Source organism: Periplaneta americana, chromosome 3, assembly GCF_040183065.1.
Source record: "Periplaneta americana isolate PAMFEO1 chromosome 3, P.americana_PAMFEO1_priV1, whole genome shotgun sequence".
NCBI classification, from domain to species: Eukaryota; Metazoa; Arthropoda; class Insecta; order Blattodea; family Blattidae; genus Periplaneta; species Periplaneta americana.
Genome location: NC_091119.1, coordinates 117751961 through 117976960, shown reverse-complemented (window position 1 = coordinate 117976960; position 225000 = coordinate 117751961). Strand labels below are relative to the sequence as shown.

The 225000-nt window shown below is 36.1% G+C and overlaps 1 protein-coding gene and 1 long non-coding RNA gene across 3 annotated transcripts; both read left to right on the top strand.

Moving 5' to 3' along the window:
• The first annotated feature begins 22859 nt into the window (after positions 1–22859).
• LOC138696427 (uncharacterized) lies at positions 22860–179493 on the top strand. 2 transcript variants are annotated; one of them, XM_069821394.1, is made up of 27 exons: positions 22860–23220; positions 34697–34901; positions 38861–39057; positions 45842–46076; positions 48665–48863; positions 57200–57354; positions 60115–60202; positions 66300–66397; positions 82303–82390; positions 90541–90626; positions 94022–94109; positions 98509–98846; positions 108511–108661; positions 115639–116046; positions 130525–130721; positions 136189–136340; positions 141456–141960; positions 142596–142741; positions 143201–143573; positions 153259–153410; positions 154092–154837; positions 155190–155365; positions 158312–158431; positions 161076–161197; positions 169868–170027; positions 170199–170308; positions 179072–179493. In XM_069821394.1, the coding sequence occupies exons 1-27, from the start codon at positions 23081–23083 to the stop codon at positions 179256–179258; spliced, it is 5622 nt and encodes a 1873-aa protein (XP_069677495.1). In that variant the 5' UTR covers positions 22860–23080; the 3' UTR covers positions 179259–179493. The 2 variants fall into 2 exon arrangements, with proteins under 2 accessions (XP_069677495.1, XP_069677494.1); XM_069821393.1 differs by having other exon boundaries at positions 98506–98846.
• Positions 179494–196959: 17466 nt separating this feature from the next.
• On the top strand, positions 196960–202295 carry LOC138696426 (uncharacterized). The gene is made up of 4 exons (XR_011331378.1): positions 196960–197741; positions 198178–198279; positions 198735–198864; positions 199953–202295. It is a non-coding gene; the product is annotated as an uncharacterized lncRNA (long non-coding RNA).
• The last annotated feature ends 22705 nt before the right edge of the window (positions 202296–225000 follow it).

The window sequence follows — 225000 nt, the reverse complement described above, 5'->3', positions numbered from 1 at the left end:
CCGCGCTATCTCGTGGACCGGTTGAACACTACGTAATGACGTTATTATAACTAGTTTCTTTTGCAGAAGTTACATCCAGACGAAAGTAACAGTGTAACAGCGCCTAACTAGTTATTTCCTATCCAAGTTATTTTTGTAACCGTTACAATTAAGTAACTGTTACAAAGTAACTGCTACGTTATTTTTCGCCCATCCCTATAATTATATAGTCGCGAGCTTGGGGTGATTTTTTGCATTTCACGCGATAGTTGCTAGCCGCTTGGAGCGCTGTGTGTACTAGGAACAATAGACTCGTGACAGGGGCCCGTTTCACAATCCTTACAAATTACAAATTAACAATTTACAAATAACAAGTAAAAGATTACAAATGCTTGTAAATTGTGTTTCACAATGCTATTTTATTAGTTTGTAAAGTCTGACGAACTTTACAAAATCAGCTAAAGGAATTTACAAACACGCATTATTGGTTACACAATATCGCCAACGACAGTTTACTAAAATCGCTAAGGAGCAGAGCTAAAATCGCTGTATTTTTACTACTGTCGATACATATGTTTATATTTTGTACTAAAATAGATTATTCTAATAACTACTGAAACTTTCCTGGCGATGTGATAATTCGAAATTTTCTCGGGCTTCCAGCCAGGTCATAACTTGGTGATCCACCGACGTTTCGAGGATGTTCATCTTCCTCATCTTCAGGGTTAAGTGATATCTGAGGGAAATCGAAAAATCGAAAGAGAATTTGGAGGAAAATTTTTAAAAGGTACGCAAAATGCGTCCTTGCAAGGGGTTGGGGGCTGTACAAAACTAAATATGTGAGCTCCAAGCCTGTTGGCCACTAGTCTCACTCCGGGTTACGCTGCTCCACTGAAGGAACTCTGGAAAATTTTGAAGGGGAAGCCGAAATTGGACGTAACCTCTTAGGTACCATATACGAGAGGGGGACTGAGATTTGATCAAGTGATCACGGAACGGGAAGAGGAAGAGCTGGCTGGTGTTTGCCGTTAAGATGGCAAGACGCTGTCATCTGTTGTTCGATGACAAAGAATGTGAAGGCCGTCGGAAGAAGCGCCGTGAAATCTAAATCTGCAATTTGAGAGGTCCCTGTCCTTTCAATTTGCGACTCATTGAGTGACCTCGTATATTTAATAGACAATTTATATGTTCTGAACTAGGGCATACGTCGTTTATAATAAAGGGGAATATATATGGGGAAGGGCATATAGGTCCGTGGCCCATTTCTTATAGGGCTCATCCCGACATTTGTCTTACGCCTGAGGAAAACCACGGAATACCTTAGGCAGGATGAGTTGTCTCATATAAGAGACTAGCCAATTTGGGTATTATGTAGGAAGTGATTGTTGTCATGAGCCTTGTTGATTTGTCTCAATTTCGAGACCAGCCATTTGGTTATATGATGGCTCAATTGCGAAGAGGGGGGAGAGATGTAATTGTTAATTAATTTAGAGTTAATTAGGGAGATTCATGGGGATATGAGTGCAGGTCCGTGGTCCATTTCTTTTAGGGCTCATCCCGACATTTGTCTTAGCGCCTTAGGAAGACCACGGAAAAACCTAGGCAAAATGAGTTGTCTCAATATCAGAGACTAGTCAGTTGGCTCTTAGGTTGAATGACTCTATGAATCGATGGATATATACTAGCCAATTGGCTCTATGATAGTTCCATCGAACTACAAAAGTAGATATTGTTAGGGAGGGATTTTGTTTAGTCCAGTTAAACCAAAGGTCATTTTAAAGCGGTTGCACTATCCAAAGAGTCTCATGGAGTTGAGTCGTTGCTACCAAAACCTGGGAGTAACGCCAGCCTCCCTGTCCTCCTGTCTCAATAGTATTGCTAATGGACCTGTCTGGTGTCAACGCCGTAACCTAGGATCATACTGGCCGAGGCCAGATATGAGCGGGTTGGGGTTAGCACGAGCTTTCGCATACAGGTTCCTAGCCAGTCGAGCAATGAACTCGTCAGTGGTTGCAACTCTAGTTCATCATGGTATTTAATTCTCGAGGCGACTCGGGGGAGATGGGTAATGAGTCGAATAAAATGGTTTTGGATAACTTGGAGTTTACGGAGATGGGACACTGCAGCAAACCCCCATGCGGGTGCGGCATAGGTAATGACAGAGCAAATGAGGGCCTTATACATAGTAAGTCTTACCCTCAGGTAGTCAGGAGTTAAGGCCGCCAGAATGGGATAGTGTCTAACTATCAGCCCGTTGGCCTTACGAAGAAGGGATTGGATGTGATCTCAGAAGGTGAAATGAGAGTCCATAATGATCCCTAAATATTTAATTTGGTTCATCCACGCCATTTCTCGTCCGAAAAGTGTGGGTGGTGGTGGTATGTCTTCGAGCCTCGCTCTTAGTGAAAAAGTATGGCCTGACATTTCTCTACATTGAATTTGATTCGCCAGTCGTGGAACCACGGCTGGAGGTGATCTAAGATCGACTGCAATCTACGGGACGCTAATCTATTGGTTTTGCCCATCGCCAAGAGGGCAGTGTCGTCTGCATAGATATACAGATGACTACTTCTGCCGTGGATATAGCGAAACGGGAGGTCATTAATGAATATATTGAAAAGTATTGGACCGATAATGGAACCCTGTGGGACTCCTGCGTGAATTTCACGGGGGGTGGAGAAAATAGTGCCTACACGGGTTTTGAATGTACGGCCTCGGAAGTAGTTAGAAATGAGGCGTATCATTCCATCTGGGACTCCCATGCCCAGTAACTTAACGAGGAGCCCCTCATGCCAAACCTTGTCGAATGCTCGCTCGATGTCCAGGTAAGCTGCAGCTACTACATGCTTCGTGCTCATAGCCCAGGTAATGTCCTCCGTCATGCGGAGTGCCTGGAGTGTAGTGGAACGACCAGGGTGAAAACCGAATTGCTCGTTCCTGATTTGGGCAATACCACTTCAGTGAGGCGTCTATGTATGACCCGCTCCGCCAGTTTGCTGAGACAATTGAGGAGACTAATAGGCCTATAGTTGCTTGGATTAGTCTTATCCTTTCCGGGCTTTGGAAAGAGAACTACGTGAGCTTCCTTCAAGGGAATGGGATAGTGACCGGAAGCCAAGATGTTATTAATTATCTCTGCTATGCGCTTCATAGCTGACCTTGGGAGATGCTGCAATATAATTCCTTGGATACCGTCGGCTCCTGCGGCCTTATGAGGGCCGAGGCGACGAATGAAATGGGCGACCTCGTGGGTGTTCGTAGGCCGTATCCCATTTTCCGGCTCCCTGCTAAGGAGGTCTCGAACCGATTCCTCAACAGCTCTGATATGGGGCAATTTTAAATTTTGTTCCACGGGTTGAAAAGTGGTCTCTAGAACGTCTGCCAGTGCGGTAGCCTTCTCCTCAGGAGTAAAGGTCGTGACATCTGGACCGACTACTAATGGGTGAATAGATTGAGACGGATAGGACAGAGCTCGAGATACACGCCAGACATCTGACATGTTTCTGCTGTCCATCGCTTAAACCTTGGATTTCCAAGCATCCACGACCGTTTCGTGGACCGCCTCACTGATCCGCCTGCGCAAGCGGTTCATTTCTAATCTATGTTGATTTAACCTAGTACGCTTCCACAATGTTCTTGCTCTATTGCGGGCGATCTTTAAGTCTCAAATATAGTCTGGGAGCTGCATCCGTCCCGGTTGTGAAGACCGTCTCGGTATTGCAGCAACCATTGCCTTCTTTATGCACTCCGTCAGGTCGCTAACTGACGTATCTATCCCTGCCGGAGTGACTTCAGGCGGGAGTGGTGGAAGCGTAGCGGCTACCTGGTCTTGAAAGAACACCCAGTCTGCCGCCTTGTAGTTGAATTTCTCAGCGGTTGGGGAGAGTTCGACTGGGTGCATGATCTCCATTATCACCGGTAGGTGGTCGGACGGAAGATCATCCAGGGTTGTTAGTCTCGCTCTAGTTGTGAGACCTTTCACCAGAGCGATGTCTAATATGTCAGGCAGTTGATTTGCAGCATCCGGTACGTGTGTGGGTTCCCTAGGGGCCATCACGACGTATCCGTTTCCTGTAGAATTAAGAAAAAGCCTATCGCCCTGCCGATAGGGGCGTTGACAGTTCCAGCTAGCGTGCTTCGCATTGAGGTCGCCGGCGACTACGAATCTATCGGATAGACTTGTCACTATATCTAAATCGCGTTCATTTAGTATGCCCGGAGGACTATAGGCAGCCATAAGCAGAAAGGGGAGTCTGCCTATGTAGGCTCTAATAGCCACTGCCTCTAATGCCGCTAGCTGGGGAAGGAGATACTCACAGTGCGCGATCGTAGAACGAACGAACACCGCTATACCTCCGCCTCTTCTACCCGCTCTATCTTGTCTATAGACTTTAAACCCCGCGCATCTTAAATTTACTTGGGGTGTCAGGAACGTTTCTGTTATAAATGCTACGTCTATATTATTAGCGTCTTGGAAAGGCCTGAACTCATGTCTATCATGTCTAAGACCCCTGGCGTTCCATATACACATTATAGCAACTCCGTGACTTCGTCTGGCCATTGAGAGAAACGAGGGAGGTTAGGAGCTTGAATATCTCCGGGAGGGCAGACATAGGATTCTCCATAAGGAGAACTATCACTCTGGTTAATCCTTCTAGGATAGGGGCGAGCGGGAGGTTAGGGTTTGCTAATTGCAACGCCTCGGCAAAGTGCTGAACTTGGTCCAAGGTCGCGCCTTGACCGGTCGGGCCTTTCGAGGTGCTTGCAATAGCTTCCTGCTTGGCCTGTGGGACAGGGGCGGAGATGGACTCTACAGTGGTAGCCTTGGTGGCTTTTCTGCTGCCCCTGTTGCGCTTAGGGCGCTGAGAAAGGGGTCCTACATTATTGGCAGCAGTTTGGGGGGCTGTCGCTGCCACGGTGGACCACAGAGGCGCGTCAACGGGCACCTCCAACAGCGAAGGGATGTCCGCCTGGTGCTGCTGCTGCGTCTGCTGCTGCTGTTGGCGGACCGGCCCGAGTTCCGTGCGTCGCTCCGCACGGGCCCCCTGCACAGGGGCGCGAAACTGTGGCTGCGGCTGCTGTTCTCGGAACAGCTGCTGCTGCCTCGCAGCCCGCTCCACCCGCTGCTGCCGGAGCCACTCGTATTGGAGCGTCCGCTGTTCCTCGAGCTCTGCCCTCCTCCGTCGGGCAGCCCTGCTCGTTCCTTCCGTGGCATCTCTAACCTGTAGTGCTACGGGACACCCTCCGTAATTGGCGGTGTGAGCGCTAGTACAGAGTGCGCATGTAGCGGGGACATCGTGCGGCTTGTGACAATCTTTAGTCTTATGGGGGCGTGCACAAGCTCGACACATAGGCTGCTCTTTGCAGCTAGCCTGCGTGTGGTAGTACCACTGGCAGTTGCTGCACTGAGGCAGGTGTTTCTGGGGACGTAGGTCTCAACTGTTACCCTCATCAGGCAGCACTGACGCAAGCCTCTCATTCTATCCCGGGTTTCGGGGGAATTCTCCACATCGACAATGACCATTGGGAGTTTGGCCTTTGTCCTTGATGAGTGCATCCTCGTCACTCGCCGGACGATTATGCTTTGGAATTCCAGGTCGCCCTGGATGTCCTCCTCATCTGTGTGAATATCTATTCCTCTTAGAAGGAATCGCAGAGGCTTGTCGTTCTTGGAGCGCAGCAAGTTGTACGCTACTCCCCGTTCGGCTAGGAACCTGCAAAGATTTGCGTAGTCCCTTTCGCAAACAGTTTTCACGGCCGTTCCGCCGCGCGCCCTGTACGAGCATAAGCCCAACGGTTCGTATTCGGCCTTGAACTCTAAGTTCAAACTAAATATGTGAGCTCCAAGACTGTTGGCCAGTAGTCTCACTCCGGGTTACGCTGCTCCCCTGAAGGAGCTCTAGAAAATTTTGAAGGGGAAGCCGAAATTGGACGTAACCTCTTAGGTACCACATACGCGAGGGGGGCTGAGATTGATCAATTGATCACGGAACGGGGCGAGGAGGATTGGGCTGGTGTTTGCCGTTAGGATGGCAAGACGCCGTCATCTGTTGTTCGATGACAAAGCAGGTGAAGGCCGTCGGAAGAGGCGCCATGAAATCTAATCTGCAGTTTCAGAGGTTCCTTGTCCTTTCAATTTGCGACTAATTCAGTGACCTCGTATATTTAATAGACTATTAATATTATCTGAACTAGGGCATACATAATTTATAATAAAGGTGGAATATATATGGGGAAGGGCATATAGGTCCGTGGCCCATTTCTAATAGGGCTCATCCCGACATTTGTCTTACGCCTGAGAAAAACCACGGAATACCTGAGGCGAGATGAGTTGTCTCAAGTATAGGAGACTAGTCAATTTGGCTATTATGTAGGAGGTTATTGTTATCATGAGCCTTGTTGACCGTCTCAATTTTGAGACAAGCCATTTGGCTATATGATGGCTCAATTACGAAGAGAGGGGACAAATGTGATTAGTTAATTAATTTAAGTAATTAGGAAGATTGATGGGGATATGTGTGCAGGTCCGTGGCCAATTTCTTTTAGGGCTCATCCCGACATTTGTCTTAGCGCCTTAGGAAAACCACGGAAAACCTTAGGCAGGATGAGTTGTCTCAATATCAGAGACTAGCCAGTTGGCTCTTAGGTTGAATGACTCTATGAATCGATGGATATATAGTAGCCAATTGGCTCTATTATAGTTCCATCGATCAACAAAAGTAGATAATGTTAGGGAGGGATTTTGTTTAGCCCAGTTAAGACAAGGTTATTTAACAGCGGTTGCACTATCCAAGGTGTCTCATGGAGTTGAGTCGTGGCTACCAAAACCTGGGAGTAACGCCAGCCTCCCTGTCCTCCTGTCTCAATAGTATAGCTAATGGACCTGTCTGGTGTCTACGCCGTAACCTAGGATCTTACTGGCCGAGGCCAGATATGAGCGGGCTGGGGTTAGCACGAGCTTCCGCATACATGTTCCTAGCCAGTCGAGCAATGAACTCGTCTATGGTTGGCAACTCTAGTTCATCATGGAACTTTCTTCTCGAGGCGACTCGGGGGAGATGGGTAATGAGTCGAATCACCTGGTTTTGGACAACTTGGAGTTTACGGAGATGGGACACTGCCGCAAACCCCCATGCGGGTGCGGCATAGGTAATGACAGAGCGAATGAGGGCCTTATACATGGTAAGTCCTACCCTCAGGTTGTCAGGAGTTAAGGCCGCCAGAATGGGATAGTGTCTAACTATCAGCCCGTTGGCCTTACGAAGAAAGGATTGGATGTGATCTCGGAAGTTGAGATGAGAGTCCATAATGATCCCTAAATATTTAATTTGGTTCATCCACGCCATTTCTCGTCCGAAAAGTGTGGGTGGTGGTGGTATGTCTTCGAGCCTCGCTCTTAGTGAAAAGAGTATGGCCTGACATTTCTCTACATTGACCTTGATTCTCCAGTCGTGGTACCACGGCTGGAGGTGATCTAAGATCGACTGCAATCTACGGGACGCTAATCTATAGGTTTTGCCCATCGCCAAGAGGGCAGTGTCGTCTGCATAGAGATACAGATTACTACTTCTGCCGTGGATATAGCGAAACGGGAGGTCATTAATGAATATATTGAAAAGTATGGGCCCGATAATGGAACCCTGTGGGACTCCTGCGTGAATTTCACGGGGGATGGAGAAACTAGTGCCTACACGGGTTTTGAATGTACGGCCTCGGAGGTAGTTAGAAATGAGGCGTATCATTCCATCTGGGACTCCCATGCCCAGTAACTTAACGAGGAATCCCTCATGCCAATACTTGTCGAATGCTCGCTCGATGTCCAGGTAAGCTGCAGCTACTACACGCTTCGTGCTCATAGCCCAGGTAATGTTCTCCGTCATGCGGAGTGCCTGGAGTGTAGTGGAACGACCAGGGTGAAAACCGAATTGCTCGTTCCTGATTTGGGGCAATACTACTTCAGTGAGGCGTCTATGTATGACCCGCTCCGCCAGTTTGCTGAGACAATTGAGGAGATTAATAGGCCTATAGTTGTTTGGATTAGTCTTATCCTTTCCGGGCTTTGGAAAGAGAACTACGTGAGCTTCTTTCCAGGGAATGGGATAGTGACCGGAAGCCAAGATGTTATTAATTATCTCTGCTATGCGCTTCATAGCTGACCTTGGGAGATGCTGCAATATAATTCCTTGGATACCGTCGGCTCCTGCGGCCTTATGAGGGCCGAGGCGACGAATGAAATGGGCGACCTCGTGGGTGTTCGTAGGCCGTATCCCATTTTCCGGCTCCCTGCTAAGGAGGTCTCGAACCGATTCCTCAACAGCTCTGATATGGGGCAAGTTTAAATTTTGCTCCACGGGTTGAAAAGTGGTCTCTAGAACGTCTGCCAGTGCGGTAGCCTTCTCCTCAGGAGTAAAGGCCGTGACATCTGGACCGACTACTAATGGGTGAATAGATTGAGACGGATTGGACAGAGCTCGAGATACACGCCAGACATCTGACATGTTTCTGCTGTCCATCGCTTAAACCTTGGATTTCCAAGCATCCACGACCGTTTCGTGGACCGCCTCACTGATCCGCCTGCGCAAGCGGTTCATTTCTATTCTATTTTGATCTAACCTAGTACGCTTCCACAATGTTCTTGCTCTATTGCGGGCGATCTTTAGGTCTCTAATATAGGCTGGCAGCTGCAACCGTCCCGGTTGTGAAGACCGTTTCGGTATTGCAGCAACCATTGCCTTCTTTATGCACTCCGTCAGGTCGCTAACTGACCTATCTATCCCTGCCGGAGTGACTTCAGGCGGGAGTGGTGGAAGCGTAGCGGCTACCTGGTCTTGAAAGAACACCCAGTCTGCCGCCTTGTAGTTGAATTTCTCAGCGGTTGGGGAGAGTTCGACTGGGTGCATGATCTCCATTATCACAGAGGGAAAAAAATCGAAAAATCGAAGGAGAATTGCTAGGAAGATTTAAAAGGTACGCAAAACGCGTCCTTGCAAGGGGTTGGGGGCTGTACAAAACTAAATATGTGAGTTCCAAGCCTGTTGGCTACTAGTCTCACTCCGGGTTACGCTGCTCCCCTGAAGGAGCTCTAGAAAATTTTGAAGGGGAAGCCGAAATTGGACGTAACCTCTTAGGTACGATAAAAAAGTAATTATTTTACCGTACCAGGAGGCGAACTCACAACCTCTGGTACAATTGTCAGACTTCTTACCACTGGGCTACACACTGCTCGTATCACTGAGGGAAAAAAATCGAAAAATCGAAGGAGAATTGGGAGGAAAATTTAAAAGGTACGCAAAACGCGTCCTTGAAAGGGGTTGGGGCTGTACAAAACTAAATATGTGAGCTCCAAGCCTGTTGGCCACTAGTCTCACTCCGGGTTACGCTGCTCCCCTGAAGGAGCTCTAGAAAATTTTGAAGGGGTAGCCGAAATTGGACGTAACCTCTTAGGTACCACATACGCGAGGGGGGCTGAGACTGATCAATTGAACACGGAACGGGGCGAGGAGGAGTTGGCTGGTGTGTGCCGTTAGGATGGCAAGACGCCGTCATCTGTTGTTCGATGACAAAGCAGGTGAAGGCCGTCGGAAAAAGCGCCGTGAAATCTAAACTGCGATTTGAGAGGTCCCTGTCCTTTCAATTTGCGACTTATTGAGTGACCTCGTATGTTTAATATACTATTAATACTATCTGAAATAGGGCATACATAATTTATAAGAAAGGTGGAATATATATGGGGAAGGGCATATAGGTCCGTGGCCCATTTCTTATAGGGCTCATCCCGACATTTGTCTTACGCCTGAGGAAAACCACGGAATACCTTAGGCAGGATGAGTTGTCTCATATAAGAGACTAGCCAATTTGGCTATTATGTTGGAGGTCATGAGCCTTGTTGATTTGTCTCAATTTCGAGACCAGCCATTTGGCTATATGATGGCTCAATTGCGAAGAGGGGGGAGAGATGTGATTGTTAATTAGGGGGATTCATGGGGATATGAGTGCAGGTCCGTGGCCCATTTCTTTTAGGGCTCATCCCGACATTTGTCTTAGCGCCTTAGGAAAACCACGGAAAAACCTTAGGCAGGATGAGTTGTCTCAATATCAGAGACTAGCCAGTTGGCTCTTAGGTTGAATGACTCTATGAATCGATGGATATATACTAGCCAATTGGCTCTATTAGATTTCCATCGATCATCAAAAGTAGATAAGGTTATGGAGGGATTTTGTTTAGCCCAGTTAAGACAAGGTCATTTTACAGCGGTTGCACTATCCAAGGAGTCTCATGGAGTTGAGTCGTAGCTACCAAAACCTGGGAGTAGCGCCAGCCTCCCTGTCCTCCTGTCTCAATAGTATAGCTAATGGACCTGTCTGGTGTCTACGCCGTAACCTAGGATCATACTGGCCGAGGCCAGATATGAGCGGGTTGGGGTTAGCACGAGCTTCCGCATACAGGTTCCTAGCCAGTCGAGCAATGAACTCGTCTATGGTTGGCAACTCTAGTTCATCATGGAACTTTCTTCTCGAGGCGACTCGGGGGAGATGGGTAATGAGTCGAATCACCTGGTTTTGGACAACTTGGAGTTTACGGAGATGGGACACTGCCGCAAACCCCCATGCGGGTGCGGCATAGGTAATGACAGAGCGAATGAGGGCCTTATACATGGTAAGTCCTACCCTCAGGTTGTCAGGAGTTAAGGCCGCCAGAATGGGATAGTGTCTAACTATCAGCCCGTTGGCCTTACGAAAAAGGGATTGGATGTGATCTCGGAAGTTGAGATGAGAGTCCATAATGATCCCTAAATATTTAATTTGGTTCATCCACGCCATTTCTCGTCCGAAAAGTGTGGGTGGTGGTGGTATGTCTTCGAGCCTCGCTCTTAGTGAAAAGAGTATGGCCTGACATTTCTCTACATTGACCTTGATTCTCCAGTCGTGGTACCACGGCTGGAGGTGATCTAAGATCGACTGCAATCTACGGGACGCTAATCTATAGGTTTTGCCCATCGCCAAGAGGGCAGTGTCGTCTGCATAGAGATACAGATTACTACTTCTGCCGTGGATATAGCGAAACGGGAGGTCATTAATGAATATATTGAAAAGTATGGGCCCGATAATGGAACCCTGTGGGACTCCTGCGTGAATTTCACGGGGGATGGAGAAACTAGTGCCTACACGGGTTTTGAATGTACGGCCTCGGAGGTAGTTAGAAATGAGGCGTATCATTCCATCTGGGACTCCCATGCCCAGTAACTTAACGAGGAATCCCTCATGCCAATACTTGTCGAATGCTCGCTCGATGTCCAGGTAAGCTGCAGCTACTACACGCTTCGTGCTCATAGCCCAGGTAATGTTCTCCGTCATGCGGAGTGCCTGGAGTGTAGTGGAACGACCAGGGTGAAAACCGAATTGCTCGTTCCTGATTTGGGGCAATACTACTTCAGTGAGGCGTCTATGTATGACCCGCTCCGCCAGTTTGCTGAGACAATTGAGGAGATTAATAGGCCTATAGTTGTTTGGATTAGTCTTATCCTTTCCGGGCTTTGGAAAGAGAACTACGTGAGCTTCTTTCCAGGGAATGGGATAGTGACCGGAAGCCAAGATGTTATTAATTATCTCTGCTATGCGCTTCATAGCTGACCTTGGGAGATGCTGCAATATAATTCCTTGGATACCGTCGGCTCCTGCGGCCTTATGAGGGCCGAGGCGACGAATGAAATGGGCGACCTCGTGGGTGTTCGTAGGCCGTATCCCATTTTCCGGCTCCCTGCTAAGGAGGTCTCGAACCGATTCCTCAACAGCTCTGATATGGGGCAAGTTTAAATTTTGTTCCACGGGTTGAAAAGTGGTCTCTAGAACGTCTGCCAGTGCGGTAGCCTTCTCCTCAGGAGTAAAGGCCGTGACATCTGGACCGACTACTAATGGGTGAATAGATTGAGACGGATTGGACAGAGCTCGAGATACACGCCAGACATCTGACATGTTTCTGCTGTCCATCGTCTCAACCTTGGATTTCCAAGCATCCACGACCGTCTCGTGGACCGCCTCACTGATCCGCCTGCGCAAGCGGTTCATTTCTATTCTATGTTGATCTAACCTAGTACGCTTCCACAATGTTCTTGCTCTATTGCGGGCGATCTTTAGGTCTCTAATATAGGCTGGGAGCTGCATCCGTCCCGGTTGTGAAGACCGTTTCGGTATTGCAGCAACCATTGCCTTCTTTATGCACTCCGTCAGTTCGCTAACTGACCTATCTATCCCTGCCGGAGTGACTTCAGGGGGGAGTGGTGGAAGCGTAGCGGCTACCTGGTCTTGAAAGAACACCCAGTCTGCCGCCTTGTAGTTGAATTTCTCAGCGGTTGGGGAGAGTTCGACTGGGTGCATGATCTCCATTATCACCGGTAGGTGGTCGGACGGAAGATCATCCAGGGTTGTTAGTCTCGCTCTAGTTGTGAGACCTTTCACCAGAGCGATGTCTAATATGTCAGGCAGTTGATTTGCAGCATCCGGTACGTGTGTGGGTTCCCTAGGGGCCATCACGACGTATCCGTTTCCTGTAGAATTAAGAAAAAGCCTATCGCCCTGCCGATAGGGGCGTTGACAGTTCCAGCTAGCGTGCTTCGCATTGAGGTCGCCGGCGACTACGAATCTATCGGATAGACTTGTCACTATATCTATCACTGAGGGTACCTAGCTCCTTAATATATAGTGTCAGAGGGAGTCAGCCTAGGATCTGTGCGCCGATTAGTGCGGACCGCGGCGAGAACGTTGCCGACGTGTCGTCTTGCTTTGTGCTTTCCGGCTGAATGACCTTGGGTCTCACGGTGGGCTCGGCGGACGAGGTCTCCGCTGATGACGGCCCGTCGTTCGGGCGGTGAGAAAGTTAATAGCCGGTGACCATGCCGCGCTTAGTTGGATACCCGAGTCCCGGTACAGGTTGCCGCGTTCCGCCGCTATGGCCAGGGTTTCTTTTACTCTTCTATCCCAATAGCCCGCACACTTTACCAGGACCTCGGTGTTATTGAAATTAGCCCTATGGCTTTTTTTCAATGCAATGTTCAGCCAATCCGGATTTTTCGGGCTGCATTAATCTGATGCTTCTTTGATGTTCCGAAAGACGCGTGGCCATTGTGCGTCCAGTCTGTCCAATGTAAGCCGCATCACATTCACACGGGATGCGGTAGATCTCTGGTACTCTGAGGCCTAGATCGTCTTTTACTGATCTGACCTTGTTCCTGATTTTTGGCGGAGGTTTGTGGATTGTTTTTATTCCATGCTTGTGGAGCAGTCTGCTTATCTTTCCCGACAACTTCCCTGTGAATGGTAGACAGGCTGTGGCTGGTTTTTCCGCTTCTAGTGAGTCCGTGATGGGCTGCTGCTGCTTCTTGTGTCTTGCTCTATTCAAAGAGGCCGTGATGTCTTTAGCCAAATATCCATTCTGCTGGAGGGTGAGCTTATTCTAAGCTTACTGATTCATATTTCACCAAGAGAAAATATAAAGTATTGTTAAAAAAATGTAAAGTATTTAGATTTTTATATATTAGCGACAATGGAGTTTCATTTAATGTGATTTGTTGAGTATACCAATAATTCTATTACTTAAATGACCAAAGTTAGCATAAAATTCAGTTAAATAAGTAAATAATAGATTTGGTCCACGTACAAATATGCAATAGATAAAATAATTACGATGTCTAAACACAAAATCAGGTTAATTTTAGGTGTAGATCCATCAGTATTTAATAATGTTGCATTCCTAACCTCTCAAACATTAGTGATCCCATCAGCAGGATAATAATTCTGTGCTAAAGTAAATAACATTTTGGTGATCAAAAACCTGCCCCGATTTTAATTCTTTTAACAACGTCAACTACCCTGTGGGCACTTTTGCACACTGATATCTTAGAAATTCCGTGCTTATCTGCTAACCCACGGAACTGACAGCTAGTATGCATCCAATGCAAATAAATACAGTTCTCGCTTTGAGGTTAGGTAGGAGAGATTCCAGCGAAACGGGACTCGAAACGACTTCAGAATACCGCGTAAGTAGTGTCGCTATTGCATTATTGAATTATTTGTTTTTGGTGCAGGGAACTTCTTTATTAAATTCGAGTATTTATTAAATACAATCTTCGTATATAAAAACTTACACGGTATTCTGAAGTATAGCGCGAGACTCATTCGAAACCTTTCATTTAACTTATACAATGATACGAACGTGTTATTAATTCTTGCCGGAGAATTTTAAATATACGTCGTCGTTTGATTAGGCCTAAATTCAATATCTTCGTCTGAGTCATTAGAACTCCTTAATGACATCAAAACCGCTTTAGTTTAATTCTTAATATTATCCACTTACTCAAAAATCAATTTAATATGTATTTGTTTATTGTATTTATTATCAAAAACATGTCTCGAATTTAACTCTTTTAACAACATCAATTACCATATGGGCACTTTTGCACACATAACTTAGAAATTCCGTGCTTATCTACTAACGCACGGAACTGACAGTACTGACAGCTAGTATATATTATTATATATATAATTATATTATTATATATTAAACCAATGCAAAACAATACAGTTCTCGCTTTGAGGTTAGGGCACCACTTTTCCATGTTGGATGTGATGTCCCATAACTTGGAGGAGAGATTCCAGCGAAACGGGACTCGAAACGACTTCAGTGTCGTTATTGTATTATTGAATTAATTTATTTTTGGTGCAGGGAACTTCTTTTTTAAGTGCGATTATTTATTAAATACCTTCGTATATAAATACCAAGAGGATAAATACTCATGCGGTATTCTGAAGTATAGCGCAGGACTCATTCGAAACCTTTCATTAAAATCATTCAATGATACGAACGTATTATTAATTCTTGGCCGGAAAATTTTACGTATACGTCTTTGTTTTATTAGGCCTAAATTCAATATCTTCGTCTGAGTGATAAGAACTACTTAATAACATCAAAACTGCTCTAGTTTAATTCTTAATATTACCCAGTGACTCAAAAATTAATTTAATAAACATACCTTTATTGTATTTATTCAGAATTTGTTGAAATATCAAACTTTACACCTCTCAGAGCTATTGTAGAAAAATGTGCTAACTTTCCAAGTAAAGTTGACACGTTTGTAAAATTGCCCTTCATTGTGAAACAGAATGCTTGTAAAGTGAGCAAAATTTAATTTGTAAAGATTTGATTTCCTTTGTAAAGTTCAACATTACAAACAAAGATTGTGAAACAGAAGTTTACAATCTACAAGCAAAGTTTACAAATTACAAAGCTTGTAAACATTGTGAAACAGGCCCAGGACGTAAGGCAGACCATGTGACTCGGTTAACCCGATCACGAAGGCCGGCGTTTCAACATATGAATTAATTGGAATGCATAAAAAGTAACATATATTTCTCTAAAATGAAGTTTAATTGCATTAATAAAATTTAAAACAATGATTAGACATAATTCTTTGCGAGTTCAGGTGTAATATTATTTTTGGTGTGAAAATTACGTTGTTCGTATATGTAATAGACTTATATGCCTTTATTTCGATTAAATATTGCGAAATTCTTGTACCTTCATTTATGCACGATTCAATAATTTTGAGTTGGACCGCACAAATATTTAGATATGTTGAAATTATAGGTTATGTTTACTGTCCCAGTTGCCCCTTTGTGTCTAATTTTAGTGGTCTCCAATGCCCTGCCATTCATATGGAAATATTATAGGTTATGTTTACTATATCTTATATTCCTAAATTCACAATTATACATTATAATTAAGCATAATATCATGTATGATACTCCGCACATTCAATTTGTCTGTATTTTAATACTACAATTGAGTATTGAATTATTGTATTTATCTACCAGTGGTATGATAAATTTTCTGTCTTTATCAAGGAAGGTAGATGTGCTATATTAAAATCACAATATAAATTCGTTTTCATTAAACCTCAAAATAGCTTCCATTCCAAACTTAAAATCTTGATGCGAAAAGATTGTTAACATGTAAAATTCTCTTCACATTAAAATAACACAGTTTTGTAATTATTTCTGCAACAAGAAGTAAAGGGAACTTCTGGACACATTACACTAAATAAAACTTAGCTATGATAGGCAATAAAGTTATAATTTAATAATTCACTGAGCTCCATACACTGAAATAGAAAACCCGAACATATATTGTGCCGTATTTCGCATTGTTGTGAAAAATTGTGTAAACTGTGAAATGTTCGTTATCGGTTGTAATAACTGTAAATGGCTAAAATACAATAATTTGAGTAATAATATGGGACAAGGAGACGTTTGTTGCACTATAAATTCTAAGAAAAAGAGGTCAGAGTTATCCTTCCGAAAGATCCAGGAAGGTGAGTTTATAAAATATAATATATAAACCTTATGTATTTCGTATTTCAATAGTGGAAGGAAGGTGTTAATTTTTCAAAAGAACACGATATCAAAAGTACAATAAATTTTATCGACTGCTGGGGAAAGTGTCTGTGATGAGGCGATAGTAGCGATCCTGGTGGCTAGCAACTGTCTATGTTTGCATATTTAGTAAGTATTGAGCTTCGCAACTGTATATAATACAAACTGTGGTACTAAATCAAAAGTCACTGAAAAAGGAAACGTAAGAAAGAACACACATCAAAGAATCCGAAAGCTAAAAAAAGTAATGCATTAGAATCAATAAAGTGAAGAAGAATTTCCTTCAAAACGATTTCCCTCCTACATTTAAGGTAAATACTTACTTACTGGCTTTTAAGGAACCCGGAGGTTCATTGCCGCCCTCACATAAGCCCGTCATTGGTCCCTATCCTGAGCAAGATTAATCCAGTCTCTACCATCATATAGCACCTCCCTCAAATCCATTTTAATATTATCTTCCTATCTACGTCTTGGCCTCCCCAAAGATCGTTCGGCCTCCGGCCTCCCAACTAACACTCTATGTGCATTTCTGGATTCGCCCATACGTGCTACATGTCCTGCCCATCTCAAACGTCTGGATTTTATGGTCCTAATTATGTCAGGTGAAGTATACAATGCGTGCAGCTCTGTGTTGTGTAACTTTCTCCATTCTCCTGTAACTTCATCCCTTTTAGCCCCAAATATTTTCCTAAGAACCTTATTCTCAAACACCCTTAACCTATGTTCCTCTCTCAAAGTGAGAGTCCAAGTTTCACAGCCATACAGAACAACCGGTGATATAACTGTTTTATAAATTCTAACTTTCAGATTTTTTGACAGAAGACTAGATGACAAAAGCTTCTCAATCGAATAATAACAGGCATTCTCCATATTTATTCTGCGTTTAATTTCCTCCCGAGTGTCATTTATGTTTGTTACTGTTGCTCCAATATATTTGAATTTTTCGACCTCTTCGAAAGATAAATCTCCAATTATTATAGTTCCATTTCGTACTATATTCTGGTCACGAGACATAATCATATATTTAGTCTTTTCGGGATTTACTTCCAACCCAATCGCTTTAGGCCCGTAACACACTTGCAATGTTTTCGCCAGCGAGAAAGAGGCGAAGAGCCTCCTCCACACACTTGGCGAGTTCTCGCCATCACATATCACATCTCGCTATGATCGTCTAAGCACTGCCTTCATGCAGAAAGCAGTTTTCTGATTATAGTAATGCACTACCGTCTGTATCTTTAAAGATACAGACGGTAGTGTCACAGTCTACTATATACAGTCGCGAAGCTTGAGATTTTTTTTGCAAATCTCGTGATAAAGCGCTCCAAGCGGTTAGCAACTAGAAACAAAAGACTGTCCATGGTCGACTTTGGACTGTGTCGTATTTCTATCGAGTGCTAGCTCATTGCGTATTTCACATTGAGTCTTGTGAAATATTCGTTATTGGTTATAATGAAAATGTTAATGGCTAAAATATAATAATTGGAATAATAATATGGGACAAGGTGGAGACGTTTGTAGTGCTATAAATTGTAGCAACAGTAAGATAAAGAGGCCAGAGTTATCCGATTTCCGAAAGATTCAGAAACTGTGCAGAAACAAAACTGTTAATTTGAAGTTCTTTGTGACTGTTAGAATACATTATATCCTTAAATTTCACAATGAAATGTTTCAGTCTAACCGAAAGGACATTAGATACCGGTTAAAGTTCTGTCACTTAGGCTGCTAAATTTCCAGAGAAATAAAGGTTAGGTATACTTTTTTTTTCAGAGGATATATTTTTAATTGTAACTATTAATTTTGTTATTATTTTTATGTGTTATTTTACTAAAGACGTAGAAAAATTAAGTTTGTTTTAATGAAATTTATTGATCACGTTTTATTTTCAATTCTGGTGGGATTATTATTGCTTAGGCCTACTTTTTTCTTCAAAGGACATGTTTTTAATTATAGCTGTTAATTTTGTTGTTATTTTTATTTGTTGCTTTACTAGAGACGTAGAAATAGTCTTTTACAATAAAATTTATTGATCACGTTTTATTTCCAATTCTGGTGTGATTATTATGGCTTAACCTCATCCCACTTTAACTACGTAAGCATACACTACAAGTACCGGTACACGTAAGTTACTCCATTAATTCATATTTCCATTATTATTGTTGTAAAGAGAAATGCAAATTAATATTTATTGGTTTCATAGTTAATTATCGCTATCGCTATAATCTTGAATGAGTGAAGCTATTATAGTAAATTTCAGTTCGTTTTGCACAAACAAAAATTATATTAACTTATTTCTTGCAGGTATCTTCGAGTTTATGGTGGAATTTAATATGCATTCATTAAAATAATAAATTAACTTCATGCATTTAATATTTCAATACTGGGAGGAAGGTGTTAATTTTTTCCAAAAGAACACGACAGCAAAAGTGTAACATATTTTGTCGGCTGCTAGGAGAGAGCAAGCCCCTACAGTCTCGGCTGCGCGAAACGAGGAAACCGGGGCAAATTGAACGCTGCGCTTGCCGCCGTATTGTTGGAGAGCAGACGCATAATAGTAGTACGTAAATCACGCAATTTAACGCTGTGATGATCTAAAATTGACAGATTATGGCCATTTGCGACATTTAACGTAAAATTAGGACGAAATAAACATATTCAAAGTTTCATTGATATGCGTTAGAACATTAAAGAAAAGAAAATACGTACGCAGCAATTTATAAAAAACATACTCATACATCCATAAATAGGCCTACACAATACACATTATATATAGATTGTATAATTTTACGATAATCAGCAAATTGTTAGGTTTCAGAGACTCTAATATTATATTAACATACATTACTCTTAGATCACAAGACATACATATATGCACCTTGATTACACAAGTTCTTATTACAATCAAATTCTTAAGTGAAATAAATATGTGATAATCAGTATAGACCTGTTGTTAAGTTTTAGAGAATCGAAAATTATATTACCGATACTTCTAGACCACAGGACATTAGGTAATCTGGCAAAATGTAATGTGCGAAGTTAGCCAAATTACATTGAATTCATTCTTCAATTAATAAAGGGAATGCTATCAATTATAAAAAGTATCGGTACCGATACCTAATAAATTGCAAACACTAGGTAATGTGAAGACCTAAAAACTAAACAATCACTTTATGCAAGATAAAAAAACCACATACTTTTCATGTGTGGATTTTTTACATACCGGTATTGTATTTTTATTTTAAATAAATAAAATAGATATATTATCATTGATTGGGGAGTGATGGTACATAATTTTTATGCATATATGTAATATCAATAAAATGCCATTCCTTGCTTTTGTTAATAAAATATATGTCCGGCAAAATGTAAAAGAGTTATTTATAGGTGAACTCTGAATCATAAGTTCACAAAGACGGCTTAGCTATTATAGCTACTTATTTATTTATTATCTGTATATTTATTTATCCATTTATGGATCTTGAATGAAAGTTTATAATCTTGCAGATAAATTCATTTACATAATAAAAACAAAAATTTATCTTTCCACTAAAGTTTTAACATCTGATGTGTTAGTCTAAATAATTCACTCAGTGGGATTTCTCTACAGTCTGATAAGTATTCTTTATTGTCGTAAACTACTGATTGATTTTTAATGATATTGATATTGTAACAACAGAGATAATATTATATCGTACCTTTTGCAAATGGCTTGGAAAATTAAACAGGGATGGTATTATCGCCGCGCTCTCGTGGTTAACATTCGGCAGGTCTTTGAAATTTAATTGCATTATTGTTTTCAATTTCTTGTGTCGCCGCTCCAATCACTCGCCTCAATTTCAATATTGCAACCAATAAGCTGCTTCCATCATTAAATGACATTTACTTGTCTAATCCACGTGGACTAAAACCGAGGTTGCAATGTCTTGTGCTGAGGACGAACATTAAGGTATGTGATTAAAAATTATTATTAAAGAGTTATTATTAAGAGTTAAGAAAGCCAGCGTGCTCGTATATGATATAATAATAATTATATTAATAATAGCCATTTAACAATATAACAAACTAGTGCTTATTCTTATCGAGGAAGTAGACGTGACGCTTAGAGTGAAACCTACAGAGCAACAATCGGTCGGCAAAATTATGTTTTAAAGCACACCGCACGTTATTGTATGATGCCGACATGTTAAGCATGAGTCCGCGGCGATAATATTTATCATCTTTCAAAATTCTATTGCCATTACTTTCAAACTGTTCACTAAAAACACCAGAGACAAAACGAACAATTGCTTTTACCGCTCTATTTCTACCAGTAGCATGGCGGCGTAAACATTCGCAGACTGGTTTCAATTTTGGACAGCACACCAGCGCTCTGTGTGAGTCTAGTATACTATATCGTCTTTGGGAGAGAGTTCTGCGATGATGAGGCGATAGTAGCGATCCTAGTGGTGGGCAACCATGTTTGCATTTTTACTACATATTGAGCTTCGCGACTGTATATAGTAGACTGTGGTAGTGTCACAGTCTACTTTTTACAGTCAGGAAGCTTGGGGTGATTCTTTGCAAATCTCGCGATAGTTGCTAGCCGCTTGGAGGGCTGTGAGTACTAGGAACAGCCACAGCCATCGTGATCTAATACAGGCAGTAAGGCAGACCATGTAACTGGCTTAACCCGATCACGAAGGGCGGCGTTTCAACCATATAAATTAGTTGGAATACATAAACAGTAACATATGTTTCTCTAAAATGCAGTGTAATTACATTAATAAAATTTAAAACAATGATTATGAGACACTTCAGACATAATTTACTCTCGAGTTAAGATGTAATATTATTTATGGTGTGAAAATTACGTTGTTCGTATGTGTAATACCTGCCTTTATTTCGATTAAATATTGCGAAATTCTTGTACATTCATTTATGCACGATTCTATAATTTTCAATTGGACTGCACCGATATTTAGATATGTTGAAATTGTAGGTTATGTTTACTGTACCAGTTGCCCCTTTCTGTCTAAATTTAGTGATCTCCAATGCCTTGCCATTCATATGAAAATTTAAGGAAGGTAGATGAGCTAAATTGAAATCCCAATATAAATTCTTTTTTATTAAACCTCAAAATAGCTTCCATTCTAAACTTGAAATGTTGACGCGAACAGATTATGTTAAGATGTATAATTCTCTTCACATTAAAATAACACAGTTTTGTAATTATTTCTGCAACATATTATGCAGCAAGAAGTAAACGGAACTTATAACACACATTACACTAAATAAAGCTTAGCAATGATAAGCAATAAAGTTATAATATTTCACTGAGCTCCATACACTGAAATAGAAAACCCGAACAAACATTACGGCGTGGTCTAGATCGAAAAAGCATTGACAGTGCCGTATTTCGCATTTTTGTGAAAAGTTCATTATCGGTTGTAATAACTCTAAATAGCTAAAATACAATAATTTGAATAATAACATGGGGCAAGGAGACGTTTGTAGTACTATAAATTGTAAGAAAAATAGGTTAGAGTTATCCTTCCGAAAGATCCAGGAAGATGCGTTTTTAGAATATAATATATTTTTATGAAAATAATATATAAACGTTATGTATTTCACATTTAAATAGTGGAAGGAAGGTGTTAATTTTTTCAAAAGGACACGATATCGAAAGTACAATACATTTTATGGTCTGCTAGGGAAAGAGTCTGTGATGAGGCGATAGTAGCGATCCTGGTGGTGAGCAACTTTCTATGGATACATATTTCAACTGTTTACGTTTGCATATTTAGTAAGTATTAAGCTTCGTGACTGTATATAGTAGACTGTGGTTTTTTCCTCGAGCGAGAATCTCTTCCAGTGTGTGGACGTCCATTTGAATCCATGTTATCAATTTTTTAATTTTCTCGCAACACATTTCTCGCTGGCGAAAACTCTGCAAGTGTGTAAGGGGCTTACTTGCTTCAACTAGAATTTCCGCATTTCCCCTAATCGTTTGTGGATTTTCTCCTAACATATTCACGTCATACGCATAGACAAGAAGCTGATGTAACCCGTTCAATTCCAAACCTTCTGTGTTATCCTGAACTTTCCTAATGGCATATTCTAGAGCGAAGTTAAAAAATGAAGGTGATAGTGCATCTCCCTGCTTTAGCCCGCAGTACATTTAAGCTAAATACCGAACAAAATATGCATCTTACGAACTCTAATTTCCTCATCCAGTCCCGTAAATTAAATGAAGATTTTGAATTTCCGCCAGATTTGAGAGGTCCGGCCGCTAGGAGCGCTACATGCAAAAGTCGTAAGGTGAAATCCATGTACGACATTTTGATAGAACGGGTAGAACATATCATTAAAAGCACCCTTTTCGCGCTTTGTGATTTTAAATTTCATTGGTTACTACGTAACCATTGGTTCCTTGTGATTGGTTACGAGTCTTGCTAACGCATAATGGGAGAGAATGGATGGGATTTCGGATGGCGGTTTGAATAGTTCAAATGTGTACTGGAGTTTTTTTTTCCCCAAAAGTTGTGTTTCAGGTTCAATTGAGTTCTAAACATAATATGATTGGTCATATATGGGTGTGGTAATTTCAGTTTTAGTATTTTTTTTTTAGATTTCCAGTAATTTAGTAGTTTAATTACATCCAGAACAACAAAGATAGGCCTGTGTGTTAACATTTTGAAAGATGAATCCAGCTGAGGAATTGGACTTGTCTAAAGAAAACGTCCAACCACTGAAAAAAGGACGAATGATTTCTCAGTTAGGAAACGCACTACTAGCACAGGTTGATGTGGAAGCACATCACGAACTTCTCAGACAAAGAGAGTGAGTATTAATTAGTTCATTTGTTCCCAGTATTTTGAATGTCAAGAGTCCTTTGAGGCTCTTATTTCATTTTAGTGGGCCCCAAAATTTGTACAATTTAGACTGTTAATCATATTCCACTTATTAAATATGTTTAGTAAATTGGCAGCGTTGTTAAATTTCAGCTTTGACGTTTGAATAGATTGTTGTTTAGTCAAATGTCCGAAGACAGGTTTCATCCTCGTGACAATGAGACCACTCATGAGGCAACTAAGCGAGGAGTTAATGGATTAGAGAGGCCAGTTGTTTTCCTCGTTCATTGCATACATCGCTGACTAGTAACATATTACAATAGGCAGACTTAAGATATATAAATATATGTTATATATCTATGCCTATATTGATATTGATATTGATATATTTATTTCTACAACTCTTATTTGGTAATGGGTCGCCACCACATCTCTGTATTCGTGCTCCCCATTACCTTCTGATTACAATAAACTTTCATTGACATGTGCAGTCATCTTGTTTTACCTTTGTTACCTCTATTACTATAATACATACTCACAATTTGCTTTCTAACCTCTCCCCTTAAAATTTTCCCTTCTTTCTAATGAACACCTCACCACTTTTATTGTTTACTTATATTTGAAGTACTTCCTATCGTCTAAAATTTCCATAATTTTGAACTAACTTTTACTAACACTATTTAATCATACTCATTCACTTTCCTCTCTAACTTACAATCAGCTCTACCTCTCCTCACTTCTGTCATCACTCTTATCCCCTATTTCTCCATTAAACACTGAATCACATGTTTATTTTGTTAAACTGTTCCCTTTCACCCCGATAAATTTTCCGTTTGCCACTATTTTTGTAAGTCAACTCAACCTTCATTCGTAAACTTACATTAAAATACTTGCTGTCTTCATAACATTTCAATTTCTCTGATTGTACGCTAACTTAGTCGACACTCCAATATTAGTAACATTTCACTACCAATTACTATTAACAAACACTTCTAATTTTCTCTAGTCACTTCTTTTATCAACTATTGTTTCTCTGGACACTAATTCACTTATTCGTTCATATATTCTCCCTCCGATTATTTTGCTAGTTACTCTTACTCCTTGAACACTCACTTTATTGTTTCTATGTCTTTTGACACACTTTTATCACTCCACCCCCTTAAGCACCAACTTCGTAGACTGTAGTTCTGCGGTTCCTTATTTCCTTCCTTTCCCTCACAAGTAGATGGACTACCCAAATCTTCTTTACTTCCCCTCTTTGTCGGCTCCGGATGTCTTGCTAGTTTCTTCTTAACCACCTTCTTGACCTGTTTTCTATGACCTACTCCTCCCGCTGTCAGCTGATTCGTCATCTTATCCCTTCCGCTATTGTCAGCAGTCTTCTGTGACTGTTGCTTGCATGGTGACGGACTTATTTGCGACCACACGTCTCTCCTTTCAGTGACGTCATACGTGTCTGCTTCCATTCTTCCTGAATTTGCTGTTTCAAACATTCCTTGTGTGGTTACTGCTCTCGCTTCGGATTGCCCTGAGCTAATTGAATTCCTTCTTGAAACTTCTGCCACACTTCCTTGGCTACTAATCTCACTTCTTCCGCCCATTTGCTTGTTTATAATCTTCCTCATTTTCATTTTCAAGTCCCTCCTGTTTCCTTCTATAACATCGGACTCCAATTCCTTTTGATTCAAATTTTCGAAACAAAATTCTAGATCGAAAATCTCATTATTGATATTCAATTTATCTCCATACAGTCTGGCAAAATGTCCGTTCTTCCTAGCCGCCCACATAAACGGTAGCAACAATCTTCTTCTATATCTCGTCTCATAATCATAGTCCAACTCGAGTCGAATGTTTGAGTTTTTTAAGCACTTTCTTCTATACAGAATTTTCTCCTTTGTTAACAAGTTTTTTAATTTGACCACGATAGGTCGATTCAACCCTCTTCCGACCCTGTAGGCTTCTTCAATTTGTCCGTCGCTCACGTCCATGTTGAAAACCTCCCAGCACACTTTGAATACAGTGTCGTACGTTGTCTCGTTCTTTTCCTGTTCCATTTCTTCTACGCCGAAAAATACTAAGTTCTTCTTCCTCTGCTTATCCTCCCAGAATTTTAATTTCCTCTTTATGTGTATGTTTTCTAGCTGCATTTCTTCCATCTTCCTGCTGAAATCCTCGACTTTTTCTTTCAACTCCTTCATTATAACCTCCATTTTTTCTGTTCGGAATTCGCTACACTCCGGTCTATGACCTCACTATATACCCTTCTAACTAACAGAGCTTCTCGCACACGTCTGTCCTGAGCGCTGACTGCTGTAGAACTGTCTATGCCTATATAAACAATTATTGTTTTTTCTGTTATACATATTGTCAAGTGAGATGGGGAATCCGTGAGATGTACTGCCTGATAACTTATATGTACATATCAGCCAGAATCGGAGTCAGATGTATTTGGAAACATAGGCTATAATTGAGGGGTTTGCCGGAAAAAGAGCGTATACGTCAATATGGCGAATTGAGATACATGCAGTCTAAGATTTTAAAACGCACTTGAATAAAATCTATACACGCACGCAGCCCTGTCCTGCAGGTATGTACAGTACAATCAAAACAAAATTTCGCTACTATAATTATTCACTACATTTTAAACCGTTTCCCAAAGAAGAGCGTATAAGTCTATCCGCCTTTCTTCCGGCAAAGCCCTCAATTAATCTTTCTTTTTTTTTTCTTGTTAGGAGAGAGGGAGGGAACATCCCACGCACTACGATCTGAGGTCTATTGTACACCCCCCTGTATGGGATGAGTTGCGTGCCCACCTATCCTCTATGCGCACCGACCTAACCACTTGACCCCCTTAACGACCAGTCCCTACAGCCAACAGAGTCCATGCACCACTCTTGCTTTGGCAACCCCTCCCAAGGATCCCTTAACGGTCCGAGGTGGAAGTCCTCCCCCGAGAAGGTCTGCCCCGGGTTCCATTGCAGATGCTATCCATCATCACATGAATATAATCCACGGAGGCTGGTCGAGAGAGCCAGCAGCTTCGGAGGGCTACCTGTAGAGCAATCTGAAAACCAGAAGAAGTAACGGGATGATGAATGGAAGGATGATAGGGGAGGAAAGAAAGTGGCGAAGATGAGTGGGGTTCCAATCGCCTAATAAAGTTACCTGATATTCATCCATAGGAGTGAGGGGAAAAAACCCCAAAGAAACCTCACCCAGGCAACTCGTCCTGACCAGGGATCGAACGCGGGCCTGCTGGGTTCGGAATTAGACTCGCTAACCCCTCAGCCACAACGGTGGACTAATATTTCTTGTGCTTGCATTTATAAGTTCTGGTGAATGAATCGTAACTTTGTCATTAACTTTATAAACAAGTCTTATCTTCTTTGCTCTGAGCCAGTACCAATTCTTGTCAAACTTTACCATAACAGGTACTTAGCTGTTATGCGAATTACATTTGTGTTAATTCACCTGGTTGTTGTTTCCTATTATAGGCTTTGATATAAGCATTGTCTGATATTTTTTCATGATGAATTTCAGTAGTATTTTGGAGCTTAGCAGAAATAATTCCAGATTACCATATGCAGCAGTTTTCAACACATATTCTTCCTTAATTCCATTTAGAGCTTTTCTCTTACTCCAATCATGCTGTGAAATGGCAGTAGTTAGAATGTAGAAAATTGTGGTATTTGGAAGTAGCTGTCTTGGAAGATTATAAAAGTCCTGAAACAAATGGCTTACCTGAGTCGCCAGCTTTTCATATATGCCAGTTATGCATTAACTCATGTCTTACGCGATTGTGGAACTAAAGAGGTAGGGAATAAAAACTCTTCACTCTTTTCTTTTCTTTTCTCTCATATCTACACTTTTCCTTTCTTTTTCTCCGTCTTTTCTCTCATTCTAGTACCTTCACTGCAGTTTTATAAAAAAAAAAAGACGCGCGCGCGCACACACACACACACACACACACACATACACGCATACATACACATGTTTGCTCTTTTAGTAAACATTACTTCTTTAGTTCTTACTACTTTAGTAAGTTACTCTTTTAGTAAAGTACTCTTTTAGTTAGTAACTGTTGGAGAGCTTATTTACAATTTACTTTTTTAGTTGTAACTAAAGTAGGAAACGATTTTTACGAAAGTAAGTAAGTGTAATGAGCAAGGCGTATCCATTGTTGAGTCAGGTTCATTGCAGTTTTCAGTTTCAAAATGGACCCCTTTCTTCCTCGGTACTAGGAGAGATGGTGCACAACTTCTAATTACTAGATTGTGCACCAGTATGCCTGGGTTAAATTCCGAATCTCTCTGCAGTGCATATGAAGAGAAGGTGTATGCCACTGTTGATAGTGATTCGTCCAGTGGAGAGGGATATTAAGCCTGGCGGCTCCTTGGTGCTATTCAACAGGAGTAGGCTATGTGCTGGTACTGGTTTCCCCTTTTCCATTCCTTGTTTTTATCATCATCATCCTCACTCATTCCCTACACTACACTTACACATACATTCATCCAAATACACGACATAACTCTCCACAGATACACATCATGCATGGCATGGCCCACTGAAGTGGCGTGCAACTTAAAACTGAGTCATAATCCTGCCATCTATCCTCAATATGCAGAATCCAAATCACGAAGATGAAATAGGTAGCCATTGGATGCATACGTATACACACTTTCTTTGGAAACATATTAATTAAACATGCGTAAATCATCCTATCTTCAATCATAAAGAGTCATCCTATCTCCAATCATAAAGAGTGTACACTAGGTGACTGACACTCCTTGTTTACATCAGAAACAAGGTTGTTTGGGATGTAGAATGCAGTAGAACATATAACCAACAGTGATTTTGTTAAATGTACCTAAACTTTCTGCTGTTTTTTTTATGTAATTTCATCTGTTGATTCCAAAAATGAAGTCAGAATTTTTCTACCATCCACCATTTTTTTGTAATGTTAGAAAAATTGATTTATTTTTATTGTTATATGCAGTTCTGAACATGCTAATGGACAGAAAATATTTAAAATATTTCATTTTATTGCTTTAAAAATTGACCTATAACTTTAGAACATTGTTGCCTGTGAAGTCAGATTTCATAAAAATAAATTTTATTCCTCATAAGACTGCGAGAGTTAGTATTAACTGATTGGTGAAAAGGATCCTGTCTTATGCCTTTTCCTGTTTCAATGCTATGCCAGGAACCTAAGGATCGTTCAACAGACTGTTACTTTCTAGGAACCACAGATCAGGTGATTACAGAGAAACTGTTAGCGAGCTGATTCAGAACTATAACATGATGGGGTGTAATATATCTCTCAAAATAACTTCTTGGATTCTCACCTATTTTTCTTTCCTAAAAACCTTTGAGTAGTGAGCGATGAACATGAGGAGCATTTTTCATCAGGATTTTTCTGAAATGGAAAGGTGCTACCAGGGAAAATGGAGTCCAAATTTTCTGGCAGACTGCTGCTGGACATTCAAAAGAGATGTTTCCCAAGCCAAGTGCAGCCAAAAATCTATTTCACACACATTTTAGGTTAATAAATATGATTTTAGGTAAAATGTTGCAAGGTATAAATACTATAAAAATTTGAATTACATTTCATATAATTACTCAAAAACCCTACGTGATAGAAACATTTTGAAAAATACTTGAAATCAGCACGAAAAATGCTATAAGAATCACCCATTATTTGTCTTTTAACAGAAAAAAAAAAAATGTTTAATTTTGTTGACCAGTATTATTAATGATAATGGAGGGAGTGGACTGAATGGTTAATCGGAAGTCCATAAGCCTATCATAAAATATTTTAATAAATGAAGTGCATAATATAGTTTCGTAATTTCCTATGTGATGTTGTGTTTAACATGCTAGATAGTCGATCAGAAGTTCACTAATTCTCCAGTCACAGCGCCGTTTATGTAGGCAACTTTGCATTACAATGCTCTTGCCTGACGTCACACGAAATGAAGGATGCGCTCTTCCTCCACAAACTTCATACTGTCTGAAACTGTCTTCTGCTGAGCTACAGAGTGTTGTAGCTTTCTTGTTGAAGCAGCTGTAAACCAAACATGCCACACACATCAAGGAAGTCTGTCTGTCTTGTTTCTGGATATGTTTATGTTGAAATTGCTGGTGAGCATGATAGGCATGTTGTGGCAACTTTTTGTGGCTAGAATGTGATTGATGTAGCCAGTGTTAGGGCTGTGGTTAGGTGGTGGGATTGGAAATACTCGATTTTGCGAAGAGACTCACCCAGGTTGATATAAGTGGTGATGAGGAGACACTATCGTGTACAGATGATCACCTCTGCCACACAGATGTCTCTGCATCACTGTTGGTTCTGACTTCGTTGCCTCCATTGTCTTGGATACTCACGAGGATGTGCAGAGTCATAGTGCTTTGTGACATATAGTGCAGCTGCTGCTTCACTTGCCTGCTGAAGTAGGATGACTTATGCACCAAATGCTTCTTGATGCTCATGTTGACACATTAAGTGCTGGTTATCTGTTGCAACTAACGAATCTTCATGAACAGCAGTCACAATGTGATCTCATTGTTTGTTGATGGGAACCAGTGGTGGAAAATACAATTATTTTGGAATTGGAATATTAACTCCGTACGAATATTACTTTCCAAATACTTAACATTAAAGGTTCGTTGGGTTCCAGTAAAGGTGCGGTAAGGCCAATAGATATTGTTGGATTGAAACTGTATTTAACACACATTCATTAAAAACGAAAAAAACTTGCAGCCCTCACATTAATACTTTAAAATTATTAGTGAAATGTTGAAATGTCAGTCTTTATAGTTATCTAATGTAATCAGAACACCTGGAATAACATGTAATGTATTTTCGGACCATCGGATCTGTGCACCTTCAGCGCTGTCGTCGTTTTTGGAAAAGTTAATGCCATTACTCACTCCATTCCAGCAGCTTTCCTCCCACCACGTCAAACAGCAGACCACGAACCTTGCCGAATAGGGAGAATAGAGATAATTATTTCAATGAAAGACAGGAAGCAAGTTGTACACTTAGGAATAAAAAGAGAGATTACTTGAAGGAAAAACTGAATGAGATAGAAACAAATAGTAAGAATAAAAACATTCGAGATTTATATAAGGGTATAAAGGAATTTAAAAACAGATACCAGGCAAGGGTAAACGTAATTAAGGATGAGAATGGTGACTTGCTTGCAGACTCTCATCCAATCTTGAACAGATGGAAAAACTATTTTGGGCAACTACTAAATATACATAGGCCAAATAGAAATGATCAGGACGAAATTCAAATACAAACTGCTGAGCCATTTATACCGGAACCCACACTTTCTGAAGTCGAAATTGCAATAGAAAATCTGAAAAAGTACAAGTCTCCAGGTATTGATCAATTCCAGCAGAATTAATACAAGAGGGTGGAAGCACATTATCTAGCGAAATTATAAATTTGTACTTGCAATTTGGGAAAAAGAAATTGTACCAGAACAATGGAAGGAGTCCATAATCGTACCTACTGTATTTTTAAGAAGGGGGACAAGACTAACTGTAGTAACTTTCGAGGAATATCACTTTTGTTGACGTCGTATAAAATTTTGTCGAATATCCTTTTGAGAAGATTAACTCCATATGTAGATGAAATTATTGAGGATCATCAGTGTGGTTTTAGGTGTAATAGATCGACTATTGATCAGATTTTTTGTATTCGACAGATATTGGAGAAAAAATGGGAGTATAAGGGTACAATACATCAGTTATTCATAGATTTCAAAAAGGCATATGACTCGGTTAAGAGAGAAGTTTTATATGATATTCTTATTGAATTTGGTATCCCCAAAAAACTAGTTCGATTAATTAAAATGTGTCTTAGTGAAACTTACAGCAGATCCGTATAGCCCAGTTTCTATCTGATGCTTTTCCAATTCACTGCGGACTAAAGCAGGGAGATGCATTGTCACCTCTACTTTTTAACTTTGCTTTAGAATATGCCATTAGGAAAGTTCAGGATAACACAGAGGGTTTGGAATTGAATGGGTTACATCAGCTTCTTGTCTATGCGGATGATGTGAATGTGTTAGGAGAAAATGCACAAACGATTAGGGAAAACACGGAAATTCTACTTGAAGCAAGTAAAGCGATAGGGTTGGAAGTAAATCCCGAAAAGACTAAGTATATGATTATGTCTCGTGACCAGAATATTGTACGAAATGAAAATATAAAAATTGGAGATTTATCCTTCGAAGAGCTGGAAAAATTCAAATATCTTGGAGCAACAGTAACAAATATAAATGATACTCAGTAGGAAATTAAACACAGAATAAATATGGGAAATGCCTGTTATTATTCGGTTGAGAAGCTTTTGTCATCTAGTCTGCTGTCAAGAGATCTGAAAGTTAGAATTTATGAAACAGTTATATTACCGGTTGTTCTATATGGTTGTGAAGCTTGGACTCTCACTTTGAGAGAGGAACAGAGATTAATGGTGTTTGAGAATAAGGTTCTTAGGAAAATATTTGGGGCTAAGAGAGATGAAGTTACAGGAGAATGGAGAAAGTTACACAACGCAAAGCTGCACGCATTGTATTCTTCACCTGACATAATTAGGAACATTAAATCCAGATGCTTGAGATGGGCAGGGCATGTAGCATGTATGGGCGAATCCAGAAATGCATATAGAGTGTTAGTTGGGAGGCCGGCGGGGAAAAGACCTTTAGGAAGGCCGAGACGTAGATGGGAAGATAATATTAAAATGGATTTGAGGGAGGTGGGATATGATGGTAGAGACTGGATTAATCTTGCTTAGGATAGGGATCAATGGTGGGCTCATGTGAGGGCGGCAATGAACCTCCGGGTTCCTTAAAAGCCAATAAGTAAGTAAGCAAGGTCTAATGACGCTGATTGACTTCTACGATTATTTAGAAATAATTATATGATTACAGTGGATATTTGTTGGTTAAATGGAAATTACGTGAAGGGAATCTACAGTATTTCGTTTTTAAAGAGAAATGTTTTCGTTATAAATACTTCTCCTTCACCTCATTATCGTATTTTGTTAAGTTTGGAACGTGATCTTGAAGTCTTAATAAAATTATAAAATTGTAGGAATGAATGAACACATAGTTATGTACCCTCTTTCTTTCTCATGCGGGCTAGGGACTGGCTATGGCGAAGTTACTATAAGCTACGATCTTATTATTTACATACTACATAACATAACATACTGATAATTGCAGGAGTTCTAATTTATGCTTATGAAAATAATTTACATATTTACGAAAGACCAAGACTTGTATTATGCATGAAATTACAGAGGGCATATCCCGCACATATCTGAATCTGAGTCACTACTATTGCTGCTGCTGCTACTGTCTTCACCCAAGTTGATAACAAATCTAGCTACTTCCTCTTCTGTTAATCCTTAATATTTCTCTCCCATCTTGGAAATTTATTGGTTCTCGCGCAACCTTCAATAATTTCTTCAAAGTTGGAACTTCTTTCTGCATGGTATAAAATTCTTGTATCTTTCTTCTTAAAATATATCTGTCCATATCATCTACAAGAATTAAAGGTTTCCTTGGTTTGTTCTTCCCTGGTGATTCTAGCTTTTCATCTCGTGCACAGACTCCTTCTCTCCTGATTTTCTTTATTAGGTGCTCTGACCTGCCTATATAAATTATAAATTACATAAAAATGTTGTCTTATATTAGTATTAGTTAAGTAAGTAATTTTAATACGTAATCAATTGAAATAAAATAAGCCTAACCTGTGATCGCAGCTGCTCTTTTCATTGCCTGATTTACAGGAAACATGTATTGATCTGTTTGTTTCTCTTCATCGAAAAATGCCATTACTTGCTTAATAATATTTTTTTCACCACTCCGTGCTACAGTATTCATGTTGAGTTGACAACACTAGACTGCAAGTACAAATAAACTGTCCCGCAAGAAGACTCAAAATTGTGAGTAGTGGGGGAGAGAAAGGGAGAGAGATAGGACTGCAGGGAGAGAAATGAATTACCGAGGCTGTGAGAAGGAATTAGGGTTCATTTCGCATATCTTACGGAGGGCACAAATCTGATGGGCCGACAATAGCTTACTTGGATATGTAACAAATTCAAGTAAAAAAAAAAATCCGAAAAAAAAAAGCCTCAAAACTCAATATGAAATTCGCTATAAAACGACGTAATAGTAATAATTCGCAAATGTGCTCATAGTTCGCTATTAGAACTCTATTTGGCGATTTGTCGCGATTGTTTTATCCGCATATTATTAATCAGAATCACTTAATTCGTAAAAGATTAGTAAAATCTATTGTAGGTATATCAATTATGTCGTGATTTTCGCGATCTCCCTAAATACCTGCCCTGCTGATATTCCTACTTGTCTATGGTATAATAATCATGATGAAGAACTGGAACACATTCTTCTATACTGTCCATCCATAAACCACAAAAGAAGTCAATTAAAATCATCAGTACCAGTTTCAGAAAACATAGCTCTGCAGTATATATCGACTACACCAACTCTGGCTACTAGCAGCAGGCATCTATATTGAACACTGATCAAAATACCCCTCATTTCTCATGAAAAACAAGAACTGAAAAGATTCTAGTGGACCTTATGTTGTCAGCAAACAGCTGGATACATTAAGAAGATTGATTGATTGAAGTGTCAGTGGGTATATGAACTGAAAGAAAATAATACTCATTTGAAGAGGTGTATTTCCTCAATTTTCTGTGTTTATGTGAGAGTTGGTTATATATTTTCCATAAAACTATAAAATGCTTAAAAAAAACAGCTATTCCATGATCATAAAAGATTTACCCATTGTGGAAACCTAAAAATCTAGTCCCCATAATATACTATAATCTGTGCAGTTCGAACTGGCGGATCGAAGTCATGTACAAAAGTACAAACCATGCATGAGTCACTGAACTGTAAACTGAAGCACTGGTAATTCCGGCTGTCCCAGCTGACTTTAGTTGAGGAGTATGGTTCAAAATTGGGCTAAGCACACGTGGCAAATGCAGTCCATTGCTTGACCTTGAGTCGCCAGTTTGAAATGCATGAACAATAGCACTGTTTGATTTGATATGGAATAACTAAGAATGAGAAGTACCTAACAAACAATTTTCTTTCCTGATTGGATCTGTATGGATGAACATTTCACTTGAGATTTTAATAGCAATATGTATTTTTTAGTGTTATGTATTTGTATCACTGCTGATACTTTGAGAAAAATGTTTTACATATTTGTATTTAAAATTCTATTGAAACTCTATTGGGCACATTTATTTTAGATTTTATTGTGATGACCTCGTAAATTTCACCAAAACACTTGGTGCAACTGGATGGTATGAGTTCTACCACATTTTTGTGCTGTTACTAATGTAGTATATAATTTTAATGTAATCGAGAATGTCTTGACATAATAAAATATGTGAATTTTTTTCCCTGTTGCAGGAAGTATGAGACTTTACTCAGGACTTACGAAGGTGATGATCCTTTAGAATTGTGGTATGAATATATTTTATGGGTGGAGCAAAGTTTCTTGAGAGATTGTCGAGAAGGGAAATTATATCTGTTGCTGGAGAGATGCCTCACACAATTCAAAGATGATGAACGATACTTACAGGACAAACGTTACATGGAACTATGGATTAGATATGTAAGATTTTGGCTATTTTGTTTTCATTATTTGTGTCTGTTATTTAAATCGGATATTCTATATGCCAATGCAAGTGGGGTCATTCCATAGTGACACACGTAACATTTTTTTAAGTACCTAACTATGATCTTCACAGGATATTTAATTAAATACTTAGTAATTCATGAAAAAGACATTACTGTCTTTTAACATAAGTATTCCTAAATATAAACAAAAATTCTTAATGAAAAGGAATAATTAATAATGCAAAAAATATTAAATATTGTATGGTGACACATACGAACATTTTCTTGCCACTAGATTTATTACCAAAATGGAAAATGTTCATATTGTGCCAAATGACATAAATGCATTCAGTTATTTTCCAAACAATTAAGACACTTGTGTAGTACATGTAACTGCTAAATCTCGAACTTTAAAAAAAATTAACAGTGCCATTAAGAAACAAAATATTCCAAATGTGTTGTGACACACGAACGTGACATACGAACATTTCTGTCATGTTGGTTGCTAATTGTTTTAAATGCACTATAAATACATCACTTCTTGTGGAAGACTTATACAGTATGCCTACAGTTCTTATTATACAAAACAACACTAGATTGCACTAAAATACACTTTTAAATTTAAAATATCCATGGTTGTTTACAACCATATGTGGTGATATTTCCTGTGTAATGTCATGTGACAAATATACCAATATGTCAACCATTTGTAGTACTTCCCTTCCTTAGACATCACAGACACTTTAAATTCTTCGCCACCACAAGAGTTTGTAACTTCATATGTAGCCTATATTTGACGTCTTTTTTTTTACTTGGTCATTTAACGACACTGTATCAACCACTAGGTTATTTAGTGTCAATGGGATTGGTGATAGCAAAATGGTATTTGGCGAGATGAAGCCGAGAATTCGCCATAGATTACCTGACATTCGCCTTATGGTTGGAGAAAACCTCGGAAAAAACGCAACCAAGTAATCAGGCCAACTTAAATTCCTGAAAATACTATCAAAAAATGTTCAAATGTATTAATATTTATATCAATAGAAAAACTAATAAAGATTTAAAAAGGCCTAACTTTTAGAATTGCTAAATGATACCTGGGGTAAATTAATTAATGTTATTAAATAAAACGATTTTAAATTAATATCAGAAATTTAGTACCATTTACCTAATGTGCAAATAATTACACCAGTTTCTTTATACACAGGCTTAGTATGGTGGCTACCTATTTACGATATAAATGTACTGCATAAGCTTGTTTTTAATATGAAATAAATTAACATAAATCAGTTTAAGTTTTTAATTCAAGGAATTAAAAAAAATAATAAATATTTTATACCAACTTTAGGCATAAATTGCCTACACACTATATTTTTACAACAGTTGTTTAGTCTGTCCAAAGACAGGTGTGAACCTCGCAAGTGATATCAAGAAGGCACCACTTATGAGGCAACTAGGCCAGGAGATAATGGGATAGTGTGGCCAGTTCCTTTTCCCCTTACAACAGTTATGGAACATACATTTTCAAGAGTGTTTAACTTACAGTTTATGTACTTTGAAAAAAAAAAAACGCACAGGTGCGTGTGCACGCACACACAATTATCTAAATTAATAATAAATATTTGAAATTCCACTGCTAATTATGTTTAGACGTAAAGACTTCCAATAACAACAAAAATTGTAACTGGATTTTAAGATAAACCTTAGTGATACACGAACATAACATTTTTGTTCGTGTGTCACAGTCATTGTGTTACGTGTGTCACGTGTTTTTCTTGTAGAATACGTACATAAATCAAAATGTTGTCCATATAAGAAGTTGATTGTTATGTGATACGTCTCACTTTTACATTTATGAAACATGAAAAAATGAAATGGTTTTGAAGAAATATAAACAAATGTCCATTTGAGCGTGACACACGAACTCTCAACATTTCTTCGTAATAATTGCAATCAAGCACGAAATAATCATTGTATTACGGTTTCTATGCATTGTAATTATTAACAAAGATCCGCACTTCATTATTAATTGCATTTAAATACCGAAGTAATGATTTATTTGCCTTAAATGTGCATTCAAATATGTGATTTCTAGTAGATCATTTCGCTCTTAAACCACAGACTTCTTGGCGCTTTTTCTCCCACATACGTGTTGTTACACAATGAGTGTTATCAGATTCAAAAAATTCGGATCATAACGAAAAAAATGACATATAACAAGCAGAGATTCGTGAGATTTTTATTTTTCGTGAAAATGTCGCATTTTCGTGGAATGACCCAGTGCTTAAATCCTTTAGCAACTTGAAATTTTTCTGTTATTTTATAAATTACCCTTACAGCACATGAATCAATCATATTTTATAAAAAGAACAATATAGATATGTATCTTGTATTTATTAGTTTTCTTTATTAATTTTATTATTACCATGTATTTGTGTACAAAGAGTAATACAGGGAAATATATGTGGAGGAGAACAATATGTTCTGTATTAATATATTGCAATACAAGCATGGTAAGTGCATTATAACAGAATCGAGGAAAAGTTAGAGTTGTCTTGTCTTCTCTATTTCCAAGATTCTGTTATACACTTAACACAAGTATTGCATACAATTTTTTGGCCAATATTAATAAAGAAATAAATTATTATTAATCATTTTAATTTAAATAAATAGTTTGTTTTTGGACGCTAAAATTTTTGTGTGTAATTGCTGTTTATTTGTCGATAGGTGTCATTCATTTGTTAATATTCGTACTTGTCGATAGGTGTTATTCATTTGTTATTTATTTACCGCACATGTGTTATAATAAGTTTAACGTATAAGACCTACCAACAACATTGGTAAGGTTGTTAAAAAATATGGTCGGCCAAAAATATCTTTCACACTATCTTATATCAAAGAGAAAGGCAGCTGTTAATTATACTTACTCAGTATTAACAATGAAAACGTTCATCTTACAGTGATTTAGCTAAGTAAAACCTATTGTAAACACAACATTTTTTTATATCCAATAATGAGTATTCGACTTTGACTAGGATGACTTACTGTAACTAGAACTTTCTGCTGCCATGATGTCCTTAGTATACCTTGGTAGACAATCTATATAGCACCACATCACAAGGATAGAATACTGGTAGGTGAAATGGGAGTACCCCATGAAAACCTACCACGAAACACAATCTTTATCCATCACAATTTCCATTTGGGACTGCTGAGATTCAAACTTGGGTTACCTGAATGGGAAGCTGTTTGACTAACAGTGCACTCCTAAACACAAAGTAATAAATTTATGAAGATTATATTAACTATATAAAATCTTATAAATACTGTAAAGCTTTAAAGCTACAATGTAAATTACATTAGACATCCACATAATCATCATTGTTCAGAAGAAAAATCCACAAGATGCTAAGACAAGTGACAGGTGCGAAAAGGTTTGTTCGCAGTTTTATATCTCTTATTTTTCTTTGGCCCATTAGTGGATGTTGATTGCAGTGATTATGACATCTTTACAGCCTTCTATCCTCTTGTAATCTTTTTACTTATTTCTGTTTTTGAAGTCCTCTTGAAAAGTGGGTCATTTTGTGAATTGTGAATTATATCAGATTAGTAACTTGAATTTTGACTACATATTCTCAAACAAATGGCAGATGGGAGGGAAAAGTGCTTTAACCTCAATTTTTCACAGCATCTTCTTACATTTAAACTCATTTACATTCTTAAATTCAAATTGACTTTCAAATATGTTTAAGAAAGGTTATCAATATTCCAGCAAATGCTAGAAGAGAACCACGAAGTAAAAATACTGAGGATTTTGGGGAACTACTTAAACTTTAAAAATCATTTTTCTTGAAAACAACTTTCATGCAGTTAACATATTTTTCTCATCCACCCACCAAATATGCCTCCGAAATTGCTCTTTCTTTTGTAATCAACTAATTTCATTTAATTTAGATCGAGATGTCTACCAATCCTTTGGAGGTCTATAAAAAGTGTCATGCACATGGGATTGGTAAATATTATGCTTACTTTTATATGGCTTGGGCATATGAGCTGGAGAAAATGGGAGACAATAAACGAGCAAACCACGTCTTCTTAGAAGGATGCAAGAATAATGCTCAACCGAGAGAAGATCTGGAGGAAGCTCACAAGTAAGTAGTGCTGTGATATGAAATTCAGAAAATGCTTGCTTAATCTTGGGGTTACATTTTGCGACATTTTATTGTTTAATATTGTCATCAAATATCCTGTAAGTTTTTGTATGAGTCTATAAAACTAATCATAAAAGGAGAGTCCTCTGTAATTAATTACCATTTGAAATTAATCCGTGGAAATAATTCTAATTGGAGGAAAATTCTGAAGGACACTGAATTGATATCTCCTATATTGTTAGGAAATAGAATTTAGTTTAGTCAACAGTTTGAAGATTGGTCCGAACCTCATAGGCAGCGTACACTCTACTCTAGCGGCAACGACTGGTATGGAACTTGGGGAAGTGCAGTAGCATTCAATTATAACTTACTAGTGGAGGAATTTAAAATCATGTATGATATTGAAATTACATATGAATTTTTCTCTGTAAATCACACAAGTTTAAATGCCAGTACAATTGCGAAAGGACAAAACATTCATGAAAGTGAATATGTCAATAATGTCCGAGAAATGAGAAGAAACTACGAAAGTATTGTGGTGATGGAAGTAATAATTAAGACAAACATCTTACACTTCCACCCTATCGAATATCACTTTAGGTGAGTGTGTTATAATTTGTAATAATATTAATGTTCATTATGAAAAAAATCTTTACCTCGTAAAAACTAGAATGATTAATGATTTTTTCTTTAATGTTTTGTAGATAGACAGTGAATACAATGTTGGAAGCAGCAACTGTCTTTGCCCTGCGGGAGAAGGAGACGCATGTAAATACAATTCTACTGTTGTATATTTTATCAGCAGTGAACGGACATTTTTCAAAATAGACTTGCTTCAAAATTTGTGGAAAACCTACTTCAACCAGTTCGGATAAACTTAAATACTCTAAAAAGAAGAGAATTGAAGATCTTTTTGCGAAAAAATAACTAAATTATTCTGCACTGATTATGCGTTTAGAAGCCGCGAATGTAATGCATATATCTTGTGCTTTAAGCAGAATATTGTAAGTGGAAAACATAATAGAAGTGGATCGTGCATTTAAAAAGTAATGTAATTTTTGCTAGATTCTAAGATGGATATTTCGATTGTTATGGAATGCCAAAATATAACTATTCAGCTATTGGAAAATAAAAAAACATAGGATGTGATAGGTAGGATAAGTGGTTTTCGTGTCTTTAAATGAAATGGAACAATATTATCTTGAGGACAAAATACTGTAGGCCTATTAACTGAAAAATAAGACCTTCCTGATAGTATTATAATTAAGATGTAACAAAAATATCCGGACAAGATAAATGTATCCATTTGTATACTTATTGAAAGAATGCAATTTTTCTTTTTTATTATTATGTAATGCCTTGATAATGTTTTTCAGTCGGTTATTTAATGATTTTGTATTAACTACTCTATTATCTTGCATTGGAATTGGTCATAGAAAAATGGTTTTTGGCGATGTGAGTGTTATGATTCGCCCTAAGGATGTCTGATATTTATTATATTCATTATTCATGTTGAGAAAAATCTCGGACAAGTAAAAAAAAAGAAAAAAAAAACCAGTCAAAGTGTAGCCTTGGATCACAAATCCTGCTTGCTACTCAGATTACACCAGTGATTTGTTCGTATTATCAGTTTGTTTTGATATGACAGATCATGCATTCTTTCTGACTGAAACATTAAAAAGCAAACTATCGAGAGAGGGTCATAAGAAGGGTAAGGGGGAAAAAAAACAAAGTAAGTTCATTTTCTTCAGAATCGAGAAAAACGAAATTATAGTTTCAAAACCTTACTTAGCAAGTAAATTAACAGTCAAAAGAATAAATGCATTGCATAAATGAAGTTTCAAATGTAGCCTAGTACATGAAATAAAGTCTGATCTGAAGTCTGGCATTTCATAAACATCGAAGGAATGCTGAAAAACCGTTAAGACTACCAATTGTCCTGGAAAAAAACCAAGTAAGTGATCTGAAAGAGACTAGAAACAGATATCAGCTAACAGAACTTCATATGTAGATTTTATCACGATTATATTTATAATATAATAATTATAATTAATTATTGTTTTAATTGTTATGATAAACTCCTAGTTTACAGCGTGTTCGGCCTAATGGTATACATAAATAACAGCTGTAATGCGAGGAATTTGTACATTATAATTTTGTAACATAAATCGTAATCGATAGAAAATCTCTCAGAGATTTGTTCTTTCACACTTGCAAAATCATTGTTAAATCACCTGTCACCCAAAGTGCTGAAATGGAATGAGGACAGCTTATGCAACAGTTGTTTCCTTGTCAGTCGAGATGTGGACACTTTCAGTCAAGTAGAAGCTTCAAAAGTAGTGTGAGACGTAACATTCTTATCACTTCAGTGTGCTTCAAAGTACAGAAAAGCGTAGCTAAGCTTGCAAGAAATACAGTAACCACAAATATCTTGTGACGAAGCTCTTTCTGTGATAATAGAAGCAAAATTAACAAGACATCAATATAATGTAGTACTAACCAAAGACAGAAAAGATTCCCATGTCATTCCAAAATATAGAATTAAAAAAGTCATTGCTATCTGGAACAAGGAATCTAGTTCCATTACTTCGTGTGCTGAGGTGAAATTGCAGGCTCTTCTGGACCATACTGTTACTGGACTGATGAAGACTCAAGAAGTAACAGAATTTTTGGATGAAGGATCTTTCAACAATACGTCACTAATAACAATGTGAGGAATTGATGGTACAGGCACCACCGAGTACACAAGCAGAAGTTGGAGGAAGATGACAATACCGATGCCTCCATATTTATGACTTCTTTAGTGCCATTACAATTACGAGGTGGAAATTCCAGAGAAGCGGATTTAAAAATCAATTTGGCAGAATCCTTGTCCTTCATCAACTCAGTACTGCAGGCCATCGCAATTTGTTTTTTCAATGACAGAATGTAGGTGAAAAGAAGCGAGCTAAGAAAATACAAAAACTCTAAAACTAACAGATACTGAATTTAAAAACACAAGTGTGTTGTTTAACACCACTTACTATTTGCAATGATAGATGGAAAAGTATGCAATGCGTTAACCAAAATTACATACAACAATGTTACATGTATCTGCAAACTAACCACCAAGGATATTAATGATTTGGAGAAGTATATGTTCAGGCCAGTTAAGAGAGAAAACCTGGAATTTGGCTTTTTCATTTACATGGGTGGATTAGATTTGTAGAGTGTCTCCTTCAATTAGCATACAAGCTGTCACTGAAAAAATGACTAGTTTAGAAGGAAGAAAAACATATTGTAGAAAAAAGAAAAAAAAAAATTGAAAAAAAGTCTGAAGATAAACTGGGTTTCGTGATAAACTAAAACAAGGGATTGAAAACACCAATGATGGCACTATGGCAAGGTGTTTCTTTAAGAATTCAAATATTTCTGCCTGAATAACTGAAATTGATGATGTAATTATAACAAGATTTGACAGAATGCTAAAAATTATTTCATGTGGTCTAGTGATAGCAATAAATCAGTTGACTTACCTGGTTCTTTCACTGTTTCGCTTGACTTACCTGGTTTTTTCTCAGTACATCAAAACTTTGGAAGCAAATAACACTTGACCAAACTGCTTCTTTCCCCATTTCATACCTCTGATAGAAGCCTCTTTTCATCATGGGTCGAGTGACACCACTAACTCGATTTCGAAAAAAAATTAACTTAGCTGATCTTTTCCCCTTACCCTTCATATATCATTTACATATTCAGAACAGGAAAACTCGTTTGCAAAGGCAAAACAATAGTAGTGAAATATTTCAAAGAGAATTGAAAATGTTTAAGAAAATATCACTCCAGAAACAAAATTTAATAATACTGTATGTGTATAAATTCCGAAATTGCTCAAAAAATGCAAAACACCAGGAGCAGATGTTAACTCAGATCATGTCCTGTTAAGCGAAGTAGATATTCGTCTGAAGAAGATAAGAGAAAGACAGGTGACAAAGAAATTGAACATGAAAAAAACTGAATAATGAAGAGAAAAGAAGAAAATTAGAAAAGAAAAAGCCGCTGCATTAGAATCCACACCTGAGAATAGTAATAAATACTGGACTCATCGAAAAAGCTGTATACAGACAATAGCAGAAGAAACAGTAGGATACAGGGAAGGTGTGAGAATTAAGAAACTTTGGGTCACGGGGAAAATATTGGAGAAGATGGAAGAAAGAAGAAATTGGAAAAACGTCAACACAGAAGAAGGTAGAAGAAACTACAAGAAATTAAAGAACTAAGAAGAGAAACTCATAAGGCAAAGGAAGACTGGATGAAAGAGACATATAAAGATAAAGAGGATCTGGAGAGAAAAGGAAGGTATGATTTAATGTCCAGTGAAATAAAATGTTTTGATTTTACAAATAAAAACAGAAAATCCAATTGGTTGATAGAGGATGAAATCGGAAATGAAATAACAGACAAACAAGGAATATTGAACACATGGACGAAATGTATAGAAGAGTTATGTTAGATAGGGAATTGTTCAGATGACTTAGCTATAGAAGACAAAACAGCCGTATCAGAAGAAGGAAAAGAATTTTCAATTTTAAGAGAAGTTTAATCAGCACTTAGGGAAATGAAGAATGGGAAAGCAACAGAAGTTGATGGAAATCCCTATTGAATTAGTGAAATGCTTGGGAGGAGACAAGAAGGAAATTCTATCATTATACAACGAAATATATGAGAAAGGCAAATGGCCTGAAGACTTTACAGAGACTGTGTTGCTTCCAGTACCGAAGAAAAGTAATGCCAAGAAATGTAACGAGTTTAGCACTATCAGCCTGATAGCACAATCTGTGAAGATTCTCCTACGAATACTGAATGAATGATTATATTCTAAGATGGAAGAGCAGTTTGGTTTCAGGAAGGGAAAAGGTACGAGAGATGCAATTGGACTGCTATGAACAATCGGTGAAAGATACGGTACCTAGAGAAGAATAAAGAACTGTATGTGGTGTTTATTGACCTAGAAAAGACTTTCGACAAAGTAGATTGGAACAAACTGATGGGGATCTTCAAGAAAATTGATGTGGATTGAAACGAGAGAAGACTGTTCGGTAATCTTTATATGAAACGAGTCAAAGTCAGGATAGAAGAAATGTCAGAAGGAAGTGAAATAGGGAGAGGAGTACGCCAAGGATGCCTTTTATCACCTACCCTGTTTAACATTTACTTGTGGAATTTAGTGAAGAACTATTTTCAGTACATGGAAGGAGTGATAGTAGGAGGAAGAGGAATACAGTGCATAAGATTTGCTGATGATATGGCGTTGTTAGCAGAAGAGGAGTTGATACTAATGGGTATGCTACTGAAACTAAACGACAGGTATGAGCAATATAGGATGAAGATAAATGCAAGTAAAACGAAGACCATGGTCATAGGAAGAAAAATAAAGAAAGTAAACGAGCGAATTCTAAATGAAGTAGTACAAGTGTACAACTTCAAGTACTATCTTGGGATGTACTATAAGCAGTAACATGAGCTGCTGCCAGGAAGTCAAAAGGGGGATATCACTAGCCAAGGAAGCTTTTAATAGAAAAAGGAGCATCTTCTGTGGACCTCTGAAAAAAGAACTAAGGAAGATACTAGTGAAGTGCTTTGTGTGGAGTGTGGCATTATATGGGGCACAAACATGGACATTATGATGAGGTGACAAGAGGCGAATAGAAGCATTTGAAATGTGGATGTAGAGAAGAATGGAACATGTGAAATGGACAGACAGAATAAGAAGAGAAGCTGTGTTAGAAAAAGTGGGTGAAAAAAGAATGATGCCGAAACTGATCAGGAAGAGAAAAATAAATTGTTTGGGTTACTGACTGAGGAGAAACTGCCTACTGAAGGATACACTGGAAGAAATGGTGAACCGGAGAAGAGTTTGGGACAGAAGAAGATATATCCGATGATAGACGACATTAAATTTTATGTGTCATATGCGAAGACAATGAGGAAGGCACAAAATAGGAAAGATTGGAGAATGCTGGGTTTGCAGTGAAAGACCTGCCTTTGTGTAGAACACTATGAATGCATGTGTGTGTTTGCCTGTGTGGAGAGAGGCAGATAAATGTATTTTATGTAGATTGTACATTTGGTCTCATCACAACTTCTAAGAAGTAGAGGTAAGACGAGTAAATGATCCTAAGGGCAGCTTTCAACCCAGAGATAATAGACAGCTCAGGCAGGAGGAAATGTTAAGAAATGCAAGACTGATTGACTTGATGATAATATCTGAATTAACTCTTACTAATGTAGAGTTTTCCTTGGTCATCTGGTTGTTACTATGCTTGTAATGAAATCCTTAGCTTGACTTCCTCTAGGAGGGAAGTAAAGCTATTGTTTCCATCTCTTAAATCTATGGAAAGTAAAAGAACCTTGTCCCTAGTGGAGGTTTTAAAACAAAATTTATTGACCATTTCTTATCCACACTGAATTTCTACGTTGAATAACTTCTGTAGTTGAAAACATTGCTAAGTAAAATACTACTGTTGCTACTGCTTCTACTGCAGACAAATGTAAGAGATGGGGGTGAAGAAGAAGAACATTTGAGAGAAATGTCCGTGAGGTGCAACAGTCCTTATGGCTGACGTTGACAGTGATTATGTTTTGACATGTTATAGTGACTCTGTATCTCTCTTTCTCTCTCTCTCTCTACATATGTTACTATTTGATTTTGCATACAATTTTGGGCTTCAGCAATCAAGGATGTGTTGTTGATTTCAAAGCACTGTACACATCTTTCTCATTCTCAATTGTTGATCTTTTACAGAAATTTTCAACTTCGAATAGCAAGACATGTGTTGAGTGGACAGTTGGACATAGACACTGTGAATGCTGAACAAAGGATAGCATTGGACAAATTGAAAGCTCATGGCAGAAAAAAGAATCTTGTTCGGAATGTCCGTGTTGGTGACAACATTCAGCATCGACTTCCTGGAATTCTTCAACCTTTAACTCAACATGGCCAACAAAATGCTGTGAATGCTCCTGTTAAAGTATTCAATGTATGTACCTAATTTTACAGACAAATTATTATAACTTAAATATTAGGCTGTAGCCACTATCAACTACAATTTGTGCAGCGAATTAATGATTTGTCCTGCTAAAATATGTTACTTAATTTTACCATTTTTTATCACCACAGAATTCCTGTTGCTTTAGTTAATCTGTGACAAAGTCATGCTGGAGTTACTAATAATTATATGTGGCATGTCATATCTACTGCATTTTGGGTCTCAGTCATTGCAGTGCAGTAGTTGTTTCAGTAAACTGTTACAGAACAATCAAGAACCAGTTTTTAAAGACATGATCAATCATTTTCTCATGAAAATTGCAAGTTTTAATTGGAGCTGAAAGTCTTCTATATGTTTGAAAGGGAAGAGAATTACACAACAACCAACCAATGAACACTAATATTAAGGAAATATTACCACTTCATGCATAGAGAGTGCCTACTCCTTTTCTGTTACTCCCTCTGATTGGACATCTGTCATGAGACTCTCAAGACAAATTGCTCATCATTTGAAAAGTGCAATAAATAGGCTATTACATTATTTTATAATATAATGTATTATATATAAAACAAAAATTATTATTACAGCTAGTTTATAACTGAGAAATAAGGAAAAGCTGTTAACTTGAATTTATTGGAAGCAAAGCCGTTACTGGATTATGCAACAAGGTAAGTGATGTTTGGATCCTGCATCTCAACTTTATATTCAGTTTTATTATCGAGGAACTCTTGAGTGTCCTCAATTACACTAACTTCTGTCACTTGAAAGTGGAACTAAACCTAGACAGAGCTCATGAACACAGAAAAACAGGCCAGGAAAATTTGCTCAGTGTCCATTCTATGTAATCCCTATTTGCTGGATGCATCTTTATTTGGACAGAAATGGCACATTAGTGCTGGAATGTATTGCAGTTTGTTTAATTTCTGTTTCAGCTTAGGACCATTTCATACTAATTTTGATGGTGAACTAGAAGCCATTAATACAGCCTTGAAGCAATTAAAAAGTTGCTTAAATTGTTTTCGTAATGTTGTAATACTTAGTGATTCCACTTCAGTAATACAAGCGTTGACATCATTTGTCACCTAACAGCTAAAATTAGTCGTTCATAAGTTCCTTAAATCAACAGGGAAGATAATGATATTTCAGTGTATACCCTCACACTGTGGAATAAATGGGAATGAAAAAGTGGATTTCCCAGCTAAAAAGGGAATTTCAATAACACGAACATAACATCTGAAATTCCATTTCATTCCATTAAACTTACCATCAACAAAATATTAAAAGAAGAAATTTATGAGGAATTCAGACAGCAGGTTTCATTTAAGAAATGGTCCACACTCCTGTACGAGAACCACTAGACACCAGAACATCCAAGAAGAGGTACTGTCGCAACTATAAGGATAACTACTTGTCAGGAGTGTCTTGCAGATCACCTGCATAAACTGTCCATTTTTCCAACCTCTGAATGGAGAGGCAGGATCATCATGGATTGGGATCACATCAATAAATGCAGAACTTTGAAGAATTTCAGGGACACTAGCAGTATTCCTAGTAATCTTTATTGGGAAGCTAGAAGACTAGTGTCTTCTTGGCGTATATAGGGGATATGTGTACCTTTTACAATTGATATAGAATTTAATACATGGTGCCATTTGTTGACAAAATGGTTGAATTAAATGTGCCATCGAAAAAAGAAAGACTGAAATTATGAAAATATTGCTGGAATTCGTTTATAAACTTAATTATTTTTATGCGTTATATGAATTCATTTTATTTCACGTTTCAAAAGTGCGTTTTTGGGGTTATTGCAAGAAGTATAAAGAAATGGTGCAAAATATTCGCAAAATGAGAACAATTCGTGTCATCACATCTCGTGAATTTCACGAATTGGTAAATTAAAAATTCGTGTATACATTGATTACTTCCAGTAAAAAGAAACGTGATCTTACTCGTTAAATGAAACCATGCACTTCCTGAGGCAGTACAAACCTACACTCATAGTTCTGATACCAAAAATTCCATCAATGCTCGTCATAGTGTACTCTATATAACAGAAATTACGTCTTAAATGCACTAGGATAATTCTGTAGTGCGCTGTAGAAAGGACATGTCAAAAAGTGGTGGTTTTGTAGTTATGACATTCATGTGAATTCAGAAAATGTACTTCAGATGGTTTAAAGGGTATGCGTCTATCCTCTTCTGTAATGATGTGTGTCAGATTTCCAGCCCATCATAATACTATTGGTCTTAATTTCAAACTTTGCTTTTGCTCTACCATTTTATGACTTACACTCTTTTTACTGCTCACCATACAATTTCCTGCTAGATTTAAAAATACAAGTCTTTATGTTTCATGTTTAGTTTTTAAACATTTGGCATATGGTCAAAGATTTGCACTCTATGCGAAACAAAATGGGAAAATTCTTTGTTATGAGTAAAACTCTACATCCAGTAAGACTATTATATATTCATGTCATGATGGATATGTGCATGTGTTGCATATAGCAAAATTTTGGTATGTAGTGAATCTGAGTGAAAATTTTTTTCTTCTGTTCAAAAGTGATTTTATTGATTTTCAGGATGAAGAAGACAATACAGAAAATTCTGAATTTGAAGTGGTTGGTAGAAATCACATGCCCACCGTTCCACGAAGAGATGTAATCAATAAGGAGAACACTTTAGAACCTGGACCTTGGAACAAAAAGTTTCGGAAGCTTCATACTTCCACTACTGCTACAGCTGCCACACATTTTCGACCCCAGCATCCATCATTTGAATGTAAGGTCACTCTTTTAACTTAGAAGAGAAAACTTTCTTTCTTCTCCCTTGCCTCTCCTCTTTTCTAAAATATATTACCGAATCAGCATCATGTTTCAGGCATCCTAGTTCAGTATTTTTACATATTAGGTTTTACACACATAATTACGTTCAAACCTTATCAACTAGTAGTAAATATATTTCCCTCCTCTATCAGGAAATACAGTAACTCTGTTCACAAAAATCTGACATAATGTTGCTAATTAGATAATTTCACTATTGCTGATTATTTCTCTGACTTGGAGATAGATATAGGTCTCTTTCTTTTATAGCATTGGTTTTCAAACGGGGAGTCGTGTAAAGAGCTGAGTCATTCCACGTCAAATCGCACAAATTTAACCTCGAATTGACTTTCATGTCTCTGATTTAGATAAAACAAATTTTGCACATTCTATGGATTGAAAAAATAAATACGTGTTTTATTATTGTCTATATCGATTATTGTAGTAGATATGTGTTATCAAAGATTCTGAAACAGTTTGCGCATCATTATTGTTAAACGTGATTATCTCCATTAATAATCACAGAGATTTGCTCTTTGTCTCAATTTGAAGGTGACAGTACATACTTTGTTCTTCGCATTATAATATAAAAATATAAGTTAACTTTGTTTTAAAAAACATTTAAACACATAAAGATATGTTTTAATGGCAGCGACTTACTTTAAAATTACAGAAAGAATTCCTTAAATCCTTGAAATTATTTTAACCACCCTTAAAAAAATCAGAATGCTACTCTGAGCCATTGAAGAATAATTAAATGATTCACCAAGCTGCGCGTCTTGAGTTTGCGGGCTGCATAAGTACTGTTGCAAGATGATGTGCAAGTGCAGCTCTGAATGAGAGTCATGTGACCACTTTACACTATTCTACGGTCAGAATATCACTCTTTCACGTAATTTATGTAATATAGTACGGTATTTAAATACTGTTTTTGTGAAATATACACTTGTAAGAATGATAACTACAGTTTACACACACTGCACTTTTAAAACTAATCACCTACAACCAATTCTATTTAATGTCCACCACTTTACTCTCACTTTGAAGTGAATAGTTCTTTATTATGGCCTGAGATTGTGTCAGTGGAACAAAAGAATGAAGTAAGATACCTCGTACCACTTTTGCTTGTTGGTACCTTGAGTAGAAAATATAGCTAAGTTATTTGTATTCGCTAATGGTAAATATTTAAAAGGAATATTAAAAATAATATTAATTCCATCAAGCATTAATTTAACATTTTCATGATGAACATAGACACAAACTGAGTGCGTGCCACTTGTTCCAGGGAGTACACATTCCTTTGGTCTGAGTTTGAAAATTTTTTAAAATCCTATTTTGATATATGGATATTGCTCTTTGAAAGACTGGTAAGTTTTCTTAAGATTACATAGTACTGTATTAATTTTTTCTGTTTGTGAACTGTCTTTCCATCTTCTTTAACTAAAACACAATTCTTTTTGCCAGCCATAAACCTCCTCACATCATCAGAATTATAAAATTGAACAACCTTCTCTATTATAAATGTTCCCAAACTTTTTCCCGATTTAGGATTAGGAGTAGCCAAAATCCCCTTTTCTGCTCCTACTTGTTTAGAAATTCATATCATGTGAGTGGTGACATTAAAATGTTGTTGAATTTTACTGTAGTACCAAGTTAAAAAAATTGTTAATATATGTATTTTGAGATTTCTGTCGTCTGTTTCATGAAAGAAGTTTATCAATTTCTGTATTATATCGGAATTATTTGAATTTTCAACTGAAGTTGTGTCTTCTGTGATATGAAATATTTTATGTTTAAGTGTATCTGTAACTTTCTACATTTTTTTGTTTTGGATATTTTTTTAGATAATTTTGTCTTCTTTATTGGCGATTCTCAATCATCACTAAGCTCTCACACATCTTCAATATATTATTTTTAAAGTTATTTCTTACTTGAAAGCAACCTGAAATCAGCGTAGTTCTATGTAAAATATAATAGATTATACATTCTTTTTGCATTTTTAAAGTACCGATAAGCTGTTATAAAAATGATTGTTTAAAAAGTGGCCCTCTAAAACAACCCCATCAATAAATCGATTAATATAATATTCCATTTGTTCCCATTTCAAATGACACCAACACTCGTCTATGATGCATAGAATCTTAACAATGAGCATTTTCATACTGTGTCATGCATGAATTTGTCATATAATCAAAAGAGTATAAATAGTAAAATATTAAAGTATGATTCCAGAAAAAATTATAGACCTCTTATTTTGATCTGCAGAACATATTTTAGAAGCTTTAAGCAAATACTAAATGGTCACGTTTCGTATACAAGTGTTTGATTTGACATGCACACAACACAACACAACACGATACCTACTCCGAAAGACTTAGGAATTATTGTTAGATAAATTAAAGGGAAACTGTTAAGTGTTGAAGAGACATTACGTGCTTTTAGAACTAGAGGTTATCGTTTATTTACGTAAAGTAACACCGCACCACTGATAATGTATTACTCATTCCCGCTGTGGCTATCGCAGCTGCATGCTCCGGCACGCGGTCTCACTCAATCCGACCCGAACACACCATCAGTAAATTATTTGCACAGCGACTTCTTATTCGAATAGCATTCTAAAACCAACGCAGTTCTACATAAAACATTTCAAAGAATATAATGATATTTTTTCCCCTTTTTAGAATTAAGTCCCTGATACATAAAAATATGTTTTAAAAATATAACCCCCTAAAAGGGGGCCCATTTTATATTTTGATTGAACACTAAAAATTAATATATAATACTGCAATTATTGCACTTTAAAATGATATAAATACGAAATTTCTATGGTTTATAGAATCTTCAGTATAACCATATTCATAATACATTGCAGTCTAATTTACGGAAAAAGTAACATTTAATAAATGACTAAATAATTGTGTCAGCCCGAAAAAAATATACATGGGTTATTTAATTTAATCAATAGAATATATATAAAAAAATTGGAGCAAATACTAAGTTGTCATGTTTCGTAGGTGTTCGATTTGACATGGAATGACTCAGCTGCAAGAGATCGTGAGAGGATTTACAAAATAGAACAAAAAACGTCATATTAACATACACTGACTGTTTGTTCAGAAACAAACAACATTCAACATAATAAAGTTTCAGTAATTATACACTGAAGTAAAAATAATTTTATTATTAAGACAAATGTGCCTGTTTTTCAGAAAGTATTCTCAAATCTGGACTCTATACTCGATACACATATAGTGATATCACTTTCAAGTTCAATGAGATCTTTCGTCCTTGTTTTGACGACATTCATAGATGAGAAGCTTATTTTGCATAAATATGAGGTTGCAAAATGATATTAAAAAATTTAAGAGCTTCTTTTGCAACCTCGAGGTCACACGCATTCTTTTGATCCACAACTGGTCTACACTCTGCAAAGAAGCTTAGTTTCAACATTCCATCAGTAGGTACACTTCTCGCCTGGGATCTGCAAGCATGAGTGACGTCATGCGGTGGGTAGAAGCAGTACTGTAGTATATGCTCTGCACACTCCCTGTTTTACAGACAAAGCTAATGGCCGCTGTGCATTCAGATTCCAGGCGACTAGTGTACATACATATTTGTATTAATTTTTCCTTTTTTACGAGTTCTTTAATGCAGTGGAATACATCACATTCCTTTTTTGTCAAGTTATGTATGCCAAAAAGCAAGTTTCTTTATAAATCCTTTGATTTTATTGCTTGCTGTTGTTATGTTAACATCTTGGCCTTGCAAACTGCTATTCAAAGTGTTTAAGTGTTCAAATATATCAGCAAAGTAGCTACTAAAAATGATCTTCATGTAATATTTTACATCAGTGTTGCATTATATTTTTCTGTTTTGGTCGTTCTTTGAGAGATTTCTACTACTTTTGAGTAAAATTATCGTTGTTTTTCGATTTTACAGGGATGTGTATTTTTCAAATGAGTTTTAAGTACTCTACCAGCTCTGGAGGGGGGGGGGGGATCGCATACAGAAGTGTCGTCCAAAAGTGGGTCACTCCCACAAAAAGTTTGGGAACCACTGTTTTGTAATGTACAGCCTCGATTATCTTTTTCAATGAAAGGGACATAGTGATTGGTTAATTGAAAAAAAAAACGGCTAATCCTTATTATGAATTTTTATGAACATAAATCCATCTGAGCCACTGGCGTGGCTCAGTCGACTAAGGCACTTGCCTGCCGGTCTGAAGTTGCGCTCGGGCGTGGGTTCGATTCCCGCTTTGTCTGAGTACCTGATTGGGGTTTTTCCGAGGTTTTCCCCAACCATAAGGTGAATACCAGGTAATCTATGGCGAATCCTCAGCCTCATCTCGCTATCATCAATCTCATCGACTCTAAATAACCTTGTAGTTGATACAGCGTTGTTAAATAACCAAATAAAAAAATAAATCCATCTGATGCCATTTAAAGGCCCTGTCTGGTTAGAAAACTTATTTATTTTATTAATTACTAAGAAAGTTGACACTAAGAGGAGAACAATAATGTAAGAGCACCCCAAACTGATGGCTGATGTGTGTAGTGAGCAAACACTAAGGAGTATTAAATAGCTGTGCTTGTTATAGCCTTCGTACTAGGCAATATCCAGAATTAAACTATACCCAGAACCCCAGAAGGAAAGTATTGTAGAAGTACCAAAAGTCAGTTCACTTGCGAACAGAAATAGACCCTAACAACACAGAGTGGTGTAATTGCGGTGGATGTAAGGTAATGCAAACAAGAGAAAAATGTTTTTGTTGCTACGAAAATATTAACATAATATTAAAGTTGTAGTGCAGAGTATATAACTTTTCACTTTTTTTTCTAAGGCATTGTTCTAAATATACCTAGATACACTAAATACAGTAAGGCATTTAATTATGGTTAGAGCAGAGCCCTTTAGATAAGATACGAGTCAGCAGTGTTTTATATGCTGGTTTTTCCAGGTTACCTTTATTATAGTACCCTTCTGCAACACCACAAAATCTAAAAATATTGGTTGTCTGTCATTATATTCATTGCTATACAGTATATGTTATATATTTGCCAGGGTTGTGATATTGGCATCACCAGCTATCCAAACTCTGTTTTAATTTTCCATAATTTATAACTGATCTTCCCCCCTTTTTTTTTGTCCCACACTCTCCTAATTCTAGGACTGATATGTTTTTATTAATATGTACGGTAATACATATTATCATGTCCCAAGTTTCACAAAAACATTTGAAAATTGAAAACCCGTACCATTGATATAATGATATAGCTAAACTCTCATGGTGAAGAATATCTACTCAAGTTTTTCTTTTAATACGACACATTTCTGTGACCTTATACTTCGTTTCAACATGTAATCGTGGTTCTCTGCTTGATGGTTTCACAATCATAACCAGTTCATCACATATACAAAAAGCAAAAAGAAACATAAGACATTGCCATATTACAAAGAAGATTTTTCACTTCGACAAACACATTATTTTACATTTTTTTCTTCAGTTCCAGAAGTGTCCTACAATTTGCTTCATTATAATTCTCACTTTCATTTTGAACATTTCTATATATTGCATGTCCCATTTCACACTGTGCACTGATTTCTGACAAATTGGTATAAAGATGTATTTTTTTCGTTGTTTGATTATTCCTCATATTCATCTGGCTGAATGTCTTTTACGAAATTTTTCTAACTACACAACACTGAAAACTGGTACTTTCGATTTCAATATTGCTTCACTACTTTTTTTTTTTTGATAAGCACTGTCGTCTTTCTTCCTCTTTAATCACAAAGCTAATAAATTGCTTCTTTTCCCTTAAATTAACACAAGGGATAGAATTCTTTTTTTTAAATTCTACGTTCTTTTAGTTTGAAGTAAACTGGATTTTATGAGCAGGATTGTTCGTAGTTGTCATCAGTGAAATTAAGAGCATATATGAGCACATTTGCTTGGAATGAAGATTTTGGGAGTAATTCTATTCAGCCACTCATTGTAGCATTTCAAAGACTTGTTAAAACTTATAATAGTTACTCTTTGGTATCAGGTATTTTCTAATCAAAATATGTTTGTCAGTACATAGACAAACTGAAGGACAGATTTGGTCATCACCAAAAAATTCCGGGGACTAGAAAATTTCACAGTGTTTATGAAAACCCTATCAGATGTTGCCTGACAGTAAAATCAGAAGAATTTTAAGATCATCCTAACAGCAAGATTGTACCTCTGAGTTTACAGCCACGTGACAATGTTGCATTCATCAGTGATGGACAGTGTTGAATCACGGAAATTGACAGCAGTTTAGAAAACAAGGATGTTTATGTGTTTTGTTAACCAGCAGGTTCAAGAACCTCTTTCAAAATGTCAGCTGCTGACAAGAAATATCTGCTTTGGAACTTACAACAGTAATGGGCCGCTCATATGTTACTTCTGACAAATTGAAGCTTTGCCCCGAATAGGGATCTAAGCACCACAATCGTCGCAAACGAGTTATTAGAGGAATAGGAATCTATGATAGTTTCTCTATCATATGGGGGCATCTGTTGGTAGCTATGGCAACTACATCAGGTTGAAATTCCAAAGCTGAAGTTCGTTCGTTGTGGAAAATGGATCTAGCTTCAATTGGTTTTTCTTAAATTTCTCAAAAGAATAGAATTGGAGCTTAGATCCCTATTTGGGGCAAGGTTTCAATTGTCTGAAGAAATATCTCAACTGCATAATCAATGCCTATCTTAACAAGTTGTTGGTACTGGACTTTTTACACAAAAATCTAATTATTAAGCATAATAATTGTATTTATATAATAGTTTCTTAAACATGGCAATATTTAATCGTACAAACATTATTCCAGTATAATCCAGTTTTTCACTAATTTCTCTCTGTTGTAACTTTGGTCCTCATGGAATATCAAACTCCAATTTTGTTTTACAGTTACCTCTCATAGAGTAATCTTTGTATTAAAAACTTGAAATTTTTATTAGGTCCCCTAACAAAGATATTAGGGTTCAAATTCAGAGAACACTGAAAAGCGAACATCTTCAAGCTGTTCTAAATAAATAAGTGGATGAGTAAGATAACTCTAATATTTTTTACTAAAGATTTGAGTGTACAGCTGTCCTCTGGTATTTCATTCCTTCACACTGCAAAAAAAATTTAATCTAATTTTTAAAAAATACGAGAATCAACTTTGGCCTTAATTTTCAAAGAGAATAGAGTAAAAAAGGTACAAGATATAAAATGTAGCTTGGAAGGTGCTGAACATAATGGTGTTTTCCTACTATTCTGTCATTTTCTGAGCTGAGCTATCACATTTACCGCAACTGTCTGCAAAAACCTAATATGTTGAACACCATAATAAAAAAGGCTGCCATTTTTATCATCATCATCATCATCGTCATCATCATCATCATCATCATCAGGAGACGTTTCCACTCAATTGTGGGTCGTCTCAGAACATAGCCTCCTCCACAAAATCCTGTCTTGTCACAATTCTGCCTCTTGAATTCTTCCCCAATCATAGCCGCTCTCTTTTAAATGTATGTGTACTAGATCTAACCACCTAGTCCGGGGTTTTTATAATGTTCTTACTCCTTTGACTTTCATTTGCAATGCCCTTCTTGATATTCTTCTTTAATTCAAGTTTTTCAAATGACCGAACCATTTTAATCTATTGATCTTTTAATTTTTGAACTCCTAATGTCTGTTTAATAACTTCATTTCTGATTTTGTCCTTTCTGGTTTTCTTTTCTATGCTTTTAAAGACAAAAATAATCTAACACTAATTTCTGTCTTCTTGTAGAGGTCATCAGTCACTATTAAAAAATAAACGTTTTAAAAAATAGTTGAGCATCAATTAATTTATTCCTGGGCTATTTCGTATGGATTGTCCCAGCACTGTTATCCTGGAGATGTGTGTTGAGAAGTCCTCCACTATATGTTCCTCGTCAGTGATCACTTGAGTCTGCATAAAGTGACTGTATTTATAGCAGAATTTATGTTGGTAGTCGCAATTTTTGTTCAATTTTTCACATGGACATCATCTTCTTTCTCCATCTGGTGGGAAGAACGTAAATTGCGGGAGATTTAAAATTACGATAGTGTAAATACAAAGGAAAAAATATAATAGGAAAATTGAAGGGACAAAGATAAAATGTTGTAATTGACGGGAAAATGTTAATTGAGGGAATATAAAAACACGGATTGACTGTATTTTAATTTAATTTGCTGAAGTTATGTTATCTTTGTTTTGTTTTGAATCATTGTCTTTTTCCATTCTTAATTGTACTTTGTCATTTCAGTGCATGAAGATGAAGAGGTTCAAGTTAAAAGTGTTCCTGTTAAAGTTTGCAATGCTCTGAAGCCAAGAAAATTAGATGATAGTGAATTTAACATCCCTATGGCTGTGTTTGAGCCTGAAGATCCTACTAAGTGCCCTATGTATTGCAAAAATAAGGTATTGTCAGGTCATCTTACGATTTTTTATGCCACATTCATAATTGCCTTTACACACATTTTTGAGCTGTTGATAACTTGTTTAAACACACTGACAGTTTCGAGTACTGTGTATCTAAACGAAAATTGTCCAAAATAAAAATATACCTTAGAAAATGTTTATTAATCACTCATTGCACCATCTCAAAGGAAACCAATCCAAGTTTTATCTACAATCCAGGCTGCTTATTGTAATCACAGCTAATGTTAACACTTTTATGAAATCCCGAATGGAGAGAGACTAAAACATTGTAAAAAATTTGTGTATTGTAATCAATGATTTGATTTATGTTACCACTTTTTTGCCAATTAATGGATTTCATCCCTGAATACGCATTGTAAGTACTGTACTGTAAGACATGTCTCTGGCAAATGTTACAATCTGTCAAGGACATCCACCAGTTGAATAGGTGGTTTTCCCTCTCAAGCAATAAAATACACATTGCCTGGGCTGCACAAACTTTCATGAAAAGAACGGGGGATAGAGGTGATTGAAACATAATGCAGTCACATTCTCCCTGTCTCTCTAACACCCTAGAAGAACTTAACAGGGTCTGTGGTAGCTTTCCCTTTCTCAAACTGCGTGCTAACAACTGTAAAAACAAACATACCAATAGTATGGCTTCAGTTTTTGATTTGTGATGGTGCAGTGAAACTATAGTTAATGTGGAAAATAAATGTAAAGACTTGAACATTAAAGATAAACTTTCAATTATTAAATGCTGTGATATATTACCGAAAATGAGTCAACACAATGCAGCAGTGCAGTTACAAATCTCACAGGCTCTTTTGTGGAAGCTGTTAAAAAACTGAGACAGTATCTTAGGAGTGGCGAAGGAAAATGGAAACTTAAAATTTAAACAGAATATGTAATAGGAAGGACAGTCAGCTTTAAAAGTATGATTTATCAATGTTCGTGAAAAAGATGCTCATGTTGATTGACCCCTCATGCGACTAGATAAGAAAATGGAAAAAAGACGATTTTGTAGCAACAAAAATATGGTTTCACTTACTTACGAATGGCTTTTAAGGAACCCGCATTTTCATTGCCACCCTCACATAAGCCCGCCATCGGTCCCTATCTTGTGCAAGATTAATTCAGTCTCTGTCATCATCCCACTTCCCTCAAATCCATATGGTTTCACTGATGGAAGAAATTGGAAAATACTGTGTACAAATCAACGCATGCAGGGATACCATCTGTTACCACACCTCGAGCTTGGTTAAGCTGAGATCAAAATGCTGGAACATTTTCTCGATGACTTCAGGAATATATCAGTGATTTCGTTATTTTCTTTATAGATACGGGTGCTAGCAGTTATTCTATCAACTTGAATAGTTGATCAATGCCATGGATAAAGATAGCCAGTTGTATTGTATTCTCCACATCTCTACTCTCATCTAAAGCAAGTGAATATGACATAAATTCGGATGATCTTTTTCTTTAAAGTTCCTTCAATGTAATTGACAAGTTTTTGGACACATCGTGCTACAGTACTCCAGACAGACTCAGTTTTTCTTTACTATTTCCTTATTGTTTGGGCATTGAATTTTCTCAGCAGCAGCGATGAGACACTCTTTCATAAACTCTCCATCCAAGAAGGCTTTTGATTATGTAGCAATTTTTTTATCTGTTACATAACTTTGACACATGTTTCACCTTCTTCTCTCTGCCTTTTAAACATACCTTGCTGGTGTTTAAGTCAATTTGGAGACAGGTCACTTTGTCCACACGAAGCTGCTCTTGAAGATGATTGAAATTGGATGCATGTTTTGTCTCATAGTGTTTTATATTACATTATTTTGATACTGACACTGACTCATGAGTTCATGACAAATTATACAAAGTGACTTATCGAAAAGCACCAAAAAGTATAAGTTGGTCCATTTTTCTTTAAAAATCTAGCAAGAATCACTTGATTTACACTTCTTACTCGACGTTATAGTGATGAAAAGTGAATCGAAAAATGATACTGAATGACCATGTCACTGTTATTATCCATTGAATATTGTCTTACACTAAAAAAAGTGTGGCAATATAATTACACAATAGGCTATGGCTGATACGACAAACCTGCATGTGCTTACATAGGAATATCACACTGTGCACAACAGATTGACTGACTGTGGATGAGATCCTCTCATATTTGTATGAAAATAATGAAGTAGTGATTACCTTTGGAATGTATTGGGAAGGTACTGGACAGCGCACTCAAATTACTGCTTCAGCCATCTATATATTGGTACTAGTACGCCACTTATCACACTGCACTCTGACGAACTACTGCTTAAGCCATGTATCTGCGATATCAATTCTACTTAAGTACTGCTTGTCACTGCTAGATGATTTAAGAAACATACCTATTTAATATGAGTTTATAGGATTTGATGTAAAATATGAAACGCGCAGTGTTCCTTGTGAATCTCGAAAGCATATTACATTTCCAAATACTGCAGTATAGCTTAATTGCCCATGGACTTCATCAAAGTTTCTAATGGAGCCCACACTGTCTGTATGGTTTAAGACCTCTGCCCTAAATGCTTGATAAAAGGGAATATATTACCAAATTCAAGGTAAAAGAGAATGCAAATTACAAGTTATGTACTATATAGTCAACTGGAAATTTTATAGAAACTGTTTTCACTGCATTTATTTTGTATATACTGTGACATTTTACATATTCAGCATTCACTAATCTTTCATTGTACTTGACTCCCACAGGTGTATGCTGGAGGAATTGAATTCACCTTCGAAGAGTTGCGTGCTATTGAGTACAGTAAAGGGAATATACCTAAACGACAGAAACAAGGTGAATACAAATTGGAAGTGTTTATTGTTTTTTTGGTACTTGAACAAGATTTCGACATGTCTTTACAGTTCTGTTGCAATAGTCTCTTTCCCTCTACCTTTCCCTTTGCCTTAAAATTCGAGATTAACAAGTAAGACTTTTCAAGTTAGAATAACGTTTATTTTATTTTGTTATGGGGTATTACATTTATCTAAGTGTGTAAGAATTGTCTTGTGCCATAATGTCTCGTGATCTTACAGGACTTGCATTACAGAATACGTGCTGGTTTGAGTTCTCATGGGGAAGGAATTTTCTCATAAAATTTTTAGCAGTGTATGGAACTGGTGCCAACCCAGCATCGTGTTGAATTTGGGGAGCTACAATAAGTAGTGAAATTCTGTTTCGAAAATCAGCTATAAAGGTTGGGGAATCATAGTGCTTGATCACATATCTCTGTTCTGGTTGGATCATAATTTCTTCTGCTGAGACGTGGACATCAGCCCAACAATGGCTGGTTGGCCTTGGCATTTCATGGGCTGTTCACACCACGGATAGCAGTTTTTTAATTTTGTGTGAGAAATAATTCCTAATATTCATTTCATAGAATATTGAATAAGTATTATGTGAAAGGAGTGTTTGCTTTTTAGTAGTTTTACATTGTATTTATTTTAAATTTCAGTATGTTGTATTATTTACTTGAAAACAGCTACCGATAAAACTGTTAGTCATTTTGTAATAACTTTGTATACTCATCTGCATGCATACATGCTATATTTTTAAAAATACTTGGAAGGATTTCTTAAATGTTGTGTCATCTCTCTAACAAGACACAACAAAAATGTTTCAGTATGTTTTTGTTTAAGAAATTGAAATGTAATTAAAAAATGTTTTATAATATGAAACAAACGGAAGTCATAAATCACTAACTGATCTTCCCTAGATCTGTATGAGCCAGCCGGTGGCTCTCAGTCGATTAAGGCGCTTGCCTGCCGGTCTGAAGTTGCGTTCGGGCGCAGGTTTGATCCTCACTTGGGCTGATTATCTGGTTGGGTTTTTTCCGAGGTTTTCCCCAACTGTAATGTGAATGCAAGGTAATCGGTGGCGAATCTTCAGCCTCATCTCGCTATCACCAATCTCATTGATGCTAAATAACCTAGTAGTTGATACAACGTCGTTAAATAACCAACTAAAATAAAATAAAAAATAGATCTGTATGGGTCTCATTCAGTAATGTTTTAAGTTTTTCTTTTGGACCGTAATCTTTTACTATATAATCTATTATGCTAGGTACAAAGTTTCTATTTTTTCCAAAACATTCAAAATAGTAACCTAAAATTAATTCCATTGAACACCTTTAATTACTCTGTAATGAAAGTTATATGACTATTGCAGTGGCCCAACTTTTCATTCGACTTCCCTCCATCTCTCCTGCTCTTCATTGCCATAAGAAGATTCTTGCAATATTATTACTTCAAAATAGCTGCTGATAAAACTAAGCTTAAAAGATAGTAAGATGAGGAAATTGGGGCAGTATTAGAGATGTAGGCCTATTGTAAATAAGATAACTTAGTTATTATCGTTGCTCTCTAAAAATTAACATTCGGCATTCCTTTGATTGCTAGCCACAGAGAGAAAGTTACCTTTATCGAGCTGTGCCAATCAGAATGTCATTGTCGCCACTCAGATTCAGTTATTCTATAGCGGCTGCTATTAGTCCATGTAGAGTTATTTTCATGTTGCCAGATTGTGTCTTAAGTACATAATTATATAATTGATCAGTTACCTTCTCGAGTTCGTAGGTGCTAGTGGTGCTCTGTGTATATATCAGGGTTTAAGCCACAGTCACATTTGTCTACTTGGCTTCTAAAAATGCAACAAACTTTCAATGTAAATGTGCAAAAATGTGACAACCTCATTGGACTTCAGAAACGAAGATGGTAATGTATAAAATGAAATCAGAAATGTGTGTGAACTAATCTGAATTTAAATGAAATATTAATGGCATGGACAATGTTCGAAAAGGTATTGAGCAATAGATGTCCAGAAATTAATTTCAAAGAGTTGGTGCAATTCATGTAAGTTAAGTGAACAATTTCTTCTAATTGATTTGCATAATTCCATCACACACTGTAAATTGTGAGTGAGAATTTAGTTGCATGAATCTTGTAAAAACTGGAATTAGAAACCGCCCTTCAGTAAAAAGAATTAGCACTCTGCTAACAATAAATCTTGAAGGGCCTAGTCGTAAAGAATTTCAATGTTTAGAGTGCTCATAAAATAACATACTTCAATGTTATGTAAATTCAGCAGTAATTGATTCTAAACATACCTACGTGTAACTATTTACTTACATAAGTTTATCTAGAGTGTGATAAGATGGATTGAAAGTAATGAAACTCCAAGAAAAAATTACATAACTTTTTGTTTCTGCATACTTTATTAATTTTATCTTTCTGTGGAATTATTTATAATATTGCACAAGCTTTTTGCAAGTTGCACAAATATAATATTATGTTTGTGCATTTTTGCGTCAATTATTTATTTTCTACCTTAAACCTTGGTATATATGTATAATTTAAGACACAATTCTGTTGTTTAACATTGTATGATTGTGAATGAAGACCACTTGAAGACCTGTGAAGCATTAAGATGAGAAGAAATTACAGTTCCAAAGTATTGGAAAGCACGACTGCTAATGGCTTCATTGCCAAATGCAAGGCACTAGACAACAACAACAACAACATTGTATGATTAAAGGCGCATACAATCTATTGTTTAACAGTGAGGGAGAAAGACATGACAACAGTGCATAGCTAAAAACTCTCATCCCAGCAGCTAGTGTTAATTACTGAAAGAAACCCCGTTTTCCTTTCAAGGCCAACATTAAACTTTAAAATAATTATCTGGTTTGTTTATAGTGCTTTACAACGAAATGATTTTCTTGATTTGTTAGAGGTTTTTAGTAGTGGTTCTTTTTGTTTCCGCCAGTTATGCACATTACACTCCGACACAGTAAATTCTCGACCAGCGGCTCTGTTACCGTGTTCTTCTGCGAATTTGATAACTTTCAGCTTAAAACTCGCTGTATAATTGAATATTTCGGTCTGTGCTAATCCATTGTTGAAACACAATTTTATCAACACAACTGGTTACTGCAGATGTCCTAAGAACACTGCGTTATTAATGAGAGTAACTTACCTATATTTTGTGTGCATAAGAAAATAACCAATCATGATTGCAGTAGTACCATGCATTGTTGTTTAAAATCTTGAATTTAAACATACTAAGTAGTGCATGCAATCTTATGACTTTCGATATTATTAAAATGATCTTTGTTTAAAATGAGATGCGTCTGTTATGCAGGGATTTTTTTTTTTTTTTTTTAATTCTAACGCGAAAAATTGGGATGAGTTCATTATGCGGGTAAATACGGTAATTTGATGACTCTAAGGTTGATAATACAGTGAGGTTTATGATAATTAATTTTGTAGTGAAGATGTCTATGACTGTTCATGAGAGTCGAAAGTGATCTTCAATTCGTGTAGTCAGATACTTGTGAAGGGACTATAAAATTGATTATGGTGTAATTTGATGAGATCAATTTGCAGAATGAATAGTGGTAAGTCTTAGAGTGTGTTAATACAGGGTTCACAGTGAACTGGAATGTCAGGGTAATAAATAATTACCAGGGAAATTGTTTTAAATATGTCAAAAATCAGGGAATTAGCTAGTTTTCAGAAAAATGTCAGGGAAATTTTCACAGGGATTCTCTTATTGTGGGTTTTGCAAAAAGGAGAAAGACACAGATGCAGATTCATTGGAAGTGTTGATTTTTTTCATTATCTTGTGACATCAGCTGGATTGGAATACTAATATGTAAGCATTTTATAACATGGTACTATTGTAATGTGTATTGATACAATTTTGGATCAAAGAATAAAATAAGATAATCCTAATGGGAAATTACTGATAAATGTGGAGTTTGTGGGCTGCATGTTGTTAATGGTGCAATAAAAACTGGCCTGTGGGCTGTCAAGTGGGATGTGGATAGTTACCTACGTGATGTTTACTATTTTCATGATTCTCCAGCCTGTTGTGCACAATTCACTTCTCTTACTGAACAGACTTTGTTTCCTCTAAAACATTGTATGACCAGGTGGCTTGAGAATCTTTGCTCTATTGGTAGAGTTTTAACCATTTTTGATGATATTAAGAAATACATTGATATATTGATAACCAGAAGTCACTTCATACTAAGCCTTTGAAAAACATTTCAACTCAAACAAAAGATGAGTTTTTGAAATGTAAATTGGCTTTTTTAAGGCAATTTCGCAAGAATGTGAGCCATTTTTAAGAAAATTCCAAACCTCTTACTCTCTTGCTCCCTTCTATATGCAGATCTCCAAAATCTTTTGCAAAATTTGATGGAAAGATTCGTAAAGTCCAGTAAAATACCTACATCAATGAGCAAACTTTTTCGCTTAATCTGAATAACAAAGAAAATTTACGTGAAGTAAAAAACATTGATATAGGCTTCCAAACAAAAAAATTTCTTAAAGGAGTTACTGCAAATGAAACTCGGATCCTAAGATTTAAAATGGAATGTCAAATTGTCTTAATTAAAATGACAGAGAAAGTTTTGGAAAGATATCCTCTAAAATATAAAATTGTCCAGGGATTATCATCTTCGGATCCTGATCTTATTTATTATCAACCACAACAGGGCAAAATAAGATTCACATTACTGCTAGATGAATTTTATATTCACAATAAAATTGCAGATGTTGCAGAGAGGGCCAAAGGGCAATTACTCTTCTTTTATGGGGAAGTCCATTCTGGTCTTGAGCTTAACTTCAAAAATTTTTTTGAAAGTAGAACAAGTGTAAGACTTGATGATTTCTTTTCATCAATACTGTTAGGAAACCAACATTACTTAAGAGTTGTGGAGTATTGTGAAGCTTGGTCTAATTTTTTCACACGGAAATGCACCAGTGGAAAGTGGGTTTTCCATCTATAAAAGCTTATTAATAGAAAACTTAACTGAATCCAGTCTCATTGCTCAAAGAATGGTTGAAAATGCAGTAAAGTTCTATGAAATCATCAAAAAGATTCCTATCACCCATACAATGCTAACACATGTAAGGGCTGCTCATAGAGGATTTGAAGAGTATCTCAAGGAATCAAAACAAAACCAGAAAGAAGAAGAAAAGAAACAGCTTGAAAAAAGTAAACTCTCCATAGAAATAAAAATAACTTGAACAGAGAAAGATACTAAAACTTCAGACAGCTAAAGAAGAAGATGCCATAAAAACAAAGATTGAGATGCTGGAGAAGAAGAAATTGAATTAGTTTTACTGACTTGTTTGGATTTTGAGTTCACATAAGTTTTACATAGGTAGGACACAATGAAAACAGTTGTCTTTGTATTGTTCTTAATTTGTAATGTTCATATGTAATGCTTTGTCAAATATGACATAAATAATAAAACAACAAGGAGAGCATTGAACGGCTATGAGGATGGTGGAGGCCAATTAAAAAGAATCAATGGAACAAAATTGCATAGTATCAATTACTTATTTCCTTTGATCTTAAGAAATTATCACCTTTTGATTTCAATAAGCACACAGCGAGGATGTCACGGGAATGCCTCTGCAACGTTGTCACACTTCCATGGCCTGCACGATTGCCAGAGTTGTCACCAATCGAACATGTCTGGGATCACCTGGGACGCCAACTTCAGCGACCTAGGCGACCTAGGAGTTTACAAGATATAGAGAACCAGTTGTGGCAAATATGGACAGATATGCCGCAGGATACCATACGAAATCTGTATGTCTCCATACCCGCCCGTATTACAGCTTGCATCCAAACTAGAGGTGGACAAACAGGGTACTAGAGCCTCAATTCAGGTGGTCAGTTTTCAGCAATAAAATTATTATTTTGCTTTAATATTGTAATCATTTACATACATCAATGTTACGATCATCCACATCAGGTTTCATGCAATTCCCACAACTCCTTCTTGGTGCGTGATTTTTTTTGTCAGTCAGTGTATTTTGTTTGCAGGAATTGTATTGCTTACTATGGAGCTTCCTAACTTAACTTTTTTCTTTTTTAGCTGAAACTGTGGATCCTGAAATAGATGTTTCCAATTGTCCTGTAGCATATTTCGAACCTCCTGACCCCAGTAAGCAGCCGAAGTACTGTAAAGCTAAGGTGAGCTAGTTTGGTGCTTGTCATGCAGAAGTCAGTGAGGAACAATGGCTTACAATTCATCACATGTTCTGAAAATCATTGATATAACTTGATGGTGTTTGAAGAAGTTTTAGGGTACCTATAATTAATATTGTGGTTAAATGTAAATCTTTAAGCTTCAGTCTTAATTTTGAATATGCCAATATTTAAATACTGTAGATTCTTGCTAATCCAACCATTCCTTGCACAGAGGAGTGCCATATTAGCGAGAGTGATGGATTACTGGGAATGAATAGAAATCTTATATAATTCTTCATTAAATTTAATGTTATCAGCTGCACCAACTGCCACACTTGCACCTGTAAATCAAAACTGGAACATTCCACACATGGCCAGCACACAATATCTCACAATTCGTCTTGTCACAAGGACAAGTAACTCTGCCCCTTCTATGCCATTATGTATTAATTAATATCAATTGCAGTAACGATTAATATAAACTCAGACTTGTATACTGTCATAATTTTATTGCTTAAAAGTTGAAGGCTTTCCAGCAAATTTTTTAGTTTTCTGAAGAAGTATAGTGTATAAGTAATTCTTTGTAACACATAGCATCGGTGCATATTCCCCAGAAATCTATTACATTAGAAATGATGGCAGTACACTAGATGGAGTTGAATAATTGAAAGGTTAGATTATTGGTGGCCAGATTAGCAAGAGTCTATGTATTTATTACTAAATTAGACTTCATATTCATTACATTGTCTTAGAAATTGTAAAAACTTTTAGCATGTTGGATCCTTGTGATCAGCCTTGTTAGAGGGCTTCATGAAGTACTAATATTTTCATATACGTAATTTAAAAAATAATCTGTGTTGAAACATTTTTATATATCTATATAATTAATGGGGTTGTTAGTTGCTGCAGCTTATATCCCACTTCAGTACAATTTTATAACAATTTGAATTTTACTTTTATCAGTATTTATTTGTATTAGAACTTGACTTGTGACACAAACTATTTTTATAATTTATAGTGATCTCATTTTCCACAGGTATCAATGTGCTTAGAATTACAATCTGTATCTGTTGTCGTTATTGATGTATAATCTGGTATTTTCGTTACTTTAAAATGGATATTACGACATTTTAACATTTGTATGGTGGATAAATCATCATCCCTTCAAGTGTTAGGCCATGTGGCCCCTTTACGGTCTCAAAGAAGCCCCTCCAGCATTTCTTGAGACGTTTCAGTGATCTCTTTCCTTGTGGGAGATAATGAAGCATAGCTCTTGGGATTCTGTGCGATGACATCTGTTGTAGATGATCCATCCAGTTTTCTTGGTAATTTTGTATATAGTGGAGAATTGGATTTAGTCCCAGTTCTTCCATTACTTCCTCATTTCGTTTATGGTCCCATCTTGTATATCCTGCTGTATATTACATAAATAATTATGTTATTAATTACCAGGTATTTATGCTATGTTCAGTCATTGTTTCACAGCTCATTATAGCTTTCATTTTCAAATAGAAGTGATTCAAGTGATCACACTGGTTTTGAGAAAAGGTAACTTCATTTGAGTTGTATGTCACACTGTTATTGGAAATTCGATAATTGTTAGAGCCTCTTGCATTAATATCAGAGAGAATAGTAGTAGTTAATTGTGTCATTTATTGAAATCTTCAAAATAAAATAAGCTGTATACCTTTACATATTTTCACAATATAAATTTCACTCAATGCGTTGACTTTCAAAAACAATATTATAAACGTGTCAAGTCCCAGTCAATTAATATCTGATTGCTAAGGTTAGCTTGATGTAATATACATATTTTCAGAAACTAAACAGTGATCACAATATTGCAAAATCTTGGTTTCACATGGCTGCAACTCACACATATTCGTTTCTGGTTGCCCTCAATTTCTTTTCAGTTTCCTTCTCCTATATTGAGAGCGTATTAAGACATGCAGTTTCTTTTAACTAAACACCAATTTTTTTAACTGTGTGTGTGTGTGTGTATACATATGTGTGCATGTGAGCGTATGTGTGTGTCAAACTGTATTTTGCTCATATGTAATTTTCGTATATCAAGGTCATACATAATTTGTGACATTTTCAGCTGAATTGTTTCCATGTTACTCTATTTAAAACACACTGTTAATAAGTTTGAATTTATTATTGTAATTTTTACACTTCAATTAAATTCATGAAATTCACCTGTGTTTGATTTTTTCTCTTTAATATTCTGAAAGCTTCTAATTGCCTTTTTATTGAATTCTTTACATGACCATTTTACGAGGTTCATCCAGGAAGTATATTCCAATGGCTGATAAAGAAAACAAAAAACATCTATAAGTAAGAAATATTTATTGCAATATTTGTAGAGATTCACTGGCTACTTCTCAACATAGTTACCACCATTATTGAGACATTTGTCATACTGGTACACCAACGTTTATATGCCTGGGTCCTAGGAGTCTGAAGCCATGAAGTCACTGTCGTTTGTGCCTCAGCATTGTTGTGAAAACGTTTTCCTACCAGAAAGTGCTTCATGAGATGGAAGAGATGAAAGTCACTTGGCGCGAGGTCGGGGCTGAAGGGTGGATGGTCGAAGATCTCCCATCCAAACTGAAACAACAGATTCCATGTGGCTTTGGTTGTATGTAGTCGTGCATTGTGTAAAAGTGTAATGCCTCTTGTCAGCACTCCAAGTCTCTTGTTCTGGATTGCCCTCTTCAGAATTTGCAATGTCTGACAATACTGCTCAGCATTAACAGTCTTCCCTCGCGGTAAAAACTCGCACATGAGGACACCATGTCTATCCCAGAAGACAGATTTTTTTGACAGAGATTGTCTGCTTGAATTTGATCCACACAGGTGAACCACTATACCGCCAATGCATGGATTGTTGTTTTGTTTCTGGTGTGGCATGCAACATCCATGTTTCATCCCCAATGACAACATTATCGAAAAACTCGTCACCTTTCTCTGTGTACCGCTGGAGGAATGTCAATGCTGCGGCCAAATGTTTCGTTTTATGTTCATCTGTCATTTACTTTGTCATCTTTCTTGTACACTCTTTCCGAAAACCAAGCCACCAGGAGACGATTTCGTGTATAGTGAGGATCACGTAAGAGTAGTTCCTAAAAGATTAATTTGGCCGTCTCTTCAGTGTTGCCAACTAATACTAGATATCACCAAAGAGGGTAAAATCACAATGCTACGTACTATAATAATAATAATAATAATAATAATAATAATAATAATAATAATATTATCATTATTATTATTATTATTATTATTATTATTATTATTATAGTGTTAACAATAACAATGTCTTGTTTATTTACCACATCTCATCTTCATGTTGCAAGGTGTTTCCTAATGGTTCAATAATTTATTTATGAAATATTATATTTTTCTCCTGGACTTCTAGCATATTATGTTGGTAATTAGGAGGAATTAATATGATCTAATAATACAATTTATTTTGTCAGGCAACATGAAATTTATTGCTTTCACTAAAGAGTTTACGATTCATGAGACCTAACCTAAAAATGTATTTACTTACTTGCATTTTCATCAGCTTGCTTTACTATAAACTGAAATCATTGCTGCCAACATAACAGTTACAAAATAACTGCCAGTTGTAGTATTTGTCAGTACCCGAAATTCGAAACGAAGTTGGTAAAAGAAAATTCAACCTGAGAGCTAGAAAATCACTATAATTCACTATCATATTTAGTAATAGTGGAAAAATGACTAGGTTTCACCCTTAGGGTATTAAGTAAGCTGATCCGGACTATAGCAGTGAGCGAGACATCTGGGGGAATTGACCGGAGAGTTTCGAAATTGTGAAGTGCCTGTTCTGCAAAACTGCTTGCCGCACACTTTCCATCAGTTCTGGCATCACCAGTGACATTCGGCCACTACGGTCTTCATCGTGCACATTGGTTCGGCTTTCAGTGAATTGCCTTCACCATTGTTTGACTATACTGTCTCTCATAATGTCGGGTCCATACACATTGCACAATTGGTGGTGGATCTTTGCTGGAGAGTGCTTCTGAGCATGCAGAAATCGGATAACTGCACGAATCTCGCAGTTGGCGGGAGACAATATCAGTGCAACCATTTTCTCCTAGTGCTGTGCAGTAACTACTGCTGTCACAAGACTGAAACTGCACTGCATTATTCCCACATATCCCATCTCTACTGCTACCATGCAAATTCCCTTCCAACTAGTCATGGCATCTCTGGACGTGATTGGAACTTACTTCCTGAATGAATCTCGTACATGTTCCTTCATTTTTATAATACACTTACCAATCTTCTAATTTCCTTATTCCATTAGACATAACGTAGTGTAATTCGTAAAATAGTTCTTTTATTGACGCAGATCTTCTTTATCTCAGTTTATCTTAAAGTGTTGCGAGGTCTTGTATAAAATAACATGTATGGTGAACTCGACTATTTTATAATGCTCTTTTGTTCTTGTACAGGAACAAATATAGGTTTTTCCCTACTTCAGATAGTTAAAAAATTATGTACAAAATTTTGGTTGGTTTTTTTAATTAACTGTGATGCAATACAGTTCAAGAAAAACAGTAATAGTGAATGTGAAGGTCTGTTGAAAATGCTTGTAATTTATTTAGTATATGAAATTATAATCTTCACATCTGTCTGCTTTGTTAAATACTACTGAAAGATTTTATTAAAATATTTACAGTATGAATACCTGTCAGTGAAACGAATGTGCTGTTAATGTGTGGTTAAAATTGTTTGTTTCTAAAGGATGATGCGCTTTTTGCTTCTAAAGAATAATGCACTTGTATCTGCAAAGTTTATGAAATTTTTTACACAGGGAAATGCAATGCTCTAATCTTGATCTTGTGAATATTTCAAGTCTAGTTCTCTTATCTGTTTCCAAAGCTGCAATCCAAGCAGTTAGTACAACTACTTTTGCTAAATCAGAAAAAATTAAGGAAATCCATTGTATGTTAAGGCAGATTCAAAATTTAATTAAGACCTTAGTTCTCCAATGGATCCCAGCCCGTTGTAGAATATATGGTAATGAGAAAGCTGATATGTTGGTCAAGAAAGGAACTAGAATAAACGTAAAGAAGAACTACAATTTTTCATATGAGTCCATAAAACGAATTATCAAAAGGAAATTAACAGCAATTACCACATTAATTCTCGAAGTGAACTTCAAAATTCATGATGGAACAATTTACTACAAGATTTAAAATCCATTCCTCATCTACCACAAAAATCTGCTGTGGCTATGTTCAGACTGATTATTACTGGTCATGACTGTCTTATAAAACATCTACATTGAATCGGCTTATTGGACTCTGCTAAATGTTTATTGTGCAATAAAGAAGATGCCATGGACGCGGAACCAAATTCTGTAGATACTAATACCGGAAAGCTGGCTCTCATATGTGCGACATCGACTAATAGCGCTCCAAGCGGAAAGGTTTGAATAAGTTGACGAGAGGGTCGGCTGTGCGAGAGGAGATCGAAACATTTCTTGTGTTGCCTGCAGCGAGCTAGAAGCACAGTCTACATAGACTGTGACAAAATAAGATACAGTACTACCTGTTCTAATATAACCTATGCATTCTACAAAGTCACAAACTTTTAAGTAAGCCCTGATTGTTGTATTTTTATTTTCCTGGCCCTAATATCGTAGTTGTTATTTACTAGCAAATATGATTACAATATAAAATGTTTCGAAATATAATATTGTAAGCCTTATAAAGCACAAAATTTATCTTGTTACAGATAACTTGGAGAATGTTAGAACTCCTAAAAGAGAAAAAATTTCGTCTGAGAAAAAAATACAATTTCTTACTAACAAACTAAGGAATGCGCAGAAAATTATGTCAAAACAAAGGAAACTCATTCAAACCCTAAGAGCTGACGTACAAAAATTGAAAAAATCTCATTCATCTTTAGAATGTGATCAATCGCTGGTAGAAGATTCATTTCTTAAATCTCAGTTGAAGCTAAGAAAAAGAAAACCTATGGGAAGGCGATATACCGAGTATGAAAAAAATTTTGCACTGGCATTGCATTATGCTTCACCGAATGCATATCGATACTTGAGGAAGACTTTCTGTCTGCCAACAATTCGCTCCTTACGTAATTGGCTGCAACAATTGGGTGTTGGTCCAGGTTTCAATGGGACAATAATGCAACTGCTTAAGATAAAATCGAGAAGTCTGACACCAGGTCAGAGAGTTGTTTCCATTGTACTTGACGAGATATCTTTGAAACAAAGTTTCTTGTATGATGCAAAATCAGATTTATTCGATGGCTTTGTAGAATTTGGACCGTACGAGAGTCAAAATCAAACAGAAGGTGAAGAATTGAAACCCGCAAATCAGGCTTTAGTATTTATGATTAGGGGCTTCCAAACCAACTACAAGCAGATAATAGGATATTTCCTATCTAATAATTCCACGCCCGGTGATGTTCTAAAGGATCTTCTTTCCGAAGCCATCCGTGAGGTTAGGAAATGTGGCTAATTTCCTAAAGTAGTCGTTAGCGACCAGCCAGCCAGTAATATTAGAATGAGGAATTTATTGGGATGTGAGGTTGATAAACCATTTATTGAAATAGATAGAGAAATTATGTACTTCTTCCATGACACACCACATCTCCTAAAGTCAGTACGAAACAACTTTAAGCGGCACGACCTTTCGTACAAAGATAAAGTATACAAGTGGCAACATGTCGTTGAACTGTATAATAAGGATAAAGATATGAATCCTCGATTATGCCCAAATTTGAGACAAAAACATATAGAACTTCCACCTTTCTCGCCCATGAGGGTTTGTCTGGCTGCACAGGTGCTGAGTCATTCAGTCAGCAAGGCCATAAAAACTCATGTGTCGTTTCAGTCACTACCTGAAGAAGCTCTTCAAACAACTGAGTTTTTAGAGCTAGTGGATCGTGGATTTGACTGTTTTAATTCATCGACCATGAACGATGCTAAATCCTCATGCAGGGCTTTACAAACTACTTCTTGTCATTGAACGACTCTACAAAAACTGGAAAGTCTGTTTTCAAAATTAAAAATTCTTAGCGAAAAAAAGACAAAGCCACCTTGCTTTAAGGGTTGGATACAAAATATAATAGCGCTACGTCACTTGTGGAAAGATCTGGAACAAAATTTTAACTTTCGGTTCCTGCTTACAAGACGTATAACACAAGACTGTATTGAAAATATTTTCTCTGTCGTGCGTTCTAAGGGTAGTAATAACATTATCCCTGACAGCTGTAAATTCAAGTCTGCCGTCAGAGGAATTATGAGCTGCCAGCTCTTAACACCTTCAGAGAAAGGCAACTGTGAAATTGAAGTCAGTGATTTTTTAGTTACGAAGAAGGAGATTGAAGAAAATTCATTTAGAATCTGCAGTGATTATCCAGCAACAGAAAACAGTTTTGTAGAAATTGCTGAACTTGAAGAGGACAATCATGATCAGTGTATGATTCCAGATAATGCATTAACATTTGTGACAGGGTGGGCTTGTAGCAGAATACCATATGAGATTTGCAAACTGGAACTAGCTAGTTTCAAATCTGAAAACTTGACAGGCATTTATCAGCATATTGCAAATAAAAAGTATGACAGTGCTAATTTTCTAATTCCCACAAGTTATTCAGTTTCTTTATCTAAAATTATTTGATCAACATTTCACACGCACTTTAGAAAAATTCTTTCATCAAGCAGACAAGGTGTAAAAACCAAGTTAATGGCCCTTATTTTTAAACAAATAGATCAAACTAATTCAGTGTGTAAAGATTGTAAACATGTTTTCGTTAATAAGTTCCTTAATGTAATGATCAATTGTTTTGTAAAAAATGAGTGTGACAGAGTAAGTTGTAGAACAGTGACTGGAAAAAAGAACAGAAAGGCTAAAATAGTAATGCATCAGTAACCTGGAGAATAGAGAGTTAATGGGACAATTAAGAAGTATGTACAGTAGCTATACTGTAGCTTTAATGTTGTTTTCCACCAATGTGATATCTCTTTTAAAACATCTTATAATATTATTAGCATCATAATGTTCGTTCAATAGTTATGACAATTAAATTAACGAGAATGTAAATCTGACCGTTCTGTACTGATTTCTTTAGCTCTCATGTAATATTATATAGGCCTACCACAATTCCTCCCAACCCCTCCTAGACATGTACGCAATCAAATACAGTAGAGAACTTTGTACGGTATTTGAAGCAATACATATTGGAAGCATTGTTCAAATCAAGCCGCTAGACAGCGCTAGTGTTCTCGTGTCGCTGCCCGACACCATGTTAATCGCGTTGCTTTTCGGTATTAGCTCTCTACAGTATTTGGCGGAACATCTAAAAATCTGTGAATCTCTGGAAAATTTTATGGACCTTGTACCTAAATGTTGGTAAGCAAGAAGGAGAATGACTTCACTGTTAAATATTGAGCATTAGACACACACACACACACACACACACACACACATATTTCAAGTCTGGGTATGAATGTTGTGTTATTTGGTTGTTTTCTGTTGGTCCCCATCCCCATTATTTAGGTTACATTATTGATTGAAAATTGTTACACAATGTAAAAGTACTACATATAAACATGTATTTCTTCCTATTTCGATTTAGGTACAGTTTTGATTTCCTGTCTAATTTCTAAGCTTCACAAGAACTGATTCATTACTACATACATAGTGTCCTGTCCAAGAGCAGGTCCTTCGCTGCAAACCTAGCATTCTCCAATCTTTCCTATTTTCTGCCTTTCACTTTGTCTCCACATATCTTAATGTCATATTATATCATCTGATTTCTTCTGCCCCAAACTCTTCTCTCATTCACCATTTCTTCCAGTGCATCCTTCAGTAGGCAGTTTGTTCTCAGCCAGTGACCCAACCAATTCTTTTTTCTCTTCCTGATCAGATTCATCAACATTTTTCTTCACCCACTCTTTCCAACACAGCTTTGTTTCTTATTCTGTCTGTCCATTTCACATGCTTCGTTCTTCTCCATATCCACATTTCAAATGCTTCTAGTTGCTTCTCTTCACTCCGTCGTAATGTCCATATTTCTGCCCCATACAATACCACACTCCACACAAAGCACTTCACTAGTCTCTTCCTTAGTTCATTTTTCAGAGGTCCACAGAAGATGCTCCTTTTTCTGTTAAAAGCTTCCTTTGCCATTGCTGTCCTCCTTTTGACTTCCTGGCAGCAGCTCTTGTTGCTACTTATTGTACACCCCAAATAATTGAGGCTGTCCCCTTGCTTTACTGCCTCATTTAGAATTTGCACGTTTACTTCCTCATTTTCCTTTCTTCGTCTTGTTTGCATTTATCTTGATCCCATACTGTTCACAGCTGTCATTTAGCTCCAGTAGCATATCCCTTAGTATCGTCTCCTTTTTTGCTAGCAATGCTGTATCATCAGCAAATCTTATGTACTTTATTCTTCTTCCTTCTATCACTCCTACCATATTCTTAAAACTTCTTCACTAAGTCCTCCAAGTAGGCATTGGATCATCATCATCCTAACAGGTGATAGTCCTAGAAGGACTGTTCCGGTCTACAAAAGTTTTCTTGCTATCTCTTCACAGGGCGACCCAATGATCTTTTCCCTGTTGGTCTGTAGTTCTAGATCGTTCAAGGAATCTTTGTTCTAGGCCAGACATGGACACAATTTTCTGTTACATAAGGCACTCAATTTGAAATAGTTTGTTTACTAGGAGAGCAGACTGCAGAGTGGGATAGGAATTATAAACTGCTGTGATCTGCGTCACCTTACTATAATCTAAGGTGGTCAGTGGCGAATTATTAGGAAAGCGCCTGGTTAATGAGAGACTCTTGAAAACTTTATTCAATTTGGGAAAATTAATTCGACAGCTTTAATCATAAAGCTCTTTACTGTTTCTCAGTCACTGAATAGATTCAAATCACAGGCGAGAAATTGCGTAACTAGCCAATAATAATTCCATCACGTTGTCTACATTTATTTTCTTGAATATTCTGGCGTTTCTCGAGATCACTTAATAGATTTGCACATTCTCGACCTAAATAATTTCAGAAAAATTTATTTCGTTTTCTACGCACATTTGATTTTTATAAATTTCCTTGGGAAATAGGACGTACAAACAACATTTAATTTCTCGTACCTTTTAATGCGGCGTGTTTAAGGAGTAATGTCGTATAACATTTATTAGTGCGTTTTAGGCAGACATTGGAAGTTGCGTGTAAAATTAATTTCTAACGATGCGTAAAATGTGTAATTTGTTTTAAATGTAAAAAAGAACTGTAATAATATCACAACTTCCTCTAACAAATTAAATGAACAAAGTGTTAAATAATTGTTAACTCGAGTTTCCAGGCTATCAACGTGCGTTACTTGTGGTAATTCATACGTGTTCTTCATATCAAGTGTTATAATTAGGGACTGGATTTTTATGTAATATCAAGGTGTGAAATATGTACATATTTATGTAAGAAAAATAAGTTGAATATGTGCCAAAATATGTAAAATCATGAAAATATTTAATGTCAATATCTGGCAGGTATAGGATAAGTAAGACTATCCAGTTGTGATTTCATAGAGCACCCACTTTTTTTTACCGCATACTTGACACACTACTATTTTTCCATCTGTAGTGAAAGCTTCGTCTATCACAATCCATGATTTTATTTTTGTCGTTAGGGTTGAAGATACAGGGGCCATTGTAGTTAGTTAAAAGCAGTAGATAAACTCACTTGCACTTTATACTGTAAGTACTAAAACTAGAGAACTGAGTGAAATGAATGACACAACAGTACTGCAAGCACTGTTTTGCTTCACTGGATTAGGAGAAAATAAGAGGAGATTTGGAGATGCATTTTAGCTGCTCCCTGTAAGAAACAAAGTACCTTAATAAAACCTCAAACTATAGGCATTTACAAACTGTTGTTTGAAAAGTGACATTCCTGTCTCATTCAGAAGAGTAGGATTATTCCAGCCAAGAACTATACTTTCTAATTGCTCGGAAAATCCCATTTCCGTATAGGTCTACTAAATTTAAAGTAAAGATGTCAAGCAATAACCTGAAAAGCTATTTATTTTAATCTTTCAACATCTTTCCAGTTTGTTCTTTTACTCCAGCTTCTTTTCAAAAGTCGGCATCTTTATTGCGGCTCATGTCAGACTTGACACGGGTTTTCCCTGGAAGGATTAGGAAGAGGGTGGGTAAGGTTGCAAATTGCATGGGAAGGGCTTGGTAAGACGTGTGCAGAACAATTATATCCTTTCTTGGGTAGGTAAAAAGGCTTTTCAAATCTGTATATTTCAAATTGTAAACTTTCCCAGCAGAATTTTTTTTTTTCCTTTTAGAGAAGTAAAAATGAATCAAACCCCTAAATATGTAGATTTATGTAATACCAAGCCATAATATGTAATGTGGGGTAAATATGTAGTATCAAATTTTAATATATTAAAGATAATTACAAGATTCGCAAAGATTTGTTATTTATATACAGTTAGGTTGAAAGGAATATAATATGTAATTACATAAAAATCCGGTCTCTAGTTATGTCTTCTATCATACGAAACGATTTGCCGACACCGCACAGTGTTCCACATTTTGCTTAGCTAATCGCCACGCTGATACATATACCAGAGTTTACTCGTATTAGTCATCAAAGCTGTCAGCGATTTTTTTTTTAATTGGTTATTTTACGACGCTTTTTCAACTGCTATGGTATATAGCATCTAAATGATATGAAGGTGATAATGTTGGCGAAATGAATCCAGGGTCCAATGCCGAAAGTTACCCAGCATTTGCTCTTAATGTGTTGAGGGAAAATCCCTGACAAACCTCAACTAGGTAACTTGTTCCAACCACTGTCATCATAGGGCCAATATTAAAAGAGAGAAAAAAAAAACAATCTATTGTCCTTTTGAGAACTCTCTGTGCACATTTTCCCAGAGGCGACACCTTTGACTTTTACTATACACTTCTAGATTGTTCATGATCATATTGTAGTCTGATAGTCTAGTCATGCAGGGTGTTGGGGAAAAAAGGGTATAATATTTTGAGAGGAGGTAGAATTCTTACAAACAAGATAAAAAGTATAATAAATATGCGTCCAAAAATTTATATCTTTGAAGAAACAAGGACTGTTAAGTTGGTAGGTAAGCCTACTGTAAGCATATCTTTTCATGCGAGCTCTTTGCTGGTTTCTCTTTGGGTATATCACATCTATTTACTCAGTGTACTGTAATCGAATAGGAAACAAGCAAAATGCTTACATTAGAAGATAAATATGGTGGTGTTAAAATACCAATTTCACAGTCCTCCTTTCTTCAAATAAATTCATGTTAGATGTTGTTACAGTACGAAGTTCACAGTCCCTGTTTCTTCAAAAATATTAGACTTTTTTCTTATTTTTATGGATAGGCCTACTACCATTTTTCAAAATATTATAATCTTTTTCTTAACATCTCATATGTACATTACATTTCACTACCTAAATTATTATTTTCCTTTCTGTGATTAATGAAATTATTTAAAATAAATGCCAATTATATTGTGATATCATTTTATTAAAATGGAAATAATTTATTATGCCTCATATAAAATCGTGTAAAAATTAGTTTTTTGATGCAACGTAAATTACGTTTCACATATACGTAAAATATGTAACATGTAATTTATGCGGTCAAACCTGATACTACGATTTTCGAGCTTAATAGACAATGTATGTTCGCCCCCTCTAAACAACTAAAAGAACTTTTTCCATTCCACATGAGAATCATTTTCAGCTCGTACATACTACTTTGATAAGCCATGACTCCGTCACTGTTAACTGAACATATAATCTGCCCACACCAACGAGCTATGAGTAGAGGGGAAAGGGGAGTAAGACGCTTATGTCATACAGAGCGATAAGCCTTGGCAAAGCTGGTGAGACACCAATACTCAAATGAAGCACCTTTGCCAGTCTATGTTCTAGGCATACGCTTGACATGAAGCCAGTTGTCTTAATTTTGATAAATATACTGCAGTACAGGTTCCATTTCTAGTTCTTGTAGGATGTTTTCATTTCTTTTATGATCCCATTTAGTGTATCCTGCTATTCGGCACCTAAACTTAATTTCATTGGTAATAATTCTGGCATTTTCTTCACTTTTTTGTAAGGTCCAAGCTTCACTGCCATAACAGAGGACAGGTCTTGTACAGACGAGTGCTGGTATGTTTCTGGACTAATGAAGATTTAATTATACTGTTGATAATGCCTGCAGATTTATTTAATTTAAAATTTTTTTGTGAGATATCTAGATGAGGTAGAAAAGAAAGCTTGAAACCAAGATAATTGAATTCATTAACTCTTTCTAAAATGTTACCATTTATACAAATTTTTCTTTATACAGGTTCTTTGCTGCAGAATGCCATTATTTTTGTTTTTTCTGTGGATATTTCCATGTGATATTTATCAGCTATTAATTTTAAATTATAGACTAATCGTAAATCATCTTCTGAAGTGGCTAGCAAAACCAAATCATCTGCATAAGTCAGTATGTCCAGACACAAATTTTGATTTATAGTTATATGACCATGTCCTGAGTTTCTAAATTCCTGTACTATTGCATTCATATAAAATGATGAATAAGAGGGGTGAGAGAGGACATACTTGTTTGACACCGGTAAAAATTTCCAACCAATTAGACATTTTCTTATCAATTTTGACAGGAATGAAAGTTTCTTTGTATAGATTAAAAATATTTTCAATTATTTGTTGTGGAATATTATCATATACTAGTATCTTTATAAGTTTGTTGCAGTTTTTCATTGTGAAGTATCCATCACAGCATGATCTCCCGTTCCTAAATTCATATATTTCGTTGCATAATGATAGAATTTCATTCTTGTCTTTACCCAAGAATTTCACTAATTTAATGGGGATACTATCAACTCCTGTTGCTTTCCCATTTTTCAGTTTCTTAAGCACTAGTTCAGCTTCTCTTAAAATAGAAAATCCTTTTTTGTCTTGATACAGTTGCTTCATCCTCTCTAGCCAACTCATTTGGACGATTCCCTGTCTTATATAACTTGTACACTTAACGGCAAAAAGAATTGGTCGACTCTTGGTTGATAGAAATGCTAAGTTCTATCGCACGTTTCACTCGTGTAAACGTAACACACTGCAAGTCATTGCTGCGGTGTCTCTTCGTTGAAAGTCGTCCATCTATAATGTAGTAAACCTTACGAGCAGTGTGTGGCCCAGTGGTAAGATGTCTGACATCCGTACCAGAGGTTGTGAGTTCGCCTCCCGGTATGGTAAAATTATTATTTTTTAATTTTAATTTTTAATTAATTTATTAGTTTAAATGTGAAATGGCATTTGTTAACAAACTTCGTTATGCCTGCCTTGTAAAAATATTATTGCTCATCACCTGTGGGCTATTAATAGGCGAAACCTGGCCTGTATAAACAAAAATACTTGTTTCACATCCTAAAAAACCTGACTCATATCAAACACAAATAATTAAATAAACAAAAACAAACAATTTGTTAATATATTAACAAAAAGGCCTGTGGTGGAGACTAGTATCTCGTCCACAAACCACCTGCGTCAACATCTGCCCTCATTCTGCGCGGCATGGAGTCCACAAGATTATGGAACAGGTCTAAATTCTTGGCCACTTCCTCCCACGCATCTAGAACTCTGTCCCACAATTTCTCAGGTGTCCGAACGGGTGGTTGTTCTGCCCAATTAGAGCCTAGGATCCTTTTGACTGCAGCCCACAAATTTTGAATCGGATTCATATCTGGTGATTCTGGAGGCCAGTTGACTGGGTCGACATCACGCCTCCTCGTAAACCATCTTTGAATCCGGTTGGCGGTGTGTATAGGATGATTATCCTGCTGGAAGAAAAGTGTTCCTTCTGGATATCATTTTCGGGCGGAAGGGATCATTACATTTGCCAAAATGTGTTCGTAGAATTCTGCCGTAAACCGACCGTGGATGTGTTCCAGAAGTCCTGCCCCATCGTATGACATCCACCCCCCAACACGCAACCTGACCTGTTAAGTTATCTCACGAAGCATTCATCATATTGATGGCCATCCATATGATAAACTAGGGCAGGACTATTGTTGCTACTGGAGACAATTACCTCATCGAAAAAAAATTACATTTCTCCAATCGAAGTCCTGTCAGAGAGTAGTATACATACAATAACCTATGCGAACCAGGGCAATGAGTTATTGTCTCTGTGCCATCTTCGAGCGTAATGAAGTTACAGAACGTTTTATTAACAGATAGGAGTATTGCTTGAAAGAGAGAGGGAAGTTTATTATTTATTAGAGTTTGGGCATATTCTAAGAGATATCACCACATAATTATAGCTTTGCGAGACATATATGATGGTAAATTTGTAATTAAAAAAATAAGATTGTGGGAGATTCGAACCTTGAGCTACTACTATCAACTCGTTCAATAGACCAATGCCATAAAGACTTATGCTACTGTGACTGTTAATATCATTTTGGCATAATATGTGGTGTTTCTCTTCATATTCGCTTCGGTTGATTTTGTATTTATCAATTTTATTATTATTTCACTCTTCAGAGGCACTGATGTATGTAGAATCAACCCTACATTCGATTTTATAACATATTTTAGACTCTTAAACAAAATACAGCAAATTTAAATGGTTTCATTATGTGTTACCTGGTGAACTACAGCTTTGACAAGACGAGCATGCGCAATGTTATGTGTCTGGAACTTAGGAAATTGTCGCTGGCTCATTCTTTTTGCTGTTAAGTGTACATATTTCGTCCATGTGTTCATTATTTCTTGTTTGTGATTCATTACTTTTAAGAAATAATTAATATTAATTGTGAATTCTAATTGTTCTTAATTATTTTAATTTCTTAAGGTATATAGAGATGGCACAGAATATAGCTTTGAAGAACTACGTGCTATTGATTACATGATGGGTAACAAACTTCATAGGAAATGTGAAGGTAAGTACATAACCATGTTATTTATAGACAGTACTCTTCAGGGAACATTGGTTAAGAAACTGAGACTTATGCATGGATTTTGAATTGTTTCATTGGTATAACGATACTGATCTAACACAATTCCCATAGATGAGTTTGCCACTTTGTTGTTATGCCTGTATGATTCAGAATAGAGAATTAATTAGTCGCTTCACAACTCCAATGAACTTTGCTTTGTTGCACACTGAGTATGACAGACTGAAGTAAATTAAGAATATTTACACTTGAAAATGCGTACAGAATAAAAATTCTATTTTATGACTGCAAATGTTGTTAATTTTAAATAACATGTTTAACATGTTGAATTTGTGATATATATATATATATATATTTATTTATTTATTTATTTATTTATTTATTTATTTAATTCAGCTTAGAACTTGACCAGTGATATGCTCTTAAAACATACATTGTGTACACGAACAAAGATTTAAAATAATAATAGTAATAAGCAATAAAAAAAGGAAAAGCATTAGGAAGAGAGTGGAATTTGTAATATAGGAGACAAAATTTATCTCAAAGATAATGGCCAGCATGTTATTTTACTTGATAATAGGCCCAATTTATAAATGGAAAAAAATGTGGAAGCTTGTAAGTTTCATGTTTCCATTGTTGTTTCATTCTAGAAAATGAAAAAATAGCATTAACGAGTTACTGAAAGTGTTAGGTGTTCTTTAGTACAGAGCCATTATCATCAATGGTCCCAGAAAACAGTGGCCGGCCAGCTGTGCCCTGCGTGGTTTCCGGCACGTGCATAACCGTTTCTCCTGCACAATCGACTTCCAGTAGCTTAGAAGTCGTGTTATGAAAGTCTCAATTCTTCAAGTGTACAACATTAGTGTATAAAGTTTAGTGATTATTGTGTGTTTTAAGTAATGCCGAGCAACAAATTCTCATTGCATGAACGTGTGTATATGTACAATATGTACATAAAAGGCAGAAAGTCGTATGCAAAAACAAGACTAAAATTTAGAATAAAGTTTCCAAACAGACCTGTTTCTTCTGCCAAAACAGTCAGATGCCTCACTAAAAGATTTAAGGAAACAGGCTCAGTGAAGAATCGAAATCAAGCAGAAAACTTAGTGTTCTTATAGAAGAAAATTAGATGAGATTAGTGAAAGATTAGAACATACCTCTCAAAAATCTCTAAACCATTTAGCACAGGAAACTGGAATAAACGAAACTAAACTAAAAAAAAAAACTCCAAAAGGAAATATTTCAATGGATACCTAGTCATTGTGGTATACCTGGAGACGAGAAAGTCGATAACATTGCAAAACAGGCAATATATTTGCAACCAAGACCTCTTCAAGTGATATCTCTATCCAGTGCCTTTGCTTCAGTAAACTCTCATTTTACAAACCTATGGATCAATAATTGGCTCTCTTTTGACGAAGGAAACATTTTACAATCCGTATAAAAGAAACCAAATGACCTGAAAATGTACAAAAACTTGCCCAGACATGAATAAATTGAAGGGAAAAATTGTTCTGGGGCTGGGTATCGGGCCTTTGGCTTAATGCGTCTGCTTCACAGGGAGCTTTACCTGAAAGCTAGATTTGCCCAGACATGTTCAAACATTTTTAACAGTGCGTCTGTGGCTAACCATGACAATATCTTTGAAAAATATTGGAGTGCAAGAGGTCAAATGACTTTGTCAAATGCCTGGCATTAGAAAACAACAACAACATTTTTAACAAGAGCCAGAACAGGTCATATTGTCACACAAGTGTACCTACACCGATTTCACCTTTCTGATACTCCTACTTGTCTGTGGTGTAATAATCATGATGAAGATCTGGAACACATTCTTCTATACTGTCCATCCATAAACCACAAAAGAAGTAAATTAAAATCATCAGTACCAGTTGCAGAAGACACAGCTCTGCAGTATACTTGTATATTGACTACACCCCAACTCTGGCTACTAGCAACAGTCATTTGTAATAAACACCAATCAAAATATCCTTCATTTCTCATGAAAAACAAGAACTGAAAAAATTATAGTGTACTTTATGTTGTCAGCAAACAGCTGGATACATTAAGAAGATTGATTGAAAGCTTAGAAATTCAATGTGAATTAATTATGTTGTGAACTTCTTAGAAACCATTCTGACTTTCCATCTCTAGGAATGGCTGACAATCGGAAATGCTTTCTGATCGAAGAAAAAAATTAATGATACCCTGTACTACCTAAGTTCAGACATTGACAATATCACTGACAGTGAAGATGATGCCCCCAAAAGTGAAACCGAACGTTGCATGACTACTACTTTGTGGCATTGATTAGCTTGCTATTGCTGTTTCAAATTTGCCATGCATGCAGCGGAAAGTGAAAGAAATAAAACATTATACAAGAGGCACAAAGTTGTGTGTGCGAACAGCAAGTGATTGTGGTGATGGTTTTTCTTGGACATGTCAACCTACCTTTGGAAAGTGGCTGGAAGGAGTCAGATCAGCTTTGTTACTTTCAAGTATACTGTATAAAGCTTGCCAATCATTTTGTAGAAGAGTGAATGTGGCTATGATATTGAGGACAATTTTCGAAAGGATTATAAATATGTATTCTGGTCTAGTAATGAAAAATCAATGGAAAACCACAAGAAGTGATTTACTGAAAGCAATGAATAGCAACAAAAAACAATTTGGCTGGTGGGTGACGGACAATATGATTCTCCTGGCTTTTCTGCCAAATATATGGTGTATTCAGTGATGGATCTATATATTGGTGCTATCATAGACTTCGAACTTTTACAAAAGGGGATGTTTAAAGTTGAAATGATAAATGAGACATGGTTGTGAGAATGTAATACACAGGTTAATAGATGAAGATAAATCTAAAATAAAATTAGTTCTGTCGGACAAACATAATGGTGTTCGATGCTTTTTATGAATTCAGCATTCTAACATTCATCATGCATTTGATGTGTGGCATTTATCTAAAACCTTAATGAAAATGTAAAGACTTTGGTTAAAAAGTATCCTGAGATCCAAGCATGGAAGTCTAGTATTAACAGTCATTTGTGGTGGACAACATAAACTTGTAATAGAAATGGTATTCTACTGATTTAAATTTATTTCTATTTTGTATCACATAAAAAAATGAGCGCATATGGATGGAAGACAACGAAATGAAATGCTCTGAACACGAACAGATTAGTGAACATGAAGAGAAAAATTAATTGTGGCTGAAACCTAAATCAGACATGTTGAATCAATCTTCTTAATGTGTCCTGCTGTTGTTGACAACATAAAGTCCACTATAGTCCACTGTAGTCTATTCAGTTGAGTTGAGTAGAAAGACAAATATTTTGGATAAATAAACCTTTCCTGAAGGATTTAGAGCATGCAAAACATTACAATCATACAGGAAGGTTAGAAAGTTATCATAACCTTTGGTTGGTGTACATACCTGAAAGTTTCCCCTTTTCCTACAGTGGTATGTTAATTAGGTCTATGGTCGCAATTTTAGATCATAATTATTGGAACCTAAATAAAGAGAAAATAAAACTCACGCCAGGGATCAGGAACATGAGTTCGTTCGTTCATTCATTCATACATAAATAATGTTCTGCACATGGACAGGTTTTTCACTGCAAACCCAGCATTCTCCAGGCAATTTCTTCTCAGCCACTGACCCAACCAATTCCTTTTCCTCTTCCTGATCAATTTCAGCATCATTCTTTTTTCACCCACTCTTTCCAACACAACTTCATTTCTTATTATGTCTGTCCACCTCACACATTCCATTCTTCTTCATATCCACATTTCAAATGCTTCTGTTCGCTTTTCTTCGCTTTTCCATAATGTCCATGTTTCTGCCCCGAACAATGCCACATTCTACACCAAGCACTTCACTGGTCTCTTCCTTAGTTCTTTTTCCAGAGGTCTGCAGAAGATGCTCCTTTTTCTATTAAAAGCTCCCTTTGCCATTGCTATTCTCCTTTTGACTTCTTGGCAGCAGCTTATGTTACTGCTTATAGTACATCCCAAGTATTTGAAGCTATCCACTTGCTCTACTGTCTTATGTAGAATTTTCAAGTTTATCTTCTCTATTTTTCTTTCTGTGGCCGTGGTCTTCGTCTTATTTGCATTTATCTTCATCCCATAATGCTCATAGCTGACATTTAGCTCCAGTAACATTCTTTAGTATCATCTTCTCTTCTGCTAACTACGCCATATCATGAGCAAATCTTATGCACTTTATTCTTCTTCCTTCTATCACTCCTACCATATTCTAAGAACAGTTTTTCACTAAATCCTCCAAGGCATCCTTAATATACATGGGTTATGAAACAAAAATACAATTCAGGTGATGACGGATGGAAACAATGTATCACGGAAAAAATTAAAGAACATTTACAAGCAAGTATGTTACCTCAGGAAGAGTCTTTGCCAAGGAACGTTGCATCAACACCTCGCCCAACAGATGCAGCTTTGAAGGAGGAGCACTTTTCCCTGTTTCCAATTGCAGCATTAAATTGCAGGCACTGAAATTGGTCTACTGGTTTATGTTGTTTACAAAGCTGACAATATGTGGGACACATGGACCCACTCCTCTAGGAACAAGATATAAATTTGGATTGAGTTGGTTTGAAGGATCCACTTTCAAGGACTGGTTCCAGATAGTTGTACTTGCTTGGGTCATTTTTATTATTTTTTTTAGTAGGTTATTTTACGACACTTTATCAACATCTTAGGTTATTTAGTGTCTGAATGAGATGAAGATGATAATGCCAGTGAAATGAGTCTGGGGTCCAGCACCGAAAGTTACCCAGCATTTGCTCATATTGGGTTGAGGAAAAACCCCGGAAAAAACCTCAACCAGGTAACTCGCCCCGACCAGGAATCGAACCCGGGCCACCTGGTTTCGCAGCCAGACGCGCTAACCATTACTCCACAGGTGTGGACTCATTGGGTCAGAAAGCTTGAAGGTCAAAATATGGTATTAGAGGATAATTTATCTCATTTCTATGTTGATGAATTGAGAATGTGTAAAGAAAATAACGTTAAATTTGTCTGCCTGCCCCCAAACTCCACAAATATGCTGCAGTCATTGGATGTGGCATTCTATAGGCCTTTGAAAATGTCATGAAGATCTCTTCTGTGAAACTGAAGAGTTTCAGCTGATTGAAGGTTGACCTTAATTCCAGAACACACATTTCCAGTTCTGAAAAAGTTGATGGAATCTGCTTCTCCAAGTGTAGCTGCAAAGCTACAATCTTGTTTCAGATCTGTGGAGTTTTCCTCTTTATTCACAGAGATTGTTAAATAAAATCCTTCTGAGGGAACAAACTCAGAAAATGCAAATTCCTCAGCATCATCACTTGTAGGGGAAGCTGTCCTAATCATCTATGTGATGATTTATTAATTTTTGAATCCTACAGAATTCTCTGTTGTAGTTATTGCTTATTAATAGCAGAGAAAAATTCGCCCTGGCTCTGGGTGCTCTACCACAATGCTATGCCAAGGCTCAATCCACAGCACCGGATTGTACTCTTCTACTTTGGTTTTTTTCCCTTAGTGACCTCCATGTTCGACATTATGTCATCATCATACAGGAGCACACTCAGTTGAGTAACTTGGGTAGCCAGAAATCAACAGTTATGTTCTGTTAGACGAGTAATCTATGTGATATTATTAATTTTTGATCCTATAAAATTCTCTGTTGTGGTTATTACTTATTAATAGTGGAGATAGATTATTCGTCTAACAGTACAGTACATAACTGTTGGTTCCCGGCCGCTCAAGTCATTCAATTATGTGCGCTTCTGTATGATGACATAATATATGTCGAACATGGAGTAGGCCAATAAGGGAGAAAACCAAAGGAGAAGAGTTCGACCTGGTGCTGTGGATTGACCTTAGACGTAGCTCAGTGGTACAGCATGCAGTGCGTAGAACTGGAGGTCCTGGGTTCGATTCCCGGTGTTGCACAGTGTGTAAAAACGCTGGTCTAGCTGGACAAATTTAATAACTTCTCTCCTATCCAACAGATTTTTAAGAAAATGTGTACACGTGTTACAGGTAGCATATTTCTCATGTGCAAACTGTGACTATGTTTGTGTAAGAAAAACTACCCCTTTATAGAGGGTAGTTTTAAACAAAATAACTTCTCTCTTGTTTAACAGAAATTCATGAAACTTTTACAGGAGTTACAGGTAGCATATATTTTTTATTTATACAAAAAATAAATGGGCTGCCTAATTTTGCTAAGTTCCAGATACAATGCATTGTGCATGTGCAGTAAACAAGAGCACCTAAATGTATGTTACTTGTGGACAGTCTTGCGAAGCTTGTTGCCTACATAGAGGAGGACTACTACCAAGACTCGAACTATTTTTTAATTCCATACCTTTACATAATGAAACAGGAGTTTCCATGTTATAAATATTTGAAACCCATTTTCTTGATCTTGAAATACTTGAGGACGAGTTTTTTTTTATTTTCGTTAATAGTTGTTACTTACTTACTGGCTTTAAAGGAACCTGGAGGTTCATTGCCGTCCTCACATAAGCCCGCCATTGGTCCCTATCCTGAGCAAGATTAATCCAGTCTCTATCATCATATCCCACCTTCCTCAAATCCATTTTAATATTATCCTCCCATCTACGTCTCGGCCTCCCCAAAGGTCTTTTTCCCCTCCGACCTCCCAACTAACACTCTATATGCATTTCTGGATTCGCCCATACGTGCTAGATGCCCTGCCCATCTCAAACGTCTGGATTTAATGTTCCTAATTATGTCAGGTGAAGAATACAATGCGTGCAGTTCTGTGTTGTGTAACTTTCTCCATTCTCCTGTAACTTCATCCCTCTCAGCCCCAAATATTTTCCTAAGCACCTTATTCTCAAACATCCTTAACCTATGTGTTCGCATAGGCTTCCGCAGCTGGTGTACATGGTATGTGGATAAGCTTCAGGGCTTCTACCACGTTGTCTTGGTGTTATTGGCTGACGTTTCGACCGCTGTGTTGTGGCCATCTTCAGAGCAGTTGTTGGATAAGGAAATAGTCTGCCAGTACTTATATATATAGTAGTCTCGATGGGGGGGAATACTTGCTGTGATAGGTCGTAGGTTCTCCTTCGGGGATCTAATTGGTCCTACGTGGTCCAATCTGGTTGAGGTCTGTATGAAGGGGAGTATTCATATTAAATACTGGCCCTCATAAGGTCCGAAAGAGTGACCTTGATACCGTGCCCGTTGTCCGGATGAAGGGGGGGGGGCGCCGCGTACATGTGTCTCCACAGACTATTTCCTTATCCAACAACTGCTCTGAAGATGGCCACAACACAGCGGTCGAAACGTCAGCCAACAACACCAAGACAACGCGGTAGAAGCCCTGAAGCTTATCCACATACCATCCTTAACCTATGTTTCTCTCTCAAAGTGAGAGTCCAAATTTCACAACCATAAAGAACAACCGGTAATATAACTGTTTTATAAATTCTAACTTTCAGATTTTTTGACAACAGACTGGATGATAAAAGCTTCTCAACCAAATAATAACAGGCATTGCCCATATTTATTCTATGTTTAATTTCCTCCCGAGTATCATTTATATTTGTTACTGTTGCTCCCAGATATTTGAATTTTTCCACCTCTTCAAAAGATAAATTTCGAATTTTTATATTTCCATTTCGTACAATATTCTGGTCACGAGACATAATAATATACTTTGTCTTTTCGGGATTTACTTCCAAACCTATCTCTTTACTTGCTTCAAGTAAAATTTCCGTGTTTTCCCTAATCGTTTGTGGATTTTCTCCTAACATATTCACGTCATCCGCATAGACAAGCAACTGATGTAACCCGTTCAATTCCAAACCCTCTCTGTTAAACAATTTGTAATTGTTAAGTTGAAAAAAATTTTATAAATATTAGAAAATTCTATTTCAAATTGAGAAAGATATTTTCTGTGTTATTTAAAATTGATTGAGTAAATTGTATATAAGTAGTATGTTATTGATATAAATCTTGTACTGATATTATGAATTAAAAGTTGCTATTGCATATCCCATATTACATAATTATTGAACATTTATCAAAATGATCTTAATCTCCTATTTAAATTACACTATTAATGTTTTGCACATATGGTTTATTTAAAGCACATGAAGATGATGATTTCAGTTGTCCATTAGCTATTTTCGAACCCTTCGATCACACCAAGAAGCCAATGTACTGCAAAAGCAAGGTAAGGAAAACACATTTTCACCAACAACCATGTCATGTCATTTTATATTTAGCCATTTACTGTTAAAAATACTAGATACTTAATATTGTAAAAGTTATATTCCTATTTATGTACATAATCTATGAAAATTTCAGAAACTTATCTTTTCAATACATTATTTTAATGTACCGAAGTACATATGATATTTCCATGCAGATATTCTGCATCATCATACGATGAAAGAGTAATGGAACGGAGAAAAATTCCCGGTGCCGGAGAGAATTTTTCTCCATTCCTTTACTCTTTCATCGTATGATGACGCAGAATATCTGCATGGAAATATCATATGTACTTCGGTACATTAAAATAATGTATATATGCGTAAATCACTTCGTGATTTAAGACGGCGCTTATTCCGTCGGATCCCGGCCAACTAGTCACTCATAACGAGTGCACCTCAGCACATGTGTGGACTTCAGTCCTACGTTCATAGACATCTATGACGTAGTGCAGAGGGCGGCCACTAGAGGGAACCCAAGAGTTGGAACTTAATCTGAGACGATTCTGTCCAACCCCGGGGTGGATAAAGCATCAGCATGTAGAGCTGAAAACCTGGATTCAAATCCCTGCGCCGGAGAGAATTTTTCTCCGTTCCATTACTCTTTCATCGTTATCTTTTCAAATTTCCTAATGTATGATAAAAAAGCATGTTTCAAAGACGTTTCAGACACATCTTTTTAATCCAACAGTAAAATTTCTACCACACTCATAACAGCATTGCACAAAACCAATTCTTGATTGAAAATCTAAAACCATTTTCTCAAAATTTGAAAATGTGTGTAACAAACAAGCCAAATCTAACAACTTCTATTGTTCTAAGCTTATTGTAGCATAATAACAGTGGAAGCATTAGTTTTAGTTTGGAATAACTGAATAATTTTCTTTACCCATTCCTAAGCCACTTAGTTCATCTTGATTGCTGAATTTGTTTAGAAATTATGTTAAATTTCAAGTATGTTACTTTACACTAACCCTATACTTCTGCTATGGTTAATAATGGGTCACAGAACCATTCCTTTGCTAAATTAATTCTATAATACTCTAATAGTTGTATGTAAAGAGCAGGAAATAATCATTTTTTTAATTGTATTGTTCAACAATGGTGGGTGGGGAGTAAGTGTATATTATCATTTTCATTACATTCAATTAGGATATTTATAAAACTACCAGAGTCGTTCAGAAAGTAATGTTCCAGATTTTTTTCTCAGTTATTAACACAATTGAAAGGTGCACTTTCTGATGTTTTGTTGTGCGCCGGTCTCTGTAGACGTCCCTCTGCTGATGACTGTTGTCCCAGGTGTAGAGAGGGGAAACGGGAGTGACGTGACAAGGGGAACTGAAGTGTGTGGGGAAGGGTGATGTTACGATATAAGTGTTGTGCTTCGATCTGCTTTGACGTTCTTCTGCTGATGATGGTGTGATCCCAGGTGGAGAGAGGGGAAACGGGAGTGAATGACAGGTGATGACGAAATTTGTGGTGGGGGTTTAAACGATGATGTAGGAAGAAAATACGTTGATACAGATATAGTTGTTTATTTGAAATAATCAGTGTCCTTCTCCTACTCGTGGGCAGGGGAAACGGGAGTGTCTGAGAAAATCTAGAATATTGTCGTTTTTGGCCCTGTGACTCTGGCTGAAGCAAACTTGAAGGCATGCTGTTATGACTGAGAATATTGGAGAGGGGTAACGGGAGTGCCTGGGGAGAAACAAAGACAAGACGATGGAGAGAGAGTAGCGAGGGGCTGGTATGAAGGGAATGGGCTAGTAACGTAGAAAAGAGTAGAGAGGAGAAACAGGACTGTTTTCAAAGAGTGTTCGAGCACGGTGAAGTAAAGACCTCTCTGCTAACGAGCTCCGCTGACAAATGGCTGGCGATGGGCGTCCACAGAGAGGGAAGTCAAAGATAGAAAAGACAATGTTTTCTAAAAGGGTTAGAGCACGGTGAAGTAAAGACCTCTCTGCTAACGAGCTCCGCTGACAGATGGCTGGCGATGGGCGTCCACAGAGAGGGAAGTCAAAGATAGAAAAGACAATGTTTTCTAAAAGAGTTAGAGCATGGTGTAGTTCAGACAAGGTGATAAATGGGGGGGGGTAGTCAAGAAGAGCGATACTAGGATAGCTTGGTTAGGGAGATTGGAGCGGGGAAGCGGAGACAGAGCCGGCGATGTGTTTCTGTTCCGGGGGGTAAGTGTCGGCCGTGAAAACCCGGTCCGACGAAGTACAGCACGCTAGATCAGAGAAAGAAATGTTGTTGGTGGCAGAGGGAGCATAGTAGCTGCTCCCCCTAGCTGGCGATGAATGTCTCTATGCCATTTGGGCCCGCCTTATATACACCTCGGGCTTCGCTCCCCTTCTTTGGCGTGGGTTTGAGCTTTATGACGCTCTGACGTCAGAACGCCCGCAAAAACTCTGTCTTGTGGCAAGCCACGTACTTGCTTGCCCATGTGGTCACCCGACTGCGAGGCGCCAGGATTCTCATCCTCCTCTCTGCACTGTAGCACAGGGGGGTGCGTGCATCCGGCTTTAACATGAGGGGGGAGATGGTTCCTCGGGACCTGTGTTGGCAATTTTCAAGTAAAACTTGAAAACATGAGACCTAAAGAATCCCCACGGGCACGAAATGAATGACATACACACAATAGTTTCTTCCGTATGTGTACTGGGTGGCAAGTCATCCCTACAGATGGCGAAGCTGTAGTGTACTGTTAAAAATGGCTTCTATTGCTGACTCCTGTTACAAGCAGTAATTAAATTTTTTATTCTCGAAAATGAAGATGTGGTAAACATTCATAAACATTTGTGTGCAGTGTATGGTAATATTTTTGTTCTTTTGAGTTCTTATTGTTCTTTGTTAGTTGAGGCTAGACCATAAAAATTAGTTTTGAAATATGTTGATGTGTGTTTTTGTCCATTCTGGGTATAATTTGTCTGGTCCCCTGAAAAACCCAGAATCGAGGTTCCACTTTGCTGTCCCTGTCTTTCACGTCTTATGCACAAAGTGTCAACACCATAATCATACCAACAGTCTATTGGCTTACGCCATATGCCTTCTTATTCTGAAACTGTTTTAAACCCTTAATAATTTGGTGTTTTCTGACGAACATTTCTAGCACTGCTGTAATGTGGTAAGTCAAGTAATTTTTTTAAGTCCATTATTAATAGCTATTCTTTTGTTTTGTAAGTGCAAATTATATAGTTAGATTTTTTCCCTCAGTGCAAGTACATTAAATATTCTCGGCTGTTACAGTGTTGCTTCCTGGGAGCCAGTGTGCAGGAACTTCATGAACATCCATAACAATCGCACTGTATTTGTTACTGTTATTAATTTTGTGTGTGTGTGTTTTTTTAATATAAAGGTATACAGAGGAGGAACAGAATATAGCTTTGAAGAACTGCGTGCAATTGAATATAATATGGACACCAAGCTGCAAAGAGCTCATGAAGGTAATGTATAGACAGGTTTTCAAGTTAAAAATAGGTGTCTTGTGTCAACTTAATGGTAAGCGATTTTAATATTATGGTTCTCTAGGAAACCCGAGACTTCTTAGAATTAGAAAGTATATCATGCAGTTCCGAATTATTCATCTCTATTCCTGTACAGTATGTGGAAATGAAGTTGGGAAACATTGTTAAATAATCGAGAATAAGTTACATTATGAGATTTATTTAAGCGTATGTCTGAGTTAACAGCAAGAGAGAGGTGGATGGGAGGGAATTGAAATGTGTCTGAATAATCTTGTAGTGTAGGCTTTCACGACCTGAGTCTATAGATCTAGATTCATTTTCCGGGCTGAGAGGCCTTGGTCTGTTGGTTGGTTTTCTACTAGACCACTACAACAAAAGGACGGAACCCAGAACAGGAGCAGCGAACAAAGCGGCGCGGACCGCAGTGACAACAGGCCTCGGCCCGCTAGTTGCACTATAAATACGCCTGCACAACCAGCCACAGGATCAGTTGCCTCAGGTACGCCGAGAAGAGTTTTGCGACCTCGGATACCACTCCACTGAAGATGTCTGCCGCAGTTGCAGACGAAACGTCTGGTAGAAAGCCAACCAACAGACCACGGCCTCCCAGCCCAGAAAATGAATCTAGATATGTGTCTGAATATTTAATACCAATATTAATGAGTATTATTTCCATAATTTGTTAAGGAAGCTCTATTTTAATACATTATGCCCTTCAAAACTGCTAACAGAAGGGAATAAATAAAGTCACCTAACTTTTGATAGAAACATAATTTTAACTTAAAACTGCGGGGCAAATTAAATATAAGTGACCTGCACTCCTCTTGTTTCTTTGTACTATAGTGTGGCAAGCAGATTGCCAGCTATTACAGATAGCATCCTTATTGTTTCGCAGCACTACAGTCTAGAAAGTGATGTTTCGCGTGACTGGTGATTTATTTATTTAAGGAAATGGACACAGTCTTACCCTAATTTCAGAGCAGTTGTCAAAATGCTCTCCATTACATACTTATACATGATGTCATGGCACTTCTTGCCACATAGTTATGTCATAGCTGTTTAAGAGAGCTGGTAGCATTGATTTGTTTTAAGCCTGGTCCAGTACACAATTCTACTGGCACTTTACATAGTCTATCTCAGTCAACTATAGAACTATATTGAGAAATACGTATATTTAACAGTTGTTAGATACATAGTACAGCAACATATTAATTTTCCTTGTTGAAACTTACTTACTGAAGTAACTGCCACAGTGGTTTAGTGGCTAGAGTGTTGGACGTATAATCTGTGGACCAGGTTTCAATCTCCAGCATATCCGTGATTTATAACTTGTGTTGGGCAGTCCCATGGTGTAGGCAACACAGAAGTTTTCTCCGGGAGCTGCAGTTCCCCTGTGGCATGAAATGGAATTTATGGATGAGGGAGTTCTATGGCCCAGCACTGCGACCTCTTACAATATATTGCGCTAACCCTCAACCTAGGTGTATTCTCAAACTTACACAGGCTGACTACATTAAGGTTTGCTGCATACCCAGGTTTCGAGTAGGCAATCCCCCTTGTCCCTAGGCCAGGTACTTCCATGCTTTGCCATTCGGCGTTCGGAGAATGCTATGGAATGATGATGAAATGGAGAAATGTTGACAGAATGATGTAGAGCCCTAATATGGGGAAAAACAGGAGAACCCGAGAAAAACCCCAACTGCGACCTTGTCCACCACAAGTGTCACTATGATTTTTGAATGAATAATTCCAGACCTGACCAGGACTCGAACCCAGGCTACCTGCATGACAGGCTGGAAGTCTGACCACTCAGGGAGTTTCCCTGTGGCATCCCAACAAATCTCTATCATCTCAGCTCTTTGCAGGTGTATCGAATCACTATATTTATCTCCAATATTTTGATTGTTCTGTTATATCCAATTACTGTTAATTTCATTGTATTTGCGTTGTGAACGTCCAGGTTACTGATAAGTAGGGAACGGATTTTTATGTTCTAAAGAACTGGAAAATATTTATTTTCTTATATAGTAAAAATAAAAATGGAAAATATGTATAAAATTGTAAAAATATTTTGTTTCAGTATTACAAAATTTTAAATATATGTTATAAAAAAATCAATCACCAATCCTGTTGAGACAGTGATGTGTTCGAACAACTGCTGTTGCAATGAACAATGAATACTTTCTCCAAGTTTTCTCGGTTGTCTCAGAACAATGCACGATACCAGGAGAAGGTCACAAGAAGCTAACTTAGCATATTTCATCAAAGGAATGTCACTGATACAAACTCTAAATTTCACCATCTTCTTGCCTTTCCAAAACTTTGGTACTTTTACACATGGTTTGAAATCCATAATTATTTTCTTATACCAATGCACTTTTAAATTTCTGTTTAATAAGTTTTGCTTTGCGATCTATTGAATCAATTTTTTTCTTACTGCCATGCACCTCATTAATTATCTGAGTCAACAGGTTGGTTGATGTTTCCAATTTCTTTTTAGAGTGACAAAAAATTCAAATTTGCAGATATGTAAGATAATTGTTTTTTTTTTATAAACTTGTCCTTAAGTTAGTTTGAAAGAATTTCTATTGATGAAGTGTCACCTTATTTAGTTCATCTATCACTGGTTTAAAATCTTCGAAATTGTCTGCATAATACACTACTCCTTCTAACCATATTCTCCAATGTGAGTAACTATGGATCTAGGTTGAACTGCAAGATCTGGATTTTTGGCGTTGAAGAAATCAATTCTTGTTGGGGTTTTCATGAACATATTTTTGCCATTTGAAATTAGTTTGTCCACTTCCAGAAAATAAGTTATGTACCTGCTCACATACTCTGTTTAAACCATTTACTATACAAGTGTATCATGTTTTGGAAGTTTACAGAAAGGCCTTATGCTGCCTTCTTCATATATGAAACAACATCCGTAAGTAAAACTAAAACATTATCAAATTTGACTCCATTCGGCCATAACTAGAGATTCACTGAATAAGCGAGCTATTGTTACATGATTCAATGCTATTTCTCTACATACTAATAGAAAACGCTGCTTGAAAAGTATTTCATTATTTTCTAGCACACCTAGTACAATGTTTTCCACTTTCCTACTGCTAGAGTCTGGTCCATGCTTACTCATTTTTTTTTTTTTTTTTTTCACATTCTGCTCTGATCTTTCCTAGCATTTCTTCGTAACACACAGGGACATAAATCATCTACTGAATGGAATACTGATTGAAGTTTTATACTTGTTTTCTTTCTCGATCTATCACCCTACTTTGTCATTTTATATTTTACTTAAAAGTATAACACAACACTGAGAACAGAACCTTCTTTAATCTACGACTATCTTTTGAGTGACCCATACATCATTCGGCATGGTGCCATTCTATTGCATTCCACATAACTCCTACCCCTGTCAAAGGCAAGCATTTTCATTGAGAGAATTCCACAACTTCAGAATATCAAACTGCACAAAATCGAACTACAGAATACCGAATTGCAGAGAGTTATACAGTACAGTTCCTGAAATTTTACATTTTTGCAGTGTTTTTAAATATTTTAAATGGTTGCTCCTCAGTGAAAAGTTATCAAATCTGTTAAAAATGTTTGTGCATTCATATTAGGACAGTATGCAACTTTTTAGATGTGGCACATTTTGAAATTAGGGGGGAAAAAAATGTTCTATACAGTCTAATAACCATGTAGTTGATGGACCATCATTGAATAACTTGTTAAAACATGCTATATTATTTCACTGTCTTTGAATAATCCCTGCAGTTCAAAAGGGTAATTGTTCTGCCTTATCCTACTGATGAGGTGCAATCCATTTCTGAGTTGTATATTTCTTATTATTTTTTTCTTCCTCCCTTTCCCTCCCACCAATGGCGGGTACTTGACTGTTCGTCATCCATCCATATGAAGCCAGTTGTGTAAGCCAATTTACTGACAGAGTCGTTGCCCAGGATGTGCCATAGTAGGCTGATCTCCACTACACTTGTGATGAGATGATGGAGATCTGTTGGAATGCCATGGGGAAACTGGAGCATCAACACAAGTCATAAATCAGGAGTACACTGGGGATTGAGCATGGGTCCACAGGATTGTGAGTCCAGCACATTTGACATATTTTCTATTGTTACTAGACGTGATATATAATTTTGAGATGAGCTGATTTATATGAACTGCTATATATTTAAGGGAGGATATTGTTTGGAAGAGATGTATAACAAGGTACGAGAAAAATGTAAAATGGCTGCTAAATTAATTTTTTCCACCTTGTTTCAACTCATTATGATTTTACAATTCATTATACTGTCTTATAGATCGCCATAGCCAACATATAAAAATTTTCTCCTTTCCTTTTTTCTCCTAGTAGTGTATTCCGTGAAGCAATTAGTTGAAGGGGAAGACAGTATGATGAAATTATTCAGTGAGGAACTGCATCACATCAGGCAATTTGAATCTGAAGTTGATGACAAAGATGGTTCAGTGTCATTGAGACAATCTGTCACGAGTGAGGATCAGTGTGCCTCTGAGTGCCTTGCGAGTGAGCATGACAAGGCACACTTTGCTCTATATGAAGATCCTGCTATTACTGTTCCAAACTCTGCAGATAAAGACTCAAGTGTTGTATTCTCTTCTGCCAAGGAGAGTGACAGTGTCAAGAGTGAAGACAATCCATCATCTGTATTCCAGGAACCTCTCAAGTTGCCTGTAAGTTCCATATCATTTGATTTTGTTATACGTTAAGTTCAGTTATGAAGTTCATATCTTTCCCAGCATGATGTAAGCTTTAACCACTTTCTTACAACATGTAGATTTATTAAAGAAAAGGATTTACAAACCACTTATGGAATTTGTGATCGGTGGTGACATAGGTAAACTTAGATTATCTCAGTTTCTGTAATGAAATTGAATTTTTACCACCAAACTTTCCATTAAAAATATTCCATCCCAAAATGCTACAAAATAATAAATTGTGACATTGAATGTGCTATGAAATGCTAAATTTGAGTGTTAAAAGTGCTAAATTTTTTATTTTAAGTTGCTAAAATCTATTGCGAGTGCACACAGTATCAGACGCAATGCTACGTTTTTTCTGATGATACTTGTTTCCCATTGATTTCTTATGATGTGGTGCACATAGAATCAGACGTAGCGTGACAGTCACAAACAGACATGAGGAGACAACATTGAATGACTGCTTGAAGTTGGTAGTGAACAGACTGTCTGATAGCTGCAGTATACTGCGCATGCATTAGTAGCCACATCCATGATTGCACGCTTCCACTATCTGCAAATACTATTGTTGTGTAGGCCGAGACGTAGATGGGAGGATAATATTAAAATGGATTTGAGGGAGGTGGGATATGATGATAAAGACTGGATTAATCTTGCACAGGATGGCAGGTTTATGTGAGGGCAGCAATGAACCTCTGGGTTCCTTAAAAGCCATAAGTAAGTGCACATTATTCATTATGGAGCTCGATGTGGATAAATTATTTGTTTTAGTACAGGAAAGATATGTTCTGTACACTCTTTGAAACAAAATCACGACAATAATGTGGTTTCTAAAAATATGTGAGAAATTGCAAATGAGATGAAAGCACCAGATGAATAATAATTTATAATAATAATTTGTAGTAGGTCAACTTCTGTGCTATACAGTGTCACTCATTATTGATTTCATATATTCTTCATTATTGTGGCTCGTGAAGTAGTCATAAACATACAAAATGACGTTTGTGCACTACATTAGTAGTATTTAATTTTAAGACGCATTCAATTGTATAGATTTTTAGGCATATTAGGCATCCATAGGAAATAATAACCAAATACAATAGAATTTCTCATATAGACAGTCCTCTTTCATGGACGCCATTTTCTAGTATAGGCCAGTTTTCAAAACCCACACAGTCAGCAAATCAGTTGTCGTGAGCAGATTGTGTTGAGCTGTCACGAGGTGTTGAGAAATACTATAAAACAAAATGTCGCATTGCTCCACATTTGATCTGTGTGCACCCAGCCTATCATCTCTTATTATATTACTGTAGTATTACTTGGATTCCAACAATATGTTAGTTTTAGAGCAGTTTCGATTTGGAAAACAAAATCGACAGTGAATGCAGCTTTCAGATTGGTGAATAAAGTACCTACTAAGTTCTTTAAATAATTCTGAATGTTGAAGGGATATTTTATTATTTAACTGAAGCATTCGACTGTGTAGATCACAATATATTGGTAAACAAATTAATGTTTTATGATATTATAATATTGTAATCCAGCCTATATTGTGGGACTTTTGGTCCATCATGCATATATATATATATATATACACATACAAAGTGCAGGGATCTCTAAATAAGGCAGAAATGTGAGTTCCAACAGATAGAACAATAATAATAATAATAGTAGAATCAAGGGTAACAATCGACTTAGGGCCACGCAGCTGGATACTCCGGGTCATGACCCCTTATCAGCCATTAATGTTATAAAAATGGTAAATCTTAAATTTGAGATATTTGAAATAATCCTGGCTACACTGTCTTATCTAGGCCTACTATTAAGCATTACAGCACAGTTTGATATAAGCTAGCATATCTTAGAGAAAGACAATTTTCCTTTTTTTGCAGCAGCAGCAAATTCCATCAACTTCTCTTTTTGTAGTTTCTTGGTCGTTTCACTTTAAATGGAAATTATTGCCAGTCCATTTAACAGTTCCTGTTTCATCGTAATTCTTAGATAGTTTTTAATTATTTTCAGCTTTGAAAAACTGAGGCGACAATAACAGAAATATTTACAATGCTAGGACAATTCAGTAGGAGATCGTTAGATTGGGACAGGAATTGCTTCTATCCATCTCCCCAAAACCGAAGAAAAGAACCCTACAATAACAAAACAACATGGAACTTTAAGAAAGCGAATTGGAAACTATTTACAACAGAACTCTACGAACACCTCAAGCTCAACACACCACTAATGGAAAATACAAACTCAGATAGATTGAACAAATATTTCTGTGAATCTCTTCTTAAAATTGCAAAAAAGCACATTCCACGAGGCAAACCAAAAAAATACACCCCATTCTGGACTGAAAAACCTGAATTTATTGAAACAAGATAGAGATAAAGCAAGAACCAAAGCAGAACATAGCAAAACACCAAAAGATACTCAAGATTGGAGGAAGAAGACTGCCATTCTTAAAAAAGCAATCATAACAGCAAAAAAGAAATGTTTCAATAAATTTATTGAAAATATTAATTATAGAACCGATAGCGATAAAACATATAAATTTCTGAAGAATATTTCCAATACACAGGAAAATACTAGCCAACCTATTATTCATAATAACAAAACACTAACAGATAGTAGAGATATAGCAAACACTACTCAAACTCTCACAGATTACATCCCAATATAAAAAAAAAACTGACAAATTTATCACAAGAGAATTACATAAAAATGATAAAAACAATATTACTAGTACAAAACCTGAAATATTTCATCAAAATTTTACTTCCAAAGAATTAACTCTAGCTATACAAAATTTAAAAACCAAGAAATCTCCTGGCCCCGACAACATTCATTCCGAATTTTTTAAACATCTGGGGGAAAAGCCAAGTCGGTACTTTTATCCATTTTCAATTTATCATGGAACACCTCAATTCCTGCAGCTTTGAAAAAAAGCAATCATTGTACCAATTCACAAAAAAAGAGAAACCTGCTTATGATGTTAATAGTTATCGACTAATAGCACTATTAAGCATGATAGCAAAAACCATGGAGTCCATGATCTCCAACAGATTAACTTGGTATTTAGAATCCCAAAATCTTTTATCACCAAGACAAGCCGGCTTTCGACAACTACACTCTACCAATGAACAAGTCATACGCCTCGGACAAGAAATAAAAGACAGTTTTAACAAGAAAGAAGGTACCTTGGCAATATTTATTGACTTTCAGTTAGCATATGACTCTGTTTGGAGAAATAAATTATTACTAAAACTCCAGAAATTAGTTATCTCCAGCAATATGTTCAGATGGATATCAGAATTCCTTAGTCAAAGATTCATTGCCACTAAATTCAATAATTCACTTTCTAGTTACAGACAAACATATCGAGGTCTACCTCAGGGCGCTATCCTCAGCACAACTTTATTCAATATTTATATAAATGACTTACCCTCCCTATTAGAGGAATCAAACATGAAAACAGCACTATTTGCAGGTGATATAGTTTTGTGGACTTCCGGATCTTACAGACATAGAGACAAAATTCAAAATTCTGCTCTTAAAGCTCTAAATCAACTACATGAATGGAATACATCAAATTTGATGACACTCAATTTAAGCAAAAGTAACTACCAAATAGTTTCACTCGTAAAAAAGAAAGAGAATTCAATATCCAATACAATGGCCAACACCTTCGTAGGACTTATGAATCCAAATATCTTGGAGTTATTTTCGATAGTAAGTTAACATGGAGCAACCATTTTAAATACATTTCTGAAAAAGCTCGTAAAAGATTCTCCCTTCTAAAAAGACTAGCAGGAAAGAAATAGGGATGCTTTAGGAATACTTTGAACACTACATACTAAATGTTTATACAGCCAGTGCTGACATACTGTGGAGAAATTTTAATTACTTCACCTTTCTTAAACGACATAGAATATGTTCAAAACCAAGCTCTCAGACTCATTACTGGTGGAATCAAAACAACGCCAAGAGATTCTATGAGATTCCTCACTAATATTAATAGTATCAAAATGACAATAGAAGAAAAAGCACTGATTCAATATGAAAAACTTATCAGATTACCAGGAAACAATTGGCATTCATACAGTCCTCTCTGTAGATTGAAAACTCAAAAAAGTTTCATATCCATTGTTCAAGAATTAAAACAGAAAATCAATATCGCGAATCTAAAAGAAATCTTACAAATTAAACCAAACCCTTTAACTCTATTAAATATAGAGTATAATCTAAATTTAACAGAAGAAATACTGAAATCAGAAGTAAACCCTGAAATACTGAAACAATTGTCTTTAGAGACAATTAATATTAGGTACCCTCCACAAAACTGGCTTCATTTATACACCGACGGATCCTTGATCTCCAGAGAACAAGGTGCCAGTGCAGGTGTTACGTGCTGTCTCTTCTCACTTTATAGATCACTTGGAATGGAACAACAAGTTTTGATGGTGAAATCATTGCAATAAGTGAATGTCTCAGGAATCTTCTATGCCACATCAATAAATTTAGGAATGCAGTTATATTGTCAGACTCCAAAGCAGCTATTCTATCAATCGTCTCTAAACACACACCTTCATCTCAAACAGCAGAAATAACTAAAATGCTCTCTCAATTAATATCACTCAATAAAAGAATTGTATTCCAATGGATACCATCCCATTGTGGAATCCTGGGAAACGAGAATGCGGATGCTTTAGCAAAGAAGGGCAGCACTGCTACTTACACACCTGTTACTAAATCTACGTATTACTCTGTGAAAAGATTTATTAAATCTACATACTTAGACTTCAACAAACAAAATTTGATAACACAATCCCAAGGGAGAAAATGGAACTCTCTGCATCAAAATCCACAGTTAATTCCCGATTTACCACGAAAATCGTCTGTAGCTGCATTTAGATTGGCAACAGGCCATGATTGTTTGGCTAAACATCTGCATAGAATTGGAATATATCAGTCCCCTAACTGCCCATTGTGCAACTCAAACCAAGAAATGGATTCGTAACACCTCAAAATCTGTGCTTCGGTGGCTAGTCATGATAATATCTTTGAAAAATATTGGAGTGCAAGAGGTCAATTGACTTTATTGTCAAACGCCTGGCATTAGGAAACAACAACAAGAACAAATTGGGATAGGAATCACAGATGGGCTGCAGAAAATGGAGGACTTCCAGAGCAGTTCGTACTTCAGCTGGGATTGAGTGCTTGAATAATCGTAGTTCAGAAAAGACATCTACATCTACATCAAAAGCCTCGCCATCGTGTAACTTTTGAGATAGGTTTATGCAGCTTCTTTCTAGATCATCTTCTGTCATAGTCCGCAACTTGTTTATATTATATAAAAAATCAAAACACTTTGCATATTCTTTCAATTCTTCAAACTTTACACCAATTCCACTCAAAGCTTTGTCAATAACAGGAAGAAAGTAACTTGTCCTAAATTCTTCTTCAGCTTCCATTTGCATGTTTGTGTCAGTTTTCTCAACACATTCTGGATTTTCATCATCGTCATCATCACTGCTAACTTCGTCAATGAAGTGTTTATGTCTGGCATGTCGTTTCTCTTTGAACTCAGGGTTGATTTTTAACTGTTTGAACATATTCCGAGCTTCAGTCACTTCACCTAAAAATCCATTATTCCTATAATTCTGCAGAAAGCATTCTAGCCCTTCTGTCTGATTTATTGCAATATCAAGCTGCATATCTTCTGATTGAAGAGTTTTGCTAACACAGTTGACTACATGTAAGAGATCATACCATATTGTCACACCCAACATAAACTCGTAAGAATTGGTACTGTATTTTCGCAATGATAACACTTCAGATCTAGCAACGGGCTCTTTTGTTTTATTGGCTTCACACTCTCAAATCTGCATTCTCATCCAGTTGTTAAGTGGTTTTAAAGTCAGTTTGGTACAAAAGCTAGTGATAATTGCCGAGTGCTCCGTAGATCAGAAAACAATGTGTACAGCCTGTTTAATATCCCAAGAATGTCATAGCATGACAGTTATATTTTGCCATGTCATCTAGCATTAGATATAGATTGTGGCAGGCACAAGGTATAAACATTGCACGCTAGTTGATACTACGAACTCTGGCTTGAACAGCTTTACATTTTTCTTTTTATATTTGCTCCATTATCATACCCTTGACCTCTGCAATTCTGAATGTCCAATTGTTATTTTCTAGAGTTTCTTTTAAAGCGTCTGTTAAGCCTTGACATCAACATATGTATCTAACAACCAGGGTCATATGTTCTTGATGGTTCTTGTCAGGAGTGCAATCAAGGATTACAGAATAGTATTTGACGAGCCTCATGGCATCAAGTATACGATTTTTAATGGCTGTACCCAGAAGTTCAATTACTTTATTTTGAATTGTAGGACCAAGATAGTTTAAATGGGTTTCTTTCTCACGAATGCACCTTACATGCTCCTTCATAGGACTATCAAAAGTAGAAATCGTCTCAATTAGTTTCAAAAAGTTTCCATTATTAGATTCATAAAGTCTGTCATTCAATTCACGTAAGGCGGAGTTAGTTTCTGCTAAGTACTGTATTATAGCAATGATTCTTACCATTACTTCCTGCCAATGCCCTTTTTCTCTTTGTCTTTGATTTTCGGTTTCATGACTTATTGTACAGTTTTAATTTCAATCGTCACTTTAACTCACACCAATTGACCATGCATGAGATATGCTTATTGGACCGGACCGTTCATTCACACATACAGCACTAAAGGAACGAATTCAATAAACATACAACTTTAACAACAATCCACTAACGACTGGCAATAGTCACCGTTACCTCATTTTATTACTTCCGAGAAGAAGTTCGAATGTGACCTTATTTTTATTTTAAACTCTGTGCGATTGTTGTGACAACCTAATATAACTACAAAGCCAATAGCATAACACAACATTAATATTACTGGACTACTAAACTACTTACTATTATTACTAATAATAATAATGACAATAATAACAATAATAATAATAATAATAATAATAATAATAATAGTTTAATATTCCGTCTTTCAGGTGTCTAGAACAGGGATGTAAATCTGTGCTAAAATTGAAGCACACATCATAAGCTGGAACACGTAACTCATCCCTTCCCTGCAATCCTCGCTTCATTGTATGGTAGGGGGAGAAGAGAAGAGAGAACATTATTTGCCAAATGTCACAGAAACGTCATTGAAGGCTCCAGCCTTGTGGATGAGGGAACGAACTCTTTCCCTATCCTTCCACCACTTTTCCTCTACATTGCATACATTGCCGACTAGCTACATATTACACTAGTCAGACTTCAGGTGCATACACACAATTGAATATCCCTCCGGAATAAGGGTATATGGTACATGGTTTCCCTCTGCAATTAGACTTCTATTCCAGAAGAGTATTCAGTTGTTCTTCCTCTGACGCATATCGTCAAGTGATATGTACTACCTGATAATAGATAGAAACTAATTAATGACGTTCAATTACACAAAACAAGAACATGTACAATTAGGCGTACAGTAACATAAAACAAAAAAGATAATGCAAAAACATTTAAAATTTTAAATCTGTTTACTATTAAACAAAGCTTAACATCTATAAGTGAAAGCCTCAGGAATCTTCTATGCCACATCAATAAATTTAAGAATGCAGTTATATTGTCAGACTCCAAAGCAGCTATTCTATCAATCGTCTCTAAACACTCACCTTCATCTCAAACAGCAGAAATAACTAAAATTCTCTCTCAATTAATATCACTCAATAAAAGAATTGTATTCCAATGGATACCATCCCATTGTGGAATCCTGGGAAACGAGAATGCGGATGCTTTAACAAAGAAGGGCAGCACTGCTACTTACAGCCTGTTACTAAATCTACGTATTACGCTGTGAAAAGATTTATTAAATCTACATACTTAGACTTCAACAAACAAAATTTGATAACACAGTATCAAGGGAAAAAATGGAACTCTGCATCATAATCCACAGTTAATTCCCGATTTACCACGAAAATCGTCTGTAGCTGCATTTAGATTGGCAACAGGCCATGATTGTTTGGCCAAACACCTGCATAGAATTGGAATATATCAGTCCCCTAACTGCCCATTGTGCAACTCAAACCAAGAAATGGATTTGGAACACTTCAAAATCTGTGCTTCAGTGGCTGACCATGATAATATCTTTGAAAAATATTAGAGTGCAAGAGGTCAAATGATTTTATTGTCAAATGCCTGGCATTAGAAAACAACAACAACATATCTATATTAACCTATTAATCTACAGTAAGTAACTAAACGAAAAAGGACAACTAATAATGTAGACAAGAAATACAATTATAAATGATTAGAAAAAGACTGTAATCGACACTTCTAACTTAATTTTAAATTTCGATAATGTCTGGCAATAACTGATGTCACTAGCTAGGGAATTCCAAAGATAAGGTAATGATACTGTGTAGGAGGATGAATACAGGGTGTTTCCGAGGTGGTTTACAAACTTTCAGGGATGTTGGCGAAGGGCACATGTATCAATTTGAGATAAGGAACCATGGTCCGGAAATGACTGAGTCGAAAGTTATAAGCAAAAATAGTTGTGTGGAAATGGAATTGTAATTTGGCCCTCCTTCCCTTAACCTTTGGAACAGTCGTGGAAAGATGGTATGGGCCGGATGTCTCCTACATGGGTACTTGGCCCGATACAATCTGTGAGCTTGTCTACTGTTCCCATTGGCTCAGCCGTATTCGAAAATCAGGTCAGCTTATTCCGCTCTTGTGTACTCCTCCATTTCACTAGGACTGATCGACTGGACACTGCAACTTGTACACATACACTGCTGTCTACAGACGTGCATATCAGGACCGACCATGTCCATTACACATTATGCTATCTGCATTGCTTTAGTGTTGTTTCCTGTCCCCACCTCAGACAGCGCACTGAATGGAATACTGTAAGTAAACAACGTAAACTCAGATGAATACAGTATGTGTAAGATGTACAGATAAATACACATAAATAAGGTGTACAGAGGAATAAAATTATTTCATTTCCACAACTATTTTTGCTTATAACTTTCAACTCGGTCATTTCAGGACCTGGGTTCCTTATCTCAAATTGATACATGTGCCCTTCCCCATCATACCTGAAAGTTTGTAACACCACCTCGGAAACACTCTGTATAATGTCGTTCTGTGACGAGGGATAGAAAGAACTGTTTGATTCTGATTGCATACTGTTGTGAGAAACTGAAAACGTGTTGACTGAAGAAATTTTAGTTCAGGAATTGACGTTCTAAATATAAACTTCTGTATCATTCGAGACTGTCTCGAATTTTGAAGAGAAAGTCTGTAAGGAAGTATGTATTACATTCTATTTCAAATCATCTATAATTATGATTTTGTATATAATTGTTGTAAATAAGTGCATTTTAATTAATGAATACTACATAGTAACAATGCGACCATTAGTTTGAAAGAAAAGACCATATACAAAAATGATGTGCAAAAGTGAATTTGTATCAATATCGAAGAATGCTGAAAACATGTATTTGCCATAATTTCAAATCCAGATTGTTAATATATCACAAAATATGTCTACATTTTGCCCGAGAAAGTAAGAATTCTGATTTGCAGGTACTGAATGCTTCACTTGGTCTCAACAAGATACCCAATGAGACATGTGATCAGTCGTCATTGCATTATCAATCCCTCACTTACAACACCAAAGAAGCTCTGAATATTATTCATGACATGTGGGTCACTCCAGACGTCAGAACTATCCAAAGTAAGTATCAGAATATTTATGATTATCTGTGGTCAGTTTTTTTTTTCTAATCATTGACATTAATACTAACTGAATGCGTTATTGATTTTTATTTCCTGTCATTCTAAAGATCAAATTTTCAACTGATTTTAGTGTAAATTGATATGGAATGCAGCTAATATAACATTAGATTTCATGGAAGAAGCATGTTAAAACAATTTTTTTGCTGATTGCAGAAGTACTAAGAGAATCAGTGACAAAGAATATGTCGGAAAAGTTTCATATTATTCGTATGTTAAACATAACAGGGTTCCTACAGTCTGGAAAGTCATGGAAAATCAGGTAATGTCGGTGAAAAAAATTATGGTCAGTGGAGGTCTGTGAAAGCATTAAGTCATGGAAAGTCAGGGAAATGAGGAAGTTCCCCAATGATGAGAAACAGGGCAGTTAATAGAAATGAAAAAGAGGAAAGACTCGCTTTTATAAAAATAACTGAACTCTGGTAGCTTACTTGCATGTTATTAATTTTTATTGCATTGTTAATACTGTATTAATTTTTAATCATTATACATATTTTTATACAGTAAAACTTCCTTTATACGTTTTTTCTGAGGTCCTATACTTTCCAGGTTAATTTATTTCAGTTATACGTTTTTCTCACTTATACAATTGTATTTTAAATCCTGAGAGGTACGAAATTTCATTTATGCGTTCTAATTAAATTTTGCTCGAAATTAGGTTTGCCATGAAAATGTAAGAACACGAAAATACCATATTTATGTAATCGAATATAAGTTGTACACCATTTTTTACCCTAAAATCCAGAAAAAAAAAACTGGTGAATGTAATACACACCTGTGCTAAAACCCACTCAAGATTAAAATTATATTATCCAAATAGATTATAAAGGCACTCCCTTACCTCTAGCTACACATCACATTCAATATCATTTGCAGTATCAAAACTGTAACTTCCGGTCAATAGATCTGGGTTGGTGTCAGAACATTGATTGACAATGACTTTGTCATACTAATCTTTCGTCAGTAATTCGATGGTTTTTGGAGATAAGTCATAAAAGTGGGGTAGAGTTAAATGAAAATTAAACATCAGAGCCTTATTGCAAATACTTTTTGACACAGATGAAACACATCAAAAGCTATTATTCTATTGTTTTTTGTACACCCATTTGTAGAATTTAACTTGTGTATTCCTCTGGGAAACAAAACTCCACTTGCACAAAAAATTACCCGTTTTACCCGAACATCCTCGAATTATTGGTAAATTCTTTTGGTTTAATTAAAGATGTACAGTTGTTGAGAGTTGTATCCATAAAATCTCACAATAAGAAAATATTGTCATTGTAGTAGTTAAAAATATTCTTATTAGTGATTCTTGTGAAAAATGGAAAAGAAATTACGAATAGAAAGTGTGCAAAAGACGAGAAAATACGAATTCCCAGTGGCCGTTCCTGTCAGTTGTTTCCTACCATATCTCGTAACATAAATAGAGTGTTATAATTTCTTTGGTCGGGGGGAAAAGGCACATAAGTCAAAAAAGTCGATTTTTCTGTTGTACCTAATCACATAAGTGTAATATTGTTTCTAATTTTTTAAATAATAAAATTTCTTGTATCTTAAATTGAAAAGGGTCTTACTTTAACCAACATACATGAATTTCATTATTATTCTTATATTCAGTTAAGAGTAAATTAAAAAGAAAGTCTCTCCTGATAAAATAATTTTTATGACTTACGTGCCTTTTCCCGCCGACCAAAGATTTGTTCGAGTCTGAGTGTTTCACTACGAATATAAGACGCATCCTAATTTTTAAGACGACATTTTGTCAAAAAGAGATACATATTATAATCACGTAAATACGGTACAATATGTGTTCATTGTTAAGATGTGGTCTGCTTTGAAATTCGGAGCTTCCTATTCTTGTCTTCGCATGTGTTAGCTTCAGTAAATCAGTTTTGTGCCAGTGAGAGAATCAATTCAGAGAGAAGAGGGAAGTGTGTGCAGAGGTAAGAAATTAAACATTTTAAATGACGAGAATCCAGGTCCAAAGCTGTGACCGCATTGAATACAGTTATTCTAACACCTCTTCAGACTTAAAATATTTTGACAGTAGACTCAACCTAATATGACGAGAAGGTTGCTGATTAGTTTTTTTAATGTCAATAAGTGAAGAAGAAAGAGAAAGTGTGTATGTAACTGGCTTTTTTTTAATCACATATTATTAATTATTATCAATGCTATTTCAGATGTGATTAAATGTCATTTTAGTTACTACACGTTTTTCTCACTTAATTCATTTTTTCCTTCAGACCCACATAAAAACGTATAAATTAAGTTTTACTGTATATGTTTCTCAACATTAACTCTGATCATAGATAGTAATAAGTATTAGTTTATTAGCTGTGTAGTATTATTACTTTAGCTTGTTTTAACATGTATTTTGCTTATAATTATAGATTTTGAAATAAGAAAAAATTGTAAATTCACACGAGGACAACACAAGAAAGTAGACAAGTGTTTCAAATGAATACACATTTTTTGTAGTTTCTGGGGAAATTGCATAGTTAGATGGTTGGTGAATCTAAAATTTTCAACAAGTTTCTGCTTGGGATTATTGTTAAAAGTTTATTTTCTTGATTTTCCTTCAAAGATTGGTAACTGAAGGGGAGGAGGAGGCTGAAAACATGTATTACTATTGCATAGTTTAAATAAAATTTTCGGTAAGAATTTTATTAAAATTATTAGGGGGGGGGGGGAATAGAAAATTCTGTAGGAACCCCGCATAAGTTACTGATTATTCCCCAAGTTTGTAAAGAAAACTGAAAAAGACACAGTTTCTGTTTATAAAAAATTCAAAATAGGTATATATAAAGGCAGACATAATGTATGTACTGTAAAACTCTTTTTCATTGAATCTCTTAGGAGCTTTTATTTCTTCCTTAAATGCGAATTCTTCCTCAAAGGAGATTTTCGAACTGAGAAATGAAATGCTTTTAGACCATTTAGTTACATTATATTTATATATTCTTAATACCATTAAATTTACTATTAAGAAACAAAGAGCAATAAACTTTCGCAGACACAAAATATTTTTTTTTTCAAAATCATAATACCAATTTTGTACACTTTTCAATTGAGGCATTGATGCTTCCTAGTGCCACACTGATTTGTCCACACATTGTAAAAAATTGATTACAAACTTTGGAAAGGATTGGAATTTTGTTAAGACTGATTACATATTCGTAAATCTGTTCAAATGTATTTCTTAAAAACAGGATTTTCCTTAAAAGCGAAAATTAATTATGCTTCTTTATGGTAGTTCATCTGGTACTTTCGAAATAATTCTTTAAAAATGGGAATGTTAAAACAAGCTTTTAGTGTACATGGATATAAATATGAGGGTGTTCAAATTTGATTCGAACTTTTTTTTAACATTATATATGTGAGTATGTATGTATGTATTCAAGCTATCGTTCTGATGTCAGAACATAGGTACCCCTATATAGGTTTCAGTATCTATAAGGGATTTAATTATACTTATTTCCCGACAGGAACAGAGAAACAAGTGGTAAGTTCATTCCTCAAATGCCACCTAGTATGCAACTAAGGTATTACTACAAGAGAGGAGAAATTTTGTCCAGAGACTTTAATTTAGGCTTGGAAGTCTTTATTGTGCCAGAAAAATCTGATACGAGAGACACGGCTCGAGGTCCCGCATAGAGTACTTGTGCTCTAGAGTTTTGTATCCTGAAAAATCTATAAATTCTTCGATCCCAGCCAGGTTTTGACCCACAACCCTTGGGTCTAGAGAAGAGTGCTTTACCCTGAGACCATTGGGGGTGGCGAACATTATACACCATGTATATAAAATAATATCAAAATATCTAATAACATGGTCAGAATAATTGAATTATGGTTATTGTAAGATGTTAACAAAAGTTGGGAGATTTTATTCATTGGCAACAGTCATTGTTGCTTGAGCCATATATCACTTTTTCCAGTATGTCACATTTTTTCTGAAAATGGCGAATTTAGAACATAAAGTTCATTGTGTAGAATGGCTAATTCAGACTAATTCAACAACACAGATTCAAAGAAATTATAGGAAAGTCTTGAATACTCGTCATTCACCTTCTAGACGTAATATTCAGCTATGGTATGAGAAACTTAACCAAACTGGTAGCGTAGGAAAGGCAAAACCCCCAGGAAGACCGAGTGTACCTGAAGCTCAAGTTGCAGCAATACATGAAGCTTTCCAATACAGTCCAACAAAGTCTATTTGTCGTGCATGACGAGAATTACACATTTCACAATCAACTATCCACAAAGTCCTTCAGAAGCATCTTAAGCTCTTTTCTTACAAACTTCAAATTGTGCAGACTATTACAGAAGATGATAAGGTAAGAAAAATGAATTTTGCCTTGGATATGTTGTATAGAATAGATGAAGGTAACAATTTCTTGCAAAGAGTGCTGTTTTGTGATGAAGTGACATTCCATTTGTTGGGACACGTAAATCGTCATAGTGTTCGGATATGGGGATCTGAGTCTTCTCATATAGTGAAGGAACATGGGAGAGATAGTCCTAAAGTCAATGTGTGGTGTGGACTTACGTGTGATCGAATAATCGGACCATTCTTTTTCGCAAAGAAAACTGTGACATCTGGCATGTACCTAGATATGTTACAAGAATTTTTACTATCTCAAATTCCTATACTACCAAATATCTTGTTTCAACAAGATGGGGCTTCCCCGCACTGGTCTCTTCAAGTAAGACACTTCCTTGATGACTCATTTCCTGGACAATAGATCGGCAGAGATGGTCCAATCCCTTGGTCTCTGAGGTCGCCAGATTTAACACTACTAGATTTATTTTTATGAGGCTATGTAAAGGACAATGTCTATAGAACATCCGTAGCAAATCTCCAGGTCTTGTGTGTAAGAATAAGAGCTGTCATTTCTACGTTCACATGTTACGCTTCAAAAAACTTGGAACAAAATTTACTTTCGATTAGACATTGCATGGGCAACCAGAGGTGCACATGTAGAAACTGTGTAACAAAACTCACAACATCTGTTAATCTCACAAAGCAAACAGAATAAAAATATGTTCATTGGTTTCAAAATTATTGCTGTATATTCTTTTACATTATTTTATGTACACGGTGTATAACACATACAAAATTCAAATTCATTATTTTTCAGAATAATCCTTCATCTCATTGATACCATTTTGCCAGCGACTAGGGAGCTTCTTTATTGCTTGATAGAATTTCTCTATTTTGATACACAATCATTTTTGGATTTCTTTCATTACCAGGTCATTTGGTGCTGATACTCGTATTTTACATCCTGAGGTTTGTTTTCAGAAATCCAAATGGATGATAGTATCATGTGGATATGTATATATTAATGTATGAAAAGTACAGAGGAAAAATAATCTAAGTCACAACTCTCATGAGGGTGATATCATCTAATTAAGTATATTACAAACAAAGGGAAAAAATGGAACTCTCTGCATTATAATCCACAGTTAATTCCCGATTTACCACGCAAATCGTCTGTAGCTCCATTTAGATTAGCAACAGGCCATGACTGTTTGGCCAAGCACCTGCATAGAATTGGAATATATCAGTCCCCTAACTGCCCATTGTGCAACTCAAACCAAGAAATGGATTTGGAACACTTCAAAATCTGTGCTTCAGTGGCTGACCATGATAATATCTTTGAAAAATATTGGAGTGCAAGAGGTCAAATGACTTTATTGTCAGATGCCTGACATTAGAAAACAACAACATATTACTGCAAACTTTAGTGTTTTTTTTTTTTTTTTCTTATCAAAGCTGGAAAAAGAGAATTATCACAATGGATACTGTCATCCTGTTCTACTTTTTCATTAGGAGCAGCAGTATACGAATTAGAAGATATCATCCTTAAGAGAATTGTGACTTTGGTTGTTTTTCTCCTGTACTCTTCATATATATTAGGGAGATGTTGCACTACTTTTAGCCAAGGGCAGTAATTGTATCTTGTGTGATTTTGCACTTTGTGAACAGATGTTGTCAAGGAGGAGGATGATGTCTGTAGACAATTTTCCACTCCTATTATTATTATTATTATTATTATTATTATTATTATTATTATTATTAATATTATATTTTTTTAATTATTCTGCTTTGATCTTTTTTAGTGCTGGTGAATCTGATTTTTTCCATTCCTTGGTAGCAATCTTGGTTCCAGTAGTGTATTTGCATATCCAAATCTCATCTGTTGTCACAGTTCTGGTCAGGAATTCATGACCCTCTCGATTGTAATGTTGGTAGTGTTGGAAGCAAAGTTCACCTCGTCTTGATTTCTGTCCTTCAGCCAGATTTTTGAACGCTCATCTTACATGCACTTTTGGAAACTTCAGGCATTGCTGAATAATTTGCTCAGTGTAACCAATTCTGATATTTACTTTCTTGGCCAATTCCCAGGAATTATTCATCAGTTTTCAGACAAATTCAACATGTTGAATCTTTTATTATTTGACAGAAGTCATGGGATGTGCAGCATGTGGTATGATGGAAATATGGTGTGACAATCTTTAAATGAATTACACTACTTGAAAACTACCGAATAAGACAGGTTTCCTGAAACTATGCTAGAAGTCTCTATAAATTTGAGTACCACTGGTTTCTTTGGCACTGTAGAACTGGATGATAATTCACTGTGCAGCAGCAGTCAAGACGAGTATATTCTGTGTTTATCTCCTATTAGTTGACAAGACATAAAAGATGAATAGTGGAAAAATAAAAGTTTTTATAATTTTACCAAGTCTGTCTAGAACTACTATGGGTAAATAATATTGTAATCCAAAGGAAAATGAAGTCCAAATTAAATTTTAACAATTCACGTACGTCTTTCTCAATATAATCTCCATGTGCATTCATTAACTATTGCTTTGCAGATAATTCTAAAGCAATTGCTTGTTTCCCTTCAGAGACAACAGTGTGCCCAAGTTCCAACTTGAAGACTGACATAAGATCACAGATTCCAGTGATAACAGATACAAAAGTCGTTCCTTTTGATGTATACTTGGATGGAAATGAAGCCAAGAATTTAGAGAAAAATGGAGGTGACAAACTGGTTGGTCCAATCCCTAAGTTTGATATATTCAAAGATGATACAGAGACTGTGCCTCCAGTGCGCAATGTCTGTCGCAACCTGATGGACCCCAAAAAGAGTAGCTCACAAGATGTCTTCATGGATAAGTTCCAAGCACTAATGACTGAACAAGCGAAAGTCACTGATGAAAATTGTCCCATTATCAATTATGGAGATGATTTGGTTACAGAAGAAGATTGTCCTGAAGATGGATTTCACATCTATTCTAAGCCAGGGAATGCAGGTAAGTCATTGTCTACCAGCCATCTGATTCCAATGAATGTGTTTAAAATGACGTCACCTCTCTTTATCTGATTTTGAGCCCCACAATTTTCGTTTATTTTGTACTACATTTGATATCTTATTGATTTGTTTTATTTTGCACTGCAATGTTTTCTGTTTTCTTTTATAAAAACGTAGCCATGGTAGCTATATTAAAAACTTAATTGAAGAGGTGGATTCCAAACTGGCCTAAGTCCAAATGACATCTTATGAGAAAAATGACAAAAACTGGTAAAATAAATCGGATGCCTTTAGATCCATTTAAAAAAAAAACATATATTATGCAGACACTAAGTCAAAACTTAGGAGAGTCTGTTAAATAAACTTACACAGTTACATATAGGCTTGAAAATGAATTCAAACGTGAATAAAGTAAGTTGAAAAAAAAAAAAAAAAAAGGACTTAGGACACTTCGAAATTCACCCCTTCAATTATCCTTCAAAATCAATTACTCTTGTCAGATTTGAACTCATCTCAGATTATAACACTACTCAACTATTTAGTATGATTATATTAATGGTAAGCACTGATCTATTGTTATTGAATGGGATCATTCAACTATAATTTAGAACTGAAGTTACACGTGGCTATTAAGTAGTTACATTACACCTAGGTTGCACAGGTTCAAGTCTACCAAAGGATCAAAACAGGGCTTTGAAAAATTTTGTTGTGGCTCACCAATATGGAAAAAATTTTAATACTCAGCATGGTCGAACTACAAAAGCACAATTTAAAAAATCGGATTTTTTTTTTTTCAATTATCACAGACGAGCAAACGAGTGTTTTTTGAAGTCCTATTGATAAAATTTCTTGATGTGATTTCCTTTGGATTCCGAGATAACTTGTTATATATTTGAATGAGAGGGCTCCAGTCACCATTGTGACTTATCATTTAGTCACAGGCAGGATGACCACATTTCAGAAATAAAAACTGGGACACTCTTATGAAATACTAAATTGCCAAAGAAATTAGCTGTACAAACGAAATTGTATTTATTTTATTCAGAAATCGTGATATGGAAGGGTAGGATATAGGCATCTGTTGAGATAAGAATTCTAAATGACAATATTGGAAGATTTTATTTGTATAGCATTTAGTTTAACTGACAAAATTCTGGAGGCAGTTAATAAAAAATTACAAGTTGGAGGGATTTTCAGTGATTTATCCAAAGCATTTGACTTTATAAATAATAAAATGCTGCTAGATAAAGTAGATTATTATGGAATTAAAGGTGTTGCACACCAATGGTTTCACTCATATCTCATAGATAGGAAACAGAAAGTTGAAATCAATACAATTATGAAATCTGCATCGACATGGGGAACTATTAATAATGGAATTCCTCATGGTTCAATATTAGGTCCCCTACTTTTTCTAGTGTTTATAAATGATCTTTCCCCCCTAATTTTTTTTTTTAGTAGGTTATTTTACGACGCTTTATTAACATCTTCAGTTATTTAGCGTCTGAATGAGATGAAGGTGATAATGCCGGTGAAATGAAGCCGGGGTCCAACACCGAAAGTTACCCAGCATTTGCTCATATTGCGTTGAGGGAAGACCTTAGAAAAAACCTCAACCAGGTAACTTGCCCAACCGGGAATCAAACCCGGGCCACCTGGTTTCGCGGCCAGATGCGGTGACCGTTACTCCACAGGTGTGGACTTCCCCCATAATAAAAGATGTAGGTCATCCCATATTATTTGCAGATGACACAAGTATAATAATTACAGCCAATAACTCCAACACATTCCAATCTACAACAGAGGAAATTCTCTTCAAAATATGTGACTGGTTCTCAGTCAATAAATTAGTATTAAATTGTAACAAAACTAACATAATTCAATTTAAATCCTGTGCAAATTCAACCTTGCAAATTTCTAGCGCAATAATTAACAATAGATCCCTATTAGAAACAACAACAACCAAATTTCTTGTCTTAAAAATCGATAATGTGTTAAATTGGAAAAATCTTATTAAAGAAATTACCCCCAAACTAAATTCAGCTTGTTTTGCTATTAAATCTATGCAAAAGATAGTAAATATCAATACCTTAAAAACAATATACTTTGCATATTTCTACTCGATAATGAGTTTTGGAATAATATTCTGGGGAAATTCCACAGATAGTAACAGTATATTTCTATTACAAAAAAGAGTAATTAGAAAAATGGTAGGTGCCAAATCTAGGGAATTCTGTGCGACTATTTAAAAAAAAAACTACAAATAATGCCCATGGCTTGTCAGTATATCTTTTCATTAATAATCTTCCTTGTATGTATGTAATCGTGAAAACTTTGTAACTAATTCAACAGTTCATAGCATAAATACACGTCAAAAAAATGACTTTCATACTCCATCGGCAAGTCTATTGTGCTATCAAAAAGGAGTGCATTATATGGCAGTAAAAATTTTTAATAGCCTCCCTATCGATATAAAAAATGAAACTCAAAACATAAGATTATTTAGGGCCAAATTAAAGAAGTACCTAATTTCTCACGCCTTCTATTCTGTAGGTGAATTCATGACATTCAATAACACTTCATGAAATTAATACTAAAACTCTGTGTTGTACTAGTAGACTATATTGTAAATCTCGTCTGTATATATTTCATCGAGACTGTGACTATAAATTAAGACTTTATAATAGTAATAAGTTTTTTGACTTGTTCCATATTCTAGCTGTAAAGCAATGTATGAATACCATGGAATGTTAATAAATAAAATACAATACAATACAAGACTCTTGCTAATCAAGCCATTCCATGCACAGAGGAATGCCAGATTAGTAAGCGTGCCAGAGTGCTTAAAAATGTAATTAAATTTAATGTCATAACCTACGCCAACCCTCCACTTGCACAATCTGAATCGAAACTAGAACATTCCACACATGAGCAGCACTTGTATAAGTAATACAGTATAACACATGGCACCTGTACAAATTTCCCAAAGAACTATTACAGGAAAAGTGATAGGAAGTACACAAAGAGGAGGTCGGATTAGCGAGAGTATAGTATATTTACTAACAGCATAGGACTGTTTGAATTAACATTATGTTTTTGTCCTTGTCAGAACCTTGTACTATATTTCTGACAACTGTTTGGTCCGATTTTGTATCCAGGTATGAAAGTTCATACAAAATCAGAATGGGTTTTCACCATTAAAACTGCCTTAACTAACTTAAATGAAGCCCGATTCTTTTCACTATTCCAGTAAATGTTCATAAGGTTGAATATACACTCTATATTTGCATTGCTACCAGGAATGCATAACATAAACTGAACCAAGATTAAAAGGTTGTCCAGAGAAACAAATTTTTCCGCACATTTATCCACAACAAGCATCCACTTGTCAGCCATGCTCGTTTTTTCACAATTTCAGTGCATACATACTCACAGCTTCTTCTAGTTGAGTAAACTCATAAAATATAGTAAAACCTGGAAGTCTTAAGAAGTTCAAAAGGAAATAAACGAATCTGTCTTGGCCAGTACAGGTGCTCAGAGAAAGAATTTTGTGACATTTTAAGATTAGAGAATTCATAGTTCTCATGATTAAAATATAATCTCTGCAATGAATTTCTTCTTTTTCGCTTTATGAAAAGGGGAAGCGATGGTTCCATTGCCTTCCATGTAAGCCACACCACTAATCAATGTGGAATAATCAATAATTATTAGCCATTAAAAGTTTAGATCTGAACGTAAAATCAAGGACATACATAGTCTTCTACCAAATGGTAGCTCTTTCACTGCAAACCCAGCATTCGCCATTCTTTCCTATTTTCTCCCTTCCTCTTAGTCTCTACATATGCTCCATTTTACATAAAAATCGAGAACATAAAATCAAGAAAATTTTTTCAGTGACTGTCCTGATGGTGTATATATTGAAGTAACGGAATATCTAGTATACAATGGCTTCAAAATGTACTGGAAGGGAATCTGTTGCTGTCTGAATGATATTGTGACGAATATGTATTTCACAATCAATTCCAATTGGTTGTTCGTCAATTTTATCCCCCGATTTGCAAAAAAAAAAAAAAAAACAAAAAAAAAATCTTTTCTTCTTTCAGCGCCACCAAAGTTTATGTTGGTATTGTCACCTGACAACATTGGGTTTGTTCAGTAGATTGTATTTCTTCAGTATTCCCTGGGTCTACCTGAGTCTCAACAGTTTCACATATAAGATTACTGAATTCAATTATAATGTTACTTTAATTCCTATGTTAGGAACAAGGACAATAACAATTTCCAAATGTCTGTGATTGGAGGAATCAGCTTATTGTATTCTCTTCCTCACTTACTTACAAATGGCTTTGAAGGAACCTGGAGATTCATTTCCATCCTCACATAAGCCCACCATCAGTCTCTATCCTGAGTGAGATCAGTCCAGTCCCTGCATCATATCCACCTCCCTCAAATCCATTTTAATATTATCTTCCCATCTATGTCTTGGCTCCCAAAAGGTCTTTTCCCCTCAGTCTTCCAACTAACACACTATATTCCTTTCTGAATTTACCCATACGTGCTACATGCCCTGCTCATCTCAAACGTCTGGATTTAATGTTCCTAATTATGTTAGGTGAAGAATACAATGCGTGCAGTTTTGCATTGTGTAACTTTCTCTATTCTCCTGTAACTTCATCCCTCTTAGCCCCAAATATTTTCCTAAGCACCTTATTCTCGAACACAGGTAACTTCTGTTCCTCTTCAAAGTGAGAGACCAAGTTTCTCAACCATACAGAACTGGTAATATAACTGTTTTATAAATTCTAACTTTCAGCTTTTTCGAGACCAGATTGGATGATAAAATCTTCTCAACAGAATAATAACAGGCATTTCCGTTATTGATTTTGTGTTTAATTTCCTTTTGAGTGTCATTTATATTAGTTATTGTTGCTCCAAGATACTTGAATTTTTCCACCTTTTCAAAGGATAAATTATCAGTTTTTATATTTCCATTTCTTACTATTTTCTGGTTATGAGACATAATCATATACTTTGTTTTTTACTTCCAAACCTATGTCCTTACTTCCTTCAAGCAAAATTCCGTGTTTTCCCTAATTGTTCGTGGATTTTCTCCTAACATATTCACGTCATCCGCATAAACAAGCAGCTGATGTAACCTGTTCAATTCCAAACCCTCTCTGTTTTCCTGAACTATCCTAAAGCCATATTCTAGAGCAAAGTTAACACGTAAAGATGATAGTGCATCTCCTTGATTTAGCCTGCAGTGATTGGAAAAGCATCCGACAGAAGCTGGCCTATATGGACTCTGCTGTATGTTTCACTGAGACATTTTAATTAACTGAACTAGTTTCTTGAGAATAGCAAATTCTATAAGAATATTACATAAAACTTCTCTTTTAAGCGAGTCATATGCCTTTCTGAAATCTATTGTAAATTTTATTTAACTCAACAATGTAATTTTATTCTTCCAACAATAACTCTCCACACAGTAACACAGCGTTCGTTATTGCACTCCACTGACGACGACAATGACAATTCACTAGGACTATTACGAACAACAATGAACTGTTAATCTTAACTAATATTTACAAAGCACTATTTACAAATCAGAACTGTCAGTTCTTAGTTCACAGTTCTTCTAGCTCAGTCACTCGAGTTCACAGTATCTCGAACCACAGACCTTCAGAGACAGTCCACTGTACTCGAACTCAGGTCCCTCCAACTGCGGTCCACTGCACTCGAACTCAGGTCCCTCCAACTGTGGTCCACTGCACTCCAACTCAGGCCTTCAGATGCTGACACAGTTGCGGACGCACACTCGAGTCGAACTCCGGTACACAAGACTGGCTTGCTTGCTCTGGCTTACTCACTGAATGGCTGAATAAACTGAAACTGCTCAAGTTCGCTCGCGTTTCTTCTTTTATAGCAAAATCATAGTTGCGAGAAATTTCTACGAGTGTGCAGAGATAGCTCTCTCGAATTATCTGGATATCTCCACTTCGACGGACTTCTGGAAGAGTCGGGAGGGTTTGTCCCCCCTTCACTCCGCACGCAGCAGTTGCGCGCGCACCCTCCCCTCGTCGCGTTGACGTAATACACCCCCTCTGCCCTTCAGCATGCAGATGATCCCCGTACCAGCGTTTCGTCTGCCGCGCGCCCTGTCGGACGCGTGTTCAAACCCCGTTGCAGCTGTCACATTGCTCCCTCCTTAGGGCTGCTCGTCCCGGGCAGTCCCTTGGTAGGCTGCTAATCGGTCCAGATGCACCACCATCATCTTCCCTCGAGGTTGTCGCTGGATGCGGTACGCGGTATGGTCCATCCCAGGCACGCTGTAGCTTTGGTGATTTCCCTTTGGTCCTGGTAGGTCGATACAGCCACACCAGGTCGCCCTCCTGGAATCCTGCAGAATTGGCTAATCTGTCGTAGCGCACTTTCATCCTGTCGCTGGCCATCTTGAGGTGCTCTCTGGCCAGTTGGTGAACTCCATTCAACTTCTCGGTGAGTTCTGCCACATAGTCAGTCGCTGGTTGGTCAGCGCTAGGTGGCGTGCCAAACAACAGATCGCAGGGCAGGCGCAGCTCTCTCCCGAAGACCATGTTTGCCAGTGTCATCCCTGTTGTATCATGGACCGAAGCTCTGTAGGCCAAGAGGAACAGTGGGACTCTGGCATCCCAGTCTCGTTGATAGTTGGACACCACCTTCCGCAGGTGCTCTTCCACGGTTTTGATGTAGCATTCCACCATACCATCGGACTGTGGATGGAGGGGAGTAGTCCTGGTTTTATGCACCCCCAGATGCTCGAGCAATTCTCCCATCAGGTTGGATTCGAAGTTGCGCCCCTGATCGCTATGCAATTCCTGGGGCACCCCGAATCGGCAGATGAAGTTGTCAAGCAGCGCGTCGGCCACCGTCGAAGCCTCTTGGTTGGGAATCACGTACACATCTGGCCATTTTGTGAAGTAATCCATGGCGACTAGCAGGTAGCGGTTCCCGCGATCCGTGACCGGGAACGGTCCAGCAACGTCGATGGCGATCCTCTCAAAAGGAGCTCCCACGTTGTACTGCTGCATGGCTCCCCTGCTGCGTGTCCTTGGTCCGCGACTGGCTGCACAGGTGTCGCATCTTCGGCACCATTGTTCCGTGTCGGTTCTCTGATGTAGCCAGTAGAACCTCTGTCTTAACTTGTCCAGCGTCTTGTTGGCTCCCAGGTGGCCTCCAGTCACTCCAGCATGAGTCTCCTCCAGCACTTCCTTCACCTTGCTCCTGGGCAGGACAAGTTGTTCTATGCGGGTCCTTCCATCGGCCGACTCCCAAATCCTCTTCAGGATACCGTCCTTTACAGTGAAGGATTCCCACTGGGCCCAGTAGCTCTTGTAAGTGGTGCTACGGTTGGCGATATCAGCCCATACTGGTCTCCGGCCGGACTCCACATCACGCAGTAACTGTCCAATGTTTGGGTCCTCCAGCTGCTCCCTCCTTATGGCAGCGTTATCCCATCCTGGGCTCGGCTGGGCGGCAATTGCTCGGACTGCGTGGGCGCCATCTCGCTCTTCTACTTTCAGGCAGTGTTTGCAGCCATCCGGGCACGGGCGTCGTGATAAGGCATCAGTGTTGGAATGTTTCTTCCCTTGGCGGTGTTCAGAGGTGAAATTGTACTCTTGCAGACGTTGAACCCAATGGGCGGTCTGCCCCTCCAGATTCTTGAAGCCCAATAGCCAGGTGAGTGCAGAATGGTCTGTCCTCAGATGGAATTCCTGGCCATACAAATATTTGTGGAAATGCTTCAGGGCTTCCACAATGGCAAGAAGTTCTCTACGCGTCACACAGTAGTTTCTCTCAGCCTTGGATAGTGTTCGGCTGAAGTAGGCAATCACCCTCCCTTGCCCGTCCTGTTCCTGAGAGAGTACTCCGCCGATGCCTACGTTGCTAGCGTCCGTGTCGAGCGTGAACTTCCTTCCAGGGATGGGGTATCCCAGTACAGGAGCAATGCAGAGCGCCTCTTTCAGTGACTGGAAGGATGACTCCGCCTCGTCTGTCCATTGGAATTGTCGTTTCTCCTCGGTCAGCTGGGTTAGAGGCTTAGCAATGTTGGCGTACCCAGCTACGAACCTTCTGTAATAAGTGCAGAAGCCGAGAAAGCGGCGCAACTCCTGCTTGTCCCTCGGTCTCGGCAATCCTCTGACAGCTTGTAGCTTCTCCGGGTCTGTGGCCACTCCGTTGGTCCCTACTACGTGCCCCAAGTAGCTGACCTTCTGGAATAGATGACATTTCTTCGGGTTCAACTTCAGCCTGGCTTGTCGCAGTCTCTCGAACACTTTCCTCAGGTTCGACAACTGTTCGCCGAAAGTCTTGCCGACCACGATGACGTCATCAAGGTACAGCAAACAGGTGTCGTATGTCAGGCTTCTCATTACGGATTCCATTAGTCTCTGGAATGTAGCCGGGGCGTTGCAGAGGCTGAATGGCGTAACGGTGAACTGCCATAGTCCCTGGCCTGTAGAGAATGCCGTTTTCTCCTTGTCCTCAGGATGTAGCGCCACCTGCCAGTATCCTGACTTGAGATCCAACGTCGAGAACCACTCTGCTCCGGCCAGGGTGTCCAAGGTGTCGTCAATTCGTGGGAGGGGAAAGCAGTCTTTCCTGGTGACGTCATTCAGTCTTCTGTAGTCCACGCAGAAACGCAGGTCCCCATTCTTCTTCTTCACCAGCACCACAGGCGATGACCAAGGGCTGTCGGATTCCTCGATGACCCCTCTTGCTTTCATGCCCTCCAGTTGGCTGTCAATCTCCCTCTGTTTAGCTAGAGGGACGCGTCGAGGAGGTTGTCTGATTGGGCGAGCATTTCCAGTGTCGATGCGGTGCTGAACTTTCTCCGTTCTCCCGTAGTCGTTTTCAGACAGACTGAACACGTCTTGAAACTCTGTCAGTAGATCGTGGACTTGTCTTCTTTCTCCTTTGCTTAAATTTTCCGCCAATTCTCGAGCCAGCTCTTTCAGTGATGGGTCTAGATCTGGACGTGGTCGGTGACACTCCTCGTTACCTGCCAGAGACGTCACAGACACCACCGGCCCGACGCTACCTAGTACAGTTCCACTAGGCACCTCCTTGTCCCGATTGGTGACATTCAGGACCCTCACCGGTACCACCTTCTGATTCGGGAGTAGGGATCTGGCCACATAAACCCCATCTATCGAAGTTGTTTGCGAATCGAGGAGCAGGTTTCTCTTAGGTTGTCCGTCCAGTCTTGCCGTCACCACCATCTCGCAGCCTGCTGGGATTGTCACTTGATTGTCCAAGGTGAGTCTGCTGGCCATGGGTTGGTCTTCGACGTCCCTCAGGAACACTTCATCCTGACCAAAATGGAGGATACGGCGCCGGACGTCCACCGTTGCATCGAAGATCCGCATGGCGTCGAGTCCCAGGATGACGTCTTCAGTGATGTTGGCGACGAACACCCACATCTCCAGTCTCCTCTTTCCCAAGGTCAAGTCCAGGAAAACCTCTTTTTGGATGGGCAGGTTCTCGCCTGAGGCAGTACGTAGCTCATACCGGCGCAGCAGCGTCCTCCCAGGTAGGACACACACGACTTCCGGTCTGGCGGTAGTGAGCGACGCCCCAGTGTCTACCAGTACTCTGCACGGGCGGCCTCTTATCCATCCGTCAGCAATCAGCCCATCGTCGCATCTTCTGTTAACCGTCTTCAAGATCAGCCGAGGGGATGGTGATGACGGCGCCAACGTGCCCCTCATCGCATCGGCCCCTTTTAGTTTTCCTGTTTGTGACCAGATCGGTCACAGTCCCTCCTCAGGTGTCCAGGTTCGCCGCAGGACCAGCAGGTGGGCACTCCTCGTCTTCGGCGCTCGGGTGACTTCGGTTGACGCTCCTCGACGTCGGCCGCCGCCACACTCCTAATCCGGTGCGACGTCGAGACGTTCGCCGTCAACTTTGCTGCCTCCATCCTGAGGGCCGCCGTCAGAACTGCGTTGATGGTGCGATGCTCTGCCAAGAGTAGCTGTTGTCTTATTTCCGGGTCTCGAACTCCGCAGACGAAGGTGTAGGCCGCCTCTCCAGCGATGAAGTCAGTAGGTAGGCCCCTGAGGGCCTTGTGGGCCAGTTGTTCCACCACCATTGCAAATTCTTGCAGGGACTCGCCTGACTGTTGGACCCTCGTTTTCAGTTGGGTCCTGAATGCTGCCTCAAGTTGATGGTCACCATAACGTCCTCCAAGGCCGCCATTATCTCAGCAGCTGTCCCATCTTCTGGAACGCTGTGAAGAATCTCCGACGCCTGTCCCTGAAGTGCGGTCAACAGCTGGGTAGTCTTCTCCGCTGGCGTCCACCCATTATGTGCCGCGGTGGCCTCGAACTGGCGACGGAATATCGCCCAAGACGTCGTACCGTCGAACTTCGGCGTCTTGACGTTGCAATGTCTGGCTGAGGGCGATGGTTCCACATGGCCACTACGTGAGGTCCTCAATTCTGTCGTCGATCTTTCCACGGCCCATTGAACTTCCTCGGAAATTATCTGTTTCTGTTCTCTAGCCTGGCGATCCACCAACGCGAGGATGTCCTTGTTTTCTACAGCATGTTGGTCCATCAGCACACTCGTTTCCTCTTGACGACGTTCGAGAGCGCGAATTTTGCCGTCAAAATGGTCTACATCCTGTCTCAACTCGGCTACTGTCTCGTTTATAGTTGTAAAATTCTGCTTTAGTTTATGCAAAATCGGTCTTAAGTTCGTCTTTCACGATGGCGACAATTCCATCTACGTGGGCCGAAACGCTTTCAATTTGCGTAGTGACGTCATCTTTCACTTCGCTTATGTCGCCTTTCACTCCGCTTATGTCACCTTTCACTTCACTTATGTCACTTTTCATCTCAGTTTTCACTTCACTTATGTCGTTCTTAACCTCACTGATGTGCTTGTTCATGTCGTTCATGTCGTCTTTCATTTCTGCTTTTACGTCACTTATGTCCTTTTTTAGTTCCGCGATGGCTTGCAGGATCAGCTGTAGGTTCTCCATTATGTCGATAATATCTTCTGACACCAATGTAAATTTTATTTGACTCAACAATGTAATTTTATTCTTCCAACAATAACTCTCCACACAGTAACACAGCGTTCGTTATTGCACTCCACTGACAACGACAATGACAATTCACTAGGACTATTACGAACAACAATGAACTGTTAATCTTAACTAATATTTACAAAGCACTATTTACAAATCAGAACTGTCAGTTCTCAGTTCACAGTTCTTCTAGCTCAGTCACTCGAGTTCACAGTATCTCGAACCACAGACCTTCAGAGGCAGTCCACTGTACTCGAACTCAGGTCCCTCCAACTGCGGTCCACTGCACTCGAACTCAGGTCCCTCCATCTGTGGTCCACTGCACTCGAACTCAGGTCCCTCCAACTGTGGTCCACTGCACTCGAACTCAGGCTTCAGATGCTGACACAGTTGCGGACGCACACTCGAGTCGAACTCCGGTACACAAGACTGGCTTGCTTGCTCTGGCCTACTCACTGAATGGCTGAATAAACTGAAACTGCTCAAGTTCGCTTGTGTTTCTTCTTTTATAGCAAAATCATAGTTGCGAGAAATTTCTACGAGTGTGCAGAGATAGCTCTCTCGAATTATCTGGATATCTCCACTTCGAAGGACTTCTGGAAGAGTCGGGAGGGTTCGTCCCCCCTTCACTCCGCACGCAGCAGTTGCGCGTGCATCCTCCCCTCATCGCGTTGACGTAATACACCCCCTCTGCCCTTCAGCATGCAGATGCTCCCCGTACCAGCGTTTCGTCTGCCGCGCGCCCTGTCGGATGCATGTTCAAACCCCGTTGCAGCTGTCACACTATGAATAACTGATGTACTGTATCCTTATAATCCCATTTTTTCTCCAATATCTGTCGAATACAAAAAAAAATCTGATCAATAGTTTTTCTGTTACGCCTAAAACCACATTGATGATCCCCAATAATTTCATCTACATAAGAAGTTAATCTTCTCAAAAGAAAATTGGACAAAATTTTGTATGACATCAATAAAAGTGATATTCCTCGAAAGTTACTACAGTTAGTCTTTTCACCCTTCTTAAAGATAGGTTACAATTATGGACGCCTTCCATTGTTCTGGTACAATTTCCTTTTCCCAAATAGCAAGTATAAGCTTATAAATTTCACTAGATAATGCGTTTCCATCCTCTTATATTAATTCTGCTGGAATTAGATCGATACCTGGAGACTTGCATTTTTTCAGATTTTCTATCTCAATTTCGACTTCAGAAAATGTGAGTTTTCATGTATAAATGGCTCAGCAGTTTCTATTTGAATATTGCCTCGATCCTTTCTATTTTGCCTATGTACAGTTCCCCAAAAAAGGAATAAGACAATGGAATATTCTTAAGTCCCCGATACACGATACTACACATGATCGAAAGCTCAGAGTCCAGATACACAAGATGACACATAATTCAGTTATTTAAATTCAATCTATTTGGTTTGTTGTTGGAACTAGTTTCGAAACTCACTTGAAAACAGCAAAAAAATGTAAATGTGTTGTAAAAATAGATAAATATGTATATACAAGTCGTGCAATAATACTGAAATTTGGGCCTTCGTGACGAGATCGACATGTCCCATCGAAAAGATACTTTCCATCTTGTCTCAATAACTTAGTCGATTAAACCATCTTCGTGTAATGTTAATGGAAGCAGATTCGAACCCTATATCCGCGTTTTTTTTTAATTATTATTTCCTTAATAATGTTAAAACTGAGTTTTAACAAGTCCTTGGATTAAGTGACCAATTGCAAACACAATGATACTTATTTTCTATAAGTTTTAATGGTCATAGTCAATACAAAAGTAAAAATTATAATATTATTATAAAAATTAATGAATGTGTTAATTATGAAAAATATATATTTAAAAATGCGTGACTGCGACATATTTTTACAAATAATTATTATAACTTAGAACTTAAGATATAATTGTAAATGGGGTAAGTTTTAATAATAATTAAATTTTGAATGTTTTAACAAGCATTATGAAACTGATTTTAAATAGCAATAATAATTACATATGAATACTAACTGTATGAGCTACAGAGATGAGTGGTGACACAAGTGTTTATGGAGCAGTTTGGACTTGACACAGGCAGGTGCCATTTCCAAGTACTGAAAAACCATGCTATATCACGATAAGGATCAAGGCAGCAATAATGAAAGAGAACATGACGAGCACAAGGATCACGATAAAGATGACGACAAGACAATGGTTCTTGTCGTGATCCCTGTCTTACATCATTTTTTGAGCATTGTCATGATTCTTGTTATGAGCCTTATCGTGGTCCTCGTTGAGCTCATTGTGGTGCTTGCTGTGGTCCTTGTTGTCTTAGTCATGGTCCTTACCTTTATCCTTGTTGTTTTTGTCGTGATCTTTATTGTAGTCCTTGTCTTTGTCGTGGTTCCTATTGTAATTTTTGTTATCTTTATTGTGGGCCTTATCATGGTCCTTGTTGCATTTGTTATTGTTCTTATTGTGGTCTTGGTCCTAGTCAAGATTCTTATTGTGGTGCTTGTCATTGTCCTTGTATTTGTCCATGTTGTCCTTCTTATGTTTTTCGTGATCCTTTTCATTGTCGTGACCCATATCGTGCTCTTTATTGTGTTCTACTAATGTTACTAATGTTACCCCTCCTGTTCTATAAGTACCAAATCTCATAACTTCATTCCTTTGCTGTGGTCACACCAAAGAATCAATCCCATTCCGAGGCTTATGTTGGGGTTTCACAACAAGCTCTTTTTTATGGTGATGGGTTGTTAGCCCCCAAACTGAAGGACCACTCCTTATTGGCTGTTTGTGACTGCTTATTCAATATATTCGCAGCTACCCTTCATATCTGAAGGCCTTCTCCTCTATCCGCAACCTGCAAATGTGCCATGCCATGGTGATAGGGACCCACAATACATGGTATTTCCTTCCTAGTGATCCAGTAAAGGGAAATAATGTTTTTGTTCTCCTAAAATTCTTTATACAGTCTTTTGCAGTCCACACCTGTGGAGTAGCAGTTGGCGCGTCTGGGTACGAAACCAGGTGGCCGGGTTCAATTCCCGGACGGGGCAAGTTACCTGATTGAGGTTTTTTCTGAGGTTTTCCCTTAACCCAATATGAGCAAATGCTGGGTAACTTTCGGTGTTGGACCCCGGACTCACTTCACCGGCATTATCACCTTCATCTCATTCAGACGCTAAATAACCTAAGATGTTGATGAAGCGTTGTAAAATAACCTACTAAAATAAAAAAAAATTCTTTTGCGTTGTAGTAAGTGGCTGGTGTTCATTTTGCCATTTTGTTTCTTATATACGGTACAGATTTCAGATTCATGAATGCCTATTTTATGGAAGTGAGCGGCAGTCATATTGTGTCGTTAGTCTGAAAGTTTTGCTTCCTGAATTTTTAGTAACTATTATTTTACAGAAAGAGACATTCCATATGTACCCTCTCCGGGCATGAGTGAAGAAGAAATCAGAGCCCTCTCAAATACTGATTGTAAGGAGAATACTCCACCTTCAGATGCCATACTTCCGCCTCCGAAGCATAGGAATCCGGCTGCTATCCTGCAGCCTTCAGAGGAAATTCCTTTTGATCCATCTGCTGATCCTGCATATGAGGAGGTATGATTTTGGGAATGTTAAAACTTTGTCAGTCATCGGCAAATGTAACTCAAAGTAAATCAGCATGCTTCGGGATCTTAAATATGATGTAAGTATAATACAGTCTCTTGTTATCAACATTCTTGCCAAGCCTGTTAATCAACATCAATACAGTGTCACTGGTGCACGTGAAACATGCCTGTTTTGAAGTAAGCTGGATAAGGTAGAAAACGTTAATTCCATGAAAAATGAGAAGAAGAGTTCTTCTGTTGTCAGTAAGGAGAAATTATGAAGTGTTTTATTTCTTTAAAAACTTTGTTGAGAGTTAGAAAGAACAATTTTCAATGGTATCATTTTTCTGTTCTTGAGGAATATAGTGCAATGTATCAAAGTGTCGTGCTTTTGTATGATACGATTAAATCTTTTATAATGAAGCTTGAACTGTGGCGAACATAATATGATAGAGGAACAATTTTATCATTTTTTTCTGCTTAAATGCAGTTGGCAATATCATAGATAATTAAATCAATGACTGAATTCAGGTCATAGAAAATTTAGTAAGCGAATTTTAGAACTTAGATTTTGAGATTTTAGGAATATGGAACATGAGTTCATCATCTTCACTAATCTATTTTCTATGAACATAAAGAAAGTTAGGTTGGATTTACAATAATTAGAACTTGTAACAATGATACATTGATGAAAAGTAAGTTCACAGATGCTGATGGTGTAAATAGAACATATTTAAACAGTTAAGTAACCTGAAATATCCAAGACTCCTGTCATTCACCAGTAACATTCCAGCAATATTTGGCTCTATATACATAAGTAAGCAGTCTTTTTCTCAATTAAAAATTATAAAATCGAAAACCAGTTCACGCATTTCAAATTAACATTTAAAACTACTTAGAATTGCAATGTCTGAAACAGTTCCTGAATTTGAAAGAATTGTAACTAAAAATCAAGATTACGATAAAGTTGTGAACTACAGTTGAAATTTGACAAATTGTGCATACTTTTATTTTATGTGTATTATCAGATTGTATACTTAAGATATATCGGTTATATTGTATATATAAAATAATTTTTATCAGTGAAAGTAATCTCCGAATTCTGGTCATTAGTATCTTTATGGCCCCTAATTTTAAATGTTAAGCAAAGAATTGAGTCGCTATCCAACTTGTATGTTGCCTCGTCTCCCAACCAACTGTAGTCCCCAACTGATACCTGCCTGCCAATCGCTGTGACATTAGAAGTACATTCAGACCTCATGTAAATAGACTTATAATGCCAAAAAGTTACAAACACCAAAACTAATTAAACGTTATAGATCATGCGTATATTGTTATTGTTAGAAATTGTTACCACTACACTATCACTACTGCTTTCATTGTAATTTTTTGTTATTATGATCTCCATCCTATCCCCTATCATTGTGGCTTATATGTATACCTTCTCACTAGAAGATGATGGGTCGGCATTCCTCTCTGAACTTTATGACTGAGAGATATAATATTCTTTGCCTCTCGATCAGAACACTTGTATTTTTCCCTTTCTTCTTACACTTGCACCCTAACTTTCTTAAAATGGTCCTTAAAATAGTGCTTCCCACTGAATGATAGATAATTTCACGTAGGATAGGTACTTTGCCATCGATGTTTTTCCCTGGTGCACTTATTGATGTTTCTTCAGCTTCATGTTATTTTCGTTCAGGCAAAATCCTCTTCATTCTTGTTAGAGACACCTTATTTTTTACTACTCTGCTTATTTCATTATAATTGTATACATTGAGAACAATCTTTTTTATTCGTCCCCTTTTAATAAGCCTGCTATAGACGACATCTCTCTTCCAGGTCGACTTCTTCCAAGCACCTTAGCATTCTTTTCTTTAGTGCCTTTGCTCCTCCTTTTTCTATCCCAGTCCCTTTCCGTAACTCATCCCTGCACAGGACTAGCATCATAAAGGCTTGCTTGCTAACTTTCTCTTTCCTCACAAGTGCCAAAAAGATTTGTGAACCTTATATAGGGTGTTCCAACAAGAATGCCGGATTTAATGAGAATAAATGCAACAAAACCAGATAATAGTGTCGCCAACCCAATGACAACAAAACATTGGTCGGACATTGCCTAATTGTCTTGCTGTTGGGTTGGCGGAACTGTTATTTGTTTTGTTATATTTATTAATGTTATTAAATCTAGCATTCTTGTCGGGATACCCTTTAGTATCAGTATGCTTCGACAAATGCTTCTTATTTGCTAAGTCTGCTCTATTAGAGCAGATATGTAGATTTTCTTTACTTTAATTTCTCATTGCAGCATATGCATGTAAGAATCAAATTTAGAAATGTGAAACAGACTATACTGAAGAATTTTTCATGTATGTATTCAAAATCTCTTGCACTAAATAATTATTTGATTACTGTTTCGGCTTGAAAATTAAGTTAACTTACGAATATATATGGGTTAATTTTTTAGTAGTGGCAACTATGCTACAGCGATGCCGTGCAAAGGAGCCAGGCAATATCGTTTATACTATAGATTGCTTACATGCCTCCCCTCCCACAGAGCTAATGAACTCGCCCTCCCCTCTCCATGTCCGTTCACAGTGACAACAATAAGGTGAGCAGTTGTGAGCAAGCGGTCACAGAATACAGTCACAATGTTTTTAGGAACAGAGAAGCTGGTTAAAAATTCAAGTGCTAAAGGTCGCACGCCACGACAGTGTCATCAAGGACTGCAAGAGGCTTGCGATGCGGTTGCGTTACCTTACCGAATGGTAGCAAGGTGGGTTAGAGTCTTCAGACTAGGACGCGAAAGTATGTTGGACATGCCCAATTTTGTCACCCACCAGTAAGTGACGAATGTATATGGACAGTATCCGCGTTAGTGGAGACGGATCGGAACTTAACGATTCATGAGTTAGCACAAGATACAGGATTGGCATCTTTAACTGTGCTGCACATCCTGAAGGACTGCCTGAAAATACGGAAAATTGGCTCAAAATGTGTTCTGCATGATGCTTCTCGTACTCTCTTGCAGCGCTATGAGCGCGAAGGAGAGGTCTTCTTATGGTGTATTGTTACAACTGATGAGACCTGGGCCAGACCTTATAGACCTTAGCTGAAACGCCAATCAGACGAGTGGCATCATCTCGGGTCATCACGAAAAACTACAGTTCGGCAGACCCCCACCAATGTGAAGGCTATGCTGATTCTTGCCTTTGATTGGGATGGTGTGATCTTATAGCATACCGTTCCCCCAAGGCAGAATGTTAATGTGAAGTACTACTATTCGTTTTTGCGAAACAACCTGTGAGCAGCTCTGAGAAGAAAACGGCGACACTTTATGGATAACCCACCCATCATTCTGCATGATAATGCTAGGGAGCATACAGCAGGAGTTGTGTCTGAATTGTTCAAATGCTGGGGCTAGGAAGTGCTCTATCACCCGCCATATTCTCTGGATTTAAGTCTCTGCGACTTCAATCTAATCCCTAAGATGAAGGACCCACTTCGTGGGATTTGCTTCCAAACAGTTGAAGATGTTTTACAGGCAACTGACTGCTCTATTCGCACCATCAAGAGATTAGAGACCAACAGGATCCAACGGCTTCCGCATAGCTGGGAACAAGTACGCAACACTAGTGACTACATCGAAGGCTTCTAAAACTTAGAACCATGTAAAATGTTCTGTAACAGTTGTTTATTGTTTCGTCTGTTACAGGATTTGTAAGGTAGTTGGTTCGAAAACTATGTTGCACTGTTACATTTGACTTGGTTTTAGCAAATTGCAGAAAGAAAAGCTTTCTGTTCATCTGAAAATATCATTTTCACACACTACTGCCTCCTAGTGGAGAAATGGGTACCGTAACTATGCTATGGCATCTATAAAATTAAAAAAAAAAACTTGTATGTTTCCTCTACCTCATTGGTTTTTTTTGTTTCTTATATGTGGGTTTATTACTGCAGGGCCAAACTTCAAAATCCTGGAGGAACTTGTGTAACACTGTGTGTATGTATATATAGACACACAAAAGCAATAAAGGTAGTGAGGCTAATAGGAGTTAGAAATAGTATGGAAATAATATGCATGTAATCGAGAGAGGAAGAATATGGGAAGTGAGGAGGTAGCAAGTGAGTACAAGTAGTGAGAGTGAACAGAAAAAGTTATCCAATAAAGTGATAAGTGAATTGATCAAGTAATAACAAGTAAGTGCTACAAACATGAGAACATTGGAACAATAAATGAGGCAAATAATATAATACAGTAATGTAGTTGAGAAAGTAGAAAAATTAGTGAGTACTAGTCAGAGATAAAAAGGTTTTTTAAGATAAACAGAAAATTAGGGATATCAGTAATGAAAGATGACAATGATAGTAGTAGAGATGGATGAGTAGATGTAGACGAGAATGTTTCTATATAAGAATGATAGACAGTATTGCATAGTATCCGGGAATAGGATTAAGGGAAGATAAGGAAGGTGCAGAGTTGAAAATACTGTACTTCTAAAAGTATGGAGAAGAAATAGCTAGAAATAGGTTTTAACGTCATGTAATTGGAAGATATGGGGAGATATAGATGATAGGAGAAATATATTAGGATATGTGATTGAATGTAATCAAGGGTAGTGGTGGACCGTATGCAAAACTGTGAGGGAAACCACTACCTGAAAACTGTATGATGATAATAAATATGAAATATATAGACACATGCATACATAGTTAATCACGTGATAATTAACCTTTTATACTTCAAAATTTCTTTGCCACTGTCAGTGACTAGTGACCATTTTTCAGCAAGTCTGGTGGTTTTATGATAAGGTTTCATTGTTTGGGTAATACTATAGAGGCATTATTTTAGTGTATTTCACTTTAAAATCGTTTTTTAAACAAGTTTCTTCCTCTTCTGAAGTACATTTAAGTGATATGGTAAATGAACTCAAACAACATTTTTACAGCATGCCAAGAATGTAAATTATTCAGTAGAACTGAATTGACAAAATAACTGTTTAGTTATTGTTTTCCATAAAAGCAATAGAATTAGATGGTATTTAAAATTTTTAGAGCTGAGGAAATGGGGAAAATGTAGATTTTAATACTGAGAAGAAACATGAGATTTAAATTATTTTATCATCACTTCCAAGTACAATGCATGTGTCGTAGTAAAGTCTTTTTGTGTGTTAATGAAAGATATTTAATGAAGAAATATTCAGAGCAAGATGATCATCACAATCTTTGAATTTAAATTAAACATTCTGTTTTTGAACAATGTTTAAAGACATTTATATTGATAACTTCAGATGTAATGAATTTGCAAACTAATAATAAAAATTATACGTGAAATTCAATTCAGTTGAATTTCACAAATTTTGTTACATAAGGATAAATATTATTTAATTTTCATATCTATGGCTTGGCATTAAATTTCATATAGTGTATGTACGGAAAATTATACTGTAATACAAATACTTTTTTTGTGTTCATAAAAGCTTTCAGAGGTGGCAGTGTCGACAGATTTGATAAACAGTACGTGCAACACCCAGGCTTTTTCCTGCCCTCTGCCATCATCGACACCTCATGTAAACCAATGGGAACAGTTACATAGTAGGCATTCTACTCAGTCCAGAGTTATGAATAATGGGTTAGTATTGAGATATTTCGAATTTGATAACAGTAAATAGAGTGTAGCCTTTAGTTCATATAGCAAAAGGTATATCTGTTTTTTCCTTTCAAAATTCTTAATAATTTGAGTTGTGCAGAAGTCATGTGACTACTGCACAATAAAATTCTTATTTGGTATTTTGTGAAATTGATCTTTCCACTCCTTCCTCCTCAACTTACAGCTTGGTTACTTTATCTATGCAGGTCGCATCTGTTCAGAAAAGAGAGAGATTGGAAAAAAAAAAAAGGGGGGGAAAGTATTTGGTGGACTACCTGCTGTTACTAGTGAGGAAAAAAATGTTAGTTCTGAGACAAAGATTAGTAGTCTCCTAGTGTACTAGTATTATTATTATTGTTATTATTATATTACTGTTATTATTATTATTATTATTACTATTATCATTATTGATAGTGATATTGTAACAAGAATACATTATTTGATAGAGTTCACTAATGTTTTTAGTTTACACAGTATATAGCTCGAATGAAACCTGGTGAAGCTTGACCTTGATGGCGAAACCTATTCTACGGGCGGTTAGGAGTGGAGGGAGTAACACTTGTTCAGTCTTGCTTGCATCTCGTCACTGTAACCTCTGCCGGTAGCCAAATCCAACCACACTGCTGCTCTCCCTCCAAGCTTCACCAGGTTCCGTACGAGCTATAGCTTCACTTTATTCAGGTGTGAAGAATTAACCTTCTTTTTAACATCCCAAGTTGTGAAATAGTTCATCTACACAGACATAGTAATGTTGCTGTACACAGTGGTTCAATTTGATATAAATTATTGTGAGTAGGCACTGACGTGGTATTCACAAGATTCTGTATTTACTACATGATTTATTCAGGATGAAATGTCATTAATTTGAAGGGATTATTCCTTGAGATATTTCAAACCGAAAAGTTTCATACAATTTTCCTCGTTTTTGTTTTCTTTTCGAGTAAAAAATTGTTTTATGTGAAACATTTCATAGTGTGTTTTGAGAAAACCATTGATTTAATTCCCAATATGTTCAGTCAGTTTAAGAGAGTAGTGCATTATGATACTAAATGAGTGAAAGAATTTTAGTTCTGTTCTTTAAATGTAGAGAAATTGGATCCGAACAACTGTAACACTTTAAAATTCTTTTGCAGAACGAAAAGTTACATTTGTTTGGATCAAATTTCTGCACATTTAGAGGATGAAACTAAAATGCTTTCAATCAGTTTCTTATCATAATACACTGCTCTCTTAAATTGACTGAGCATATTGTGAACTATATCAGTGGCTTTCCCAAAACAAGCAATGAAATGTTTCACATAGAACAATTTTTTTCTCGAAAAGGAAAGAAAAACGAACAAAATTGTATTAAATATTTTTGTTTGAAATATCTCGAAGAATAACCCCCTGAAATTAATTACATTACTTATGGTTCACTCTGTGTATATATATATATATATATATATATATATATATATATATATATATGTATTATACCGGGTAGTCCAAAAGTCTCGATCCATTTTGTTGAAAGCATGGTCCAACATTAATGATTGTTACATATGTTATTTGTCAGAAGTCTATGTACAATATTCAGTACAGTTCAATCTGCCCCCCCTCCCTTTCCATTTCGAAGCACTGCTCCGAGTGTTGCACTATCACTCTAAAAGCGTTACGAAGCTTGCGTGGTGTAATAGCTGCTACGGCTTCATAAATGTGTTGCTGTAAATGAGGAAGGTCACGAATCATTGTCTTGTACACATGGGACTTAATAAATCCCAAGCAAAAAAATTAAGTGAGGGTAAGTCTGGTGAACCTGGTACCCACAGTCTTGTTGTAGCTCTGCCGATTCATTGATCCAGAAAGGTTTCGTTTCAGTAGTCACACACAACCATAGCAAACTGGGATGGAGCACCATCTTGCTGAAAGACAACAGAGTGTAAAATATCATCCTGAGTAAGCTGTGGTTCTAGGAATTGTTGAAGCATGTTCAAGTATGTGACTCCAATCACTGTAGATTCTTGAAGCATGATGTATGGACCAGTAATTCTGCATGTATCCCTTTGCCATTCGTAAGTAGCATTAGATTGCTTGTCGGCCCATATTCCACAGTTATGCCTACTCACATGACCACAAGTATGAAATGTAGCCTCGTCACTTAAAAGAATATGGTTCATTAGATTCTCATTAGCAACAGCCTCAAGTAGATCATGACACATAGCCTGACAGGCAGCATAATCTTCCTGTTCTAAATGATGTAGCACTTCCAGATGGTATGCATGTTTGTAGAGTGTAAACCGCAGAACTCTCCAGACTGTTGTCCTGGGAATGTCCAGTTCATTACTGTCTATTTTTACTATTTATACTTTTCACATTACATAAACAAAAATAACTATATGTTAAATGATCTTGATGCTCAAGTAACATTATGGGAACACCAAAAACTTAATGATTCCCGCTTGCCATTAACCACAGATGCACATTAAATGAATTAATTCCACACATTGTGTGAGCACTACAGTTGTCTTGGTCACCAATTTTACGCCAAAATATGCTAAATAACCTCTTTTATAGATGTCAATAATTTTTCGTCTTTGCTGTGGCAATATGTAACTTCTACATTAATAACAAAATAAATCAGGATGGATAATACATGTGCAATATGACACTGTTGAAAACAAAACTTTTGTTCACAAAGATTACTTTACTCCCGCATCCAAAGAAACTTATACAATGACTGAAAAATAACTGAACAAATTACTTATAACTAATGACAAAACAGGAAGACATAACTATAAATGTATTATGTAGGTTGCCACGTCTCTGTATGTGATTCTTGGATCTATTGCCTTCTATAGAAATCTTTTCTTTGGTGGCACACTTCAACAGGAAGTAACTTTATTGCACATGTTAAGAAACTGTGTGTGTGTGTATGTATCCAATGCCTACCCACTTCACTTGCGTGATTCGGGTTCTGGATATTGCGGATAGATGGCAGAACTGTGACCCATTTTCTAGTTGTACACCACTTCGGCAGGTCACGCTGTACATGATGTGTGTCTGTGGAGAGTTATGTCGTGTACTAGGGTGAGTGTATGTGTAAGTGTTCGTGTAAGTGTAGTGTCTGGAATGAGTGATGATGATGAAGATGAGGAAGGGAGAAGGGGAAACCTGGTGCCGGGACATAGCCTACTCCTGTCAAATAGCACCAAGGGGGTCGCCAGGCTTAACATCCCCATCCAATGGATGAATCACTATCAACAGTGACATATGCCTTCTCTTCATATGCACTGTGGAGAGATTTGGGATTTAACCCAGGCATATTGGTGCACAATCTGGTGATTAGAAGTTGTGCACCGCCATCTCTCCTAGTCCCGAGGTAGAAATTTTACATGAAAATCTCTGACCCCGCCGGGACTCGAACCCAGTCCGGCTAGTCTGGAGGCAGACACGCTACCACAGAGCTAACTCGGCGGACTCGTTAAGAAACTTTATTTTCACAAAATAAAAACAATTAAGGGACTCATACCTACCAGCTCCAAGGAAAAACCATGCAAATAAATCCAGAAATCGCACTCCCAGTAAATTAATATCATAACTCGAAAATTGTGATTTGTAAAGATACCTATGCTATTTCTTAGTGAAATACTACTGTAAAAATATTTTAATAAATACGACCAGAACCTTTGATAATTTACTATTTTATTATTAGAATTTCATACCTCCAATCAGTAGCACAGTGCTCGAAATTATTTACAAAAGTAATATGTGATTTTCGACATACGACAATATTTTACTGGGTATGCGAAATGAAGTATATTTTTTTATGTTCCCAAGAAATATTACGTATAAAAAATATATATTTGAGAGATACTTTCAGAATTAGGCTTTTGGATAAATAATCCACCATGTCCTAGATCTTGACATTTGGAATTGTGAAGTTCCAGGACACAGTGGATCACCCATAAACCTAATTCTGATCACAGTCACCTTGAAAGCCTAAAAACTCATATGAGAGATATTTTGTTGTAATTGTTAATTGTATAGTGTTCTATAACAATTTTATAATTAAATTGTGTCTAAATTATCAGTTTTAACGTGATAATAATTTAATGATGTAATTATATAAAAGTAAGTGATTTCAATAAACAGAAATTTTCAGGAATTTCTAACAACTTTATATTTCTAAAAAATTGGACGTTGTGAAACAAAACTGCTGTAAATACAGGTTTTGTGACTATCCATAGTGGCAAAGTATAATCAGTGTCTTTGAAGAGGTGTAGTTGCATATCATCAGTGTTACTGTGCAAACTGTGTAGCCTACTAAAACATTAATTTATTGCAGATGACGTCATATAGTAAGTCCATAAAAGGCCATTCTTTCTTTCTGATATTATGAATAATAATTCTAAACATGGTAATGGTTTGTGTACAGCTGGTGGATTTACGTCATAGTTTATAAGTCCATTTTTGGACACAAGATGAGCTATATTTCTATCAACTGGACACAAACCAGTTACATCGATTTCGTTGGCTTTCACTTCTGTGCTAATTCCGTTTTATAACACTGCATTATTTCCATCACTACACCATTACAATTGTTATCACTGTTTTCTACAGCTTGCTGCGCACTTATACCCTCTTTCATGTACTTATAGTATATTTTCCATTATATATTGTAACTGTCAGTGATATATTATGTAATACAAAACACAACTTACTACTATAACATTTTGCTTACAACTGAAATTCTGAACTTTATAGAATGTTACAGAAGTTAATCACAACAGTAGATCTCAGTAATACCTCATTATAACAACATTTGAAGCTAATACATTGTCATAAAACATTTAAAATTAATTAATTTCAAAAGTTCACCAGAGAATAAAATGAAAAATAGACCCCCAGTCGGAATTTTTTTAATTGAGTCATAAAGACATATAATGTTAAAATAACAAATCCATATATGGTAAATTAGAAGATGAAGTAGGAGCATATGTAGAATATTAAATGAATAACGGTACTTTTTGCTAAGTTATAAACATTTTGAATAGTATGGGTTCAGAAAAGATCCCAGATAGTTGCATTGTGTCATATCATCTCTATTTCTATTTACAGGACTGAATGTGCACTTGGTAGTAGCACACACCGGCAAATTATGAATAACCTGAGTACAGTCTTCGAAACAACAGAGTACAGGTCAAGTGGCTCTTCTGGTAGCAGTGGTGCAAGCACACATCACACAAATCTTGTTGTATCTCGAGAGAGCTATGGCACCAATAGTCTGCCTTCTACTGATATGAACGAGGTGATGCTGCATAGACGAGTTGGACACTTGGATCAAGGAAGAGGCAACATAGAAGTTTTGCAAGAGGATCTTGTCAGTCAAGAGATGTCTGTAGAACATAATAGACAAGCAGAACATAGTGACAATGCTCATGCTAATGCTGGGTCGTCCTTTAAGTCCGGTTATTTTTATGAGAAAGAAATAGTTTGGAAGTCCATTGATCTAGATCTCCAATTGGAACAACCCATTGTCTCCCGAGTAACTGAGCAGCAAAATTGTAAGAAAAAACTAGTGAGAACAGAAGGAAACGCAATTGATGTACCAGAAACTGTTCAGGTTGGTTAAAAAATTATGTTAGTAAATTTTTCATAGGATGATTGTTTCGTTTAACATAAGTCAACTCCAACTAAATACGAAATAATTTTTACACATAGGTGCTGTTTTACATTAAATTAAGTTTAAAAGAAAGTGTGAGTATCTATTTGAAAATTTTCACAAAAATACACATTTCGCACGTTTTTGATATCTATTATACTGAGAGAGACTTTTAAACATGATTTTATTTTATACAATCTATACATTTACTCTAACAAGTGTGTTTTTAGGTCAGTTGATCCAGGAAGCATATATATGAAGTGTCAAATTGGCACCAGATGCAAATAGCACAAAAACTTGACTTCGTTTTTTATAAGCAATAATAACAAAATACCACTTTTATAATTGATTTAATGAGCGAGTAAGGGTCTTTGCATGGAGGAGAAAATTAAGCATGTAGAAAGAGAAATCCAGTTGCATAAACTGTTTTAAACTTCAGTAGTCCATAAGGTTTGATGTAAAAGAATGATGGTTGTGGAAAATATGTACAGTCTAATTAATTGCATTTTTTTCTAATACACTGTTTTCCAAATATAAGACATGAAACTAAATTTTATCCAGATACATTATAACCTGCATGTTGTGTCTTTTTATAGATAGTTTCAGAGTTGACATCAGGAGCAGACTTGATAAACTGTACGAGCAACACACAGGCATTCTCTTATCCTCTAGTTTCATCAACACCTCACATGAACCACTGGAAACAACTGCAAGACAAGAAATCTGCTCAGATCAGCATTAGGTTAGTGTACTTATGTTGTTTGAAAGGTATTAATACAGTAGTGATAACTTCGTAATTAACGGTATTAAATAATTACTGAACTTTCGTATGAGAAAAAAAAGCAATGTGTCTGTTTTCAAGATTAGTCACTTTTAAATGTGTGATATACCTACTTCTGTCATGCTCTAAAACAGCTATTCAATCACTTCATGCAACTAAAATGAGTTAGTAGTGAATGCATGGCTTTTCAGTTTTTCAATAAGATTTCTGTATTTGATGTCACATATAAAAGGTGTATGTCATACCCTTAAAACTGTTTGAAATTGTAAATTCCATTATCTTTCACAAAATTGTTGTGTTTATCGTTCGTGATCACAAGTTGTCCTTTGATGTACATAGATCATATGTATTGTTTTTCAGAACACATATTTAGGATTCTTATCAAAAAGTTACAAAGTTGTAATAGCCAGTTGTTTACAGGTCTGCAAATACAGTTCTCGCTAGTGTTAAAAAACAAAGTGGAGAAACATTAAATATAATATCAGAAGCAAAAGAGTATGAATCAGATTGCACATCGTTTGGTAACAGTGGTGCTGCCGTAACTCGCACATCTCGAGGAAGTTGTAATATCAATAACCAACCTTCTGACACAAGTGAGGTCAAATGTAAGGGAGTTGTGCATTCTGAGCAAGAAAGAGACTGTATGGAAGTTCTGCAGGAGCATCACAAACAGACGTCGGTGAATAAGGCCAACCAGCAGAAACAACCTACTACTTTCCATGTTGAACAGAAAGGCCATGGAAACTTGATGTTTAAAAAAGGGAAGGAATTTCAATCATCAGAAATAGTTCAGGTATGTTAATGAGTTACATGATCTACATAAAATATTAATTTGAAGTAATTTTACATGGTAACTTTTTAGGCTCACTACTGAATGCAGATCACGTATCTGTTGATGAAGTACTCATCTTCTTTTTTGACATCCCACTTTTACAAGCTACAGCTGACTCGAGTGGTGTTTGTTGATGAGTGCCAGAATAAATCAATGAGTGCATACTCTATTACAGTTGGGTCATATATAACTGAAGTACAGTTTTTCAACATTGGATTTTAATTTTGTAACAGTCTTTTCTGAGAAAGAATTTATTCTTGTACATCTCTTCTTCCTTATCAACAATGTCTCTCTTGACTGCTTATTTAGTCTCATTTGCACCATTTCCAGTGATGAAGCATAATTTTATTTCAGTGGCTATGCTAATTGTCTAAATAATCGTTATTAGAGCACAGAAAATCCGCATGAGATAGTGATAAATCAGGGTATGAAGTGCAATCAGTACTCACAGAATTATTGAACCTTTTTAAAGGACAACAGAGTCAGAAAATCGGTTACTACATTAATATTTGCCCCACTTTTGACGAATTGAGCGAAGAAAAAGGTAATTGTGCATATTTAATCTATGGTGGCCTCACTGCACACATCACCAATTATTCAATGCCTAATTAATCAACTCTGGTGACAACATTGTGAGTCATGATTTGTGGCCTTTGGGTACTTCACTAATCTCTTTCTTTTGACTTCCTGGCACCAGTTCATGTTACACTATACTCCAAATATTTGGACCTGTCCACTTATTCCACTGCCTCATTTCGAATTCGCATATTTATCTTCTTTATTTTTCTTCCAATAACCATGGTCTTCGTCTTGTTTGCATTTATCTTCAACCCATACTGTTCACAGATATCATTTAGCTTCAGTAGCAAATCCCTTGCTTTCATGTCTTCTGCTAACAGTGCCATATCATCAGCAAATCTTAGGCGCTTTATTCTTCTTTTTCCTACTATCACCCCTTCCATGTTTTGAAAATAGTTTTTCACTAAATCCTCCAAATACATGTTTAACAGGGTAGATGATAAAGAGATCCTTGTCCTACTTCCCCTATTTCACTTCCTTCTGACATTTCTTCTCCTACCCTGACTTTGACTTGTTTCATGTATAGTTTCCTGAATAGCCTCCCTAGATCATATATAAAACAGATCAGCCAAGCTTATATTAAATTTGGACGCAACTGGAAAATAACGGACGCTATGCGTCGCTAGTGTCGAGAAATGAGCTTGCGATAACAAACACTAGATGGCAGAGTGCCTGAAAAGTACATAGAGTAATACAACTGTGGGATGACTTTTTTACGTCGTGCCACCTCCAAATTTCTTTCTCATTGTAATGTGAGGTTATGTTACAATAAGACTGTGATGTGTCGCTAAATTGTAGCATACAGAAGCTTGTTTTACCCAAATTCATCAACACACATAGATGAAATTTTGGTACATGGCTGATATAATGTTGTTTGTGTTCAATATATAATCTGTCATCATTTGATGTATGATATCTAATTGTTTTTAATTTTCAGTATACAATACTCACTAGCAACAATTATCACAAAATACTAAAAAGAGCAGATTTGTCTGCGTTTGTTGAATGCACATCATGATGCTCACGAAAATGCACTAATTTATTTTGTGTGCACAAGATTACAATTTTTGAATATGAAGGAAAAGCAGGTATCCCTCTTCTGAAATTTATCCGAAAGGGGAAGAATTACAACTCCCTCCCCCCAAACATGTTTCCTCTTTTCTTAGGCCTACATGTTTTCATTTTACAGGTGTATTATATGATGCGATATGGAAGCAGATAAATAATAATTGTACGTTTCTCGTCCACATTAAATTCAACGTGTTCATAACGTAGGCGTGATATATTGCTTCATGTAGGCTACACAGTGTTCTTTTTATGAATAAGCGGTCATACTAATAATTTTCTTTTCATCTAAATATGCGTTTGTGTTTTTATTTGATCTGTATGTTGTTAAATAACTACTGAACATTGTCTTTGGTTAACAAATTGTTCTAATATTCGTTTCATATCAGTCTTACGGTATTGAATTATGTCCATAACGTGGGCGAGATATTATCAGGCTGCAAAATTCGCTCTGAATGCATTTTTTTACACAATTTTCTAATTTTCAGCAGATTTACTATACCCTGTGCGGTTTCTCTCCCAATGCAGAGTTAATTGCAATATATGGTAATTCTGTTATTTTCCTGACACTTTTATATCCGTTCTCATAAACGTACTGATTTAGATTCTTTACCCTACTGTAGGTATTTTGCTCTCTACAAATCATCGTTAGTCAAATGAAATGCATATAATAGTTGTTTGTAACAAAATAGTAGACAACCTCAATCCCTCCTGACCGCCTCCCTTACGAATTTCTTTCTCACTTTAATCAAATTTCCTTTATACTGGTCCTTAAATTACTGAAACTAGTGCTGAGGTAGTTACGGTGATTTCTGAAATGAAAATCGTTCAATTTATAAGGGTGAAATCAAAAATAATTTTTGTAGCCTTTCCTTGTCCTTAATTGAATCGCACTTTTTAGAAAGGAACTAAGTCAAAATTTGTCATTTTTATTTCTTCTGATGAAATGATTAATACTTCCAAGACGCAAAGATAAACAAAGGAAGGAACTTAAACTTTTCCCTGTTTCTCTATCATCGAGTTGATGTTTATATTACGGCACTGGTACATAGGTATTTATTCATGAAAGTAAGTTCTTTTGCTCTCCTGAAAAATAGAACACTTTGACTTAGTTCCTTTCTAAAAAGTGTGATTCAATTCGAAATTTGAGTACCTTCATATTACGACAATATTTCTTCCTTCTTCTGCAGTTAACATAATCGCAGATGGACATTTCTAAATGAAGTTTGTTACACAGAAACCTTTGAGACAATATTGACACTTGAAGTTCTTTATATAGTTCATCTATAAGAGTTAAACTAGCGCTGAGGTAGTTTCCTTCATACTCAGCTTATTCACCTTGCATACATGAGTCTGTAGCAGGTTAGGTTTGGTCAGTGCTGTCATGGTAATTTTTTTCTTGCCCATACACCCCACCCCTTGTTTTCTCCCTTGAAATATATTTTACTCTCCTCTTTCTATCTTTCCAATTGTCATTTAATTATTTTTTCTAATATTAAAGAAGAAGTAAAGAAATTGTTTTGCTTTACAATTTAATTGTATAAGTTTGATTTAAAGAATACACCGTGTAGCACCACCATAGATGCACACTTGTCTCGATGAATCTTGGATGTATGTTTGCAGCACTTCTTGTTTTTCAACCATTATTTTATATAATTCTGGATTCCAGTGCTGAAGAGGTGGATAATTTTTGTTTATGAACATCAAACAAAATACTGGTAGGTACAGTAGGAACAGCAAGAGATGATCTAAGATCCGTATAGATCTCCACGTACAAAACTTAGGCACCCATATGCCGTATGGCTCCTTACAGACAAAATTTTCATTTCCCCATACGATTAATTAAAAAAAATTGTAGGTTCCATACAATATATGGCCTCGTGTGGCCTCCATGACAGCACTGGGGTCAGTTAGTTTAGGCACTTTTACACCTTGCATATACAATCAACTGCATCTCCACAAAAAAATTCCTTATAAATTGAACGGTTTTCACTTCAGAAATCACAGGAACCGCTTCAGTGCTACCTTCACCCAGGTAAATAGTTAGCAGTTAATCATTTCAAAGCTCTTGTTATATTATGAAACAGCATCCCACAATGCTGCCAAAATAAATGTTCCCAGTGTTAAGATTACAGAGTGTAAATTTCGCTTAGGACAGTTTTTGCTCTGGAAAATTAAAGGAAACAAACAGTATATCAAACCAGCAGCTGAGACACAAAGCACTTGAAATTCGAAAGTGGTTAAAAATTTTTATATTTCGTTCTTTCTTATTTACCAGCAACAGAAGTACTGGTATCAGATTTTTTGCAGAGCTAATATCAGAGGCCCCTCCTATTAGAGAATGTTTTGAATATTATTATATTCTGGAAAACTACATTGGCACATCAACCTCCCCTCTCCCCGCCTGAATTCTGGGCTGAAGCACGAACATTTCGAAATGTACAAACTACAGATGCGGCAGAATGTTACCACAGTGGTCTTCAGCAAGAATTTTGTAAGACATATCCAAATATCTTCATGATCATATATGTATTAAAGTAAAACATATACTACATGTGAAGTACCTACTAAAAATGAGAGAAATAGAAATGGGAAGGACAATAAAAAAAAGTGGAATGGACAAACACTAAGAAACTATTCATCTTGAATCAGTGTGAACAATAGGACACTTTTTTTTGGTGCCAGTGGTATAGAATATGAAATTAAGTTGCATCAATAAGTTTTTCGAGTTTAGCATTACTTTAAGTATTTATTGTCCCCTTGTTGGAAAGATGGAATTACTTTGTTTGAAACTTTATGAAATTTTATTGTACCTTAACTCAATTTATTAAGGTACAATAAAATTCAAAATAATAACTGCAGACCATTTTAAAATAAATCTGTTGGATGTAAATTATTTCTTAATTTATTAGGACCATAAAGGTATTGTTACAAGCGATAGATTGAATCATTTTTATCTTAATAATTTAATGTAGGATGATTATTTCGGGAATTGTTATGCTCTAAATTGTGAGGATATTTTAATACTTTTTTAAAATATAAATTTGGAATATGTTTCAAGTTAGTAAAGAGTAATTCAGAGAGACAGAGGTCTCAAGCATATTTATTGACACATGCCAGAATTATTAAATACGAAAAAAAGAGTTCTTGCACTAACATATTGTTTATAAAGTAACCAAATCTTAAGAAATACAGTATATGTACTGGTATTCTATATAAAGGCATAGGAGTGAATAAAAATCTGTTTTAAGGAATTCCTATTTAATATTCCTGCTATAGGAACATGACAAAATAAATACAACGCAGCATGGAAGATAATTCAGCTCTTTATCGAGTATTGTTGATGAGATGTGTTATGAAGGTAGACCGAATCATTCAATATAAATATATAAATAGGACGAATAATATGTATGTAGTATCAAAACTGAAAGCCGTAACTAGTCTATGAATGATGTCTTAACAAGTATAAATAAAATGGACTCTTGACAATAGACACACATTTGGCTTCAGTAATAACTAGGACTTCAAGGAATTTATGGTAGCTCACCTGTCAGGCAAAACTCTGAATAGTCAGCATTGTCGAACTATAGAAGCGCGATTAAAAAGTATTTTTTTCCCCACCCATTACATATGATTGCTTTTTTCAAGTCCCGGTAATAACATTATTAAATTAATTATCCCACATATTTGGGTGGTGCCTTTCTTTGTTTCTGACATACTTTATGAGAGTTTCTCTTTTACACTTCAATAGAGAAATACAACTTTCAGTGGACAATGAACGTGTAACTCTAATGGAACTCTAAGAACCACAGCATTAATGTTTTCTTTCATGCCCTTTAGTTTTTGTTGCAGATAACATCATGCTATTGGATAATTATACATGCACCTTTCTAATAAAATTGGCATATATTTCACTGGTCTCAGAAGTAAAATTAAATGTATAATAGCTTCTCGGTGAAAAATATTTACTGAAAATTATTATAGGATTTGAATAGAAATGCCACTTCTCAAGCAAGGTTATTCGTGAATGACTGTATAATATATAGAAAAAATTAGTGATAAATCTTATATCACCGCCTTGCAAAACTAGCTTGACGTTATTGAAAACTGGACTACAACAAATGAAATTAAAATCAATGTGAGCAAAAGTAAATCAATATGTATCCTTCTGTAAAACACAAAATTAAATTTGTCTCACATACCAATTAAATGGATCACCAGTGCCACAAGTAAACACTTAGGTACTGTATATATTTTAATAACAAACTGGTTGAAGTAAGTCACTAATATTACAAGGATAGCCTGGAAAGCACTAACTTACATTTCTATATGCGTATTCTTAAGAAAGCTAACCGAAAGTCAAAAGAATTAATATACATAACCCATGTTCGGTCCACTGCTGTGGAGTAATGGTAGGCACATCTGACCGTGAAATGAGTGGGCCCGGGTTCAAATCCTGATTGGGGCAAGTTACCTGGTTGAGGTTTTTTCCGAGGTTTTCCCCAATTGTAAGGCGAATTAATCTATGGCGAATCCTCAACCTCATCTCGCCAAATATCATTTCACTATCACCAATCCCATCGAGGCTAAATAACCTAGTAGTTGATACAACATCGTTAAATAATCAATTTAAAAAAAGACGTCAGATAAGCAGAGGAAGTTACAAAAGCTTGTGGTGGCGAAGAATTTAAAGTTTCCGTGATGTTCAAGAAAGGAAAGTACTACAAATGGGAGGAAAAGTAGATAGCCTATATTGGTGTATTCATCACATGATATTACACAGGAGATATCACCACATATGGTTGTAAATAATCAAGGACATTTTAAATCTCAATGTGTATTTTAGTGTAATCAAGTGTTGCTTTGTATAATAAGAACTGTAGGCACTGTATATAAATCTCGATATGCATCTGAAAAAAATAGTAATCAACTTGGCAGAAATGTTCGTGTGTCACAATATAATTCGTAATATTTTATTTGTTAATGGCACTGTTATTTTTATTAAAGTATGTCAGTAGTTACATGTACTACACAAGTGTCTTAATTCTTTGGAAAACAACTATTTATGTCATTTGGCACAATAATATGAACATTTTCCATTTTGGTAATAAATTAAGTGGCAAGAAAATGTTCATGTGTCACACCATATAATATTTCATATTTTTTACATTATTAATTATTCCTTTTCCTTAAGATTTTCTGTTTATATTTTGGAATGCTTACGTTAAAAGACAGTGATGTCTCTTTCATAAACTCTTAAGTATTTAATTAAATATCCTGTGAAGATCATAGTTACTTCGAAAATGTTATGTGTGTCACTATGGAATGACCCATCAGTATTGTTAGTATTGTTACAAATTACAAAACCTGAAACTGTTAGAATGGGATCAGGAGTAGTGACAAAAAATGTAATGTTGTAGGCCTACATCAACATGACTATTTTAATCCAGTGTCTAATAGTTTTTAAGGTTTGAAGGCCTTTTGAGGTAAACAGTATTGAAAATGTGAGGGAAGGGGTATTTCTTGGTAATGGATTAGGCCTGTATATTTTATAATATTATTAACTATATATTGTTAAAGTACCTAGTAAATATCGTAATATGTATATTATATAATACTGTAAACGAGACATCACAGGCTGCAAACTAGATTATTCTTGTTTTTGTATAATTATACGAACATGTATGAAATAAACAAGACTACTATTGCTTAGGTTAGGATAGTATTACTTATATATTGTAATCAGGCTATATGCACAAATTTTCCAATATACTACTATCATAATTAAATAGGTAATACGATGTAAGAATGAGGTAATGTTAACATTAATTTTCATATGTTTTTGTGGTGCAAGTTAAAATAATTCAAAGCAAAGTATAACAAAACTCCGACAACATTATAATTATGAACGTCAAATTCTCTTATTTTATTTATTTTTCAGTGTTTAGTCCCTTATTTCCCATTGTTCTTTGGATTTATCATTAGTAAAATATCAATTAACGGATAAATTATGTTATACACTTAGTTGATAATATAAATAATATTCACGACAAATATATAAGAACAGAAGAGATAACGAATCATAAATTAGCCGACCGATAACTTTATAACATGTCTACATGGCTTTGTCTGGCAGAGACTCTGTATTGTATTCTATTCAATACAAAGGCGTACTTTATCTTATCTCTTCGCTTCGCCCACGTGACAACTATAAATAGCTGCCTCGTTCGGAACTTGTCAAGGTCATACAGACCAATAATATTTATCCATGGTCATCAGTTGTCGACAGTACATACCGAGATTATCTCGTAAGCAAGAAATAATCGATTTAGACCGACCAGACCGGTTCAGAGTTCGTGTCTCGTGATGGTGTTGGTCATTGTGCCATCTGTTGACGATTATTGAACTACATCAAGCCGGCCTCGACTGCAAACTCCAAAGTCTATATAAGAGAGCTATCTGTTAGTATATATGATCTAGGATAGCCTCATCTCTTTCCAGTCCATACCAATTTCTTCAGGATCCCCATAAGTTTATTCCAATCTACTATGATAAAAACCTTTTCCTGGTCCACAAATACTACATACACCCTTCTTCATTTTTCTCTAGGTATCTTCACTGATTGTTTGAGCAGTCCAATTGCATCTTTCATACCTTTTCCTTTCCTGAAGCCAAATTGCTTTTCTTCCATCTCTCCATCCATTGTAGAATATAAATGTCGATTCAGTATTCACAGGAGAATCTTGCCGAGTGAGATATCAGGCTTATAGTCCTGAAGTTATATTTCTTGGCATTATTTTTCTACAGTATTGGCAGCAACACTTTCTCTGTGAAATTTTCAGGCTATTCTCCTTTCTCGTATATTTCGTTGCATATTGATGAAATTTCCTTTTTGTCTTCACCCAAGCATTTCACTGATTCCTTGGGGATTCCATCAACTTCTCTTACGTTCCTATTCTTCATTTCCTTAAGCACTAGTTCAACTTCTTCCCTTAGAATAGAAAATCCTTTTTAGTCTTCTGATACAGCTGCTTGATCTTCTATAGCTCAGTTATCTGGATGATTGCTTGTCTCATTGTAGCTCTTTTACATATTTCGACCATCTGTTCAGTACTCCCTGTTCGTGTGTTATGACATTGCCAATTTAATCTTCTATCAACCATATGAAATTTCTGTTCTTATTTGTTAGGTCCAAACATTTTACTTTGCGGCACATTAAATCGTATTTTCCTTTTCTCTCTAGATCTAGACCTCGTTAAAAATATACGTATTTCTTTGAGGTAAAGTAATGCATTAACATCAACTTTGTGTTCAATAATTCTGTGAGCACTGATTGCAGACAAGATCTCTATTTTTACAGCATTTCATGCGAATTTTCTGTACCTATGTGGTTCATATGAAGAGACTAAGAGAGGAAGGCAGAAAATAAAAAAGATTAGATTGCAGTGAAAGACCTGCTCTTGGACACAACACTATGAATGAACGAACATAGTCCTGAGCTAATACCGTTGGAAAGGGAATGTTACAGAACAGAATTATTGAAAATATCAATTTATAATATTTTGATATTCCTGGTTTTGAACCAGTGAACCAAATATTTAACATCTTATACGAACATTTCCACTTTTAAACCCTTTGTGGTGTAGTCCGAGTTGCCATCAGTAGAATGTGCTAGGTACATAATAAAAGTCGCTAAAAATTGACATTCCCTGTTTTTTTCTCCTTACCTTTCATATCATTGCTGGAAAAGATTAAAATGAAATTAACTGAACCATCTTGATACGTTGCAGATAACACCTATAAAAATGCAATGAGAATGGACCTCGTTTTGACAATTTGCTTAACATTGAGTACACACTTTTTATTGTTTTAATTTTATAATAAAGAGAACATGTATTATTTTGTTGCACTCTTTATTGAAATTTTGATATATACTTTTCGCTGATTAAAACAGTATGCATATTGTAGTAATTATTTGATAAAAATGTTACTATTTAAACAGAATGTTCCAGAGTTGGATGCAGATCTGACAAACATTACATGTAACACTCAGGCTTTTTCCTGCCATCTGGTTTCATCCACACCTCACGTCATAAATTGGAAGCAGTTTCATAGTGAAAATTCTCAACTTCCAGCCAAAGCAGTCACTCCTAGGTTTGTATTTTGAACATATTGCTCGAATTGGCGATGTAGGTATAACATGTACGTGATTAATTCAGATGGGAGATTCCTCATCACTAATGTGACAGTCTTGTCCTAAGGAGACCATAGTTCGATCTTTATCAGTATCGGATTATATGTAGTTTGTAATGAATAAGCTGTGAATCGTGTTTCATTTGGGCAATTCATTTCTGAACTTATTCTGTTGTTGTTCCATTCTTCTTTGTGTGTCACCCCTCTGGCACAGAATAAGCTCAAAGCATTTTTGTATCTATATTACAGTGACCATGTTAATATTTTTAGTGTGATAATTTATAGTCATATTTCATTTGGTATACATGCGTTTTATTTATTTATTTATTTATTTAATTTATTTTACATGTTCCATTATACTATGTAATACTACATGCTTTGATTATTCTATTAGGAATTTATAAGTATTTTTCTTAATTATATATAATATAATAATTAATGTTTTAAGAGTTCGGACAAATTTGTAGTTTATAGTTATAAATAATATTGATATAATCAAGAAGATTAAGCATAGTGTGTTTGTGTGTGTGTGTTTTTTTTTTTTTTCTTTTTAAATCTTCTTTCTCAAAATTAAATATATTTCTGAAAAGCAATAATAATTCTACAAGTAGATAACTAAATAATGAGGATGTTTGATTACAGTTCTTTTGGTCCAACTACTTCCTCAGAAGCAGCAAAATCCATTTCAAATAATTCTGATGTTAGGAATGTCAGTAATGGTGCAGCACTGTTGACAGCACAGGAGCATTGCTCTACAGGTATATCTACTAATGGAAGAAACACTATCCATGCCAATGTTAAAAATTGTGAACAAGGCGGAAATCAATTGAAAGATCCCAATGTTAAGGATATGTCAGCAGAATCACACCACCTGATCAGTCATTGTAATGGTGTTATTGTCAAGTCTTCTGAGAAGAGAGAGACTATATTGTCATCAGGATCATTGTGTCTATTAAAGCCATACAAGTCCTTGTCATTTAGAGAAAAATTAGTATCTGTTAAGTCTGTGAAAGAGAAAGAAGAATATCAACATAAATCACAGAAAATGATCCAAGAATTAAATCCGAATTCTTTGAAAGACAGTGTAGGAATTGAACCAAAGTCTTTCCTTGAATATTTGCCAAGAAGTCTAGAAAGTGCTAACTCGTATAATGCAATCGTGGTTGAAAACCAAAATGAAGCTACATCCCCATTACAAGAAAAGATCTTGTCAAGAGATTTTTCTAATCTTGAACTCAAAGAAAACAACGACCTTAATCCTTTTGACCACAGGATTATTGCTGAACTTTTGGCTCAAACTGGATTCTCTGCAACATGTTGTGATGACAGATATACGAAACTGGAAATGAATTTGCCAAGATTTAAAGCTGGTGGAACTGTGAGTTTAGGTAAGTTATTTTTTGCTGTATAACTAGAGGTATGAAAATATCGCAATCGCAATAAATTCAATAAAAATAAGAAGTGTGTTCCTTGCTCCTTTTTTGCACTCATTGCGGCAGTTTAATTATTGCGAATTAATGCTATAAAGAATGTTGAGAAATGAAGATTATTTAATAATAATCCTAGTTTAATTTCTGTGTCCGGCTGTGAAATTTTCAAATAACCCTAATACATTTAATCACGACTATTGTTTGTTGATTGTAAACTAAGAAAATACTGAAATTTGTAACATAGCATACCACAATATATTACTGTAAACAGTATTATACTTGTCCATTGCATGTTATTTTTCCTTTTCAGGAAAGGATAAATACAGTATAGAAGGACTACTCGGGAAAGGAAGTTATGCGAAAGTATACAAAGCTATCAATGTGAAGGAAAATAAAACTGTCGCTATGAAGGTACAGAAACCAAGCTGGGAATGGGAGTTCTACATCTGTCATGAAATACAGTTACGCTTATCAGACCCTATCTCAGTAAGTTTGCTCTTCTTACGTTTAATCCTACTGTGTACTGAATGTAGAAATTTTAGAAACATATTTCATGACATAAATTTCCAACTGGGCTAATGTATTTCCTTGATCCTTCTCAGCTTAGTTGCAGTCAAGTAGTCAGCTTACTGCTTCCTGCAGAAGAAATTTGTATTTCCTCCCCAATTGATCTTGTGAAGTATGTGTTGGGAAACTATCTGTGTGGAAGATTTTCTCTGAATACGAGTACTTTGCTCTCGCCATTGTCATTGTCATTGCATCATTGTCCTGTTGTTCCTAATTCTGAATAATCTTCATAGCTTGAAAGGATTATTAATCAAGATCTACCACATTACTCTTGGCATAACATTGTGAAGTTAGCTGTGAGAAACCCACATAGCTTGTAATTCCTTCAAAGTAATAATAATAATACTTTACTCTTTCTGGATTTATTGTTTAGTCTAGTTGCTGCCATTGTTTAAATTAGTACAAAAGGAATGACGAATGTGAATATAGGTGCATGTTTTATCTTAAACCATTTCTTAATGGTTGTGTCCCAAATTAAAGTTCACATTATATGAGTTTTAGATTTCTGCAACCATTGTGTTCAGAAATAGACTTTTGAGTATTTCACTGTGTCCTGAAACTTAATGATTCAAAACTACATACAGTTCAGTCAGCAGGGAAAATTGTTATGATCAGAGGGATCACCTTCTCTATGAAACGATGTTATTGAATTAACAAAAAGAAAGAGAAGCAATTCACTGATAGAACATCTAAAAATGTTCGTGATTGACTGACATGCAGTAATCACAATACACTCGACAATTTTGGAAAAACCATTTGCGAAAGAAAGTGGAGGGAAAACAGTAATATTCAGCAGCACATGTTCACAAAAGTATACAATATAAATTCCACATTATTGCAAAAACGATCGGCTTTATAATTACTACGTAATTGAGCTTGAAGTGTAATTTAATTTTCCAAGTGATTGGTTTTTTTGCTGGTCAATGCAGTTAATTTGTACCATTATTGGTCAATTTATTATTGTATTAATTTTTACACTGTGCTGTACTTTTATTGGCAAACAGCTGTTGTCCAGAATATGTTGTTGTTGTTGTCTAGTGCCTTGCATCTGGCAATAAAGCCATTAGCAATTGTGCTTTCCAATACTTTTGAACTGTAGTTTCTTCTGATCTTAATGCTTCACAGGTCTTCAAGTGATCTTCATTCATTTCTGCTGGATCATTACACAAGACACATATTGGTGAAGTTGAGATACCTATTCTGTAGAGATGACTGGCTAGACAGTCATGATTTGTCAATAGTCTGAAGGCTGCAACTGCTGTTTTCCTTGGTCTCTGGGGGATTATATCTGGGTTGGAAAGTAGTGTAATCCATTTTTTGTCTTTAGCATTTGATTCTATTTCTTGTAGGTATAAATGAGAAAATTTTGTAGTGATCAAGCGTTTTATTGAGGAATATGAGAAATTACATTTAGGCTTTTGTTTTATTGTTGTGCCTTTCTTTGCAAGTGTGTCTGCGGTTTCATTCCCCATGATTCCACAGTGTGCTGGAATCCATTGGAGATGGACAATCTTATTAACTTTTTGGAGTTGTGTTAATATTTTGTAGCATTCCCTTATTTTTGTTGACTTCTTTGTAGCATTGGAACATATTCCCTGAATTGCAGCTTTAGAATCTGAAAGAATTACTGTCTTGTTATATTTATTTAAGGGAAGATTTAATAATTGTCAGAGAGCAATGTGTATAGCCTCTATTTCACCATCATAATTTGTTGTGTCTCTACCAACAGAATGATAAAAGGAAAAATGTGTACATGTAACCCCAGCTCCAGTAAGGTTTTCTGTGGTGGATCCATCGGTATATATGTGTAGCCATTCTTCTGTAGGGTATCTAGTATTGATCGTTTCCAGTGCTAGAAGTTTTGTATTTCTTTTGGTGTGTCTGATTTACTTATTTCCTCTGTTAATTCTAAACTGAAGGTAGGTTGCAATAATTCCAATGGATTATCTCTTGGTTTTAGGAATATTCAATTTGGATTTAATCTGTGTTACCTTTTCTAGGAAACTACTATGAGTTTTAAGAATTGAGGAAGGGAGGTTCTTTTCTGTCCATTTAGAGTTTGGCAGTCGTAACATTTTCTCATGTTGGAGTAGTGCTTGTTCTTCTATTTTTGTTGTTATTGGTGGGATCCGTGTTAAGGTAAGCATGGCATCAGCAGGTGTGGATTTAACTGCTCCAGTGGTTAGACGAAGAGCTTAATTTTGTAGTTGTTCAAGTTTATTGATGTTGGCATTTGCTGCTGTTATTAATGCTTCAGAACAGTACAAGAGGTTTGGTTTAATATACATTTTGTATGTTGTATTAATATAAAATATTAATAAATTATTATTGTTGTTTTTGTTGCGATATAGATGTAGTAATCACATTTTTCAATAAGAATTAGTGGAATTTCATTCATAGGTGTAGAACTATTTCTTTTCTTTTCTTAAAATTTTATTTGAAGTTTTCCTTTGTCTATACTTATATTTATTTTGCCAGAATCTTATTAATACTTGAGAGAGATTGAAATATATGCGATTTTGTAAAGCTGGTAACATAAGAATTAGACATCTTTAATCTTTATTCTTGAAAAGAAAAAATAAAATAAAAACTTCTTGAAGTTGGAAGTTGATATTTCTTGTCATCATACATGCATATAAGGTAGTAATTCATAGCTTTATTACATGATAGAAATTCAATTTTTCAACTGTGTACCACTGTAGTTTACCAGTAATGAAAGGAGTTCTATAAATTTTCACAGCTGCAGTGTTGTTTGTAGTTAATTTCTCACTAGTAACAGGAAAACTTCTGATAACCATCATATATTCTTTTGCATGTACATTATACAATTAGTTCTATACTAATAACTTTTTTCTCTCTCTCTAGGCACTGGCATTTATGGATATCAAAAAGGGATACTTAGTCCAAAATGGCAGTATTATGATTACTGATTTCTCTGATCATGGAGATCTTCTGTCGGTCATCAACACCATTCGTCAAGAAATGGTGAGAAGAGGTCTAAATATTCAACAGAACGTTGAAAATTGATTCTGCGTAAAAGATGACAATATAGGAGTTTTCTTCGGGAATAAAAAAATTGGGTGAAAAATTACATGAAGGAAAGAAAAACTCTTATTTCTTTCTACTTTCCTACTATTGCTCCTTTCTTCCTTAACAACTTTTGTAGGCGTCATCTTTATAAATGTCTGGTTTCTGTCACTCACTGCAGTTTAAAAAAAAAATAATAATAATTTACCTGCTACACATAGGTCGATTCATTCCAAGAGTGGACCAATTTCAAATTCCGGACCAATTACAACATTTAGTTCATAATTGAGGCGGTCAGAAGCAAAGGTTGTAAGTGCACTTACGTTATTTTCCATAAAATGTGATTAAAAGTTACTAAGCATTCGTAAATTCCGTGAAATTTTAATTTTAAATGTTAATGTGCGATGTGGTGAAAAGATATATCCCTTTACCACTGAAATTTTAAATGCTTTAGTTTACCCTGGATGTACTTAAATTTTTTTTTTTTTTTTTTTTTAATAGAAATATCGCCTTTAAGACTGTTGTTGTGGGGAAAAGTGGGATACAGATTTTTTTTGGAAAATTACTTATGCAGTTATAATAATTAGAATATTTTCATAACTGCTGATTTGTTATATGTATGCTTTATTTTGATGTAACAAAATTTTCTGATAAATTATTAGTTTTGTTACATGAACACTATATTTACGACATGTCACCATACTGGAAAACAGTTTCTCCCAATACTGTGGGAAATATAACTTTTTTGATACACAGATTAGTACAAAAAACGCAATACTCTACTTTAAATTTTTAAGATATTACGATTTATTTTAAATATCTGTAAGTTATATAAAGAGTTACTTATTATTTTGTGGTTTAATATTTAGTTCTAAAAGTTTCCTAATTCTCTTCTTGAAAGAGGCCAATTTTTTATAAGAGTGATCGAATTATACAAAAATTATACAATAATTAACATAATCGATATTTACACTGACACTTTTCTTTTATCTTCAGAAGCTTGTCTTGCCACCTCTTTCATTATTCATGGATTCAAACCTCTTAAACATGCTCCTGAATAATGTACAATCTCCTCCTGAACAATCAGCTCATATTCTTCTTGGTAGGCCTCCTTCAGATCCTGTAGGGTGTCTGGATAATGCTGATGGACCCTTTTTCCCAGTTTGTCAAACACAGGCCCAATGGGATTCAAATCTGGAATTCAAGCAAGCCATATCACGACATGAATCCTCACCTCATTCAGGTATTGTTACACACATCGACCCACATGTGGTTGTGCTTTGTTATGCATTATCATGAAACTATAAATGGAGCAAAATGCATAACATTCTCCTGAAAGATTTTCTCTAAGTGTCCCATGCTCCATGAAGACCAGCTCTATCCTCACCATCAGGCTTATTCACATCAAAACCATCATAGAATGACTGAAATGCAGTCTTGGACGAAAATTTACAGAGACAATCATTGCTCTGTTTTATTAATATCAGCATAGAAGCTGCATCTCAACATGGGAGGGACGCGATAAACTTCAAAGTCGCATCAAGGTTGAGCTGAATGACTTTATTAATACAAAAGGGAAACGCAGCTCAGAAATAGTCATTTTTAAGATGCGACTCACTTTTATTAATACCACCCAGTGACATGAAATATTACGTAAATATCATCTCTAGTACTTTATATTAGTATTACTGCCATGGGGGTAATAGAGTTTTCCAGTTAAGAGCAGAACTTTGTACCTGTACCTGCAATACTAGACTTTTTTGGTATTTTTGGAAGAAAGAACAATGACGACAGTCACAGATGGCTAATGATGAAGCCATTTTTAGGCAGTTGTATTCAACAGGCCGAAATTTAAAAAAAAAAAAAAAAAGAGGAGAAACTCATTGAAATATGTACCTATTGACAGAATGTAGAAACTAGGTTTTTATTATTATTTTTTTTTTCACATAGTGTAGACCAGTTTTGATTCAAAATAATGAAAGAATACCTCGAGCTTGCAAAAGAAGCTCATACATTTTTTATAACATTTGCAACCTGTGTTTATGCAAAATAAGTTTCTCATCTCTGATTGTCATAAAAAATAAGTGAGAAATCTCCATGAATTTGTAAATGATATTGCTGTATGTATTGAATAGAGTCCATATTTGAGAATCTACTTTCCAGAAAACAGGCACATTTATTGCATTAATTATTTTCTACTTTACAAATATTGAAACTTTTTTTTTATGTTCAATATTCTTTATGTTTCTAAATATAAAATAAATATAGGTTAATAAGGCGTTTTTTGTTTTATTTTGTAAATCTTCTCGCAACCTCCTCAGCTCTTCACATGACCCTCTCTTCAGGAGGTCGCGACCACACTGGGAGCGACTACTCTAGTGCACTATCCTCTCACAAAACATAGCCAGCAACTTTTGTCAAGTGTTGCTTTTTTTGTGCCAGTTGGTGTAGTAATGATGAAATGGGTGAATATTTTTTAATATGAAGATGTCTTGACTGTAAGATATTTTTGTTATAGATTGGTGACCCTTATTTTTAGAATGTCTATGTGTGGTCTAAAATCATGAAATTTTGAGTGCTATGGTTTATTTTATTTTATCAGCCAATACCAGAAACTCTTATGCTGTACTGGATGGTTGAGCTGTTGAACATTGCTGAAAAACTTCAGGAGTGCAAAATTATTCATGGAGATATAAAGCCAGACAACTTTATCCTCAGAACCTTGTAAGTATAGAAATGTGTTTTTTTCTCTCCCCTCGACTTAATTGTCTTGTTTTGTTTTTGATTTTTCGTATTGTACCATCAACTGATGAACGAAATGTCGAATAAATGCACCTGTACATATTGTTTTCATATGTTTTAGACTAAGCGATGTTTTCGTCAGAATTCAATAATACATTTTTCCGAAATATTTCGATTTTGCACCACTGCTATGTAGAGGATTGTGAATGTTTTGATAGAAGTTGGTTTCGTTGAAAAATATTTGACAGCCTTGAGACTTAAGAGTTGCATTTTGCTTTCTCAAAGATTTTCAGAAACAGATAGTAATTTCATTAACCAAAAATGTAGCAACTACAGCTGTTGCAGCCAAAGATGCTATTTCTGGTGTTTCTAGTGAATCACGCAGAAGGTACAGGACTAAGCGTGGCATTGCAGCTAGAATCTTACCCCCCCTTCCCTCTTTCTTCAGAGAAAGACAGTAGATGGGCATTGCTGTTAAGCATGGAAGGAAATGTTTGTAACCAGTGGCGTGTATTCCATAGAAGCAAGGTAAGCAGTGCATACCCTGCATTTATGAGAAAGAAAATGATGAAATGAACATATTATTTTGTGCAGAATATTCAGTGATATTGATATGTAATATCCTAGATCATATATGTAACAGATAACTCCTCGCTACGTTAAAATCGGCAGCACTTTGAAGAGATCAACCGCCAGGATCGCCACCCGTCCGCCGTAAACGAACACGAGATGGCAGCACAGTCGCTAATGCAATTCAAATGGGTATTATGACGTGACTCCTTATGTAACAACTAGATGGCAGCGTAGTAAACCTGACAAAAGTTGTTAACCTCAAAGCCTATAACCCCGACATATCTGTTACATATATGATCTAAGGTAATATGAAAGAAGTATTTTTTGCTATCCAGGTTGCATCGAGTGTCCTCCATTGAGTCAATATTCATGCCATATCTTAGTACGGAATTCCTTAGTACTATCAGTACCATCCAGCACTGCGTATCTCGCTGAAAAATCCCTACCACAACCGAGTCTCATCCACCCTGCTTCGCCCTTCTAAGCTTCCATAATGTTTCATTGGCTGGAAGCAGGAAGCAATGCCTTGAACTGCTTTTCTTTCGTGCGCATAGAAGCCTCATTTGGTTTAGTGAAGTTGAATCTACTCCCAATCCGAAATGAAGAATGTTTTTTTTTACAAAACTATTTATGGTTAACATTATATGTTGTGTTTCGTAAGTGTTTGTAACAGTTTTTTAACTTATTTAGTGATAAACTGAACTGGTGTTACAGTGAAGTACAGTGCTGTATTGGGGGGGGGGGGTATGCAATTGCATAAACTGATTGTTGTAGTGGCAGCGTTTTTTGTTCGAAATGGGGACCGATATCAGACCTCCAGCTAAATGTGACTGTGTAATATGTGATCTTCCTTGGTGTAATTTTTGTTCTTGGTCGTTTGAAAACAAAAAAATTAATTTTGCAGAAAGATCGAACAACTCCTCAATTAAATATTTGCATCAAAGTTAAAACTTGCATAAGGCATTTTAATTCTAATTTATGTAACAACAATGACTGGATGTTCAGTTCAAAAGTTATACTGCTGGTCCTGCCTTCTTTTTTTCAAACGATAAAATTATTTGGAATCACGGGAATTATAATATGAAAAATGTGTGCAAGGCTATAAAAAAGCACAGTCTGTCTCAGAATCGTCTGCATGCAGTAATAAAAGGAAAAAAAACTTTTGGTACATCTAGAGTAGATCACATGACTGATAACCAAAAAAGTGAGTGACCAAAAGCATAATGAACTTGTTAGCAGAAACAGAGACATTATGAAACGTTTGATCGATGTTGTTTTGGGGGGGGGGGGGCAAGAACAAGCTTTCAGAGGTCACAACAAGGGCAGAGATTCTTCAAATAGAGGAAACTATGTTGAATACTATACTTTATAACGTCTTTGAACTGAACTTAGTATTGTCACAGTCGGCTTCTGATATCAAAGATGCAGAATATTGTTCTTAATTTTGAATGGACTGGCAACTGTTTTTTTTTTTTTCTCCCAAAATCAACTAAGAGAAGTCTTGCGCTATATGGGGAATTCAGGAAGAAATTGCCCAAAGTGTCGGTCACATGCAGGAACTTCAATTCATGATTAATAGGAACAGTTTCAGAATATTGCAACCAGCTAATGTCATTATTTGAGAAAATGACTGATCCTGATGAAAAGTGGGATCACGAGGCATTGATTTCTGCCCGTGAGTTTTTAGTTTAATTGAAGGACTTTAACTTCTATTTTATGTTGACAGTATTTGGAAGTATTTTCCCTCTTACTGACATTTGGTTCTCTATATCGCAAACAATGTCTCATCATATTGGTAAATAAAGTCAAAGAGCTGAAAATAAAACTTGAGGCAAGATGTGAGAACTTCGAAGAATTATGGGTTGTGATAGAACTAAGAACAAAAAAAGAGCAAGATTAAATAAAGTATTTGATATTAAGGCATCCTATAAATACCTGTTGTGTTAAATTGTTGATACAATTTTATTTTGCAACAGCTCAACAACAGATTCGATAATCTTGATTCTCTATGCTTCTTGGAACTCATTAATCCCATTAATTTAGATCAGAATAAAAGGATGTTTCCCGAGATCAGTTTTGATTCCCTTAAAGACAGTTACCCCAACATGTTTAACTTTCCTGCTCTTCGATCCAAATTAACTTTCAGATATACAGTAGTGCTCAAAAGTATTTTGTAGGATGACAATTTCGAAACTATATGGGCATAAAAGGATTCAAAAGAATTTCTCCACTTTTGCAATGAAAAGCATATATTTCTCTTACAAGTAACACTAATGTATATGTCATAATGTGATGAAAACTGATGTAAACAAAAATTATTTTTTGAATGACAAAAGCTCAAAAGTATTTTGTAACTTTGAAATGAACTGAATATGAATAAATCCTTTTGTTTTAGAGAAAAAGAACTTAATATTTTGTAGCATAACCTCTTGCTTTGATGACAGCACTACATCTTCTTGGCATAGAAACCACTAAATTTTCCAGATGCTTCTTTAAAATGTTCATCAACTTTTTCCTTAAAATCTCCAAAAATTGATGTTTATTGGAGTACTGCCTGTAACGAACACATCGATCCAACTCCTCCCAGAGATGTTCTATTAGATTTAAGTCGGAGATTTGACTTCCAAAATCCTATTTTTTTTTTCTCTGTAAACATTCTTGACATGGACTGATACATGTTTCGGATCATTGTCCTGTTGGAAAATCCATTGCCGTGGCATTCATGTCCTTCCATGTGGCACCATATGTTCTTCCAAGATATTCCGGTTCATGAAACATCCATTCTCAACTTCAGTCAGAGGTCCAACACCACTTTTGGAGAAACAACCCCAGATTATGGTGCTACCACCACAGTGCTTTATTGTAGGAACCTGATACCTCTTGTTGTTTCTTTCATTTATAGGACGTCATACATACGTAATACTATCAGAGGATAATAGATTAAATTTACTCTCGTCACTCCATAAGATGCGAGACCAGTCTTGAGAGGTCCACTTGGAATATGTTTCTGCGAACTTCAGTTTGATCTTTTGATTTTTTTCAGATATCAGTGGCTTTCGGCTAGGCAGCCTAGCATATAAACCTTGAGTACTTACAGTAGCGTGCAAATTAATCCGAACAATGTAATTACTTATGCAAAAACACTCAAACGGGATAAAAAAAGGATCTAAGACATACCTCAGTAATCTATTTGGCCTCCCTTGTTCCTAATAACAGCTCTGAGACGATTTGGCATGGATTCCACTAATTTCCCACAAATATTCTTCATTTCTTCATCGCGAAACCATACACCAATGAGGGCAGAAATCATCTTCTCCTTTGTAGAACAATCCATTTTTTGCATTCTTCTTTTGCAAATTGACCACAAGTTCTCAATGGGGTTGATGTCGGGTGAGTTGCCTGGCCAGGGGAGTACCTGAATATTCTTCTTGTTGAAGAATTCTGTAGTTTTTCGAGACGTATGGCATGGTGCCAGGTCTTGTTGGAACACACCTCTGCCATCCAGAAATGATTTTTGCAGCTGGGGTACGATTCTGGTTTCCAATAAGTAAATATATTTGTCAGAATTCATCATTCTCTTGATAGGTATTAATGCTCCAGGCCCTTCATGTGTAAAACAACCCCAAAACATTACTTTAGGGGGGTATTTGGGCGCTTGTTGGAGATGACCTGCTGTTACTTTTTCGGATCCTTTCCGTACGTAAGAAACACGGTGGCCGTGGACCTCGAAATGAGACTTATCGGAAAAAAGTACATTCTTCCAGTCATTCACTGTCCAGTGTTGATGTAATTTTGTCCACATTAAACGTTTTTTGCACATAACAGGGGTTAGCAGTTGCTTCTTAATAGGCTTACGAGCCCTTCGTCCAGCTTCCGAAAGCCTACACCGCACTGTTGTGACGTGAATATTCGCCCCAGTGGTAGCCATTAACTCGCGGGTTAAGTCGACAGCAGTTAGTCTAGGATTTAATTTACTTTTCCTGACAATTAAACGATCATCTGCAGGTGAAGTCTTCCTTTTCCGGCCACAGTTTCCTTTTTTCTGGGGTGTGATGGATCCAGTCTCCCTGTATCGTTTTATGATCGAATTAAGAGTAGCCAAACTGATGTGACATTCTGCAGCAATTTGCCTCTGTGTCATAGAAGAATGCTCTGCTAATGTTATAATTTTAGACCGTTTTCGTGGAGTTGTATCCATTTGTGAAGACGGCAGAATGTACACAGGAATTGCAGTATTAAGTCTTCAACACAACTTAAATGCTTATAAGTACAAAATGTCACATATTATAAAAAAAATAATGACAGACCTTCAAGAATGGAATTACACATACTACAGATGTCAATTAAAGCGGTATGAGCAGCTGTGAGGCCAACAATGACAGAAAATGTAAAAATATGTCGTGTTCGGATTAATTTGCACGCTACTGTAGGTGACGTTTTACTATTGAAAAATGAAGTTTTATTCCATAATTTGTTTCCAAATCATTCCGTATTGCCATTTCCAACTTCAGTGGGTTAGCAGAAGACTGCTTTTTTATGATTCCATCTACTCTGAAGTTTTCCGAGGGCGACCTGATCGGGGCTTATTATTTACATTGCCTGTTTGTTTATAACGTCAATACCACACACTTACTACTGGTATACTTACTGTGGTATACCAAAATCCTTGGCAACAGAAGACTGTGTTTTGCCTAGTCGAAGGGCATTTAATGCAGCTTCCCTTAATTCCACTGGATATTCCTTTTGTTTTGGCTTGCTTTCAATCTATAAGAACAAGTAATTACATGTAGAACACTAAAAATGTTACATTTATATCTGTAGAATGTATTACTAAATACTTATGAGCCAGAGAAATTGAAAGTGTTATTACTTACTTACTTACAGTTGGGACAGTCATTCTGTGCCGGTGTGCTTGGTTACTTGAGCAACAGAGTGAGTTTATAGAAACACGTGACTTACCGTCTCGGCTGGATCTGCAGCATGTAGTGACATCATCATGCGCAGTTGGTTCCAGGATGTGCGATGAACGGCGCATTCCACTCACAGTTGTCCAGTGTCACTTATCACATCATACGTGTTATCATAATAAATACAAACTGATTATAAACATAAAATGATATCCATGGTTCAATTATATAGCAATGAAGAGAAACAGACGCAATCAATATATCTATTCATCAGACAAACTTTCGATACCAGATATATCACCACCATTGTCGTCGTGATTTTCGTTATGATCATCTTCATCGTCGTCGCTTTCACTACTGCTGTCTCCGCCCGTAATTGTGAAGCTTTCAATTACATTTTCCATAATTCCTTCCTGTTCAATATATTCATTTTCGATTTTTTCAACATGTTCACATACTTTTTCCCATTTTTCTACACTGATGTCATCAACCCGTTGTTGGCACAATTTCATCACTTGCTCTAATTTAAAAGTTGTGTTTTGACCGGCTACCCACTGCTTGATATCTGCCCAAATCAATTCCAATGGATTTAGCTCAGGTGAATACGGCGGCAATCTGAGTACACAGAACGAACGTCCCAACTGTACTTACTTACTGGCTTTTAAGGAACCCGGAGGTTCATTGCCGCCCTCACATAAGCCTGCCATTGGTCCCTATCCTGAGCAAGATTAATCCAGTCTCTACCATCATATCCCACCTCTCTCAAATCCATTTTAATATTATCTTCCCATCTACGTCTCTGCCTCCCCAAAGGTCTTTTTCCCTCCGGCCTTCCAACTAACACTCTGTATGCATTTCTGGATTCGCCCATACGTGCTACATGCCCTGCCCATCTCAAACGTCTGGATTTAATGTTCCTAATTATGTCAGGTGAAGAATACAATGCGTGAAGTTCTGTGTTGTGTAACTTTCTCCATTCTCCTGTAACTTCATCCCTCTTAGCACCAAATATTTTCCTAAGCACCTTATTCTCAATCACCCTTAACCTATGTTCTTCTCTCAAAGTGAGAGTCCAAGTTTCACAACCATAAAGAACAACCAGTAATATAACTGTTTTATAAATTCTAACTTTCATATTTTTTGACAGCAGACTGGATGATAAAAACTTCTTAACCGAATAATAACAGGCATTTCCCATATTTATTTTGAGTTTAATTTCCTCCCGAGTATCATTTATATTTGTTACTGTTGCTGCCAGGTATTTGAATTTTTCCACCTCTTCAAAGAATAAATTTCCAATTTTTATATTTCCATTCCGTACAATACTCTCGTGACGAGACATAATCATATACTTTGTCTTTTCGGGATTTACTTCCAAACCTAGCGCTTTACTTGCTTCAAGTAAAATTCCAGTATTTTCTCTAATTGTTTGTGGATTTTCTCCTAACATATTCACGTCATCCGCATAGACAAGCAGCTGATGTAACCCCTTCAATTCCAAACCCTCTCTGTTATCCTGGACTTTCATAATGGCATACTCTAGAGCAAAGTTAAAAAGTAAAGGTGATAGTGTATCTCGAAAGTGTTATTGGTATAAACAAAACTTACGAGTATTCAGACAGCGTGACCACAGCAACGTGAAGCACCTTAGTAACTGACATAGCAGTAGGACTCACTTTGTTATTGCAGTAGATAAACAGTGCTGGCAACCAAAACTCTTATTACAAAATGCTTCTGAGCGCTACTGTATTTCCAAAGACCTGCGTAAAAGAAAAATGTTAATGAACTATTAGTTTTCATCAAATCAAACCATCTGAATGCAGCATTGGGAGATGTTATGAAACTCTGTGAAACTGATTCCATCACTTCCTGCTTCAAGTGCCTCCATAGAGAGGTTTCACTGCTTTTTTTATTATTATTATTATTATTATTATTATTATTATTATTATTATTATTATTATTATTATTATTTTAATTTATTATTCAATAAGGATTAGATACATTCAATTTTTTACTACAAAAAACTTGCATTTATTACTGTACCCTTATTTATTTGTACCGTAATGTTTTTATTTCTCGTTGCTTACTGCTTACCTTGTATAAAATACCACCACACACCACTGTTTGTAACATTACAATCACAAATGAGCTAAGGCTGTATTTGACAACTCCATCTGCACTTGCCTTGTGGTGCTGGAAAGGCAAGTGGTGAATTAGATTTCTATTGACTGTTCCAAGCAGGTAGCTGACAGAAGTGAGTTCCAAAATAGACATTACAGAACTGTCAGAAATTGGTTCTTTACTTGCGACAGCTTATGTAACTACAGGAAATGTATATTTTTTGAAAGCTTGTAACCTTAAAAAAAATGGGAGGATATGAAGCTTGGGATACTTGAAACCAGGGTACGAATTAACAGGGGGATTTCTGCTCCTGTTGAAAAGTTATCCCCCTCCCCTCACAAAATATAATTGTTTTAATATGTGTATACTTTTTAATGTGCAGTATAAAAGTAAGCAAATAAAATATTATTGATGTATTATCATCACCAGCAAGCTGACAACAATCAATAACTTAGAAATTATACATCTTATCTTAAGCCTGCTAAAAGAAAGAAAAGATAACCTAAAATAGAAAAATATAGAATTGATATCACTACCTAAAAAAATAATACAAAATAATATTCTCATAAACAAAATACTAGCATATTCAGCCAAAAAAATTAATGCAAAACCACCACTTCTATATTCAACATTAAATATTGGATATAATTATTAAAATAATCAAGATGCAAGACAAGCAACTCAGTGCAACCAAGCGTTGAGTGGTATCGAATGAGGATAATAATAATTTTATGTATGGTATTCTCTATCTAGGATTCTATCCCTCCCCTCATCAGAAATCTTAATTCGCACCCGGTTTGAAACTGCAACATCACTAGCTGATAGCCTGTGAGGCATAGCAACAAAACATGTAAAATTGTATTTACAACCCTTAAATAAAAGAAAACTTAACGAGAATTTTCAAAGTTCTAGCACACAGTCACACTTTTTAAAATAAAAGTAATACTTCAGAATATATCTTCTGGTTGGAATTTGTGTGCTAATGCTAATGAAAATGGTGACAGATTCGCATATTGATATAATAGCGTTTGTGTTCTTTATTCTTATTCAGACCTTCTTTGGAGAGAGGTGAGCCCAGTTTACAGTTGATTGATATGGGACGAGGTATTGACATGACGTTATTCCCACCAAATACTACATTTAAAACAGTTGTTACAACAAAGTCTTTCCAGTGCATAGAAATGCAAACAGGTCGGCCATGGACTTACCAGGTGAATACACATATAAGTATCAGAACTCTGTAATTTTTACTTATGCATGTGAAAGGTGTTAGAGAATTTGAGATATGATCTATATAACTTATCTATAGGCCTACTTTATATACTGTATTTATATTATGGCTTGTGTTAACTGTATTTCATATGTATATTTCGACATTTCAGACTGACCTTTATGGAATAGCTGCCACCATGCATTGTATCTGTTTTGTAGAATATATGGAAGTATCAAAGAAGAAAAATGGTAAATGGTTCATCCAACGCTTAATACCTAGGTGAGAAAACTGTGTCACCATCAGCGATTTCCATTTAAGAATAATAGAGCTATCTGTGAACACAGGGTATTATTGAATTGGTTGTTGAAAGGAACTAAGTTCACTTTATAAAGTTTTGAAATAATCACAAAGTTGAGACACATTCTCATCACTTCAGTTCCTTTCTCATGTGTAATGATATTACCACTTATAGTTTATTTTCTTGAACTGCTATTCGAAAGGCATAAATGAAATCATTTAATATGCACCCAAATAAGGAAATTAACTTTGTTTTCTCGATTGCATATAAAAGGCTTTCTTTATACTCTCATAAGTAAGATATTTAACTTCATTTATAAATAGTGCGCTTAAGTTCAGAATCATCAACCAGTTAATAATGAAGCTCTTTTTGGTTAATAATGAAGCTCTTTTTGGTAAATTGTAACTGAAAAATATGTAATCTCGTTGCTGATTATTCTTCACATATAGTTTGACAACAAGGCAACAATCGCTCTCACTTCCTCCTCCAGCCCTCACTGCAGACAAAACAATACGTCAGTCATCAGTGAGCATTGTCTGATTCTTGTTTTTTCTTTTTAGGGTGTTATTGTATGGGTACAGTATACAGGGTTTTTCAAAATAATGCATAATGTGTTTTATAATTTATTAGATGGAAGTATTTTAAGAAAAATGCTCAGACACGTCGAATCTTATTTCTTAAAAGTATTTATTTTATAAATGTGAATCTTTTCTGAGGTCATTGTTGCATGAGCTATGACATCATCGAATAAATTTTTTAATTAGAACATATGAGCCCATTTTAATAACTTGTTATAGAGCAAGATAAGAACTACGCTTTTTTTTTTTTTTTTTTTTTTTTTTTTTTTTTTTTTTTTTTTTTTTCACGAAGATGGCATAACAGCACATATAGGAAGCTCTTCTTAAATTTTTGGTGAGACAGAGTAGTAAAGTAGTGAACAATGGCCTGTCCGATCTCCAGATTTGTTAGAATGTGACTATTACCTATGGGGTACTCTCAAACAAAAAGTGTACGAAAACAATGTGTGTACATTGGAAGCTCTCAAGAATGGAATAATACAATATGAGTATTAGTAAGGATGAGCTCAACAAGTGTTCCAGAATCTCACATGTTGCTGCAGCATGTCTATAGAATGTAATGGAGATCATTTTGAACAACTACTTTGAAATTAAAATAACACTAGTAGAAACTAGAGCAGAGTAGATTCCGTCTTATCGTTCTGTATCGCTTGCATAATTCCCGCAGTATTGTTGCGAGTGCACATACCTACCAAGGCCAAATGACAAACCTTCAAGAACACGGAAATTTTCTTTGTTCTGATATGTCAATACTTCCCATTCTCGACAGTATCGAAAGTGGCAATAGGTGTAGTTTTCATGCTATGTGAGGTTTGTTGATAATAGCGTGAAAGTGAATTACTTAACAATGAGTCACATGGACGATATTTATCACTGTACTGTACAGTCACTACAGAATATATTGTTTTCAGTATGTACTTAATTAGGTACTCTTCGTGCAGTTTCTAGCAGTTTGGAGACAACATTTGCAGGAAAATAACTTGCAAATGTTTCCCCTTCTCCAAGAATTTCTAACTGTGACTGACATAAATGAAGAAGGTATATTTAATGTCATAAACCAACATCCCAGCAATTTGATTGAAGGTTTCAATCACTACTACTCAAAGGGTCATGAAGAAGATTCTCGACAAGGGAATGTTTGGATAACTGATCCTGTCATGGAGATGTGGACTGCCATAGACTCATTCTTCAGGAGAAAGAAAATTTAGTTAACTTTCATCTGATATAACTGTTAACTCCAGATTCAAAAACAAGTCGATCAGTTTTGGTTATCAACATGTGAAGAATATCCCAATATCAGCAGAAAAGCATTGAAATTCTTAGTGACTTTTTCAACAACATATTTATGTGAAACAACTTTCTCTGTTGTCTGTGCAATTAAGACAAAATACAGGAACTTAATGAATGTTGATGTCTCCCTCCGTCTTGCAGTATCCACTTTAGATCTGAGAATGGACAAGACTTTGGCAAATAAGCAGCAGCAAAAGTCTCATTGAATCCATAAGAATAACTTTTCAAAGAAACAGGATAAATGGATATGTGAGTGTAAACTTTCAAACTTCAAATTACAATGCAATGTGACTGCTCAGTTTGTAATTTTAAATAATAGCATGTGTTTTTCTATTTTGCCAGTCCCCAACATTTCTGCCCGACTTTTACCGGTCCACAAGTGTCGAAAGATTAAAAATCTCTGCACTAGAGCACTGTCTAATGATTATAAAAAATTTTTTCTAAAGTGAATGTGGAGAAATGTACAGTTCCCCAAAAAAGGAATGAGACGACTCTTGGTCGTCGACAGCGTGATTCATGCGACACCGACGTAGCCAGGAAGACATCTAGTTGTGCATGCGTAGGTCTATTTTCATCCTACTCCAAAGTACACACCAGTGCAAATTGTTATCAGTTGTCTGTCTATTTCTGGTGTAGGTCTCTTTTTACATCCTTGATCGTTTATCTGTTATGAAAGTTTGAAATATATTGTGTAACACAAAAGTCATTTGCGAAAGTGGGAGAACAATATTAATTTTGAAATGACAAATGTAGACTCAAGGCAAAGACAACAAGGAACATTTTAAGAATCACGACAGACAGCAAGGACCGCGACAAGAACAAAGATCAGGACCACAATAATATATTACAAAAACACGGCAAACATCACAAGGATTAAGATGAATACCACGACATGAATCACAATAAGGATTACAAGGAACAGAACCACAAAAGGACCATTACAAAGACAACAAGGACCATGATAAGGACAAAGATCAGGACCATGATAATATACTACAAGAAACACGACAAACATCACAAGTATTATGACAAGTACCATGACATGGATTACGACAAGGACTAGGACCATGAAAAGGACTATAACAAAAATATCAATGACCTTCCTAAGGACCACGAAAAGGACAAAGATATGAACGACAAGGACCACAATAAGGATTACGACATGAACCACGGTAAGGAAAACGATAAGGAACACAACACAGACCACAACAAGAAGCATGATAAGGACTACGACAGAGACCACGGTATGCCTAAGGATCAAGACATGAAACACGACAAGCTTCAAAATAAGAATCACAATATGGACCACGATAAGGATCACGACAAGGACGAGGATAAGGATCACGGTGTGAATTGCGACAAGCACCATGAGAAGGTTTGCGATAAGGACACCAACATGGGCCACGATAAGGATCACAAATATGGACAATGAGAAACAAAACAAGGATCAAAAAGGTAGGAACCACGACATGGACCACGATAAGGACTTCGAAATTTGCCAAGGTAAGGACCATGACAAAAACAAGAAATACCACTATAAAGACCATGACGATGACAAGTGAAACGATAAAGACCATTACAATGGCAACAAGCATTATAAGCACCATGGAGAAAACAGCAAGGAACGTACTAAAGGCTGCAATAAAGACAAGGACCATGATAAGGATCACAACATGGACCATGATAAGCATCACGATAAGGATCACATGGACCATGATAAGCATCACGACAGTGATCACGATAAGGACCACAACATGGAGAATGATAAGTACCACGATAAGGATCACATCAAGGATAAGAGCCATGAAAGGACCACGAAAGACTGTGTCAAAGGTAACAAGAACAAAGTAAAGACAAGGATGACGGTATGACGCACAAAAAGAACTGTGGTAGGGATCACTATAAGGATCACGACAATGACTATGATAGGGATCATAAGGACCACAATTGCGATAAGAACTATGAGAATGACAAAGACCACAATGAGGATCATGATATGGGCCACGACAAGCACCACGAGAATGATCATAAAAGGTGCCATGATAAGGATCACAAGGAACAGGATTGGGATAAGAACTATGCGACTGACAAGGACCACAATAGGACCATGACAATAACAAAGACTGGGACCACAATAAAGATCACAATGAGGACCACGATAAGGACAATGATAAAGACAACAAATACCTAATAAGGACCATGACAAAAGCAGCAAGGAAGATGATAAGGACTATTAAGGTGCAATTCCTATGAAGCATATGACGCACGCAGCTGACGTAGTGCATCTGATGTTCATGGCTGTCGCATTAGTAGGCGATTCCTATGAAACGTCAGATGTGTGCAGTCTTTTGGTAGTGACCGGATACTTGCAAAATGAGTGAAAGCGATTTATTGTTATATTTGAAGACCTAACATTCTAAATATGCGAAGTTCCAATTTTTCAAATTTCATTTTATTCAATCTAAGGAAGGAACATCCACAAGAGAATATGATACTAAATTGTCTTTGCCGTAGCTCAACTGTAAGGGATTCATTTGTGCGCCAAAAGACGGTGTTGTAGGATTCTCAGCATGCATTTCGCAGTGTGTTTTTCATCAATATCTCAGAAAGTTATTTTCTGCACTTAGCACATTTAGAACGTTAGGTCCTCATTTGGTATTGGAAGAAAAATAAGAGGAAGAAATTCTGCTCCAACAAATAAATGAGGGAAGTGCTGAAGTATATCCCATATTTAGAACAAGGCGTGAGGAAGGTTTTTTACAACACTAATCAATCGGCACATGTTACAAGATGACACGATATTTCGGGAGTTTTTCAGGCTAAACATTGCTCAATTCAACTATGTTCTCGATCTGATGAAAGACGATCTCAAGAAAGCTTCTTCAAGTAGATATCTACCCTATAACTCTTGATGAAAAGCTAGCCATAACACTGAGGTATGTAAAGTAAAAATGATTTATAGTAGTATTTTAGTAATATATTTAATCAATTTTTTCTTGCAAAAACTGTAAAGTAAAAATACTTCATTAATACAAACTGTAATGCTTTAATCAATTTTTATTTTTTAACACTGAAAAACAATCACAGTGATTCAAAATTTGCCGGGTTTCAAATCCTGTGTAGTCATACGAGTCACGGACGGTTGAAAGATTGCTGATATTCAAAGTTGAAGGTGATGATCATGTCATCCAACTATTAGTGCTTGTTGATGCTGAAGGTTCCAGTGGCAAAATGAAAGGATTTGTGTAGCGACTTACCAAATCAAAAACCATCTGCGGTGATCTCATTTTCACCTCATGAATCAAATTTGATCTCAATTTTTTTATGGACATCGCAATACTTTAATCAGTGTCATCATCGCGATTCTGATTCAAACTGTCAATGATATTTTTTTTTTATCGATGCACCTATCCTCCAGCAAGCCTATAATTTTTCCGTGGTTTCTTTGGCTTTTACTCGGTGGTCGAAGTGAATTCACCGTTCTGTCCACATTTTGTGTTGAAGTATCATTTGTGATTTGAGAAGTTGAAGGTGCACCAGCGTCCTCCGTTGCAGTATCTTCCATCATTAGTACGTCGTCTTCTTTGGTGCTTGTATTGGCACTGTGAATATTGGATATGCTTCTGGGAAATTAAAAATAATTTCATTGTTAATTAAGTTTCCATACTATACTTCACAGTTTATCGCGGTTTAGAACTATGAACTAGATCCTAATGAATCACCACAATCTAAAAATCTTATACCACTTGCTAGGGGTGATGGTTTTGCAAATATTGATGGGTTTTATGTGCGAGATTCATTTTCGAAATATTTCAATAGTCATGCAGGGACAGTACCCTGGCAAAATAATCGAATTACTAGAACTCACTAAGCTAGTTATTTACACATTGTACAACATGTTTATAACAATATAAATGTGTCACATAATGCTAATAAACTATATAAATTTAGGATAGGTTATATTTTTCTTACCTGGGCTCTCGACAAATTCTCCTATTTCTTTCCAAGCATTGTCTTTAACAATTTGGTCTTTGTAGACTGGGCTTGCGACATCAAAGATGCATGGAAACTTCGACACCATTTCGACCAGTTTTTTCACCTTCCAGAACGGTAAATAAAACTTTTGCTTCAGAGATTATACAGCAAGGCAAGTAGAGGCTCTTTTCTCCTAAACGCGCTGTGGCTGCGTCTGCATCTGTACTGGTCTCGAAGGGGTACAGCCGCGCAGCTGTAGCAGTGTAGTGCGTCACACGCAATCCGTCAGCCGCATCATAGGAATGCCAACAAGGACCACGATAAAGACAACAAAGATCACAGTAAGGGATATTTCAAAGACAACAAGGACCACAACAAAAAACAATAAGAATCACGATAAGGACCATAACAAGGGAAACAAGGACCAATATAAGAAGCGCGACATGAACAAAGACAAGGGCCACGATAATAATTACGAAATGGACCATGATAAAGATACGCCATGAACCACAATAAGGACCAAGAGTACTATAAGAACCACAACAAAGACAACAAATACCATGATAAGAATCATGATAAAGACAACAAGAACGATAAGGACCATTGCAGTGACAGATGATGATAAGGACCACAACAAAGACAACAAGGACGATGGCTGATACGGTTAATATTTACATGTAGTTATTTAAAATCCAATTTCTTTATCTTGTTGTTAAAGCATTTTTACAATTTTCAATTTCATTGTAATTGTTAGTTTTTAATATATATGCATTTACATTTTGTGTGTGTGTGTGTGTGTGTGCGTGCGTGCGTGCGTGCGTGCGTGCGTGCGTGCGTGCGTGCGTGCGTGCGTGCGTGCGTGCGCCGACAAACTTCAGGGGGTGATTCCTGACTGAAAATGGAGCACAAAAGTTCATATCACCTTGTGTCCAGAATTCATAGTTTCCATGGTAGATGGCACTGACGACATTTTCTTATAACTTGCAGTGTGCATTTTGTGTGTTGCAGATAGTGTGGTTTAAGCAACGTAGAAGCACAATAGTCCGGTATTCATTCCAGGAACAAGTCGAGATGGTGTTCGTGTATAGGCAAGCAGGTGGAAACGGTCGAGAGGCACCACGGATGTACCAAGTCATGTACCCTGACATACAGCAACACCCACATCACACAACTTTTGGAGCCTTTTTCGGCATTTGTGTGAGCATGGATCCTTTGAGACAGACAAACGTGCAGGGCGGCAGCAGACTGTGCATACGCCAGATGTGGAGGAACATGTTCGCCCTGATTTTGAGAACAACCCTGGTAGAAGCTTCAGGCAAGTGGCCCGCCAACATGGTGTAAGCCAAGAGACAGTTATGGTGCTGTCTGTTAGGGTACGTGACCGTTGTGCTTCTACGTTGCTTAAATCACACTATCTGCAACACACAAAATGCACACCGCAAGTTATGAAAGAATGTCGTCAGTGCCATCTACCGTGAAAACTATGCATTTCCGGACACAAGGTGTTATGAACTTTTGTGCTCCATTTTCAGTCAGGAATCGCCCCTTGAAGTTTGTTGGTGGACTTAAAACTCATCGCATGCGGGGGATTTCATTAGATTAACGTTTATAATATTATAATTTGTAATTTTGTATTGTCTGTGATCATTAATACTTAATCTCAGGACTCTGTAAAACTCTGTTTCAACGTTATTCAGACAAAAATAAAAGTCGTTGGTATAGACTAAGAATCGAACCTGCTTCCTTCTGCACAGTACGCAGAAGTCTCAGCATCTGAGCTATTGAAACGACACGAAAGCTTTCATTTCTGTGCAGAGTGTCAATCTAGTCATGAAGGTTCAAATGTTGATTTAACTATACGATTTATGTATATATTTATCTATTATTTGCGTCATATTACCATATTTTTTGCAGTTTTTGAAGTGAATTTCGGAATGATGCTAGCAAGAAACCAAATAGTCTGAATTTAAGTAACTCAATATTCATTATCTTGTGTATCAGTGCTCTGGTCTCCGATCATGTGCAGTGTCTTAAATCTGAAACTTTGGAATATTTCATCATTTCATTCCTTTTTTGGGGAACTGTGCCTGTGGTTTGTGCATGAAACCTTCGTCTTTTCAATGAGACTGTTCTGGCTATGGAGACAACGAAGGCAATTGCAACTGAAGTGACCATTGAGCTTGAAAAACTGAGAACAAACATTCAGGAAAGACTAGAAAGTATGGTACAGTTCGCACGTCCTATAAAGGAAACTTCTTTTATGTGTTAAAAGTACTAGCCTGCGATTATAATACAAGTACTGTTTTCACAAGACTCTTCTTATGCGAAAAGAATTGTATTAAATTTGGGCCAATACATATTCGTGGACAAATTTTTCACAACTAAAGAAAGTGACCCAGGCCTCCTAGGAAACTTACACGTGGAGCATATAGGGCATAATGTATGTAGGTTAAAAACATAGTTAGTGCAGTTATTAATTCGATTGTAACTGTCGGAATATCTTTTGAGTTGATGAACACTGTAATGTGGTTTTATTCTTTATTTTACCCCTCTCCCTTTCACCTAGAATAAAGATGTAACTCAATAGTGAAACATTGTACAATGAGGGACATAATAGTTGAGCGGCTCGAGTATTTTCTAAGTCGAAGAATGCCGTATTGTGCATGCTTTGAGTTGAAAGTTTTGGTTCATATGATGACGAGATATTATCTTCGATTTCCTGTGTATTACAGTCTATGCTGAGAAGGAATTAAAATTGTAGTTTCCTATGAACTGCGCTACAGATCTTGAAACATTCTTGCCTACTCAACAATTATGTCTCTCACTATACATTAGATCCTTATTCTGAGGGGTTATTCATTATTGGTGTCTTGATCTGAAATTGATTTTCTTTTGATCTAGGAACTTCAAATACCACATTTGGGAGCAGTTCTTTTCTCAACTTCTCAATGTCGAGTCTTGTGACAATCTTCCAGATCTTGCCCAACTGAAGAATGCAGTCAAGAAAGAAATATCTTCTGTTTACTTACCTTCGTTTGTCTTTATTCAGAATTTACTGAACCAGAAGTTAAAGAAACGCACAAAGTAGAAGGTTCAATCAAACTTTTAAACAAGACTTTTTGAGGAATAAATACTTTAACTAAATTTTAGCAAGAAGCACGTAGTACCAGATTTAATAGTTTCTTTAACATTTGATTAGTATAACCTGTGTTAATATTTGACTCATTTTTAAAATACTCTCATTTGCAAACTTGTATGTTATAATGTTTTCTGTACCAGTGCATTTTTATACTGTCTAAATATATTTGAGAACATCTATTTAATTGATGGCTTCGTCTTTTCTCCTTTCCTTAAAGCACTTTATTTTCTTCGTAAATAAATCGAACTAAATTTATGCAAGTACATATCGCTCATTTGCGATAAGAGTGACACAACTTAAAAAGTGTTAATTTTACAGGAGAAGCATTTTAAAATTTTCATATTCTTAAAAATCAAATTGTAGGCACATGCTTTTTCCAGACGGAATGCAATTTTGCACATGTATTATATTTCTAGTGTTGTAGCATATAGTACCATAGTTATTAATTAATTTCAATAATTTCAACAATAATTTTAAGTTGTGTCGTTCTTTTTTTAAATAAATATATGTATGTTTTTAGTTATGACAGTGAGAATATTTACCTGACGTACAATAATTGTACAATAATTGAAATTGTACAATAACTGCACAATTATTGTGTTTGTAGAAAAGTAATTTTCGATAAAGTAATGCAATGGAATAATTTATTGGCATTTCATTACACAATAATACTATGAGGATGCTCTGTGACATCCATTAATAAATTTAAATTTTAACAAAGATGTTGTATTGACAAACGAATGTAATAACTTTTTATGAAAATTATACTGTATAATTAACCATATAATTAAAAGACTGTTTTTAAATACATGACTATGAATTATGTTAGAAAAAATAATATAATTGCAACAATCTAGATTGAGAAAGCATTATACAAAATCTTAAATTCTTTACACAAAATTATTTTAGAAATAAATTGCCCAGTAAACATAAACTACAGCACAACATTTTCAATACAGTTCACAACACCTCTCTACACTTTCAGAGATTTAAAGAAGTCTGGAATGTGATTCGGTTTAATCATATCTAGTAAATCTGCCTTTTTCCTCTCACTTATATCTATTTTTTCATTATGAACTTGTGGCAATTCTGGAGTCTCGGTTTTGATTTTACTTCTTGAACATTTTTTTTAGTTGTACTTCTTGAAATTCTTCGTCGAAATAGAATGTTTTGTAGAAAAATGACAATGGATGACTTTGATGCACTGTCAAAACCTTTACTTCGTTGATTTTCCTTGTATTCCTGAAATAATTTGCGTTCTTGTAATTTGTTCCTAGATTCTTGATATTGAAAAAGTCCTTATGGGATATTTACTTCGTTTTATAGGTCCGTCCTGTTTTCTTTGCAGCTTTAACAATAGAGACAAAATGATGTGGAGTGTAATCGGACCACTTTTGGACACGTGTTTTACTTCGCTCTCGATCATTGAAAGGGCACAATCATCATCGTCCTGAGCGTATCCAGTTATCAAGAATTTATGGATAATGGATTTCAGATTTGGGAATTTGGATACAGTGAACATGTACAGATGGATCATGAACCTTAGAACAGAAGTCCTCAGCCGACATTTTTTTATTTTTCTTCCAAGAAGTTAAGTACACAGATACCTATTTCATTGACACCTCTTTCTGCTTCTCCCACATGCTAAATGAAACAGGTGACATCAGTTGTTTTCAAGTCAAAAATGTTAAATTAAAAACATTCTATTTAGAATCTGCATCAGCATCATTTACACTAGCCTGCTTACTTTCTGTAAATAACACGGCAGATCATTATTCATGTTACATATTTTGAACTTATTTCATTTACAGGGACACTGTTATTTCTTTTAAATTTTTAATCACGGCATTAATAGGCCTACTATTCATCTTGATAAAATTTGCGGTATATTATTGAACAAACCTTCGAGTTGTGTTTGAGTAACCGGCTGCCAGACATCATGTTCTAAAAAATGTTTGTTTTGACAGCTTTAGAATTAGATAGGAACGTAATTGACTCATTTCCGTGTAAAAAAAAAAATTACGAGCCCTATTAAAAAATAAAGGTAAAACGTTATTATACTTTTCAAATAGACAGACATAACATGAAATAATTATTAAATTAAAACAGTTTTATCATAATATTAAATGTAAGCTTATTGATGATAAGGGAAGTTAAATAATTATTTGTTACTTTTCTAAAATAATGACACAATGCAGAATAATTCCTTGCCGCTGAAAAAAAATTATTCAATGAAAAGACGCAACACAAATTCTGTCACTCTTCATGAAAAGATTTAAACATTTCAGTTTGAATGCTTCATAACAACTAAAATTAAGTCTTTGTTGTTGTAATGATTTTTTTAGATTAAAACAATTTAATAAAGACACATCTGCCATCTGGGGGGAAAATAATGTAATCTTGTATTTGTCGTTATTCACGATAAAAATATACTACTTTTGGAGTTCATTTTTGTAAGAATCTCAAAAATGAAAAATTTTGAGTTGTGCCTCTCTTATCGCAAATGGGCGATATTTTAACACACTTTTAAGGCAGTCTTTATGTTCTGCTGTATGTATACTTCAGTAATTCAGTATTTACTTTTTAACGAGATGAAACAATGTTAGAAACCTTTGCTGCTCTATATTTGTTCCTATGCTCTTTCATAATACAGAATTTTGTGGAAATACGGAGATAGACACTAGCGCTACATTATATTGGCCAAGTAGTAATTGATAATGATCACAACCGATTATGTAGCATGTTCCGACCTTTTGCTTCTAATCACTTGGAAGTGGATTTTTATGCGCTGAAAAGCTTGAATATATTTATGTTTATATGCTAAGAATATTAAAAACATTAAAGCTCGATCCTTTTTGATGATTTAACGAACACTTTTCCACATTCAACAGCAAAGGTATGTGGTTGCACTTTACTTGTTTTGTTGTGTATCTTTTCTACTACAGCTGCAAAAATTGAACGCTGTGTTATGCACAAGCCAAAAATAGTGTACAGCATGATATTTTTTGTGTTCTGCAAATGAAGAGCTACAAAACTTATGACGAGAAGTTTTGAGCCTGTTCACACATTAGGTGCTACTTTTGCTGCATTTTGTGATCTCTTCGTGATAAGGTTTTCAGAGGATGAAATGCTGCCACTCACCAGTTGCTGTGTTGATATAACAGGGAACAAAACGGAAGATTATTTTTTTGTGGTCATCAGGTGCCACTCTGTGGCTCAAGCACTTGTGTGCTGGTCTTCTGTCTGGGCAACCTGGGTTTGATCCCTGGCTGGACTTTTTAAAAGTGAAGATTCTGGATTTTGAACCCGAAACAGCAAATATGATGCTGCTGTCTTTGTTTAATTATTAATCTCACCCCGGAGTAATAAATTATCTTTTAACAAATTTTTTTATCAAGTTTAAGTCGCAAACGCGCAATTGAATATGTGTTATGCATGTATATGACATTAAAATTGGATTCAGTGGGCTATCAGTACATATCCTATTTCCGTAAATCCTTGGACCAACCATAGACATCCACAATATGGGTTACCCTCACCATGTGTTCAATGGGATACAGATCCACTGCTGAGATGACACAGGAAACCATTCGACAAGGGATAACCATAAACCCCTAGCTATATTGCGAGCAACCCCTAAAATTGTTCCTAACCTCATATATGTGTAACTTAACTTGCAGAACACCACATCGTAGTGGATGATTGTTCATTCAAATAACTAAAAAAAATGGTACTGTAAGTACAGGGAGACGAAAAGAAAACTACAGCTGTTTTAGGTTCATAAAGTTTCACTTCAGTCCTTTCAGGTGAAGTTTAAAATATTTAGTGTTTCATATTTAATTGTGTTGTACTAATGATGATTAGTAAATAAATATTAAATTATCCAAATTTGGCTCTAAGGTATAGCTCCCTGTGAAGCAGAAGCAGACTTGAATAATTTCAAGGGAAAAGTTGTTCCACGGCCGAGGTAGCCTATAAAATTAATAATTCAATATCTGAATAATTTCACGGAAAAATTGTTCCGTGGCTAGGTATCGATCCTGGGACCTTTGGCTTAGCGGACCATGTAGGTATGTTAACAGAAAGCCACAATTCAAGTCACACAGAGTTTGTGTGCACTCAAAGTTGTGTTTCTGATGTCTTGTCAGCCCACTTAAGATGTGTCGATATAAAGGGAAACATTGAGAAAGGGTTGGGTGTAGTTCCTGTGTAGCTCAGTCGGTAGAGCGTTAGCCAAAGGTCCTGGGATCGATACCTGGCCACGGAACAATTTTTCCCGTGAAATTATTCAGATATTAAATTATCAATTTTATGGGCTACCTGGTGTTTGTTGAATTATGTCCAGTATCAAAAAAAAAAGAAAATTCAGCTCAAGACCTAATTCAGTTGCAACTCCTAGGGAAATCACAGCAACCTCTAGTGCTGTCTGCTGGTTGCGGCCCTGCTTATACAATTATCAGATAAATAACACGCAAAATGTTCATATATGCAAAATTATTTTTGTAGAATTCGAAGCATTGTAATTTATGGTGTCTTAAATGATGAATCATTGGTTACCTTACGATTGACTACAGTCTATAAAAAACTAGAAAGATATTGACAGTTGAATGGCTTCAAAGCGTCACCATGGCAACCGCTCAAACTAGCCAATCAGAGACCATTACAACAGGCAGATGTTTCAACTATTGCATGTGAGTTTGTATACGCCTGTATGGTTGTATTTATTTGTTTGTGTGTTAAGATGTCTTCTGTTCTGTATGCTATGTTGTATTTCGACAGTTTCGACATTGAACAGACAGGCAGATCATTCCAAACTCCATACAAAGAACACATTAAAGCAATAACCAGAGGACACAATACATCTACATATACCGAACACATAACTAATGCTAACCACACATACAATAACATAAATACAGACATGGAAATCCTACACATACAACCCAAAAACTCAACACACTATAGATTGACAAATGGAACTGAAACCTTGACCGAGTTACTACGTGAGCGCTGGCTGTCTTGGGGAGGAGCAAGTGAGAAAGCATGGGGGGAAGGGAGAGAGCACTATATACTTGCAGGTCCACTCACAGTTTGTCAAACTTGCTAACAAAAGCATTAAAAGGTTGACTAGTTGCCTGCAATGGAACCTTCCTAGCCGACAGTCGAAGCAAAAATGAAGAATCCGTTGTGGTAATACTGGAGAGTGGTTCTTCTATTAGTGCGATGCCCACACACACCCTCACAGATATTTATGTGGTGATTCGTGAGTGAATGACGAGGAGCGAGGGAGAGAGAAGAAAGAAAGAGATTCCAGAAGTTGGCGTGTTTTTCGGGGTTTCACTTGAAGTTGTCAAACTATAGAACAATATGAATCAAATTCTCAACACACAGATCAATTTCAGAACACACACACTATTTGACACAACTCTTCATCACACGAACGCACCCACACAACAGGCAGCGACGTTGAGATGGCTCTGAGGATGATGTCAAGTAGCACCGAAACAGCTGTAAGCCGCACATGCTTACATAATTAACACGAGTAAGATTGCCATTTAATCATTTATTTACATTCAAGTGTTAAAAGTAGTGTACGAAAGATTCAACATGAAAAAAATAATAATCTTTACGTAGATTAAAGAATTTAGATTTCAAGTATAAAAAATAAATGATTGTAAGGTATTAATGGAGAGAACTTATTGCTTACACACTATGTACCATATTCGCATTCATTCATACGTTTATTATTATATCAGTTTGGTCAAAGACTGCCGTATGATACAAATTTGTGAGTTTACAATTTCGTGTCAGCTGCTTAGTTCCGACACGACAGACGGACGGCGCAAAGAGCCGCACTGCACTACTGCACAACTTCACAACGTCGCACAGTGGTTCCAAACTCAAATCTGACTGGACAAAAGGTATAAATGTTTGATCTTAAAAACAATATAAATACTGCAGTTCTATAATCCTAAATAGTCGTGTAACTACGATTCGTATTCAGTTTTCCATAAAAATTATTGTGGTCTGCGCAGGAGCAGGTAGAAGTCAAGTGTTCAGCACAGACAGACTCTTCTCGTTAGCATCGCCCGGCAAGTTACCTTCGGAACATCGATGTCTGAATATATAATATATTGCCAATCCCCTTCGAGTTTCGATGAATAAAACTACAGGTATTTCCCTACATTTTTAGTGCATTTTCGAACTTTAACATTGTGTTATTTAGTTATAATACTCATTAATACACAGAGAAGTGTTCCATGAAAATTTTTAAAATTTTATTTGCTGTAGCAGGCCCGCAAAAGCAAAGGCCACAAAAGGCCACTGTCAAAGCAGGTTCAGCATTTACATTAGTCATTTAGGTATGTAATTATAAAGGTTTTATAACCAACTTCAACCACCTTCTCCTTTTATTTATATTTTAGTGGTGGTGGACGGAATTCTAAGAAGAGAACTAGTTGACATTTCGTGAAAAGAAAATAATATTTTAAGAAGATTAGCCTGTGTGTTTGAGTATGTATTAATTAAAATGGTTTAGGAGATTCTGAGGGACATGATCGTAAATTAGTGCAGAAAAAAGTGCTGAATTCTGAATGAAACTTAAAGAGCAATGGACTAATTGTCTCTATGTATTATAAAATTTTCTTAAGGAAATACAAGGATTGGTTAAGTATTAAAATTACTTTTTAAAAAATAGATTGTGTCTAGCAACGAAAAAATAAAGATCGTCCACAAAAGCCGTTTCATGAATGTGCTGAAAAAAGTCAGAAGAGGAAGCTGAAGCCTTTGGTGGAAACACACTTGGTTGATGAGATTTCTCTTATCGCAGAAATGGATTTAAGACCAACATATAGGCCTGATGCAGCAGAAATGGTAAAGCAAGTGTTAAATTTTTACTCAGAAAGGGCCACGAAAATGAATTAAAGAAAAGAAAACAAGATCGCTTACGTAAAGAAATGGGACTTCTTGTCGACATTCCCAAACCAGAATTTGGTACGACTAATGACGGGATTAGCGCGCGGAGGTTCTTCAGGTTTGGCTTCAGAAGCTACTGGCGTAGATGAAGGCATAATTCGGTGATTTGGAACCACCTTAAAAATCAGTGGTCGTCATTTCGTAACTCGCGAATCAACCCCTTAATATAGCCTACAAGCAGGGCGGAGGGATAAGGCATGATTTCCCTCTCCTTAGCCAACACTTGTTCATTCAACGTTAAGCAATCTGGATATCCTCCTCTCCTACATTCCCGTTTGCTGTGTATTGCGGGCTGCATTTCATATGACGTATTCTTTGCCGATCACTGTTTAAAACAATCGCCAGTGGGAGAGTTTGAAAAAATACTGTTTGGGCACTGTAGAATTATACATCCAGAAATATAAGTGGTATTATATGCCGTAAAGTGTGCATAAAATACTTATCCATGGTGCGCAGTTGATAAAGGAAGCCGTACTTTTGTTGGGATGATGTCCGAGGAACCCCAAGAAGTCCGATATAAAGATTACAAGAATTTCAGGGAATAAGCTTATCACGCGCGAAAACTTTGTAGAGCCGCTATGACGATGGATTTGATGGAATTTCCTCTGGCCCGATGGTAAGCAGTCTTCGCAACTGACGCCAAAAGAGTAGAAAAAGTGTATCTTCTGTTGTAGACCTACTGAGACTGCTCCAGGATCACGATGGTGATGATGATGATGATGATGATGATGATGATGATATGTTTGAAAATTAATAGAGTTACAACTCTTTAAAATATCTGTAAATATTTCAAATTTAGGTTTATTTAACCAGAGTTAGAGGTTTTGTTAAAATTGTATTAATATGTAGGCTATTTTATTAAAAAAAAATAAATGATATTTGACTTAATATCTACGACTGTTGTGTATTTTTTAGCATCTTTCACACATTAAAATTAAATAGAAAGTATATAATACATTTGTGATTTTGTTTCAATCCCTGCGAAAATCAGTTTTGTAAAATTATTATAATTCTTTAAAATTCAACCCCTGTGAAAGGGTGGTTTATTTTATCCAATCGTAATCAGAGTTTACACGCAAATGCAAAATGCCAATTGTAACCTGTATACAAAATTTTATGAAAATCTGTTAGAAACGAGGAGGATTATTAATTTTGTCCTGTTAGATTTGTATTTGGAACCACTGTGCGTCGCTCCCTTCCCGTGTGTGCGAGAGAGAACTGTCATTACCTTTCTAGTTTTGAATAGACTGTAGTCATTCATTTGAGAACAAATTTTAAGTTGAAATTAGCTCCCATACAGCAGACGAGACGTAGATCTAATATGTCGCAAATAGGATAAAAATACTTAATTTGTATACCGGTATGTAATATCGAAATAATCTAAATACACGTGTTGTTAGTAATTCAACTGTTTGGGGGGGGGGGGTTAATGGTTGTGAGATGGAGGCACTGTCTCGGTTGACTTCAATCTTGATTATAGATGGAAAGATACGAACAGTTTTATATGCGGAAAGGCAGGGATAGGAGCGCAGATGAGCGACAGCCATTCAAAAGTAAGTTAGATACAGCTGCTATTTTCGTACTGACCATTGACCATTGCAGATAATAAAGAAGATAGTAAAAATTTGACCAAAATATGATAGCAACTTTGTAACATGTTATTTTATTCAAAAGATTAATTAAACAAATGAATCCGCATGTAACACATAATTTGTTAATAATAGCAGCAAATATTAGAATCGGCATTTACTATTTCGTTGTACTACAATAATTGTACAATTAATTATTGCGTATGTGACAGAAAAAACAACATGTTTTCTAATGAATAATTATAAATAACCTCCCTTCTTCTAATTTGCAATCGGCAACTAAACCGTAGTCTCAATCACTGTACGTACATTTTGTTTATTTATAATATAGTATATAAAACAGGAGAAATTTATTTTATTGGAGAGCAAGCAATTCTATCTCACATCCGTGCTCATATTATTTTTGCAATACCAATACCAACTTTCCTATTGTGTCTTGTGTTTCATATTCATTATTACGTAGAGTCAGTAATAAATCACAAGATCTTTCTTTTTCTATTTAGTTGTTCAGCACTACCCACGTTTAATTTTACAATTTACGACATAAAAGATTAAATTCAAAATCACAATTTACAGTTTATTGATTGGTGTCATGTAAATGTAATTTATAAATTGTCCTTGGTCGAGATCACTTTCCACAGGTTTGATCTTGCGTTCTTGAGGTACTCTGATCGATAAAAGTGATGTCATTTGAACCAGAAAATACGTAATGTACTAAACAACGATGTCCCCACATTATATCTGGGAAGTTATGGCTTACATTTTCCTTTTCACGGTTTAATAGACGTTCATATTATAAACTACGTGTCACTGCATAATGAAAGTCGCGTTTGGTGGTCTATGCTGCCGATGGACTAGGGCGTAGGTCAATACTGTAAAATCCATAGCATTGCTTCCTCTGGGATGGAAGTAAAACGTAATGCTAGTAGGCCTATGTTCTGTCTCTCTCTGTCAACTGTGCGCCTTCAAGCAGCATTTACTTACTGGCTTATCCCACGTTCAGATTTTGTATCCACTATACATTAATCACATTGATTTGTTGACCGGCAACATACATTTTCAAAGTGCACAGAAACTAAATGCTTCTATACCGGTCAGACTGGTAGAACAATGACGTCACGCGCGAGTAGGGAACGGAAACACTATGTTTTGATTGTTACCTGACTAAAATGTAATTCTTTCATTCATAGTTTCCTTTCTAAGGATAGTCTTACACTGCAAACCCACTGTTTACCAATCATTCCTATTAATGTAACAAAAATTACTAATTCCATTACATATATTTAACAGAAAAGCTAAACAAGTGCGACGTAACAAGTAAATACCACAGCCGTCGTCGTTAATAGACGATTTTCACAACAAAAAGTAAGAGCTAGCTTAAAATAAACACCTAATTATATTTTTCTGACAGTCATGTTTATGAGCTGATTTTGTTGTATAAATTAACTGCTGAATCGCTCTTAGATGCCTGTTACAAGAAAAGTGGGCCAATAGAACGGTTCAGAACGTCGTGACTGATCGCTAGGGAATGAAGTTTGGACATCAAAACATTGCCTACAGGTTTAAGAAACACTGGCCATAAGGTGACGTTAGCTGTTTATTTTAGGTTTACTGATGTGCCGTTCGTATGTAAAAGGAAACTCGTCGCATGAGAAAGCTCTGTTCATTCGAAGTTTAATTGGTGCGGTTTTGTATTGTTTATTGCATTCTAAAAGGTTGTTTCGACACAGCATACCTATGTTCTGTTTAAAAAGTAAATCTTTCGTAAGGAGTTCAGTTATGATTAAATTTTAGTGAAGGTACTGTGAAGAGGTTTTAAAATGCCGCCAATATAATCTGCAATTTTGTCTGTGCTTATAACAGAGTTCATTCAAGGACGAAAATATACATGATGTGACCAGTGGCGGCTCGTGCCGGATAAATTAGGTGAAGGTCAATAGAATTCTAGGTAATTTCCTGGAATCGTTATATACCCGTGACGTCGCGAATGCTTTTGTAACCTATACGATGGGCATATTGAATTAATGTAATATATTCACCATTTTCTTAAGTTTTATGAAAAGCACAGCATATAAAATAAACAAATTTTCAACATTTTCGGAAGCTATGTCCCCTTAATCCCGAAGAATTCACTGTCCCAACAAAACTTCCACACAATACATACCACAACATAATAAAACAACCACAAGTCCACATGACATAAAAAAGACAAAATCTAACACATTTTATACAACACATCAAATTAAAAAAGTACACAAGAAACAGGACCAATAACAAAATTCAAAATCACAATCATAATCGTAAACTGTATTCATATTTTAAATCAACTTCGGAACATGCAACTTCCAATATAAGCTTACCTATCCAGTAAAATCAAGCAGCTACGATTAAATCAAAGCAGTATTCTGTTGAACAGAAAACTTACACTTGAACGGAAAAGAAAGGGGCACTAGTAATTTCATCTCTTACAAGTTCATTGATGCATTCAGAAATACAATCAATTATTTCATTTTGAATCGTTTTAGATTTCCCAGAAAGAACAGGCCTAATTTTTCATAGTGATTTCTAATTTTCATAGGGCCAATGAAATGAGAGCCAATAATTCTTTGAAATTCCCCCTGTTCTGTGCCGAAATACTCTCATCATGACCGCGAAAAGCCAACTCCTGCTTGCTTAGAAACAATACCGTATCGATTGCGGTGTGCATTACCAGTCTATTTAAACGTACGTTTTCATTAAATTGACTTACGTATAACCTATAACTTTCCTTTAGTGCATCCGCACTGCAGTGCCTTTAATTGCAAAATACATTTAATGTGTTCAGCTGAATCTGCATGGCTGTAAAGACCGCGATTGACATTTCTGAAATCGCAAAATCCAGTTGAATTCCAAGCGGGTTTCTTGTTCCCCAGAAGAAGACAAGGCCAACAATATAACTTCTCGTTATAGTGACTCCCACATAACCAGTTGCAATCCGCATACCACGAATCTTGAAACTGAATATTGTATGACCGACCACCACTTTTACTTTTTTCATAGTTATATTAATGTGACTTGTTCTGCGGTATTTTAAAATATCTTGCTTATCTTCTGCGCACCAACGAGAGAACGGTGTCTCCAAAAGATTACACACTAAATCGTTTAACGGATTCATGTTTTCATCGCATTAATACACGTAGTAACACCTTCACACTTCGCTGCACTTGTCACAACAAAGAATACCTAAAGCGAAATCTTTGGTCAGCGCGGGTCAAATGTACAACGTAGTTTCAAATGTTATGCCAACTTTATTTCTTACAGGATACTCAAATTATTTCAAAATCCATATAAAACATAATATTCAAGAGGTACTAACGTTAAAAAATACCAAAATATGTACGTTATATACTAAATTTAAACAATATTTAACTTCTTTACAGAATATTTTATGTTTTCTTATTTAGTTGCAAAATATTACAGTTTGCCACCCTGATCCAATGTTTGGACGAGAGAGGGATTCTGTCTTTCAAGAATAGAGAAAGGAGATGAATGCCTGCTCCACAGACCCTCATAATAGCCTCGCAAAAGGGACCGGTAATTCATAATATGCAACTCGTTGTCATGGCAACCGGGTGTGTTTACTGAAGGCGAAAAGGAAAGCCTCATTCGGACCTTCAGCTGGTCTGCTAGCCACGTGGCCTGACTGGTGCGGGGTTCGTGTGAAGTACTGCAGTGAACGTTAACTGAGCGGATTAAGCCGAACAAGATATTAAAAAATAGAGCAAAATATGGTTTAGTGAAGAATTCATTTTATTTTAATTTCTTGATAAAATATATTTTATTAAAGCACGAAAAAAGGGGTGAAGGTGGCCTTCATGTACTTCACTTGAATAACCGCCACTGGATGTGACGTATGTAAGTTAGACATAAAAGTTAAAACGCATCGTTATTTACAAAACTAAAAGACACATGGAGGATCTGAAACTGTTTAGTGAGTCGATTTCGGATCAGACCACTTTTTATTATGACTTGTGTCTGATGTTGATATGAGCGAATATTCCGTTCTATATGCTCTAGAATCCACATTTTAAACACTTCATTGAAAAGTATACATCTAGAAAATTGCCGACTGCTACAACCATGCGTACACATCACTTACCCTCGTGTTATGAATAGAGTCCTGCGTTTGGTTGTAGCAACCCGCAACAGCGTAGATATAGCTTGACGTCATCCAACGCTACTTAGTTCCGGTTTGCTGCTCAGTGAACATACGAAAACAAAACGAAACTATGTGGTTGGAAATGAGTGCTACAATAGAATAATTTGGTAGCGAACCCATCATTAGAAAGACGAACATTGGCTGGTATGCACAAAGTTGAAGTAAATGCTATTGCAAAGATTTTCGTATAATCGTTGCTTACGAGATTATACAAGCTGGCGCATAGCACGATCGAGAGAGGGTCTCTGAGCGTTATGACAATTTCTGCCGCTAGGTTCGCCTCGCCATCCTATTAAATGACGAATAGTCCCATTACTAAGCATTGTGTATCGTGAAAATTCTTTGATTAATTTTGCATTACTGATCGAGTACGAAGATTATAAACATAACAAGCATGTTACAGTCTTATTTGAGATTTATTGATGACTTGTTAAATATCAGTATGCAGATTTTCAGCGTCATTTAATGGAATTTACAATTTTGTTTCCCGAAAGTCTGAATTTGTTGAATTAAAAATTTTGCTTCCAAACTACATTGTTCATATGGTTCATTTACTTGGGCAAGTTGATTGTTTTCAGTTCCGTGTTTTTCCTTCAGATTTCGTTCCCTCTAATTTGTTATAATTGCTGAAAGTGAACTACCGGTTTCTGCTACTTTCAGACATTATTATTATTATTATTATTATTATTATTATTATTATTATTATTATTATCATCATCATCATCATCATCATCATCATCAAAATCAAACTAACATAGTTCTTAGCTTGTCTTGCCTTAAGACAATCAGTAGCGTTATTCGAGGAAAAGAGTATGATTTACCATCATCATTTATAGTGGCGAAATATTCCACGACAGTGGTTAATTATTACTGCTGAATATTGACACATAATATATACGATTTGCATTATTTAGGATACAACATACGCAGCAATGCGATTTTAGCGTTGAGCACGTACTCCCCTCATCCTCTAAGCCAAATCAAATATTATTACGACATTACGAGTAATAAATAAATAAATAAATAATAATTACTACAATTATTCGTTGTGATAAAGTACAATATCACTGCATGGTGTACCGAAAATTTTACTTTATGTTTTCATTAAATTGACATGTCATGAGTGACGATAGAAAACAGCTCAGGGGAGCGAGATTCAGACATTACTAAAAATGAAATGAGGATCGGGGAGAGCAGATGCACATGTACCTATGGGCGGCAAATTCTAAAAAATATTGTCCCTGAGATTCCTAAGATATTTGTTTATGTTTTGGGAAATGGTCAAATTCGAAAACCATTTCTAATCACATATGTTGCAGTCTAACTTCCTAATTAATTTAATTCTAACTCCTAATTTAAAAACTGTTTACACACACTAAAATATCATAGTATTTGCTATTACTACCCACTACTGAATTAATCTTGCACAGGATAGAGACCAATGGCGGGCTTATGTGAGGGCGGCAATGAACCTACGGGTTCCTTAAAAGCCATTGTAAGTAACAGGTTAATCAGCAGGCCTATTAGATATTTATTTCACCGCTGCAAGGTGTGCAAGAAAAATAACACATTTGTACTAATCATGTATTGTGACTGCTGTCTGCTTTAGTACCTAAAAATCATAACACTTCAACGTCAATATATTTTTAAAAAAGAAAGGGATAAGTTAGGCCCACTTACAAATGATTAAATTATGAAGTCAGGGAAATGGAAAATAATACAGTACCTTAATTCATTGGAATAATAATAATAATAATAATAATAATAATAATAATAATAATAATAATAAATGAATACGTGAAAAGGGTAGAGTACAGTGTTCAAAGTTTCTTTCATTATTTCCGAAAAGATACGGTGTATGAATTGAACAACAGAAAGGTAGTACCTTAGTTTATAATATGTAATATCTTTTAATATCAAGAATGACAGTCTTTTATTGTAATATAATTGAGACGTAGAAGTTTGGATATTACATCTATTATCCATAAAATATTGTACGAAGCATTTAATAAGCAATGTCCCAAATGTCAATGTCATTTAAATGTTCTGCTATGAATATTTAGGATGGAACAGCGCTCCGAGCGGCGGAATTGGCATTACGAGGGAACTACCAGGACCTCCTATATAGCAGGTTTTAGATTAGATTAGATTAGATTAGATTAGATTAGATCTTTATTAGCCGAATAGAATTACAAGCATTCATGGCGTCGTCAGTACACAAGAAAAATGACATAACATACAATATAATACAAAATTAGACTTAATTCTAAATAAATTTAACAATTTAATATTATAGGACAAGCTTGATCTTCAGTCTCCACTGTTCTATCTAGTATCTTCTCTTTTTGCTTTTCCCTGTCTTTTCTTCAACTGTGAGTTACCTGAAACATAAATGGTCAAGGGCAGTATCAAGAAACGTTAAATTCTAAAATTTTAAATTTAGATATTCATTTGTGCAAAATGGCATGTGTGTCAATAAAATGTTCTTTACCTCTTTTTTTAATTTTCTTATGTTAAGTTCTTTGATTTTCTGTGGAAGTTTATTATATAAATTGCTGCCTCTATGTGATATGCTGTTAAGACTTCTGGTAAGCCTGTGGTAATTCAGATGTATGTTTTGGGATGTTCTGGTGTTATACTCATGATATGTTGAATTTGTTTTAAAGGAATCTATGTTTTGATGAATAAAGCACACTGTTTCTAAAATATATATGCAGGGTACAGGTAAGATTTTTAGTTCTCTGAAAATTTTTATACTTTCAGTCCGAATAGGAACATTTTTAATGATTTTGAGTATTCTTTTCTGCAATTTGAGGACTTGTGTCACTTTTGGTGAAGATCCCCAAGTAATAATGCCATATGATAGTATTGAATGAACATATCCAAAATAGACTGATATTAAAAGTTCTATGGATGATATCTTCGCAAGGACTCGAAAAGCATAACATAAGCGACTCAGCTTCTCAGTTAGATGTTGTATATGCTTTTCCCATGTTAGACTGGAATCTATCCATATACCTAAAAATTTAGAGCATTCTACTTCCTTAATTATGGTATTACTAAGAACTATGTGAATCTGGTCAGTTGGATATTGATTGAAAGATACATAGACAGTTTTATTTACATTTAATTTAAGCTTATTATTTGCTAGCCATTTGTCTAGTTTCGTTGATGTTGCATTAATTTTCATTTGCAAGTTCTCTTCCTTATTATCACTCAGTATTATGTTTGTGTCATCTGCAAATAAGACAGTTTTCCCTTCAGTTATATTTAACGGGAGATCATTTATGTATAGGAGAAATAATATTGGACCAAGAATTGAGCCTTGAGGGACACCATGGGGCATAGGAACGGATTTTGATTTTACTGAGCCAATTTGTACAACCTGTTCCCTATTGCTTAAGTACGAGATGAACCAGTTCCCTGCTAATCCCCTTATGCCAAATTGTTGTAGTTTCCAGATTAGAATTTCATGATTAACCATGTCAAATGCTTTGCTAAGGTCCAGGAAAAGTCCAACGGTTTGTTCTTTATTGTTTTTAGCATTGAGGATTGATTCAATAAACGATATTACAGCATTATTGATTCCTTTACCTTTTCTAAAACCAAACTGAGAATTTGACAGTATATTATTATATTCTAGGAATGAGACTAATCTGTTGTACATAACCTTTTCAAGGACTTTCGAGAACCCAGATAATAGGGATATAGGCCTATAGTTCTCAATATTTTGTTTAACTCCCTTCTTAAAAATTGGGCAAACTTTTGCTACTTTAAAGATCTCTGGAAATTTACCAGTGACAGGATAAATTACAGATGTCTGTCATTGGCAGAGCTAGAAGATGATTACAAGCTTTTATTACTGCATCTGGGATTTCGTCAATTCCAGATGCCAGGCTACATTTTAGGTTTCCCATTATTTTGTGAATTTCTTCTGTGGTTACTGGTTTTAAAAAAATTGTACTTTTACTCCCTGTAAGTTGAAGGGTTGGCTGTGGATTCCTTGTTGGTGCAGGTTCTAAGGTTTGCGTAACATTTGCAAAGTAGTTATTAAACACTTCAGCTAATTTCTTCAGCAACTCTTAATTAAGCTGCCATTGTTTAATAATTCAATATTGACTTTTGCTGTGTCTGATTTTTTCCCGGTTTCCCTTTTTACCACATCACAAATTGCTTTACTTTTATTTTCTGCTCTCAAAATGAAGTCCTGATTGTAATTTAATTTTGCCTTTTGGATTACTTTTTTTTAGGATGTTACAATATGTTTTATAATATAGTTTGAGATTTAAATCATTTGTATATTGACATATATTGTGCAATTGTCTTTTCCTTTTACAAGAAATTATGATTCCTTTCGTTATCCAATTTTTTTATTTATTCATTTTGTTTGAAAGAATAATTTTTTTAATTGGAAATGCGATATTGAAATAATGTGTTACAGTGTTAATGAATTCCACTGATTTTTCATTTACATCTGTTTTGTTAAACACATCAGACCAGTCTTCTTTTAGGAGCATAGATTTAAAGTATTCTATATTTGACTCATTAAATGATCTTTTATAGCTGACGGACTTATTACTAGCTTTAGGTTCAGCATTTGCTTCTAATTTTATATGTAAAAATGTAGCATTATGGTCTGAAATTCCCATTTTTATATTTTCTGCTGAGAATGGGTAGAAATCATTATCAATAACTATTTGATCCAGGCATGTCTGTGATGTAGGAGTTATACGTGTGGGGGAATCTATAGTCTCTTTTAAGTTAAATGAATGAATCAGTGATCTGAAATCAGAAGCTGCACTATTGTTTTCTGAAAAATCTATATTGAAATCGCCACATAAAATTAATGTTTTATTGTTGTTTTTTAACGAGTGCAATAGGATTTCAAGATTCTCAAGAAATGTTTTCAAAGATCCACTTGGTGATCTATAAATGCAGGCTACTGTGAAACAATAATTTGAGTATTTTATTTCTGTTACTACGTGTTCAAAATCCTTTTCTCGGTTAAGGTAGTATGTTTGTCTTTTCTCAATATGAGATATGTTACTGGTGGCTTTTACAAATATTGCTGAGCCTCCATTTTTATACTTTGTGCGACTAAAGGAACTTGCAAGTTTATAATTTTTAATATGGAATAAAGTTACTTCTTTTTCATTTAGCCAGTGTCCTGGAACCAGGGGGGTTTATCTCAAATGATAGATGTTGGATGCTCACAGATGTTCCATAGTTTGCCGCATGTGGTCAGGACAGCGCTGGCTGTATTTCGATCACAGAGTTTGTAAAATTAGCAGTACAAAACTCTTTGGTTTCGAAAGTTCTTTGGTTATAAGTTTTGCCAATATGACAGTTTTAAACAGATATTATTAATATCCATTATTTACAGAATGTGTCAGTTTTATAATATTCGGATTATTATTACTATTACTATATAGTTATTTTGCATTTTCATTCGAGGACAAAGTAGCCATATTAGTGTACTGTGTATGACCTATTAACCTCATTTGTTCAGTTGATCAATTGTTGGATGTTGGCATTCCTATTTTGTTTAAATCTTGTATAAATTATGGAATGGACGAACATGGCTGCTTAAGGAAGAAATTTGAACAGATCGAGTTAATTGAGAAGTTACTGGTGCTTTTCTGCAACAAGAAATAATTCGCAACGTTAAAGGTAAGAAAGAAATATGTTTGAGATTACATCTACACGGTTCAACTTTTCTTTCAACTTCACACATTCAAGCAATGCCTGCAAGATTGGTATTTAATAATAACGGAAGTGCACACAGATAATATATTATTTTAGCTTTCGCTGCTGCAGAACTTGGTCAGTGAAACTATAATCGGTTTTTACACTCCATCACATGGTATTTTGGTATTTTAATATTAATATGGCGTACCTTGTAGACAGAAAATCTTAATGTATCTTAATTCAACATGCGCTTTAAACTTGATTCTTTCAATATTCTTCCCAGACTGCGTGCGTACGAGCATGAAAAACTGAACCGTGTAGATGCAGTTTAACTGCACCGTCATGTTTTCTAATTTAAACTGAATTCTTCCATCATATCTTAAACGTTTACTAAACTGAGATCTGTAATTGTTTTCAGGGATAAACTTCAGAACGCGATTACCTTCCTTCTACCACTACCACATGATGAACTGATTTCTGTGTATTAGGTCTAACTACAATTACGCCAAGAGCTTTAAAGGTAAACTAACAGAGTTAATATACACTTTGGGTATGAACGAACATCTTATTTTTGTATATAGCTAAGTTAAGTTGGTCAGACATCTTAAAATTCGTGGGACAGAATCTGATATGACTAAATATGTTGTTCTCGGTGTAATTCTTTACAGTTGCGTTACCAAAGGATGGCGGGGTACCTTAGCTTGGTAACGCAATAGTAAAGAAGTGTTGTTCCCGAAAAGCTATATTTTTAGAAATTTGACTTTACAGTTAACAGTAGTACATTTACTGGAATAATTTTGATAAAATAAAAAGAGTTAAATTGCCGGAGATATTTATTATTTTTATAGATCGTGGATAGAATTCTTCCAGGAATATTTCACAAACGTTGATTATACTGCAATCCTTCAATTGTTCTATGAAATGTAGTGTTATTAATGCACTATATGATACTAGGCTACTGCTGGTTTGTTTCAGTTAATAGAAAGACAAATGGCGGAGTTTTACACTGTGAATGTGCTGCAGTGTACTGTCAGAAATGGGATAGTAATGAGAAGACCTGGTTATTCCTGTTTCCTGCGCCAAGTAATGCAGCACAGCTTAAAAGGTAAGCAATGGCATTGGCATAAGCTCAATGCAAAGATATCCTTATATATCATCAGTAAATAGTAAGGGTTGGTAAACTGTGGTGATTTTTAAATTTAAGTGAGAATTATTTGTCAAATTCATATTTGTTTATTAAAATGAGTTTTTGCCGTCTTTTGTAATTCATTTGAACTTAATTTGTGCATTAGTTCCTACATAATTGTGTATTTTGTTAATGTGTTATTTTAAGTAATTAACAACATCTCTTCAAAAATAATTTACTATGTTTACACATAGGCCTCATTATTAATACATGAAGAGTTACAGCACTAATAACCTGCACTTAATGATAATAATAATTAGCTTAGACTTAGGCAAGATATTATGCTCAGTTTGTTATTCATTAGAAAAGAATTCAGCTATTTAGGGAGATTAATATTTACAAATAAATTTATCAGAAGAGCTTAGCATTGTGTGTTTTCAGAATAAATACGTAGACCATTTGGCATTGTGCAACTTTTACTTTGAATATTGTTATGAGCTACAACTATTCATTTCAATCCTCAGCATCATACTGTGCTTTAATTAGGTGGTGATTCCGAAAGTAGGCTCTACTTGACTACCTGTACCATGTGTTCTGTTGCTCCTTAATTAGGAGTTGGGAAAAGACATATGAGAAGCAAACTTTCAAAACCTGTCCATTTCTTCAGAAAATGCTAGAATTATATGTCTGTAATAAACAAAGATTTTTCTGTGGTGAAATTTTATATGAATTCATAGGAAGAAAAATATATTTCACCATAGAAAATATTTTGTTCATTGCAGAGATGCAAGTTTGCTACTCATATATATTGCTAATAGTTTTAAGAAGCAGCAGAACAGTCATATGTAAAAACGTTTATTATTTTTTTTTTTCAGGAAGTTAATTTCTCATCTTAATCATGTTAGGTGCATATAATTTTAATCTGTGATTTAAGTAGTAACAATTATTTGATGTAAATAAAATGAAAATTATTTTATTTACATCATGATTAAATCATTAATTTAAATTAATACCAACCCTGGTTTGTGTATTTTTTTAAGATAATAATAGAATTTTGATTGTAACAGGTACCACATGTGGGCAGCTGTGGCAGAAAATCCTCATCCTTACAGAAGGGCCTATATATGTGCAAGCCATTTTCGCAGTAATCAGTATAACGGTGACTTCAGATATTACTTACTAAGAGGGGCCATTCCATCAAGGGATGCTTGGTATCCCACTCAAGAACTACGACCCACTTCATCACCAGCCTACTTACATTAACCTTTTTCACCACCTAACATAATTGCTTCATTCATTGTCTTTATCTTTTAACAAAATTGTGTTTAATTTTGTTGACAAGTGTATGGTAATGGACTTCATTCATTATTATTATTATTATTATTATTATTATAATTATTATTATTAAAGGTAAAAGGTAAAGGTATCCCCGTAACATGCCAAGAAGGCATTTGGGGAGCATGGAGGTAGAGCCCCATGCTTTCCATGACCTCGGTACTAGAATGAATTATTATTATTATTATTATTATTATTATTATTATTATCATTATCATTGTTATCTCATTTCGTTTAATGTGTTGATTTCTTCAGTTAATTGAAGGAAAATAAGGGGAATTCATTCATTCATCTGAAAAAAAAAGTAGAGTACTTGACTTCTACATTATGAGCAATATAATTTTTGTAATATATAGGGCAATGATAAATCTAACGATCTTTAAGACCCTAAGTTAACATTACATTGTAATATAAATACAAATAATAATTACTAGTACAATGAGCATTTCAGTTGTGTCATCTATAGGGCATAGGAGGGAGTCCAGTGGCAGCGATACGAATCTGTAGCTTCTGCAACTGGTGAGATTTGGGTGCATTATTTAGAATTTTTAGAGAGTAAATATGTTGTTGTTTTCTAATGTCAGGCGTTTGACAATAAAGTCATTTGACCTCTTGCACTCCAATATTTTTCAAAGATATTATCATGACCAGAGTAAATATGTTGATTTTTTCTAATGCCAGCCATTTGACAATAAAGTCATTTGACCTCTTGCACTCCAGTATTTTTCAAAATTATTGTCATGGTCAGTCACTGAAGCACAGATTTTGAGGTGTTCCGAATCCATTTCTTGGTTTGAGTAGCACAATGGACAGTTAGGAGACTGATATATTCCAATTCTATGCAGCAAAATAGTCCCCCAATCGGATTTCTGGGCGGGACTACTTTAATGGTACAGAAGCAACTAAATTTTTTATAATGGAATGCTTGTCGTATAACATCAGCTAAGAAGAGAGTAAATATGGTACAATTTTTTGTCTCTTCTCACTTTATAGATCTCTTGGATGTGGAACAACAAGTTTTGACGGAGAAATCATTGTAATAAGTAAAAGTCTCAGGAATCTTCTATGCCACATCAATAAATTTAAGAATGCAGTTATATTATCAGACTCCAAAGCAGCTATTCTATCAATAGTCTCTAAATACATACTTTCATCTCAAACAGCAGAAATAACTAAAATGCTCTCTCAATTAATATCACTCAATAAAAGAATTGTATTCCAGTGGATACCATCCCATTGTGGAATCCTGGGAAACGAGAATGCTGATGCTTTAGCAAAGAAGGGCAGCACTGCTCCTTACAGACCTGTTACTAAATCTACGTATTACTCTGTGAAAAGATTTATTAAATCTACATACTTAGACTTCAACAAACAAAATTTGATAACACAAATCTCAAGGGAAAAAATGGAACACTCTGCATCATAATCCACTGTTAATTCCCGATTTACCACTAAAATCGTCTGTAGCTGCATTTAGATTGGCAACAGGCCATGACTGTCTGGCCAAACAAACACCTCCATAGAATTGGAATATATCAGTCCCCTAACTACCCACTGTGCAACTCAAACCAAGAAATGGATTCGGAACACCTCAAAATCTGTGCTTCAGTGGCTGGCCATGATAATATCTTCGAAAAATATTGGAGTGCAAGAGGTCAAATGACTTTGTCAAACCCCTGGCATTAGAATACAACAACAACAACATATTTTGAGCAATGGGGCCACAATCAAATCAAACACTCAGCTCAAAATTAGGAAATGTTGCGAAGTATAGACTTATCTCTAATAAATTGTATTGCACTTTTTCTAATATGTTCAGTGTTTTGAATCAACTATACATCAGAGAATGAAAAATAATTTTTTTACTTGTATTTCTTAATGGTGTTTTTATTAAAAGTCTAAGTTAATTTTATGTCTGTTGTAGACAAATAGTTTTCTTTGTATTCTTTATCAGTGGTGATTATTGATTACTTAGATTTTTAATATCCATATATTAAACTAATGGCAGTTACTTTTAAAAATAGATGTTCAGCTCTGACGGTGTAAAACAAATAAAGTGGTGTTTTATAAATGTTTATGAACGTGCGTTGTACTATGTCACAGCAAAACATCTTATGACTATTTTCAAGCTAATGTTTGACATAAAAAAATTAAGAGCAAATTATAATTATATAACTGACCAATAATAACTTCGAAATCAATATTCCAAAGTCAATCTTTGTTTTTATCTTCCAATACAATATACATAACATTATTTAAAAATAGTGCTTAAGGTGTTTTGGAGAGAAGTATCCTATCCTATTCGCATCCTGTATCTCAATTACATATTTGATCTAGAAGATGCAAAAACTTTTATTAGTCAAATTTGATAAATGAATTTAATAAAAGGGTTAAATGACGGTGTGTGTTAATGGTTTTCAGTTTCATGTTCAACCATTATATTTATATTCACATGTTAAAACAAAAATGTGATATAAATATTGTGGTTAAACATGTTATTTAAACTGATAAACCATTACACACTCCTTTGGCGATATGAAAAATACCAGTATGTGTTGGTATAATAGGTATCTGCAGTACCGATCGTGCTCTAATGTTGGCATAACGGATACCTGTAATACCGATCGGGCCGTGTAACAAGGGATGTAGTTCCGCATTCTGCCGCTATGTGTAACGAGATGTAGTTCCGATGTTTTGCCGCCAAGTGTCTCGACGTCGCGTCAATAGCGTGTCGAAGGTAATGCATTGAGTTGGGGGTCTTTCTATTTATTTGTCTATGCCTGGAACTACTTCAGACCCGTATTTCAAGCGCTATGCGTCAGATTGTATAATCTCGTAAGCAACGATAATAATAATAATAATAATAATAATAATAATATATTTATTTAATCTGACAGAGCTAAGGCCAGTAGGCCTTTTCTTCCATCCAGCCAGACTCTAATTCTAATTAAATACAATTGGTTACATAATTATTACATTAATATCTAGACCATAAATACTACGGTCCTTATATATAAAAAAAACATAGTAAATTATTTCCTGCGTAGCAGAAAGTTGATCTGGAAGGTCATGTTTAGTTTGTTTGAATTCGTAGTATAAACTACTATTTATATGAATAACAAGAAGTATGATACTTCTACTTCTAAGTGTAAACTAAGAAAAATCGTAGTCTGCCCTGTTTGAGAATTCATTAGCTCAGCATAAGCATTTGTGCGGTTTAAAATGGAAGAATTTATGCAAATTAGTGCTAGAAAATCCTACAAGGAAAGACGAGAACCATCAGAACGTGATTATAAGACGTTATATGGGTTTTACAAATAAAACATGTTACATGATCAATTTTTGTAATGGACTACGCAAATGTTGATTTTGAGAACTGGAATTCTATCTATTAGTTGATTTTAGTTATTCTTATTTAAACTAATATATTTTATCAAAATGATTCAATGATATGTTTATGCTCGACCATGTCGAAATGTAGTAATTATACACCTGGTAGCAATCCTTTAATGCATATCATTAAAGTACACCTATTCATTAAAGTTCAGGTTTTCGATTATGCTCGGATATGCAATCGAAAGACAACGAGGGAAACGTCACGGAGGCTGGAAATCCAATACTGTCGCAGAAGGTTATGTTCTGTTACTATAATAATTAGCGTTAATTGTAAATAATATTCAAATAAATTCAATTTGTCATCTCGTTTTTCAATTCTAAATCAATTTCCAGGTTATGTCAAAATTAGTTCATGTTACATTACATCAAGGTCAATGACATAATTGTTCCTCGGAAAAAAAAAAATCAATACTTTCGCGTCTGCGCACATCTCACAATTTAAGAGCTATGAACAAGGTCACTTCCGATCTTCTGTCAGTTACAAATAAAATTAATACTTCTGAATAATTTCTAGTTAGAAATATGGTCGAGCATAAAAAGTCGTATGAAACTTGCCTATAATGGTAATTAAGACGCTCGTATGAAAATTATGAAACTCGCTTGCGCTCGTTTCATAAACAAACATACTTGCGTCTTAATTACTATCATTATAGACTCGTTGCATAATGTACTATTATATTACATTAAATTTACATGACAAATCTCGTGTGCATACAATATTTTAGATTATATGTAAATTAAATGACTAACATTTTGGGCCTGTCTGATTTGTCTGATTTTCACTTTACTTTACTTTTCATGTTATTTATTTTCTTCATAATTTGCTTTTCGTAGTTTTTCCCCTCCTGCTGTAAACTTCTACCTCAACTTACATAGCCTGGATGGGTTTTTCTTTATCACTTTTTGCGGCAGGAGTTTGCGACTTGTTTAATAATCTGGGTATTCTTTCAGTAGATTAACAAACAGTAGTTCTCATTCTCTCTCTTCTACACTTCTCACTTCGTCGTAATTGTCCATTTTCTTGTTAAACTAACCCAATTTTGAGGACAACAATCAATTTTTCCACCAAGAAATTAACAGAAATGCATGGAAGGCGAAAACTAATGAGTCTTCACGGATAAACTCGAAGTAGTATAAATAATATCTACCAGGTTAAATAAATATAATATACTACTACTACACCTCTGGAGTAACTGTTAGCGCGTCTGGCCGCGAAACCAGGTGGCCCGGATTCGATTCCCGGTTGGGGCAAGTTACCTGGTTGATGGTTTTTCCGGGATTTTCCCTCAAGCCAATATGAGCAAATGCTGGGTAACTTTCGGTGCTGGACCCCGGACTCATTTCATCGGCATTATCACCTTCATCTCATTCAGACGCTAAATAAATGTTGATAAAGCGTCGTAAAATAACCTACTAAAATAAAAAATAATAAGTACTACTATAATCGATATTATCTAATATAATTGATAGTTTATACCACCGTCACGTAGTAAATACTTCGTCGTCGTAGTAGTAGCAGCAGCAGTACCAGGTTTATGCATACAAAACAAAGTGTATACTTCTACTTCAAGTATCTTCTATAGTCAAAGCAAAAAGTAATACTACAGCTTTATGCATACTACCTTTATGTATTTTATCAGAAAGAAAGAAAAATTGTTCTTTTGAAACACTTTGTTTACAGTCATTGATTTTAATGTGTAGAGACTCGTAAAGCACGCCCTCATAATGTGTGTTATTTTTAAGTTTGTGCTGAAATTTATAATTTTAATTTGTTAATTCCAAACTTCAATTAGAACTAACTAGATGCGTTTTACTTATTGTAAAAATCAGGAGTAGACAAATTCCGGGCGCCAGGTAGCCATGGCGACTAAAAATTGTAGCCTATGTGGCACCTGAATTATTTGAGTTCAAAATTTTTTTAAGATTTCGATTTCTTTTATGTTACTACGACTAATACATAATGTTAATCAGATCGGTTGTAGGAAGAAATTCGAATGTACATTAATATCGTTACATTTGTTACACATCTCGCGATATTGTCCTACATAGCTTCAGAGTGTCTTTGAGAGCGTGTGTTTCCAATGCATATATATATTTAATATTGTTTAATATATTTCAGTAGGCCTAAATGTACCTTTATCTTAGCTCGAATGGTTTCCTCATTGTAATAATAATGGTTTATTTAACGACTCTCACAACTACCGAGGTTATATCAGCGTCGCTGGTGTGCCGGAATTTTGTTCCGCAGTTCTTTTACATGCCAGTAAAGCTACTGACATGAGCCTGCCGCATTTAAGCACACTTAATGCCATCGGCCTGGGCCGGGATCAAACCGGCAACTTCGAGTACAGAAGGCCAGCGCTATACCGATTACGCTACCCAGGCCGACTTCTCATTGTATGTCTAGACGCTGAACGAAATGTGATGGCTCCTAAAGTAAAGGGGCTGGCTCCTGTTTTTTTAGTTTAGTCCATCCCTAGTAAAAATTATATTAAATCCTGTTGTTCACCGACTTACATACACAGATGTAGATACATTGTACCGGTGTATGAGGGACGACTCCCTGGTTCACTGAAGCGTGACCTGTTGAATTGTAACTAGTACCTCTCCATACTAATCTACATGATCGATGTAGTACGTACACCTAACTTGCATTCAAAATAACCGAACGCAAGACTATAGTTATGAAATAACTTCACATTCTATGCGATCAGTTGTTGGTAAAAATAAAAGGGTTGAATTAAAACTGAAGTGTCCTTGAAAATATCCTGCATATTCGAAACCCTGTGAAATGTAATATGAACTAAATAGTGAACAGGCACAAGATTATAATATATAAAAACTATTTCAAATCTACACCGATAATACAGACGTAGTTTACTTCATAGGTTTGTTGTGCGAACTTCATCTCTACTGATCCATACGGAAACAAAAACTCGTAAGAAAAAAATCGTTATAATTAGAGCTAGGAAGTTCGTACCATACCACAGATTTCATTTTGTGTGCAGCCATCTCGGCCCTGTTGCACTAGTTGTCTGCTGTGTATACTATACTCTATTCATATAACAACTCACAGTATATCCGCACCTGTGTATGGATGACTTTCGTAACTACATTGCACCAATATGCAGAGTAGAGAAGCAGTTTCATTACGTGCTAACGTTTGCAGTGCAATTGTGCAGTTTAGTGAGTGATTTTTAACATGGCAGAATTTAAATCTTCCAATCACACGAAGTTAAATATAAAACTTCAAGGTTTACTAGTAATCATGGAAGGATTCGGTTATATAAAAACTAAACAACTTGATTCAATTCACAGTATATTCAATTATATTACAACTAAATAAATCATTAATGCAATATTAAAATGCTTCAACGGATTGTAAATACGTAACTCTGCTGTAGTCTATGCACTCTGATATAACCAGGCATCGTACGTAGAATAATAGACTATTATTCTATGGCGACTGTACAGTGTATGACGCAACAGTTAGTTCAGGAAGACTCCACCGGTAACGTGAGCTGAAAAGGGTAGTACAATGCTAATTCCTGCTAATATACCTACACCATATTATTGTCTCCAGCGTTTCCTGGGTCGTCCTCGATCTCTTCTTCCCCTCGGCATATAGTTTAAGGCTACTTTAGGAAGTCTATTGTCTTCCATTCTTAATAAATGTTTAGTCCAGTTTCGTCTTATTATCTATTATTTTATTACCAAATGATACACTATTCAATTCTTCTCTTCTTTCATCATTCGTTATTCTGTCCAATCTTGTACAGCCTTTAATATAAGGTGAGGCAGAAAATGTTAAATGTTATGTTTTATTTAACGACGCTCGCAACTGCAGAGATTATATCAGCGTCGCCGGAATTTTGTCCCGCAGGAGTTCTTTTACATAGCCTACCAGTAAATCTACTGACATGAGCCTGTCGCATTTAAGCACACTTAAATACCATCGACCTGGCCCGGGATCGAATCCGCAACCTTGGGCATAGAAGGCCATGTGAGGCAGAAATGTTTCCCCTTTTTCAACTACACATAAAATGGAAAATATTGAAGTGAAATATCAAACAGTGATATACATTTATTCCTTACTAGCCGTACCCGTGCGCTCCGCTGCACCCGTTAGAAATAAATATAAAGTAATTACATAATTAAAATAGGATGTTTGATCCAGGGAACATTCGTGTTTGATAGAAGGATAAATCGTTTAATACGTTACTTAATTTAAATTGCATCCAAATAATTAAAATGCGATCATTTTGGTCCAGAGACACTCATTTGGTGCAATGACAATTCCTTTAACCTGTTTCTTAATTTTTATTACATGCAACCATAGTTTAATGAAGATTGACATCATTTAGATTTAATGTGTATATTTTATTTTACTTATTATAGGTTTCCATTGAATTATGGTAATAACTTCATTTTAACCCTTGTTTTCTACGTATTCAGTAAATGGCGCTTGGCCAGCTATGGTTGTGAACCCTTCAAATAACTTAAATTATATAATATAATATAATATAATATAATATAATATAATATAATATAATATATTATATTATATTATATTATATTATATTATATTATATTATATTATATTATATTATATTATATTATATTATATTATATTATATTATATTATATTATATTATATTATATTATATTATGCTAGATTATATTATATCAGAAGTTACTGTAATAACATTATAGCATTATGTCCATCTAGAGAAACTACACTTTCCAATGGTGAAATGATAATTAATTATACAAATAGTTAATTTAGCTTCCGATATTACTTCATGCAAACACAGAAACATTCTCTGTAGGCCATCTTTCATAGCTTTCGATTGTTGCTGTCCAAGGCCCTTTATAGACGAAGTCATTTGTTTTTTAGTTCATTACAGGGCCTTAGATGGCAGTTATTTTAATTTTAAAACTCATTTATCTCATTAAATATCAGTCCTATCAAAATTTTTCAAGGAATAAAACTTATCGCAAATTATTTTTAAAGAAACTTTTGTTATGTAACATTTTTCACAAAAATCAATAATAAGCGAGATATTTCGATTTATTTAATTCAGGCCCCCCTTATAACCCCCTTTTAAATAATGTATTTTGAATGCCATATAGCCTAAAATCTAAGTTACAACGAACTTAATTTATATTCCAATTTTCATTGAAATCCGTTCAGCCATTACCGCGTGAAAAGGTAACAAACATACATACATACATACAGACAGACATACAAACAAAAATTTCAAAAAAGCGATTTTCGGTTTCAGGGTGGTTAATTATATGTTAGGACCAATTATTTTTGGAAAATCGAAAATTACCAGAAAAATTTCGGCTACAGATTTATTATTAGTATAGAATACAGTTCATTTCCGCACACACTTTTAGATTTCACATCTAGGACGTGTTCCTAGCCGCAATACTATAAAATTGTGGATTGCGTCATTTCGGAATACGGCTTCAGCACTAAAACAGAAACCAAGATCAGTGCGATCTCCACAAAAAACATTGCAATTGTGCGCCAAGCATTCGTAAGGAGCCCACAACGTTCGGCGAGAAAACATGCAGCAGCTTTTCAATTAAGTAATCGCAACCTTAGGAGAAATTTGCAACAGGATCTTAACTTTCATCCATACAGAATGGTAATGGTCCACGAACTTAAAGATTGTGATGTGGAAAATTGTCTGAAATCCTGTCCAACAATATTGTTCTGTTAATGTCAGACGAAGCACATTTTCATTTGTCCGGTAAACAGAACTTCCGGTACTGGGGGGAGGAAAATCCGAAAGAGATCTACATGCGACCACTTCATCAGTGGCGTAGCATGAAATTTTGAGCAGGGGAAGCTAACTCAAGTTGTCTTTATGCAATATGAGAAAGCGTATTACAAAAATATAAATTTTTAAAATAAATAGTAGTCAATGTCAAGTCAGCAGTCGAAGATTAGTTGGAACCTCGTAACACCAATAAGGCATGACCTCAAATGGTACGTAGTAAAATATGATTCACGGTTTACACATATCTCTAACAAATAGACACGTATACGTATAACATTCGCTCACTCCCTGTCATACTTAGATAAATCACAATATTAACTGTCAATAGATACAATATTAGTATCATTACGTAAGTATGCGTCTGTATTTTGAGTGTGTCCTTCATTAACAGCAAGAGAGTCTGTCATTTGTTTTTTAGATCACACTTTTGTTCGTAACCTAAAATAATAGAATTGTCCTAAAAAATTAAAGTAAATTGGTGTCAGGAACTGTTATTTCACTCATTATTTATTATATCAGCCACAATGCACACTAACACTTTAACTGAACACAACTGACGAAAAGGGATAACTCGGAAACTACTTATTTTCAATGTCAAAGCTAGCTTCTTACGAGCCTTGCGACCAGTGTAGTTTAGTTAGAAAGGGATGGAAAATCTGCGGGTTGGGTTACACAGAAGAATGAGTGTAAGAAACCAGACTGCTTGGAAGCTGGTGTGTGCAGGCTTCTTGTTTACTGCTGCATCACAAATCATCCTGAGCTGCCGCATCACAATATTTAAAGCGTAAATATAAATTCTATTAAAATTAATAAATAATTTTGTCCATAAACTGCAGGTTTATTATGAAATTATTAACTTGGGAAGCTGAGCTTTTTAGCTTACATTGACGCTACGCCACTGCACTTCATACTGAACGCGTCACTGTCTGGAAGGTGTCGCACAGATAGGGATTATTGGCCCACACCTTTTTGAAAGTGAAAATGGTGGTTTCTGTTTTAGTGCTGAGGTCATATTCCGAAATGACGTAATCCACAATTTTATGACTTTGCGGCTAGGAACACCTCCTTGACGTGGAGTCTGAAGGTGTGTGCGGAACTGAACTGAGGGATAAAATGGCATACCATAAGGAATAAATTTATATTACTGTTTGATATTTGACTCCAATATTTTCCATTTTATGTGCAGTTGAATATGGGGAGATATTTTTGCCTCACCTTGTACTTACGAGGAATCTCATTTCTGCCGTTTGAATTTTACTTATTTGTCTTTGAGTAAGTACTCGTTTCGCTGCCATGAAGTATTGTGGGTAATGCCATCACCTCATAAAATTTCATTTTAGTCTCCTTCCTAATTTTATTTCTAAAATTTCTGATATGGTGAAATTTATATTCAATGTCTCTGTCATATATAAAACTTATTTCACAGCCAAGATATCTCAAATAAGACGCTTGTTTCAATATTTCATTTTCTATTATAGTCTTGGATCTAACCGAATTTTTTCCTTTAAAGACTATAATTCGTTTTTTAATTGAAATTTAAAAATTATAGGATTTATTATAAATTATTTAAAAGATATATGGACTTTTGTAAATTATTTTCATTTTCTTGGATTATTATTTGATCATCCGTAAACAGAAGAGAATTTATATAAATATAAGCTGATAATTTAATTCCTGGATCTACTAAAATAATCCATTTCTTAAAAATGTCGTTAATAAATATAGTAAAAAGAGTGAGCGAAAGGCTGCATCCGTGCCTAAGACATACATTTGTTAAAATCTGCTTACTTCTTTTATTTTCAATTTCTATTATTACATTTGTATTCCTATATAAGCTCCTTATAACCGAAATTAAATGTGCTGGGTAGCCTTCTTTTTCTAATATTTGCCACAATTTCGATCTAGCCATTCTATCAGATGCTTTGTCGTAATATATGAAAGCCATAATATGTTCTAATTTTTTTCTCTCCTTCGTTCTATTATCTGTTTAATAAGAAATATGTCTGTGCACGCGTCGCTCTGCTGTTCTGCAAATACACTGTGCAATATTTATTATTCTATTGCTTATTACTTTTGCATATAGTTTATATCCTGTGTTCATGAGACTTATCCCTCTATAGTTTTCTCCTTCTATAAATATGTTTTTAATTAAAGCTGTTGACCAAGAATCGGGGATTTGGCAATTTTTTCAACATTTTTTAAAAATAATAATTAGCTTAGGTGGAATTTTTACATATGAATAGTTCGCGGGAAAAACGATGAATGTCACAGTTTTGTTAAGGTTGATGTCATTATCTAATTCAATGGATCACTGCGAAATTTAATGTTGTTCTTATGAAAAATGGTAAAAAGGAGAATTATCACCATGAATACAGTAATCCTTGCCTTTATTTTCTATAGAAACATCACTACATCTTGCAGTTATAGACTCAATTAGATCATTATCTAATCCTTAACAGAAATGTGACATTCATCGTTTTTCCCGCGAACTCTTCATATGATACCACTATATTTTAGGAGTTCTGCATTCACATCATCCGATCCACACGACTTATAGCAACTTGATTCTTTACAGTTCAATTTTGTATCCTAATATACAGTCTTAAAGAGTTCACAAGATTAACGTGATTTGTAACAATTTTTCTGATAACTGAGTAAGAAAAATGTAATCTTGTAGTTAAAAATTGAAAAAAAAAATGTACGAAGCAACTATGGAATTAAGAACACACTTTTAGGCTCAGAATACTAGCCAGTTAAAGAAATTATACTTCTGAATAGTTCATTCTCTAATTGCAATATTCTTTTACCCTAAAAACCAAAGAAAAAAGGTATTTTTAACAACTTTAAATTAATGTAACTCTGAAAATATTGAGAACAGAACCCATGTTTATGACTTTTTTGCTCAAAATGTCTTCGGGAATATGCTCCGTAAGTAGCGGTAACTCGTGAATCACCCTGTACCTATATCAGAATCCATTTCAAGAGTTCACCATAAACAGATACAACTAGAGGCACAAAAAGTTACACAGAATAACACGTTCAAGGTAGTCATTACTTACTGATAATGTAAGAACATGACTATATTGAACCTCTACAGTGACTGCGTTCTTGACGTAATAGCACACAGGCACATTATTGGAAGAGGAGTTGATACTTATGAGTTTACGCTATGAAAGCGGAAAAGGATATGACATGTTTCGCTGTAAAATGTAAACTTAGACGACCTCTATACATGCGATTAGGTAATTTCTGACAAAAATGATTTCATCTTAAGATTCTGGAACCTAGAAGGTATGTACTGCCACATTTAGCTCATTTTTCGAAAATTATGGATTTGGTACCTTTAGAAAACAAGCTTCTCATTATATGTTAGACTTTTCATTCTCAATTAGGCTGTGTCCCTATCGTTTCTTGCTCCACAGCTTTAAGATTACGATACTTGTTTGAGATAAAACTGCTTATACAGAAGTTGTGAAATGTGTTGCAGATGAAACGTATAAAATATCAGAGGACGACTAGGTCCACTGAGAGGTGGCTGCGTAGTAGATGTAACTACAATATCGACAGACTGCCCAACGAGTTATTGATACTCATTTTCTCGTACCTGGACGTGCGAGAGCTGAGCGCATCGGTGGCGCTTGTCTGCAAACTGTGGTACGAATTAGCACAAAGTCCCGTCCTGTGGCGAAGACTTCGCTTCGACGGCAAGGGTTTGACAACCGATACAGCCAAGGCTCTACTCAAAAAGGCACCAATTCTTAAGGAGCTCATACTATCTGACAGGTAGCATCATCACATGAAAAACTTCTTAATGGTTGCGGTTGATAGGAATACGTAAATGTAGTATACTTTATATACAGTATATAAAGATGGGACATGACATTAGCGCTGCGATCGGAAAAACAACTGAATATCACATAGCAATGGAATCCTGTTCACAGTATACCACAGTATAAAGAAGATCTTCTTTATACTGTGAGTATACTGTGGCCTGTTGCTATGGTAACAATGACTGAGTTACTTACAGTTCTCAATAGCTGTCTTGGCGCCATTTGTTGTGCACACAATGTCGGGTATTAATATGTTTCTTGTTTCATTTTCTGTCGATCTTTGTATTCTTGTATATCTTCGCGTTAATTCACATGTCAACATTATTTTTTTGTGCCGACAAACAGAATGCTGATTATTAATACCAAGTCTGATGCGCTGATTACGAATATGTAATCGGATTGTTTCCATCACGTCAGGTTTCTGAGCACTACAACAATGTTATATTTTATGAATAGCCATAAATACAGTGCGGGCGGGAAGTAACTAGGTATTATTAATTAGCTGTAGAATTTTTAATATTGATGGAACTATAATGAAAATAGTGTGTACATATAGATCATTAAATAGGGTTTGGAATTTTGAGCGTCCGTAGTATAGATAGTGGCCGTGAGGGGCGGTTCGCGTAACAATAACAAAGATGGTCGACAATGTGTTTGTTCGCGAGCGAGCGCAGATTGCTGCACGTTGTTCTCGTTCAGAAATAGTGGCATGGCATACGGAGAAAGGAAGGAATGCCACAATCCGTCCAGAGACGGTAAAGAATTGGAACACGGATTCGGGGCATTATCACCAATGCCCCATGCAACTTCCTCCAGAAGACTTTGGATTCCATTACCGGCCGCTTGAGGAAATTGGTGGAAACCACAGGTGCCTACGTTTAATTTTCATGTATGCATACGTATTGCCATTTAACAAGGTACACATGAAATAAATTTCAATAATTTAGCATTGTAAATATAGAATTTATACACATTTTTCAAGACCTAGTATATATGTAGCGCTTCTTTGATTTCTATTCATTATATCAAGTCCCTCTTCACTTGACACATCTGAATCATGGTTTGTTGGTACTTGAAAGAGAAGATAGACTTACAGAGTGCCTGGTAATGAAAACAGAGACAGTCAGTCTGTACTTTATTCAGTTCGGGTGTAGAGGTTTTGTTAGTGTGAGCTGTTCTGTGTGAAATGAAATAAAGAAGCAAAGGCGTAGTTGAAAAAAAAATCCGAACCAATGGCATAGCGTGAACAAAAAAAAATCACGAAGATGACTGTTATTTCTGCTTAACCAATGTTACTGGATTAAAAAAAAAATAAGAGACTCATTCAGTATCCTAATCTCCCGTCAGCTATAAGACCAATACCCCATGGAGAAAATTTACCTGTTCCCATTCCACCTTCTACATGGCAAGAAGAATCGGAATCTGACATAACGTCATCTGATGATGTGCAGCCCTCTACATCAAGGGATGACGTCTACATTACAGATGAGAAGAAAAGCCACAATTAATAACATAGGTGGAACTCAGCGATCTGGTACATGATTTGTACTTAACTAAATAGCTGGCTGAGCTTCTAGGATCTCGCCTTCAGGAATGGAAGGTGCTGGATAAAGATACTAATGTTTCAGTGTTTAGAAACAAATAAGGATTTATTACTATTTTTCATAATTAGAGATTCTGGAGTTTGTGCATGCAGCGATGTAAATGGACCGATTAAAACTAGGTATTATACATAATGCTGAAGAGAGGCGGTTATTTATAGATGCTTCTAAAATTAGTCTTAAAGCCGTCTTGTTACACAATGGCAATAAACTTTCTTATATATCTGTAGCGTACAGTGTAGCAATGAAAGAAACATACGAAAACATGCGTCGTATTCTTGAAGCCATTAAAATATAAAAACTATTGTTGGCACAGTTGCGGGATCTTAAAGTCTTCTACTTGGAATGCAGAGTGGATTCACTAAATATCCCTTTTCTGTGCCTTTGGGACAGCCGAGATACTCAACATCACTATACAGTATAGTCAAGGAATGGCCAAGAAAAGAAGATTTAAATCCTGGGAAACATAATTTAAAATTTAAACTTTTACTGGACTCACAAAAAATATATCTCCCTCCTTTACACATTAAATTAGGGCACATGAAGAACTTTGTGAAAGGTATGGACACAACAGGCGAAGGCTTCAAATATCTACGAAGAATGCCCCTGGCTTGAGTGATGCAAAATTAAAAGCAGGAATATTCATTGGACCTCAGATTTAAAAAGTGATGGGTGACCAATATTTTTTTAGAAAAAAAAAATGAACTCCAAACGAACTTGCAGCATAGGAGTCATTTAAAAGCGCTGTGAATGGGGTTCCTCGGCAACAAGAAGAAAGAAAGTAATGATGAACTAGTTCAGAGTCTCCTTCAAAATTATAAGAATTTGAGATGCAGGATGTCTCTTAAATTCACTTCCTGCATTCTCATTTAGATTTTTTCCCTAAAACCTTGGGTGCAGTGAGTGACGAACAAGGGGAATGCTTTTACCAAGACATTTTACAGATGAAACAGCGTTATAATGGGAGATGGGATCCATCTATGATGAGTGATTACTGCTGGTTCGTACAAAGAGAGAATACTACAAAACGCACAAAAAATGTGTTTTAAAGTGACTCCTGCCTTCCACTACGTGTAAATGTAAGTAGCCATTTACATTATTATAACATGAAGGATACTTTATTTTTAGTACCAACACCACTATAATAGTGGAAGACTATGTTTATGCATTCTGCATTAGATATTAAAAATGTGGAGCTGCTTAGTTAGTATCGAACTTTTCAGAAGTGTAATAAGGGTAATAATTGAAAAGCTGAGGGTACTGCCGAAAAATGGGTTCCATTTTTGGATTCAGCATGGCAGATATGTGGATAGTAATAATGTTTCATTTCGGCACAATTTTCAAAGTTAAAAATTTGTTGACTAGTGTTATCAATAAATGTTTTAACGTCAACTGGTAGCTCACATCGGCTTATCGCGTGGTCGCCCTTATTTGGAAACGTGACGCTGTAGTTCCATGTATGGCCGCTTAACTGTCATGGGTGCTCGAGGTTGCAGGTTCGATCCCGACACAGGTCGATGACCTTTCAATGTGCTTAAATGCGACATGCTCATGTCAGTAGATTTACTGGCATGTAAAAGAACTCCTGCAGACAAAATTCCAGCACACCGGCGACGCTGATATGATCTCGGCAGGTGCCAACATCATTGAATAATACATAATTTAAAGTTTTTTAACTGTCATGTCCTATCTTTCGAATAAAAAGTGTAGTTTTATAGTTCACGATTTCTTCAACTACAAAAGTTATTCGCAACAGAATAATAACAGAAAGAAAACGAAAGAGATGCAATATTGTCATTAATCCACATGACATGATTGATTGAGATCATTAGGACTACCTTATTTAACGTTAGATATCTAATGCTGATAACAAATTGTTGCCTTTCCTAAGTTTCCCACTGTAGAAGCATTCAAAACCTTCATAACAATGTCCGAAACTGGGTTTTTTATTTTTCATTATTCGAAAAACGGAGACCTTTTCATTCTGTAACGTCCTGAAAAATCTCTCAAAATTGGAAATATTGTCGAGGAAATTACCACTAACATGATATATCTTGAAGCCAGGCTTTCTTTGTGCTATATATCTGACACGGGATCCCTGAATTCTTCCTCCGAAGAAAAGCGTGTTAAGGTAAAGTGTATTTTAGCATGCTTAATATGCAGGGTGAGTCACGAGGAAAGGTAAAAAATTTAGGATGTGAATTCTGAAGTCATTCTGAGTCAAAAAGTTCATATGACTATAGGTTCATTTCCGAACGGTTACGGAGATATGGCTCTTTGATTTCACAAAAACTTCTAAGATTCCATTTTACTAACTCGCATTTAGAGACAGATAATGGACAAATTTAAAGTTTATATTCATGTATGCATACGTACCTAATATTCTAGAGTCGGGGTCGATGTTTTCGCACATTTTCAAAGGTACCTCCTCTGCTTCAATGCACTATTGCGCTCGGGCGTGAATCGCGCGGGAGAGTTGCACGTAACTGTTCTCTATGCCGCATCCAAAATACGGTCGATTAGCGCCTCTCTCGTTCCCCCTTCCTTTGGTATACCAAGTCTTTCATCCAACCCCATAGACAGTAAGTACTCTTCGATATGGTACCCTTCTGTTTGGAAAGTGTCGTTCATATTCAGCGACGGCACGCAAGGAACTTCCATCACACAAACCATAAACATACACAATATCGGCGTATTCTGTAGTCGAAAATTTATAAGACATCTTGAAAAACACAACTTAACACTTCCGATAACTGTACCTGTATAACTACTGTACTGTAGGTAGCTGACTGGACTGCTATGAATTGATAGCGTAGGCTATTTGTGTTATATACGGGTTCTGTGTCATTACATCAGACAAGGACAGACGATTGGACATTTGTAATGCCCCACCACCCGTTTTCTTCCTCTTATTTACATCGTTAACAATGCAGATTCCAATGTTACTTTATTCATTGCGACATTGACCTTGTCTTATGCCTCGTTTCACGTCAGCAGCATATGGTAATGCCTGATTCACATTGGGGCAACACGTTTTACCAGAAAAATGCATCTAGCTCCGCCATCGTTCGAAAACGGACACATGTTCATATGAACTTTTTCACTCAAACTGGCCTAAGATATCGTACCCTAAATTTTTTACATTTCCTCGTGAATCACCCTGTATATGGCTGCCGTTGCATGAGATCTGGCTCTCGGGTACAGGCAGTGGCGCTCGTGGCCTAGAATTTGTTCGGGGCTATTTGAAATATAGTTTGTCATGCGTGGGGTACTAAAACTAAAAAGTCATTTCCTCGTAGTTGATACAGCGTCGTTAAATAACCAACTTCAAAAAAGTCATTTCATTATTGTTCATAAAATTACATTACCTTTACTTGTATAAAAATTCCGCTTGCCTATTTTTCTGTTCAGCGAACTTCTGGATAACCTTGTTGTTGAACTCTTTAATTGTGGTCATGTAGTCTTTTTCTGTGTTAAGCACTGACACCGCATTTATTCTGTCCTGTACCATGCTGTTCCTTAAACACGTTTTCTCTCTTCTCAACGTACTGAAACACCTTTCGTACTCTTAGAACCACATTTAACATTTTCACTGTTTTTGAAAACGTGTCCTCTAAGTTATTGTCTCTAAAAAAAATACAGGGCACTGGCGAAATGTAAATCCTTAAATTCTTCACTATCGTATAGAATACCGTAGTTTGCTTGTCAGTTTCTGTTCTGCTAGGAAAGGATAATATTTACAACAACTATACAGATCTTCTGGAAAATGTGATTTGAAGTCATGAATTTAGCAGAATCCACGAAGCTGAAGCATTCCAAATGTTGAGTAGTACCAAATCTTTCTTCAGCCTGGTTGATAATAGTGTCACAACACTCGATAGCACAAACTACTTTATTTATGTTCCTTTTCCTTTTCTTGCACTTGCATTCAAGTGAGCTGTTCCCTTGTGTCAGCGATAGCGCTGCGAAACTTTAGATGATGTTGTTTTACAGAAACTCTGTGGTGATTTTCTTTTGCAGTATGTTGTAAAACACATTTAGGCTATCAACGGCATTATTTGGGGAAACGTTTTCAACAAAAAAGGAATTATTCATCATCAAGATAATTGATCAATGCACTCGCTTCTCTTATCGACAATGAACCCCCATCCAGCATCATTTCGAATTGATTCAAAGCATTCTAATAATGCTTGTTTGTTTTCATAAACAGAGCTTGTTGTCCTGCTCTGAAAATTCCATCTAGTCTGGCTAGGACGTGGCAGTCGTCGACCACAAACTTCTTGTAGTAAATCAGTTCTCTTACTTCATACAGAGAAAAAAAAGCAGAGAATGTTGAAAGATTTGCAAAGAAAATTCTTATTGGTGTGATGCTAGAGCAAACTTGTTGCATTAATATGTTAAGTTGATGTGCATAGCAGTGAATTTCAATGTTGTGAAGGCCATAACTCGGAAATGAAGCATTTCCGGACACATGTTGTAATGAACTATTTTGATTGTCTACATGTGGGAAATACATACCTGAAATTATGCCCGGTATTTTTTAAAACCCTGTATAACGTCTTTGGGTCATACTCTCCTCGTACTGTCTGTATTTGGCATCTAGCATCTCCGGGCTCGAATTTATCTGTCGCTTCCACAACAGAAGACTATAGCATCTCCTCCGCGCAGATGAAGTCCAAACCTTGACTATAAAGAGAACGAGACTTCCTCTATATTTGAAAGTTGTTCGTAAATATCTGAAATAATATATTACGCAAATTTACATGCGGGGCTGAGCCCCGAAAGCCCCAAAGGATGAGACGCCCCTGGTGCTAGGTCGAGTCTTAGCCTGTATAATGATGCCTGCATCGGCAGTAGATGTTGAAAGTGTCGTCCTTCTGCTCTAATACAAGCTTGATATCGCGATAATGTAGCCTTTTATCACTCACTCGCCTAATCACATCAATTGAAATTATTCTTATTTCATGCTGAGTATTAGCCTGGAGTTTCTCTAATCTGAGTGCAGATTGCTGCGAAGCACAGAATTTAAACGAGTGGTAGTATATTCTTGCGATATCAAACTTGTTTACGAATGGAAGGACGACACTTCAAACAGCTACTCTTCTCGAACCAGGAGACCAACCGTAAAATGAATGTGCTTACTATTGCGTCATCTATTGGAGCGAAGTAGATAGATAATATCACCGTCATAACGTCAGTTTAAGAAACATGCGTCTCCTGCATATGTTATTTCCTGTACGGAGGGATTAAAATACCAGGAGATTAACCGTGATCTAATTTTGTAACTAGGGTAGTATAAATATGTGTGTATCAATGTTATCGTTTGTTCTTTGAGAGATAGCCAATGGAGATGCGTCTACCCACGTGTGTGACCTTATGACATCTTATGACATCAACATTCATTCACAGCATCTCCCCGCTGCGTCTCATTCCCCTAAGACTTTCTCGTGGTTGGAGTACAGTATTGTACGGTAGGTTTCATAAACAAATTCCGCTTCCTCCGTGGTAATAAGCATATTAGACTACCTGTGTTCTGGGAAGCAGATCCCGTCGTACGGCAGCCATTTATAGGGTCATGTATGTATATTACATAACAGGTTATAACAAGTTTTCTTGGAATTCGTATTTATCCCACCCACCCTACCTTCCGAGTTGTTGAGTAGCAATACCAAACTCGTTGAGCAATACAATAGCTGTAGACGAAACCCATCATTGCCAGTTCTATAACTACGGGAAGTAAATGCTCTTAGTTGAAGCAAGACCGTCAGACGCTCGAAACTCATGAGATCGTGACATCATACAGTTGATATGGCCCACTATGAGTTTACTAATCACTGTAGTTTCATATTTTTACTGCATAGAAAGTCGAAAGAGCGCATGGCAGTCGGACGCAAAGTTGAGTGGAAAATCGGTACATTTCTCAGATGTTAGTGATTTTATAGAAAGTTGAGTGTGTTGTGTAGGCATAGTCTCAGGTTTTTTATTTAGAAAATGAACTGTTTCAACTCAAATTCAGTGCGTGTAGTGATAAAAATCTAGTGTAAATCTACAGACTATTGTAGTGACTGTCTATATTTATCATTATAGGTCTCGAAAGCAAGCATTACCGACGACAGGAATACAAACGAAACAATTCGTTAAGGAAGAGCGGGCGACAGGAAAGGTCACGAGATAACTTGAATAATATTCAAGAGTACAGTCGGAAGAGAAACGACATCGATCAAATCAGTCCTGCATTGTGATAGTTACATTACGGTTTTAGTTTGTTCCACTGCATGTGAATACGTGTCTTGTTCCAAGTGCGTTTGTGATGGAGCGTTCCCCTCGAAGAATATCATTATTTTATTCGTAAACATAATGTTGCGCGTTTAATTCGCTTCGAATTTTTCTCTTACTAAGCTCTTCATTTCCACAGGCGAAGTCGCTATCTGTTCATCTTCTCGGAAGAGGCAGTACTTCCATCGGCCCACATCTCTTGCTCCCTCGGCGTGCCTACATACGTCAAAACAGACAGAACGTCATCACTGCTTTTCTGTAATCGTTTCTTGCGCGAGCTATGCCATCATTTGTGTTTAAACATCTCTCAGATTTTCACAACAGTATATTGAGAGTCTGGCCGATTATAGGGTTTTCTGGGGCACTTTCCCTTCGGAATCAATCCGAGGGGAATTTTAAAACCAACCGAACATACAGATGAATCAAAACACGTGTAACTTATTTCTCACCTGCCTGATTCGAGACAATGAGATAGAGTATGATAAAGAGTAATCATGGAGGATAATAGTAATGATAATACACTAATACTAAATTAATAATCAGTCAGAAAGATGAAAAACAGAAGAATGGGCCCCGAGGGAAACGATCAAATCAGACCACGGGAATCCGCCAGACCGCCACCATATGGTCATGCGCTGTCTTTCAACGGGGATCTCCATGAGCTCAGTAACGAAGATAGAACGATAGAGCATAGTAATAACATTACACACCTCACGGTCCATAGCGAAGAAGGAATTAAGCATATAGCAAACACAGCAACAACAGAAACTAAAACAACAGCGGACACGGAGAAGACGAGGGAAAAGAAAAAGGTAAAAGACAGGCAAAACTAAACAAATATCAGAGATCCTATTGACCAATCACACCAAACCGATCTTTTGGTGGATAACCACACATCAGCCACAAATATAGTTGAGAAAAACGGCACAATCAAAGAAACCCTACCATCATATCAAAACGAAAACAAAGCACTATAGGCCTACACATATCGGGACTCGAGGCTCTTCGTTGTGATAGTACAAGCAAAAGAGGCAAATTTAACGTGTTTACACTCACTAGATAGATAGATGGATGGATGGATGGGTAGGTAGATAGATAGATAGATAGATAGATTAGATTAGATTAGATAGATTAGATTAGATAGATTAGATAGATTAGATTAGATAGATTAGATTAGATTACATAGATTAGATTAGATAGATTAGATTAGATAGATAGATAGATTAGATTAGATAGATAGATAGATAGATAGATAGATAGATAGATAGATAGATAGATAGATAGATAGATAGATAGATAGATAGATAGATAGATAGATAGATAGATAGATAGATAGATAGATTAGATAGATTAGATTAGATAGATAGATAGATAGATAGATAGATAGATAGATAGATAGATAGATAGATAGATAGATAGATAGATAGATAGATAGATAGATAGATAGATAGATAGATAGATAGATAGGATTAGATAGATAGATAGGATTAGATAGATAGATAGGATTAGATAGATAGATAGATAGATAGATAGATAGATAGATAGATAGATAGATAGATAGATAGATAGATAGATAGATAGATAGATAGATAGATAGATAGATAGATAGGATTAGATAGATAGATAGATAGGATTAGATAGATAGATAGATAGGATTAGATAGATAGATAGATAGATAGATAGATAGATAGATAGATAGATAGGTAGGTAGGTAGGTAGGTAGGTAGGTAGGTAGGTAGGTAGGTAGGTAGGTAGGTAGGTAGGTAGGTAGATAGATAGATAGATAGATAGATAGATAGATAGATAGATAGATAGATAGATAGATAGATAGATACATAGATAGATAGATAGATAGATAGATAGATAGATAGATAGATAGATAGATAGATAGATAGATAGATAGATAGATAGATAGATAGATAGATAGATAGATAGATAGATAGATAGATAGATAGATAGATAGATAGATAGATAGATAGATAGATAGATAGATAGATAGATAGATAGATAGATAGATAGATAGATAGATAGATGGATAGATAGATTGGATAGATAGATTAGATAGATAGATTAGATAGATAGATTAGATAGATAGATTAGATAGATAGATTAGATTAGATTTAGATAGATAGATAGATTTAGATAGATAGATTAGATTAGATTTAGATAGATAGAATAGATTAGATTTAGATAGATAGATAGATAGATTAGATAGATAGATAGATAGATAGATAGATAGATAGATAGATAGATAGATAGATAGATAGATAGATAGATAGATAGATAGATAGATAGATAGATAGATAGATAGATAGATAGATAGATAGATAGATAGATAGATAGATAGATAGATAGATAGATAGATAGATAGATAGATAGATAGATAGATAGATAGATAGATAGATAGATAGATAGATAGATAGATAGATAGATAGATTAGATAGATAGATTAGATAGATAGATAGATTAGATAGATAGATAGATAGATAGATAGATAGATAGATAGATAGATAGATAGATAGATAGATAGATAGATAGATAGATAGATAGATAGATAGATAGATAGATAGATAGATAGATAGATAGATAGATAGATAGATAGATAGATAGATAGATAGATAGATAGATAGATAGATAGATAGATAGATAGATAGATAGATAGATAGATAGATAGATAGATAGATAGATAGATAGATAGATAGATAGATAGATAGATAGATAGATAGATAGATAGATAGATAGATTAGATAGATAGATAGATAGATAGATAGATAGATAGATAGATAGATAGATAGATAGATAGATAGATAGATAGATAGATAGATAGATAGATAGATAGATAGATAGATAGATAGATTAGATAGATAGATAGATAGATAGATAGATAGATAGATAGATAGATAGATAGATAGATAGATAGATTAGATAGATAGATAGATAGATAGATTAGATAGATAGATAGATAGATTAGATAGATAGATAGATAGATAGATAGATTAGATAGATAGATAGATAGATTAGATAGATAGATAGATAGATTAGATAGATAGATAGATAGATTAGATAGATAGATAGATTAGATAGATAGATTAGATAGATAGATAGATAGATTAGATTAGATAGATAGATAGATTAGATAGATAGATAGATAGATAGATTAGATAGATAGATAGATTAGATTAGATAGATAGATAGGATAGATAGATAGATAGATAGATAGATAGATAGATAGATAGATAGATAGATTAGATAGATAGATAGATAGATTAGATAGATAGATAGATAGATAGATTAGATAGATAGATAGATAGATAGATAGATAGATAGATAGATTAGATAGATAGATAGATAGATAGATTAGATAGATAGATAGATAGATAGATTAGATAGATAGATAGATAGATAGATTAGATAGATAGATAGATAGATAGATAGATAGATTAGATAGATAGATAGATAGATAGATTAGATAGATAGATAGATAGATAGATAGATAGATAGATAGATAGATAGATTAGATAGATAGATAGATAGATTAGATAGATAGATTAGATAGATAGATAGATAGATTAGATAGATAGATAGATTAGATAGATAGATAGATAGATTAGATAGATAGATAGATAGATTAGATAGATAGATAGATAGATAGATAGATAGATAGATAGATAGATAGATAGATAGATAGATAGATAGATAGATAGATAGATAGATAGAGAGATAGATTAGATAGATAGATAGATTAGATAGATAGATAGATTAGATAGATAGATAGATTAGATAGATAGATAGATAGATTAGATAGATAGATAGATAGATAGATAGATAGATTAGATAGATAGATAGATAGATAGATAGATAGATAGATAGATAGATAGATAGATA

Coding starts and splice junctions, on each gene's coding strand:
- LOC138696427 (XM_069821393.1), top strand. CDS start 23,081: ATGAATCCAGCTGAGGAATTGGACTTGTCTAAAGAAAACGTCCAACCA. Junction 60,203..66,299: donor ACCTAAACGACAGAAACAAG/GTGAATACAAAT, acceptor TTTCTTTTTTAG/CTGAAACTGTGGATCCTGAA. Junction 108,662..115,638: donor AGACGTCAGAACTATCCAAA/GTAAGTATCAGA, acceptor GTTTCCCTTCAG/AGACAACAGTGTGCCCAAGT.